The following is a 288,358-nucleotide window of genomic DNA, read 5'->3' as shown; positions in this document are numbered from 1 at the left end:
GAGGAAAAAGCCAGAAACTATAGTATACAAGGAGGTCAGGCAATGGTGGCACACATATTTAATCCTATCACTCAGGAGGCAGAGATCCATCTGTATCTTTGTGAATTCAAGACCACACTGGGATAAGAGCCAGATGTGATGGTATATACCTTTAATCCCAGCACTAACCATAAAGGTCTGGAGGTCTGTACAGACAGACAGGAAGTGACAGAGCTGGGCAGAAAGAGGAAGTGATGGAGCTGGGTGGAGAGAGGAAATGAGATGGCAGAACATAAAGGCATATAGACATGGGTATATAGGAAGTAGTTCTCTTTGGAGACTGAGGACTGGTAAGGTGAGTTTGGCATGACTTTTCCTATTCCTCTGATTTCTCAGGTTTTAACCCCAATATTTGGCTCTGGGTTTTTTTATTAATAAGACCATTTAGCAATTTGCCTTACAAAATACTCAGGAGAATGGAGAGATAGTTTGCAAAGGAGACAAAAATCTCTCATGAAAGATTATTATTCATAATAATTAAGTAATGTATTATTAAATGATTTATTAAATAAATAATCACAGAACTCAAAATGCTAAATACTTAAAGGAACAACTAATTCAGTCAATACATTTGTAAATAAACTGAATACATATTTAATATGAAGAAAAATAAATATGAGAAAAATTTCAATATCTATAGTTATTAAGGAAATGCAAACTAAAACTATATTGAAATTCCATTTCACTCCAGGCTGAATGACTGCTATCCAGAGAACAGAAAAACAGCAAATGTTAGCAAAGATGCGGTGGGGGAAAGGAACCCTTATACACTGCTAGTAGAAATAGAAATTGGTACTAGCCCCTAAAAAACAGTATTATGATCCTCAAATAATATTAAACTAACTTCATTTTAAACTAATATTCATATCATGATTGTATTTTATGAGTGAAGTATGCTACACCTTAAAATAAATAGAAGAAAGTAGGGTCAATGGAGAATCAGGGACATGTACAATGGTATATATTTAACATATTTAAAATGAACTGCTTGAGAATAATAATAGAGATGCTGAGATGTAACTATTGACATAAAGTATTTTAAAAACTCAGGAAAAATATCCTTGTTTATGGATATTTCATTACTATACTCAGAAATTAATTTGGTCTAAAGTCTACAAAGAATCCTTTGTATAAGTTCTTTCATCGTCTCTGTGATCACAGAACCAGACAAAAGCAATTTAAGGGAGTAAATATTTATTTGGGTCACATTTTCATTATGGCAGAGAATGCATGGTGCAGATATTCAGGTAATGGTATCAGAAGCATGTGGTAGAGGTACTTCATGTTACTCTGCACAAGAGCATGATACAGAAAGTGAAAATAAACATAACCTTCAAGGCCTTTGGCAAATGGCATACCTAGACCCATCTGTAGCTAGAGTTTTCCTGCCTGGCCCACAGTCAGGACAAATCTCTCTCACCTGCCAGTCCCACAGCCGCTCAAACCCGACCAAGTAAACACAGAGACTTATATTGGTTACAAACTGTATGGCCGTGGCAGGCTTCTTGCTAACTGTTCTTACAGCTTAAATTAATCCATTTCCATTAATCTATACCTTGCCACATGGCTTGTGGCTTACTGGCATCTTCACATGCTGTTTGTCATCATGGCGGCTAGCAGTGTCTCTCTGACTCAGCCTTCCACTTCCCAGCTTTATTCTCCTCCTTGTCCCGCCTACACTTCCTGCCTAGCCAATGGCCAATCAGGGTTTTATTTATTGACTAATTAGCAACACATTTGCCATACAGAACATCCCACAGCACTTCCCCCTTTTTTTTTCAAAAAGGAAAGTTTTAACCTTAACAAAGCAAAATTACATATAATTTGGGAATTTGGGCATAGCTTTTCTTACTACTTCCTGCTGGAGGGGGGCGCTGTATCTTATGGGGACACAAAGAAAATTTTAGTATTATGGGATAGTCCATGAGGGTGTATTGTCTGAGCCAGTTGCCTTCAAACCATTCTGGATGTTGGATCGTCTGGGCCATGGTGTCATCAGAGACCTTTCAGGGGGTCTTGGCTGGTCAAACCTAATGTATCTTAATCTAGAACAAATCCATAGCCTCTGGCTTTCTGTGGGAACAAAAGCAGAGTCTCCTTTCCAAAGCAACACATCCTTACATCCAAATTTTGAAGTCAAGGTATCTTTAAAGTATACATATTGGTTTAACTCAGTTTCCTATACAATCAAATATCTCTCTGCAGTTAAGAATCCCAAAGACAACACAATCCAGATTCTCTGTGTAATATTCATCTTTACGTGGCTTATTTTGTATATTAATTTTACTGTCTCTTTAAAGACTTTATTTTTTAAAACTATGTATTTCTTTATATAACTGTACATATTCCTTTTTCTCTCTCTTCCAAGCCTACGTATATTTTACACACATTGTAAACTATTACATCTGAATCTGTCTTATTGTGAATCTATCGCTTTAAACTGCAGCAGCTGTGGCTGCTGGCTCTGCCCACCTCAGCTTCCCAACATGGCCGTGGTATTTTACCACTGGCTCTGGGAGCTATCCTGGGTCTATGCTTTTATCCAAGCAGCATGTAGCCCAGAAACCTCTTTTTCTGTTTTGTACTAGCAAAGGCTAAATCCACCACGCAGCTTAATGTGCCACTTGCAGAGGACTCATTCCCACCATACTGCAGGTCGAGCATGCATGCTAGGAACCCACAAGTAGCTTAAACCAGCAGCTGCTGCTCATTTGAGAGAGATAATTAGGAACTGTTTTTAGCTCCATTTTAGAATCTTTTTTCTCAGTTTTTAGGTGGAAACTCTTGCCACCATGTTGGACGCCATTTGTAGCTAGAGTTTTCCTGCCTGGCCCACAGTCAGGACAAATCTCTCTCACCTGCCAGTCCCACAGCCGCTCAAACCCGACCAAGTAAACACAGAGACTTATATTGGTTACAAACTGTATGGCCGTGGCAGGCTTCTTGCTAACTGTTCTTACAGCTTAAATTAATCCATTTCCATTAATCTATACCTTGCCACATGGCTTGTGGCTTACTGGCATCTTCACATGCTGTTTGTCATCATGGCGGCTGGCAGTATCTCTCTGACTCAGCCTTCCACTTCCCAGCTTTATTCTCCTCCTTGTCCCACCTACACTTCCTGCCTAGCCAATGGCCAATCAGTGTTTTATTTATTGACTAATTAGCAACACATTTGCCATACAGAACATCCCACAGCACCCATCCTCTTAAATAGTACCATTTCTTAAATTAGTACCTGGGTTTGAAGATCAACCATTTAAAACATGAGGCTGTGAGGTGGTTATCTTTAAGATTGAAGCCATAAAACAGTTTAAGGATATTTTTAAACTAAATGAAGACAAAAATCAGACTAAATCTTGGGACATGAACCTCTGTGTTTTTCCCCACCAGAAATTTTAGAAAAGCTCAGATTTTATTAATTCACTAACTTTAAATTTTCACTATCTTCTTATGGCGACTATTTCTGAACCCCTAAATCATGGGTAAATTACTTTTACCTCAATGAAACATATTTCCATAAAAGTTTTGTATATTGTTTTCATTTTTCCTCTTTCCCACATGGAAATGTTCATGTAATACTAATATTTTCTTTGACTTTGTGGTTCTCTGGTTCAAATAGCCATGTCCCTTTGTCTAATACTTTGTCTCTTCTGACCCATGGCCACCCTTCTAACTTACGGTACTCTTCTTCAAATTGAAGATACTAAAGCAGCATCAGTTTTGTAAGAGTCTCACTCCAAAGATAGAAAGTAACAGAAGACAGCACATATTAGTTATAAATATGGAATGTGTAAAGAGCTTTGAATATCACTTGTCAACTCTGGAAGTTATATAAAGAATATACCATTCTTTTGTTCATTCAGAAGACATTTTACTGAGGTGCATACTGTGTAAATAGGGCCTCAAAATGAAATATTTCATAGCTGAAATCAATTAATTTATTTTCTTAACATGACAGAGAATACATTCAAAGGTATCAATGCCTTGTCAAACTGAAGAAACCCAGAGATTAGTGGTTTCCAATTTTTATTTTTATTTGAATTTTAGATATTTAGTATAGATAGATTTCAAAAAGAGCTTTTAATGAAGTAAGTAAAATTATTATAATCCTGAGATTGTATAATGAAAATAATCCTGGAGAGGAAGATAGGAGAATTGGTACAGGTCTTGGCACTAATATCAGCTGACTGTAATATCTTGGCTATATCACTATCTTCCTGGATATCATATTTCCCAGCTATATGTACTTGGAAGATTTCGTATGCCAGCGGTCAGGACAAATCTCTCCCACTCACGTCCCCCAAGTAAACACATAGAGGCTTATATTAATTATAAGTGCATGGCCATGGCTCAAGCCTTTTGCTAGCTAGCTCTTATATCTTAAATTAGCACATAACTATTAATCTATGTATTGCCACATGTTCTGAATCCTATTACATGTTGCTCCTCGGGCAGCTGGCTGGCATCTCTTCACTCAGCCTTCCTCTTCCCATAATTCTCCTTGTCTGCTTATCCCACCTATACTTCCTTCTTGGCTACTGGCCAATCAGCATTTTATTAATCAAGCAATCAGAGCAACACACATTCACAGCATACAGAACATCCCACAGCACCCCCCCTTTTCTGTCTAATCAAAAAGGAAGGTTTTAACAGTAAAATTACACTTAATAAAAACAGCTTTCTACTTCATGTCTCATGTGTGCTGAGATATGGTAACACCAAGGTACACAGAGACGCCTTGGCATGTAGACTTGAGCTACTCTATGGCAGGTTCATGGCATGCAGGCTTGAACTTCAGCATGGCAGATTCCCCTGATGATACACAATGGTGTCTCCAAGCCACACAGTGCATTGCATCGTGACAGATATAGCTTTTGCTAGTACAGACAAAAAAAGGAAAGAAAGAAAATGTTTTGGGGCTACACACTGCTGGATGGAAGTATAGACCCACTGCCTCCCAGAGTTGGCAGAAAGCATAGCTCCCCTAGAGCTGGTGGTAAATGTAGTTCTGCCATGTTGGAAAACTGAGGTGGGCAGAGCCAGCAGCCAAAGCTGCCATTTCAGTCCTAGTAATGCTGGAGTTTAAAGCAAATCAATAGTTTCACAATAAGACAGATTCAGAGAGAATAAGACTTTAAATGATTTACAATGTGTATAAAAATGTACATAGGCTTGGAAGAGAGAAGAAAATAAATATAGACAGTTATATAAAGAAGTAGTTTTAAAAAATAAAGTCTTTAAAGAGAAAGTAAAAGTAATATAAAAATAAGCCATGTAAAGATGGATATTACACATAGAATCTGGATTGAGTTGTCTTGGGGATTTTTAACTGCAGAGTGACGTTTGATTTTAAAGGCTGAAGAGTTAAATCAATACGTGTATTTTAAAGATACCTTGACTTCAAAATTTGTATCTAAGGATATGTTGCTTTGGAAAGGAGGCTCTGATTTTTGTTTCCACAGGAAGCAAGAGACTATGAATTTGTACCAGGTTAAGATGGATCAGATTTGATCAAGCCAGACCTCCTGAACCTTAACAGATGGTATCTACTAACAAAGGTTATAGCTGGCCTTTCCAGGACTTGACCATTATCTCAAATTTTCTCAGGATCTCCATAAGACTACCAGTGCCCTCTATTAGCAGGAAGTAGCCTAGAAAACTACACCCACATCCCCCAAAATGGAATATGGATGTTTGTCTTAATTTAGGTTCTTGGTTACAAATTGTTATTGGTCATAGTCAATCTCTTTCTGAAAGAAAGTGGGATACGCTATAAATATACAGGACATAGATATGATGGGATAAAAGGGTAGATTGTTGAACCTAGTTTATTGTTTAAAATGTTTTACATTGGTATAGATTTTAGTTTATTGATACAAATTTAAAGTTAATTCTGTTATACTTTATATATATTTCTACTCTCATTCAAGGTATTCTGTTTACATAACTCACTTAAATTTTAATGAATAATTAAGAAATACAGATTAAAAATTAGTATTCTGTGATAGTCAAACTTATAGTCATGTTAAATTTTCTAGGTATACATAGATATAATTCAGTTAGTAGTTAATCTTCAAACACTTCAAAGACCTACAAAATATGGCATTTAAAATGTTTTAAAAACTTAGACTTTCCTGGATTATGAGACACATCTGCTCCTGGAAGCACTGATTTATTTCAGAGAGGAGGATGGGTGTCAAAGACACTCCATATGGAGTTTATCTTCTTCTTGCAAAAATAGCCTTATGGGCAAGAAACTGTTGTTGCCTGGAATGCTTGACAAAATGTTGTACTGACTAGACATACAGGAGCCATAGGAAGGCAAGGAAAAATGGTCCTTCAAGTTTCTGCTTTGCTAAAGAAACTGCCAGACACAGGAAGAAGTGACTGAGAGACTCTAGGCCTGTGGGCTGAAGATGGATGCCCCAACTTTACAGAGGAACTTTGGATAACTGGCCAGGCATGCAGCTGTCTCTGTCATTACCAGAATTTTAGAAGTTGCTTACAAAGCATTTCATGTTTACTTAGGTAATATTGTATCATTCTGAGGTTTTTGATGTAGTTGAAGACTAGATAGTTATAATTTTCCTTGGTTATAATAAAAGATAAATTAGATATAAAATTTTAGACTTACAAATATAGGATAGATAAAACATATTTTTAATTTTGCCAAATACAATTAGACTAGATATTATAACTGTAATTCTTGCTTGATAACTGTTTTGTTATATATAATTTTACTATGTTAAAGCTAAAACTTTCCTTTTTAATTAAACAGAAAAGGGGAAATGCTATGGAATGATGCTTTCATACACTGGTTTAATAAAAAGCTGATTGGCCAGTAGCCAGACAGGAAGTATAGGCAGGATAAGCAAAGAAGGAGAATTCTGGGAAGAATAAGGCTGAGTCAGGAGACACCAGCCTGCCATCCAGGGAGCAGCATGTAATGGCACACAGGTAAAGCCATGGAACATGTGGTAACATATAGATGAACAGAAATGGGCTGAGTTTAAATATAAGAGCTAGTCAGTAGTAAGCCTGAGCTAATGGTCGAGCAGTTTTAATTAATATAAGCCTCTGTGTGTTTACTTCAATCTGAGTGGCTGCAGATCGGGTGGGACACAGGAAAACTTCAGCTACAGCTATAAGAATTAATAAACAATCTCAATTACTTATTTAAACAAAGGACACAGAGCATATAGACTTTAAAAACTCTGCCTTATTAGAAGAGAAGGTTTTCTTTAACTCCAATTAAAACAGAAATTGTCCATGATGTTTCAAACACATTTTCCCTAAGGAATATTCTTTTTCTGTCACTAGACTTTTGAGATTTAAAGGGCTCAAAAAAGTCAAGAAACTAAGCAAAACCAAGAGAAAAGACTGCTAACCATTTAAAGCATTCTAGAGCATTAAACTCAGAATAGACAGGGAAAGGGGAATATCAAACATATTCTGGCTAATCTAGCTTGACTCCTGAGGGGAATGAAGAAAGGAAACATTTATGGGTAAAGCTTAACGATATAAAGAATAAAGAGGGAATATAAGGAGGGTAGTTTGAGTAAGGTGAGAGCTGTAGAGGAAAACAGAGTAGGTGGTGAAGGAAGGGAAAGCTAACACTAAGAAGATTTAAAAAAGTCATATGGAAACCTACTATTTTATAAGCTTCCACACACACACACACACACACACACACACACACACACACACACACACACACACACACACTCAATACTCTATTGAGGTCATAATACTCCTCCTAGAAGCCATATAAAAACCTCAGTGCCAGGTATGGGATCCCTCCCGTCAAGGTGTTTGTCATTGGTGTCCTGGAGACCCACAAAACAATGTATGATACCCTATTTGCCCAAAGAACTTGATGATAAGACCCTGTTACTGAAGATACCTCACAACTTGGTCATAGGACATAGAGAAATCAATTTGGTACTGGTGATGGCTTTTCTTGCCTCATGGCTTTCACAGCACTGAAAGTTGCTATACAGGTAACTGGTGGGAAATGCTAACAACAATTCTAATCAACTCTGAACTTTGTGAACTATAATCACAACCAATATAATAATATATGCCCATAGGTACAATAGTGAACAAGAAGTTGAGAGAAAGAGGGAAGGTGGAAGGTGAATATGAGAGGAGTTGGAGTTAGAAATTGAGGTAAATGGAATCAAAATACATTGTATACATGTATGAAATTATCAAAGAATTAATAAAATATCGTATTGAAAAAATAAAAGCCTTATAGTAGAGATAAAAAACAACCATCAGTGCAGAGTTGTGAGGTTAGCCAAAATTTTAATGCAAAGCACCTTCCTAAATTTGGATAGAGAAAATTTGAAGCAAACAAATAAATCAAGCTAATAAAAACATTCACCTTATTTACTTTTCATTTTATGCTGATATACTTTAAATGTATTCTTTTAGTTATTTTAATATATACAAAAGCATGTTATTGTGTATTGGTCACCTGCTATACATTGTGTACACACACATACATATATATGTAAGTACTACTATGCAAACCACAAATGTATAGTTTTGATGTAACTAATATAATATTAATTAAATTAATATTAATTAAAATTTTGAAATATAAATTCCCACAACCAAAAAGATGTATAAACACACAGATAAAGAATTCATGATAAATATATTCTTCTCTCTTTTCATAACTTGAACCCTAAATGCCTAGCTTAAATTCGATTTCCCTTCTGTGATTTTTCTCTAACTGTCCCAGACAGAATTAATTTTACATTTCATTTGTGTCACTCAAGCATTTTCACATGTCCCCATTATAGCCCTGATCACATGAGCTCATAGCCATTTATACATACTTTCCCTTTTCTTTCTTTTCTCTGATGTTATGAGTTTCTAAGGAAGTGTTTCATTTTAGTTTTCCCCTTACTGAGATTTGTGCCTTGTAAGGACCCTAAGTTCTGGGTAACTGACTTGCAGTTTGACCCTAGGCAAAGATTATGTACTGATTTACAAAATTCTAAGAACTTTCCATGACAGTTAATTCTTATTCAGCTTTAGAAAGAAATGAATGTTCTGTTTGTACATGATTAGTTATAGCCAAGAAGGTTGTGTGCCCTGCTAGAAATAGTTTTAAACTGACACCATTTACTCAGGTAATCATGTGCTTCATATAAGTCTCTGGGAGGTCAGGTACACACAGATCAGCCCTTAGGCATTGGGAACCTCAGTGTCTTCCCTAAGATGACCTGAACTGAAGTAAAGCACTACCTTGAGTAGAAAGAAGTATCTACCTTTCCTTTTGGATTGCCTACCCATTTCTCTTGTTAACAGATGAAAGAAAGCCTTGAAAATACAGATATAAGATTAACTCTGCATAGTCTATAAAAGAAGAATGAAGAAACACTCAGACACAAGAGTAGACGCTAAGTGGCTGAAAACTTTCTGGCTGTACAGTTCAACATGATATACCACCTTACTGAGCACATGTTGCCCCTACACAAAAAAAACAAATACATATCTGCATCTCTGTCATCACTATAGTTTTTATTCCAACAAGCCATGAGTATTTTAGTCCATTTAGGTTTCATAAGAAAATAACATCAACCTGTAGCTTTACAACAACTACTTAATTTAACCCATTTCTGGAGGCTGAGATGCACACAGCTAAGAAAACAAAAGATATTACAATGTAGAAACCACCATTCTGCTTTTCTGATGGTTAAGCGCTTATGGTATCCTTTGATGGTAGGATCCTGTAAGGAAAAGGAAGCTATCTGATGACTATTCTTACAAATGCATGAAAAAAAGTCACTGTAAGGCCTGCCTGGGCAAGTTAGTGAGACCTTGCTTCAAAATAAAGACTGAAAAGGGAGCTGATGAAAGAGGGTTTGCCTAAAATGCATGAAACCCTGGTTTTAATGCCCAGTATGAAAAAATGTGTGGAATAAATGATGAGTGCTCCAGAATTATAGTTTAATTGTGAGGTATAACTACAAATGCCATAATGTATTAGGAATTATAATTATAACATAATAATTGAGGATATATAAAGCATTAAGACTATAATAACAGAGAGGACAAATGTGATAGCTATTTACAAAGACTTATCTGGCATTCTCTACCATGGACAATAAATACTCCAAAGGCCATGTAATAAGTTCATTTGTAGTGAGGACTTAAAAACAGAAAGAGACATTCAGACTTTTGTAATTTTCTTTATGAATCTCCACCCCTTTTCTTAGTGTCTGGTTATGAGGAGTAGTTGTCAATCATTCCTGTAACCCCAGACACACTACATAATTTAATTAAGCTATTTCCTTAGGTAAATCTCTCTGTTGATGGAATACTTTAATAGCCAGCCTTTCACAGTTTAGCTTTTTTATAAATGCAGTGTAATTTCAGTTCCTAAGGTTTGCCTCACAAAAATACTTTCTTCAGAGAAGCTTATAAACAACAAATATTTCTTATATTTCAAGGGTGGAGATAGCTAATTCATGATGAAGGTACTGAAAAATTTGGTGTTCTGTTCTTTTATTCTTTTATAAGAATTTTTAATCTTTTATTCTTGGAGAATCCCACATATTTACACAGTGAAATAGATATATACACTGCCTTCAATTATCCCTTTTATTCCTTCAATACCACCACTCATCTTTTATTTAAGCAACTAAGTACAATAGTTCTGCCCATATGTTTAGTAGCACATTTTTACACACATTGTAAAGCATTTAAAGTCTTGTTCCATCTGAATCTGTCTTATCATGAATCTATTGCTTTAAACTGCAGCATACAAAGACTGAAATAGCAGCTGTGGCTGATGGCCCCACCCCCATCAGCTTCCCAACATGGCAGTGGTGCAGTTTACTGCCAGCTCTGGGTCTGGAGCCATGTGCACTATCAGCTATCAGAAGCAGGTCTATCAAAGCAGCATGTAGCCCAGAAACATGTTTTTTGTACTAGGAAAGACTAAATCCACCATGCACCATGTTGAACGGCTTACAGAAACCTCTGCATAACTCAGCAGTAATAGGTTAATCCCATGTGTCAAGAACCTGTCATAGAGTAGCTCAAGCCTGCATGTTGGGGTGTCTAGCCACCTGTATGAGACATGAAGCAGGAACTTGTTTTTGGCTCTGTTTAGAATTGCTTATTAAATGTGCTCAGGTTTAAGGTGGAAACTTGAGCCATTGGGCACCATTTGTAGATGTAACAGTCTTGTTTAAATAAGAAACACAGAGCCAAATACAGAATTAAAAGCCCAAGAGGTCAGAGCAATAGCTAAGTGCTAAAACCCTTTTCTTACCCTTCACTGCCACTGCTGTCTTTCCGCTCAGCAAGAGACCTACTTCCTGTGTATCTGTCTTTTTATTGACTTTCTGTTCTGCCTTCTCATTGGTTATAAACCCAACCACATGACTTCCTCGTCACTGCCTGTCTATACAGACCTCCAGATCTTCTATGGTTGGTATTGTGATTAAAGGCATGTGTCTCCATGCTGGCTGTATCCTTGAACATACAAAGATCTGCCTGTCATGTGATATGGATTAAAGGTGTGCACCACCACTACCAGACTTCTGCTATGGCTTGCTATTAGCTCTGACCCCCAGGCAACTTTATTTATTAACATACAAATAAAATCACATTTCAGTACAAATAAAATGTCACCGTAAGAGTCTGAATTAGAGAGGAAGGAATGGAGATGAGAGGCAGGAAGGCAGATTCCAGGGACAGTTTAGGAGGTGCAACAAATAGGGCTAGGTTTATGGTCTATGAGACTTTCTTTTTTGTGTGTATATAAATAGCAGCTCCTCACATTGCACGTGTACAGGACAAATATTAATTAAATAAAAAATTTGATCTTATATGATAAGCATTTATTGTTGCTATGGACTCACTATATAGTTTAAATCTTTTTAATCCAAGAGAAGAGCCCAGTTCCATGAGACATACCCAAGGTCAGATCCTAACCCTTACATCCTTAGGGGAGATCAAATACTAGACTCCAGTATTTCTCTTTCTTATGGCCATTCAAAGTAGATTCAGTCCCTTCGTAGTTCTTGTTGGATACATAAAGATTTCCTCAAGGAGATTGAATGATATTGAAGGCAGAGAAGACAAACAATTTGAAAATGTGTGATATATGTAAAGGCAGTATTTATGAGCCTTTCCAATCAACCAATCCATAACATAAACATAACTATTTAAAAAGATAGTCAATTTAAGTGCCAGGGTGACAGCTTTAGAAAAACTTGTTAAACCTGTAAAAACTCAGACAGAAGAAACTAACAGTGAAGTTGCTTCAAGATTGGATCATAGGGTTACAGAAAGAAAGCCTGTTTTCACACAGTGACCCTTAATTTGACCAGTAACTGTACAGCAGTTGCCTGATCAAATGACTACACAAAGTATTTGGGCTCCAATTAAAATGTTACATTTACAAAGGTGTAAGGAGGCAATAGCATCTTATGGCATGCATTCCCCATATGTAAAGCAAATGTTAAACTCTTGGTCAACATATAATAGGATTGTACCACAGGACTGGCAGGAGCTGGCACAAGCTGTTCTTGAACACAGTCAAAGGCTTCAGTGGCTAACTTGGTTCAAAGATGAAGCTAAAATCATAGAAAAACAGTGGAGGGATAAAGGAATACAAGTCTGCCAGGATCAGCTTATTGGAGAAGGTCAATATGCTTCAGCACAAACACAATGTTTATATGATGTCCAAACCCTAATTTTATGTCAAACGGCAGCCTTGAATGCATGGGACAGAGTTGAGGAACCAGGAAAAAAAACTGAGTCATTTACAAAGGTTATACAAGGCCCAAAAGAATCTTTCACAGATTTTTTACAAAGACTGGCTTCAGCAGTAAAGAGAATGGTCCTGGATTCAGAACTAGTAAGATAATAATTGAATCTTTGGCCTTTGAGAATGTGAATGCAGCAGGCAAAACAATAATCAGGCCATGAAAGGCAAAATCTGCACCTTTGGAAGATTGAATTAAAGACATGTTTAATGTTGAAGTTCATGAGCATGATGATACGTGGGTAGGAGAAGCAATTTCAAAAGGTTTGAGGAATGTTAGATGTTTTGGATGTGGAAAGCAAGAACATTTGAAAAGGGACTGTAAGCAGGTCATTCCTAGAAACAATGTTTCTTCAAGGAACAATGGCAACAGAATGCTCCTTCCTTCTGGAGTATACAGAAGGTGTGGTAAGGGAAAACACTGGACCAATGAATGTAGATCAACAAGGGACAGACAGGGTAATCCTTTGCCTCAGTCTTCGGGAAACTCCCAGAGGGGCCTCATGCTGGCCCCAATAGCAAATCCAGTTCAAACCTTTCCTGCAGTCGTAGAGAAAACCCCTACCCAGAGCAATTAAATAACCAAACACCTATTGGGATAAATCATGCTGGTCAGGATGATGAAACAGAGAGAATAGAAAATTCAGAAGAAAACAGAAAGAAAATTTTTTGGCAAACTTCTATTAATGAACAAAGACCAAAATTATCGATAAAAATAAATGGTGTTTTGTTGTCTGGTCTGGTAGACACAGGTGTGGACGTTACCATAATTGCACCAGAATTTTGGCATCCAACTTGGCCTCTTCAGGAGGTAAATGTTCAACTGTTAGGAATTGGGACGTTATCTCAGGTGAAACAGAGTGCAAGATGGCTCGAATGTATAGGTCCAGAAAGACAGAGAGGAAAATTGAAACCATATGTAGCTAACATAGCTATGAACCTGTGGGGTCCAGACTTGTTACAACAATGGAATACTCAGATTAACATCCCTCCAATCTCAGAAACAAATCATAAACTAGCACATGTTTCTGAGAGAAGTATTAGAAGGCATTATTTTGAGTGGTCACCAGCCATCCATATTGTACAAGAACAGGGCACAACTGATGATCTTCCAAAGACATCAACAGCTCTACCTTTAAAATGGTTAACAGACAATCCTGTATGGGTCCAGCAATAGCCTTTAACAACAGAGAAACTCCAGGCTTTAGAAGAGCTGGTAGAAGAACAGTTAAATGCTCAGCATATTGAAGAATCAACCAGCCCTTGGAATTCTCCTGTATTTGTTATTAAAAAGAGATCTGGTAAATGGAGAATGGTAACAGACCTTAGAGCATTTAACAAAGTAATTCAGCCAATGGGCTCTCTACAATCTGGAATTCCTTTGCCTACTCTGTTACCAAAAGGATGGCCTCTCATAGTTATTGATTTAAAAGACTGTTTCTTTTCAATACCCTTACACGAAAAAGACAGAGAAAGTTTTGCTTTCACAGTGCCTACTTATAATAATTCTCAACCGGTTAAAAGATTCCAATAGAGGGTCCTCCCACAGGTAATGTTGAATAGCCCAACTCTGTGTCAATATTTTGTACAACAGCCATTGGAAGTGATATGTAAAAAAATTCCTAAATCTATAATTTATCATTATATGGATGATATTTTACTAGCTGACTCAAATGCAGATACTTTAGAAAGAATGTTTGAAGAAGTAAAGAAATTTTGCCCTGCTGTGGATTACAAATTGCTCCTGAAAAGATACAAAGAGGAGATTCTATTAATTATTTAGGATATAAAATACAGCTACAAAAATTACACCCCAGAAGTAGCAAATTAGGAGAGACATACTACAGACTCTTAATGACTTTCAAAGATTATGTGGAGATATTTCTCATCCACAAATAAATGATGGCGTAAAAAGTGATGAACTGCATAATTTGTTCAAAACCTTAGTATGTGACAAGGACTTAAACAGTCCAAGAGAATTATCACCTGAAGCTGAGAAAGAATTGGCCTTGGGAGAAAAGAAAGTACATAAAGGGCACGTGGATTGTATTGATACAAAGCTGGATTGCATTTTGGTTGTTTTACATTTTAGGTATTCTCCTACAGGAATATTAATACAGAGGGAAGATATTATATTGGAATGGATATTTTTACCAAATAAACCAAATGAAAAATTAAAAACTTATGTGGAAAAAATCTCTGACTTGATTTGGAAAGGAAAATTGAGACTTCGTCAATTAGCAGGAATAGACCCAGCAGAAATTGTTGTACCTTTAACTAAGGAGGACATTGAAAAATTATGGACAGAAAGTGAATCTTGGCAAAGATCTTGCAGTAATTTTTTAGGAGAAATTAACAGCAAATATCCCAAAAGTGATAGAATTGATCTTATAAAGAGAGGTGATTGGATCTAGCCTCGAATTGTACGGGAAAAACCCATATCTGGAGTTCATACATTTTATACAGATGCCAACAAACAAGGAAAGGCAGGTTACAAATCAGAAAATTTAAGTAAAGTGGTTCAAAGTCCTTACAATTCAGTTCAGAAATCAGAATAGTATGCAATTGTGTTGGTATTAATGGATTTTTCAGAACCTGTCAACATAGTAACTGACTCTCAGTATGATGAAAGAGTAGTATTGAGACTGCAGAATTTATCCCTGATGCTTCAGAATTAACTTCACTATTTATTCAATTACAAGATACAATCAGGAAAAGGAGTCATCCTTTATATATAACTCACATTCTGTCCCATACTGCTATGCCAGGCCCTCTAGCACAAGGCAATGATGAGATTGATAAATTATTGATAGGAAATATTCTGGAGGCCTCAGAATTTCATAAAAAAACATCATGTCAATAGTAAAGGTTTAAAAAAGGATTTTTCCATAACCTGACAACAAGCCAAAGAAATTGTAAAGAAATGTCCTACATGTTCCTTCTACAATCAAACATCATTACCAGCAGGATGTAACCCAAAGGGTACTCAAAGGAATGAAATCTGGCAGATGGACATGTTTCACTTTGCAGAATTTGGAAAACTGAAATATGTATACCACACTATCGATACTTATTCAGGATTTCAGTGGGCAACTGCTTTGATTTCTGAAAAGGCTGATTCTGTAATCACTCATTTGCTAGAAGTTATGGCCATCATGGGTATACCTGCACAAATCAAAACTGGCAATGCTCCATCATATGTCTCTGTTAAAATGAAACTCTTTTTTCCTTATTACAATATAAAGCATATTACAGGCATACCACATAATCCTACAGGTCAAGCAGTTATAGAAAGATCAAACAGAACTCTAAAGGATATCCTAAATAAACAGAAAGGGGTAAGAAAAAAAACCAGAAATAGACTGCATAATGCTCTATTAACTTTGAATTTTCTTAATGCCAATGAGAACAGAACAACAGCTTCAGAGAGACCTTTGATAATAGAAAAAACTACAGAATTAAATCAGCCTATATACTTTAAGGATATGCTGACCTCAGAATGGAAACCAGGGTATGTGTTACATTGGGGACAAGGTTTTGCTTTTGATTCTACAGGAGAAGATAAACTGTGGGTACCATCAAAAGTGATAAAGATTCAATTTGAACAAGAGAAACCTCTTAATTAGAGGAGGTGATAGTTCTTCAACCAGCATGAACATCCAATTTAAACTAACTTATACCAGTAACTCATGTCTTTTCATTTAATCATATAATAACTTGCCAAAAAGGAACATCCCCAAAATTAGTCTTTGGGAAAGGTTTTCATTTTTGTCTTTTAGGAGAATGAAGGGTAAGGAATCTGAAGAACACTGGACAAATGAGACAACTGAAGAAATGGGACAAATCATCTATCCCAGGAAACAGAGTGAAATGGCATATGGGTATATATTATCTAAAAAATTTATGTCTTCCTAAATGTTTGTTTCCGCTTTTCTCTAAAAATTTAACTCTATTGGTCTTCTAATTGTCCCAGTTCAATTAAAATTTAAAGCTGACTTTGGAGTTGGAGAATGGCTCTCTCCTTCTTTAAACTCAAGCATGTTGCTAAAAGGAAAATGCAAACTCCCTGTATCATGCCAGAATAAAAGAGCCATCTTCTGCTATGGGACATGAGAAAAGCCAAATTAATTAAGGACTATTTTATTACTAATCTCAACTCTTTGATTCTATTCTGACTCTTTAAACTTTTCTTAAAGTATAAATTTTATATCAAAATTTACAAGATTAATATATCTATATCTATCTATCTATATATAGATAGATAGATAGATAGATATACATTTTAAACTTTGTTAAGATATGAATGGTCATATAGAGTACTAACTAATTCGAGAAAAAAACTTCAATTAGCTGCATATATATGTCTTTGTGTTCGAGTCTCTTATCAGTTTTCTACAGGAAATCACGGCCAGGCCTAAAGTCAACTGAAGTCTCCAGGAAGAAGATGGGGCCCCACAACAACAACAATTCCACGTGGACAATAATAATATCACTAAGCTGACAAACATTATCTACAGATCAGCTTTGAACTACAAGGTACTCAGAGCAATTTTGAGATGACTAGCTGAGATGATCCAGTCTCAAAGACTATTTGAATAAAGACTTGAGATAAACCCTGAACTTTGGCTTTATACACAGAATAGATAATGAAGGATATAGTTACCTTTCCTAGAATTTGACAATTAACCTAAAATTTTTCTTTCAGGATAAAGATAACTTCGCCCATACCCAGTAGGAAGCAATTTTAAGAATACGACGCCCACATTCCCAAAGAGGTGATGTGGGGCAGGTGGTTTTTTGGTCTTTTTAATGGGTTTTGGGTCTGGGATAATTTTCATTGTTTAGGGGGGTTGGTTACAAGTGGTTGTCAAGGGTTAGGAAAAAGGCTAAGCAACGGAGATTAGATTTAAGGTTCTTGTTTTTTAAAAAAAAGAGAGAAAGAATGAAAGAAGAAGAAAAAGACAATTACTAGTTTTAAATACTTTACATTGGATTGGATTGTTTTATATTGTATACAAATTATATATATTGAAATTGATGTTCTTAGAAAATTCTATGTGTATATTTCTAATTGTACTTATACCATTCATTTAACAATGCAATTTTCTGATCCTTGAATGTTATTATTACCAACTATTAGGATATAAAGAAATGAAGGTTAGTAGTTAGACATTACAATAGAACTTGTAGTCATATTAGATATGTTTTAAAAATTGAGCAGATATATTTTAGACAGGTCATCTTCAAACCCTTCAGAAATCTACAGAATATGACATTTAAAATGTTTAATAACTTAGAAATTTTTTCTTTTTTGAGACATGTCGGCTCCTGGCAGTACCAATCTACTTCAGAGAAAATATGGGCATTGAAGAAACTGCATATGGAGTTAACTTTCATTGTGGCAAAAGTTAACCACTGGACAACAAAGTATCCTCAAATCAATTGCTGACAAAATGGACAGACAGGACATGAAACAAAGGACTACTGATTCTTGCCAAAACAAATATGGTTATGCCTTTATCAAAAGGCATCTTCTGAGGCCAGGACAATATGGCACAGTAGCTAGAGTTTTCCTGCTTGCCAAGAGTCAGGACAAATCTCTCTCACCAGCCAGTCCCACAGCCACTCAGACCCAACCAAGTAAACACAGAGACTTATATTTGTTACAAACTGTATGGCCGTGGCAGGCTTCTTGCTAACTGTTCTTACAGCTTAAATTAATCCATTTCCATTAATCTATACCTTGCCACATGGCTCGTGGCTTACCGGCATCTTCACATGCTGTTTGTCATCGTGGCAGCTGGCAGTGTCTCTCTGACTCAGCCTTCCACTTTTCAGCCTTATTCTCCTCCTTGTCCCGCCTATACTTCCTGCCTAGCCAATGGCCAATCAGTGTTTTATTTATTGACTAATTAGCAACACATTTGCCATACAGAACATCCCACAGCATGGCACCATCCTTGAAGTGGCCTTCACAATTTGGAAAAGGTACAGTGACCTTTTCTTCGAAGGCAGCTGAACAGGCAGTGGGCCGATGGCTTCTGATGTGCTATGGAACAGCACCTGAAACAGTTATTCTTGACGTGTAACTAAGCTCACACCTCTCAATAGTACACTGGCATTTGATACAGGGATGTGGAGAAGAACGGGATGATGCAATGAAGCCATATATACACAGCCAAGAAGAATGGACAGCTGAATTAAAAAACCATCAACAATTTCCAGAATTTAAAATCCTGAATCATGACATGACACTAGTGGAATTCAGGTGTTTCTGGTACATGGACTGCCCTTACTCAATGTGAGGTTGAACTGTTTATCTTGTGTACATCCTACTTCACAAATGAGTCTGTCAGATTTGCTAAGCCTATAGGCTGAAGATGACGCCCCAGCACTGCAGAGAAACCTCAGGTGACTGTCCAGGCAGCTGGCTGTTTCTGTCAACTCACAAATTTTTTGGAAGTTGCTTGCATGCACTTTCTGTTTTTATTTTTGTTAGCTAATATTATTTCCTTCTTGGGTCTCTGAGGGAGTTGAAGATTAGTTAGTTATAGTTGAAGGTTAGTTAGTTATAGTTGAAGTTTAATTAGGATAGAAAGTGAATTAGATACATTTTGGACTTAACAAAATAGGATAGATAATGAAATTATTTTCTCTGAATTTGTCAAATACAAATGGACTAGACATTGTTTAGACATTTATTACTTGTATATATTGTATATAGTTATTGTACTTTTGTATATAGTTTCTCTTTTGTTAGTTATAATTGTTTAGACATTTATTACTTGTATATATTGTATATAGTTATTGTACTTTTGTATATAGTTTTTCTTTTGTTAGTTATAACCTTTTTCTTTTTTTTCCTTTTTATTAAAATAGAAATGGGGAAATGTGATGGTATTTTACTTGTACTGAAATGTGATTTTAATTGTATGCTAATAAATAAAGTTGCCTGGGGGTCAGAGCTATTAGAGCCATAGCAAGTGTGTGGCGGCGGTGGCGCACGCCTTTAATCTCAATACCATAGAGGATCTGGAGGGCTGTACATACAGGCAGTGACAAGGCAGTCACGTGTTTGGGTTTACAACCAATGAGAAGGCAGACCAGCTAGACTATATAAAGACATACACACAGGAAGTAGTTCCCTTTTGGAGAGCTCTCTTGAAGGAAGAGGATCGCTGAAGCAGGAAGGGTGATGCTCTTAGCTGTGACCTCTTGGCTTTCTTCTCTGAATTGGTTTTGTGTTTCTTATTTAATAAGATGGTTGGTTACATCTACATTTAAAAGATGTTTATGTTCAGTGTCAACCTGTATTAATTACTGTGTTGTGTGTCAAAGCATTATATAGTAAAAGCACTATATTGAGAGATTCTCAACTCCTAAATACACTGACTTTGCTCTAGCTTTCCTTCTCTTCCCACATTTCTGTCATAACATTCTCAACAAATTTCGTGTCCAACCCCTTTCTAAGACATACTTTGCACAAATAATGGCCTTTATTTCTGGCAAAACTCATAACATTACACCTCACCAATACTGGGGATAGAAAGTCTTAAGTAAGAGATGGTATAGGAGTATAGGGAAAAATCACAGAATGAAAAGGAAGGCTAGTCCAAAGGAAGAGTGCTGTGGAATGTTCTATATGGCAAATGTGTTGCTGATTAGTCAATAAATAAAACACTGATTGGCCATTGGCTAGGCAGGAAGTGTAGGCGGGACAAGGTGGAGAATAAAGCTGGGAAGTGGAAGGCTGAGTCAGAGAGACACTGCCAGCTGCCACGATGAGTAACAGCATGTGAAGATGCCGGTAAGCCATGAGCCATGTGGCAAGGTATAGATTAATAGAAATGGATTAATTTAAGTTGTAAGAACAGCTAGCAAGAAGTCTGCCACGGCCATACAGTTTGTAACCAATATGTCTCTGTGTTTACTTGGTCGGGTCTGAGCGGCTGTGGGACTGGCAGGTGAGAGAGATTTGCCCTGACCATGGGTCAGGCAGGAAAACTCTAGCAACAGAAGAGAATATGAAAAGCCATATGTACTTCTGCTAGCTCACAGCTTAACTTAAAAAAGTAAATAGTAAAACACATGCAAAGTAAAAGAGTAGGGGAAAAGGAGAAAATACTGAAGATTAAAGGATTCAGTGGAAATGTTGTGGATTAAACAAAAGTAAAGACTTATAGAAACACAGTAGTTAGCAAGCTCATTTCAAAGTACAATTTTAAAAAGAAAAATTAGTTTCAATATAATTATCCTGCATAAGTGAACAATGTTACTCTCAGAAGTGACATGGACAAAAGTTACACAAGGCATATGATACTTCCATTCATCTTATTTGTCAAGAAGCCCCCAGAAGTCTCCCAAGATAACACAGGTTATTTCCATTGCCCTTGGTTACTAACAATAACTACAAGGTAAGGTCCTATTGCTGAAAACAACACATACTTTGGATGGAGGGCATAGAGAAATGAATCTTAAACTGACCACAAAACTTCCTCTATGATGGCCAGCTTTCATAGTACCCAGATTTGCTATAAAGGCTACTAAGAGAGAAAAGACACCAGTCTTCTTATCCAGATCTAAATGCTGAATGTTTTAGTACTGAATTGTCAGGCAAGATACACCTACTGATGCAATAAGTAAGAAGACTATTGTAGAGTAGTATAACTCATTGCTTAGTGACTGAGTTTGAGGTCTGCTCCACAAGAGCATATTTCATGCTTGATATCACAACCCTGTCAAAAGCCCATAGCTGCAGAGGTCATGGGCTTAGAATAGAACCTGCTGTTGTTATTTTGTTAAATGCTTATGCTGTCAAATTACTTGATGCCAATAGATCTTGGTCAAAGATGCTTCTTTCTACTGTGGGCAACAGCCAATGGAGAGGTGCATAACAGTCAAAGTGCTGAGAAAATAGACTGAGTGCTCAGCTCTAAATTAACCTCAACAATGTAGCAACTGTAAGATGGGGAAGACTGCTATAAAATGCTATCTTTATACATTTGGTGCCTATCATACTCATGAACTCACAGCAGCTGTGGTTATCTAAACAAGGCCTGCAGAAGGTCATGCTAGCCAAATTCCTGGCATGATCCTGGATATCCTGGAAGATTATCTCCAGGCCCCATCATGTACTGGAGATCTGTAGTCACTGAGGGATGAAAAATAATTCCTTTTTGATGTAGCAGAAATCTTAGATGGTCTTATTAATAAGATCAAACCTGAGTCAGGTATTGGAGTGAACTGGAGGATCAGAGTACCAGAACAAGCCACAGCTACCTCACCTCTCCAGATCCTCAGCTGGTCTTGTTTCCTCAGACTGGAGGCCTCTGAGTCCTCATCCAGAATGGGTCTCAGCTGAACTGCTGCTCAAAAGCCTGAATGCTTAACCAACCAAATGCTTAACCAGCCAAATGCCTAACCAGCCAAATGCTTTCTAGTTCCTGGTCTTCACATCTTATATACCTTTCTGCTTTCTACCACCACTCCCTGGGATTAAAGGCTCGCTTTCTGGGATTAAAGGCGTGAGTCACCATGCTTGGCTGTTTCCAATGTGGCCTTGAACTCACAGAGATCCAGAGGGATTTCTACCTCTGGAATGCTAGGATTAAAGGTGAGAGTGCCACCATTTTCTAGCCTTTGTATCTAGTGGCTGTTCTGTCTCAGACCCCAGATAAGTTTATTAGGGTTCACAATATTTTGGAGAATACAATACCACCACATTTTGATGATGTGGCTACTATGGCTTTTTCATGCTTCATTAGATGACCCAACACTCATGCAAATATGGGTATCATTAACTGGACACAAGTAATCTTAGTACATGGGAGGTAGAGGCAAAAAGACCACAACTTTGAAGACAATCTGTGCTACAGAGTAAGATACCATATCAATAAGTAGACATAGGCAAAAATTTAAATAGAAGGAATAATAATCTAAGAGATATTACCTATAAATAGACTCTGGGACTTATTCCATGTATAAAAGCTAAGTCTCTGAGGATGCCATCTTCTTTAGAGTTTTCTGGAAAGAATTGAGAAATCTGTGTGTCTTTCTAGTGGTCCAGTGATATATGTATTTCTTCATACAAGCTGAAGCTTCTAACTTGACCTGGAAGTCAACAGCATTCTCTGCAAAGTTGTGACATTTCAAAAAATTGAAAGAAACTATCCAAGGCAAAGCTGAATTCCAGAGTTTATAGATAGCGTTGATTAGTACTGACTGGTAGTACCCAGTATTGGGTCCCTGCCAGGCCCTTTCATTTTGTCCATGTTGCTAAATTATTAAGATGCAAAAATTAATCCCAATCTATGAATAATACTCAACCTCAAATTTTACTATTTTGCCATAAAATGAAACCTGACAAAGAAATCTTAGTGTGAAATTTGGAAGAACTATAAAAAAAAAAGGATTACAAAAAATGAGACATCTTTCTAGACTATCTAGGTCAGAGGGTTCTTCAGAGAAAAGGGATGAATAGAATGTAAATAGATGGTTGAGTAATAAATAGGTGATAGAAAGATACTTATATATATACAAGATAGATAAATAGACAGACAGACAGAGAGATAGATGAATGGATAGATAGATAATACATAACCATCTGAGTGATGATTCAGTTGGTAGAGTACTTACCAACATGAGGACCTGAATTCAGATTTTCAACACCCACAAAAAAAGGTATGTGTGATGGTGTTTGCCTACAACCCTAGCACAGTGGAGGTGAGCAGATCCAGTTCATTGGCCATCCTGTCTGACCAATCAATGATCAAGAGGTTTAGTGTAAAGACTGTCTCAAAATATGATGTAGAGAGTAAAAGAGACAGATATCTAATACCAATCTCTGGCCTCCACATGTATGCACACACTATACATGTGAATCTTCATACTCATATCCATTCATGTATACACATGTATACACACATGTATACACATACATTATATTTATGACATGTACATATGTGCTTTATATAATATGTGAAAGCATTGGGGCACAGATAGATAGTGTGTAAATTGTTGAAAGAGAAAGAAATACAATTTTAAGAATATTATGGAGATATCCCATATGACTATGAAGGTTGAGAAGTACCAGGATATGCTGTTTTCAAGCTGAAGATCGAGGAGATACCCAGCGTTAGTTCAAATCTATTATGCAATGTAAGAAACACAGGAGAAATGAAAGTATAAGTGCCGCTTCTAATTTAAATCTGAAGTCAGAAGTCCAGTATCTCAGCTCTAAGGCACTGAAGCAGAGTGAGTTATCACTTACTCAGCCTTTTATCCTATTAGCCTTCAGTGTAATGAATGGTGTACTGTGACAATAGTGATGACTGTTTACTTTACTCAGTTCACTAATCCAAATGTTAATCTCATTTAGAAGCACTCTCATATGCATGAGTGAGCACATAAGCACACACACATGACATGTACACACACACACACACACACACACACACACACACACACTTGAACAAATATATGGACATCCCTAACATTAACTATCACATAGAACTTCATATTCTTTCAGTTCTAACATAGATCACTGTATTTCTAAGCACCCTCAACTAAAGATTGGCTGTTATTTCATGGAATGTGATTTTAAAAGACATACAAAAATCTTAGGCAAATTCTTGCTTCAGCACATATACTGGGATTGAAACCATGTACAGGGAGCACTAGACCAAGTATCCACTTAGGAAACATCCTTGACAAGGAGGCACAAATTAGCAGCATTTATTATTCATCTAACACTTTCAATATGCTAAGCATATTTTAGCTAATCATCTTAATAATCTTCAAATAATATTATCTTTATCACTTTTATTATTTGTCCTCATTTAATATGGGATAAACCTGATGCACATTAAGTGACATGAACTTTCCCCATATTACATAACAGCTAAATAACAGAGCTGTAATTTTCTTCTTGGTTTGGGTAACCCCAGAGACCTCTAAGACACTATAATTAATGTCCTAAAAGAAAACTTACTAAAAAAAATTGTAATCAATAAAATTCATGAATCTATGAAGAGAAGGCAAGTCAAATGAAGATAATAGGACATGAGGGGAGTCAAATGTCTTCCCATGGATGTATGATGTTCTGTAACTGGCTCAATAACGGAAAGAAGTCCTAGATACTCAGAAAATTTCTAATAAGTTAGTTTGTATTGTGGCTGATGCAGTTAGGTGACTCTGTTTGTAAGAATATAAAGCAGCTTCATTGCTTAAATGACCAAGAAAAGATGAACATGGTAGCAGGGGTGATAAAAATTGTATCCAAGTTAAGTGCTCTCAATGTCCAGGTTACATGACCATGACATATGCAGCAACTTCCTCATGTACCTGGAGTATTTCGGTTGGGATAAGCTCCTTACATTTTATTCATATTGTACCATAAAACTGCCTTTTTCGTAAGAAAAAAAGAAAAATATGTATTCCTTAGTTTCAGAAAGGACAAGCCTGTTAGCATAGAAAGAAAATAATGTCAAGATCCAAACAGAATCAAATTCTTAAATGTGTCTTATTCTGTAGGTCCAAATTCCTGAATCAGTACCTTTGTACCACAAAACAATGCTTAAAAATATATGCTAAAAACTACTTCCAACAAAGATTTTACTTTCTTCAAGAAGGTTATGAAATAATAATATGACCCTTCTTCCTCTCTTCCACAAAGCCCAATCATAAAAACGTACACCATGGAATATTGGCATTTGAGTACCATGTTTATTTGTGTTTAAATGTCCCCAAAAGTAGCACTTGCTCATAATCAAGGCATAGGACATCTCTGGCCAACCATGTATTTTAAAAGCAAGAACTTTATTAGAAATATGGTCCATAAAGAACATGAATTTAGTTAGAACTATAAAATGCCACTTCATGAGATGTCAGCATAATAGTATTCTACTGCTTCTACTGCTGGTATTTGTCATGTTAACCATGAAGTATTTTTTGCATCACACATGCAGAAAATAGGCCAGGGAGATTGACTTAACTTCCTCTAGAATCAGCCAATTAGTAGCAGAACCATGACATACAATCTTCAATTTTTGTCCTTTTTACTCAGTACCAGAAACAACTATCTCAAAAAGAAAAACCATGGCAATGTCGCTTGATCTTTTCTCTCTTAATGAAAAATCCAATTGCTCTGCCAGAAGTAGTTTGATTTCTTTTGACATCAGCATCACAGTATGGCAGAGGGAAATAATATGTTCTCGATAACCATAACACAAAGTCAGACTGGGAAGAAGTAAGCAAGTCTCTGAGAAGCCTGCTTCATTTAGGAACTGATTCAACTAGTTTTGGAGAAAATGAAAATTAACTACTAGAATTAGAATTGAACAAGGAAAACATCAGAGCTGGGGTATGGTTCAGTGGTAGAGCACTTGACTAGTATATGTAAGGCCTTGTGTTCAATTCTCAATAGGGCAAAAACAAATAAAAAATGAGGAAGACATTTAGATGGTTGCTGCTGCCCTAATCTCTTTCAAAGCATCATTGACAACATAAACACTTCCTAATTCTTTCCCATTTGATCAAGATTACACAACTAAACAAATAATTTCCAACACAAGCTCAATTAAGCAATTGGAATTACAAACCTATTTACTATCCAGTTACTGTTGTATTAAGGTCATTCTAAATATGTAGCTATAGACCCTGTTGAGCAGGGAAATTTGGCAGAAAACCCTAAGTTTCTTAGCAGTCATCTGCAGATGACTACAATAAAGGAAAAAAATTTGTCCTCCTACCCATTTTCTCACCAAATTAGATACCTGTACATTCAAACTATAGAAAGATCAAAGCATCAAAGCTAAAGTCAGGATACCTCCTGTTTAACAGAACAACACAGTGTTACTTTGTCAGACCCTTCTATCTAGCACTGCTTCCAAGCCTCATCAAATCTTCATAAAAAAAAATTTGACTCCCCCAAATCCAATGTTCCAATTGCTGTACCCAGGTCATTGTCAATTTCAGCTTTTATATGATTCTTAATAGGGTAAATATAGGCTAGCAAGCATTTCTCTACTATGTCCATTTGTACCTAAACTGATGGCTCAGTCTCAGTTTCTGAGTGGGCCTTTTTCCACAGAGAAATCAGACTGTATGTCTCCCTCTCCTCAACTACTTGTCATGGAATTACAATTATCACTCACTCAGTGCATGATAATCCCTATTTCCCAGGGCTGGGTTTCCTTCTCTTCCATAGTGTTCTGTCCTAATCTAACAGCTATCCCATGACTGATGCAGATGTGATGCACTAATTCCTGTACATCTCTGATTGGTTCTTAACAAGCCTCTGCTTTACAACTTTCTAGAGTCTACAGACATCCTAAATATTCATTTTTTTACTTCCAGTTTTCTTATTGCTGTGTAATCTGTGCCTAACATAATCCAAGTTACCTAATCTTGAATACTTCAGTGCCAACTATTAAGTGACTGACCTTCATATGATATCTGAACGATGTCATTTCTCTGACCTTAGTCCTTTTATAAAGGACAAATCTAATAAGTCACATATTCCTTATCCTTTCACACATGCCTGGTTAATTGCTCTTTAAAGAAATTCATGGGGCTAGACAGATAGATTAATGCTTCAGAACCCTTACTGCTCTTCCAGAGAATCTGAGTTTGGTTCCCAGAATCTATGTCAGGCAGCTTACAACCTCTTGTAATTCCAGCTCCAAATGGATTCAACATCTTCTGGACTCAGTGGTCACTCTCGTACATGTGGCATACACAGGCACAACACACACATACCTAAAAATCTTAAAACAGATCTTGCCCTGGACTTCCCTTCTGGACCACAGGTCAGTGCCCTGGCTTGGCCTGGACCCCATCCTTGCACACCAGCCACTCCAGGGAAGACCTGCCCAACTTGGCCCCAGGTTCTGGCCACCAGGCAGGTTCCCTTCTAGCTGCACCGGGAAGGGTCCCCTTCTCCAAGACCCCTGGCAGACCCTGCAATCTCCATGCCCTGCCCCCACACCCATCCGCCTGAGCCCCAAGCCACTTCCTGAGACTTAGAGGCTGGCCTCCAGCTTCCATCCTGCCCTGGACTTCACTTCTGGATGAGAGAGAGAGAGAGAGAGAGAGAGAGAGAGAGAGAGAGAGAAGAGCTCCCATCCTCCCATCCTGCCCTGGACTTCCCTTCTGGACAGAAGCACTCATCCTGCCCCAGAGTTCTCATTTGGAGAAGAGAGAGAGACTTCCTGAATCTGTCAGCTCTGTCTGAACAAAGTGTGCTGATAAAACCAAGAATGAACCACAAGGAGATGGGCAGACGTCAAGGCAGAAATACATACAACAAAATGAAGAGCAATAAAGCATCACCAGAACCTAACCCTCCTCCAACATCTAGACCTGAACATCAAAAATTGGAAGAAGCAGAAGAAAACAGCCTTATGAATGACATCATGAAGAAGATAGAGTCTTGTGTTGAGGAAAAGACAAAAAAATGGGAAGAACGCTGTAAACAACTAGAGGAAAGGGCAAACAAATTAGAAGAAAACAATAAAATCCTGGAAGAAAACAATAAAGTACTTAAAGAAAATGAAGAAAAAGCAATGAAACAAGTGAAGGAAACAGTCCAAGACCTGAAAAGGGAAATAGAAAAAATGAAGAAGACACAAACAGAGGGAATGCTGGAAATAGAAAATCTGAGTAAACAATCGGGAACTTCAGATGCAAATACAACCAACAGAATGCAAGAGATGGAAGAGAGGTTCTCTGGTGTTGAAGATACAGGAGAAGAAATAGATTCATCAGTCAAAGAAAACACTAAGGCCAACAGAGTCATGAGCCAAAATGTCCAAGAAACTTGGGACACCACGAAAAGACCAAACCTACGAATAATAGGGGTAGAAGAATGAGAAGAATACCAACTCAAGGGCACAGAAAATATATTCAACAAGATCATAGAAGAAAACTTTCCCAACTTAAAGAAGGAAATGCCTATGAAGATACAAGAAGCCTATAGAACACCAAACAGACTAGACCCCCCAAAAAAGACCCCTCGCAACATAATAATTAAACAACTAAAAGTACAGAATAAAGAAAGAATATTAAGGGGAGCAAAGGAAAGAGGCCAAGTAACTTATAAAGGCAAACCCATCAGAATAACACCCGATTTCTCAATGGAGACTCTGAAAGCCAGAAGGACCTGGACAGATGTAATGCACACACTAAGAGACCATGGATGCCAGCCTAGACTAATATACCCAGCAAAACTTTCAATCATCAGAGACGGAGTGAACAAGACTTTCCAAGACAAAGCCAGATTTAAACAATACTTATCCACAAACCCAGCCCTACAGAAAGCACTAGAAGGAAAATTCCAACCTAAGGAAGTCAGATACACCCTCGAAAACACAGGCAATAGATAAAGCCACAGCAGTAAACCCCAATGAAGAGAAGTACATACACACTACCACCAAAAAATAACAGCAATGAACAATCACTGGTCATTAATATCCCTCAATATCAATGGACTTAATTCACCTATAAAAAGACACAGGCTTACAGAATGGATACAGAAGCAGGATCCATCTTTCTGCTGCATACAAGAAACACATCTCAAATTCAAAGATAGACACTACCTAAGAATAAAAGGCAGAGAAAAGACTTTCCAATCAAATGGTCTTAAGAAACAAGCAGGTGTAGCCATCCTGATATCCAGCAAAATAGACTTCAAACTAAAATCAATCAAAAGAAATCAAGAAGGGCATTACATATTCATCATAGGAAAGATCCACCAAGATGAAGTCTCAATTCTGAACATTTATGCCCCAAACAAAAGGGCACCCACATATGTAAAAAAAAAAAAAAAAAAAAAAAAAAAAAAAAAAAAAAAAACATTACTAAAGCTTAAATCACATATAAAACCCTACACATTAATAGTGAGAGACCTCAATACCCCACTTTCACAGCTGGACAGATCTCCCAAATCGAAACTTAACAGTGAAATAAAAGAATTAATTGATGTCATAACTCAAATGGACTTAATCGATATCTACAGAACATTCCATCCTAACAAAAAGAATATACCTTCTTCTCAGCACCTCATGGAACCTTCTCTAAAATCGACCACATACTTGGCCACAAAATAAATCTCAACAGATACAAAACAATTGGAATAACCTCCTGTGTTCTATCAGACCACCATGGTCTAAAGTTAGATTTCAACAACAACAAAAACTACAGAAAACCTACAATCTCATGGAAACTGAATAATACTCAATTGAATCACCAATGGGTTAAGGAAGAAATAAAGAAAGAAATTAAAGACTTCCTAGAGATCAACGAAAATGAAGACACCACATATCCAAACCTATGGGATACTATGAAAGCAGTGCTAAGAGGGAAATTCATAGCACTAAATGCCCACATAAAGAAGTTGGAGAAATCTCACACTAGTGACTTAACAGCACACCTGAAAGATGTAGAACAAGAAGAAGCAAAGTCTCCCAGGAAAAATAGACGCCAGGAAATTATCAAAGTGAGAGCTGAAATCAATAAAATAGAAACAAAGAGAATAATACAAAAAAATAATGAAACAAAGAGTTGGTTCTTTGAGAAAATCAACAAGATAGACAAGACCTTATCCAAACTAACCAAAAGACAGAGAGAGAGCATACAAATCAACAAAATCAGAAATGAAAAGGGGGACATAACAACAGACATTGAGGAAATCCAGAGAATCATCAGGTCATACTTCAAATACCTCTACTCCACAATAATGGAAAACCTAAAAGAAATAGATAACTTTCTGGATAGATACCACACACCTAAGTTAAATCAGGACCAGATAAACTATTTAAATATTTCAATAACCCCTAAGGAAATAAAAACAGTCATTAAAAGTCTCCCAACCAAAAAAACCCCAGGAACTGGTGGTTTCAGCACAGAATTCTACCAGATCTTCAAAGAAGAGTTAATACCAATACTCTCTAAATTGTTCCACACAATAGAAACAGAAGGAACATTACCAAACTCCTTCTATGAGGCTACAATTACCCTGATTCCTAAACCAAACAAGGATACAACAAAGAAAGAGAACTACAGATCAATCTCCCTCATGAACATTGATGCAAAAATACTCAATAAAATACTGGTAAACAGACTCCAAGAACACATCAAAACAATTATCCATCATGATCAAGTAGGCTTCATACCAGGGATGCAAGGGTGGTTCAACATACGAAAGTCCATCAATGTACTACACCATATAAAAAAACTCAAAGGAAAAAAACCACATGATCATCTCACTAGATGCAGAAAAGGCATTTGACAAATCCAACACCCCTTCATGATAAAAGGTCTTGGAGTAATCAGAAATACAGGGAACATACCTAAACATAATAAAGGCAATTTACAGCAAGCCAACAGCCAACATCAAATTAAATGGAGAGAAACACAAAGCAATTCCACTAAAACCAGGAACGAGGCAAGACTGTCCATTCTCCCCATATTTATTCAATATAGTACTTGAAGTTCTAGCCAGAGCAATAAGACAACATAGCCGGGCGGTGGTGGTGCATGCCTTTAATCCCAGCACTCGGGAGGCAGAGCCAGGCGGATATCTGTGAGTTCGAGGCCAGCCTGGGCTACCAAGTGAGTTCCAGGAAAAGGCGCAAAGCTACACAGAGAAACCCTGTCTCGAAAAACCAAAATAAATAAATAAATAAATAAGACAACATAAGGAGATTAAGGGGATACAAATTGGAAAGAAGTCAAGCTTTCACTATTTGCAGATGACATGATAGTATACTTGAGTGACCCCAAAGATTCCACCAAAGAACTTATACAGCTTATAAACACCATCAGCAACATAGCAGGATATAAGATCAACTCAAAAAAATCAGTAGCCCTCCTATATACAATGGTCAAAGAAGCTGAGAAGGAAATCAGAGATACATCACCCTTTACAATAACCACAAATGACATAAAATACCTTGGGGTAACACTAACCAAGCAAGTGAAGGACCTATATGACAAGAAATTTAAGTCCCTGAAAAAAGAAATTGAAGAAGATGTCAGAAAATGGAAAGATCTCCCATACTCATGGATAGGTAGAATTAACATAGTAAAAATGGTAATTTTACCAAAAGCAATCTACAGATTCAATGCAATCCCCATCAAAATACCAACACAATTCTTCACAGACCTGGAAAGAACAATACTCAACTTCATATGGAAAAACAAAAAACCCAGGATAGCCAAAAGAATCCTGTACAATAACACAACCTCTGGAGGCATCATGATCCCTGACTTCAAGCTCTACTATAGAGCTACAGTAATAAAAACAGCTTGGTACTAGCATAAAAACCAACATGTGGACCAATGGAATCAAACTGAAGACCCTGACATTAATCCACACACGTATGAACATATAATTTTTGACAAAGAAGCCAAAAGTGCACAATGGAAAAAAAGAAAGCATCTTCAACAAATGGTGCTGGCGTAACTGGATATCAACATGTAGAAAGCTGCAAATAGATCCATATCTATCACTGTGCACAGAAATTCAGTCCAAGTGGATCAAGGACCTCAACATATATCCAGCTACTCTGAACTTGCTAGAAGAGAAAGTAGGAAGTAGTCTTGAACGAATTGGCATAGGAGATCACTTCCTAAATATAACACCAGTAGCACAGACACTGAGAGAAACAATCAATCAATGGGACCTCTTGAAACTGAGAAGCTTTTGTAGAGCAAAGGATACAGTCAACAAGGCAAAGCGACAGCCTACAGAATGGGAAAAGGTCTTCACCAACCCCACATCTGACAGAAGACTGATATCCAGAATATATAAGGAACTCAAGAAATTAGACATCAAAATGCCCAAGAGTCCTATTAAGAAATGGGTTATAGAACTAAACAGAGAATTCTCAACAGAGGAAATTCAAATGGCTGAAAGACATTTAAGGAATTGCTCAACATCCCTAATCATCAGGGAAATGCAAATCAAAACAATCCTGAGATACGACTTTATGCCTGTCAGAATGGCTAAGATCAAAAACACTGAAGACACCTTATGCTGGAGAGGATGTGGAGCTAGGGGAACTCTCCTCCACTGCTGGTGGGCATGCAAGCTTGTACAACCACTTTGGAAATCAATATGGCGCTTTCTTAGAAAATTGGGAATCCATCTCCCCAAGATCCAGCTATACCACTCTTGGGCATATACCCAAGGAATGCTCAATCATACCACAAGAGCACTTGTTCAGCTATGTTCATATCAGCATTTTTTGTAATAGTCAGAACATGGAAACAACCTAGACGCCCTTCAACTGAAGAATGGATAAACAAAATGTGGTACATATACACAATGGAATACTACTCAGCAGAGAAAAACAATGACATCATGAGGTTTGCAGACAAATGGATGGATCTAGAAAACATCATCTTGAGTGAGGTAACCCAGACTCAGAAAGACAAACATGGTATGTACTCACTCGTAGGAGGATACTAGATGTGGAACAAGGATGACTGGACTACTACCCACATCACCAGGGAGGCTACCTGGAAAACAGGACCCCAAGAAAGACACAGGGATTGCCCAGTGATGGAGAAATGGAAGAGATATACATGAACAGCCTGGACATGAGTGGGGGTAATGAAGGGTGAGGGTCGAGGGTAAGAGAGTTTGCGGGAGCTGGAGATCTGCCCTGCCTGCAGGGCTTCAACGGGTTCTCGACCACCCTAAGGACGGAATGATAGGGACAGGAGATACAAGGAAACACACCAAGTCTGGATTCTGATCAAGGTTCAACTTTATTTTTCTCCAAGAGGGTTTATATAGTTTCTGCAGGGTGGGGGGATCAAGAAGCTGTCATCTGCATAAGGTGGGGCAAGCTAAGGATGTTTGCATAGGATGTTTACAGGGTGAAAGGGTCAAGGGCTCTGCCTCAATGTCCTGTTGCTAGGCAACCTGACTGTAAGATGATCTAGTTCCCTGTCTTATGGGGGTCTGTATTTTTCCACTAACTAGAGATTCTATCCTTGTCCCTGACATCTCCCCCTTTTTAGTAATAAATCTAAGGGCCAACATAAACCAGGTTCGAATGGTCTAAAAGGAGGACTCTGAAAGAGGCTTTGCATGGAGGATTACAGAGGCCCTATCCCTCTAAAGGTTGTAAAAAAAGGTCCCAGAGGGAATGTCTCTCCAGACTCAAGCACCACAGGCGTCCCCATAGCGCAGGAATCAATGGACCGTGCAGTTTTTTGAGGGAGCGGAAATGGGTAAGCGCAAGGCTGTTACTGCACAACGGCTATGCAACAGGGCATATAATCCAGGCTCTCGGGATTTTGGGGTACCATGGTCCCCAGCCTGTGCAGTCCCAGCTGCACTCCAATCATGCCTTGAGCGAGCCTTTTTCCCACACACAGGTGCAGCCTCCCCCGAGTGAAGGGGTCTGTGTGGGGCATCTCTCATCAGGGGAAATTTCAACCCTGGAGTCCTGCATATCAAAGCAGTGGTAATGAACCTGGATCTGCCTGGCTGGCAGGTCTGTTATTTGGCTTCGAATGAACCGAGTGAGCCAGGAAAGTGCCCATGGCCCAAAGGCAAGGACCAGGAGCAGGCCTACAACAGGTCCTAGGAGGGAGGGAAAAAGGATTATTAGCTAAGGGAAGTTGGAAAACCAATTCTAGAACCACCCAAGCTCTTATTCTCCTTTTCTCTCTCTCTCTCTCTCTCTCTCTCTCTCTCTCTCTCTCTCTCTCTCTCTCTCTCTCTCTCTTTTTTTTTCTTTTTCTAGTCCTTTTCTAACCTTCCATACTGTCCCTGACTATCTTGATGTGGTCTGTAAAGAAGCAACATTCCTCTTTGAGCCCAGTACAAAGACCACCCTGTTGTAGAAAGAGGAGATCCAGGCCTCTCCTGTTCTGTAAAACTACCTCAGCTAGGGAGGAAAGGGATGACTCGAGGGCTGAAATTCCCTGTTCAAATTGAGCAATATCCTCGTCTATGGACAGTCAAAGCTCAGATTAATGTTGGTTGGACAGGACCAGAGAGGCAATTCCTGAGCCTGTTCCCGTTGCTCCAACCCCCAGAAGGACTGCTAAGGTGATAGCAGTAACAGGCTCCTGTCAAGGCAGTCGTCTCAGCGCGGCTTCTCTTCCTAGAGATCTAGGAATTGATCTGAGGAATAAAAGGTTAGTCTAGGTGGAAGGGACCTAAGTGCCCTGAGTGGCATCTCTGGTGCTACCCTGTTTGTTGTGCTACCTGCCAGCCACAGGCTATGTCAAGCTGGCCCAACACGGCTATGACCACCTGTGACACCAAGGCCAGCAGGTCTGACAAGTCTTTCTGACACCATGGATGAAAATTCAGCACTGCCCTTGGAAACATGACCCCTGCTGTCAGACTGGATTTGTGACAAGCAGTGTCACAGCCCAGAACATGATTGACTATGGGACTTGTATACTCTGTGAAAAGTCTCAAACACAGTTTGCTGTAAAGTTCCCACTGTCCCCCCACAGGAACTCTGAGCAGAGTGATAACAGAGCTAAAGGGCTGGTGGGGGTTGCTGTGGGTGAGGACAACAGCCTGGAGGGCTTGCTGGAGGGACAGCATTTGAAACAGAAGAAGTTTCCTCAGGAGAGGGGCTATCTCTCCTGGGCTGATCAGGTATATTTACAGCTCTAACCAGGCGTTCTGGTAACCATCTGGGAGCAGAGTGTATCTGGTCAAGAATGCAGGCTGAACCTCGTCCCCAAATAAGGACCAGGTCGGGGCCCTTCCAACGCCCCATGAGGAGATCTCGCCACATGGCTAGTGGCCGGGTGGCATCTGGAGAAGGGTGCTAGTGCCTGTCAGCGGCAGAATGCCCTGCAGCATCTAAGGTGAGACTAATTAAAGGATTATTAGACTGCCCAATTCCTTTTAAATCGGTGAAGGATGGAACCAGTGGCCAAGCAGACGGCCAGTGAGACTGTGAAATGACTGTGGTGTCTGCCCCTGTATCCAAGATACCCTGAAACTTCTTTCCCTCTATAGTAAGGGTGAGAGTAGGGCGATCCTGAGTAACAGGCTGGACCCAGTAGGCATCCGAGGAGCCCAATCCAGCTGACCCCCGAGGAGTGTTTGTAATTGAGGGATTATCACAGACAGAGGAGGGTAAAGGAACTAGCTGTGCCAGGCACGTACCTTGAGGAATCGTGACCATGCCGTTTACAGCAGTGGCCAGAATCTTAATTTCACCTGTGAAATCACTATCTATTATGCCAGGGTAGACCTGGACCCCTCGGAGGGCCACAGAAGCATGGCCAAGGACAAGCGCACAAACATTAGGAGGTAGGGGCCCTGTCACCCCTGTAGGGATGACCTGAGCCCCTTCAAGGGAGTTTAATACTGTTTCGGCGGTGGCACACAAGTCCAATCCGGCACTGCCTGGAGTTGCTCTCCGGAGGGAGGAGAATGGAACTGGGGCGGGAGAATTTGTTGAGGCTGGGGAGTTAGGGGGTGAGCGGACCTCAAGGCCCCAGGGTGCGCTCTTGGAGGCACTGGGGCCAGGGGCTGGCCCCTTTGGAATTTTCCCAGCACCCTCGGAGGAAGGGGCTGACCGAGATAATTGACTTTTGACCTGCATTCTGTAGCCCAATGACGGCCCTTGTTGCAGCGGGGGCAGAGAGTGGAAGGCAGGGGCCTCATAGAGGCGGCCTCCTGAGCCGGCTGGGCTAAGGGCGGGAGGCTGTGACCTTTCTGGGGACATTCCCTAGCGAAATGTCCGGGTTGTTTACAGAAGTAACAGGTGCGGGCTCCAGGCTGTTGTGAAGCCCTGAGGGCAGCACCTATAGCTAATCCCATGGCATGGGCGGCGCCAACACCTGAACAGAGTCTCACATATTCAGACAGGTCTGCTCTGATTTTACGAGGGCGGAGGACTTCCTGGCAGGCAGGGTTTGCATTTTCAAAGGCCAAGTGTTTAACAAAGGTGCTTTCGTGTTCGTTCGGCCCAAAAAGTCTCTCAGCTGCATCATTTAAGTGAGAGACAAAATCGCTAAAAGGTTCATCAGGGCCCTGACGAATCTTTGCTAATGAGGTGGTAGACGAGCCCTTTTGGGCAGGCATTTCCAGGCCCGGACCCCCGCATTTTGAATCTGGGCCAGGAGGCCAGGAGGGAATTTTGCCTGTGCTGCATTTGTATCATAAGCGGGGTTGCCGAGGAGTTTCTTTAATGTCCAAGTTTTTGAGGACGGCTGTTCAGTATTTTTTTGAGCAACTTCTCGACAATTTTTTGTAAATTCTGTTTTCCAGAGGACAAAGTCACCCCCAGAAAGAGGCGCACGGGCAAGAAAATACCAGTCATTAGGGGTCAACCAATGTTCGCTCTGGTTTTCCACCAAGGCTAATGTAAAAGGAGCCTTAGGACCATACTGAGCACAGGCAGATTTCAGCTTTTCAACTAGGCGGAAATTTAATTTGTGATAAATCTGTCCTGGCGGGGGGTCCTCTGGTGACGGCTCTTCCTCCTCCTCCCCCTCCTCCCCCTCCTCCCCCTCCTCAGTTTGATCTTCCAAACCCCCTGAGGGGCTGCTCTGGGCGGCCGCCTTGGATGAGTTCCCAGAGGTCTGACTCCTGGTAACAGGAAATGCCAGGACAGGCTGAGGCTTACTCTTTGATTTACTAAATTTTTGAGATGATTTTAGCGGACCGGGAGCCACCACTTCAAGGGCAAGATCTTTAAGTTCTTTGTCAAGAGTTTTCAATTCCCTTAAAAGCTCAACATGTTCCCTGCGAGCCTGGAGGGCCCGTCTCAGTGAACCAAGATCTGGGACAGGGGGAGCCAACTCATCAAGAATATGCCCGCAAAAATGGGAAGACGGAGAAATATAGGGAGGGGGCATTGCGGAAGGGGGAACTGCCGGAGATTTTTGAGGTGGTATAAAAGGGCCCAAGGACTCCTGTGTTAAGGGGAGATTTTTGCAGGGGGGCCAGTCTGGATTATGGTAACGGGCCACCCCTTTCTCTAGGGAAGCCTCCTCGGTGGGATCTAGAGGGGAGTTAGAGGTCAAATTATTAACAGAGGCATGAGGATGGGCAAAAGCGGACTCCTGGGGATTCCTAGGTTTAAAAGTTGTGAGCATCCCCTCTTCCATAGAGCGCAGGTCGTGAACCTAGGGACAGACTGAAGGCGGACCAGAAAGCGCTTGGGGGGGTCTTAGGGCAGGTAGAGGGGGAGCGAAAGGCTTCTTTGAAGATTTTTTCTCCTATATTAATAAGCTCTTGTATGTCAGGGGAATATTTATAGACCCTAAGAATGTCATAAATAAGCTTCCAATAAGAAAATGTGGTGACGGGAACCTTCTCTAGTCCAAAAGTCCTGTAGTAATCATCTAAACAATCCCCGAGACGTGCCCAACTTTTTTCATCTATGGTTCCTTCTTGGGGGAACCAAGGACATGTGTCTATAATATAATCAAAAAAGGCTTTAAGATCTTTTTTCTTTACCCTAGTTCCTTGTATCTTGAGGGGCTCATTTAGGCCAGAAATAAATAAATCTCATGACGATGTTGCCTGTCCCATGGCTCGTCACTTTCTTACCTGCGTCGTCTCCGCCCTCCTCCGGGATCGCGTCCTGAACCAGGTGATTTCAGGGGGATCCAACAACTTCACCAAGGCCTTGGTCTTCCTCCGGGAGACAACGTTCCGAATCCTCAAGAGGTGGTTTCATCCACGTTGGGCGCCAGTTTGCCCCGCCTGCAGGGCTTCAACGGGTTCTCGACCACCCTAAGGACGGAATGATAGGGACAGGAGATACAAGGAAACACACCAAGTCTGGATTCTGATCAAGGTTCAACTTTATTTTTCTCCAAGAGGGTTTATATAGTTTCTGCAGGGTGGGGGGATCAAGAAGCTGTCATCTGCATAAGGTGGGGCAAGCTAAGGATGTTTGCATAGGATGTTTACAGGGTGAAAGGGTCAAGGGCTCTGCCTCAATGTCCTGTTGCTAGGCAACCTGACTGTAAGATGATCTAGTTCCCTGTCTTATGGGGGTCTGTATTTTTCCACTAACTAGAGATTCTATCCTTGTCCCTGACAGAGATCCCAGCTGGGTCAACAACTGAAAGGGAGAACAAGGAATAGGACATCATGGTAAATGAAGTCCACGTGAGAATAGGAAGAAGCAAAGTGCTAGAGAGGCCCACAGAAATCCACAAAGATACTCCCACAACAGACTACTGGCAATGGTCAAGAGACAGCCCGAACTGACCTACTCTGGTGATGGGATGGCCACACACCCTAACTGTCATGCTAGTAACCCCATCCAAAGACTGAGGGATCTGGATGCAGAGATCCATGGCTAGGCCCCAGGTGGATCTCAGGGAGTCCAATTAGCGAGAATGAGGAGGGTTTATATGAGGGAGAATTGTTGAGACCAAGGTTGGATAAAGCACAGGGACAAATAGCCAAACGAATGGAAACACATGAACTATGAACCAATGGCTAAGGGGTCACCAACTGGATCTGGCCCTCTGAATGGTTGAGACAGTTGATTGTCTTGATCTATTTGGGAGGCTTCCAGGCAGTGGGACCTGGTCCTGTGCTCATGGCATGAGTTGGCCTATGCAGGGTAGCTTGGCTCGGCCTGGGAAGAGGGGACTGGACCTGCCTGGACTGAGTCTACCAGGTTGATCTCAGTCCGTGGGGGAGGCTTTGACCTGGAGGAGGTGGGAATGGGGGGTAGGCTGGGGGAAAAGTTGATGGGGGCCGGAGGGGGGAGAACAAGGGAACCTGTGGCTGATATGTAGAACTGAATTGTATTGCAAAATAAAAATAAAAAGATTATCACTCATAAAAAAATAGTTATGTTTCTAGAAAAAAAATCTTAAAACAAATCTCTAAAGTTATTATTATATTTACTTGTTGGACAGGTGGGCAGAAGACATCTTGAAGCAGTTAGTTCTCTCCTTCCACTATGTGGATGATGGGGATGGAACTCAAGTTGTCAACCTCTGTGTAAAATGTCTTTTAACACTGCTCCATATTACTCTCAGGGAACTTTTTATTATTTTTTTAAAATACTATTATGTATTAATTGAGTCTTTGAAAACTCCCATTACATATGGTTCAACTGAAGTACAAGAAAATGTAACAAAAAAAAAGATGCTACTATAATTAAGGCACCATGACCAAGGCTTATTGGGGGTTTACAGTTTCAGAGGCTAGACCATAAGTCATATGGTTCAGGTCCATGACCATCATGGTGGGGAACATGCTAGAAGCCAGGCAGGCAGGCATGACACTGGAGCAGTAGCTGAGAGATCACTTATTGAGACAACAACCATAAGGCAGAGAGATAGCTAACTAGGAATGGTGTGGACTTTTGATACCTCAAAGCCAGCCCCCAGTGACACACCTCCAACAAGGCCACCCTTATCCTCACTAAACAGTCCCACCACCTGAGGACCAAACATTCAAATATAAGGGCCTATGAAAGCCATATTCATTCAAACCACAACCTCTATCTTATGGTATGTGGAATAAGCTGAGGGAATTTTCTGACTGAGGCAGTACCACTCATATTTGCTGGACTGAATGGATTTGAATCTCAAAGCTGGAACATTTGGTATATTTTGTTCATGTCAGTTCCTTCAGTAATGAACCCTGATGATATCGGTACTTGAGAATACTATGTAGATAAGATAACTAGAAAGAGGAGAGTAAGGCAAAGTGTCTGTCTTTTATAAATTGTTCTCTCTGAAACAATGAAGTAAAACATCAGGTGATAGTGCATAGCAGATCAATCCAGTCCTAATCACAGTATGGTTAGGGGAAGATTTCATGAAGTCCCATCCTTAGCTGAGAAAATATTACCAATGAATTGTTGCTGGAGAAGGAAGAGTCAGTTTTCTTCAGTGATGTGGTCTCTGAAAGGTTGCCTATGCTCCTTTAGATTGTCTTGCATCCACAAGCATACAGAAAACTCTAAGTGAACTCAGTGTGTTTTCAAATTAAAAAATAAATAAATAAAATGTGAAATTGTGAAGACAAAGTTTTGAGAGGATAGAAGAGGTTGTGGACTTCATTAAAACACAATGTATGCATGTATTAAGCAATAAAAATGTTAAAAATAAGCAAAAGTTGTAAAAATGTAAATAATTTTTTTAAAAAATGTGTTGCTGGGTGAAAATAAATTCTAGAGTCAGATGATCATACATCACAATAAATAATCTGATTTAGGACAACAATGTGTGGAAGTTATTCACTAACTTAAGGGAGAACTTACAAGTGTACAGTGATACTTCCTATCCCTGATCAGATATATTTTTCAATAGACCCTTTTTATTCATCAATTGTTAAGGTGACATGTATGTATATTCTGTTTTTATATAGGGTATGCACATGTAAATTATATATGTGTGTGTATACACACAATAATTTTTGTCACTTAATAAAAGACAAGTGATCAACAGAGACTAAGCCTGGTGCTACATGTTACTAATACAAAGTCACATTGAATTGATAGACATACAGCTTCAAAGAAAATTTTGTCATAAGGAAATCATGAAAATATTGATCATAAATGAAGGTCTACATTAGAAAATCAAACAGTAAATATATTATAACAATTTAAAAGAAGCAGAACTTTTTAGAAATTCAGATAAAATTTTTTAATGTTAATTTCATTGTAAGTGTATGAGTGTTTTGCCTGCATGTACATCTGTGTACCATGTGTGATCCTGATGCTCACAAAAGCCAGAGGAAGACAATAGATCTCTTGGAACTAAAATTAAAGACATCTGTGCAGCACCATATAGGTGCTGGGAATTGAACCTGAGTCCCCTAGAAAAGCAGCCAGTGCTCTTTCCCAATGAGCTATTTCTCCAGTCCCTCACATGTAAATTTATTATCTTAGAGAAATATTGCTAAGGAAACAGTGTGCAATGTTCTCTAATACTGAGACCCTGATTAGCTGTTGTAAAGAAAGCAAGTTGCAAGTTAATATGCATGGGTTTTCATCTTGACTTGGGAAAGAGACTTTAACTCTCTTAATTCTTTTTCTCATCTTCTGGTCAAAGGTAAAAAGGTGATGATGAAAATAATAAAAAATAATACAGGGTATTTTGCTTAGATTAAGTGAAATAACAAATATGCATACCTCATAATGTTTAGTAAGACTCTCACTTAAAGTTAGACATCATGAAGACAGTAATGGTGTGTGTCCAAAGCCAAACTAAAGTATCAAAATTATTTTTCAGGTAAATCTTCAGTAACACTGGAAGGATAATAGGCACTTTGGATCAACACACCATCAAACATGGCAACAAGTAGACTTATTTAGAACCCCAGTCATGTATTTATTTATTTATTTATTTATTTATTTATTTATTTATTTATTTATTTATTTATTTATTTATTGGATTGTAATTTATAATTTAATCATCTTCACATTAATTTTATTCTTTTTAAATTTATTTTGGTGCTCTGAAGGAGCTTGAACTTTGGGTCTTGTGTCATTCAGGGGAGTCCATATAGTGGAAAGAACTGGAGTCAGAGAGTACAAGACTGCCTTTGTGATTGCCTGTTGTATGTGGTAAATAACCTCAAATAAGTGTTGACTTCCTCCTTTAGCATGATAAATTTGAAAAATGAAATAGAAAACATACTGGCTACCAGAAAGCTTAATATTTATAATGGAACCATGATAAACATGAAGAACTTCTACCTCAGAACACTTTCAGAGTCCAAAAGGCAGTAACTTTGCCCCCATTCAACAGTTTCATCATTTTCATCTGAAATACTAATAGTCATTTTTACTTATCTGAATTCTTATTTCCACTCCTTCACCAATAACTGTAGTAAAAAGAAAGATGTGTGCTGAATTGGCTAAGTCTAAAATGTAATTAACTATTCAAGCCCCTTGTAGGTTCAATGAATTAAGATTATATCAGTAAAGAAAATTTAGTGATTTTTTTCTAGAGTAAAATGGATCATAGGCAAATATTATGAATTAGAGTACTACAGCTAGAAAAAAATGAGATATGAAAAAAGAAGGGCTTTCCCAAACATGTTTGCATCCTAATCTCTATATCCTATAATTCTGTGACTTATATGACATAGGGCATTGTGCAGTTGTGATTAAGCTAAGGGTCAGAGTCTTTGAGGGGGAAAACTGAAGTGTAATTCTAGTATAATAAAAATAGTTACTGGAAGCCGGACAGTGGTGGTGCACTCCCTTAATTCCAGCACTCTGAGGGCAAAGGCAGGTAAGTAAATCTCTGTAAGTTCAAGGACAGCCTGGTCTACAGTATGAGTTCCAGGACAGGCTCCAAAGCTACACAGAGAAATCCAACACCCCTTCATGATAAAGGTTCTAGAAAGATCAGAAATACAAAGAACATATATAGTAATATTTTATTTGTACTGAAATGTGATTTTATTTGTATGTTAATAAATAAAGTTGCCTGGGGGTCAGGGCTAATAGCAAGCCACAGCAGAAGCTGGGTGGTGATGGTACATGCCTTTAATCCCAGTACTTAGGATGCAGAGCTAGGCAGATCTCTGTGTGTTCAAGGATACAGCCAGGATGGAGACACACGCCTTCAACCTCAATACCAACCATAGAAAGGCCTGGAGGTCTGTATAGATGGGCAGAGATGAGGAGGTCATGTGGTTGGGATTACAACCAACGAGAAGGCAGAATAGAAAGTCAATAAAAAGGACAAACAGACAGGAAGTAGCTCTCTTGGCTGAAGAAGACAGCAGCAGCAGTGAAGGGTAAGGTTTTTAGCTCTTAGCTCTGAACTCTTGGGCTTTCATCTTTGCATTGTCTCTGTGTTTCTTATTTAATAAGATGGTTACATGTACAAGCATACCTAAATATAATAAAGGCAATTTAAAGCAAGCCAACAGCCAACATCAAATTAAATGGAGAGAAACACAAAGCGATTCCACTAAAATCAGGAACAAGACAAGGCTGCCCACTCTCCCCATATATATTCAATATAGTACTTGAAGTTCTAGCTAGAGCAATAAGAAAACAAAAGGAGATCAAGGAGATACAAATTAGAAAGAAAGAAGTCAAATTTTCACTATTTGTAGACAAATGATAGTATATAAAAGTGACCCAAAAATTCTACCAGGAAACTCCTATAGCTGATAAACTCCTTGAGTAAGGTGGCAGGATACAAGATTAACTCAGAAAAATCAGTAGCTCTCCTATATACACATGATAAATGGGCTGAGAAAGAAATCAGAGAAACATCACCCTTTACAATAGCCACAAATAATATAAAATACCTTGGGGTAACTCTAACTAAGCAAGTTAAAGATCTGTATGAGAACTTTAAGTCTCTGAAGAAAAAAATCAAAGAAGATATCAGAAAATGGAAAGATCTCCCATACTCATGGATAGGTAGAATTAACATAGTAAAAATGGTAATTTTACCGAAAACAATCTACAGATTCAGTGCAATCCCCATCAAAATACCAACACAATTCATCACAGACTTGGAAAGAACAATATTTAACTTCATATGGAAAACCAAAAACCCAAGATAGCTAAAAGAATCCTGTATAATAAAGCAAACTCTGGAAGCATCATGATCTCTTACCTTAAGTTTCATTATAGAGCTATAGTAATAAAAGCAGCTTGATACTGACATAAAAACTGAAATGTGGACCAATGGAATCAAATTGAACATGCTGGCATTAATCTGCACAGCAATGAATATTTGATTTTTGACAAAGAAGCCAAAACTGTACAATGGAAAAAAGAAAGCATCTTCAACAAATGGTGCTGGCATAACTGGATGTCAACATGTAGAAGACTGCAAATAGATCCATATCTATCACCATGCACAAAATTCATGTCCAAGTTGATCAAAGACCTCAACATAAATACAGTTACACTGTACTTGATAGAAGAGAAAGAGGGAAGCAGTCTTGAATGCATTGGCACAGGAGAACACTTCCTAAATATAACACCAGTAGCACAGAGACTGAGAGCAACAATTAATAAATGGGACTTGCTGAAACTGAGACGGTTTTGTAGGTCAAAGGACATGGTCAACAATGCAAAGTGACAGCCCACAGAATGGGAAAAGGTCTTCACCAACCCCACATCTGAAAGAGGGCTGATTTCCAAAATATATAAAGAATTCAAAAATCTAGACATCAAAATACTGAACAATCCAATTAGAAAATGGGCTACAAAGCTTAACAGAGAATTCTCAACAGATGAAGCTGCTGAAAGACATTTAAGGAATTACTCAACATCCTTAGTCAGCAGGGAATTGCAAACCAAAACGACTCTGAGATACCATCTTACACCTGTCAGAATGGTTAAGATCAAAAACACTTGAAGACAGCTTATGTTGGAGAGGATGTGGAGCAAGGGGAACACTCCTCCACTGTTGGTGGGAATGCAAACTTGTGCAGCCACTTTGGAAATCAGTATGTCAGTTTCTCAGAAAATTGGGAATCAATCTACCTCAGGACCTAGCTATACCACTCTTGGGCATACACCCAAGGAATGCTCAATCTTACCACAAGGACACCTGTTCAACTATGCCCATAACAGCATTATTCATAATATCCAGAACCTGGAAACAACCTAGTTGCCCCTCAACCAAAGAATGGATAAAGAAAATGTGACACATGTACACAATGGACTACTACTCAGCAGTAAAAAATAATGATATCATGAAATTTGCAGGCAAATGTATAGAAGTAGAAAATGTCATCCTGAGTGAGGTAACCCAGACTCAGAAAGACAAACATGGTATGTACTCAGTTATAAGTGGATACTAGATGTAAGGCAAAGGATAACCATACTACAACCCACAACTCCAGAGAATCTAGCTAACAAGGAGGACCCTAAGAGGGACATATAGATACCCCAGTGAAGGTGAAATAGATGAGATCTACATAAGCAAACTTGAAGTGAGTGGGGGTAATGGAGAACAAAGAATGGTGGATGAGAACATAAGGAAATGGGAGGTTTAGGCTGGAACAGGGACAGAGTTGGAGAGCAAGGAAAGAGATCCTGTGATAAATGAAGACATCATGGGAATAGGAAGAGGCAGGGTACTGGGGAATTTCCCAAGAATCCAAAAAGATGACCCCATCTTGGACTAATAGCAATGGTTGAGAAGGTGCCTGGACTGGTCTACTCTGGTAACCAGATTAGTGAATACCATAACTGTCATCATAGAACCTTCATCCAGTTACTGATGGAAGCAGATGCAGAGATGCATGACCAGGCACCAGGCTGAACTGGATGAGAGAGAGGAGGGATTCTGTGGGCAGTTGACATCGAGATCATGATGGGAAAACATGCAGAGATGACCAGCCACACAAGTGGAAACCCATGAACTGTAGACCAATAGCTTGGAGCCCCCAAAGAACTGGACTAGGCCCTCTGGATACATGAGACAGTTGTTTAGCTTGAACTCTTTGGGGGGTCACCAGGCAGGGAGATTGAGATCCATCCCTGGTGCATGGGTGGACTTTTTGAAGCCCAGTGCCTAGGATGTGACACCTTGCACAGCCTTGGTACAGGGAGGAGTGGCTTGGACCTGCATCAGCTGAGTGTGCCAAGCTCTGCTGACTCCCCATTGGAGAATTTGACTTGTGGGAGGTGAGAATGGGGAGTGGGTTCGGGGGGAGGCTGGGAGCAGGAAAGAGAGTGGATCTGTGGTTGGTATGTAAAGTGAATAGAAAAATTTCTTAATAATAAATGAAACAAAAAAAGAAATCCTATCTTGAAAAACAAAAAGCAAAACAAAACAAAAAATAATTACTGGATGTGGAAAACAGAGGAATAAGATGGAATTAGGTAAGGGAAAGAAAGAAAACTTTGTAGATGTAACCAACCATCTTATTAAATAAGAAACACAGAGCCGATTCAGAGAAGAAAGCCAAGAGGTCAGAGCTAAGAGCCTTACCCTTCCTGATTCAGGGATCCTCTTCAGCCAAGAGAGCTCTCCGAAAGGGACCCACTTCCTGTGTGTATGTCTTTATATAGTCTTTCTGTTCTGCCTTCTCATTGGTTGTAAACCCAAACACGTGACTGCCTCCTCACTGCCTTTCTGTAGAGACTTCCAGGTCTTCTATGGTTGGGATTGAGATTAAAGTCGTGTGTCTCCAATGCTGGCTGTATCCTTTTACACACAGATCTACCTAGTTCTGTCTACCAAGTGCTGGGATTAAAAGCGTGTGCCACCACCGCTGTGCTCCTGCTATGGCTCTAATAGCTCTGACCCCCGGGCAACTTTATTTATTAAAAAAACTTTGACTCAATTGTTAACTTTGAAGATAGCTCTAAGGGCCATGATTTAGGGAATACATGTAACCTATAGAAGCTATTAGGATGCTAGGTGGAAATTCCTATCTTAAGAATTTTCAGAGAGACTATGGCCCTGACAACACCTTGGTTTTAGTTCAATAAGGCTGTAAAATAGTAAGTTTCCATTTTCATGCTACCAGTAATGTGTTTTAGCATTAATTAGAAACTAAAACACTGATGAGTGTGATGGCATATGCCTTTAATCCCAGCACTTGGGAGAGGCAGGCAGATCTCTGTGAGTTTGAGGCCAGCCTGGTTTACAAGTGAGTTTCAGGACAACTAAGGTTGTTACAAAGAGAAACCCTGTCTCAAACAAACAAACAAATAAAAAAAAGAAACTAAAACACCTACTATATTTTCCAATGTTACAGTGAAGAAGCTGCTAATTATCTATAAAGCAGGGCTAGCTTAAAGGTTACATGGATATGTTCAGTGTTAAGCCACCACTGATTAGGGCTACTCCAAGATCTCAGAGATCAACTGAGGCAGGAATACAGCACATAGTCTACAATATGCTCAGACTCCAAAAAGATAATTTGATTCTTCAATCAACTTTGCATTTATCATGAGTTTTCAGACTATCTATGCTTTCATGAAGGCAAGAAGATGTTTTGAAGACTTCCAAGCTAAGATTTATTTGGGGGGATTGATTCTCAGCTAGCCTATGCTAAATTGAGCAGAGAGGTTTCTATGCTCCACAGGAGCAGTTTAATAAGACAGGTTCAATGACCAGAATGTTGTGCATTTCTGTGGTACCCATGGGGAGGGTTCAGCTAATCTCTGCACATTTCTACACCAGTGAGAGATAAAAGATGTTTTGGAAGCAAAGAAAAATCTTTAGTTAGAATAATATTAAAGAAAAAAGTCAAAATAGAAAATGTGCCTAAAAGGAAATTAAAGCAATGAATTGCAACAAACAAGAGCAGGATTTGACAAGCCAATTTATGATCTACTAAACATTCATTCATGCTACTATGGGATTTGGAGGCTGATTACACGAAAATATTCCTAAGCTTTGTTGGATATAAGATTTCCAAAATAATTAGGTTTGCATTGACATAAATCTTATTTTCTTAGTAGATATTTCAATGACCTAAAAACATACTTTATCAGAGAGAGAAAAAACTTAGTCTGAGGAGGATTGAAAAGGGGGCTGCACGGCTCACTGCACTAAAGTTTTCCAGAGAAATGGGACCTGAGCATTGCTTTCTGACTATACCAGATGAACAAGTGGCAGAATGACATGCTTGATTTCCATATGGAAAGCAGAAACTGACTTTTCCCTCCTTGTCAGCTGTAGGTGAGGATCAGCCAACAGCACATCTAACAGTAACTTGTGGTATCATAGAAATAGTTCAGTTTTGTAGCAGGAAATCCAAACAGAGCATAATGCCCATACAAGGACATCTGGGACCTTCACAGTGCACAAAGTTATTGGTATTTTAGGTCAGTTACCCACTCCCATATCTAGGACAGTCCTACTTGAGCAACACCACTGCCTGTAGTGTCTGTATCTAAGGGAATTGAAATGTGCCTGAGACAAAAGTTTAAGTGATTGCAACTGTAACATAAGCTGGAGAGACCTCATGTGTCATGAAAAAGAGGAAATAGAGTCAAGCAATTTGATGTTTACTGAACTAGCTGACCTTTAAGTTGAATGTGAGGTAATCTAGCCCCTGAAAAGATGGTTGCTAGATCACCAGTGTTGTGGTCACATGAGAGGTCCATAGAATTCTGAACCCCAGAGGCCTCCCCAGAGTTTCTGAATGCATGATTACATCTTAACAAGACACTTAGATAATTTGTATGTACATTAAAGCTGGAGAAAAGCTGTAAATGTCTATTATTCTTCTGGTATAGACTGGGAAACTGAAGATCAGGAAAGGATTTCATAATTATACAAGGATATCTTTTTAAATCCAGGAACAAAGCTTAAACTTCATGATCTCTAGATTGGCAATGTTCTTTTATATTACTCTTGTTTTTCTCCATATTTTCCTTTAATATTACATAATTATTATTATTCTAAGATGTATTAGACACAGATTACCTTAGTAAGTGAAACATTTTATAATCACTTTTTCTAATGATTCAGCAATTCATCACCGTTCACCTCTGCACTATGTATAAACACCTGCCTCCTTGTGAGAACCAGCTTCAGTTGTGCATCATTCTGCCAATTCCAAGCCAAGATACTTTGGTAAATTACTTAACCTCTCTGTATCAACCTTCTTAACCTATGGGTCTAAGAAAATTTCACACACCTGAGGTAAGGAGTCTGTGAAATAGTAGATGCACAGCACTTAGCAAAGTGTTTATACTGATGTGAACAAACTTGCTCTCATGATTAATGCAAGAGAAGTAAGCTCCCTGTGACATGCAGAGAATAGTATATCCTGGGACAGCCCTTGTGTTTAATGCTACTCAATATTAAGGACATTTCCCTTACCTTTATAATCTCTAACTTTGTTCTGGATTAATGAGGTCACCACATTAGGACTTGGGCCACAGTTTCCTTGATCTTCAGAGTGTGAGTCTCAATATAAACAAAGCAAGAAGATCTTCATTTGGAAATCAGATCTACTTCCCAGGTACCCAAATCACAGCTTTTCTCTTCTTGACTACAAAGATTAACATCCACCTGGCTTTTCTTAAAGGGAATAATATGAAAAACAAAAATTAGAGCTATAAAGACACAAGGCATCTTTAAACACTAAAATCTTAGAATAATAAACATGAGAAGGCCTTTTAAGAATCATCTGCTTCAACTGACTTATTTTATCAATTAGGAAACAGAAACTAAGAGAATGAATGTAGAATATCCAAGATCACATGTATAAGTAAAAGGGGCACATAATGGTAAAGGTATCAATAAAAATTGCAACAAATTTAGTACCTTCTTGTTCACTAGAAGCTTTATAAATATCTTCACAATTTTTGAGACATGTGTTATCATTTTCCCAGTTTGTAAATAAAGAATTTAACACAGTGAGGGATAAAATAACTAACTTAAGACAGCACTGCTAGGAAATGTCATGGTTGGTATTTGAAATGCAGGCTTGACAACCTAAAGCCTGTGACCTTTGATTCAGAACTCCATTCCCTGCCTACATACTTTGCTTGCTGATCTAGAGACTCATGTTGCAGAAATATGGAAATTAGAGCTAGTGAAGGCCCTTTCTACAAAACTTCACTAATTAGTCTTTTATTTACTTTTACAACTCCAATTTTTAATTGCCGAATTTCCTGAAAACTGAATGCATCTACTAAGACTCAAGTGTAGAGCATTATTTTTTAGTTGCTTGCATTAATACTTGGTCAAGTCTAATAGTGGTTGGCTCCTAACATACTGCTTGAATTACAAGTATTCATCTCTAAGACATCTAAGTGCCAAAAGTTCTATAGTTGTGATAAACTTGAGTATAATTCCCTAGTTATAGTCCACAGTCTACCACAAAAGAGCTACAAAGTCACACTGCAGATTCCTTTGATAATGCAGAGAATCAATGTGAACCCTAGAATAGATGTCAAACGAATTGTCACTCTACTGCCATGAGATCTCATATGAATTGTTTTCTTCTTTGAGCCTCAATTGTTTGACCTCTTGAACTCTCTTGCCCAATCAAAAAAAAAAAAAAAAAACCAATCTGGTGAGTACAACAAGCCTTTCATCTGAGCCACAGTTGAATCTCCCAAAATCTGTAGCACCCTAGGTTATCAGTGTTCATTGATTTTTCACTCTCTTTCAATCACTGTATAAATACCCTCACCTCATGGACTATATCATATTCATTTCTGCATCCTTGGGATCTACATGGTGATCAGCATATAACTGTACTAGACAATGAGCCAAAAGTTCCCTAATGCTTTGTAAATTTTCAAATAGTATTTTATCTCAAATAAACATAAAAGAACAACTAACATTTCTAGTAGCAGGGCCAAATTTGTTGTGATTATTTTTGTAAGTAAACAGTACCCATTACGTAACATGAGAAACTATAAGGTAAAGCTATATGCAACTATCTTAGTGGAGGATCTTTGTATCAGAAAGATGGAAAGTGTTGGGAGTTTAGACCAGGGTGAGATCAATGCATCAGGATCAAAATTAGTGAGCCCTCACCATTTTTGTAATCATAATTTCTACCATTTTATTTCTTTTGTTGATAAAATGGGGATAGTTAGAAAGAGAATAACACAATGATATTTTCTGGAAACTTTTAGTGAAATCTACTATTCTTATTTCTAGTGATTCCCAAGTTCTCCAGAATTTTAAGGGCCAGGCAATTGTAGTGAAATATGAGGATTCAGCTAGACTCTCCTGAATCTTGAAATTACACATTCTACATGTTACTTTTCATTCAGTCAGCTACTTAGGCACACTGAGGATTCTACTTTTGTCTTTATCTCTATGTTCAGGTACGTGGAATTCAAAGATAAACAAGATAAGATTTGTACTCCTGATGGGTTCAGTCAGTAGGAGGCACAGAAATTCTGATATAGAAAATAAATGATTTTTATACACAGTTACTGATTATTATAGAATGAGAACTGACTGTTCTGTGGGGTGAGTGAGAGGCAGTGATTAGCCTCACCTTCAGGGGTGGAGCTTCAAGGGGCAATCAGAAAAGAGGAGGAAGAAGAAACAGAATGAAGATCTGAAAGCAGAGATGAGAACTGAGCTATGTCTAAAAGCATAATTCTCAAGTGGAGGAAATAGATATAAACATTTCTTGCAGAAGAGTCACCTGCCATGGAAGGATGAGAAGACAGAGCATGCAGGTAATAAGAAAAACCTTTGCTGTGATTAAGAAAATCAAGAGGCTGGGGAAGTCAAGGTAGTCCACAGAAAAAGGTCACTATCAAACCAGATTTTCAGTGTGAAAGAGAGTACAGACATAAAAGATAATTGGGAAAATAAGCCATAAATGCAGGAGAGGCTAAATAAAGTTCCAGAAATTGAGACAGATAGCAGAGAAAAAGGAACAGCTGCTTGTAAATTCTTGAAATGAAAATTTTGGAGATGTCTGGGCTATCTAGGGAATTAATATAAAACAAAAGTGGTGTTCCTGCTATAAAAAAATTAATACCAATTGAATTGCAACTACAAACTAGCCACTGTAAAGGGCAATCGAGTAGGTGGTTTTATTGACCTAGAAATAAAACAGTACATGAACAAGTTCCAGGTACAGTGTGTGTCCTACACAGTAATTGCCAAATTTCCTAACTCTTTTGTGCACATTTACTCAACCATGGTTTCTTTCTACTAGAATACAAAACACCTTCTTAAATGGAGTACCTAGGAAATATGTATATACTCACTTGAAGTTAAGTGTTTTGGTTTTCTGTTGTTATATGAAAAAATAACCACAACACAGTGCTTTTATTTCAGTTTTGGTAAGTTAAAAAAAACATCTTGGCCCAATTTGTATAGATAAGTTGCTACTGGTGTAATCAGTTAGCAATCATGGTAGTATCAGTGGCTATGATATCATTGGAAGCTCAACTTGGATGTGGTATGCTGTTGACAGAATTCATCTTCTAGATATTATAGTAAAAAAGGTCCCATTACTTTCCTGGCTGTTGTCCAAAGGTGATCATGGTGCAGACACTACTTAGCTCTTAAAAGGCACCAGTACTATCTTTGCTCATGATTCTTGGCCCTCTAGCTACTTGGCAGCCTCTTTCTTCAAGGTCAGCCCTAGAAGGAATTTTTTCCGGAAAAGCTTAAAGGAAGCTCAAGTCTTCTTTTAAAGGACTTCATCTAAGTCTGATTAATTCCTAACAACCTGGATTAATCTCCTATTTTATGAAGTCTAAACTAATTATTGACCATAATTTGATGTGTAAAATCCCTTTATCTTGCCTTAAACTATAAGTTAGATGTTAGCCAGTGGTCCTACCCAGCTTCTTCTAAATTATCGATCAACTTACTTTTATTGAAATTTAAAGGTCTCCATACCTCTATCATAAATTACATATTACTGACTCTCCCTCTCTAACAATTATAAAAACATCAGCAACAACAAAATAATAAGGAAGTGATACTATGATCAAATGGGCTGTAAACATTTGGAAGTTTGCAAAAGAAAGAAAAAGAGGCTTTAAAAATGTCCTTTCCTCCTCCTCCTCCTCCTCCTCCTCCTCCTCCTCCTCCTCCTCCTCCTCCTCCTTCTCCTCCTCCACCACCACCACCACCACCACCACCACAACCACCACCACTTCTGCAAGCTTCTCTTTCTCTTTTGGTTCTTTGAGAAGAAAACAAACTTGCCTTGTGACTTTGAAGAAAACACAACAAGAACAGTATATTTCTATTTTCACATCGCAATTTCATGAGGGGCCATGGGAAAGAAGAATATCTGCCAATAATTGCTTACATTTTCTGAAAAATGTTTATCAAGGCTATGTATGCACATAGAGATTTCATCTTGCCCCAGTCAGAATGTCTAAGCTCAAAAAATCAAAATAAAAACAAATGCTGATAAAGATATGTAGAAAGGAGAATCTTAACTACTGTTGGTGAGTTGCAAACTAGTACAGCCCTTATGTAAATGGAGCATGGAGAATTCCTAAAAAGATTAAAAAAAATTAAATCTACCATATGACCCAGCTATAACACTCCTTGGTATGTGCCCAAAGGACTGCACATTCTACTCCACAGATGCTTGTTCATCCATGTTCATTGCTGCTCCATCCACAATAGCTAGGAAATGGAAACAGCTTAAATATCCTTTAGCTGATTAATTAATAATGAAAATATGGTACATATATACTATGGAATACTATTTAGCCATAAAGAATGAAATCACAAAATTTGCAGGTAAATGAATGGAACAAAAAATATTATGCTGAGTTGAGATAATCCAGACCCAGAAAGACAAACACAGCAGGTTTTCTCTTATTTGTGGGTCCTAGCTTCAAAACTTTAGATAAGTGTATGTAACTGGAATGACTGTAGATACCAGGAAAGTGAAAAGGGCCCATTGAAAGGATGATAATCGGTGCTGGTGGCAGTGCTGTTTACTGCATGGAAAAGTCATGAGCCACAGCCACAACTACCAGAGTTACAGAGAGCTTTATTGGTAGGAAGGAGGGGATAGGAGAGAGGAGAGCCAGGCTTAGAAAGAGAGAAAGATGGTGGGGTGGGGGAAGAGGGGAGCAGAGCAGAGCAGGGAACAGAGATCAGAGATAGAGGGTGGGATCTACATCTGGCTTTTTAAGGTGCAGATTCATGATCACACTGCAAATATGTAGTCATCAACGCCCCCTGATGATATAAGATGCAAAGTCCCTAACTTCGATTGTGCAGGAGTGAGGGCATTATCCTAACATTCCAGAATTTTTGCTTATTATAAAAAAGTGAGTGAATAGGAATAGAGGCATCGTTTCTCCTGGAAGAAACTGCTTCCAGCTGACTTGATGGACATTGGTTGGCTCTTAGTGGGGTAGGGAAGGGGGGCCTTCTGAGGTAGACAGGTGTCCTGGGATGGTGGGCTATTCTGCTACCCTGGAGCTGTCCATCCCTCTTAGCTTGGTACTCTGGCTGCTTTTGTGTCTGACAGGATGCTGGTGAGACAGAAAAAGCCTGAAGTAGATCTGAGCTGTCCAGATGGATTTAAGCTCACTTCCGGAGCTTGGGAAAATTTTTGAACATGTTAAGAAGCAGCCATGAGAAAATTAGTGACCATTGTAGTGTTTAGTACTCTGCTTAGTTTTTTTTTTCTTAGATAAGCTTTATTAGAGGTAGATTATTTAAGGCACCTGTTTCCTTTACTAGTTTACCATTGAGGAGACACAGGTGATCAATTGTGGAGAGTATTTAACAGTAATAGATGGTTATATTAAAGTATGTTTTTGTAGAGCCCAGACACTTTTGGGTTTGGGGGTGTAAATATATTTTAGCTGTTACAGTTTCTTACTTGATGATCCCTGGACTCGAGTTCTGTGGTGGTCCAAAGCAACCATTAGCTGAACAGTTAATTAGAAGAGGGAACTGGGAAGAGAAAAGCTTGATGCATGAGAACTTATTTCTTTGAAATTAGGGACAAGGCAGAGATCAGGGCCCTGTCTGTGTTCATGAGAGGGAGAAGCACTTCTGACAGGTCTGGAGTGAGGCACATGGAGGGAGCAATAAAAGGAAAACTCCTGTCTCAGCTGGAAAATATTTTTCCATTAAGTGAACCTGAAAGTGCAATTAAGTCTGGGGAGGGGGGTAAGGCTGTCCTCCCTACGCTGACAATAGAGAAAAGAGGAGAAGTGAGACTCCAAAATTCCTAGGACTGGGTTAGTGGCTCTAGTGTCCAGAAGGAAAAAAAATAGATCACTTCCATGCTGCATTCTGGGTTCCCTGTGAATGAGCCTGTGGCTAAGCCTAGAGGTCTGCTGGAGATCTCTGTCTGTCCCCCTGCCCCTTGGTGCATGGGTGCAGTCAGCTGACTGGTTTTCTTTCTAGGTGGCACTCTGAACAAGGCTCAACTGATGGCCTGGCAGGGCATGCACTAGCCCACATGGCCTTTTTTTTTTCCCTTGGTTAAAACAGGGACCCAATGGCTTTTGGGAGCCAGCATGTGCCAGCCCTTGGCAGTTCTGTTCTTGTGCTTTTTTTATCTCTCCCCAGGTACAACTTAAATGCCACAGCTGAAACTTCCACCTGTGGGGTCAGGAGCCTTGCTCTCAAGATGCTTAAGTTTTAGTCCTATGTCAGGGAGGTCTGGGGGACAAGAGACAGATTTTACTCTATGTATTGAATTTTCTTTTTTTTTCCTTGATGTCTGCTGGCTTGGAGACAGCTTTAGGAAGACCTGCCAGAAGGCAGGATGTAAAATGATCTCTGGCTAAAGAACCATCCTGATTACTGTAAACTTATTTGCATGGATTCTAGCCTGCTTTCAGACCAGTCTGTGCTTCTCAGGTCAGTTTGAGAACAAGTGGGTGGAGTTAAGGTGAGTTAAAGTGAGAGGCATGGTTGGGCAGAAGCAGCCCAAACAATACTGTAGAGTGGAGAGCAGAAGTCAGATAGACAGTAGTGGTTGCACATGGCAAAGAAAGAATCAGAAATAGAGAAGGAGAAGGGTTTAGAGCTTCAGTAGAAAGCTTGTGGATAAGGTAACTCTTTTTTTTTTTGCCCATTCACTGGCAGAAGTTAAATAATTCCTGTGAAATATCGGGGCTGAAATGGCCAAATTTACTGGTATCTGCCCCTATGTCCCATGACTGCAGCACAGAGAGAGAAAAATAAAATAACAAATGAGATCCCAGGCTCCTATTTCAAGCATCTTTGAGAATAGGCAGTCTATGAACCAGCATTAACAACACAAATTATCCAAACCGTCATCACAATAAGGGTAAGCACTGGGGTGTGTGTACCTGGAGGACCCCTCAGGGGCCTGGACAGTATCCTATACTTCGTCAAGATAGAATGTGTCATGGTACACAGTGGAGGACCCCCGGGCATCTGGTGCGAGGAATATAGCTCAGGCAGCAGCCACGGGAAATGGCGGGGGACTCCCCAATCTTTGCAGCACCTGTGGTGGGGGGAGACGCGGAGGCAGATGTGGTGGTGCAAGCACAGTCCAGATGCCTTACCACAGTGGCAGCAGTGATATGAAAAAAGTGTAGCGGGCAGTTGCAGGTTCTTGGTATAGGCTTTTGACAACGCTCAGCCCCGGACACCAAGTGAGTGGAATCTCTTATCTGAGTCCACGGCACCAATGAAAGGATGATAATCTGTGCTGGTGGCAGTGCTGGTTACTGCATGGAAAAGTCATGAGCCACAGCCACAACTACCAGAGTTATGAGAACTTTATTGGAAGGAAGGAGGAGCTAGGAGAGAGGAGAGCCAGGCCTGGAGAGAGAGAAAGATGGTGGGGTGGGGGAAGAAGGGAGCAGAGAGCAGAGGGCAGAGAGAGAGGGTGGGGTCTGCATCCAGCTTTTTAAGGCACAGATTGTGTGATCAGGCTGCACGTACGTAGTCCTCAATACCCTCTAATGACGTAAGACGCAAGGCCCTGAGCTGCACATGTGCAGGAGTGAGGGCAGGATCCTAACACCCATGACAAGGAAGTGGAAAAATAGGAGTTCTAGAAATAGAATTAGAAGGATACAGATGTTTATGAAGGCAGAAATGGGGAAACTAGTAGGAGAAACAACTTAGGAGGGGTGAAGGAGCAGAACACCAAGGAAGAGGAAGATGTTTATCTAAAACTACAATGTATGCACTGTGCCTAGGATAGGGCCTAGCATATTCTAGACAACTAGCATATTCTAGGTACTATATGAGTATTATTTGAGTTTGTAAATGAAACAGTGATGAGAGAAAAGTGCTCTGAAGTCAGACAAAAATTCCAGTTCTATCCTGGCCCTTATATATTGGGTGATATTAGTAATATTTAAACTCAGAACATTACTTTTCATACTTGTGTGTCTAAAATATTGGTACTTCCTTCACAAGAAGCAGAATGGAGTGATCGTGAATGTGAATTGTTGCATCAGACCCCTAAAGTGTATACATAGATCCCACAGCCACAGAATTTTTGGCTATTTGGACCTCATCAGATTTTTGTGAAAATGATTCAAGAGACTACTTATAAAGGATTTAAGGCAGAATGTAGCACTGTTCAGAAAAATGTTAGTTGTTATTGTTGTGTTTCTCTTTTATAACCTACTAATGATAATAGCAGGCAGTTATTGTGACTTCCAATACATACTATTTATTACACTTAGTGCAGGTAGCATTATGTTTTCCTGTTTTCTCTAAGCAGATGGAGTTTCTCGTTTTCTCTTTTGCATACATCTTCTTGCATGAAGCAGTAAGTGGTGAAGGGCTAGATGAGACACAAAATTATTAATTTTCAAATTACATTCCCTCAAGCTAAAATCTCTGAATCAATTACCTCTTTTCCATGTTCTTGATCTACACACACACACACATACACACATGCACACACAAATAATTTTCTTTCACTATAAATCTGAATGCTTCCCCCGACACAACTCCTTGTTTTACCCTTGATATTTGTTATTAGTTCATTGAGAATTGTGTATAATGTATTCTTATATTCATCCCTCTCCTTCCAGATTTTCTCCATCATTCCTTACCACCCAACTTTGTTTGTTTGGCTGGTTTTATATTTGTATTTGTTTTTTTAAACCCACCAAATACAGTTACTATACTCTTCTATGTGTGATCTTCTACTGGAATGTAGTCAGCCTGTCAAGGGACACAGTCTTAAGTAAAACTGATTTTTCTCTCTCCTAGGATCTACTAATTGTCAGTAGCTCCTTATCAAGGAATGGGACTTTGTGCCCAACTCCTCCTTCCATGTTGTGATTTTGTCTGGCTTGAGCTTACACATGTCTTGTGCATGCTGTCTCAACTACTGTAAATTTACATGTGAAAATGTTGTACTGTGTGCTGTGGATATCTCTCTATATATAAAAACCAGTACTTTCGTAGTTATATAGAACTCTTGGTTCTTATAATACCTCTACCTCCTCCTTCACAATAATCTCTGAACCTTGGGGTGGGGGGGATAATGTGATATTGATGTCCTATTTAGGCCTGAGAATTCTAGTCTCTCATTTTCTGTGCCTTGACCAATTATGAGTCTCTGAATTAATAACCATCTACTGCAAAAAGAAACTTTTTGATGAAGGTTGAGAGGGGGCATTAATCTATGTGTAGAACAGTAATTCTTTAGGAATCAGTTTAGTACTCTATCCATTTAGCAGAATAGTGGTAGTAGGTTCTCTCCTATGGCCCATGAGCTGTCTAGCCACAGGTTCTTGGCCCTGATATCAGTTCTGCAACCTTCATGCAGATATTGCGCCAATGTGCTTCTCTTGCCAAATTAGCCATTCTTGTAGCTCACAAATTTCTCAGCTGGCTAAGATTGATTTTCTCCTCAGATAATATGCACAGCACCTTCCACCAATATGAAAGCTATCAAGTAGAGATGAAGTTTCTAGTTGACTTCCAGCTAGATTTCTCTATGTTTTATCATATAACTATGTGGTCTCTTCAACAATAGGGCTTATATCATCAGATACTGGTGGTAACCAGGGGCACTGTCAATAATTTACAGTGTTTGGGGATCTATGGGACCTCAGTGGACATCAACTCCAAAAGAAGTAGCTCATTTCTGGCACTGGACTCTATCTGTTAGCCTATGATGTCTGAAAGAATCATTGCCTTCTTATTATAGGGTAATTCCATTTTAATTTTTTATGTGTATTTATGCATATAGTTTATGAAGCTTCAGTTGTCATGGGTTTCAATATGACTTTTTAAAAATACCTTTAGAGTTAATTTTGTCTCCCTGTATTCTCTTCTCTATGCTGATATCTCATCTCCACCCCATTTAACTCTTGCTGTTCTGTTATTCCCCTTTATATTTTTATACTACTGCATTTTGAATCTTCAGAATGGTTTATTCTATTTGGAATACACACAGAGGTAGGAAATTAGCAAATATCTCATGGTTTGAATACTTATTTTGTAGATAGTGTGGTGTTTGGATGGACTCTAGAACCTGTAGAAGGTAGGGCCCTCTCTTGCAAAAGTTGAAAACTAGTAGTAGGGCTTTGAAGGTTATAGCCTAGCCCCTAGTTTTTACTGAGTTTTTTGCTTTTTTTTTTTCTTTCTGGTCACCATGTGAGTAGACACTGCCGTTTTTTTCCACCACAATGAACATTGTCATGCCTTTTCCATCAGGATGGGGTGCAATTATCAGAAATCAGGAACTACATATGTCTTTGCTTCCATAAGTTGTTCCTGTCAGATATTCTGTCATAGAAATACAAATAACTCTACTTTTTTAATAAATAAATTTAAAAAAAATATCTAAAAGTACTACATCTAAATTACTAGTTACTCTTAAATCTGACAAAAAAATTAAAATTAAGTGTAGATAGCTGGCACCTGTCCTAGTGATGTCTCCCATGCATCATCAAAAGAACATTATGACCCATTCTCTTTGCTAGCAATTAGATTAGGATTGAGAATGTGAAGTAATTCTGGTGATGAGAAGTTTGTCATGGGTTTTCCTTTTCTTCTAGCAATAAAATAAACACTAAGGAAAATGTTCTTCTTCTTCTGACTTGACATGTGTATGATGTCTAAAATGTGCCTGACATCTTGTAGCTGTGAGAAGAATGAAACAAAGGCAAAACCACTGCACAAAAAATACCCAAATGAGAGATGAAATGTATATGTACCCACAAGGACATAGCTGAACCAGAAGACTAGCAAGGAGCTTCTTGTCATTGAGACAACTTGTTTTGTGTGATAATTATTCTTACTGTTTAAGCCAATGTTTCTCCAAGAGAAACATTGTTAGAAATGTGAATTCTTTAGTCCCACCACTAACTACTGAATCTAAACCTCAAAATGTTGCAGTGTAGTAGATTTTAGCAAGAGCTGTGGAAATACTGGTGTATGCTCAAATCTGATAATTAGACCATGTTTTATTAATTTTTATATACTATTTATAGACAAGCATCTGAACTGATAGTAAAAGCCTTATAAAATCTTCAAAACCAAAAGTTATTCATTTATTTTATATTTACTTATTGATAAATCCCTTTACTTAGGACACAGTTCTCAATTCATGAGATTGGTCCAGAGACAATCTGAGTGATAGGCTATGAATGCTGTCCTGAGAATTCTCTTTTTCCTTCTCCTATAAGCTTATGATCATTCAACAACTTTGTTACATCTTATTCTTGTTCCACCTCTTCCCATTTGTAGTCTACCATTCCCAGGTAGGTTTCTTGCCTTTAGAAGTATCTTAGTCACTCTTCCATAGTAATTCATATTGGTTCAGAATCCATCTGGAACACAGTTGTCTAGGATATGGTTCATTATAAATGTCCCTTGGATTAGTACTGCTATTAGACAGGTGCTGGTGAAAAATAGCTCTTAGTCTTTGGAAGGTCAAGAAATAGAAGAGGTAGAAAAGAACAACCAGGGTGCTAAAAGCACAGGCTGCCTTACAAATTTTTGTAATTCAATTGGATATTTCACATAACATGAGCTATATATGTAGAGATTGGAAGCCTCACAATAGACTATGTATAATAGTCACTTCAACTGTGATTAGGACTTATGGAAATTATCCATTCATTGTCTAAACAATATAATCTAACAAATATATACATATGATTTACATTATACCAAGTATAATAAGAAATCTGGAAGTATTACAAAATATGAAAGAGAATATGAATAGGTTATACATAAATACTACTCCGTTTTATATAATGGAATTCAGCATCCATGAATTTTGACATTAATAGACGAGCTTGGGACTAATTATTTGAACACTGATTGACAGACAACTGTATAAGATGATAATAATTCAGGAAGTGGTAAACATACTAGCTTTAGGAGACTGACTCTATCTGACCAGGAAAAAATGCATGAAATATAACATTTTCATATTTGTGTCCAGGATATAGATGTAATCTATTCCATGGTATGAGTGATAGGGGTATCTTGTTTTCTTTAATATATCTTATCCCTAGAATCTGTCCCTTATACTAAACCATCTAGCATTCGCTTCTATGGTAGTGTATCTTGCAAATATTGTGAAATTGATATTAAATTACTATATTTTAATGTTATGTCAGAATATAGCAATATAATGCACATAATTCATTAACATATTTGTCAATATTAGTTATTTGAGTGGTACAAAGAGTTCAAATTTTTTTTACATTCAACTACATTGTGAAATACTATTGTTATATACATGAAACCATATAAAAGACTTTATTTCATCTCTTCTGGAAGATTATCCTCCTTAAGAGTGATTGATTACCAGTCTTTCTAAGTATTATTTTAGTTTCATATATATTTTTCACTTCAGCCTTCTATGCAAGTCAATTCTCTTTAGCCAATTTTATGATATCTTCCTTATGGCCCTTCCACAATACAGTGCTGAACCACTGTGTGGCTAATTCAAACCTACACACTACTGTATAAATAGAAAAATGAATGTGAAAAGCATCCTGTTATAGTACTGCAGTATTGGTAGCTGGGTTTCAGAGGTAGATCTGGCATTGGGATACCATGCTGGTGTAACAGGCAAAACAATAGCATGGACACATTAACAGAAGAACAACAAACAATATAGATCCAGTTTCAAATTGAACCAGAAAAGAAATGAGGAACACAGCAAGTTGACAAACTGAAATTTAGCACATTACTTTTAAGTTAGGAATTAGTAAGCAGTTAGACTCTCAGGAAAGGCAGCACAGTTCCATAGTTCAAAATCCAGGTTCTGGAGTCAAACAGGCATGAATTCAATTTCTTTTTCTTTTCCTAGTTACTGAGACTTTGGGCAAGTCAGTTTATTTAGTTTTACCAGTCAAACACTGGAGATGATTCGAGTTTCCCAAAATTATTTTTGAAAAATAAAAGACAGGAGAGTGGTGCCAAAGTTTGGATATAGAGTACATGTTTACTCAAAATGTCTGCACTTCTTTCCTTCCTTTCTGCAACAGACATAACAGGGGCAGAACTAAAGGGGAAGATTATCTTCAGGTGGGTGAAAGAGGAGGTCAACTACCAGGAAGTTGTTGCCTTTGAATTCATCATTTGCCAGGTTGTGTATGAAAAGTCTTCATATTAGCTTTATATTCAACAATGGATATTGCATTAGTTTGCTTCTACTATATTTGTGGGTGCTTGAAACTACTTTCTCTGATGCATGAAAAAATCTCTGTGAAATGTACTTAATTTACTTAACCTATTTAGCTATGTGACTAAATTTTCACTATAACAGAGACAAGGAATGAGGAAAGTAAAAGGAAGAAACAACAGAGAGTTTTTAAATGGAATTTGGATTTAAACATTTCTTTGCATGTTATAAATCACTGTAGCAAACTAAAGCAAATGAAAAGGAAAAAGTGAAGCCAGTTTGAGTCTGCCTGGACTGAATCTATCAGGTTGAAATGAATCCCCAGGGGAGTCTTTGACCTGGAGGAGATGGGAATGGGGGTTGGGCTGGGGGGAAAGAAGGAGGGGGGAGGACAGAAGAATCTGTGGCTGATATGTAAAATTAAATTAAATTATAAAAAAAGAGTCTTACTTTTCAAGAGGATAAAGCATAGTTCAGTTCTTTAATATTGCCCTTTCATATTTCACACTCAGATGATATGTAATTCTTTACAGTAACTGTCTCATTGAATGTAAATTAAGTGTTTAAGATACTTAAAATATGATCAATTTTGTGCTGTATAATGTTATTGTTTGTATTTCAAAACCATACAAATTATGTTCATGGTATATTTCTGCTCCAGTAAATCTGACAGAAAGAGGTTTTTATTTATGATACCCTACTTCTGAGCCCGACAACAGTGTATTGTAGAAATAAAAGTCTCAAGAGGCAAGCTTATAACTAAAAGAGACATGAATCATCCAACACTTTCAGAAGGGAAATTTGAATTAGAGCAGGCCACCAATTAATGTGGTTAAGGTTAGTGACAGGGCATGATTCAATTTACAAATGTAACTTTCTTTTCTTTTTGCTTTTTATTCAAAGTAAGGTGTCTGCCACTCATGTATTAAAATTAAGACATGAGGACTATGAATACTTGTGTGTGTGAGAAAGAGGTCATATAATTCTCATTGTATTTATGTCTGGGAAATTATTTTCCTTTAGGCATTAATGAAATTAAAGAATAACTAATGGCTTCATGATAAATCATTGAATCAGGGTACAGTAAAGAACTTAATTTTTAATTCTAAAATTAAAGGCACCTTAAATTTATGTATCTGCTTAAAATGAACAATTCCTATGAGAGAACTCTAAAACAGTTAAGATAAACCTGTCAAAAAGAATAGAATTGACATGTTCTCATTAGTCCTTAATGGCTGTTGAAATCTAAATTTTCTCTCTTGTTTTCATTTCCCTATTGTTCTAAAAGGTCATTCACAGAAAAATGGCCCATTCCCTCCTTTGTGGCTGATTCGACTCACCATCTATAAATGAAGAGATCTTTAACCCTAGTCCAAAGAGGGTAAGGATTGGCTACTTCCCATTTTTCTTCAGCATCGTGCTGTGAATTAAAGTGTGATCTGACTCTGCAGGAAGAAAGGCCATTATCATTAAATCAGGGATGTTTTTTAAGGTTTGAACTTCACAGACTTTCTATTCATGCCATTTAAGGCCACCCAATGCAGTAAAAATGCCATTGTTTAAGTTGAATAGTGTCTCACAGCATTTGTGGTTATTTTATAGTCTTAAGTGTTTTCAGAATAGTTTCAAGGCAGAAAATGCATCGTGTCCTCTTTATTAAGCACTTACTATCTGTCAGGAACTGAGCTGGGGGCTATGCTTCTATTACCTCATGAAACCTTTAAACCAATTCTATTTGGATGCATGACTGTGCCTGCTGGCTACCCATCAAATATCTACTTTCTTGCTTCATGAAGAGAATAAATTTCAGTAGGAGTAGTTATGCTGCCAACTAAACAACTTTCTTAGTCTCCCTGTCACCTATGTGTGGGTATGTTTAGTTCTGGTCAAGTCCATACAAATGGAAATATTATGATTCTGCCAGGCTTCAAGACGTATTAATTAAAGGGAACCACCTCATCATATATATAAGCCGTTTTTGCTTCCTTACATCTCTTTCTCCAATTATATGAAATGTCGCCTGCATGATTAGAACTAGTAGTCTCCTTGGATCATGTAGCAACTTGAAGATGGAAGCCCAAATCCTTGGGCCTCTAGTCCATGAAGACAGAGGGGCCTGATTCATTATAGATCTTAGAAATGTCATATTTCTCCTGGTCTTCTAACCCCTATATTTCTTTCACATAACAAACTTCCATTTAAAAAATTGCCATTATTTTTGGTTTTCTACATTGTGAAGCCAAACTTAAAACTAATAGAGTGAGACATTATTATTAGCGTTATTTTACAGATTGGAAGCATACATTGAAAATCTAAAGGGGTTCAGTAACCCACCTTAGGTCCTAGAGCTACTAAGTGGTGAAGCATGTCTTTGCATTCAACTATGCACACACATACATACAAGCATGTATGTCCTATATTCTACTTCAAATGAATATACTGACATGTACATTTTTGCATATGTAAGTATATTACTTTTAATATACCTTAATCTTCAAAAAGAATAATATAGTTAACACTTATTATGTGCCTACTCGTCATTGCATACTTATAGTCAGGTATGCAATCAGAACTAGTTTTGTATTAATTTACTCTATCTTCACAGAAATATAAGAAAATACCTACTTTTTTTCATTTCAGAGGTGAAGAAAAGGCAGAATATTCAAAGAGGCTAAATGTTTAATAAGTTCTCACAACTAGGAACAGCAGAGCTAAAGAGTATATCTCATATGCTCCTGGAAAATATAATCCTAAATGTATCTGCCTACCACCCACATAATAACAGAAAATAGCCATTTCTTATAGTTCTGTTATCTAGTGGTCAATAGAAGTTGGTATATTAAAATGATGATAATATACATAAAAACATTCTAATTCCTAATATAAAAAACAAGTTGAAGCATGACTTCCCATTGCCTTTAGAAAAAGTCAAACTCTTCACCAGAGAATCATAAACTCTTGTATCAAATAGTAATATCTTAATTTTATTATTATTATTATTATTATTATTATTATTATTATTATTATTTTATATGTATATATATTTTGCCTGTATTTATGTCTGTAAACCACATGCATGCCTGGTTCACACAGAGACCAAAAGAGGGTATAGGATCCCCTGGAACTTTCAGTTGTAAGCCACCATGTGGGTATTGAAAATTGAACCCAGGTCCTCTGGAAGACCAGCTAGTACACTTAACACTTAATCTATCTGTCCAGCATCAATTATTTGTTTTATATGCTACAGTCATAACCTCTTGATATTTTTCAAACTAGTAGTCTTATTCTGTGTTGTGAGGCTAGGAAATTTATGAAGTAGAGAAGTTATTTTAGCTCATAGTTTTGGAAAGACTGGGAAGTCTACAAGGATGGTACCACCAAATAACTCATGGTGTTTCTACATATGGAACAAAATAGAAGGAAATGCAGGTAGAAGTTTTAAAACACAAATAGTGTCCTCATTTTGTAACAATCTGAGGTGCTGGCAATAAATATGATCTTGGTAAGAGAAAGGTAGACCTAATGTTATAAGGGCCTTACCACTTTCAAACATTCTCATATTGTGAATAAGATTCCAAAACAAGCATCAAAAGGGATACATTGTTGAGAATACACTGTGTAAAAAGTATACACAAAAATATTTGTGTCTTTCACAATGTCAGAATTATTTGAATAACAATAAATTCACAAGGTGAGGTAGTCTCAGTGACAACAATTTTCCAGTTAGTCCTGATTTTCTTGATAACTGCTTGAGGCAAATATGGGTTCTTTTATTTGGATATTAATTACTAATTTTAATGCTCATATCATGCATCACATATCACAGTAAATATATCTATATATGTATATCTATAGGTTAGAGAATGACTATAAAGTGTTAAGAGGTTATTACAGAGCTAATGGAGTTTCAAAGAGGCCTACCTGAATTGAAAATCTGAAAGGGTGCAAAAGGAGTATCTGTGAGAGGATATCAGATAACTAACCATGGTGGAGATATGCTGGAGACAATGTTGGAGAGTCAAACCTCAGGGTTATATGTTTGAACTGAGTCTTGGGATCCTATCTAGCTACATAAGCAAATTGTGGGACCACAGGGGGCAGAGGTGAAGTCTAGATAGATAGAGTAGATGAATAGACAGAAGGTTCAGACAGATAAACAGGTAGGTGGATAGCAAATAGTTTTATAAAGGGGAAATTCAAGTAGGCTATGTTAGCAGTGGATATTGATCTAAGGTGAAGCCCATGGAACAGCAGAGAGTTCTCTGCATGTGGGTCTCTTGATGCAAACAAAAGTTGGTCAGATGACAATTCAGTGGAACTGTCATGACTGTAATGTTAAGTGTCCTCTTCTTTGGAGGACCTAGTGAGGGTGTTGAACCCTTTTGTCTATCTGCTATGTTTAATAAGTTTTTGGGCTTGGTCTTCCTGATATGATTTAATATACCTTTGTATTCATAATGGTGCCAATTTACTTTGATAAATGTATATGCTAGAACCACTTTTATTTTTAAGAATAAGTTATTTATCAGTCTGTCACATAGGTAGTGAAAGACAGATTTGTGCTGTTTATATATATATATTTATATAAAGAAATTGAGGTATCTTATATCTGTGTTTACACTCAAAATGGAGTCAAATGCTGCTTGTAAAAAGGAGCCTCTAAGGTCAAGGCATAAGCCTGGAAATTCACTGCTTTTTATAATATAATTTACAATGGCATCCAGCCAGATATAAACGAAAGCATCATGGATTTGAGATTTATTTTCTCTCTACTTACACTTCCTCCTCCTTCTCTCGTCCCCCCACCTCCATCTTTTCTTTCCATCCTCTTCCCATTCCTTCCTTCCTTCCTTCCTTTCTCCCTTCCTTCTCCCCTTCCTTTTTTTTATTCCTTTCATTTGTTCTTGTTGGATTGTAACCTCTTGCCTAGGGTATTGCCAAACATCTGGTCTGAAATGACCATCCTGCCTCAAGTCTTCCATGTAATTGGCACCACGTTTGTGCTACTACACCTAGTCTGTCATGATACCTATGTAGTTTATCTTCCATTGTTTTCACATTAAAAAAAATCATTAAAATATTTACTAATTGCCACTTTCTCACAAATACGTTTTTATGAAAATCAAAAGTAATGATGTTAACTTCATCTTTCATTACCTGACACTACTTGTTTTATTTGTTAACTTTTCACATTGGTTATCTCAATTCACTAAAATGTAAATCCTACTACATTTAGTTACCTAGAATAGTATTTTCCTATCTAGTCTTTTAAGTAACAATATTTGTACCACGAATTGTTAGAAGATCTTATTAATAAAAACAAACCTGGAGCCAGGTATTGGGGTGAATGCTGGAAGATCAAAGAAGCAGAACAAGCCACAGCTACCTCACCTTGCCAATTCCTCAGCTAATCCTGTTTCCTCAGACTGGATGCCTCTCAGCTGAACTGTGCTGCTCAAAAGCCTAAAAGCTTAACCAGCTCTAGTTCCTTGTCCTCACACCTTAAATACCTTTCTGCTTTCTGCTATCACTTCCTGGGATTAAAGGCATGTGTCACTATGCCTGGCTGTTTCCAGTGTGGGCTTGAACTCACAGAGATCCAGACAGATTTCTGCCTCTGGAATGCTAGGATTAAAGGCGTGTGTACCACTATTTTCTGGCCTCTATATCTAGTGGCTGTTCTGTTCTTTGACCTCAGATAAGTTTATTAGGGTGCACAATATTTTGGGGAACACAATATCACCACAAATATTAATTCAGAAACATTTCTTAAATGTCTTTTTCTATGCTTAGTCACTAGGTTCCTTTACATGTTATAACTGCATAATCTTGGACACCAAGGGAAATCCAATATGATTGACAACTTTGTAGAAGCAGAAAATTTTATCATGTTCTCCTGTGATTATGTTGTGGGTTTAACAATTAGGTCTCTTCTCAAGGAACTCTTTTAGTATAAAAAAAATATTGTCCTGTATAAATAAAAACAAAATTTGATCCTCCTCAGTCTGGGACTCTGCTCCTTTCTCATCCTCTTACACATTTTCTCTCATAACAAAAAGAGTCTATGTGCCAATCAGTAAAGAGAAAAAGATGGATGGTATGTGATCAGGACTAAATATAAATATTAAGAGGATCCAATTCATAATGTCAGTCAAGTGTATGCAAATTAGTTATGTGACATTCAAGTTTTCAAAGGAGTTACACATTTCAAATGGGTTTCCATTTAGAATCAGGCTATATTTCTTATAGATACATTTCTTAAATTATATTCTATCATAAGCAGGATATTCATAGATGAACTGTTGAAAACAACACTCCTATTGTCTTCAGATACGACCATCTGGAAAAACTGGATAGAACTTTGAGAATACATATCATTTTTAAAATAATTGTATGTTCACATGCTAAAGTAAGAAATAATAAGATGGGTCTGCATACCCTTTTCCCAGATCCCTAAGTAATAATATTTTGAGAGAGTTGCAACATTACTACTATATCATTCTACCAGAGATTGATTAAAAATCATGATAAGACTTTTATCCCAGATTATTTTTGTGAGATAGATTTATGTATAACAAGCTGGTCTCAAGTTTGAGATCCTCCTGCTTCAAACCCGCATGCTGGCATTCTAGTCATGTATGATCACATCATATTTATTCTCCATATTGTGACTTTAAACAATTTTCCACTCATAGGTCAAGATAAGAGAGCCTTACTTTTAAGATAATAGCTGTAATGGTTTAGTTATAAAATAAGTATCCACCAAAAGAGCTAATGTCTTGAAGTCTTGTTTTCAAGTTGGTACCATTATTGAGCTATTATTGGATAAAGAAAGTATTGATTTCATCAGTAAATTTACCATTCCATTAGTTCTCAGTTGAATGGGTTATTAAGAAGCATCTATTTGGAAACAGCAGTCATTAGGGGCATGCCTTTGAACACTATGTATTTCCTTTTTAAATTTCTACATCTGCTTTCTGGCTGGAATAAAGTGAACAGTATTCCTCCATCGCGCCTTTACTACATGATTTTTTTGCCTTTTCTAGGCTGAAAAGAGTGGAGCTAACCAAACACGAACTAAAATTTCTGAATCTTTAAGTCAAAATAAATCCTTCCTCCCTTAGGTAGTTTATTTCAATTATTTTGTCACAGCAATAAAATACTAATGCAAGAATTCTATAGACCCATGAATATTTCAAGGAATAAATACATAATATTGTTAATTTCAAAAGAATGTTCTCTATAAAGATTGGAACAGACTTTCTCTTATGCTCTACCCTTTACATAGTGGTGATCTTATAATAGGGCTGTTACATAAATAATTGAAGAAATTCTTTAAATAAAATATATTTTATCAGTAAATCACAATTTCATTATCTAGAAGTCAATAATTTCTAGAGAAGATAAGGTTTCTATTTAAAACATAATTGGAACAATTTTCTTCAAATATTTAGCACACATTTCTATGGTATAATGAGACTCAGGTAATCTGTCTTATTGTGATTTACTACATCACAGCTATATTATAGAAAATGCTGCTAATCAGCCTATGTGATATACTTAACACAGTTTGAAATAAATCCTTTATTCAATCCATTGATGAGAAAGAAAAAACAAAATATATCAGCATCCATACAGTAGTACCATTTCTGGCATGACTGAATTTGAAATGGAAATGATTTAATGTATATATCCAACTCAAATGTGAGTGATCACATATAAATCCTCACAAGGTAGGACTTGAACTATCTGTTCAGCAAGTACTTGTGTTTGCAATTGACTGGATAGGGTATAATCCATATTTCTAGGCTCATTTATCAATTGCTTCAGGACCACCAATCTACCTTTTTCCCAGAACCACAAATATTTATAGCAGAGGTTAAATCTATTTGACATCTGATACAGCTATATACATTATAGAGAAGGAATTCCTTTATCTAAAGTTTGGAGCATCATGCCTGTCTAACAAAAGTCTATCTCAAACACTGGTAAGATCCCATCTGCCAATTCTCTCTCTCCAGCTAGGAAAAGAACTGTCACAAATACTCAGACACTATCTTCATTCACAAATGTACTTTCTATTATTGTGTGATAATGGCCCACAGTATTAAAGCTTCAGAGGAGCAATTTCAGGTAAAATTTAAGAATCATCAGAATAAAAAACGTTTACCATAGCTATTAATGTTCTTGCTGATGCTTTTCCTTGTATAGAGACATCATTTTATACATGTGTGTATTTTTTGATAACTATTAGAAATATGTTGCTAGAGTTTACCTGCTTGCCCACAGTCAGGACAAATCTCTCTCACCTGCCATTCCCACAGCCGCTCAGACCCGACCAAGTAAACATAGAGACTTATATTGGTTACAAACTGTATGGCCATGGCAGGCTTCTTGCTAACTGTTCTTACAACTTAAATTAATCCATTTCTATAAATCTATACCTTGCCACGTGGCTCGTGGCTTACTGGCATCTTCACATGCTGTTTCTCCTCATGGTGGCTGGCAGTGTCTCTCAGCCTTTCACTTCCCAACTTTATTCTCCTCTTTGTCCCGCCTATACTTCCTACCTGGCCACTGGCCAATCAGTGATTTATTTATTGACCAATCAGCAACACACTTGACATACAGACCATCCCACAGCAGAAATACATCTTGTCTTCTATATTTTTGTTAGTTTACTATTAATCAATCTTACCAATAGTCATTTTTAAATCACATTCTTCTATCCACATAGTAAAATGTACATCACAGCCTAAATATTATTTTTCAGAGGTACTAATAGTGGGAGTGCGTATATCTCTGACTCTTTTGCCTGCTCTTGGGACTCTTTTCCTCCTACTGGGTTGCTTTTTCCAGCCTCAATATGAGGGGGTTTTGCCTTGTTTTCTCCTGTTTGGCTGTCCTCTGATGGAAGCCTGCTCTCTTCTGAAGGGGAAATGGAGGGGAAGTAGACCTGGGGTAGCTGGGACAAGTAGAGGGAGGGAAAATTGTGGTCATGATGTATATGAGAGAAGAAACCATTTTCAATAAAAAGTAAAAATGGTCATGGAATCTTGAAATTGGGATATAAATTTAATGAAATATTTCATTGGTTTAAGAGAAATTAGGCAAAATAGCTGCTTGACTTAATCATCATCACTATCATTTTTTCAACTTTTCATTTCACTCAGCATTTCTGGAGTATTTTATACTAAAGGTAAAGATAAAATTTATTTTGATGTGAATGAAAGCATATATAATTAGGAAGTACATCAGGAACACACACATATAGAAAGACTGTCAGAGATAAACCAAAGCATATGAACACTATATTTTTAGTTTACAAAGTACTCTTGCTCATGTACTATTTTAGATCATTACCTTCTATTGGTGAAATTATTAAGGCCACTCCACGTAGTTAAAAGGAGATTTATTTAATAGCGTAACTTACAAATTAAGGGATAGGTAGGTCGCGGGGTCTGGAGAAGGTGTATCGCACTCCAGTGGTGTTCTCTGGAGCTCTGCTTGGCCCACCTCCACTGTCCAGTCCCGGAACAGAGCGTGTGCTCGCCCATCCAGATCTCAGGTCTCCAGGCACCTCTCTTGGCCCCGCCTTGTAGGCGTGACAGTTGCCAAAGTCTCAATGGGGGTTGGAACTTCCAGATCAAAGCTGGAATGGCTACCCACTACATCTCCCTCTTTTTGTCTAAATAAGAAAGTTCTAACCTAATACAAGACTATATACAAAGGAATGGTTATCAAATATTGTCCAGGAATAATGAGGGATAATGACCTAGATAAGATGGAACTACAACCAATGCAAACAATATCAAACAAGAAACACATACTAAAATCCAGAGAAGTATAGAGCATAGGTAAATGGCATGTTACAAAGATCATTTCAAAAGTTGTCCTATCCTAAAGAACCTGAATCTAATACTTAATATGTTCTATCTACTAAGTTGTAACTATAACTGCTAGTCTTCAATCCCATCAAAGACCTGAGAAGGAATATAATGGTAACTGAGAAATGGTTTAATATACTGAATCCATTCTTCCAAAGGAGCTGATCTGATCTTTAATGGTGTAAGTATTCTTCTGCATTCTGCATTAGCATTGTCAAACACCAAGGACTCAATTAATACTTTTCTTAATTCTTTATCTGACACAGCTCTTGTTATAGCTGTGTTCAGTCTTTGTAAAAAATCAGTGAAGGGTTCGTGTGGTCCCTGAAATATCTTTGTGTATACCTCAGTTGGTTTTCCAGGTTGTGGAATTTTTTCCCAAGCATTTAGAGCTGCTGTACGGCGTAGGGATATTGTATGCTCATCATAAATGGCTTGTACATTCCTGTCAGCAAAACATCCCTCACCAAGTATTTGATCTTGGGAGATCACAAAACCTCTGAGTTTCCCTTGTTGTTCTAAATTTTTTGCCTCTTCTCTCAACCAGCTTTTCCACTGTAGCTGCTGGCTATATTCTAGAACAGCTGAAATTAACTGATGCCAGTCATCTGGGATGATTCTATATGAGGTAGACCACGAATTTAACATCTGTCTTACGTATATGGAGTGTATCCCATACATAACTACTGCTTCCTTTATATTTTTAAAGTCCCTTGTTGAAATTGGTTGTAATGTATATGTATTATATGGCTTGGGGTGTGTGTCATCCACTGGCTTCTCATGGATGATAACAGGATAAGCCATTGTATGAGAGCCATTTGGAGATATTACAACCTCTATGGGCTTGCTCTTCTGCTTATTAGGTCCCTTGTCATGTTTACTGAGAGTTTCTTCTAAGTCTTGAAAACGAGCACCTAGTGTCTGTTCTAGGGAGTGAACCTCCTCTCTGGCAAGGGACTCCAGATTTCTCATGGAATCATAGAAGTTTTTATGTTCCTCAGAAACACATGATTCCATGGACTTTATCTTATCAATTAATGATAATCTTTCTTCCTTATATAGTGTCTGAAGAGTTAGTGTTCTGTCCATTAAATATTCACATTTATTATCAATAAGATCAATTTTCGGTACAAGCCTGTTTTATAAATCCTGATCAGCAGATTCCAGAGAAAGAATCTTTTTCTGTATGCTTTCATTGCTATCTCTTAAAGCAGATTCCAGAGAAAGAATCTTTTTCTGTACGCTTTCACTGCTATCTCTCTCTTTTTTTTTTTTTTTTTGGTTTTGGTTTTTCGAGACAGGGTTTCTCTGTGTAGCTTTGTGCCTTTCCTGGGACTCACTTGGTATCCCAGGCTGGCCTTGAACTCACAGAGATTCGCCTGGCTCTGCCTCCCAAGTGCTGGGATTAAAGGCGTGCGCCACCACCGCCCGGCTCACTGCTATCTCTTAAAGCAGATTCCAGAGAGAGAATCTTTTTCTACAAGCCTTCATTGCTCTCTCTTAAAGCCTGTATCAGTCCCAATAATGACTCATCTTTGTTCTTGTTATTAAACCAGTGTTTGAACATTGTGTGAATTATTACGATGAATGCCAAAATGGTACAGGCCAGATATGCCTTAGGAAGGTCGTATATTTCCAGGAAGACATCATTCATCCGACAGGCAAAAAGGTTTTCAAAAGCTTTTCAAATTCTTGTCAGGTAATGTTGTCAGCCATATTACAAGAATTATTCAAAATTTGTTAGTCAATTTTAAGGTGTAAAATTATCAAGTACTTTTACTTGAAACAATATGCTTACTTTTCGTGGTTTTGGGGGGGGTGTAGTAGCACTTTTCAGCCAGCAGGTGGCGTTAATACAGCTCCAAAGCAGGGCCTGCTGGTGATCTTGACTGACTGCAGCTTGCTGGATTCAAAATGGCGGGAATCAGGCACTCAGGAAGCGGGGGGTGGGGGGGGGTGGGGGGGGGTGTGCCTCTTTTGCTGGTCTCAGGGCTAAGCTAGGGAACTGAGACCAGACTAGCTTCTCCCTTTTTTGGAATGGAACCCTGTAGGCGTTCCCTGGTTATATGGAACTTTGCAGGCAGGTTTAAGTACCTTCTAGCTGGGGAGGAGGCTGAGGGTGGGAGCCACCCAGGCCTTTGGAATTTGCCCCACGTGAGCGTCAGATATTGGTGAAATTATTAAGGCCACTCCACGTAGTTAAAAGGAGATTTATTTAATGGCATAACTTACAAATTAAGGGATAGGTAGGTCGCGGGGTCTGGAGAAGGTGTATTGCAGTCCAACAGTGTTCTCTGGAGCTCTGCTTGGCCCACCTCCACCGTCCAGTGTCCAGGAACAGAGCGTGAGCTCGCCCATCCAGATCTCAGGTCTCCAGGTGCCTCTCTTGGCCCCGCCTTGTAGGTGTGACAGTTGCCGAAGTCTCAATGGGGGTTGGAACTTCCAGATCAAAGCTGGAATGGCTACCCACTACAACCTTCCATAAGGAGATATTGAAGCCAAGGATTTGAGTACATGCATTTTATTAAGGAAGTACTCCCAAAGAAAAAGAGCAAAGGAATATGATAATGCAGAGTGAGAAGATTAATGGAAATTTCAGATGAAGTTTGAAATTCAGTATGTTCTTTAGGAGAACAATGGACAGTAAATTACACTACTGTATATCCCATGTTCAGCAAAGACGGTCTAATTTCATACTCTCATACTAGTCGTCCCTTACCTTTCTGCTACACACAATAGAGGATGCAAAAGAGAGACTGTGAGACATTGTCTCTTGCAATCATGGAGGCTGACAAGTGTCTATTTCTGCATTTTCTATTAACAACCTACAGATAGATACAAGATAATCAACAGGGTGGTGCTTTCTTTTCCTTTTAGACTATTCTCATTAGGGGAAGAGATCTACTTAACGAAAAAATTTATATATTAATATCCACCAAAAATTTTCCTTACAAATGCAGCCAGAACATTTGCTAAAATATCTGGGTACCCTGGTGGCTAATCAAGTTTATACACGAAATATCTTTAGTTTCTTTCTAAAATTAATACCTAGTTTAGCATTTCAATATTTTATCTGGCTTCCTAAATTTAAAACACATATTTTTTCTTCTTAATTTGTGTGTATATGAGTGTGTTTGTATGGGTGGCTGAGTGAATATGTGTATGTTTGTTGGGTGAGTAGATCTCAGGTGTCATTCCTCATTTGTTGTACACCTTGTTTTATGAGATGGAGTCTCTCATATGGATTTGGGGATTGCTGATTAAGCTATACTGGCTGGCCAGTTTGCCACAGTGATCCTCCTGTCTCTGTCTCTCCAGCTCTGGGAATAGAATTGTTCACCAGTGTTGTAGATGTAACAGTCTTATTAAATAAGAAACACAGAGACAAATGCAGAGTTAAAAGCCCAAGAGGTCAGAGCAGTAGCTAAGAGCTGAGACTAAAACCCTTTCTTACCCTTCATTGCTGCAGCTGTCATTCTTCTCAGAAAGAGACCTACTTCCTGTGTGTCTGTCTTTTTATTGACTTTCTGTTCTGCCTTCTCATTGGTTGTAAACCCAACCACATGACCTCCTCGTCACTGCCTGTCTATACAGACCTCCAGGTCTTCTATGTTTGGTATTGAGATTAAAGGCGTGTGTTTCCATGCTGGCTGTATCCCTGAACACACAGAGATCTGCCTGTCATGTGATCGGGATTAAGGGTGTGTGCTACCACTGCCTGGCTTCTGCTGTGGCTTGCTATAATCTCTGACCCCCAGGCAACTTTATTTCTTAACATGCAAATAAAATCACATTTCAGTACAAATAATTTATCACCATACAGTGTGCTAGACTTTTTCCTTGATTGCTGGAGATTCTCATTCAGCAAGCACTTTACCATCTGAACAATAACCCTAGTCCACATTTTCCCATCTTACTAACTGCTAGTATAGAGACTAATCTACATTATCCAATAAAAAGTATATGTGCTCATTTATAATTAATTCTGGTTAGTATGTTTTCCTTCTTTCATTTAATGTATAACAGTTTAAGTATATAAAATATTCTGATAAATATATATAATAGATTTTGATATTGTTTCTATGAGAAGAACAACAAAAAAGGATTTTCCATAAATTATTTTAATGTAGTCCTTTTGGAGAAATTAAAAAAAAATACATCCTTCCATAATTTATTTGTCAAATAACTGTTTTACAAGGTGGGAGAGTTGGAGATAACTACTTCATGGAGGTAGAGCCCTCTTGAAGAGGATGAGTGCCCTGTAAAAGACAAGCCCAGAGACATCCTATGTTCTGCCCACTATGTCATTAGAGTGAGAGGACAATGTTGATGCTAATACAGAATCTCTTTTTAAAAATTTTATTTAATTAACATATTTTTCATTTATTTTACATACCAACCACAGTTTCCTTACCCTCCTCTCCTCCAGTTCTGTACCCATCCACTCCTCCTCCAGTCTCTAATCAGAAAAGGGCATTCCTCCCATAGGTTTGAACAAAGCATGGCACAACAAGTTGAAGAAGGACTAAGCTCCCCCCGCACCCCCGTATCAAGGTTGGGGAAGGTAATCCATCATGAGTAACAGTTCCCAAAGCCAAATAAATGCCAGGGACAGGTCCGAATCTCACTGATAGGAGCCTTACAGACAGACCAAGCTACACAACTGTCACAAACCTGCAGGGGGCCTAGGTTGGTCCTATGCAGGCTCAATTACAGTTGGTCCATAGTCCATGTACACCCAAGAGCTCAGGTCAGATGTCTCTGTGAGTTCTTCTCTTATGACCTTGACTACCCTGGCTCATACAATCCCACCTCCTTTTCTTCAGGAGGACTCCCAGACCTTGACCCAGTGCTTGGCCATAGATCTCTGCACCTGTTTCCATCGGTTACTGAATAAAGACTCTCTGATGACAATTAGGGTAGTCACGAATCTGATTACAGTAGATGGCCAGTTCTGGCACCCTCTTTGTCGTCTAGCCTCTCTGGGGCTGTGGATTGTGGGTTGGTTATCCTATACTTTACTCCTAATATCCACTTATGAGTGAGTACATACCATGTTTGTCCTTCTGGATATGAGTTACCTCACTTAAGATGATTTTTTTCTAGTTCCATCCATTTGCCTGCAAATTTCATGAGATCACTGCTTTTTACAGCTGAGTAATACTCCATTGTGTAAATGTACCACATTTTCTTTATCCATTCTTCAGTTTAGGGGTACCTAGGTTCTTCCAGGTTCTGGCTATTATGAATAATGCTGCTATGAACATAGTTGAGCAAGTGTCTTTGTGGTATGATTGAGCATCCTTTGGGTATAAGCTCAAGATTGGAACAGCTATGTCTTAAGGCAGATTGATTCCCAATTTTCTGAGAAATTTCCATATTGATTTCCAAAGTGACTGTACAAGTTTGTACTCCTACCAACAGTGGAGTAGTGTTCCCCTTACTTCACAATATCTCCAACATAAGCTGTCATCTGTGGGGTTTTTTTTGTTTTTTGTTTTTTGTTTTTTTCGAGACAGGGTTTCTCTGTGTAGCTTTGCGCCTTTCCTGGATCTCGCTCTGTAGACCAGGCTGGCCTCGAACTCACAAAGATTCGCCTGGCTCTGCCTCCTGAGTGCTGGGATTAAAGGCGTGCGCCACCACCGCCCGGCCATCTGTGTTTTTGATCATAGCCATTCTGACGGTCGTAAGATGGTATCTCAGAGTCACTTTGATTTGCATCTCCCTGATGACTAAGGATATTGAACAATTCTTCAAGTGTATTTTGACCACTTGAGATTCTTCTGTTGAGAATTCTCTATTTAGCTCTGTAACCCATTTTTAATTGGATTATTTGGTATTTTGATATCTATTGCCCTGCACAAAACTCAAATCCAAGTGGATAAAAGATCTCAACTTAAATCCAGTTACACTGAACCTGATAGAAGAGAAAGTGAGATGTAGCCTTGAATGCATTGGAACAGAAGAGTACTTCTTTGGTATAACACCAGTAGCACAGACACTGAGATTGACAATAAATGGGAACTCTTGAAACTGAGAAGCTTCTGTAAGGCAAAGGACACTTAAGGTAAATAACACAAAATGACAGCCTACAGAATGGGAAAAGATCTTCACCAACCCCACATCTGACAGAGGGCTGATATCCAGAATATATAAAGAACTCAAGAAACTAACTCTCAAGAGGCTCAATCTGCCAGCATCTTAATGTTTCACTTTCTGGCCTCCATCATGATGGGAAACACATTTCTGTTATTTGCAGATTTCCCAGTTTATGATATTTTGCTCCAGCAGTCCACAAAGGTGGAAATAACTTCTACACAGAATAATGAAGACTCAAAGTTTGATCAAAAGATATTGAGAGAAAAAAGCAGAATAACTAAATGATCAGAATTATTAGTTTATGCATTAGTATGCAAGTTATTTCATCATTAGTACTCTAATTTTAACTTTTTGATTCATTGTGGATTACACATTATGCATCCCAATCCTATTCATCTATCTTCTTTCCCCTTGCTTTTGCCCTCTGCCCTTGCAACCTCTTTCCAAAACAAAATTTAAAAGTAAAACCAAAAAAAAAAAAATAAGATGAGACAAAACAAAACAAAAACAGAAACCAAACCGAAACAAAACAAATCAAGTAGAAAAAACTTTAAATCTCATTGTGAAAGCTACTGTATTGTTGTGGAAGCTTCAGAGAGTTACACAGTATTAACAGTCCATACATCTTTACTTGTAAGTTTTCATTCCAAAGAGTCATTGGTCTGGGTCTAGGCCTCTGGTTTCTGCAACACTGAGCTTTCCCTGGGGCTCCTTTTGGATATCCTGATGTTGCTCTGTGTCATGGAGATTCTGTAGCTTTGGATCTTCAGGTCTGTTGCCTTCACATGCACCAGCAATTCATAGATGAGGTGAGTGTTGGGGTGGGCCAATTCATAGGCCTGGTTCTGGACCTAGGTGGTAGCTGAGTTAGTAGGCTTGCCATCTTTCCCTTGTCACCACCTGGGTGTAGCTAGAATTTTCCTGCCTGGCCCACAGTCAGGACAAATCTCTGTCTACCGCCAGTCCCACAGCTGCTCAGACCCAACCAAGTAAACACAGAGACTTATATTGCTTACAAACTGTATGGCCATGGCAGGCTTCTTGCTAACTGTTCTTATAGCTTAAATTAATCCATTTCCACAAATCTATACCCTGCCACGTGGCTCATGGCTTACCAGAGTCTTCACATGCTGCTTGTCCTGGCAGCGGCTGGCAGTGACTCCTTCTGCCTTCCTGTTCTTTCTTTTCTCCACTCTGTTAGTCCTGCCTATACTTCCTGCCTAGCCACTGGCCAATCAGTGTTTCATTTATTGACCAATCAGAGCAACACATTTGCCATACAGAACATCCCACAGCACCTGGGTGAGCTCTCCAGCACTGCCCTGGCTAGCTCACCCAATGTAGCAGAGAGCAAGGAATGGGGCCCAGTGCTCTTTCACTCACACCCTTGGATCCAGCTCACCAACTCTCACACCATCAGGGACAGCTCTATTGTCTTGCCCAGGCAAGGTACAGGATCTGCTCTCTGGATTGCTGCATTTGGTGAGCAGCAGGGCCAGCTGTTCTATTCTCATGGCTTGGTGCTTGGCTTTCCCACCTGTCACAGGTGGCTAGGTATGTGTGGGGAGGGGCATATTTCTCTTACTCTTGTCATCCCACGGCATATAAGAGAGGAGGTGGGGTCAACTCTCTTGCTCTCACATCCACAAGTGTGGCTCACTTTTACCCCTGCCAAGAGGGTCAGCTCTATTGTGCTGCCCAGGCAAGGGGCCATGCCTGCTCTCCCATTTGCTGCAGCTAGTAAGGGGCAGGGCCAGTTCTCCCATTCCAGTGACCCTGGGGCCAGCTCTCTTGCCTGCTGTAAATGGCATGGGGCAGGGGATTAAGGGCATTTTTTTCCTCACTTATGCCACCACATGGCAGATGGTGGGACAGGGTCAATCCTCCTGCTCTCATAACCCCTGGATCCACTCACCTGTACCCCTGTCAGCAGGGTCATCTCTACTGTGCTGCCTAGGCGAGGTGCAGGGCCTGCTCTCCTGAGTGCTACTGCCCATGAAATTAGGGCCAACCACCTCAGGCAGTGAGGAGTAGAAGGAGTTGTCTCTTCCTTACGCACTTGATCTAATGGCAGATGAAAGGCAGGGCCAGATCTCCCATGCTCATTTGCAGTGCCAGATCACCTGTGCCTCCATCAGTGGGGGCAGTTCTACTATGCTGCCCTGGCTAAGTTCAAGGCCCACTCTCCCCAAGTGCTGTAGCCAATGAGGGTCAGGATCAACTCTCCCACTCTTGTGCCTCTGGGAGCAGCTTTCCTGGCCTGAAGTAGGTGGTGAGGAGCCAAGGACAAGGGGATTATCTCTCACTTGCCTATATGACCATGTGACAGACCGAGGGACTAGCTTTCTTACTCTTGCTTCAGGGCCAGCTCACCTATACTCCACCATCAGGGACAGTTCTAGTGTGCTGCCCTGGGGAGGTTCAAGGCAAGCTGTCCAGAGTGATGCACTTGGTGAAGGGCAGGGCCAGTTCTTCCTAGGGCTGCAATCTTTGAGTGGCAGGACTAATTCTGTATAGCCCTATCCTCACTGCTTTCGGTAATAACAGGAGCCATGGATATCAAGACAAACCAAGGCTGCCATAGGGCCATGGACTCAGACATGTTCCCTGGAAGCAGCTTAGGCCTGGAGGACACCATGGCCCCAAGTGGCAGCACAGGATACTTGGACTTTCTTGGCCCTGGAAGAGGCTCAACCCCTGGATATTAACTTGGCCCTAGGGGTATCCCAGTCCCCAGATGTCTGCAAGGCCCTTAGTTGTGCTATGGACCATGGACATCAATACAGATTCCAGTAGTGATTGGACCATGGACCAGACATGGTCTTTGTCAGTAGCTCAGGCTTAGATGTTACTATGGTCCTGGTAGACAGAGCAGGTAACTTAGATTGGCATGGACCCAATGGCAGCATGTCCTTTGAACCCCCATATGGCCTTAGGTGTGGTCCCAGATTTCAGGCATGGGCATCCACATTCCTTTAGATGGCAACAGGAACCTTGGACATCAACAGAGTTTCTGTCTGTGGCAGGTCCACAGATCCAGACATGACTCCTGCCACAGCGTAGGCTCATACAATGTCCTGGCCCCAGGTTGGCAACACATGTTACTCAAGTCCATATGGTCCTGGCAGCCGCACAGCCCTCAGGCACCAAGAAGGCCACAGGTGGAGGCCCAGATCTTGGCATCCATGTGGCCTTCGGTGGCAACACAGGCCACAGACATCAACACAGACTCAGGCCACAGTAGGACCTTGGACCAAGACATGGTCCTTGGCAACAGCCCAGCCCTGATGCCATTGTGGCCCTAGTTGGCATTGCATATCTCCCAGATCAGCATGAGCCAAGTGATGGTGTGATGCCCAAAAGCCAACATGTCCCCAGGTGGCAGCTCAGATCTGGGGTATCTGCTCAGCCTTTTATGGTAATAGAAGCCACGGACATCGACACAGACCCTGCCTGCAGTAGGTCCAAGGACCCAGATATGGCCCCACAGCTACAGTTGGGGACTTGCTGACACCATGACCTCAGGTGACAGCATGGGCCACCCAGGTCTGTATGACCCTGGTGTTAGCTTGACCCTCTTAAGACCAACATGGCTTCAGGTGTCACCCTGAACTGTGGGCCTCTGCACAGCCCTCTATGGCAATAGGGGCCATAGATGTCAACTCAAAAGTCCAGCCGAAGCAGAGCCATAGACTCAGACATGGCCCCTAGCTGCAGTCTGAACTGGATGTCACCATGGTCCTGGGTGGCAGCACAGTAATTCTGGATTGGCATTTCCTCTATGAGGGCAGGTCCCTTGGACATCAGCTTGGTCATAGGTAGTAGCCCAGACTCCGGACATCCACAGGGCCCTCAGTGGTAAGAGGAGCCACAGACATCAATACAGACCCCCACAGCTGCATCAGGCCCAGAGACCAATTCATGACCCTTGGCTGCACTCCAGGCCCAGACATTACCATGGTCCCGGGTGACAAGCAAACCACCTAACTCAGCCTGTTCCTCACTACCCTTGCCTCTTCAGATCTACCTCTATCCCCAGCACAGTAATCGTTCTACCTCTTATAACATGAATTGCTAAACGGTCTTATTAATAAAACCCAGAGCCAGATATTAGGGTGAAAGCTGAAAGATCAGAGAAACAGAACAGGCCAACCATGTTCTTACTGCTAGGAAAATCTTTAGCCCAAGAGAGAGCTACTTCCTGTATACTCATGCCTATATACTTTCTGTGCCCTGCCATCTTACTTCCTCTCTTTGTCCAGCTACACACTTCTTTTTTCTGCCCGCTCTATCACTTCCTGACTGTCTGTATAGACCTCCAGACCTCTATGCTTAACTAGTGCTGGGATTAAAGGCGTGTGCCACCATACCTGGCTCTGTTCCCAGTGTGGCCTTGAACTCACAGAGATCCAGATGAATTTCTGCCTCCTGAATGCTAGGATTAAAGGTGTGTGCTAAGATTGCCTGACCTTTATGTTTCATATAGTGGCTGGCTTTTTCCTCTCATCCCCAGGCAAGCTATAGTTGTTAGAGCACAAATAAAATATCACCACAGTCTCTCTCTCTCTCTCTCTCTCTCTCTCTCTCTCTCTCTCTCTCCCATTTTGCCACCTGGTACTCACTGTAGTGATGCCCAATTGTAAGATGCCAGAGGTGCCAGACCAGCTCATGGGTGAAATTCTTCCCTCCCTAGGTCTAAATAACTATAAAAAACGTATTTTTAAATCCATATTTTAAAAGATTCTGTTTCTACAATCTAAAATCACTACTTGTCTTCTTTCTTTTTCTTTTTCTTATTTTTTTTCCTTTTGCTTTTTTTTTTTCAAGGCAAGGTGTAGCTGACGTTTTCTCCCCTCCTGCCTGGCTTATGGTCAGGGCAAATCTCTTTCACCTGCCAGTCCCGCAGCTGCTTAGGCCCAATCAAGTAAACACACAGATATTTACATTGCTTACAAACTGTATGGCTGTGGCAGCTTCTTATTATCTTGTTCTTCTATCTTAAATTAGCCCATTTCTATTAGTCTATAAGTTGCCATGTGGCTTGTGGCTTACCGGTACCTTACATCTCGCTTTTCATGGTGGCGGCTGGCAGCATCTTTCTTACTCAGCCTTCCACTTCCCGGAATTCTCCTTTCTCCTTGTCCCACCTATATTTCCTGGCTAGCTCCTGGTCAATCAGTGTTTTATTTATTAACTAATCAGAGCAACACATTTAACATACAGAACCACAGCAGCAGGGTTTCTCTGTGTAGCCCTCACTGTCCTAGAATTTGCTTTGTAGATCAGGCTGGCCTTGAACTCAGAGATCTCCCTCCCTCAACCTCTTGAGTGCTGGAATTAAAGGCATGTGCCATTATCACCTAGCTTGTCCCCTTGATAAAAAAGTCAAATTAACTTAACTTTAACCTATTAAATATCTTTAATTCTTTTGGACCAATTAATTTAGTCAAATTATAGAGTCAAAATACTAGATAGTGACATAGCTAGTACTCAAATTTAGCTCATAAACACTGAGCACAATGGTTAATTTTTCATGTGTTTTATTTTCAATGTTAATATTTAGCATTTTCTGAATCTAAAAGTATCCTTTTGTTTCCCTTCTTGCTGTTGATATCTTACACACCTTTGGAAACTTCCTCTAATGCCTCAGTAGGAATGTTTCTGTGCTCCCTTGGCTTTTCTGAAATAATCTTTAATGCATCTTTATCAAAGATCTCATTTGATTTCATATCTGTCTCCCTTGATGAACTGCTCTGTCCCACTGGGTTTGTGACACCCACCACCATCCAAGCATGCATGCAGATGCTTAATAACTGTTACATGAATGATTCTCAGCTGAATTCACTTACACTGAAGAAAAATACCAACTGAATATTTAATGTGGTCAAAGAATTAGATGGAGACTGAAAGCCCTGGGCTTGAAACCTTATAGTACCTATTTCTTTATATCTGTTCCATTAATTTGTATTCACTCTAAAATAAAGAGATTTAATAGGTTTATGTCTCTGTTCCTTATTTTTCTAAATGTATATTATATTACTTTTAACCTTCCTTTTTTACCTTTCCTTAATTCTTCATTTGTTTCCGTACACTTAGGGAATAACTAATATGTACCTAGACATTTGGAACATAGTTCCATCAAGACTTCCTATTTTAATGGGAATATATCCACTCTTTACTTCACCAATTATAAGCATGCTATTCCTTCAATAATTAGTTTGGAATGTGGTATGGAATCAGAAATGACTTTATTTTTCGTGAGCAGAGGCTACAGTAATGAGGTCTCCAAATAGGGTATAGTATTTTAGGAAAATAATCAAGTGTTACTATTTTCTCACAGTATAGAAATATCTGGAAATAGCAAAAGAATATATAGGAAAAAGGTAATAAGTCAGTTATCCTGCTATAGCCCTCACATAGTTCCTTGAAATAACATTTTTATTGACAGATTAATCACTGATGTGTTTATAAAAGTTATGGTACTGAATAGGCATATATTTAGCTAAGTTCAGATCATTAAACCATGGTCCAATAACTGATGGAAGCAGATGTAGAGACCACAGTCAAGCACTTGGCCAAGATACTGAAATTCAGTTGAAGAGAGGGAGAAAGGGTTGTAAGAGCAAGGGGGCTCAGAATAATGATCGGGGAAACCACAGAGATAGCTGACCCAAGCTAATGAGAGCTCATGGACTCTGGACTTACAGCTGGGGGGCCTGCATGGGACTGAACTAGTTCATCTGAATGTGGATGAAAGTTGTGTGGCTTGATGTGTTTGTCGGTCCCATGGCAATGGGAGCAGGACTTACCCCGGGTACATGAAATGGCTCTTTAGACCCCATTCCCTGCGGTTTGATGCAGGAAGGGAGGGGCTAGGTCCATCCCCAACATGATATGACATCCTGTGTTGACTACCCAAGGGAGGCCTTACCCCTATGAGGAATAGGATGGGGGTGGGATGGAGGTAAGTTGTGGGGAGTGAGAGAAGAGGAGGGGGGGAACAGGAGTTGGTATATAAAATAAAAGAAATTTTTTAATAAAAAATCATATAAAAAGGAAATATTGAAAATGGCAATGTCAGTGTTAAATTCATCTTTTTACTAAAATGAATCACATTTAAAGCCAATGTAGTTTTACCTGCCAAATTTGCAAGTACTTTACAGAACAACTGATACCCAGTAGTTTCATGATCATGTCAAAGATAGTGTATGTGTGTGAGTGAGTGAGTGTGTGTGTGTGTGTGTGTGTGTGTGTGTGTGTGTGTATCTGCAGTGTGTCTAATGAGACTCTAAATTGATGCTATTTTTCTGGAGAGAAAATCTGTAAGATATAAAACTTTAAAATTCTCAAATATAATTTCTAGGATTTTTCTTTAGGAAAATATTATGAATTTTCAGAAAGATATCATATAATAGTCATCATAGTATTGTTTATATAGACAAACAATTGAAATACCGGACAATACATAATATATAATATACCATGCATCTATATTTCTGAAGTTGGAACAAAATTTACTTCCATCAAAATTGTATCAAAATTCTAATGGTTTACTAAAAGAAAGGTTTATTTGTTTCCTTTTCTCCCACTAAAAGTGGGAATGGCAGAAGTCCTCCCTCCACATAGCCACTCAAAGGCTGGTGGAAATTCTTTCACAGTATGTTGTCCACTCTCTCTAAGTAGAAAAAAATGAAATTAATGGCAGCACATGTCAGCTCTTCCATATACCAAGAAATAGTGTTTGTCCATGATGTTGATGGTCATTGGGAGAATTCATTGTAAAGTACTACCTGACAAGAATGGGGCTAGTGAACGTAGAGAGTAAAAATAAATTCTTTGAGTGCTTAATTGCTTTATTTTAGCAGTTATAAAAGCACATTGTGTAGTGTTATAAAATGACTAAATACTCATGACACATAAGTGAAAATAAGATTAGCTGGCTGTGTGGAGAAAAATCTCATATCTATTCACTTCATGTATTTTGAAAATATATTTAAATTAAATGTGTCTTATGTTTCCTTAGCATATATTTGCGATATAAAATGACTGGTTTTATTATGACATTTTTATGCATTTATATAATGTACTTTGATGATATTTATTCATCCTATCAGTTTATTTTGCCCCTCTCCCTACTGACCCCCTTCATCAAATTAGGTACAAATAATTGCTGTTTGCCTTTGGATGCTTAATTCAAGTGTTTCTTTCCTCTTTGTTACCATCTACCTTATGCAAGGTATAGGGCTAGGCAGACAGAATACAGAAATGAACAACATAGACATTAATCTGAAGAAATTCACAGTCTAATGAGGTAGAAATAGACATTGCTTGGACGGTTGCAAGCACATTATGGTAAGACAGTAGAGGGGCATACCATATACAATGGAGAGCAGAGGTAAGAAGATGAAGAGAACTGGAGATGGTGTTAACAATGATGAGATTGTCGTTCTGAGCAGCAGAAGTTCAATAGCTTCCAAACATAAAAGGGACACTAAAAGTCTTAACCTTGGTTTTAAAAACCCATACTTGTCAACCTTATCACCTTACCTCTACCCTAATATGGCAGTTGAAGCTCCATTCCAACAAAGAACTTTCTACTATAATTGTAGAATTGCAGACCAGAATATTAGTTATATGTCCTAATACCAGGATCTAAGATGCTTGCCATAGGGTCCTAAGTAACTGGGTAGTCTTTTTTTTTTTTAAAGTAACTTTTTACTTTTTTGAGTCTCTACTAAAATCACATCATTCCCCCCTTCGCTTTCCTCTTTATAAATCATCCCATGTAACACCCCCTGCACTCTTTTAAGTCCATGGTGTATATATATATATATGTGTGTGTGTGTGTGTGTGTGTGTGTGTGTGTGTGTGTGTGTGTACAAGGTTTGAATACTTCAGGGGCCTGGCTCTCTTCTCTTGGTCCTCATACAGCAAGTTACTAAGGTCAGTTCCTGCTCCACAACTGAACATCTTCCTCCTATTTAATTAATTATAAGTCATGACAATGTAATTGTCAAGAGTACAAGTATCTCTTTTGCCCAAGTACTTTCTTCCTTCCTATGCCATATCTACCAGAATATATATTAATCATATATACATTAAGTGTTTATTAATTATATTTATTATATTTTTAATTTTAATTAATAATTAATAAAATTAATTATATGTGATTTTATATTATTATAATATATAGATATCTATTAATATAATGTATATGCATATGAGACCAATATCATCACCTAATGAACACAAATTCATTGTGTTTACTGGATCCTCTTTGGAAATAATTATTTGAAACATTAGATGCCTAGAGTATAATAATGACAACTGATTTGGCAACACAATTTCCTATATTGTGAAGTCTTACCATTTTCCATATCCAAAACCATTTTGGCTGTACCACTGTTCCCTGACGCTCCTTACCAGGAGTTATTAGCTTCTGGCTAGTGTTCCATTAATGTTTATCATCTTTATGAGCATATTTATAGCTATTTCACAATGATGGATTGTTAAAATGATACGATAACGATTTTTGTACTCAGATTATATTCATAAGGAATGTGAAATAATTTATATCCATAAAATGATTATCTTAACATTGCTTATTTTAGAGAAAATAACTTTGTACTTAGTGCAATAAAAAATTATTATACAATTCCTTATTGTTTCTACTGGTTAATGATGTAAATTAATAATGTCCCAGCGTGCCATTCATCATTTCAAGATAGATATATAATAGGAGAAATATTGTCAACTTAATAAAATGTACATAAAAATTTGTTTAGGCAGTGTTTGTGAACAACAATAACAAAAATAATTCAATAGAGACTGATTTTACATCTTTCTATGTGTTGATAAAACACACATGCTAAAATAAAATAACACCACTACCCCATTCACCAAGTTAAATTGTTCCTAGTTCAAAAATGTTTACTGCATTGCAGAACTTAGAAGCTAGTTGTAAGATATGAATGGCAGTGCAAATAAAAAGCATGTTAAATATATGATGTGTGTGTGTGTGTGTGTGTGTGTGTGTGTGTGTGTGTGTGTGTAGTATAGATATCCACTAGAATGAAGTTAAAAAAAAAACTCCTTCATGGGCACTATACAATAACATAGAACATTAAGTTTCACTTTTTAAAAGATAATTTTCTTATAAAATTTTATTGGATTAAAGGTAAAGCTAGGGACTAGAGAGATGTCTCAGCATTTAAGACTATGTTCCATTCTTTCAGAAGATCCCAGATGAATTCCCAGCACCAACATCACGTGCCTTAAAATTGCCTGTAACTCCTTCTCCAGGTGATCTGGTGCAGTCTTCTGGCCTTCATGGGCATATGCATATAGATATATATGGTATAATTATATATAAACAAAAACTAAGAAATTAAACATTAAGGTGGCTTTGCTACTTAAGGTGAGGTCCATATACTGTCATTCATAGGAGAGTACATGCAAAATTCAAAATGTGTGCTACACAAAGTCAGGATCTCCAGCTTAAGAAAGATCCCTGGATGACCCCTATGCATATTGTATTTGAGGATCTGCTTTAAATGAAATTTATTTCTTTGGTATTTATATCCTAGATAGAAAATTGGATGGATAGAAACAGAATAAAGTAAGAATACAAAAATTAGAGAGTAAAAATGAGGAATGGAATTTTTAAATGAACAATCAGAAAGGGGCTCAAAGGCATGGTTTTCTCCAAAACCTCCTTATCTACCCACTCTTTACCTTCCTTTGAAAGGCACATTCTTTCTTCCTGAAGCCTTTAAGCTATTTCATGTCTTTACAGCAGTGTTACTCAACCAGACAGCAGGAATCACTTGAGGATCCATTATTAAAACAGTTGCTTCTTCCCCTGGCCCAATTAAACAGGAATCTCTGGTGATGGGCCTGGAGCAAAATCAGTAGTTTTGAAAATCTCTCCAAATGATTCTAATGTATAGTCAAGATTGAGAATCATCTTACCACTTTATGATGACTGCTTTAATTCTGTATTTGTTGATATTAAAAGTGGATTTCCCAAAGACACTTCTGTTCATTATCAAAAGCAAATCTATGCAGGAGTAGTTCCAGAAGGATAAGAGTCCATCATGGCAGGGAAAAGGCTTGAAGGATCACATCTGGACCACACACAGAAACTGTAGAGAGGAAATTAATAGTGGGGTGAGGTTATAAGCCCTCAAACCTCTGCTCCAGTGACATACTTCCTCTAGCAAGGCTGCATGTCCTAAAGATGCTACAGCCTACCCAAATACCAACAACTGAAGACTGAGTATTCAAATACAAAAGCCTATAGAGGGGCATTTCTCATTCAAACTTACGATAGCAATTGTATTACCTTTTTAAGAGACTACATATCTTGATTCTCAAAACTCTATAGCAAAGTCAAGTTTATCCGTTTTAGAATGCTACATGAAGTGAAAAGAGACTTTGTTTGTATGTTCCACATAACATTAATTTCTAACACAGGATCAGGAAATAAATAGAAAGTAATTCTAACCAAAATAAAATTAAAATAATACAAAACTAGAATCCCTTCCCAAGATCAAGGTCTCCTCCTTCTTGTCATATTCCTTCCTGCCAGTAAGATACCTTTCATACTTTTTCAGCAGGCTACTCAGTACTAAAGTTTGCACCTTTTTCTCCCTTGGAGAATAGATGATTGAGTTAGTAATCTAGCATCAGTCACACTTAGCTATTGATTTGTTTCAACTCCAAGAAAGGTGCTGTGCTAAGAATTACAGCACTTGCTTGCTGAGTACTGAGGAAATTTCCCCATCTCTCCTACAAGAAAAGCTATTTAGTGAAAATTCAAAATTGTAATGTGCACCACGTGTGGATAATTGGATGATTAATGTAGAATACGGAAGATTTGTATAGTAGAAGTACAATGTAAGAGGACAATGTAACCCAGAACTTCTTTAGAAAGGAGATATTGCTATTATAGATATAAAAGCAATGGGAAATGAGTCTGTCGCCAATCTGAAAATTGAGAGCCATGCTATTTGATAAGACACTCCCAAACGTAATTCACCACAAAGCTAGCACCTGTGAATATTTGCTCTAAAGAAGGTTCAAATTTTGTTTTTGTCTTACTTCCTCTTGAGATATAAATGCATTTCACAGTAAAGGCAAGCCTCTTCTTTGGAGGTAAAACAGAAAAGTCATGGCCTATAGGAATTTTATTGAGCATATGAATACCCTCCCCAGGCAGGTACAGCAGTAACAGAGAGAAAAGAATGAGATCTTTGAGTACAACAACTGCACTGTATAGCTTTTCTGCCTATGACTTATTTATTTACATACATCTGTTACTTCGTTTGAAAAGGAGTTTTGCTCCAAAATGCAGGGAAGTGAAAAAGAACTGGGTTAGCACCAAGATGCATATCATGAATAAAAGTCTGTTACATGTGTCCTAGTAAAATAGAAAATTCTTGGCCCAGATGGTAGAGACCCTTTAAGACTGCTTTAATAATTCCCCACTATATTCTTAGTCCAAGGAAGATACAGGAATGACTAGTACTATTGGAACTGACCTGTCTGTAATCTCAATTACTTGGTAGATATATGCAGGAATATTACAAGTTCCAGTCCTCAGTGGACTGTGAACTGAGTTCTGGACCAGCCTAGATAATTTAGCCAGACTGTGTCTAGAAATAAAAATGAAGGACATTTGATGTGACTCAACAGCTGAGCACTTGCCTAACATGAGTAAGGCCATAAATTCAATCCGCAATACCACAAGAAAGGAAATGAAGATAAAAATCCAATTTTAAGTGTATACATAACACTAAATATTTGACCTATATCGGTATAATACATGAGGGTTAAATTGCATCCTGTTTTCAGACATTTACTTTGCATCTCAGAATGTGATCTTATTTGGAAACAGTCTTTGTAGAGGTAGTTAAAGGTCTTGAATGTGAGTGAACTATAGTGATAAATAAGTGTGAAAATGCCATAAGAAAATGCATCTTTGTATGTTAAGTATAAAAACAAAAAGCTATCCCTTAAAGGTAAAAAGAGAAAAAGAAGAGCAAATATAGAAATATTTTAAAGATTGTTTTTTGTTAGCTTTAGGGGAACTGTAGATCCAATGACTACTATTTTCCTTATAAAAAGGGGAGAGGATACACAGAGACACTTCCAGAGAAAAGCCATCTGAGGATGAAGCAGAGATTGAAAGAATGAGGGAATATCCAAGGAACACTTAGGACCATAAGAACCTGAAGATGTAGGGAACAATTTTCTCCTAGAGTCTTCAGTGGGAGAATGGCTCTACAGATCTGATGTCAGGCTTCTAGAGCCAATCCTGCAACAGAAAGCATTTTTGTTGTTTAAGATACCATTTTTTTAATTGGTAATTGATTAGAGCAACACCAGGAAATCAATGTAGCATCCAATATAAAACACATTTATTAGGTAAGCACAGGTGTATCTGCACATTACTGGTAAGGAAACTGAGCCAATCCCCAGTTTAAACCAAATTTTAAATATATCTATTTGACCCCATTGTTGTTCTCTTTCCAATAACCTACACTGTCTAAGAGAAAATCCCTATTAATTGTCTTCTGCGTGACAATACTTACTTAATGTGCAACGACATACTTAATGTACACATGAATCACCTGAGCTTCTTGTTAAAAATGCAGCTGCTGAGTCCTGGGTCTGGAAGTCAGCTGAGATTTTTCATCTCTAACATGCTGTCAGGTGACCCTGAGACTGCTGGTTCATGGACTGCCCTTCAGGTTGCAAGGATCTAAACCAGCACTTAAAAAAGTGTTTATGCAAAGATTCTTATAATGAAGAGTTTCAACTTTGCAAGTCGGGCAGTCTCTGTATGAAAGCAGCTATTCATCTTCGCCATTTTAGTATGAGAATTGTCCTATACAGTGTAAAAATGGACATGGTTCAGTAATACAATTATTTATACTACTAAATTTTAAATTTTTTTATCATTTTCACATTCCTCAAAATATTGTTCTTTATTCAAATTTTTTAGGAATTAAAAATATGTTTCAAAGAATGGGGGCTTCAGGGAAGAACACACTAATTAGTTATCCAGTACCAAGTGGTCAGCCCTGAAAACATCCATATGGGTTATATTATGCAAGCTGAACAGATTATATTTGGGAATATATATATATATGCTTGTATCAACAAAAAATGAAAAAAAGAAACCATGCTATATTGGAGGATTTGGAGGGAGAAAGCGAAGGGGGAATTATGTAATTATATTATGTTCTCAAAAATAAAATAAATAATAAAAAATATTCAAAAGAAGCCTGGTGGTGGTGGTGCATGCTTTTAATCTCAGCACCCAGGAGGTAGAGCCAGGAGGATCTATGTGAGTTTGAGACCAGCCTATTCTACAGAGCGAGATCCAGGATAGGTACCAAAACAACACAGAGAAACCCTGTCTTGAAAATCAAAAAAAAAAAAAATTCAAAAGAAAAAAATGGGCTGAAGTCAGAGCTTAGTTGGTAGAGTGCTTGTCTAGTAAGCATGAAGCCCTGGTTTCCATCCCAAGCACCACATAAACTGCAGGTAGTGGTGCATGCAGGTAATCCTGGAGGAGATGGGAAGATCAAGGTTTCAAGGTCATTTTAAGCTGCATAGCAAAGTCAAGGCTAGCCTGGGATATTTGAAACCCTGTTTTAAAAAAAGAAAAGCAAAAACAAAAGTGTCAGGTCAGATTTGGTCTGCAGGCTATACTTTGTTTAAGCTTAGCAATATGGTATTTGAGAAATATCCAAGTAGTACAGAAAATGCTTTGACTAGGAAGTAAAAGATATGGATTTCAAATTATATCTTTGTGCCATATTAAAAGAAGCTAGAAACAGGAATTGAAGCCTAGAATTTAATCAATCCCTTTGCCAAATAACACTTGAATTCACATCATTTTGAAAATTATCCTATATACACCATTTTATATATAAAGCATCAACACTTGAAACTAACATGCCCACTCCTAAGTAATCTTTTGATGCCCAAAGAGACTTAACTAAAAATGATATTTGACATGGTCTTGGATGTAGCTTAGAGATATATGGTTTGCCTATGCAAAGCCCTGGGTACTATCCTCAAAACAGAAGAAAAAAAGAATAAGAAAGAAGCCTTTCTTCTTGTGGAGTTAATTTTGATTAATACTCCCTTTCTTTCACTGGTGAGCTACTAAAATGACCCAGGAGACATTTGTCCCACATTTATTAAGTATTCAATGCTGACCTCTGATTCAAAAAAATTTCATTGGTAATACGCAAGAAATAATACCAACACCACAGAAAAAAATCTTATTCTCAAGTTTCTACTACAGAGAGTAGAAGAAATTTGATTTTAAATACAATGTTGAGTTACTGTTCCTAATGCATACCTGTAAACAGATGGTTCTCTCCCATGTGTCAGTTCCTGAATAACCACTCATAGGCTTAATATTATGGTACCTTTTCTCAGTAAAACATTCTCATCTTACTTCCTCTGTGTCTAGCTGGTGACCCTGAGAAAATTTAGGATTATGGTCAAGTCCTGACTGGAGAATTCTGTGAGGCTGGATCATCTCATCCAGCAGCCTCGAAGCTGTTCTAAATGCAGAACTCAAAGGGAACTGAAACAGAGGCCTTCTGAAAAGTTGGATCATCTTGGCCAAATGTTCCCATTGGAGAATGTTTCAGGGGATCATCCTTGATCAAACATGATTTTCTTAACCCAGAATGAATTCTGAGCCTCTTGTTTCCTGTGGAAATAAAAGCATAACAAAAGCAGAAGCTTTTTCCCAAAGCAATATATCTTTTTATTTAAATTTTTAAGTCAAGGTATTTTGAAAATAAATAGGTTATTTTAATCTAGCAGCTTTAATAATCAAATGTTTCTCAGTAATTATCATTTGTTCATTAGCCATCAAAAAATTAAAGACAACATAATAACATACAGTATTCATACTCTCTGTGAATTTTCCATTTTTACATGGCCTATTATATATTTTACTGTATTCCTTTCTTAAGGACTTTTGCTAACCTTTTTCTTTTCTCTCTCAAGTGTCAAATAGTTTTAAACACACTGTGATGTGTTTAGAGTCTATTTGTCTGAGTCTGTCTTTGCTGTGCATCTGTAACTTTTTGTGTCTGCATGAGGAAGAAAAAAAAAATCTGCTGTGTAACTTAAATCATGGCTTGCTGGTGCAGTCTCCTCCCCCTTAGCTCCTGGAGAGGCTAGTCTCATGGCAGAGAGACAACACATTTATTGCCAGCTCTGAAAGCCATGTTTATTGTTCCACCTCTGGAACGTTTCTGGGTCCATTCCACCACCAAATAGCATGCTTCCAGATGCTCATAAATACTATATAAGTGTTTGATAGTAGGATGTCTTAAAAGAGAAGCCTGTTTTTGCTGCTAACACCAAGCCAGGAAGCTGTCTTTTAAAAGAGCCATACCTCTGCTCACTGTAAGCAAAAAGAGTCCACCAGAGAAAGGCAGCTACCAAGAAGCCATGATTGACTACATTCTTTTTTGTGTTCAGAATCCTTTTTAAATCTTTGTCAGGTTTTATGTGGAAATTTTGGCCCCACATTGTAACGCAATATGTAAATGGAAGTTTCCATTCTTCTAGCAACTTCCAAATACCCAGCAGCTGCTTCTCAAATTACCACACAGAGGCTTATTTTAATTATAAATGTTCAGTTGGTAGCTCAGGCTTATTACTAACTAGCTCTTACACTTAAATTAACATATAATTCTTTTCTATGTTTAGTTACATGGCTTGGTACCTTTTCTCAGTACAGCATTCTCATCTTGCTTCCTCTGTGTCTGGCTAGCAACTCCTGACTCTGCCCTTCCCAGCATTCTTAATTTGGTTCCCCTGCCTATACTTCCTGCCTGGCTACTGACAAATCAGCATTTTATTAAACCATTTTGAGTGACAAATCTTTACACTGTACAAGAGGATCATTCCACAGCACATTCCTTCTATTCTGCTCAATATGCATCTCTGGAAAACTCAGCATATGTAAGGCACTACAGAAGACCTCATCCATAACAATAGGTTCACTGCCAGAAATACATGCCCCATACTCCTAAGGAGAATGAGTCTAGGATGAGAAAGATATACCAAAAGTAACTACAATATAACAGAAAATGTAGACAATTCAAAGGGAAGTAGGCACAAGATGCATCAACAAGGGTGGAAACAAATGATAAATTTTAGGTAAGGCAAAGAGAGCAGGGGTAAATTAGACACTGTCTGGAATAAGAATGCTCAAGCAGGTTTTGAAGAATAATATAATAGCTTATTGTGTGCTTGGTGTTAGTTCATATTGTCCCATTTAATCCTAACTAAAAGTCACTCTTTTTCCTAGAAATTAAAACTGCAGATGTGCAAACAAATGGAAACTGAGAATGCCAGAAATAATATACAAAAAGAAGCAAAGATAAAGAGATAGCATGAACAAGATAGAGAAAAGAAGGATTGACTACTGAAATAGGCATTGCCAAGTTTTTCTTTCAAATTTGTATGGTCTCACTTCAAAGACCTATGAATGGAACTCATGGCTCTTCTTATTGGCTCTGCTTAGGTCTATATCTGAAGCCATCCCTCCTAATCAGTTTCTTGGATGAAGATAGTCATGTGTCCCAACTTAAATTAGCAAAATTCAGCTTTGTGTATATTTTCATGTGTGTGTGTGTGTGTGTGTGTGTGTGTGTGTGTGTGTGTGTATACAGAGGCCAGCCAGAGGAGGAGGTCAGTTGTCCTGTGCTCTATCATTCTCCACCTTATTACCCCAAGAAAAGTTTCCTCATGAACCTGAAGCTCAGCTAGCACCCAGCACATCCTAGTCATATTTTTTGTGCCCCACAGCACTGGGGTTATTGTCTCATCAGCTTTTACTTGGGTACTAGGATTTAAATTTAGGTTTTCATGCTTGAGTAGCAAGTTTCCTTATCCATTGAACCATTAATTTTTTTTCTCAGTTTTCTTATCCACTGAACCATTTATCAACAGTCCTTAACATTTTAGATGCCAAGGCAATGAAAGGCAGCTTGAAAAAAGTGGGTTGGGAAAGAGGCCTAGGGAGAGAAGAAAACAGAGGAAGAGGGGAAAGAAGAGGAGTAAGAGGCAGGGGTAAAAGAAAAGTGACAATGGCGAACTGAAACAAGGTTTCCCAAGCCTTTCTCTTCTTGAATTCTGTAAGATACCTCAGATATCTTAATAGTTTGGAGTATGTTGTATATTAAATGGACATTGCAGTTAGAGTTATCTCAAAATAAAAAGAATTTCCCTTATAATCAAAAGAAGAATGTGGATAATGACTTTACAGAAGCATATCATCAATGTACTAGCCTACCCTTGACTTAATACTTTGTTTTATTAACAGCAGTAAATTCTGATCTTGCTAAACTGTGAGAAAAATAAAATTCAGTTCACAGAATAATAAAATATTAAATAATAAGACTTTAAACACTGTGGCCATTTCTCTATCTATACTGTATACTACATGTTTAGATCCTTATTTAATGTTCAGAAGTTTAATGATTATGAGAAACTGAGACAATTAAGATTCAACCATGGTTTAAAGACTACATTTTGAATAAAATTCAACTGAATAGGTTGAGTTCAACCAGGTAATTGTTCCTGTTTCCCATGTCATTACCCCATAGTAAAACAAAACTCAATTAGTACTTAGTGAGCACTTCCCCACATACAAGAGTGATATTTCGTATGTGGTGGTTTTTCTAACAGGCTGTCATTCTATCATAATAATAAAATGGCAAAAAATTTTAAGGTTTGAGCTGAAACTGATATTCAGTCACATGAAATATAATGAGGCCTACTGAAAGTTGGGGCCCTTTGTTACTTTCTGTTCTGCTTCCATTAAAGACAATTTTAGGTATTAAATGATCTTGGATATGAAACTTTGTGTTCTCAATATTATGAAAATATGAGCATTTAGAGAAATGAGAGAAATTGACACTTATTAACTACCTCATTTTTTCTACAAAACAATGTCAGTTGAGAATTACTTTCAACTGTCAATTTACAGATGTGGAAATGAAGGCTTGTATGGGCTTTAAATTGTCTAAGACATTTTAAAATTCTGCTTTGTAACACTAACAGTTTATTCTATGTCTCAATATTCAAATTAATTTATCATCTTTGAAGATAGTTACAAGAAACCTCAAGTACAAGGATTCAATGAATTGTATATATTCTCCATAATGAAATAAAGTGAGAATTCAGGCTATTTTCCTATGCTAAGGATCCCCTTCCTTGTGATTCCAGTTTTAAGTGTTGACCTAGCTCAGTTAAGAACTTGTTCACTTCACTACAGGATAGTTGTTTTTTGTTTTGTGTTTTTTTTTGGTTCTTAAAAGAGAAGACAAGGAAAACAGTGCCATGTGGCAGCACATGAATGTACAGAGAGCCCACAACTGTAGTGAACTAAATTACTAAAAAGGGGCCCAGCAGAAGTAGCAAGTATGGACAGAAATCCAACCACAACTCTTCTGCACAACAGAATGGTGTTACATCTCTCACAGGAAATATATCTCTGCCATTATGCTCAAGGACAGTCAAAAAACACTGTTTCTCTTGGGCTGCATAAACACTGGAGAAGTGTTATTTTATTGATTCATAAAAGACTCTATTAACTAGTAGATACCTACTTCTTCCAAAGGCGCATCTTAATGTCAGGGAAAAAGCAATTCTTGAATGGGGGAATATTAGTTTTGTGTATTCCATGTCCCAAAAAAGGTGTCTCAAAATTAAAATACTCCTTTGAGAGACACAGAATTGAATATTTGTAAGACTATGACCACTTCTTCAGGAGATAGTCAGCATGTGCCTGGATCACAGGAGGCAGGGGTGTAGAACTAATAGTTCAATCCTCTCTGTGAAACTCTACACACATATCTCAATCCTAACTATAGAGCACATCATGAATCTGAAGATGTCTTTTAACTTGGATTTTGAGGAAGTAGAAGTATTATTTAAGAATCAGTTCTCAATGTGATGCTGGCTTTTTACTGAATTTAAGAAACACAGACAAACAAAAAGAGAGGAAAAAGAAAGGAATAAATGATTAAGAAAGAAAGTAAAGAACAAATGAGTGAAAGAAAGAAAGAAAGAGAGAAAGAAAGACAGATAGATAGAAGATAGATTGATTTTCACCCACATTCTACCTATACTAGAGTAGGTTATTATATAGAGTCTGGAACTTATATTTTTCAAGGGCTTATATTACTTCCTTAGTAAGAACAGTGACTCATTATGCACAGTGTTTTGCAAGCAGTGTGATTTATGCTGAATACTTGTTTTCTTTCTGGACATTTAGAATTCTTGCAGATTTGAGGCAGAGAATGCTGAGGTTCCCAAACCTAAGAGAAATCTTGAACTCTGAATCAATAATTCATTAACCTAATAGATAACATTCATATATGTTTGCACAATTCCATTTTGGAGGAATTGAATGTCCCTTTCTGACACTACTTGGAGAGCAGTTTTGACATATTTTGTTGAATTCAGAATCTCTCCTCATGTTCATTATTCCTTTGTTGCTTTTACTTTTTTATAACAGGAGCAGAAAGAAAACAGCAGAAAAGGTTTTCATCTGATGACTTAATCAATCAGCAGCTCAAAATGCCCCCACATGAAGGAATATAATTTGTATTTTACTTTTCTCCTCAAAGGTTTTAGAGACAGTTTACTACTTCAAATATGAATATTATCTCATTATGTATAAGTATGCATATGGAAATAGGGTAAAAGAAAGAGAAGAATAAAAGAAAACATTAAGAGTTGATTTTCTAATGAAGTGATAGAATTCTTTTACCTACCTTTTCTTTTCTTTGTGTTGAACCTTATTTTCCATACTTTCTAAAATAAATACATACTGCTTTTATAATGAATACTTTTTAAAGGGATTGTAGGACCTTATCCATCCTCCCTCTGCTCTGGTTCAAGATGTGTGTATTTTGCTTATGCATATATTCTTGCCAGGATGTGCCACCATTTACCACTCTTGTTTCCAAAAATATGTACTAAGTTACCATTTTTCCTGAGTATGTTTCTTGCCTCTGATTTTTGGTGTTAATAACGTGAAGCCTACTAACACACTAGGTAACAGAAAGATGGAGAATTGACATTGTTAATGATGGTTATTATGTAATATAACAAATGTACTGAATTACAATGAAATTTATACACTAAAATGGTACTTTAAATGGTCCATAAATCATACATCAGCAGCAAAGGAAGATATTACCAAAAAAAAAAACTTCAGAAAAAAAGAAGTTTCAGAAAAGATATTTCCCTTGGCATATAACATTAAAGTTACAGAACAAAGAAAGAATATTGAAAGCTGCAAGGGGAAAACATCATGTATAAAGATAGACCTATTAGAATAACAACCAACTTCCCAATGGAAACATTAAATTCTGGGAAGACCATGGCCTAGACTGATATCTTGCAGATTCTAAGAGACCACAGATTCCAAGCCAGACTACTATCAATCACAATAGATGGATAAAATAAGACATTTCATGATAAAACCAATGTAAGCAATATCTTTCTCCAAATCCAGCCATACAGAAGGCACTAGAGGGAAAACTCTAACCCAAAGAGGTTTACAACACCTAGGAAAACATAAACGCTAAGTAACCCAAGATCAGCAAATCAAAAGAACAGAAACACACACACACACACACACACACACAAGCACACACATGTGCAAACGTACCACAACAACTAAATAACAAGAGTTAACAGTCATTGGTCATTGATATCCCACAATATCAATGTTTTCAACTCCCCACAGACTAACACAACGGACATGAAAATGGGATTCATCCTTCCATTGCATCTAAGTCACATACCTCAACATAAGGATAGACATTACCTCAGGGTAATGGATGGAAAATGGTAAAGGATGGAAAAAATATTCCAAACAAATGGACCTAAGAAGCAAGCTGGTGTACTCATTTTCATATCTGACAAAATAGATTTCAAAACAAAACTAATCAGAAGAGATAGGGAAGGACACTACATACTCACTAAAGAAAAACTCCACCAAGAGGACATTGCAAGTCTTTAACACCTATGAATCAAACACAAGGGCACCCACATTCATAAAACAAACAAAAAAATCAACAAACAAAACATCACTACACTTTGAATCACATATTGATCCCAACAAATTAATAGTTAGAGACTTTAATACCTGCCTCTCACCAACAGACATCATCCAGACAAAAACTAAGCAGAGAAATACTGGAGCTAACTGATACTACAAAACAAATGGACCTAATAGATATTTACTGAACATTTCACACAAATACAAATATATATATACATATATTTAACCTTTTTCTCATCACCTCGTAGATAAATGGATGGAACTAAAAAAAGTCATCCTGAGTGAAGTAACCCAAAAAGATAAATGTGGTGTGTATTTGCTGATGTGTGGACAATAGATGTTAAGTCAATGACAACCAAGCTACCATCTCTAAAACTACAGAGATAAGGTATAGAGCAAGTTTCTAGTGGGGGACAGATTTTGTTAGGAAAGAGAAATAGAATAAATAGTTGTGGATGGGGGGTGGGTGGGAGGATAGAATGAGAAGATCAAGTGGAGAGTGGGAGGGAAGAAGGGCATGATGGAGGGACTATGGAGAATTATAGCTAAAATTAAATGGCCATTTGAAGGCTAGTGTGGAAACGTAATACAGTAAAAGCTTCCTAATATATATGAAGGAAATCTAAATAAAATTGCCAAATAATGTGGGAGATTGAGCCCCAACTGGAAAATCCCATGTCACCAAAGGAGGCTTCCACCACTAGGAATAGATTACATCTAACTGAATTGTTGGCCAAAGGGCTTTCATGGTTACTTCTAAACAACCCAGGCTGTTGCCAATAGTAAATTTTGCTTCCCACCAACTGATGACAAGTCTCCATTGCTAAAGACAACACTTACACAACTCATTGCACATGGAGAAGCAGAGATGGTGCCTATATAGAGCCATCACCTCTATGTTCTACTATCTTTGGTACCAGAAGGTTCTCTGCATGTCACCAAAGAAGAAACATAAACAGCAACCCAGCCACCAATCCTTTGATTTTCACTGGTGTTATGCCTACACTACATGGTAGTGCAATGGTGGCACAAAGCTTGTGGGAGTAACTGAACAATATCTGATTTAAATGAAGGCCCACTCCACAAGATGGACACCATACCTGATACTGCTTGGTTGGCCAAGAATCTGCAACTAGATAGGCCATGGACCTATGGCAAAACCAAATTGCTGTGGGATGGTCTGTATGTCAAGTGTGTTGTTGATTGGTCAGTAAATAAATCACTGATTGGCCATTGGCTAGGCAGGAAGTATAGGCGGGACAAGGAAAAGAATTCTGGGAAGTGGAAGGCTGAGAGAGAGACATTGCCAGCCGCCATCAGGACAAGGAAGATGTAAGGTACCGGTAAGCCATGAGCCATGTGGCAAAGTAAAGATTAATAGAAATGGGCTAAATATAAGAGTAAGAGCTAGACAATAACAGGCCTGAGCTAATGGCCAAGCAGTTTAAATAATGTAAGAGTCTGTATGTTTATTTTATAAATGGGCTCTGGGACTGGTGGGACTTGATGGTGGGAGCTGGAGAGAAATTCTCCAGCAACAAATGGCGTCCAACGTGGTGGCAAGAGTTTCCACCTAAAAACTTAGAAAAAAGATTCTAAAACGGACCTAAAAACAGCTTCCTAATTGTCTCTCTCAAATAAGCGGCAGCTGCCGGTTTGAGCTACTGGCGGGTTCCTAGTGTGCGCTCTGGACCTGCAGTATGGTGGGAATGAGGCCTCTGCAAGTAGCACATTAAACTGTGTGGTGGATTTAGCCTTTGCTAGTACAAAACAAAAAAAGAGGTTTCTGGGCTACATGCTACTTTGGTAAAAGTGTAGACCCACTATTTCTGAGAGTTACGGCTCCCAGAGCTGGCGGAAAGCGGACCACCGCCATGTTGGGAAGCTGAAGTGGGCGGAGCCAGCAGCCACTGAGCCATTTCAGGCTTAGAAGGCTGCAGTTTAAAAGGAATAGGCTCAAGCTAATATAAAAAAATAAGCCACGTAAAGATGACTACCACACAGAGAATCTGGATTATGTTCTCTTTGATATTCGTAACTGCAGAAAAACATTTGATTGTAAAAGCTGTTGAGTTATGCCAAAATGTATATTTTAAAGGTACCTTGACTTCAAAATTTGGATATAAGGATATGTTGCTTTGGAAAAGAGTCTCTGCTCTTGTTTCCACAGAAAGCCAGAGACTATGGATTTGTTCCAGATTAAGATACATCAGGTTTGACCAGCCAAGACCCCCTGAAAGGTCTCCAATGACACCATGGCCCAGATGATTCAACATCCAGAATGGTTTCAAGTCAACTGGCTCAGATATACAGCCTCACGGACTACTCCATGATCCTAAAATTTTCTTTCTGTCTCCAGAAGATACAGCGCCCCCCTCCAGCAGGAAGTAGTAAGAGAAGCTACGCCCAAATTCCCAAATATACCAAGCTGGATTTAGAGATGGAATTGGCTCACTCCCCCTCTAAACCCAGACATATTGCTCAAAAAAAAAAAATGGTTAAGAGATTCTTGTGTCCCAAATCAGAAGAGCCCTCTGGTGTGGGACTGACAAAAACCAATATTTTTATTTAAAGCAGGTTGATTATAAATACAATCTCTTTCTAAAGAAAAAAAGGGGATAGTTTAGATATGATAGGATGAAAGGGTAGATTAATGAACCTACTTTTAAAGAGTAATAACTTGTTTAAAATGTTTTACATTGCTATAGATTTTAGTTTATTGATACAAATTTAAACTTAATTTTGTTATACTGTATATATATTTCTATTCTTGTTTGAGGTATTATGTTTATGTAACTCATTTAAAATTGTAATGGATAATTAAAAAATAGATTAATAGTTAGTCATCTATGATAATATTTGTAGCCATGTTAGTTAAGTCTTCTAGGTATACATAGATATATTTCAGATAGATAGGTAGTCTTCAAACACTTCAAAGACCTACAGAATATGGCATTTAAAATGTTTTAAAAGTTTAGACTTTTTGGACAGTGAGACATGTCTGCTCCTGACAGCACCGATTTACTTCAGAGAGGAGGATGGGCATCGAAGACACTCCATATGGAGTTTATCTTCACCTTGACAAAAATAGCCATTTGGGCAAGAAACTGTTCTTGCCTGGACTGCTTGATCAACTGGACATGCAGGACCCATAGAAAGGTGACCACTGAACTTTGCTTGACAAAACGGTCCTTCAGGTTCCTGCTTTGCAGAGAAAACTGCCAGACATTCTACAAGACACAGAAAAAAGTGAATAAGAGACTCTAGGCCTGTGGGCTGAAGACAGATGCCCCAACTTTACAAGAGAACTTTGAATGACTGTCCAGGCTGCCAGCTGTCTCTGTCTACCCTACAAGACTCCTAAAAGTTGCTTATATCCTTCTCCATTTCTCAGGTAGTAGTATATCCTTCTGAGGTCTTTGATGTGGTTAAAGACTAGATACTTACAATTTTCCTTAGTTATAATAAAAGATAAGTTAGATATAAAACCTTAAACTCACAAATATAAGATAGATAGGATCTCTTCTTTAATATTGTATCTGTAATTCTTGCTTGATAATTGTTTTGTTATATGTAATTTTACTATGTTAAAGTTAAAACCTTCCTTTTTAAGAAAAGAAAAGGGGAAGTGCTGTGGGATGGTCTGTATGTCAAGTGTGTTGCTGATTGGTCAGTAAATAAATCACTGATTGGCCATTGGCTAGGCAGGAAGTATAGGCGGGACAAGGAAAAGAATTCTGGGAAGTGGAAGGCTGAGAGAGAGACATTGCCAGCCGCCATCAGGACAAGGAAGATGTAAGGTACCGGTAAGCCATGAGCCATGTGGCAAAGTAAAGATTAATAGAAATGGGCTAAATATAAGAGTAAGAGCTAGACAATAACAGGCCTGAGCTAATGGCCAAGCAGTTTAAATAATGTAAGAGTCTGTATGTTTATTTTATAAATGGGCTCTGGGACTGGTGGGACTTGATGGTGGGAGCTGGAGAGAAATTCTCCAGCAACACCAAATACTACTTTTCAAAAACAAACAAACATAAGAAAGAAAGAAAGAAAGAAAGAAAGAAAGAAAGAAAGAAAGAAAGAAAGAAAGAAAGAAAGAAAGAAAGAATGTAGCAATACAATAAGTCCTAATGACATTTTGTTATACTCATAGATTGCTCAGCCATATCAGAGAAGCTTCCTCCTGCAGCAAATGGGAACAAATACAGAGGCCCACAGCCTGACAATATGCAGAGAATGAGAGACCTTGAGACACTCATCCCTAAATGGGCTGTCTCCATCAAATTCCTCCCCCAGGGCCCAGGGAACCCTGTAGAAGGGTAAGTAGAGAGAGTGTCCTTTGCATATGTATTATGGCTTCAGGTTTAGGGATTTTTATGGGCTTACTAGTGGGCAAAGGAGTGGGTCTCTGTTTCTTGTGCCTTCTGTTGGGCTCTTTTCCTTCTGTTGGTTTTGTCAAATTCCAATGTGTTAGTTTTTGTTTTATCTTATTTTATTTTTATTATAACATAAAAAGCCAATTATACATATAAGTAATATATATGTGTGTATGTTATAAATCTCCACACAAATACATAGAATATTATGCTGTATAAAATACGGAAGTTAGTATGCAGTTTACATACTATATATTATGATATAGCATAATTTTTATATATGTACTCTTGCCCTTGGAAACACATTCAAATTATAACTAACATGTTTGTTAAAGAGTTTCACCTCTTTAATTATGGTTGCCACTTTCCCACATTCTGTCATTATGTGTTTATGACATAAGGAGAGAAAATGTCATAAGCAATTTACATGATTTGCTTGTAGAGCTTCCCATGCAATTAATTATTAAAATAGTGTTCTATCTAAAAAAAAAAAAAGAAACTTCAGAATCTACACTACATTCAGGTCCTTTGACCTTAGGCAGCAGAGACCAATCTAAAACCTGTCTGCTGTTAGCATTCATAAGATGGAAGAAGTGTGAACAAATGATTGGAAAACAGAGGGTATGTCTCAGTAATAAAGCACATGCTTAGCATGTGAAGTCTTAAATTACATTCCACTCAGGAGGAAGAGCCAGGTGGATCTCTGAGTTGGAGGCCAGCCTGGACTACAGTGCTGAGATCCAGAACAGACACCAAAACTACATGGATTAACCTTGTCTTGAAAGACCAAAAAGAAACAGACGACAACAACAACAAAAAACAAACCAAACCAAACCAAACCAAACCAAACCAAAACAAAACAAAACAAACAAACTCCCACATTTTCAAAGGAACAAGAAAGGAAAAAAATCCCAAATAAGGACTGGCTTATTGCACAGTTTATATAGTTCAACACATTCCTGTGCCTCTATCAGTGTTTTATATCTCAGGATCTGGGGACTTTGCATTTGATTTGCAAGCAAGGAGAGAAAAAAGTCGAATAATAGCTCCAAGCTATTTTTCCAGACAGTTGTGCTCTTTAAGACCAGCAATGCAATACATGCAGTAAAATGTGTTCCCTGCTATTGAAACAAAGTAAGCAGCTTATCTTTGGACAGGATTCTTCCTCCTCCCCATTTCAATGGCTATCTCAATACTTGAAGGTCATGAGTAGGATCTTCCTGAGAATCCAGGACAACAAAACTTTAATCTTGCTGGGGAGACCAGGTTCCTTACTACCGAGGAGAGAGAGAATTGGTTTTCCTAAGAAGACCGTGGGTCACATTAGGAGCCATTTATTTGGGGGAGATCTTAAGACCCACCAAATGAGACTGTTAGGCTTTGTACTTCTTGAGAAAACTCTTTGCTCCTGAATATTGTAGATAAGAAACTTCAGCATGTTAAACAGGCACAAGGCCATTCCTGAGAAGAAGTTTGTCTCGGTAAGTGGAAAAAAGGGGATTCTGAGGGTGCAGCTGTTTAGATTTGTTTGTAAATCTGCTATGTATTTTTCAAACATTTGTTCAATTTTATTTTTTTTTAAAAACCTTATTATCTGAATTCCCATTTGTCTCTCAAAGCAGAGTTCTCTAATTTTATATAACGTAGTGTCTAACTTCCCTAGAAACATTGTTTACACTTTCTCCCTATATTTAATTCAATTCTCCTACCACCTAAGTGTTAAACTATTCACTAACTCATGGTTTGAGAGTAAAAACTAGTACTTCACAAATTTTAAAGTTTTCCATCAAATATAAATGTTTTTAGTTTTGTGCTCTGGGGTGGCAGAGCATTTATAAATAGAGGCAGAATATGGGGGTAGAGGCAGAAGGGAGGATTCCAAGTTTGATTCCTGAGCTATACAGAGAAACCTTGTCTAAGACAAAATAAACAAAAAACCCAAAACAAAAGCAGCAACAAATGCTGTTCCCCCACCCAAAAAAGTGGGCATGGCGCTATGGTGGAAAGGTTTAGGACTATAATGCCTACATTGAGGTGTGGAGTTGACAGGGAATGGAAATTACAAGTTCAATCCTAGCCTTTACTAAAGAGAAATATTTTCTTGTTTTAAAAATAAAAAGTAAAACTGGCACAGTGTCACAGTTTGGTGGTGTATGTCCATGCAAAATGCCATCACTCTGAGGGGGATGGATGAAATATGTAGGGATGGCAAGTTTAAGCACAGCCTGGGATCTATATCATGATCTTCCTTTAAATGGCATGGTGGCTTAGTGGGCACTGTGTTGGCACAGGACTGTAACACTATCACGGGGAAGTGGAAATAGGCAGAGGGAACAAAAATCGCAAGGTTTGAATCGGAGAATCGGATCTGGGCTAGGTAGAGAAACGTTGCCTTAAAAAAAAAAAAAGTTGCAAACCCCGTGCTGAGAAGGGTGACTGCATGGTGACGCAAGAGTATTAAGAAAACACTGATTGGTGGAGGTAGAGACACGAGAGTACAAATATCGCGAGATTGAGTATCGCTCCTGGGCTATATATAGTGAAGCTGTCTCACCAGGCCGAAGAGCCTGGAGGCTATAAAGTGAGATGGCACATGGCGGTGTGTTAGAACATTTCTACAATTCCAGCCCTGTGAAATGGAGGCCTGAGGAGACAAGAATTGTGAGTGTCAGCTTTTTTTGACCTATGGAGAGAGACCTTATCTCAAAAGTAATTAATTAAAAGCAAAAATGGGCACAGTGACATGCTGGGCATCTGTGTGGTGGGGGCAGGGCTGTACTGCTCACACTGAGGTGAAGAGATCTGTGGAGGGTGCGAGGCTCACAAGGTTTAGTTTGGCTTATATAGAGACTTTTTTTGTGTGTGTTTTTTCAGAAAAAGAAACGAAACTTAGTAGAGCCTGGCACAGTGGCCATGACTGGCTGATGGATGATGTTGTCGTGCACAGGGGCTTGGCGGGACCCAAGAAAACTTCTAGCTACAACTGGCAGTAGTTCATTCGGTGTCACAATTGTGTAACTTCAATATTGGGAACTGGAGATGAGAGGGCATGAAGTTCCCCAGCCTGAGTGTCTCAAAAGGGAGGGAGAGTGGTGGAAGGAGGAGCCAGGAGAGAGGGAGGAGGAGGACAAAAAGTGGGAGGAAGGGAAAGAGGAAGGGAGGGGAGAGTGGGAGAAAAAAGCGACAGAAAATCTGGCATGGCGCCTGGCCTTGTGGCAGGCAGTTGGTTGGCATACACATTTGTGCTATCAGAACTGGGAGAGGGAGGGAAGGGGAGGAGAGAGGAAGAAGGAAGGTGAAAAAAGCTGGATGGAAGCAGAAGGGAGGGTCTTGAAGGCAGCATGTTTAGGAAGACAGTGAGTTTGAGCCCAGCCTGAGATACTTAGAAACACCTTGTCCCTGCCCCTCCCTCAAAAAAGTAAACCTGGCTTAGTGACAAGGTGACATGACAAGCAGTGTGGTAGTGCTAGTTGGAGATGGTAGGGTACTTCCTGGGATATATAAAGAAATCTCACCTTAATTTTTTTTTTCTTTAGTAAACTAGGCATGGCGAGATGGTGGACAGTGTGATGGTGCTGTGGCGGAGAGCTGAGTGTACAAATATGGTGAGATTGAGTATATATTGAGATTTGAAATATGGGAGGTTTTTTTTTTTTTTTTTTTTTTTTTTAGAACAGGGTTTCTATATATCCTCTGGCTGGCCTGGACCTTGATTTATAGACAGGGCTGTGCCTTGAACTCAGAGATGTGCCCGCCTCTGCGTTCCAGGTGCTTGAATTAAAGGTGTGCACCACCACACCAGGCCGTGAGATTGTTTTGATAGAAATTTAAAAGTAAACCTGGCATTGTGAGGTGGCATGCAGAGTACTGGCACAGATCAACCATCTCTATACTAGGAACTGGAGACTTGGGATGAAAATTGTAAGTTTGGGTCAAATAATAGGGCTCTTGTTAAAAATAATAATAAGGTGCTGGAGAGATGGTTCAGTGCTTAAGAGCACTGGCTGCTCTTGCTAGAGGACCAAGGTTCTGCTTCCCAGCATCCACATGGTGGTTCACAGCTGTCTATGGCTCCAGTTTCAGGACATCTGAGGCCCTATTCTGCCTTTTTGGGCATCAGACACTCACATGGTGCACATGTGTACATTCAGGTAAAACACATATACACAGAAAATAAAAATAAATTTTATAAAAGCGGAGCATCGTGGCACACTTCTTTAATCTCAGCACTCAGGAGGCAGAGGCAGGGGGAATTTCTGTGAGTTTGAGGCCCATCTGGTCTACAAAGTGAGTTCCAGGACAATTGGACCCCAGCTATTACACCAAGAAACCTGGTCTTGAAATAAACAAAATAATAATGATGATGATGATGATGATGATGATGCAAATAAACAACAGTAGTTGTCAGCACCGTGTTGGCAGAGGATTGTCTGTGTTATATGTGAAATCACACCTCAAAAAAAAGTAATAAACTGGGTATGTTAGCTAAGTGGGCAGCATGGAGCCATAGGAGTGTTAACCAAGGACTCATTGATGGAGACAAGAGGATACCATTATAGTGAGACTGAGCCCTACAGTGGGCTACAGAGACTTTACCTAAACAAGTGGTAGCAGGAGGAGGAGGATGGGGAGGAAACTGAGTTCTGGTGAGATGGTGGACAGTGTGTTCTTATTGTCACTTTTCTGAGAAACTTTCTCAAAATAAAGAAGGGAGTTGGGAGTTTAATCAGGAAGCTGGCTTGGTTGTCTGCTGGTGAATGGTGATAACAGGCCTCTAAGCCTTGGCTGTATAATGACTTTGTCTCAGAAGAGAAAAAACTTGAGGAGGAAGGAAGGGAGGGAGAGAGGGGCCTGGGTAGTGCACATGATGGCACAAGGCTGCATAATGTATTCCCTGTCCTCTGTAGGAGGCAGTGGGCAGATGTCATGATCTAGGCAGTCATAGTTTGCAGAGAGATGCAGTGTCAATGAAATACAAATTGTGTGTTGTATTATGAAGTATTACCTTTAGTAAAATGTGTAATCTCATATAAAATGGAGAGTTACAAAGAAAAAGAAAGTTTTTCAATATTTGGAAAGTATTTTAACACTGCTGGTTAAATTGCAGGAGAAGTCAAAGCATTACAATGCACAGTTAACAAGTGTTACAAAGCTCATTGGGAAATGTTTTATTTTTTTCATTTGCCAGATTTCCTGCTTTTTGAGAGAGGACCAATATAATTTCTGACATACTACATGGTAGGTGTATCTATTCTTGTTAAATATACCATCAACCAATTGTGGAAGGATTGCAGTTATTAAATTTTCTTTGCCTTAAAAACAGAATATATTTTGATTTTATTAACCATTTCTCAATTACTTTATGACCAGAGAAGCTTTGCATAAAAATATCTCCTTTTGAATTTTTTACTTTTATGATTTAATATATAATGTTTATAAATTTGCAATGGAAGATAGAAAAGAAACCTGTTGTCTGTTGTAGTTTAGAGTTTAATATATTAATAATTTTACACTGCTGATTATGTTGCTAGTTATTCTTTTTTTTGTATGTATGATTTGTCTTCTAGTGAGATAGCAGTAGTTAAAGTCCTAAATTTGAGGTTTTGGTTTTGTTTCCTTATACTCTCTATAGTTTTTACTCCACAAAAGTTACTATTTGGTAATAAACATTACTGTGGTTTGTTTACATATGTGCAGTTACAGGGTTCACCTATGTGTGTACACATGCATAGAAGTCAAATTCAGGTAAAGTTCCTTCAGAGCTGTCCACTTGTTTGTTGTGCCTTTCACTGGGACCTAGGCCTCACTGAGTAAGCTAGGCTGTCTGACACTCACAGGGATTCTCCTTTCTCTGTCTCCTCTGGGCTGGGATAATTTGTATTCAGCACTATTCCCCTGAGTGTTTTATGTGGGTTTTGGGGATTGAAATTTACACACTGTACTGTCTACCCAATATGACAGCAAAATTTTCTGAATGTTACAGAATCATTATGCATTTGGGGATTCAACACTAAAATTGTTTTTTTGTCTTCATGTGTTGATGTGTGGATTTCTCTGTGCTGATCTGAGGATATTATGCTGTCTTGTTTCCATTTTTTTAAAATTTCCACTCTCCTTAATTTTGTTTGCTTTGTACAACTTTCTTCCTTTGTACTTGTAGAATTTTGAGGCTACAGAGAATAAAATTACTGCTTGCAATATTTTTCTTATTAAAGAGAGCTGGGTTTTGCTCTATGAGTGAAATTTGAAAGTATTTTACAGAAGGAGATTAATTCCATTTCCTTTAATTTGTATGAAGTCTGTGCTTTCCATGTTGTCTTAGTCTTTTATTGCTATGTATTATATTTGCCATATATAACTATAAGTTGTGTAGTCTCCATTTTTATACACACTTACACATGCATACATGCACACAGAGATATTTTAGAAAAAATTCTTTTTTTGATTTTAGCACTTATCTTTGTTTTTGTGGCATTGTAAATAATAATAGTCTTATTTTTTCATAAGTATTAGTTACTTCTGTCATTGCTCCAACCAAATACCTGACAAGAAGCAAATTAAAGACGTGTAGATTTAGAAAATATTCAGAAAAATGTAGTTCTACCTGGCAGAGAAAGCATGGCAGCAGGAACATGCACAGTATGGATAGTCATATTGCATCTACAATCAGGAAGCAAAAAGAGGTAAGTGATACTGTTTAGCTGACTTTGTATCTTATTTGTTTCCTTTTGTTCTTCAGGTTTTGGTGTCTGTGAACGTGTTGTACATGTGTATATGGAGGTACACTTAGTGTATGGGTGTATGAGCCCGTGTACACATATGCAGAAGCCAGTGGAAGTACCTCTCTTCATAACTCTGAACTGTAATTTTTTTCCCTTTCAGATAGGGTTCTCATTGAACTAGAAACCCACTGTTCCAACTAGGCTGCCTGGTCAGCAAGCTCCTAGTATCTGCCCATCTCTGTTCTCCAATACAGAGATTGCAGGCATGTACAGTAATTTCTAATATTTTATGTGGGTGGAATGGATTTGAACTCATATTCTTACAAAAAAAGAGCAAGTGTTTTTACCAACTGAACCATCTTCTCAGTCTCATGCTTTCTACTTTTTTTTTTTAATTTTGGGACCTCAATCCCCTGGAATGGTGCCATGTACATTTAGTATAGATCTTCTCTTCTCAGTTTCTGTGGAAATGCCTTCACAGACATGCCTAGAGGTGTGTATCTTAGGTAACTTCAAATACAGTTACCTATTAGTGTTATTTATGATTTTTCTTTTTAAAAAATGTTAAATTATGTGTATATGTATGCATCTCTGTATAGGTATATGCCCTTGAGTGCAGTTGCCTTCAGAGTCCAGAAAAGGGAATCAGATACCCTGGAAATTGAGGTACACAGATCTCATAGTGAGTGACCTGACATGGGACCCAAACCGATCCTCTGTAAGAGCAGTACACAGTCTTAACCACTGACCGATCTCTCCAGATTCAATTTTCAGGTATTACTTTTTATTGTTTAGCTTTTGCCTATTGTTTTCTTACTCATTTATTGATTGCCTTAATTTTGCTTTGTCGGTGTGTATATTAACATTTATATATGAGTCATATTTATGGAAGGAGTTTCCAGTATAAGCCAGAGAACTTACTAAACATATTCTAAAACAGCTATAGCAATTATATGTTGTTCTTTCTCTGGTTGTTTTGCCCTTTTTGTGTTCCTGGGTGTTTTAGTTTTTAAATTACTATCTTCCATTCACCCACTTATCTGTCCATATTCCTACCTTGTTACCTCCCTGCCTGCTTTTAACCTTAGGCCTTTTGTTAAAGTTTTTAGTTACTGAATGGATGGAAAGAGTTTCCTACATCTCTTTTGTCCCACCTTCTCTTGTCCCTCTCTTTTTCCTCTCTCATAGTACTTCTGCCATTTATGGTCCTAAACCTTTCCTTCTATTTTTGACCCTCTTTATCTCTTTTTCCTCCCCTGTTCCCTCCTCCCTTCTCTCTCTCTCCAGCCTCTTTCTTCTACTCTTCTCCCTTTCTCTCTCAACTCTGCTCTTCCATTTTCCTTCTCTTATAATTTTCCTCCCTTCTCCCATTTCTTGTTCCTCTCCCTCTGGTCTTCCTCTCTCCTTCCATCACCTCTCCCCCTCTGTCCCTTCTCTCTTGGTTCCCTCTCCCTTGAATATGCCCTTGCCTTATTCTTCCTGTCTTCTCACTCTCTTCTTGTGCCTGTCTGTTTCCCCTTCTGTCTCTATTTCCTAACCCTCCTTTTCCATTTCTTCTTTATGTATTCTCCTTTTCCTCTCCCTCTCCCCATCTCCTTCAACCTCTCCCTGCCCCATTATTTACTATTCTTTCTCTCTTCTCTTCATTGCCCCTCCCCTGTTCCTCCCACTTCTAATCTCCTCTTCCTGTTCCCTGACTCAACTCTCTGCTGTCTTCCTCTGCTCTCTCTCCTCATTAGCCAGTTCCCTGCCTCCCCCAGTTGTCTATTCTTCCTCTTCTCTTCTCCATTCCCACCTCAGTTCCTTATCCCTCTCTCTTTTGTCCTTTCCCCTTAGCTTCTCCATCTCCTTTCCCTCTCCCTCTCTTTCCCTGTCCTTCCCCTTGCTCCCCTCTTTTCTCTCTCCTTGCTGTTCTTATCATTTATCATCTCATGTTCTCTCCTTCCTCATAACTTCCTCTCTCCTCCTTGAGCTTCCTCCCCTTTCTCTCTTTCCACTCCCTCCCTCCTCCACCTCTCCTACCCCTCTACATTCCTTCTCCTACTTCTATCTCTTTTTTTCACTTCTCTCTTCTCTTTTTCCTCCTCTCTCTTCTGTCATTTCCCCACTCTTTTTCTTCCCCCTCTGTTCCTCCATCCTCCCTAGTTTCCTTTCCACTAACCCTCTCTCCATTTCCTCCATGGCGTTATCTTCTACCTCCTCCTCCTTAACGTCCCTTCCATCGCCCTCCTTATTACCCTTCTTACCTCTTTTCTGCCTCCCTCTACCTCCTTCTCCCTTCCTTTTTTTCATATCCTCCCTACCCTTATCCCTTACCTTACTCCTATCCCAACTCCCTCGCTCCTTTACTTCTACCTTTTCCCTGTTTCTGCTCACTGTCCTTTGCCTCTCTTGTTCTTCATGTCTTCTCTGTCCCTTCCCTTTCTTATTCCCTTCCCTTTTTCTTTTTTCCCACCCTCTTTGTCTCATTCCATCTTGCTCCCTACTTCCCTCCTTCTTCTTTCTCTCTTCTTCTGCCCTCCCTCTCTCCCTCTTGTTTTCTATCCTTGGTCTTCTTCTCTCTCTTCTTCTCGAGACCTCTCCTCAGTCCTCTTTCCCTCTCCACTACCTTCCCTTTCTCTCCTCCTCCAGCCTCCACTTGTCTTCTCTTTTCATGTCTTCTCTCTGTCCCTCTCCTGTCCTTCTGCTTTCTCTTCAACTTTTAAATATTCTCTTTTCCTGTTACCTCTGCCCTACCCATTCCATTTCTCTGTGCTCCTCTTTCCTTTATCACTTTATCAGCCTCCATGAACACTAATTTTTGTCCCCATTCTCTCCCTCTGACCCACCCCTATCTCTCTTACCTTCCTACTCTTCCTCTTTTCTTCAGTCTTACTCACTCCTCTCCCTGTTTCTTCTCTTTACTTTGTGTCTCTCCATTCCTTCTTTTCCTATCCAGTCACTTCCCTCCTCCTATTGCTCTCTCTCTTCCTTTACCCTCTCCCCTCCTCTTTTCTCTTACCCTTTCCTTCTCTTCTTTCTGTTATCCCCCACTCTTCTTCCCTTACCCTCCCTCTCCTTCATCTTTTGTATCTCTTTTCTACTTCCTCATCCTCTCCCTATCACTTTCTCTTCTTTGTTCACTTTCCTCTCCTTTCTGCCAACTTCTCTGTTCCTTTCTTCCTCTTCTCTACCTCCCATCTCCTTCTGCTCAATGTTCCTCATTTTCCCTCCCTCTCCCTGTAGTTTTCCACTTCCTTTCTCTTCCCTTTTCTCCTTTTCCCCTTCTCTCCCTTACCCTCCTGTCTCCTCTCCTCCCTGCATCCCTCTCCTTCCCTACTTCTCTCTCTGCTCTTACTTTCTCCTCCCTTTCTCTCTCCAATATCTTCTCCCATTCTTCTCCTTTCTCTATTTCTCTTCTCTCTCCTCTTTTTTACCTCTCTTCTCTCTCTTATTCTCTTCAACTTGCTTCCTTCTTCACTCTATTCCCTCCTTCTACTTTCCCTACTTTTTCTTCTCTTCACCCCTCTACATTGCTTCCCCTCCTATTTCTCCCCCACTTTGCTCCTGCTCCTCACTCTCCTTCCCGTCTTCCTTCTCTCTCTCTCAGTTCTTTTCTTTCCTTCCTTGCCTTTCCTTTTCTCTTCATTCACCTTTTCTTCTGCATCTTGGTTGAATCTTGTGCTACCATTATTTTAGTGTGCCTTCTCTACATATTTTGGTTACATTGTCTAAGGGTTTTGTCATTCATGCTTATACTTTTATAGAACTGATGATTTGTTTCATTGGTTCTTTTGTATTCTTGGTTCAGGTTTGATTTTATTAGAGTTGGCTCAGTATTCTCTGGTGCTTTAGGGGTTAAAATTCTTTATCATTTTTGTCTAACTAATGGTATTTAAATTTTCTTTGCTGTTTTCCACATTTATCTGAGTGTGCACTCATGCACATATCAAACACTCAGGTGTGCACATGCCATAACTCACATGTGGATGGTGGATGAGGCTATCTTACTGAGGTTCAGTTCTCATAGATGTTTCTCATGGACAGAATTAAGACTTTGGCAAGCACTTTTATCTGATGAGCCATCTACCAGTCCCTAATTTTTAAAATGTAAATAGTCATAGCAATAGACTTTTCTTCTTGCAACATCTTTCATTATATTTCCCAAATGTTCTGTTATATTATGTTCTCATATGTTTCAAGTATGTTAGATTTCATTCCTATCACTATTTGGTCTAAGAATTTTTGAACCCACTTCCAATTTCTTTAGTGACTCACTGACTGTTCAAAACATTTTATTTTTCTAATGACTATGTGTTTGTACAGTTTATTTTTGTTCTGGCTTGTACTTTTTTAATGCTGTGATCTGATAAAATAGAAGCAATTTCAATTATCTTGTGATTTTTAAGATTTGTTTTGTATGAAATATGACTATTTTGAAAAAATTTCCTTAGGCTGCTGAGAAAAATATGTTCTACTGTTGTTCCTTGGAGTGTTCTATAGATGTTAGTTCAGTCCATTTATTTATATATAGTTTTTTTCTTGTTTTCCTTTTGTCTTCTGGTAATAATCATGTATTGACATCACCCAATATAATTTTGAGACATTATCTTATGTTTAGTAGTGTTTGTTTTATCAAATTCGGCATACTAATGTCACGTGAATATATGCTTGTGCCCTTTTATTGGATTACCCACTTTACCTATATGTAGTGACCTTCTTTGTCTATTTAAAATGTATTTTTTTGAATATTAGTATGGTTATTCTTGTTTGTTTGCACATGTAATTTTCAGCCTGTTCTGTAGTTGTAAGGTTTCTCTGGTCCCACCCAGCCCCACAGTCACATGGCCACTTGTAAAATAATCGTTCAGAGGCTTAATATTAATTATCAACTGTATGGCCTATGGCAGTCCTCTTGCTATTTAGCTCTTATAGTTTAACTGAACCTACAATTATTAATCTATGTATCGTCATGTGTTCCGTGGCTTTACCTGCATCCCATTACATGTTGCTGTCAGGATGGCAGACTGGCATCTCTCCCACTCTGGTTTTCTCTTTCCTATCTCTCTCCTTGGATTTCCCACCTGCATCTAAGCTGCCTTGCCATAGGTCAATGAAGCTTTATCTATCAACCAATCAGAGCAACACATATTCACAGCATACAGAAAGATATCCCATAGCACTTCCCCTTTTCTGTCTAATCAAAATGGAAGGTTTTACCTTTAACATAATAAAATTATATATAACAAAACAGTTATCAAGCAAGAATTACAGTTACAATAACTAGTCTATTTGTATTGGTAAAATTAAAGAAAATATTTTGTCATCCTATATTTGTGAAGCTAAAGTTTTGTATTTAATTTACCTTTTATAATAACTAAGGAAAACTACAATTATAACTACCTAGTCTTCAATTCCATCAAAGACCCAAGAAGGATATAATATTACCTAAGTAAACAGGAAGAGCATTGTAAGCAACTTCCAAAAATCTAGAATGACAGAGACAGCTGGCTGCCTGGACAGTCAGCCAAAGTTCCTCTGTAACATTGGGACATCCATCTTCAGCCTATAGGTCTAAAGTTTCTCAGTTGCTTCTCCCTGTGTCCTGTTAGAATGTCTAGCAGTTTCCTCTGCAAACAAGGAAACTGAAGGACCATCTCATCTTGTTTTGACAAAATGTAGTGGTCATTTTTCCATGGGTCCTGTATGTCCAGTCAATAACAACTCTTTCTCGAGCAGTCCAGGCAAGAACAGTTTCTTGCCCAAATGGCTAACTTTACCATAAGGAAATCAAACTACATATGGATTTTTTTGATGCCCATCATCATCTTTGAAGTAAATCGGTGCTGCTAGGAGCAGACATGTCTCACTGTCCAGAAAGTCTAAGGTTTTTTTTTTTTTTTTTTTTTTTGGTTTTTCGAGACAGGGTTTCTTTGTGTAGCTTTGTGCCTTTCCTGGAACTTGCTTTGTAGACCAGGCTGGCCTCGAACTCATAGAGATCTGCCTGGCTCTGCCTCCCGAGTGCTGGGATTAAAGGCATGCGCCACCACCGCCCAGCTAAGTTTTTAAAATGTTTTAAATACCATATTCTGTATTTCTTTGAAGTGTTTGAAGATTACCTACCTAATTGAAATGTACCTTTTTATACCTAAAGAACTTAATATGACTATAAGTTTTCTTATCCTAAATGACTATTAATCTGTATTTAATTGTATATTATAATTTTAAAACATCTGTAGAAACATAATACCTTAAGCAAGAGTAGAAATATACATACAGTATAACAAAATTATCTTTAAATTTGTAATAAACTAAAATTTATAGCAATGAAAAACATTTTAAACAAGTTTTTGCTCTTTAAAAGTAGGTTCAATAATCTACCCTTTCATCCTATCATATCTGTAATATCCCCTTTTCTTTTTTAGAAAGTGACTGTATTTATAATCAACCCCCTTTAGATAAAAATAAACATTAATGAACAATATATTGGGAATTTGGGTGTAGTGTCTCATACAAGTTCCTGCTGATTGGGGGCACTGGTAATCTTATGGGGATCCTGAGAAAATTAAGAATTATAGTTAAATCTTGGCTATAGTAGTCTGAGAGCATGGATGGTCTCAGCCAGTTGCTTTGAAGCTGATTTTGGATGTTGGATCATCTGAGGCATGGTGTCTTCAGAGACTTTTCAGGGAGTCTTGGCTGATCAAATCATATTAGCCTGGAAACAAAAAGCAGAACCTCTTTTTCAAAGCAACAATTATCCTTAGACATAAATTTTGAAGTCAATATATCTTTTATATATATATATATATATATATATATATATATATATATATATGTTTAATTCAACAGCTTTTACAATCAAAAGTCTTTCTGCAGTTAAAAATCCCAAAGACTATAATCCAGACTTTCTATGTGATTTCCATCTTTACATGGCTTATTTTTTTATATTACTTTTACTGTCTCTTTAAAGATTTTATTTTTTAAAATTATCTATTTCTTTATGTAACTGTCTATCCTCCTTTCGCTTCCAAGAGTATGTATATTTTTACATACAATATAAGCCATTTAGAGGTTTATTCCATCTGAATCTGTCTTTTGTGTGTCTATAATCTTTTTCTGTTCATCTCAAACTGCAACATGGCTAAGATTGAAGCAGCATCCCTGGTTGCTGACTCTGGCCACTTCAGCTTCCCAACATGATGGAGGTATGCCTACCATCAACTCCAGGAAGTAGTGGGTCTATGCCTCCAACAGGTAAAGCAGTGTGTAGCCCAGAAACCTTTTTTTTAAAAAATATGTACTAGTAAAAGCTTAATCTGCCACCTCTGTACTACAGCGGGAATCTGACATGCTTTAGGTCAAGCCTATGTGCTGTAAACTTGCCATACTATAGCTCAAGGCTTGCCTGAGAGACACAACTAGGAAGCTGTTTTTAGCTCCTTTTTAGAATCTTTTTTTAAATTCTCTCAAGTTTTAGGAGGAAAGTTGAGCCAAATGTAGTTGAAAGTTTTCTCAGGTCCTGAGTTCCTCCAGTCCCACCTGGCCCTGCAGTCCCTGCCACTTATAAAATAATCACTTAGAGGCTTATATTTATTACAAACTGTATGACCAATGGCTTAATTTTCTTGCCAATTAGCTCTTATATCTTAAATTAATGCATTTCTGTTAATGTATGTTTTGCCATGTTGTTCCATGGCTTTACCGGTCTGCTGGCATGTTGCTCCTTGGGCAGCAGGCTGGCGTTTCTCCAGACTCTGTTTTTCTCTTACCTGTCTCTCTCCATGGATTTCCTACCTGCCTCTAAGATGCCTTGCCATAGGCCAATGCAGCTTTATTTATCAACCAATCAGAGCAACACATATTCATAGCATACAGAAAGACATCCCACAGCACTGTTCCTTTGCCACTGAAGTGCATTTGTTGCAGTTAACAAATAGCTTGATCCCCCTTTATGCAATCTAATCTGCCAATCCATGTCTTTTAACTGGAATGTAAGACATTTAAGAGTCAGAATTATGTTTAGGTATGTATTAATTACTGGCATTTTGTTGTTTTTGTAATATTGTCTTTTTTCTCAATCCTCATTTGGTTATATTCTGTTGTAATGAAATTTATTACTTCCGGTATTATCATTGTTACCTTAGTAAGCAAGTAATTTTTGCCTTTAAAAAAATCATTTTTTTTCTCCTTTCCCATATCATGTTTTAATTTTTCAACATTTTTTTTTCCTTAAGTATTTTTAGTGTAAAATATATACAGGCTTTCTCACATACCTTTAGATTAAGTTTTTCCAACTCTTTTATTCTTGTTTTGGTTTTGGGAAAGCTTACTTATTCTAACTTTTCATTATTGTGTGTTTTGTATAGGATACATTTGGAGATGGAGTCCAAACCTTCTCTGGTTGTCTTTAGCTACCTTAAATGCACCAGAAGATGGATACACTCTGAATGTAAGACTTTTTTTTATAATATTCCATACAACTCTTTAAAAAAGTTATAAATTTTAGATACTGCTACTTAATTTCACCCAAGGAGAAAAGTGACATATTTTAGGCTATGATAGACCACACCAAAGTTTATGAGAAAATTTTAGCTGCTTAACCAGGCTTGTAGAATTCTAGCTTTGTTCACAATCAGCAAAGTCTTTTGATACTACTGCATAATTTATTTGATGTGTAATGACATTATGTTCTGATTGATGCAATAGTAAAAATTACCATGAAGTTTTTTTTTTTTAAATCACCAATAACCTCAGTGACAAAAAGATTACCGGAATTACTAGTGATTTGAAAAGTTAATTTATTCATATCGGACATATAGACATAGGTGGAAAATATTATCATTTAAAAGGGGATTTTAATTTATATATCACAATAATATGATACTATCATAAGATTCCAAACCAAATAACAATCTCTAAAGACTGATGTTTTGTGTCAATAATGTATGTGTGTGTGTGTTTGTGTGCATGTGCATATGTGTGTACTTTGTGACAGTCAGTCTCTCTATGTGTGATCTAGTACTTTGTATATAGATTGCTATGATCTCCTGATTAAGCCTCCTGAATGTTGGGATTACCATATCTGGATACAGCTTGAGTGATCTGTTTCAATTCTTGCGTGTCACTGACAACAAATTAATTCCTCCTTAAGTAAATATGATTTGAAATTTCAAGGAAGCACTACAGTTAATATCCTGGGTCTTAGAATTATAATTTAAAGGAATAGTTGTTTGAACTGTGTTGTTTTTTTCAAAGTTATGAAACCTAGTAAACTGTATAGCATCTTCAACTTTAAGGAACTTAATCTCTACTATTCTGCATGCTGATTTAACCCTTTTAATCTCGTTAGCACTCAAATGCTTCATGTTTAAATTATCAAACCTTTTATCTCAAATACCTTGCTTAATATCTACTTCATATTCTACAAGGCTTGGAATGCCCTGTGGTATACTATTTCTTTTGTTGTCCCTTAGTCTATCATCTGATTCAGACCTCAATGTAGATGTAACCATCTTATTAAATAAGAAACACAGAGCCAATGCAAAGATGAAAGCCCAAGAGGTCAGAGCGATAGCTAAGAGCTAAAAACCTTACCTTTCACTGCCGTTGCTATCTTCTTCAGCAAGAGACCTACTTCCTCTGTTTATCTTTTTTATTGACTTTCTATTCTGCCTTCTCATTGGTTGTAAACCCAACCACATGACCTTCTTGTCACTGCCTGCCTGTACAGACCTCCAGGTCTTCTATGGTTGGTATTAAGATTAAAGGCGTGTGTCTCCATGCTGGCTGTATCCTTGAACACACAGAGATCTGTAGCTAGAGTTTTCCTGCCTGGCCCACCTCAGGACAAATCTCTCTCACCTGCCAGACCCACAGCTGCTCAGACCCGACCAAGTAAACACAGAGACTTACATTGGTTACAAACTGTATGGCTGTGGCAGGCTTCTTGCTAACTGTTCTTACAGCTTAAATTAATCCATTTCTATAAATCTATACCTTGCCACGTGGCTTGTGGCTTACCAGTACTTTACATCTTCCTTGTCCTGATGGCAGCTGGCCGTATCTCTCTCACCCAGCTTCCTGTTCTCTCAATTCTCCTCTCTGTTAGTCCCGCCTATACTTCCTGCCTGGCCACTGGCCAATCAGTGATTTATTTATTGACCAATCAGCAACACATTTGACATACAGACCATCCCACAGCAGAGATCTGTCTAGCTCTGCCTCCCAAGAGCTGGGATTAAAGGCATGTGCCACCACCGCCCAGTTTCTGCTATGGCTTGCTATTAGCTCTGACCCCCAGGCAACGCTATTTGTTAACATACAAATAAAATCACATTTCAGTACAATTAAAATATTACCATACCTCATAAACCTGGGAATGTAAATTGATTTCTTTTATAATGTCCTTTTTGTTGAGGACCACTTGCCTATTCATAATTTAATTCTTTTCATACCATTTTCCACCTGTTAACCCTAGAGCAGGTCTGTCCTAACATGTGGACTCGAAATATGTAATCTCACTGTGTAGCATTGATGGTGACTTTTTGTGTGCTTTCTTTTCTACATTCCAGCATAGCTTCTCTAAACTTCTATTCTTTCAAGACTCCTAGTTGACTTTTATAACTTCATTTGCCATTCTGTTATACTTCTTCAGTCAAACCTTCCTGATCACCACTTCTGAATCAGTCTCTGTCTTCCATATCAATGCTCTCTCCTTGTTATTATGGACTTATCATTTTGACCAATGTGTAGGTGAAATGTGATTTTCTTAATGGATCCTTATCTAGACTCCATACTTAAAATGCTTTACATTTCTCAAATACTTTGTTTATACCTTTCAAAAAGCATTTCTGTTATTGACCTTCTGAATTATAAGTATGCTTGGTATAATTTCATTATACTTCAACACAGCTTTGAGCCTCTTGAAGAGATAGATTGATTCATAAGTGATTATCAAGTAGATTTGACTGAAGAAGAAGTGTAGTAGATTGGAAAATGAAATATAAAATGCAATTGGGAGTCTTGAAAAAGCAGACGTAGAAGTTTTCTGGAATATAGAGTTGCTAATCTAATTTGTTTGGTATCTGCAGCACCTAATTTAATACCTAACATGGGCTGTTATTCAGCAAAAAGGAAAAATAAAAAAAATGTTAATCATTTGAAGACAATGCCATTATTAATACAGTTAACAAATGATGACATGGATGAAAAGACTGATGCAGAGTATGGATTCAGTCCACTATGTTGAGTATAGCATATAGATACATGATTTTTAAATATTTTTAAGTGTGTGTGTGTGTGTGTGTGTGTGTGTGTGTGTGTGTGTGTGTGTTTGTGTATATTTGTGTGTGAATGTGGGCATGCACATGCTATAGTACAAATGCAGGTCAGAGAAAAACTTCTGGTGTTGGTCCTTTTTTTACCTTGCTTGAGATAGATTTTCTACTGCATATACCAAGCTGGGTGTCCACCAGTTTCTGGGGATACTCATCTCCATCTCTCATAAATGCTCATGTCATACATCCATCATTTAATGGATGCTGAGGTTTTGAACTCAGGTCTTAATGCTTTTACTGAAATATGCTTTTATGCACTAAGCCGTCTCCCCAGCTCAAACATAGCTGTATGTTGGTGAGTGTACAAAATGTCAAATATATTTATAGTCCTATTTGAAGTCAGATGTGGTGGCTCATGCCTGTAATCCTAGCATTTAAGATGTAGGAGAATTGCAAGCCTTGATGGCTAAAGGATGCAATCCTTTCTATTCAGAAAGCTGAATAGTAGGATCCCAAGTTCAAGGCCATCCTGGGTTTACAGAAAAAATGGGCTATAGAGTGAAGCCATGCCCTGATTTGTTAGGTTTCTTTACATGAGTATTAGGATCCAAACTCTGATCATCATGATTGCAGAGCAAGCAATCTAAACTACTGAGTCATCTCTACTAAATGTTTGTTTTAGATAAAGATAAATGTCACAAAGAAGATAGAATTAAATTAAGGGTGTCACAAGGGATGGCTTAGTATTTACTCTACACAAATGAAGAAACTGAGAATCAGAAAAGTTACATTTTCATGGATTATATATAAACGTCAGTCTTCGGAAAAAAGTCTCTGTGATCTAGCATCTGTGTACCTTCTGTGGCAGCACAATCCTCTCTGATGTTATTGCTTATTGAAGAAAAACTCTTTTACTTTATTCTTCTCAGAGCTTTTTTTCTTATTTTAAAATTATTTTAATTTCATAAATAGTACATGTATTCTTGTAAAAATGTTGACCATTTGCCTCATTTCTGTATCTGAATAGAGCATTGGTAAATGTTTATTGTTTTGTGATCATTTCCCATGTCCTGAGAAACTTAGAGGATTATGTTATAAAATAGTATTAAAATGACAAAATTAAGTTATATTAAAATAAATTCTGAAAATTAAAATATTACTAAAATTAAGACTGTATTTAAATATATTTGGGAAGTAAAGTAGAATTTTTAACATTATTATAGTATTATTTATCATGGGTTAGTTTTCACATACATGGTATTATATGGGGCAATCTATTCAGGAAGTTGATTGTTTTCACTCACATGTATGGGAGTACATTTATATTTATCCATACCCCTACTAATGAATATTTCTTTATTGACAATATTTTAGTTGGTGAAAGGTATCATGTATTTTTGTTTTACATATGTACTAGAATTTCTTGAGGATTAGTACTGAATCCCCCATCTTTACTATGTATTACCTGGGTTGTCAAACGACTTTTCTCCTTATAAAAGATTGCAAGATGCTTTCAAATGGCAGCTATCGCTGTATATAGCATAGATCCTGGGCCAATTCCATAGTAGTCTGAGATGAATAAAAGTTCTCAAATCATAATGCTGCTGTCAGTTCTACTGTAAACTTTCTTATGAATGTTTTTCACAAAAAAAACCCTGAATCTCCTTATAGCTTTGAGCAAACTAAACCAGAAACTGCTTTGTTACTCATATTCTCTCTCTCTCCTCTCTGTTCTCTATAACTTTTTTTCCTTTTTCTTTCATTTCCATATTTACTCATACCTAATCAATAGTTGTGCTAACCAATTGTGTGTAGTCCATTTTCTTTGGCTGGGAGTTGCTGAAGAGAACAGTAATTCTTTAACTCATGTGTCCACGTACTTGACAGATACTTTCAGAAATTAACTTGTTATCAAAATGCATGTGGTCTTACTTTTGTCTTTCCTTGTGTTTTCAGGATAGAATAGAATGACTCTCACTATACATTCCAAGTTGTCCCTACTTCTGTATTTTTTAAATTATCTCATTTATTGCCTTGATTACAGTGATATGAGTTAAAAATGAAACCTATGATTAAAAATTATATTAGTAAAAATAGTAGCAATAGTTCTATTTCAAAGGTGATAAATCTAAGAAAAAAATTCCTCTTCCCAAATACACTATTCATAAGAGCTTTTCTGGCTGAGTAACAAGGAAATTAGGCAAACAGAATTATAGAATTGTACTTTCCCTTCTAATTGTTTTTGTTTGTTTTGTTTTTTCGAGACAGGGTTTCTCTGTGTAGCTTTGTGCCTTTCCTGGAACTCACTTTGGAGACCAGGCTGGCCTCGAACTCACAGAGATCAGCCTGCCTCTGCCTCCCGGGTGCTGGGATTAAAGGCGTGTGCCACCACCACCTGGTCCATTCTAATTATTTAAGAATTTCATAAGCAGAGTTATCTAATATTCTAGCACAGGACAAAGCAAGCTGCCCACAAAACAAATCCTCCCACATTGTCTGGTTTTGTGAATAACATTTTGTTGAAAAAAACAAAGTCCATTTGTCTTTGGTATTGTCTATCACTGCTCTGTTCCTACAATGACAGGATTGAGGAGTAGGAATAAATATTTCTTTGTAGATTTCAGAAGCCTAAAGTACTTATTCTTTGGCTCTTTAGAAATAGTTTGCTAATCTGCACTCTATAGAAAGATTAACAATCAATGATAATCCAGTAATTATTGTAAGAACACATTGATCAGTGGACTCCCTTCTGTGTAGCCGAATTGAGCCAGATAGCAGTTTGCATTGAGATAGTTTTTCTACATTTCCTTTATATCTTGCTTCTAATCCATTATCTTTATCATAGAAAAATCTTTCAAAAATGCTGTTAATGATATTTCCTTTTTTATAGTGCTACATTTTCTGGCTTTCAATAACTCCTGCTAATATTAATATATATATATGTATATGTATATTTATATAAACTGACTCCCACTTTCTCTAACACAGGGTTCCTGTTTAGGTTCCTATTTCTCCAACATAGGGAAAGTTATTAATATGATGGTAATTTATGGTGAAGTCCTGCTTTTATGAATTTGACCAAGCTGCATTTCCCCCCAGAATGTAATTTTTGTTCTCTAAATGATGTATTTTTAAACTTTTTCCCACTTCCATTCTCCTATCTCCTTCTCCCACCCCGTTCCCAGCTCTCCCATGTATCCTTTTGTGTTCTTGCTCTCTTTCTTTGGTGGTTTTGAGGACTGAATCTGGGGACTTGTGTACAATAGGCAAATGATCTATCACTGTACTGAATCTCCAGTTCATTTTGTTACTTTCTAAATTTTGAGACAGGATTCTGGATGAATCACTCAGAGTAACCTTGAACACACTTGTGTAGCTCAGGCTGACTTTGAATTTGAGAGCTTATTATTCAGCTTCCCAGTTAGCTGGGATTATAGCCTGTAGCCACCAGATTCCACCTTAAGATCTACCTTCCTAGCAACCCAGAGTTATGCAGCTTACCAAAATCTCCTCATTCTGAGGACCATTATTTTGAAATATGGTTTCCACTTGCCTTATAGATGTCAATCAATGATTTCTTATTGTTGTTGTTTCATTCTCCTGTTATTTACATTTATATTTTCTAACTTGATAAAAGTGTATTAATACCCTAAACAAACAGAAAAAAATGTCTATTTTAATTTGAAGATACTTTAGTTATAACAAGTCGGTAGTATTTTTTTTCTAGAAAAGTAGAGCACATTGTGAGAAGTAGGGCTTTTTTGTCAGCATAGTAAATTCTTCTGCCACTATAAAAATCATTTCCCCAGTCCACACTTAAGAATTGGTAAGAAGAAAAATGTCACTTTAATGAGCAGATTGAATGAGTCATGAGCTTAACATTTTCAGAATTAAATATATAGTAAATAACATCAATCCGACATATCTTTAAAGAATTCATAGTTTCCTAGGTCGAAATACAACCAGAATATCTTCAAAAAACAAATTGGTACATAAATGTGCTGTCAGTGAGATTCTGTTTTTCCTCACATCCACAGTACTGATTCTTAAGCCCAAGTTGAATATTTCACTATGGCAACATTAAATAAATTACCCTGCATCAGCCTGAAATAGAAAAATTCTAACATATATATGATACAGTAAGCAAAGACATCAATATAAAGTGTCAAAGAGAAAAGATCTTTTGTTGATTATTTGCTGCAGTCTGGTTTGAAAAAGGAACTCTTTTGGCTCAGGACTAGTGCTGCCTTTCCATCTCACATTCTCTCCCATTAATAAGATACCACAATGCTGGGATTTCTTTACTGTACTTGCCACATATTCCACACTAAAAATACATTTATTATTTATCTAAAAATTAAATTTAAAGTGGAGAGGGTCCTCGATTTTATCTTGCAAACAAAACCTATCTGAAACAAAGTACTGACTCTATTCCTATTTCTGGGAGTCAGAAAATGCATGTGTCCTCTCCTCCTGCCAGCTCCTGAAGCCAGACACTTAAAAGGCATGTTAGAGACCAGACTCTTCCCTTTTGGCACCTTTCTATCATTATCTGCCTTCAGCTGTTAATACTATCATCCTAGGCTCAGCCCTTTTTTGTCTGGGTGTTTGTAGTAGCTTTCTCAGTGGTCTCTATGCTTCTTAACCTTGTATTCTTCATATCCTCCAAGCTGTTAGAAGTCTTTTCTCCACTGTCTTCTCCCACCTCCTCTGCACATTGTTTTCTAGCCATTCTTGTATGATCATGCTATTTTATTTCTTATTTCTGTCTTGATTACAGTAGCTTAGAATAATCAACTCTCTCATGTTTGCCTGGAACTATACTCCTACTCTACTTCACCTGATCACTTTACTTTAAAGGCTCCAAGGTCTCCAACAGTAATAGCTGTTTCTTATTACTGTGCACTTTGTCAGCTAATGTCTTTTATTACACTGCTTTTCTCATACTCAGAACCTTTCTAAGAACACTGCAGTGAGTTAGCGTTAATTTGTCAGAGAAAACCATAGTGCTAGAAGGCTTTATAGTGATACATGCTGCTTTGTCCATGTAACAAAGTCATCACTGCTGAAGGCAGAGTGCCCTTTTGCCAGGACTTTGTTGAGGAGTCAAGAGATCATGCTGGATCCAAAGTACAGGCTAATGCAGCAGAAGAAAGTGGATGGGAACTTGGAGTAAAGTTTCAGTAAGATTTTTACCTTTATTATTTTTCATTTACATAGATTTGGAAAACTAGAACCCTCGTTTGCCAGTAAATATGAAAACTGAGGCAAATACCATATCTTGTAAAATAAATTCCAGCATGAAGAACACAGGAGGAAAATCTATCCTTTTTAATAGTATGTGGTTATAATTTTTTAGCAAGCCATATAAAGTAGTCCAGTTTACAGAGTCAAAGGAGAGTCACCACTAATATTTTAAATTCAGCTGCTTTTAGTTGGAAGCATGGCTTGATATTAAAAAGATAACCATAGAAAAACTTTCTGCTTCTTGATACATCCTCTACCTTTAATGCACCTTTGAATGTGGGCAACCTTTAAGAATCAGGTTATAGACATATGCTTTATATTCTTTAATAAGGCTTCTGGGCATCATCGAAAACAGTAACTTTCAACAATGGCTACAGTTTAAAATCACTTGGGCAATGTATAAGAAATTTGGATATCTAAGACCCAGCCCAGAGCTTCTAGTATGGTATGGAGGAAAACCCTGAACTGTGGTATTTTCTCAACTCTACCCAGATGAATTTTACATGCAGTGAGATAGAGTACTATTGGTTTAATCCTGTAATTGACTTTTTCCTACTAAAGATTCAACTTACACTTTTTAAAGGCTACTCATCCCATAAAAACCAGATGTGCCCTAAGTACCTAACGGCCAGCTGTTTGCATCTGCTATGAAGTCAACTCTAGACGTTTTTAGAGACTGTACATAATAGACCAGATGGCTGAGGGTTCTGTGGTATGCACATAGGAGACACAGTGCTGATCCATCTTTAGTCTCATAGAGGACTTTGTAGGCAGTGGTTCCTTGTAAGATGGGATCTTACACTTGGTCTAAAATGTGAGTTTTCTTTTTTCTTTCTGAGAAAAATAGTGTTGGAAATACATTCTTGGAATTCAATCATACTGTTGTAATTCAACAGTATAATGGTTTTCCAAAGAATGTATGGATTCCAAATTGACTATATGAGTATATTCATATTTATCCTACTTTCAGCAATAAGCATAGATTTTAAAGTAATATTAATTCTTGCCAACAAATAATTTTATGTATGTAATTTTTCCTTCACCTTTTCTGAAAATGATAATAAGAACAAGATCAATGGAACACTTTGTTATTTTTTGTCATCTGATATTAAATAATGGCATTCTGGCATGGGAATCTGATCTCCTGGGATTTTATACTTAGTAACTGAAAGGACCAAGTCATCCAGCAGAGAAAATATCTCCATCTTTAGTCAAAATTATGAAGAAGTATGGGAGTTGCTATTGATACTTAAATGTTGCTTGTAGTAGGTAGCAACTTATAAATTGACCTTATAAAAAAGAGTTGGAAGTCTTGGAGCAGACATAAAACCAGTAACGAATAAGACCATTACTATTTCTAAAACATGGGACCTTCTTTTTGTAGCTAAAGGAGATGATTGTTTTTATTATTATGCCAAGGTGTGTATATTTTTCTATATTTGGTACATATAAGCCTTCTGTCCCATGTTGTTGTCATGAAAATATGTTTCATGAGTGTGAGAAAGAGTAGGAAGATATTCAGTGTGGAGGTCTAGATAAACAGTGTAAATCTCCCAATAAAAATCACATGCTGCAGGTATCCAAAATCCCAAAACTTTCATCAGTTCTCATAATAGCTCCTTTTATGCCATGTGTGTTTACAGGAAGGCCAGATATTTAGAACGTTATGTTTCCTTGGCCAACATCAGAAATTCTCTGTTCTTTTCTCTCCTGTTTGTTAATGGGCTTCTAGTTATCAGTTTCTTACAAAATGGATTTGGTATAGGCAGCTAGCTACCCTTTAGTGGGGAGATTGGAGTTGAACATCGAGGTGGAGAGATCTTTAATTTATAGCTAGTATATGCAATTTTTATAATTAAATACATGGACAGACATATAGGTAGATAGACCACAGAAAGGTGTCTTCTTTTAAGTCACGAAATAATTCTGCATGTAATTCCCTGTTTTGGTAAAAGAGAAGAAATGCTCTTAATATCAATGAGCTTTATTGTTCGGCTAGGTGGTTTCTCATGTATATGGAGCAAGAATGAGACATTTTAAGTGTTCTAATGGTAGTGAAGATATTCAGAAGAATAATATTTAGCACTCTGCGAAGAAGAGAATTAGGATTCATCATCTCTTATCTACCAGTGCAAGACTGTTTAATTGAATGTTTGGTCAGTTAGTGTTGCTAATATAGTTCTTCATCTGCAGTACTTTCAAGATAATGCTTAGGGTAAATTCATCATCTGGTCTAGTGTAATAGTTTTCCCAAATATTATACCTACTAAACAGAGCAGGATATCCTTTCAGTTTTTAATCTGATTCTTCTGAAACAGAACCAAAATAGGAATTCATGATGAGATGAGGGTTTCTGTATAGTTTCCTGAAAAAAAGATCTACTTTTAAATCACAATAGATATGTGTGTGTAAATTTCATAGATTAGTATGTCTTTTCATAATGGGTCATTGGGAATCGTCAGGAGTCTGAAGATGTCATGGATCCTCTTTTGTCTACTTTGTGCATTGTACTACACTACTGAAGTTTTTGTTGAACTATAACTGACATGTAACTGTACTTTCAGGAGAAATTGTTGGAAACAAAAAAAATCAATTTTTAAAAGATGAAAGTATGTCTTTTTTGAAAGAATTCAAGAGAAATTTATTCTTTGAGCCTGCTGAAATGTCTAAAACATATTGGAATCAGTTCTGTACTGAAGTAGAATGATTGTATCATGCAACAGTTCTGCTGAATTTTTGAAAAATGACTGAAGTGTTTTCCACAGTGGCTTTGCCACTTTACATTTACACTAGTAACATTCAAAGACTTATTTGTCTGCATCTGCAATAATACTTATTTTCTACATTTTTTAGTTTGCATTTTTATTTTTATAACACTCATCTTAATGGGTATGAAGTGGCATCTTAATGTATTTTTTTTTCTGGTTCTGGGGATCAAAGCCAGACATTTGTGCATGACAGGAAAGCACTTTTACCATTGATCTGTAACTCCAGCCTCCCATGTTTACTTAAAAAATATACTACATTTTTTTCTGTTTTTCTTTCTATATTTTTTTTGTGGGTGGCACATTCTAGGGTGTATGTATATAGATCAGGAGACAACTTTCAAGAATTTGTTTTCTCTTTCTAACATGTGAGTCCTTGGGATCAAACTCGGGTTGTCTGGCTGGGCACCAAGCACTGCTACTTTCTGGACTATGTATTTTCCTGGCCTCTGTTTGAATTTTTTTTCACATCTCTAATAATGAGTAATATCAAGAATGTGGTCATTTGCTATTTGTATAGCTCCTTTAGCAAAATGTGTGCTTAGGACCTTTGCCAATTTTTAATTAAGTTGTTTATGTTATTGAAGTATAGAAAATTTTCATATACTGGATAGTACCCACTTAAATGATATATGAATTATGTTTTTTCCTATTACATGAGGTATCTTTTATTTTGTTGTATCCTTTGATACACAACTACAGAAGCCTTTTACTGTGTCATTTTAAGACTAGTCCCTGAATATCTCCCTCTCTTCCTCATCTCTCTTCTTCCTCACTGAGTCCTCCCTCCCAAATCTCATCTTCCTGTCTCTACGATCTTCTTTCACACCTCTCAAGTCATACTTTCCACATACTGTGTTCTTTATCATACTTCACACTTATTTCTCCTGATGCATGTACTCACCCTCTACAAATTCCTATTATAGCTTACAGTGAACACAGTAATACAAGTCAGTATCAATCACTGAGCTTTGATAGTTTGTACAACTACTGTACCATTTTTTTGCTCTACGTAGCCATAAACCCTATTTATCTGTGTGAAAACATTAAGTGAAATAAAACTACAGTAGATTTGCTTTTCCGGATTTCATACACTCAGTGTCCTTTATGTAGTACTTCCCTGGTGAGTATTTTGCCACTACGGATGATCATGGAGGGTGATGCAAAGGAAAATGAACTGTTCCCATGCTGTGGACATAGATGAGCTGTCATTAGTATAGTATGATAAGACAAACCTGCAAATAGTAGTGAACCAGAGACCTCCACTCAATTCCCCATAGAGAAAAATATTTGAAGAGGGTGCATTATTATTTTCACTATAGTTTAGCTCACATAGACCACAACATGAGTAAAATAATTGAAATGAAAATTGTTCGCACTATGAACTGGTGTAATAGTAAGACAAGCCACAGAATCACCTTTAAGACACAAAAGCAGCTAAGCACTTTAGAAGCTGCCAGAAAGTCATAAAGTCAATCAATCAATAAATACAGGTGTATTCATTTTGAATAGTAAATTCACTAAAATATACCTACATATACTAAATGGTAAAAGTTACACAGAAGTGTATATGAGTAAATTATCTGTTGGGTTTCATGGCATTACTCTTTTTTTTCACAAATCCCATGAAGTAGAAAGTTTTAAATTCTAGAATAAGCTTTATTTACTTAATTAAAAATTATAATAATGATACACTATCTTAGACATGTCAACATCTTAGGCATACATGTTAATAGTGGCTCTGGTGTGCAGAACAAACATCTGTGATTTTCTAGCAGCAGCTCCATTTCCTCCCTCTTGCCTTAGAAAGGTTCTCCATTTTCCTGCCACATTTCTCATAAAGCAGATTGTGAATGTCTCTCACTTTTCAACAAAAATTGAGAAAACTTCCTGAGTTCCATGAAGCAGGGGTGAGTATCTGGGGATTTGAAACACTGACTTTCTAGCAGGTCCTCATTTACTAGCCAGGATTAGATCTTGGCCTCTGTGCCAGAGTCCACCTGTTTTATATTCAGTAACATTGCACTCAGGGAAAATATTGGGAAAATAGCTTTTAACACAGAAGCCTTAGAGAAAGACAACATGTATATATTTTGTATATATTTTTTTATTGCTCTTGTCTCTGAGAAATCCTTTACTTTCCCCATGTTTTCAATCTTTTCTCAACCATTTTTTTCTCTTTAATTAATAGTCTATGCCATCTTCAAGATTAGAAGTTAAATATATTATTGTAGGGAATCATTCTCCTAAATGTTCCTAATGTCAGTGTAGTCATTGGAGTGAATCAACAACATCCCTTTAGATATTCTGTTGTGTAAAAATGTAGGCAAAAGTAATGAAAAGTGCTGTCAGGATCTATGCTCAATCCCACAGAAAGGTATTTTATGTTTTTCTTAACCAAATACTTAGAACTGGTTTATGGGAGAAATATAAAAATAAATGAAAATCTTTCCTAATAACCCAAGACATCTAGAATGTAGCTGAAGTTTTCCTGTGTCCCACCAGGCTCACAGTCAGGACAAATCTCTCTCACGCGCCAGTCCTGCAGACGCTCAGACCCAAATAAACACACAGAAGCTTATATTAATTAAAACTGCTTGGCCATTAGCTCCGGCTTACCACTGACTAGCTCTTACACTTAAACTCAGCCCATTTTGTTAGTCTATATGTTGTTACATGTTCCATGGCTTTACCTGTGTGCCATTACATGCAGCTCCCTGGATGGCAAACTGGCATCTCCTAACTCAGCCTTTCCCAGAATTCTCCTTGTCTCTTTATCCCCCTATACTTTCTGCCTGGCTACTGGCCAATGAGCTTTTTGTTTATCAACTGTAGCTAGAGTTTTCCTGCCTGGCTCACAGTCAGGACAAATCTCTCTCACCCGCCAGTTCCACAGCCACTCAGACCTGACCAAGTAAACACAGAGACTTATATTGGTTACAAACTGTATGGCTGTAGCAGGCTTCTTGCTAACTGTTCTTACAGCTTAAATTAATCCATTTCCATAAATCTATACCGTGCCACATGGCTCATGGCTTACCGGGATCTTCACATGCGGCTTGTCATGGTGGCGGCTGGCAGTGTCTCTCTGACTCAGCTTTCCACTTCCCAGCTTTATTCTCTTCCTTGTCCTGCCTACACTTCCTGCCTAGCCAATGGCCAATCAGTGTTTTATTTATTGACTAATTAGCAACACATTTGCCATACAGAACATCCCACAGACTTCGCCCTTTTTTTTTTTTCAAAACGGAAGGTTTTAACCTTAACAAAGTAAAATTACATATAATTTGGGAATTTGGGTGTAGCTTCTCTTACTACTTCCTGCTGGAGGGGGGTGCTGTATCTTATGGGGATACAAAGAAAATTTTAGGATTATGGAATAGTCCATGAGCGTATCATCTGAGCCAGTTGCCTTCAAATCGTTCTGGATGTTGGACCATCTGGGCCATGGTGTCATCGGAGACCTTTCAGGGGTCTTGGCTGGTCAAACCTGATGTATCTTAATCTTGAACAAATCCATAGCCTCTGGCTTTCTGTGGGAACAAAAGAGACTCTTTTCCAAAGCAACATATCTTTATATCCAAATTTTGAAGTCAAGGTATCTTTAAAGTATACATATTGGTTTAACTCAGCTTCCTTTACAATCAAATATCTCTCTGCAGTTAAGAATCCCAAAGACAACACAATCCAGATTCTCTGTGTAATATTCATCTTTATGTGGCTTATTTTCTATATTAATTTTACTGCCTCTTTAAAGACTTTATTTTTTTTAAACTATGTATTTGTTTCTATAACTGTATATATCACTTTTTTGTCTCTTTCAAGCCTACCTATCTTTTACACCACATTGTAAACTATTACATCTGAATCTGTGTAATTGTGAATCTGTTGCTTTAAACTGCAGCAGCTGTGGCTGCTGGCTCTGCCCACCTCAGCTTCCCAACATGACAGTAGTACGGTAGGTTTACCACCAGCTCTGGGAGCTATCGTGGGTCTATGCTTTTATCCAAGCAGCGTGTAGCTGAGAAACCTCTTTTTTTTTTGTTTTATACTAGCAAAGGCTAAATCTACCACGCAGCTTAATGTGCCACTTGCAGAGGCCTCATTCCCGCCATACTGCAGGTCAAGCATGCACATCAGGAACCCACCAGTAGCTCAAACCGGCAGCTGCTGCTTATTTGAGAGAGACAATTAGGAACTGTTTTTAGCTCCGTTTTAGAATCTTTTCTCAGTTTTTAGGTGGAAACTCTTGCCACCACGTTGGACGCCATTTGTAGCTTGAGTTTTCCTGCCTGGCCCACAGTCAGGACAAATCTCTCACCTGCCAGTCCCACAGCCACTCAGACCCGACCAAGTAAACACAAAGACTTATATTGGTTACAAACTGTATGGCCGTGGCAGGCTTCTTGATAACTGTTCTTACAGCTTAAATTAATCCATTTCCATAAATCTATACCTTGCCACATGGCTCGTGGCTTACCAGGATCTTCACATGCTGTTTGTCATCATGGTGGCTGGCAGTGTCTCTCTGACTCAGCCTTCTACTTCCCAGCTTTATTCTCCTCCTTGTCCTGCCTACACTTCCTGCCTAGCCAATGACCAATCAGTGTTTTATTTATTGACTAATTAGCAACACATTTGCCATACAGAACATCCCACAGCAATCAACCAATCAGAGCAACACATTCACAGTATTAAAAACATCCCAAAGCACTAGATCTTTTAGCTAAAATATGATGGATCTTACTGGCTAACTTATAATCTTCAAAATTCTCTTAAGATCCCCTTTTCCTCTACAATGATTCCCATTCTAGGTCCCATGTTTGTTTCTTGATTATTTTATTGTTTTGGTTAGCAGAGACTCTTTTCTTATGAGCTCTCTGAAGAGCAAGTAAGGGACAAAATTCAACCCATAATAACAAACAATATGATATATTTCCAGTAAACAACATCTAATCTGTGCACATCCTTTGGCAGAAGAATCTTCTTTTTCCATATACTTGCAAACTATCTTTTGTGAATGCCTGTTACAGACTAGTCCTCTTTGTGATCACAGTTTTCTTAAAATTTTAGCACTTTGTAAATATTTAGTTGAATGATCTTGAATAAATTTGTAAGACATACCAATATTATAAGTAACCCAAGGCTCATGATTCTAAAAGATATTCCTGATTACACATAATTTACCAGAAAATTTCTGGAGATAAGAATAAGCATTATTATAATTACCAGTGATTAACCATTAAAATGCCTTGGTTTGGGGGATATATTTCAAATGCCAGTATTGAAAAGGCTCTGGTTAAAAGGCCTCATTTAACATTCTATTATTTCACAGTTTTACAGTTGTTTTCATACAAAAGTCTGAATTAATAATCCAATTCGGGTCTTCAGTATATATTTTTAGTAGTTTTTCTTTTGTTAAAATATATTTGTCTTATACATATCTTTTCATCCATTCACATATTTATATGATTAGTCAGTAAATATTTACTGGCCTTTCTCTGTGATAGTCATATTCTAAATATTATAAAATACAAAGATGAATCAGGCATAGTTTCTGAACTCAGGGAAGATGTCCCTCCTTATTCTCCTTACTGTCTTCCTGATGCTATGTCATCTTAGAAAACACTTTGTTTCCATCTTTCACCTCTTCCCAAACTTTCGCGTAGCATTTAACCTAGAATGAGCATAAAGTTTCCATAACCTGTGGAAGAGTTTTTCAGTTGCTTAATATTTTGTGTAATTATGTTTAGGATCTCTTTTTAAATGGCATAGATACCATTGGTGTACTGCTTTACTTCTTGTTGGCTCACTTTTTCAATGTTAGTTGTTGCCGTGGCAATCAGCTATAAGCCTCAGGGCAACTCATTTCAACTGCACCATACACTTCTACTTTCTGACAAGTGACTTGTTGCCCAGTAAAATTTGTATTTCACATAAGATATTATTCTTTTAAATATATGTGTGGCAAATATTGTACAATATAAACTTATGCTAAATAAATTTGTCATTTGTGTAAATTCAAATTTACCTGGGTGACTTCTATTTTTACTTTCTTAATTTTGGCAAACTTAGTTGCAAAACTGTCAGTTTGAATTAATATTCAGCAGAAGCAACCTCTGGCCATTGGAGGATATGGTCCATTAGACAGCCTAGATGTTGTTGTCACTGAAGTAGATACTACTTTTTACTGTGGTGCTCGGGATCAATGTTTCATGCACGCTAGGCAAGCACTTTACCAATTCAGATACATCCTTAGTCAGGTGGGTGTTTTTTTGTGATAAATCCTTTATGGCTTCTTAGAGGACTTTTGTACAACACAGGGTTAAGAAGTTTTTCCATGGTTATGAATTAACTGTTTAGAAAATCTAGTTAGAAGGCAGATTCGGGGGTACAAAACTATAATCCCAGCATTTGAAAGACTGAGACTTGGGAGTTCAGAAGCACCTTGGTTGCATACTGAGACTGAAGTCACTTTGAACTTCATAATATACCCACCCCCAATCTTGATTTTCTTTTTCATCTTTCTCTGTTTCACTTTTCCCAATCCTCCACTATTATAGTTCTTGGGGTTCTCAACCTGTGTGTCTATTGTTATTGTCTCTGCTCTGCTTTTAGAAGAAACACAGGCTAAGTACCTTCTTTTCCCTTAATATATTGAAGTTGTGGATACTCAGTCTAGTTGAATTGTAGAGATAGACTGAAATTATAACTGTCATAGAGTAGCAGGGTCTTTGAGGTATTTGTAGTCTTGCATTGTAAATTGTTCATTTTTGGAATTTAAGCATGTGCATGGATGTTTTATGGAATAAATTGAAAGAGAATGAGTGGCAGACATAATTGAGAGAACACTAATATTTGGGATTCAGATATACCAAGTGAAGTGTCTCGGAAGAAGTTAACCATGTGAAAAACACAAAATATTGCATATATATTTTAATCTCACCTTTCTCTAAAATGATGTCTACAAGGAAGATCAAGCATTTTAATTATAGAAAATAAGAATGACCACTTTTAAAACATCAGATTGTTTGACTCATTTATAAAATACAGAAAAAATAGAAGACGCATTGTTAACAAATGAACAGGAGCAAGGGATAACACTTAAGTAGCCACAGGGAAGGAACTTCACAAAAGTGCAACTATTTCTCACATCTGTGATTGAAATGACTATACATTAAGACTAGTAGCTGCTGGATTGCTTGTAAAATTAATGCATGCTAATTTGGAAGCTCCTAGCCATCTGTAGTACCCTACCTTTCTGCTATCTCTTTATCATCTACATTGGCTTGGGAGGTATTTCTTCTAAAAGTAGAATTGATATACCATCTCTTCAAATGACTAATTGGGATATATAAGAGATTTTTTGGTCTTACCAAACACTATATATAGAGATGAAAGATTTAGTACAATATCTAAAGCCTTAAACTTATAAAATAATAGTCAAGAAGTGATTAAGAATTCTTTTTTTTAAAGTCACATTTATTTATTCTTTTTTATTTTATAATTTAATTTAATTTTACATATCAGCCACGGAATCCCTTGTTCTCCCCTCTGCTGACGCCCCCCCCCCCCAGCCCACCCCACATTCCCATCTCCTCCAGGGCAAAGACTCCCCTGAAGATTGATTTCAACCTGGTAGATTTAGTCCAGGCCGGTCCAGTCCCCTCCTCCCAGGATAAGCCAAGTGTCCCTGTATATGCCCCAGGTTTCAAACAGCCAACTCATGCACTGAGTACAGGACCCAGTCCCACTGCCTAGATGCCTCCAAAACAGATCAAGCTAATCAACTGTCTCACTTATCCAGAGGGCCTGATCCAGTTGGGGGCTCCTCAGCTATTGGTTCATAGTTCATGTGTTTCCTTTTTTTTGGCTATTTGTCCCTGTGCTTTATCCAACCTTGGTCTCAACATTTTTCACTCATACAAACCCTCCACTTTCTCACCAATTGGACTCCTGGAACTCCACCAGGGCCTGGACATGGATCTCTGCATCCGGTTCCCTCAGTCATTGGATAGGGTTTCTAGCACGACAATTAGGGTTTTTGGCCATCCTATCACCAGAGTAGGTCAGTTTGGGAAGTCTCTTGACCATTGCCAGTAGTCTATTGTGGGGGTATCTTTGTGGATTTCTGTGGGCCTCTCTAGCCCTTTGCTTCTTCCTATTCTCATGTGGTCTTCATTTATCATGGTCTTTTATTCCTTGTTCTCCCTCTCTGTTCTTGATCCAGCTGGGATCTCGCTTTCCCCTAAGCTCTCTTTCCCTCGACCCTTGCCCTTCATTACCCCCACTCATGCCCTGGTTGATCATGTAGATTTCATTCATTTCTCTGTCATTGGGTCATCCCTGTGTCTTTCTTAGGGTCCTGTTTTCCAGGTAGCCTCCCTGGAGTTGTGAGTAGCAGTCTAATCATCTTTGTTTTACATCTAGTATCCTCCTATGAGTGAGTACATACCATGTTTGTCTTTCTGAGTCTAGGGTAGCTCCCTCAGGATGATTTTTTTCTAGATCCATCCATTTGCCTGCAAACCTCATGATGTCATTGCTTTTCTCTGCTGAATAGTACTCCATTGTGTACATGTACCACATTTTGTTTATCCATTCTTCAGTTGAAGGGCATCTAGGTTGTTTCCAGGTTCTGGCTATTACAAAAAATGCTCATATGAACATAGCTGAGCAAGTGCCCTTGTGGTATGATTGAGCATTCCTTGGGTATATGCCCAAGAGTGGTATAGCTGGATCTTGGAGTAGATTGATTTCCAATTTTCTAAGAAAGCGCCATATTGATTTCCAAAGTGGTTGTACAAGCTTGCATTCCCACCAGCATTGGAGGAGAGTTCCCCTAGCTCCACATCCTCTCCAGCATAAGGTGCCTTCAGTATTTTTGATCTTAGCCATTCTGACAGGCGTAAGGTGGTATCTCAGAGTCATTTTGATTTGCATTTCCCTGATAATTGTGGATGTTGAGCAATTCCTTAAATGTCTTGCAACCATTTGAGTTTCCTCTGTTGAGAATTCTCTGTTTAGTTCTATAACCCATTTCTTAATTGGACTGTTGGGCATTTTGATGTCTAATTTCTTGAGTTCTTTTTATATTCTGGATATCAGCCCTCTGTCAGATGTGGGGTTGGTGAAGACCTTTTCCCATTCTGTAGGCTGTCACTTTGCATTGTTGACTGTATTGTTTGCTCTACAAAAGCTTCTCAGTTTCAAGATGTCCCATTGATTGATTGTTTCTCCCAGTGTCTGTGCTACTGGTGTTATATTTAGGAAGTAATCTCCTATGCCAATGAGTTCAAGACTACTTCCTACTTTCTCTTCTAGCAGGTTCAGAGTAGCTAGATTTATGTTGAGGTCTTTGATCCACTTGAACTTAAGTTTTGTGCACTGTGACAGATATGGATCTATTTGCAGCCTTCTACATGTTGATATCCAGTTATGCCAGCACCATTTGATGGAGATGCTTTCTTTTTTCCATTGTACAGTTTCGGCTTCTTTGTCAAAAATTATACGTTCATAGGTGTGCAGTTTAATTTCAGGGTCTTCAATTAGATTCCATTGGTCCACATGTCAGTTTTTATGCCAGTACCAAGCTGTTTTTACTACTGTAGCTCTATAGGAGAGCTTGAAGTCAGATCGTGATGCCTCCAGAGGTTGTTTTACTATACAGGATTCTTTTGGCTATCCTGGGTTTTTTTATTTTTCCATATGAAGTTGAGTATTATTCTTTCCAGGTCTGTGAAGAATTGTGTTGGTATTTTGATGGAGATTGCATTGAATCTGTAGATTGCTTTTGGTAAGATTACCATTATTACTATGTTAATCCTGCCTATCCAAGAGCATGGGAGATCTTTCCATTTTCTGACATTTTCTTCAATTTCTTTTTTCAGGGACTTAAAGTTCTTGTCATATAGGTCCTTCACTTGCTTGGTTAGTGTTACCCCAAGGTATTTTATGTCATTTGTGGCTATTGTAAAGGGTGATGTATCTCTGATTTCCTTCTCAGCCTGTTTGTCAACTGTATATAGGAGGGCTACTGATTTTTTTGAGTTGATCTTGTATCCTGCTATGTTGCTGAAGGTGTTTATAAGCTGTATCAGTTCTTTGGTGGAATCTTTGGGGTCACTCAAGTATACTATCATATCATCTGCAAACAGGGAAAGCTTGACTTCTTCCTTTCCAATTTCTATCCCCTTAATCTCCTTATGTTGTCTTATTGCTCTGGCTAGAACTTCAAGTACTATATTGAATAAGTATGGGGAGAGCGGACAGCCTTGCCTCGTTCCTGATTTTAGTGGAATTGCTTTGAGTTTCTTTCCATTTAATTTGATGTTGGCTGTTGGCTTGCTGTAAATTGCCTTTATTATGTTTAAGTGTGTTCCCTGTATTCCTGATCACTCCAAGACCTTTATCATGAAGGTGTGTCGGATTTTGTCAAATGCCTTTTCTGCATCTAGTGAGATGATCATGTGGTTTTTTTCTTTGAGTTTGTTTATATGGTGTATTACATTGATGGACTTTCATATGTTGAACCACCCTTGCATCCCTGGGATGATGCCTACTTGATCATGGTGGATTAATGTTTTGATGTGTTCTTGGAGTCTGTTTGCCAGTATTTTATTGAGTATTCTTTCATCAGTGTTCATGAGGGAGATTCCTTCAATATAAGCCTCTACATTCTTCATGATGTTATTCATAAGGCTGGTTTCTTCTGCTTCTTCCATTTTTTGATGTTCAGGTCTAGATGTTGGAGGACGGCTGGGTTCTGGTGATGCTGTATTGCTCTTCAATTTGTTGTATGTACTTCTGCCTTGACGTCTGCCCATCTCCTTGTGGATTCATTCTTGGTCTTATTGGTTCACCTGGTCCAGACAGAGGTGACAGATTCAGGAAGCCTCTCTCTCTTGTCCAGATGGGAGCTCCAGGGCAGGATGGGAGCTCTTGTCCAGATGGGGAGGTCCTCAGCAGGATGGGAACTGGGGGCTGGTCTCTAAGTCTCAGGAAGTGGCTGGGGTCTCGGGCAGATCAGTATGGGGGCAGGGCATGGAGATTGCAGGGTCTGCTGGGGGTCTTGGAGAAGGGGAACCTTCCAGGTGGGGGTGTAGAGGATCCTGCTAGATGGCCAGAACCTGGGGCCAAGTTGGGCAGGTCTTCCCCAGAATGGCTGGTGCCCAGGGATGGGATCTAGGCTGAGCCCAGGCACTCACCTCTTGTCCAGATGGGAGGCCTGGGGCAGGATGGGCGTGATTAAGAATTCTTACATCATATCTTTGTTTCCACGAGGAATATCTGAAATTCAGAAGCAATAAATTCAAAAGGAAGGAAAGAGTAATCTGACATATTGTTCATATTAAAATTTAATTTTTACATGGAAAAAGACTATAATTTGTCATAAATAAAGTTACAAAGCAATAGGCAAGATTGGAGAAAGCTTGAGGTGAAAGATTAATATCTCTAATCTGTACATTATCTTAATAAAATATCAACAATGGAGAAAACTATGGGAAAAAGGAAGGGAACTGACTATAGCAGACTATTCACCATTATCTGTTCTCTTCCTATGTTAAGAGAATTATACTTTACCAGAGGAATGAGCTTAGACATTGTTGTGTCTTTTGGTCTATGAAGGGAATAATTCATAGACCACTTTAAGAAAGAGGTGTCCAATCTTTTCACATTGCAGTATGATGTCATTAGCAAATGTGTGGGGCTACATTCATAGATACCTTCAGACACATGTAAACTATGAGATGCAGGCTTAGCACACCTGCTTTAAGACTTCTCTTTTGATTAGTCATGTTTTATTTATCTTCTTCCAAAGTTACCAGCAAATAGTCCAGTAATTGCTGGACCAATTAACCCAGAAGCAAACACAGTGAGAATGAAAAACAAATTTTATTTTCAAACACTGAATTGGACTCTTCACAGAGTCATACTCAATTTACACTACTGTAATGATACCACAGGCTTAACAGTTTGCCAACAGAGAAATTTTACCCCTCAAGGTTCCAAAGCCTAAGTCAAAGATCAAAGGGCCAATAGATTTGGAGTCTACTGATGTCTCTGTTCTCCATAAGCAACATTTTGTTGCTACATTATCAAATGATGGAATGGTGAGACAAGCCACCCCTGGCCTCTTTTATAACTCAGTTGTGAATCTTTTGTCATCATGATGCAATTTTCCCTCAGATATCTCTATTTTTAACACTTCTTCAATGGAAATTAAATTTCAACCTATGTTTTCTCTGGAGACATAAAAATTAAGATTATTAGTTTAACTTAATTTATCATGACTCACACAAAATACATACCAGAATAAGGGTGCTGATTTTTAAAGATTGTATCATAGGGATTAAGAAAATGGGCAAAAACTTCAGGGTTGGAGAGTCATGTCAAGTCAAAGACAAAGTATAAATTAAACTATGATCTGTAATCACCTGAGAAAAAGAATAAGCATACTGTTTTAGCCAAAGAAGTACAAAAATGGAATATTAATTGTGTGTATTAAATTTGCCTTTATCAAATTATTACAAAAGGCATCAGTATAGATAAGAGAATTATGTGGCTTTTAACTATGAGTGAAAATAAAATACAGAGTCTCAGAATTCTGAACCTGTCTGCACCAGGTCCTCTGTATATATATTATGGCTGTTAGCCTGATGTTTTTGTGTGACTCCTAAGCAGTAGTAGTGGGCATATATCTGACTCTTTTGCGTGCTCTTGAAACTCTTTTCACCCTATTGGGTTGCCTTGTCTACCCTCAACATGAGAGCTTTCTCCTTGTCTTATTGCATTTTGTCATGTTTAGCTGTAGTCTTTTGGAAGCCTGGTCTTTTCTGAAAAGGAAATTGTGGGGGCCTGGATCTGGGGGCTAGGGAAGGTAGGGGGAAACTAAGAGGAGTAGAGGGAGGGGAATCTCTAGTTGAGATGTATTGTATGAAAGAAGAATCTATCTTCAACCACAATTTTTTTAAAAAAATTCAGAGCAAATTTCAGGCTGAATAAATAAGATCAATAAGTCTTTGAACAATAAAATTTACTCTCTGTTTTGTGCACACAAAGAACAATGATATAATCTCATCCATACTTACTGCTGAAATATTTTAAAACTTTAAGATGTTATCTTAGCACAGTCATCATATTAAGGGTGTAATTCACATATGAGTAAATTAGCTGCCAGAGTAACAGTTCTAAGTATGTGACATACTTAATTTGGATAAAAAGGCTCAGAATAAAGAGAGTAAAGATAAAACTTTTATATAAAACTATACATTCAATGTACTCAAAGTGAAGTTGAAAGAGAAAGATTGGGGGTACTAGAAAAGATGAATGAAAATGGTTATTGGCACATAGAGCAAATTGGAATATAGTTAATAAGAATGTGAGTTAATTTCTGAGCAAAAGAGAAAAAGGTATTGTCAAAGAGATCATAAGCCTGGATTTATGTGTGACAAGGACTTCAAATGATTATTAGACTTTAACTTCCTTTTGATGGGAAGCAGACTGCTAGTTTATAAGAAAGGAAGTTTCTCATGATATTCTTATACATCATCTAGAAATGTAGTTCAAAAGTAATGAAGACAAGGGCTTTCCAAGCAGAAGACAAGGATGTTACCTTAAAAGCATGGAAGCCAGGATTTATCCTAAATCTAGGGTGAGACCTACTGAAAACATAGGTTGTCCAATTTGATTTCATTATTAGTATAGCCTCTTAGAGGATACAGAGTTTATTTCATTCTTTTGCTTTCTCATATAGAACACACACACACACACACACACACACACACACATTTATTGCAATTGACTTAACCATGACACATTGGGAACATAAGATTTCCAATATAGAGTTGTACACATATCACCATGAGCTTTAACTTTGTATTTTTAGCAATGCTTAGTTGATAGTTAAACTTTTCTCTTTTAGAGAAGGGGCTAAAATATTCTGGTATGAGGATGGAACCAATATTTGTTAAGTATGTTTGCTTGCATTGAATATTTATCGTCTTTCACTCCATTGGGTCATATTCCTCAGCTTAACATATATATGGTTTGTTTTGTGCTTAGGGCAATGACATGACCAGACACATAGTATATCATTTTTAGGTAGGAAGATTATGAGTCAGTGTATATGTTACTACATTCTACATTCTGTCCACCATGGCTACTAACTAGTGGTAATTTCATTAGTTTGAGTGTTGGGGATAAGTGTAAGGGAGCTATGAAACAGATCCTAGATGACCTGTGAGGAACAGATACTGAGTTAAAACAAACCAAAATATATCCAAATAATGTTCTGTAGTCTATGAAGACTGAGGAGATTGTACAGCATAACTTAGCAAATATTAACTAAAAGTTAAAATTGAGGTAAAGTTAAAATGTTAAAATACAGCTGGCTGGTGAACATGTGAAGAAAGATAATAGAAGTGCCCAGAAAAAGATGACATGTTACTTGGAACATGTATTAGATCTACAGTATATTTAAGACAATTTAGAATGTGACTTTGTAATTAGGCATTCTTTAGGACTGTAGAACTTCTCTTTGACTAGACGTCAGCCACAAGGGTTGCAATTAGAGGGGTAAATTACATTTCAGCTACATATCTGCAAATTTGACACATGTGCCTAAATGCTTGGGTGAAACGTTCATTGTAATACACAGCTTTATGTCAGGGTCTCCCTGGTTGTTCTAAAACTTATTCATTTATATTTCTGCTCATAAGTGATATTTACTCATGTCTTAATCCCTACATCCAATTTATCTAGGGTTCTAACTCAAAGTTCAAATTCTCATGATACGTTAGCTAAACTGGTGTTTTACCCATGCTCATATAGCCCAGTATATACTGGTAGATAGAACTAGGCCTATGTAACTTCAATAACTATTCTGGTGGTAGATTCTACCAGCTGTTCACAATGAATCCTTTCCTTAACAATAATTACTACTGACAGTGCATATTTCATCCTTAATAATAATTACTACTTACAAAGTATATTTCACACATTATTATTTTAATTTTAGTCCTGTGCCTTGTTTAGACCAGTGAAACAGATATAACTTAATGCCTTGCTCTAGTAGAAGCTTTAAATGTGCCTCTACAGCATAGACTATATCTATGTCCTCCTTACTCTGCACTCGAATGAGGACATAGTTCTTGTAACAGTTCTGTTACCATAGGTCCCAGAACTAGACAAGTGGTGACCAGAATCCACTTAATTGACTTGAGCTAAACTTCACTCACTCAGCAACAGCTGATGCAGAGACATATGAGTAATAAATGATTAGTTGTTATGATAATCTATTAATATATTTTGTTAAAAAAATAACATACAAAGTTTAGAGCATTACCATTTAGAAAGGAAAATAATAGGAGGCATTGAACAGTCAGTTACTGTGATAATTTTGAAACCTTCCTAAGAAAGTATTGCACTAATACCCTACACATGGAATGGACAGTTTCTTAATTAAACATATGTTCTCTGAGAGAGCACCCATGCTCAGTCTCATAGTTTATAATCTGAGGGGTTGTTTCCTATTGATTATTGCCCTTAGCAAATTTTGAAATGAATGAGTGATGAAGAGCAACTTCTTGTCACCCAGGTAGTAAACTAGGAATAGATTCTCCTTGTGTATTATATTTTATTGAAGTTGATGTTTAGTTGCCTATAGAAGTAGTTTATGCTTATGGTTTAACAGTCCAACAACCTCAAAATATAGAAGTATGTTTGTATATAGTTAGTTTTATGGTCTAGTATCAGACGTCAAGATTACTCCCAGATAGTTTTCACATATTCTTTATTTGTTTTATCCCATACTTCTCACAAGTTATTAAGTCAAAAAATGCAGACATGACACTTTCTTGATTTGTTCTTCTTTCAGAGTGACTTTGAGAAATTTTACTAGGTGTTTAGTTTTTATGCCTGTTTGGTACCCTCATCATTTGTGTTATTCAGGGAAAAAGCATTTCCAACTGTTTTAGACTCTTTGATACTTCTCTTTCTTAGAAACAAGATGCTTATGTTTCCATAATATTTCTCAAATAATATCTTCTTAAACCAAACCTACAAACTTTCATCTCTGACATTGTATTTTCCCACTTTTACCACCATGGAGAAAAAAAAAGCTTGATTCACATTTCTGGTGGGTTGAGGTCCCATACATGGTGATGATTTTCTTGTTGGCACAGTGCATCATATGGCAGGGTCAGGAAATACACCTGTGTGGTTTTTTGGATTCTTTCTATTAAAAAAATTTGTTTTCAGTCCTGTTGGTACTCTTCTTTGATGACCTTATCCAATCACACTTACTCCCCAAAGGCACAGCTTTTAAACATTGTAGTCTGAATAAGTTTCTACATAACTTAACACTTCACAATCTGTAACAAGTTTCAGGCCATGACTTCTTTTGGAAAACACTCAATCAGTAGCATAGGTTTCCACTTTGTAGTCCATCGTTTTTCATTGTATCAAAATCTATGTTGTTTCCCTATATGTAGTTATTTTGAGGCACTAATATTGTTGTCAAATGTTTTGCTATTGAATTAAATAAATGTAGTTGGAAGATTTTCTGTGTCCTAGCCTGCTGGTGGTCAGGAAAAACTCTCACCCACTCAAGTTCCCCAAGTAACCACAGAGGCTTATATTAATTATAACTGCTCGGGCATTAGCTCAGACTTATTACTGAATAGCTCTTACACTTAAATTAACTCATAATTCTCATTTGTATTTAGTCATGTGGCTTGGTACCTTTTCTTGCTTCCTCTGTAACTGGCTGGCAACTCCTGACTCAGCCTTCCTCTTGCCAGAATTCTCCTTGTCTGCTTGTCCCGCCTATACTTCCTGCCTGGCTACTGGCCAATCAGAATTTTCTTTATCAGCCAATCAGAGCAACACATATTCACAGCATACAGAACATCCCACAGCAAATAAATCTCTAAACAAGATCCCTCTTATTTGTGTCTTTTTCTATCATACTTTTTAACCACTAAAGTGATGCAACCAATTTTTTTTGTTGTTGTTTAGGATTATACTTCTGTTACCTGCAAATATAGTAATTTTTAAAGATATTATAGAGGAATTGTTTAAGAAGGTAATTCCTTATTGGGGTGAAAGTTATTTAGGTACTTATTACATATGGATTTTTTGTAGGATTCTCATAACTTTGCCTACTTCTGTGTTTACTCATTGGAGAGAAATCATTTGAGAATTTAATTCCTTATTGGGGTGACAATTGCATAGGTCCTGTTGATGGGTACTATGATTTTATTGAACACATATACTATATATTATGTATATATTAAGATTTTCTATGTTTTTAGTTCAGGGTGGCCTGGAAATTACTATGTAACTTAGGATGTCTTTAAGCTTGTAATGCTACTGCCTCAGCATGTTGAGTACTGGGATTACAGTTGTGTACCACCATGTCCTACCGTAAAAGAGAAGTTGATATCCAGGCAGTAGGTTTTGATTTTATCTAATAACTATAATAGGAAGCTGCGTGGTTAATCTCTTTGCTTAGCCTATTATTTCTTCAGAACCAGCAAATTACTTAAGATTGACAAGAATATCAGATAAAATTTAATCAGCCCACTGCTGGCTTGTCGTTTCAATTAAATAGTGCATAGACAATAGGTAGAAAGATGATTCTTGATTCGTTTCAGTGTAAATAATTTAGAAATCAGCATGATCTCTGGTTTAAAATACAGACATAGGACACAGTACCTCACAGCAAAGATTTTTCTCATCGATAATTTCTCCCATTTTAAGAGCTTTTTCAAGACTGATTTTAAGCTTTGAAGTATATGGTTTTCAAATCAGTACAATATATATTTCAGTACACGTTCAGGTCAGAGAGACTATTAAACACTACTTAATTTTGAGAACAAAAACTACTAGGACAAATACATTATGAAAAACATTTTCCAAAATAGAATTTTTCTCAGTATCCATAAAGGTTAAATTTGGAGGACCCTTTTTATTTCTACCAAGTAGTAAGGCATGGGCTCTCAGAATGTGATTCTAATTCAAGGTTTTCACTGCAAAAGAGAAATTCATCATGAATCCAAAGAGAAAAAAAATATTGCTTCCCATTTGTGTCATGTTGCTTTGGTTTCCAGCATTTCTGGTTTGAATAAATTAACCCTAGTGAAATAATTTAGGGAATATTGTTGTTGTTGTTTCAGTTTAAAGAAATGTATCAAATTATGTATGTTTAGTATGTGATATTTTACTTAAAGATGGTTATTCACTCAAGTCTGTGTAATAAGAAAACAAAAGGGGAAGACGAGGTACAAAAGGAGGAAGAGGTTGCAGAGAAAGAGGAAGAGAGAAAGAAGTCAGGGAGAAAGAAAGGGAGATATGCTGCCAACTTTCATGAAAAAAAAGATTTGTATTTTTCATTAGTGCTTTGGTTTATGGAAATATAAGCTCTGAACTACAGAATTGCATGCAGGGATTTTACTGAGGATGATTCTCAGGATCAGTACTTGGAAGAGTATGAAAAAATCAAGATTAGGGAAGAAGTTATATTTCCTGCAGTCATTAAAAAGCTTCACACAAACCCAAAGAAAAATTGGGATCTGAAATATCTTGGCAGGGTGGTCACAGATTGAAGTAATTGCCTATAATCAATCTTCCTCCCATAATTTACTTTATTTCCACTGCAGTCATTGAATAAGGGCTGTTTTAGCAAATGAGATGTGATTTGGGATGAGGTGTCTCTTTTTAACTGTGAGCAATTTTTGGAAATGGACTCAGCTAAAAGTCTTCAGCCACCAACACCTGCTGTGGGATGTTCTGTATGGCAAATGTGTTGCTAAATAGTCAATAAATAAAACACTGATTGGCCATTGGCTAGGCAGGAAGTGTAGGCGGGACAAGGAGGAGAATAAAGCTGGGAAGTGGAAGGCTGAATCAGAGAGACACTGCCAGCTGCCACCATGACAAGCCGCATGTGAAGATCCTGGTAAGCCACGAGCCATGTGGCAAGGTATAGATTTATGGAAATGGATTAATTTAAGCTGTAAGAACAGTTATCAAGAAGCCTGCCATGGCCATACAGTTTGTAACCAATATAAGTCTCTGTGCTTATTTGGTTGGGTTTGAGCAGTTGTGGGACTGGCAGGTGAGAGAGATTTGTCCTGACTGTGGGCCAGGCAGGAAAACTCTAACTACAAATGGCGCCCAACGTGGTGGCAAGAGTTTCCACCTAAAAACTGAGAAAAAAAAAAAGATTCTAAAACGGAGCTAAAAAGAGCTTCCTAATTGTCTCTCTCAAATGAGCGGCAGCTGCCGGTTTGAGCTACTTGTGGGTTCCTAGTGTGCTCGCTCAACCTGCAGTATGGCAGGAATGAGGCCTCTGCAAGTGGCACATTAAGCTGCATGGTGGATTTAGCCTTTGCTAATACAAAACAAAAAAAAAGATGTTTCTGGGCTACACGCTGCTTGGATAAAAGCATAGACCCATGATAGCTCCCAGAGCTGGTGGTAAAGTACCACGGCCATGTTGGGAAGCTGAGGTGGGTGGAGCCAGCAGCCACAGCTGCTGCAGTTTAAAGCAATAGATTCACAATAAAACAGATTCAGGTGTAATAGTTTACAATGTGTGTAAAAATGTACGTAGGCTTGAAAGAGAAAGAAAAAGGAATATATACAGTTATATAAAGAAATAAATAGTTTTTCAAAATAAAGTCTTTAAAGAGACAGTAAAGGTAGTATAAAAAATAAGCCACGTAAAAATGGATATTACACAGAGAATCTGGATTGTGTTGTCTTTGGGATTTTTAACTGCAGAAAAACATTTGATTGTAAAAGCTGTTGAGTTATGCCAAAATGTATATTTTAAAGATACCTTGACTTCAAAATTTGGATATAAGGATGTGTTGCTTTGGAAAAGAGTCTCTGCTTTTGTTCACACAGAAAGCCAAAGGCTATGGATTTGTTCCAGATTAAGATACATCAGGTTTGACCAGCCAAGACCCCCTGAAATGTCTCCGATGACACCATGGCCCAGATGTTTCAACAGCCAGAATGTTTTCAAGGCAACTGGCTCAGACGATACAGCCTCACGGACTACTCCATGATCCTAAAATTTTCTTTGTGTCCTCATAAGATACAGCGCCCCCCTCCAGCAGGAAGTAGTAAGAGAAGCTACGCCCAAATTCCCAAATTATATGTAATTTTGCTTTGTTAAGGTTAAAACTTTCCTTTTTGAAAAAAAAAAGGGGGGGAAGTGCTGTGAGATGTTCTGTATGGCAAATGTGTTGCTAATTAGTCAATAAATAAAACACTGATTGGCCATTGGCTAGGCAGGAAGTGTAGGCGGGACAAGGAGGAGAATAAAGCTGGGAAGTGGAAGGCTGAGTCAGAGAGACACTGCCAGCTGCCACCATGACAAGCCGCATGTGAAGATCCTGGTAAGCCACGAGCCATGTGGCAAGGTATAGATTTATGGAAATGGATTAATTTAAGCTATAAGAACAGTTATCAAGAAGCCTGCCATGGCCATACAGTTTGTAACCAATGTAAGTCTCTGTGCTTACTTGGTTGGGTCTGAGCAGTTGTGGGACTGGCAGGTGAGAGAGATTTGTCCTGACTGTGGGCCAGGCAGGAAAACTCTAGCAACAAACACCTGTAACTGCGGAGGGAGTATGCATTTCAGTTCCAGATGTGGGTGAACTGTGTGGTACCTTACAATGTCTGCTACATTTCTTCCTATAGAATATGTATTATTGACAAGTATATGATTGCTTAGATATGTGTGTGTGTGTGAAGGGGTTGGACAGGGTGGGAAAGATGATAGTGGAGAAATGGTTTGAGGAAAGATTGCTTCTGGATTTAACAGTGTTTTCTTCCTGTGGACTCAAATATTGTCAGTATCTTTTTGTTCACTTTAACAGCAGATTAGGCTATAAAAGTCATTTGATTTAAATGTTTATAAAAGATTCCACAGACTTTCAACCAAGGATGAGCCATAAAGGTGTTGAATGTCTAAGGTCAGAAATTCAACCAGGGTTTATATCCGTTCTTGATGGGTGACAGGAGATAAGTATGGCTGACAGTGAACCATCAATTGTCACTTCAAGAGTCATTATATACCCCCTATATTGTCATAAAAAGCCTGATACTCCTCAGATATTGGGAGGAAGTAGTATCTTGAGCAGAGGTGGGATAGGCTATGGAAATTAGCACATAAAACCCAGAGAGGCAGCCGGGCAGTGGTGCCGCACGCCTTTAATCCCAGCACTCGGGAGGCAGAGGCAGGTGGATCTTTGTGAGTTCAAGGCCAGCCTGGTCTACAGAGCAAGATCCAGGAAAAGGCGCAAAGCTACACAGAGAAACCCTGTTTCAAAAAACCAAAAAAAAAAAAAAAAACCAGAGAGGCTTTCATTTTTGACACTATAAATATCTTATAATTTTGGAGGAGGTTGACTATTACAAATTAAAGATAGAATTACTTGTTGAATCCTTTCAGTGAAGTAGTACTAGAAAGATCCTGCCAGAAATTTCACCCTAACTAGAGTTTTAGGACATGGTTATGGTTGGGATTTTACATGTCTTTCAAACTACTATATTAAAGACTTCATCTTCAGATGTAGGTGTTATTGGAAGAAACCTCTAGTAGAAGCAAGTGAGATCATCAAGTCATAGGAGACATAGCCTTTAGGTAGGTATTGGGTCCCTGGCTCCTCTTCTTTTGATCTGTATTTCCTAATTGCCACAAAATGAGCAGTTTTACTCTGCCTCATATTTCTGCCATAGTATGCTGCCTCATTGCATGCCTGTAAGCAACCACTCCCAATCCATCATAGACTGAGGCCATTGAAACGTGGTTCTAAATAAAGTTTTTCTACTTTAAGTTACTTTCTCTCAAGAATTTTATCACAAGATTAGTTTATGTGACTAGAAGGATATGTTCTGAGAAATGTATTGTTAGGTGATTCTGTCATTGGGGGAACATAAAAAAGAACACAATACAAATTGAGATTGCAATGGTGTCCCCAGGTGATACAATGTTATGGGACCAGCTAAAAGTTGGTGGTATATAATTTAACAGATGTCTTATGTAGTGCATTGTGGCAGGGTCCTGTGCTGTGGTTTTCTTTGGGGGAGGGGGCCAGATAGGCCCAGAGTCAAACCACATAGACTCTGGGAGAATGTTGAAAAAACAAGCGCAGTTTATTCAGGAAGAGGCAAGTCTTATATACCTTTCACCCCACCCTGGGGGGAGGTCTGATGAATATGCATCTACTGGTGTGACATAGCTGCCTCTCATTGGTCCAGGTCATCTCCAGATCATGTTTCAGCTGCTGTTGCTAAGGCCCTTAGGCAAACCCAGGTTGGCTATCAGAAAGTATCCTTTTTACTTGTTTGGCCAGCTGGCTCTGAATCCTATTAGGGATGAGTCAGTCCACAGTGCATGACTGTGCAGCTCAAGTGGAATTCCTGCAAAAGCAAGTCAAATCATGTAGATTGTAAGCAGGCAGAGTGGTTTAGAATCAGTGTTATAGATGCAAAGGAAAGCTGGAATCTCCTTTGCTGGAATGCCCACTGCATCTGATGACAACAATTATGACTATACCCAGACAGTATTTGCTGTTTTCAATGCTGTAGAAAATAACATTTGGCCCCAAGACAAAAGATCTGAAATTTAATTTCTTTGCCTAGTTCATGTATTTGAGTACAGTCTAGCCTGTTATTGTCATTGGGTCAGGCTCAGTACTGTTGACCATTTTATGTTTTAATTTAAAATCTCTGGTGGTTACATTGAAACTCAGGATTTTGATTGCAAGGATACTCTGCAATCTTAGTGGTCTGTCAGTAACTACAAACATCTAGAGTGTCAAGCCATCTGGAATTGTTTACTTTGATGCAATTAACAAAATTAATAACAAAACTAGCATGTGTTGTAACATTTTCCAGAAAAGCTAACAATCTATAGGAGTTATCACACTTGTTTCATAATATGTAATTTTTGTTAGAAGAATCAGGTGGTATGCAGTTTAATACAAGCACATTCTTCCTTAGCAAACATTTTCCTCTCTGCTGGGAGTAATTCAGAGTTCAGTTTAGCCTAACCACACTTGACCCAAGGTAATATGATGGAGTATAAACAGAACCTTCTTTTCCCCAACTTGTAGAAAATTGGAAGTATGTGCATTTTGTTTGCAATCCTGACTTCACTTTCTCTTTTTCTCCTTCTGTTTACCAGTGTTTCCACTACCTTGTTTAGGACTCAGAAGATTTGTATGTAGCTATCTAAAAAAATTATGCTTCAGATAAATCATAAAAAATACTGATTAGTACATGCAGGATATTAACACATTCAGTATAACTTGTCTGTTTCTGCTTTTACAGTAAGGACTAGGCCACACAAATTGAAAATCTGTGGGTTTTTCCCCTTTTTCTGTGATACTTCTGGAATTTTTTTCACTTAGAAAAATTCAGAGTTGAAGAATCAATCTTGTTTTCTTTGTTATATGTATGTCATCTTAAAGAATGTTTCTCTTTGCAGGCTTCCTGTAGTCTGATGATTTTGCTCTGGGAGTTTTGGGCTTTTGAATCTAGATTTGAATTTGCAATCTTTGTATTATTTGTTTTTAAATTCAGTATTATCCATTATTCTCCACAGCAGAAGCTTTCTTTCTCATAATGCTCTGTCACTATAAACGATCCTTTAATGGGAGTAATGGCATCATTGAAGCTTTCTGAGTCTTAGTTTCTATATCTGGAAAGAAGGCTAGATGAAAGTCTCCAGGACACTGGAACATTGACACTACCTGTCATGTCTCTCAGCCATACAGCAGATTATACTCCCTTTCTGTGTCACTTTTTTCCCTTAGAAGAAGCAACTTGGGACCTGGGTTATTTCATTGCTGTACTTGCTAGAGTATTATGACAAAATGCTTCCCAAAACAACTGGAATAATATTGTTAGCATCAGGGCAGGGAATATAGATCAGTGGTAGAGTACTTGCTTAGCATATGTAAGACCCTATATTTGATCACCAGGATTGTGAAAAGACGTAGATGTCAAATGTCTAGTTGAACAGTCATGTATTTACATTGCTTTTTTCTATAACCACTCTGTGAAATAGGTTTTTTTTCCTCTCATCACTTGCTCTCATCAATGACTTTCTGCTTTGTTCCTTTGTTTGTTCAAAGCTCAATTTCTCTTTCTGCTTTGGCCTTTTCTCCTGGTTCGGTTCATTGAGTTTAACACTGTAGATCTATTTCCCTCTCTAGGCATTTGTCCAGGTTCCACCTTGGATAGGGCTCGAGGTCAGTGCATTCTACCGAGTTTTGTTGTTGCTGTTGCTCTTAAGAGCTGGGAGAAGAATGAGGGCAAGTTGCTGAGTAATACAGTTGATAACCATTATTATGTCCAGAATAGCTTGTGTTTAATATTTTCCACTTTTGACCAGTCCATGACAATAGCTCAATTATTGGAGAATTGGACTGGAAGACACTACTAATTTCTCTTCCTCTTATCTCCATTGTGTGGCTGGTGAATCATTTTCTTGCTTTAGATTTTTATGAGTATGACTTTGTGTTCAATATTCTACACTGCATTGCATTTTTCATCAAGGTTTTATTCATTAACATTTTATTTTTTATTATTTACTATTCTATAAGCTTTTCAAAGAGGCCTGGATTACCTGATGCCTTTTTTTCTCTTCTGACCTTTGCAGTATTTGTCTCTGTGATTCTGCTTCTGTATAATATATAGAAGATAGTACTTTTATTATATTGTTAGGAGAAGTTTAAAGAGATTCTACCCATGAAAATATCTAATATGGTAGACTTCATTACATGAACAACTTTGTCCTTCCTCCATCTTCCTCCTTACTCTGTATTTTTTAAACTACACCAAAAAAGTATTATAGAGATGTTTTTGCAGTTCCATAAAATATGTGTTTTCATTGAAACAAAAACCCTTTCTTTAACATACATTTCTGGAATACTTATGAAAGCTTGTCAAGCTATGGAAATAAAACTTGATCACATCCTAAAATTTATATTATGTTACTGATTTTTACTGGTCACAATACTGCATTAATAGGTTCTTAATGGCTTATATAAACGTGGTAAACATCCATTAATAATTATTTACCTGTATTTTTGTTAGATACTTTCAGTTATGTTCTCTTATGTTTGTGGACTGGAGTAAATGACCACTTTTCCTTCTGCTCATGATTTCTCAAGCAAATACCATCTGCAAGTAAGCCATTGTAGATTTGGACTTCAGCATGTGGGCCATTTATTGATGCTTATCTTATTCACAGTATTTCTTAGGTACTACAGTCTTTTTTGTATTTCTCGACTTGTTTTTCCAAGGAATCTTCTTAACCTTTGTTATCTACAGCTCCAAATACTTATCTCTGGTCTACTTATTGCTTCAATTTGCAATCACAATTACTTCTTCCGTTCAGAACTGTCCACAGTTCTCATTATCTGTGGAATCATAGTCCCCTTTTAGTGCCAGAAAACCCAAAAAGCAGTGCAATAAAAAATGCATAACTAATTAAACATATACCTACCTAATTCAAGGGAGTATGTGCTTCTTCATCTACATTTTTTCAAATTGTTTTACATCTATTTTTGTATAATTCTTTCTGTGTGTGTGTGTGTTTTTTTTTTCCATGGAGTTACCAAAATTTTGTATTAGGAGGGACTGTGTGTAAATTACAGAATACAATGCTCAGAAACCTACTGGGCATGATTGATAACAAAATACACTAGACTAGTATAAATTAGACTAAATACCTGCAATCTCAGCACTTGCTATCAATTATGCCACAAGTTGAAGGCCTACATAAAAACACACTTTGCATTAAAAATTAAGAACAGCAAAACCCCGAGAATATTGAGACTGTGCATTTATATAGGTTATTATGGAACTTCAGAAGTCATAATCTCATGACTATACTTTTGAACCATTCTAATCTGTATAAAATTTATTTGAATACTGAGCCAAATTCTACTGTCTTAGCGTTTTTTATTATGTGAATTGGGATTGTGATCTTTTCTTTTTTGTTTTAAAGACAGGGTTTCTCTGTGTAATAGCCCTGTCTGTCCTGGAACTCACTCTTTAGACCAAGCTGGCCTCGAACATAAGAGATCTGTCTGTTTCTGCCTCCCAAGGACTGGAATTAAAGATGTGTGCTACCACACACAGCTGTGAATTAGGACTGTATTTCATCTGTCTTAAACAGTATTGTTCTTTTCCACATAATGTTTCTTAAAATTAGTAAAGGCCTAATATATTTTTCCTGATAAGACTCTTCCCAAAACAATCTTATTTTGCCAGGTGGTGGTGGCACATACCTTTAATCCCAGCACTTGGGAGGCAGAGGCAGGTGGATTTCTCTGAGTTCAAGGCCAGCCTGGGCTACAGAGTGAGTTCCAGAAAAGGTGCAAAGCTACACAGAGAAACCCTGCCTTGAAAAACCAAAATAAATAAATAAATAAATAAATAAATAAATAAATAAATAAATATCAACAATAATAAACCTTATTTATTCTGTTACCAAGTTTTCCAGATTCTTTTATTCTCCTAATCATTAAACTTTAGATATAACCTGGCTTGACAATATTATCTCAAAATGAGACATTAATAAGTAGCATATTAGTTATGGCCTGTGCCTGATGGAATAGACAGTGTCACCTAATTTATTATTCTTAATATATATCTGATATAACTAAAACTCATCCACTGCTTACAACCTAAGCACACTTGTGACATGGTGTGAACTTGCAAAATAAAAATAAAATAAACAAAAAAGAAATTAACTACATTTATTAAACAAGCTACTGAGTAGTCAAACCTCATTCCCCCTTAACTTATGCAATACTTTCGCTGGTTTTGTTACATTTGTTCCAGATATTGGGTTGGTTCACTTTTAAATACATTAATTTTCACCTTGTTAAATTTACTGCTCTATCTTTTCAATCCATTGAGATAATTTTTGATCTCCTGTGGTTCACGTGTTATTATATGGATTAAAAAAGAGTATATTCTCAAAGTATGCTGTCATATTTCACACTTGGAACTTGTAAAAATCTTCTTAAACATTGCTTACCTTGAGGATTAGGCTCTTTTAAAAAGTTCAATGCTTTTCTACTTATACACAACCTTCCACTGTATCCAAAATATAAAAAGAGAGGGAGAGAGTAGCATTCGTAAATTCACCGTCAATTTCTCTTCACAAAGAAGAGAAATGTGTTATGCTTATAGCTAATGTGAAAAGGAATGATTTCATATTCAGGAACCAGATCCAGTTAGTTTGAATTTCAGCCTTTTTGTTATTTTGGACCACTGGATGATGATGATGATGATGATGATGATGATTATTATTATTGTTTTTCCCATTGTGATTGTGGTAGTAACAAATAGACCTTATACATCCTTGATAAACTTAGTGTCCATAAATGAGCAACAGTCCTTGGTGGGTAACTCTTGGCAAATCTGGAAGGGATACCAGTGCATATTAAGTTATGCCAAAAATTGTGCTTATATGTCAAGATATACTATCTTCTTCTCAAGGGTTCTGTTTTGTTTTTTTTTTTAGGTTGATTATCTGTTCTTACTAATCATAGCTTATGTATAAGAGACACATTGACTTTTGCATATTACATTACTCATAACTTTTAAGGCCAGACTAAATTTATTATTACACATATAGAATTTTAAATTTGTTTCTAGTAAACCAATGAACTACATATTTATAATGGTTTAAACTCATTAACAGTCCTGAAATTTTCTTTTATTTTATTTTAATTTTTTAATATATTTTGATCATTACTCCTCCCAGATCCTTCTACTCTACTTCTTACCTACCTCCTACACCTACCCAACTCCATGTTCTTTCTCTCTCTGTCAAAAGTGTCATCAAAAATCCCTCAGGAAAAACAGCAACAAAACACAAAAAGTGAAAATCAAATAAACTGAAAAATAAATAAATAAAACCACAATTTTCTTTTTCTTTCTTTCTTTTTTTTTAAGAGAACATAGTTTGAAGTCTCAGTATAACTGCAACACATATGCAGAGTGCCCAGGTCAGTCCCATGGAAGTTCTCTGGTTGGCAGTTCAGTCTCTGTGAGCTCCCATCAGCCCAGGTTAGTTGACTCTGTGTGTTTTCCTGTGGTGTTGGTCCCTCTGACTCCCATAATTCCTCCTCCTCTTCTACAGGATTTCCTGAGGTCTACCTAATGTTTGGCTGTGGGTCTCTGCATCTGTTTCCATCTGGTGCTGGGTGAAGCCTCTCCGATTACAATTGGGCTAGGAAACAATCTATGAGTACCATAGAATATCATTAGGAATCATTTCATTGACTTTGTTTTTCTTTTTTGCCAGTCATGTTTGGTTCTATCCTAGGTCTCTGAGCTGTTCAGAATCGTGGGACTCCTGGCAGATGGAGCAGGACCTTTGTCTGACTCTATTGCCTGCGCTTAGGACCCTTTCCTTCTCTTGGGTTGCCTCATCCAGTCTTTTGTTGTTGTTGTTGTTGTTGTTTTTGAGACAGGGCTTCTCTGTGTAGGTTTGGAGCCTGTCCTGGAATTCACTCTGTAGATCAGGCTAGCCTTGAACTCACAGAGTTCCACTTGCCTCTGCCTCCCCAACTGCTGGAATTAAAGACCTGCACCACCACTGCCAGGCTGCCTCATCCAGTCTTAGTAGGAGAGGAGGTGCCTAGTCTTGCTGCAACTTGATATGAAATGGCAAGCTGATATACATGGGAGGCCTGACTTTTCAGAAAGGAAGGGAGAGGAAGTAGATGGGAGGGGAGGGGATATATTGGAGGTGAGGGACTTGGAGGAGAGGGGAGCAGAGGAGAAACTGATCATGCTGGAGAAAATTAATTAACTAATTTAGAAATAACAAAAAAATTAAAACTAAATATAGCTAGTAACTTTTGCCTTAATGTAGTCTTGCAAAATTCTTAAAAAAAATTCCTGAAGTGCTAACATATATGGAATTTGGAGTAAAAAAGTAAAATATTGATTAATATTTTGATTAATTATTCCTAAAGCAACTTCTTGACAGGAAAGTATCTTTTATTTTCAGTGTGAAATATTAATCATGGGTTTAATCATGGATCATTGTGTATATTTAGTATATTTCCTAACAATGACATGCATCCTCAGCTCTAAGAAAGTGGTTTGCAGATAGAAATTAATGCTGCCATATTTATTTGCTATTTATTAAATATAAATATTTTACTTTCAGTTTCACTAAGAGCATTCTTAGGCATAATACTTCATTAAAGGTACTCAGAAGCTGTTGTGCCCATTGCAGTGAAAAGATCCAGAATTCAAGACTAGAGGGACAAGAGGTGTCAGTTGAATTCTAATGGAAAACAAAACTAAATTTCCATGTGTTCTCTCCCTCTGGAAGCATATAAGAGCTATCAAATTCTTTCAATGAGTATGTGACAAAATTTATGAAATATTATGGATAAGAGATACCTACCTAAACATATGTGTCCATGGTTTAATTTGAGTTCAGTCACTTAGGCATGCAACAGTTGTACAACTTAGTTAAAATACTGAAATATCATAGCAAAAACAGATGTGCACCATAAATCAGTGTTAAACCTACTAAGTTACTGGTCTCAAGCCTCAGGCATCTGAAAACTGTTTTCAGCTCAAAAATGTAGGGACTTTGAGTGTCTTAGTTACAGTTTCTAATGTTGTAAAGAGACACCATGACCATGGCAGCACTTATAAAGGAAAATATTTACTTAGGGCTGGCTTACAGTTTCAGAGGTATAGTCCAGTAGCATCATCATGGTGGGGAGCATGGTGGTGTGTATGCAGACATGGCACTGGAAAAGGAGCTGCTACATGTTGATCTACAGGCAACAGGAAGTAGACTGAGATACTGGGCATGGCTTCAGCATATATGAGACTTCAAAACCCGCCTCCACAGTAACATACTTCCTCCAACAAGGCCCTACCTACTCCAACAAAGCCACACCTCCTAGCAGAGCCATTCACTGTGAGCCTATGAGGGTCAGTTACATTGAAACTACCACGTTGGGTAAACAGAAGACACCTGTCAAGTGCCAATACTACAAGGAGCATTTTCTAGGCATAAGCATGACCAGAACAATTCTGGCTGAAGAATTTAATATTGCAGAAAAACTGGTAGTGCTTTTGTTTGAATGACCTTCTTTTGTGCATGTATTTTATGTTTCTTCACTTAATTATTATATGTACAGAATTATTTTTTTTGTATAAAGTTGTGCCAAGTATGAAAACATATTTGAATGTATCAGCTACCATACTGGCTAAGTATGTAATTGATTTTGTAAAATTTACTGCTATAAATCTTAGTATTCCATCACTACTTTGGTAGTAATATAGAGAACATATTCACTTATTATTCATTGGGTTTAATAGTGTTTTATTTTTACTTAGGCATATCAAAACATTACTGTGCTTCTTTTTGTTTTTGCTTATTTACTAGAGTACTCCATTGAAACTAGGGGTTGCATGGGTGAATTTTTTTTAAAATCAGGCTTAACCTATAGCTACATTAAAAGAAGTTAGTAGTAATGTGGTGGTCATAAAATGCCTTGATTTTTGTCCATGTAGCAGTCAGAACAATTAATGAACACATAACCATGATGAAACCGCAAGTGACATTTTTATCAGAGTAGGTTATATACATTTATTCACATGTTTCAAAACAAAAGAAGTCACACCAATGTTTGTGATACTCTGCTAGTAATGTTAATTGTGACTTGATTTACAAGTATAAAACTCAAGTATTTTAGAATTACTTTTGTATACTAGTTCATGAAGAAATGAGTACAGCATTTGGGTCTCTCATCTAGGTGCTCACTTTGTAATGAGGAAAACAATACCACAGACATTAATATTGGTACAAATAAGAATTAATTCAGTAGGATATGGCATCTACATACAAAGCCAGTTAGGAGACTAAATGCACTGTGCATATATGGGGACACAATACTTAGGAAATCACCATATTTTATGATTGATTTTGCTGTGAAAACTGCTATAAACACCTATTTACAAAAATCAGTGGAGATTCTTCAAGATTACTAGCTACTTAAAAAGATTCTTAGAATTGAGAACAAACTAAAATATATACATGGAAAAGTATATAAATTTGGCCTTGTCAGCACTAAATAAATTGTAAATGTTAATGCCAACTTCCTTCTTATATTAGTACCCTAGCGTTTTTTGGGGGTAGTTACTATGGGAAGAGGAGGGAAACTGAAAAGGAATCGTATTCTTTTTTACAACTGTAAGTTAGTAACAAACAACTATTTTAGAGTTTTATTGTATAGCCTAAAATCTCTTTTATAGGTTTTCACTGGGCTTACATTACAGTTATGAATTGCCTCTTGAGAAACAGGCTTCAGGTCCAATCAGAGAACAGTTATTTCCACCCATAATAGTCATTAAACTACTGCACCAATGGACATACTTTTCCTAGTTGGTTGATATTTTAGTTCATAGAATTTACAGTCCAGTAAACCAACGGTGCCTTATCCACCCCAGCAGATTTCATAGCACCTGCTTACAATGTGAAAACTAGCTATCGGGAGAATCTTCTAGTTCAATTCCAGTTTGCTTTATCTATACAGTGATCACTGAGCTTTGGTGGGAGGGTTGGGATACATAGACATTCCATTTAGGACTAAGCATTCTTCAGTCTCTTATTTTCTATGCATTGGCAAGTAGAGGATCTTCATGTTAATCTCTACTGCAAGAAGCTTCTCTGATGAGGAGAGAGACATACTCAAATCTAGTAGTAATTAGGAGTCAATTTAATACTATGTCCATGTAGCAGAATAATAGTATGTTCTCGTTTAGAGTCTATGACTATTCAGGATATTATGATAGATATCTAAAAAATATATAATTGCCTAAATTCTTTAAAGTTCTTTTCACTTTAATAATACATCTTATTTATTCATGGTTGGTGCTCAGTAGTTTGTAAGCATATATAATGTGGCATCATTCTTTGCTTACTATTAACTATTGCCTGTCAGTTTTAATTTTAATTAGTCAATTTATATAATGGTATCTCCACTTTTTTTGCATGAATCAGTTAAAGAAATTTTCATTGCACATCATGAAAATCAGTGAGTTACAAAAGGACCATGTCTGAGAACTCTCCCACCATAAATGAGGTATGTTTTCTTCTGTCTTCCTATAGACTTCCTCCTGTATCGGTGTAACCATGACCTTTGAGGTCATTTGAGTTTAAGGAAAACATTTTACTGATGGTAATTGCAAATAATATAAAGGGTCATGGGTAACATAAAAGATTACTGCAAATCCTTTTGTAGCTTCTACATAGGAAATGTATTTTTTTAGATATGATATGCTATGTCATAATAACATATTTTTTTGCTTCTTTGTTCCATTCAGGATCCTAATGTGTTCTCATGTGTTTCTATATCATTACTCCTGGCACTTCTGTGTGAGTATGGAAAAATCACCAGGATACTGGTTAGTTGTGAGGATGAAGAAATCTACATAATGGTTTCCAGTGTACTGCCATTGTGTAAGTAAACAATATGAAATGATAAATTATTTTGCACTTGTTTCTGCTTATCTGTTGTTTGGGGTTAACATATACTACAAGGCAATGTAATAAAATATTTAGTGGTTTTCTGACACATATTGATTAGTGTCTTTGTGATATATATTTCTTCTTTCGTGTAAGTTAAATAAATAACATAAGGATAGTGGCATACTTACTGGGAGAACTGCTCTAGTATATGGAGTGCTTTCCAGACGTTTAACCTCAAAGATTTATAGACCTGTAAGTTTCAGAAAATAAACATATTTGTTCCATCATTTTTTATTTTTGCTTTGAGGAAGAAATAAAATGGTTGTTTTTCATATTAAGTCAATATTTGTACAGTACTTATAGATGATATGTTACATAGATGTTTAGTATTTCTGGGAGAAGTGAGAGACAGACTACACTTAAAGATAGAGCAGGTTGAGTCTTAGGAATCTCATCACAGTCTCTTAAAAGTTCTTTAAAGTTCAGATTCATTCAGTGAAAGACAGAGCACAAGAATTTAGTATCTCAGAATATGAAGATATAGAAATTTCAACTCAGAAGGACTAAGGAATTCCAAAGCTGATAGAAGGAAAGGGACAGCCCTATGATCTAAGTTTTTTTCTCTTACAAAATTCCACTGATATGAGTTTAAAAGTTCAGTTTCCTCTCAAGAATGCAAAAGAAAATTAAAATCTCCCTTCTCTTAATGGGATTTTGGGTGTCTTTTTTTTCCCTACATATTTGCACTTAAATTTGTTGAAAAAAAAGATGTGACTGTTGTGATAGAAGGAAGGTATCTTTACATTTCACTTAAGTTTATGATTTTCTGCTCATAATATACAATGCAATTTAAGTACTATGTAAATACATTTTTGGGGAAGTGGCTTAACTTAAGCATATATGTATTCATATAAGTTTATGAATAATGGGGAGGGGCTCCAACAGGCTTTAGGAAAGTAGGTAAATATACAAATATATTTGGAAGTTTTTCTTTGTCCTGCCTGTTCCGTAGCCACTCTGACGCAAGTAAACATGTAGAGGCTTATATTAATTAAAACTGCTCAGCCATTAGCTCAGGCTTACTACTGACTAGCTCTTACACTTAAACTCAGCCCATTTCTGTTAATCTATATGTCGCCATGTTTCCATGACTTTACCTGTGTGCCATTACATGCTGCTCCCTTGATGGAGGGCTAGTGTCTCCTGACTCAGCCTTCCTCTTCCCAGAATTATTCTTGTCTGCTTATCCTTCCTATACTTTCTGCCTTGCTACTGGCCAGTCCGTGTTTTATTAAACCAGTGTACAAAAGCATTTTCCCACAGCACACAAAGAAGATGAAAGACAAATACTTTGAGTGTTTTTATCAAAACACAAATCACTGTCCTTTCCTGTGTTCTAAAGCAATTCCTCCATGTTTTACTTTAGTATTTTCATGGATTCATTAATTATATTTAAGTGTTTAGTCCATTTTGTGTTAATTTTTATAGCTAGTAAGAAATAAGGGTCTAATTTCTATTTTCTGCAGATGGATGACCATTTTCCTGATACCATTTTATTGAAAAAATTATTCTTTTTCGAATATGTGTTACCTTTTTTACAAATCAATTGCAGATATGTATACTTATTTCTAGCCTTGTGTTCTATTGGTCTGTATGTTTGCTTTTTATGACAGTACCATGTTGTGTGCATTACTAGAGCTATATGATATGTTTTAAGTCACATAATATAATATCTCCTTATGTGATCTTTTGGTTCAAGAATGTTTTGGCCATTTATTTCTGTGATTTCAGATAAATTTTAGTAATGTTTATAATTTTTTGAAGTTTAGTAATAATTTATGGTGTTGACACTGAATCTGTAGACTTTGGCTAATATGAACATCATAATAAAATTGATTGTTCTGATTCATAAACATAGCACTTTCCCCTTGGGCCACTTGAAATTTTTTTAAGGATGATTTTATTATTCTTCACTGCAACAATTTTTTCTTCCATTGGTTAAATACATTACTTGATATTTTTGTATCCTTGGTAAATGAATTATTTGATTTATATGTTAGATAATTCACTGTAGTATTTAAAAGCCACTGATTTTTCTTTTTTTTATTGCTAGTTAATTAACTAGTTCTTGTAGTTATCTGTTCTAATCTTTCAGGTTTTCTGTTTGTAATAGAATGTTATCTGTAAACTGTCAGTTCAACTTTCATTCCATTGGTAGATGTAACCAACCTTCTTATTAAATAAGAAAGAGAGAACCAATGCAAAGAAGAAAACCAAGAGGTCAGAGCCAAGAGCTAAAACCTTACCCTTCCTCCTGCAGTGGTCCTACCTCTCCGAACTAGCTACCCCTGTGTTAAAGTCTTTATATAGTGTTCCTGTTCTGCCTTCTCATTGGTTGTAAACCCAACCACATGACCGCCTCGTCACAGCCTGTCTGTATAGGCCTCCAGGTTTTCCTTGCTTGGTATTGAGATTAAAGGCATTTGTGTCCAATAATGGCTGTATCCCTGAACACACAGAGACTTATCCAGCTCTGCCTACCAAGTGCTGGGATTACAAGTGTACGCCACCACTGCCCTGCTTTCCTATGGCTTGCTAATAGCTCTGGCCCCTGGGCAACTTTATTTATTAACATATAAATAACATTTTAATACAAATAAAATATCACCATATTTCAGGTTTTCTGTTTGTAATAGAATGTTATCTGTAAACTGTCAGTTCAACTTTCATTCCATTCTCTTTCCTGATTTCTGAACTTGAAATATCCAATGCTATATACAATAAATGTGAAAGTGGACATCATTTCCTTCCTTGTTCCTTATCTTAAAAAGAAACCTTTTAGCTAACCTCATTTAGTATAATATTGGATTTTGGCTTATAGCATGAAATAATTTATTTTTATTAAAAATTTTTTGACATTTTTGACATGAAGAGATATTTAATTGCATTGAATTCCTGTTTTGTGTCTATCCAGAAGATCATGCAGGTTTTTGTGTATGTTGAGGCATCTTGTATCTTTGGGATGAATCCTACTTAGTCATAGCATATATAATATTTTTGATTCAGAAAATCCAATCCATGGCTTTACAAATGCTAACTAAGCAAGTCTGACAGTGAGCTACACCTCTGTGTCTTCAATAATCTTTATGTGTTTTTGGATTCAGTTTGTTAGTATTATACTGAAGATATTTCAATATGAGATAATGAACTCTAGGATTTTGTTATTTTTGTTGTTGTGTCTTTGACTTAGGTATTAGAATAAGTATAGTTCAAATATAGTGCATTTAGAATTCCTTTCGCTTGTATTTTCAGAATAACTTCAGGAGAATTGATACCTTTCCTGATTTGGTATAATTTAGTATCAAAGCCCTGTGGTCCAGGGTATTTCTTTGATGTGAGACTTTTTTAAAAATATTGAGTTTAATGACTTCTTTATCAGTCTCTGTCTTCTGTTTCTTCACAATTCAATCTTGACAAAGCATATGTGACAGGAGCTGTTTTATTCTTTAGAGTTTTATTTAGTAGTGTATACTTATTATAATGATTCCTTCTTTAATTATGGGTTCATTTTGTTTATATTTTAAATAAACATCTCTTTGCTTTGTGTATCTTTTGTAGTGTGTTTTTGTCTCTTTCATTTATTTCTGTTTCTATTTCCTTTATTCATATTTCTATTTTATTTATTTATGTTTATATTTCATTTATTTACATATGGTAGAATTGACTCTGTTACTATTATATAATAGCATTCCTTGTATTTATATTCATTGTTTTTTTGAACTCCATTTGTATATGAATTGCATTCTGTAAGTGTCATTTGATATGAAGTTTATTTCTTAGTGCCAACATATAATTGGTTCTTGCTTTTTTGATCCATTCACTCAGTCTTTGTTTTTAATTGGTTGGTGCAATGTGTTTACGTTTAAAATAATTACAGATAGGTAACAATACAATATGTATACATTCAAAATAATTATTAATAGGTAAGGTTTTACTTGGGCCATTTCATAACTTATTTCTCATTCTATTGCATTTCTTTCTGGTTGCTTTTTTATTTTACTGAAAATAGATTTTTTTCATATAATGTATTCTGATTACAGTTTCCCCTCTTCTCACTCCTTCCAGTTTCTCCCCACTTCCCTGCCTATCCAGATCAACCCATTTCTATATTTTCTTAGGAAACAAGCAGGCATATAAGAAATAATAGTAAAACAAAACAAAAACAGACAAATTGGAATAGGACTAAACAAAGAAAAGGTACTAGAAACATATATAGATGCAGAGACCTATTCATTCACACACTCAGGAATACCATAAAAACATAAAGCTGGAAGCCATATATATATATATGAGTATCTGTAAGGTTGAAAAAATGTGCTGAAACAATGAACCTTCAAAGATGTCACTGAATTCACTTTCTGTTGGCTACCTACAGCTGTGCATGGAGCCTACCCTTAAGAGTAGTTTGTTTTCTCTGTGAGACCTCTTTGTAAAAAACTTTTTTTTCATATGCAAGTGGCTATCAATTAGAGATATGTTCTGGGTTAAGTATGGAGACATGTGTCCACTTCTCAGCTCTAGAACCCTATCTGGTGCAGACTCTTGCAAGCCCTATATTGTCTGCCACAGTATCTGAATTCATTCAAGTGTTGGTCTTGTTATGTTTAGAAGGCCTTGTTTTCTTGGTGTCTTCCATCTCCTCTGGCTCTTACCCTTTTTCTGATTCCTTTTCCATAGGGTTCCCTGAGCCCTCATGGGAGGGATTTGATGGAGACATCCCATTGAGGGCTGAGTGTTTGAAGGTCTCTTGCCCTCTGAATATTATCTGGCTGTGGGTCTCTGTATATGTTTCTCATCTGCTGTAGGAGAAAGCTTGTCTGATGGCTGAGCAAGGCACTCATTTTTTAGTTCAACAGAATGTCATTGGAGTGATTTTATTGCTAAATTCTTTTGATTTCACCCTAGATCTCTGGGCTATCTAGTCTCAGGTTCTTAGCCACCCAGTCTGTGTTGGGTATGGGCTTTACAATTGGAGTAAGCCTTAAATCAGTTTTTGGTTGGTCTCTCCCACAAGCTATGTACTACCATTGCACTAGTGTATTTTGTAGGCAGGTTACTCTTATAGATTGAAAGATTTGTAGTTGGGTGAATATTTACTTTTATCCTTTGGTAGTGTGCAGAGTACCTCTCCTTACCAAGAATACTAGCCTGTATAGATGAAGGCTCTAGGTTAGCACCAGCTTGACTTCTGTGTTTAGTGATTTGTGTAGATGTTGTCTTTAGCAATAGGGCCTTGCCATCAACTTGTGGAGAGCAACCTATAGCCTTGCTTGTTTGGGTAGTCCCATGGGACCCCTTTCACCAACAATTCAATTAGGTAATAAACATTTTGGTACTGGGAACTTCATTAGGTGATAAAAGATGTCCAGTTGGGGCTCTCTGCATCTGTTATTTGATAAGTTCATTTAGCTCACCTTCATATATGTATATATTTTAGTAAGCTTCCACTATATTAGGTTTCCAAATGACCACTCAAATGGTCCTTAATTTTAATTATCCTTTCCTGTATTCTTGTTCCTTGTATTCTGCTTTCCTCTCTCTTCCCACTTGATCCTCCTGTTCCAGTATCCCACAACTCTGCTTTGTCCATTGATAACCATTTCCTTTCCTGTGGAGGTCTATCCCTTTCACTTAGTTCCTACTCTTTTCTGTTACTTTTATATCATTTACTTAGTCATTCAGTCATTTGCTCCAGTTGTGTGTTTCAATTCCTTGCTGAATAATTTTGGCTTGTCTATTGAGGAATCTTGCTATCGGTTATCATGAAACTTACACATTTTTTTACTTGTATACAGCTATTTTAAATTTATAATAACTTAGTCTTAACCTAAAAATAATAACAAATATAGTGCAAGAGGAAATAAGAAAACAAATGAACAAAAGCTCTTGTACTGTATTTTTCCTTAATTTTTCTTGAGTCAGAGTTTTCACCCAGATTGGCCTTGAATACCTGATTCTTTTCCCCCTGCCTTCTAAGTGATATGATAATGGGTTGGGATACCACTATGTCCAATTTTATTTTTTTTATATGAAGTCTTCCTTTGTAGGTCAGGCTGGCCAATAATTTTTGATCCTCCTTTGATAAGACTCCCGAATGTTAAAATTATAGGCATTAGCTATCATGTTCAGTTTACATTTTTACTATATCATGTCAAATGCATACCTTTCTCTATCACTTACCTCTCAAAAGGTTAAAATAATTATTATTTTTAATTTTTCCTTTTTTTAACAAAGATACAGTTGGCTAATATACAATTCAAACAGTGGTAGAGCATTTTCAGTACAATTTCTCTTAACAGTCATTATATATTTTTGTGTTTTCTTCTTGCTTTTTAGTTAGCATTTATTTTAGTTTTGTTTTTGTTTTTTAAGACAGGGTTTCTCTGTGTAGTTTTTGGTGCCTGTTCTGGATCTCTCTGTGTAGATCAGATTGGCCTCAAACTCACAGACATCCTCCTGGCTCTGCCTCCCAAGTGCTGGTTTTAAAGGTGTGCACCAGCACTGCTTAGCTATTTTAGTTTTATGAGGCTCTTTTAGCACCTTTTACAAGACAGATTTGGGGATAAGTATGTCAGACTTTATTTACCTGGATATGTCTGTCTTTCCTTAAGTTCTGAAGCATAGTTTTGCTTTTTTTTATCTGCTAGCAATTTTCTTTTAGCACTGTGAAGATATTATGCTACTGTCTCCCTGCTGTGCTGGTATCCAGATGATTGTGCTGGTGGTGTTGTGGTAAGCAAACTGGAGATGTGTATCTGTTGTATGTCAAAACTTTTTCTGGGGAGATGAAACACACTTATCTACTCACCCCAAATAGGGAACTCATAACAGAACAAAGTATGGATACCACCAAAGGTCAATTTGGTGAAGAAAGTTACTTACAGGAGGTTACTTACAGGAACAGAAATGACTCAAAGATAGCTGCATCACCAAAGCCATGTTGTCATGGGTGACAGCTCACAAAATCTGGGAACATGGAGAACACTGCACATCCTGCAGACAGCTCAGCAGGTTGAAGGCTGTCCTTTCTAAGTGATTCAGTTTATCTAAACCTCTTCCAGGCAGCTCAACTGGTTTCTGCTTCTCCTAGGCAGCTGGACTGATCTGTTTTCTTTGCAGCTTTTCTTCTCTTAGAGTCTTCTTTGAAGCTTAGCTTATTTGAGTTTTAACATCTTAACTCTTCTGAGAATATTCTTTGTAGCTGAACTCTTCTTCCTCCAAGAAGGACTCAGTTTTCATTGTTTATTCTGGCAGGGAGGGGCCTGGTTAATCTGGTCAGTTTCAGGAATTTTCTGACCCTGTTCTGTGTTTTTTACCTGCCTGCTTAAAGTGTTCCCCTGCATTATGGAATACTTCAGTCTTGTAGGAAACTGTTATATAACAATAACCCAACCCTGAAATGTGGTTTTCAAATATTTTAAATTATAAATATTCTACCTCTTTGTGACTTCCAAGAGAATACTTCCAAGAGAATGTCTGAGTATGAACATCTATAGATTAGAGAAGAAAAAGAGTAAGGACAACAATATACTTCTTATTACAAGAAAGGCAACTGGGAAAAGGCTGTTTTTCTTAGTAGTGAAAGTTATTCCTCAAAAGTGAGGAAATCTCTAAGCCAAATGCATAGTAAAGGAGAGTAGATTGGTTACTCTCTAGTACTTGTGAGTTACTTAGGTCAAGGTATAGGAATGTTGCTTTATTGGTGCTGTGATGAAAGCTGGAAGAATGCAGAAACTTGATTGTGCATCACCTCCCTGTTATTTGAATCTTAGATGGTCTTTTAATAAAAAAAAAAAAACAGTCAGATAACGATCAGGGTGAAAGTTGAAAGATCTGAGAAGCAGAGCAAGCCACAGCCAGCCTCACCTCACCAACTCCTCAGCCTATCCTGTTTCTAGGAATCCTCAGACTGAAAGCCTCTGAGTCTTCACCAGAAAGGGTCTCAGCTGAACTGCTTTAGTTCCTGTTTCCTCACACCTTATATACCCTTCTCCTCCCAGCCATGCCACTTCCTGGGATTGAAGACATGCATGTTTCCTAGTACTGTTATTAAAGGTGTGCCATCATTGCCTTGCTCTGTTTCCAGTGTGGCCTTGAGCTCACAGAGATCCAGATGGATCTCTGCCTCTCAAGTGATAGGATTAAGGGTGTGTGCCACCACTGTCTGGCCTCTATGTCTAATCTAGTGGTTGGCTCTGTCCTCTGATCCTCAAGGAAAACTTTATTAGGGTACACAATATGTCACCACACCTCCTCCTTTTTAAAGTATGTTAAGTGATGTGCTCCACTCCAACTGATATGCTACAATAAATATATGTGATCTAGTATTCATAGTAGAGTAAATCTTACAATGCCTATCATTTGTTTATAGCTGAAGTTACCATTGTATGGCCTGTCTTAGTTACTTTTCTAATACTATAAAGACACTGTGAACAAAGCATCTTATAGAAGGAAGATTCTATTGGAGACTTATAGTTTCAGAGGCTGAGTCCATAACCATCATAATAGAGAGCATGGCAGCAGGCAGAGAGGCATGATACTGGAGCAGTAGTTGATAGTTTTGTGTCCTTATCCTCAGGTAGGAGGCAGAGATCTAACTGGGTATGACATGTGCTTTTTAAACTTCAAAGCCCTCCTAGCAGTGACATACTTCTCCAACAAGGCCATACCACTTCTAATCTTTCTCAAATAGTTCCACTAACTGGGGACCAAGTATTCAAATATATGTGCTTCCAGGCTACTTTCATTCAAATTACCTTACTGCCTTTATTCAGGCCTGTTATAACAGGAGCCAGTTTACCTTAATATGATAATTCTCTGTTCATGCCCTCCAAAGCATTCAGTTACAGTCTAGAAAGAAGAAATAATGTTTATTTCTAAAATAAAAATGAATAAAAGCATATCTTCTGTAGCTGAAGTTTTCCTGTGTCCCGGTCTGCCAGCAGTCAGGAAAAGTCTCTCCGACTAGCATCCCCCAAGTAAACACACATTGGGTTATATTAATTAAACTGCTTTGCCATTAGCTCAGGCCTACCATTGATTAGCTCTTACATTTAAACTAACCCATAATTCTTATTAATGTTTAGCCACGTGGCTTGGCACCTTTTACTAGTTCTGTTAAAAGCAATTATGGAGGCTGAGGTGCAAAATGTCTATCTGAAATGTGTCACGAGTGTATTCATCTTATTCCAGTCACATGAAATACATGTCAGAAGCACTCCTCTGTTTAGATTCAGGCTCACTAAGTTCCTTATTTATTATAACTATTACATAATATGTGTGGAGTAGATACAGCTGCCATATCCATACCTTTACTGATAATATTTAAATATTTGATACCCCTAGGATCTAAACTTAAGATGATTTTGATTATCTAGTCTTCAACTTTTAAGTACTAGGGGATTAAGAAAGATAAGACTAAGCCCATTAAGTTCCTTTCTAATTGGATTTAGTTTTTATAAACTCTTTTGTAAACAGGTAGTAGGCTAGGCTGTGGGGATTAAGAGAGGAAATGAAGATGGATTGTAAGATTAGTTTCATAAGAGTTCTGTATTGTTACTGTATTGCAGGTAGGTGATGAGAGCCATAGAAATGAGAGAGCTAGAAGAGATATTTATCCACATTAAAGTTGTGGACGATGACTTTAGTGGTCTTCCCACGAACACTTAAAGATGGAAATTATTAAGTCTTTTTACCCCTTTCTGTCTATTAAGCATACCTTTTAAAGTACAATTACAACTCTATAACTGCTTGTCCTGTAGGATTTTGTAGTATATCTGTAATATACTTTATGTTATAATAGGCAAAAAACAGTTTCATTTTACTAGAGCCATATGCTGGAACACTGTCAGTCTTAATTTGTGCAGGTATCCATCAATAACCATAATTTCTAATAAATGTGTAGTTACAGATTCAGCCTTTTCAGAACTTAAAGCAGTTTCCCATTAAAATCTGTGTATCGATGGTATGATGCATATACTTTAATTTTCTAAACTGTGGAAGATGAAAAAAATAGCTATTTGCTAAATTTCAGTTCTTTGAGCACCTTTTGGGTTACTTTCTGCAATTAATGGAGTTTGGTTATACCAAGAACAAGTAGGACATTTCTTTATAATTTCCTTGACTTGTTGCCAAGTGATTAAAAAAAAAACTGTTTTCTTCAAACCTTTGATGTTGACATGGTATTTCTTATGAAATTCTGAGGCCTCCAGCACATTTCCTATTAATAGCTGGTCAATTTCATCATTACATTGTGCTAGAGGGCCTGGTAGACCTGTATGGGATCTGATATGTGTTATATACAAGGGATGATTTCTACTTTTAATTACTTATAGTTGAGTAGATAGTGAAGTTAATTCTGAATCATCTGGAATAAGTTCAGTGGTTTCAACATGTAAAACAAATCTTTCTGCATATTGAGAGTAACTATGTAAAGAGATTCAGGAAAATCTAAGAATGGCATAAAGTTCTAATTTTTGAACTGAATCATAATGGCTTCGAGCCACTTAACTTATTTTTCCTGATTTATTTGCATTAGTATAGAATGAAGAGGCTCCAGAAATTGATGTCCCTTTTATTATATGAGGGAGAATCCAATTAGTTCTTTTTATAAAGTGAAGTCTCTTCCTTTTGGGATATTTGTTGTTAATCTCTCCAAAAAATTATTACTGTCTCTTTGCCAGTGTTCATTTTCTGCCTATAATGAGGCAGTTTAAGTCTTAGTAAAAGGTACCACAATTTTTTACTGGTTCTATTCCTGTTAATTGATAAAGTCTTATTTTTCCTTTCAGAATCAATATAGAAAACTTTTCTAAGTTTTTGATAGGTCTTTGTTTACTCTGTATGCTAAAAAATCCATTCTAAGATAATTATCTTCTCTCAACATAAGAATTAATGTAGGAGAATGAGTACAAGGCAAAATAGCAAAAATTCAGTCAAGCTTTGTATCCAAGCAATCCACATTTGCATCCTGTAATTTCTTTTCTGCCAGAGCCAATTCTTTCTGAACCACAGCTGATTTCTTGGACTATTTAAGTCCTTTTCACCTTGAAAGGTTTGAAATACATTGCTTAGCTCTTGTGTAGTTAACCCAATTGTAGGCTGTAGCCAGTTAATATCTACTAGCAATATTTGAAAATCACTAAGAGTTTGTAATTGATCTCTTCTGATTTGTGTTTGAATTTTCTGTAAACCTCTCTTATATCCTAAGTAAGTTCTAGAATTCTTCTATTTGTATTTTTTTCAGAAGCAGTTTATAATCCCCAGCAAGGCAAAATGTTCTTTGTCATTTTTTCTAAGGTATATGCATCTGAATCAGCCAGTAAGTTATCATCCATATAATAAATTTTGGGTTGAGGAAAGTCTTTATGAATGATTTCTAATGGCTGTTGTACAAAATATTGATAAAAGGTGGGGTTGTTTAACATTACTTGTGGAAAACTCTCTAATGATATCTTTTAACTGGTTAAGAATTATTATAAGTAGGCACTCTGATGGCAAATTTTCCTTTATCCCATTCTTATAAAGGTATAGTTAAAAAAAAGCAGTCTTTTAAGTCAGTCACTATAATAGACCATCCCTTAGTTAATAAAGAAGGCAAGGAGAGAATTAAAGGCTGTAAATAGTCCATTGGCTGAATCATCTTATTTATGGTTCTTGAATCTGTTAATATTCTCTATTTTCCAGATTTCATTTTAATGATAAATTAGAAGAATTCTAAGGACTGGTCAATTCTTCAATATGTTGAGCTTTTAGCTGCTCTTGTACCAGATGTTCTAGTGCCTATAATTTTTATAGTGTCAAATGCCATTGTTCCACCCACACAGATTTGATAGTTAACCATTTTAAAGGTATGGTGGTCAGTAACTTTTAAAGACCAACACTGTTGCATCCTGCTTATGTAGAACCCGAATGGTCTGTGAATGTTCTTGATAATACCTTTTAATATTATTCTCAAAAGCATTCTTTATTTTTTGGTTTGTTTCTGAGATTGGAGGAATGTTAATCTGGATTTTCCATTGCTGTAATAAATCATGTCCCCATAAATTCATGGCTATATTAGCCCCATATGCATTAATTTTCCAGTTTGTCTTTTGGGCCCTATGTACTTGACCCATCTTGCACTTTGTCTTACCTGAGATAAAGTTCTAATCCCTAGAAGCTGAATTTTTACCTCCTAAAGAGGCCAATCTAGATACCAAGATTTCGGTGAAATCATATTTACATCCGCTTCTATGTCTAGTAAACCATGAAGTACAGTGCTGTTTATTTGTATTTTTAGCTTTGGTCTCTGACCATTTACAGCAGTTTACCAAAAATAATTGTTTTCTTGTCTCTCTTGAATTTTTCGTTTGATTTATTGAAGCTTTTCTGTCTTTGATTACATCCAGAGCAGTGCTGCTTTTGACAACAATCATTAAATCTTTTAACTGCTCTGTGGATGTGTTCTCAGACATTGACCAGGGAATGATTGAATCGAATTTGATATTGGGGCCTGCAGGAGGCCCTTTAGGGCATTTCTTGATGGCAAATGGTTATGTTGTCTGTCCCTTGTTGATCTGCACTAATTAGTCCAATGTTTGCCTTTGCCACACCTTATGAATACAGCAGAAGGCTAGGGCCTTCTTTTTGGATTAGTTCTAGGGAAAAAAAACATTATTTCTAGGAATGCTTTGCCTACAATCTCTTTTTAGATGACCTTGCTTAACGCAATTAAAACATCTGACATTTTGATTTTTTTTTAAACTTTTAGAAATTACTTCTATCAGAGTAGCATCATAAATGTGAGTTCCAATATCAGCCGTTTTTCTAACCAATTCATCTATTGGTGCTGATTGTGCATTTAAAGGCCTAATCACCTTTTGCATTTGGAATTAACATTTTCAGACACCAGTGATTTGATTAATATTTGTCTGACTTCTAGATCTAATACTATTCTACTTACAGCTGAAGTCAGTCTTTGCAAAAAATAGTGAAGGCTTCTTTTGTGATATATATATAAAATGACTCAGACTTCTTTCTTGATTCTTCTATCTTGTTCCAAGCATTTAATGCTGCTAAACAACATAGTGCCAAGGTGTGATGATCAAATTCAAGCTACCATTGTAATTCAGCATGTTGGCCTTCTCCTAGAAATTGATCTTGGGAAATATTAATGCCTCTAGACCTATTTTATTGTTCTATGGCCCTAGCTTCCATTTTCTGCTATGCTTACCATTGTAACTGAGGATCAGTTTCCAATATTGTTGTTGCCAAATATTTCCAGTTTTGGGGGATAATTCAGTTCTGAGTCACCCATGAGTCACCCATCTGCTTTATATAGGATAAATACTTACCATATGAAATGACCACTTCCTTAAATACTCAAATGTAATATTTCTGTCGAATTCCATTTAATTTCTCCATAACCTATAGCCTATTTTCTACTGGTAGTTCTTATATAGTAACTGTACAAAGTAAGATTGGTGTTCTAACAACCCTGGGCCTCTCTTCTTCAGTGTCTTCATGCAGTGGTGCTATAGGTTTTTATCTAAATTCTTTTGTCTGTGTCTGAGTATTTTTCTTATTTTCACTTATAAGTCTTTTTAAGACTTGTATCTTATCAGTCCACTTTTCATATTTAGCACAAAAACTCTATGGTATAAGAGTAAAACATGAATTACCAGACTGATAGTAATTATAATTGATATTGTATCAATCTCACTTAAGTCATTTATCTTTTCATTTTCTGCTTCTATTTTCCAGCCATCTAAAGTAGCATTTTACAGGGTTCTGACACCCGGCATTATGATATTTCTGATCCTTCTCATGGGAAAGATTTTTCTTTTAATATTACTGAACTCTCACCTTGGAATTCCCAAATATGTTACCAAATCTGATGACTTCTCAGTTTTTCTGCAGCTGGCATGATTTTTCTGTCCATGTGATCATGCCACATGTTAGAGTGCCAACTGTTGTTTTTTTAACAAAATCTTAATTATTTGATTTTACTGATAAGACTCAGGAGCCAGATGCTGGGGTGAAAGCCTGCTAGCTCAGAGAGGCAGAGAAAGCATCCAGCTGACCTTCCTCTTCCTCCCATGTCCCCGTAAAAAGACCTTTCTTTATGCTGTCTCAAACAAGACTCCTCCAACTCAATGTCCCCCCCTCCCTTTTACTTCCTATCTGTCTCTCTCTCCATCCTCCTGACTCCCTTTTACTCTCTGTGGTTTCTTCTTGTTCATTTCCTGTCAATTAGTTATTTTCTCCACCCCTTGACCTATGGTTGACTTTAATACTGTTTACAATATTCAAGCAGAAAAATCTTAGATTAAAGGTGTGTGCTAAGACAGAGCCACACAACTAGAAACAGGTTTTTCTAGTAAATAATGCAATCTCGGCGTTCACAGTGTGATCAAATAAATACCTGCAACACTTAAGTATAGGGTTGCCATTGTTAATATTTGAGTTGGTGCTGAGTACCCCACAGGCAGTTGTTCTCTGCATTTTGACCAGTTGTGGATTTCATTAGTTGTGTGTCTCTATCATAAACATAAGCTTCTTTAAGAAGAGAGTGAAGAGACTATATATATATATATATAATATATATATTACATATATATATGTGTGTATATATATGTACATATATGTATATATAAATTTTCATATTATATTACATCATTTCCTTCTTCCCTTTCTTTCCTCTGAACCCTTTCATACACCTCTCCTTGCTTTCTTTCAAATTCATGGACTCTTTTCCTATTGAGTTGTTATACATACTCACATACACACACACATATATACATATACATATATAATGTATATATATATATTTATTCCTGAATATATAAATATAACCTCTCCAGTTTGTATAATATTGAATACATGTATGTTTTCAGGTTGTTGTGAAGATAATTCTTAATTATAATCCTACAGGTTAGAAAAGTAAAAGAGTTGACAATGTTAAGAACTCTCCTAGTACAAAAAAAAAAGAGAATACAAAGTTATATTCTTGGTCACATCCACAGAGAAATAGGACACAGAATAGGATCTACACTGAGAGAAATCCCTGGTAAAGGACTGTGGGTCAGTTATTATATAGGACATAAGAATGAATTAGGTCATAATGCATACATCATTTTGTTGAAATGACTAAAACTGGACAGGAAGGATAAAGACTACATCTGCGTCAGTTCCCTATGAAGTAAGTGGTGTGCAGTGCTCTACTCAGACTGGTGTCAGGCACGTGATATGTATGTGTAAGGCATCATTTTGAGTAGATTAAGGCTCACCTTATTCCTCATATTTTTGGCATCAAGATGGACAGGATGGTATAGGTACTGAAACTCTTTTTAAAGGCCTTATCTGTTCTCAGTTTGACACTTATTATTTATATTTTTTTAAATTACCATATCCAATATTAGGTATAATTGTGGAATGTTCTGTTTTAATTCTTTTTGAGAATTTTATAAATGAGTATTGTATTCAAATTATGTTTAAGTAGGTTCTGTTTCCCCTTTAACTTCTCCACCTTCCTGCTACCCCGATTCTGTTTTCTAACCTCTCCTTTAGTTTTTGCTTCTCTTTCATGTCCTATGTTCTTTTGTCTTCACTGTCCTTCCTCATCATCTATTTTTACCTACTCTTGGTCTCATTTTTAGGCTTAAGCATTACAATCACACAGGCACACAGACATACACACATTTATTTATTATATTCAAGGACCAGTATGTAAGAGAGAATACATGGGTTTGTCTAAGTTTTGATGAGGATGACTAACTATAGCACCATTCACTCAGGAATGTTCTTATGTGGAATACTCCATTAACATTGGTGCTGGGAACTTTTACATCTTCTTTGTGTACCTAAGGAACGCTGAATTCCTCATTCCTTTTAACATCTGAATGGTGGCATATTTACAATTAGGTCTCAGAGGTTTCTTTGATCTTTTGGTCTTGGTTTCCATGGTTCTGAGTTCCCTCAGTTTAATTTCTCATTTCAGCAACTCACATAGGTTATTGCACATAAATGTAGACAAGATTAATATTCTTTCTAATAGGAAAAAAAGAAAAAGTTAGCATATTTATCCTATTGGTTCTGAAAATATCCAGATAAACAGTATGCACCTCAGGATACAGAGTTATAAATTCAATGTGAAGGTCATTATACTTGACACTCCCCAGGACTTCTGAAAAATAAGTGCAAAGTTCATGTACCATGCTATTCTAGGAGGAATGTCATGAGTTGCAGGGAATGACATAGTCAGCAGAATTAGCGCCTCTATATTCAGCTTGTTGTGTGCAGTGTCCTATTTATTCAGATGACAGCCAATTGAGCTTCATTCAACTGGATTCTCTCTGTGTATATAAGATATGGAAAGTTCAATATATAAGGTGATCTATGAATAGAGAGGGTAATGTATCAAAAGAACACTTTTGGATGTGTTCCTTAATACCATCACTGTCCTGTGAAATGCTTACCAGACACTCTTAAGGTTACTTTCATGGAAATTCTTAGCATCCACAGGTCAGATTACAAGCAGATGAAGGTAAACATAGTATATGGCCTATTAACATATTATATCAAAAAGAGTAACAAACATGTTGTTCTCTTAATAATAACAACCATTAGATGAAGTGAATACAATTGAGGGGATCTTTTTGGCAAAAATACATTCTAAAGAATGAATTTGTTATTTTGTATGACATGATTAAATCAGCTTATTTAGTATTATTTTGCTTTATCTGTCATGTTAGAAAAGCTAGAGGAGGCTGGTGGAGAATGACAGTTTAGAAAATTTACAAGTGGCTATTTATCTTCTGTGACCAATCATTTAAAAACCATTTGTCTCAAACCTCTCTGTGAAGTCACAATATGTTTCTCAGTTTTAGTGTTCTTTGGGTGGTACTGTCAGTACGTTGTAGTTTCCCTTGAATTGGTTTCTCTAGTAAAATCTGCACATTTGATGTCTGTAGGATACCTTCTTCCTTAAGATGCCCATTTTTTTCAACTCATGAACTTTAAATAGAACATGGTCTTGAAGATTAAGTTGTTGCTACCAGAAAAGAAAATGAATGAGAGAAAGCTTATACCATAGGTTCAAACCATCATTCAGATAAACAGAGACTAGGACAAAGAAAGGAAGAGGTAAGGCAGAGAACAATATAGTGGACATTTTGAAAACTTCAGAAGCAGATGGTATCATCTTGGGAAAGGAACTCTATATTTAACATGCTCTGTCTTCTCCTACTTAAATAATTGTAGGTTATTTATTCTTACCTTTTTTTGGATCATTTCTGGAGATAATAATACTCACAAAATGTAATGGTTTTTTTTTTGTGACAAACGGATGGTGATGGTAGTATAACTACAAGTACCCTGTACATGTGTTCTCAGAACTCAGAAATTCCTTTCCATCCACTTGTAAATCAGACACTCAAAATAATTTTGGTAGTATGTTTTTAATATAAAAACCAGTAGGATATCAAAGAAAAAGAACATTAAGGTACATTCTAATACATGAAAGTATGGCATTTCCCCCTGTTTACTCTACAAACATTCACCTAAGAAGAGTACAAGTGAAATCCGTTGTGAGAAAAACACATGTTGAGAAACATTTAGGCAGTTATTCTCATTGTCTTTAGAATAAATATCTGGATGGTGTAGGAATCATTTTTTACTAGGGATATGATGAAAGTTTTAGGACATGATGGAGGAGACTGGAGAAGTACAAAACAGCTCCCTCATGTTGATGCTATTGTTCTGCCCAGATTAGGACCCTCAAAGAGACCATTGGAGACTGAAGCTCTCCAGAATGCAATAGCAAGGTTTATTTGATTCAGCGCACATGCGTAGTTCAAGCTAGCAGGGAACTCTCCTCTACCACACCCTACTAAGCAAAGCAGGGAGGAGAGTTCCTCTTTCTTGGGGAAGTTAGTTTTTATAGGCAAAACCCACAAAATTCTTTAGAGGGGAGGGGTTAGTACGGGTCCATCCTTGATTGGTCCAGTTTTTCCCAGGCCTGGACTTTGTCTTTTTTTAGCTTATCTGTTTGCCCTGTCAGGAGTTTTACAACCTATCTCCGGGGTCTGGTCATGTTATCTCCTGAGAGGGACATCTCATGGTTAATCAGTCACCACCAGACATCCTGACTTTGTTCTTTTGAAAACACCTGACTTCACCCTCTCCAGGAAGGGGCAACTGACTCATTTTTGTTTATTTTAAGATATCTCTTTCTTCAGCTCTTTTGGGTTTCTGGGGGAACTGTGTCTGGGCCTTTGTTGGGGGGGTGTTTTTCACTATAAAGATTAATTAGATCTTATGACTTCTCTGATTAGAGTAAGTTTTACTCATACAATGTTTGTAATGATAGGAAAATTTGGGTATAGCTACAGACATATGGGAAATACCTTCTCTTATACCAGCATGTATTGTAACCATCTTGATATCAGTGAACCTCAGGGTAGATTCATTACAGAGCTGTTAATTGTAATACCTCCAGGTCAGAAAACGAAAGGTAAAGTAAAATAAGGCAAAAAGAAAGTAGTAGTCAGCACATTGCCTTGTAAGAGAAACCAATTATTGAATGAGAAAGTAAGTGAGCAAATATTCTCTGAGGGAAATGCTTGATGGATAGTGAGATAATTTCCCAAGTCTTATGATTAAATTATATCAGGTGAAAGCTGATGTATTGATGCTATAATAAAAGAAAGTGTGGTAGTTAAAGATTCAGAAAATCTATACTATATGCCATGTTGTATTCTTCATTGGTTTCAGCCATCTAAATACATGAGCAACTGCTCTCTGTAAAATAAGGGTCATTATGTCCCTAAATTGATGTGCTCTCTCTGGGCATTAATAGTACTATATGTGCAGTTACTCTTGACAGGCCTTCTTTGCATTTGAGTGTATGTATGTATTTGTATGGATTGAATGAACCCAGGGACTATGTTAACCTAAGATTATATCTCTCATCCTATCTTTAACTCAGGAACATTTACAACTTTGATAACACAACACTAGTATTCTGTATAATAGAATAAATACATAAAATGTAAAGATAGCTATTTGATGTTTATGGTGATCCATGTAAGCATATGGAAGTAAGAGAATCTGGACAGAGACACAAATTAAAATATATTTGGAGGAGCTTTCTTAGGATTTATGAGTAGAGTCAATTGGTAAATGTTAAACTATAAGATGCATAGTGATAAAATTATTAAGAGTGACAGATCTAGCTGAGGCAACACCTATTTGAATTTCTCCTGTATTAGTGAATTCTATTATGTGACATTTTTCCCTTTTTGTGGTGTAAGACTCAAAGTTCCTCAAAATACTGACATCTGAATGATGCTTGTGTAGCATTTTATACACTGCAGTTGCCGTCCCTTACATTAAGTGGATCTTTGATACTTATAGGACTTATTCTTACTTAAAATGATTTCACTACCACATATTCACATTTTTTATTCAAAATATGTTAGAAAAAATGACAAAGAGAGTTGTTTATTTCTAATGAAAAGCTAAACAACAAAAATAAGCTTATAGGTCCTGCACTTCATCTAGGTAACCATGATAAATATGAGAACTAGAATTAGTCACACTAATTGAAGACTATTATAGGGGGAATTTCCAAGGAGTCATGAAAAGTGAGTTCAGAGTCCAATACTTCCTGTAATAGGAGGAGTAATGAAAACTGCAGGATCAGCACTTCCAAATTCAGCATATCCATTCTACCTTGTAGCATAGGGTTTAAATCCATTGAGAGAGTAATTGACTACTCCCATGACATTTTTGTCACTGTTGGACCAGCATATCATGTAGGCAGGTCATTATGTAAATAGCACATGTTTTGTAGTTGGGTTGATGATTACCTTTCTCCTCTGGTATTGTGAAGAGTACCTTCCAGTAGTGTAAATACTAGTCAATAGGGTGTGAAGGCTCTAGGTAAGCACCAGTTTGAATTCTCCTTGTTCAGTGAGATATGTAAGTATTGTCTTCAGAAATGTGGTTTTACCATCAGTTTATGGAGAAGAAATAATAAGCCTTTGCAATAGCCTAAGTTGTTGGGGGGGGGGTTGTCACCATTTGGCCAGGGACTTAACTAGATGTAACCCGTTCCTGACACTGCATGTTTCACTTGGTGATGAAAGATGTCTAATTAAGACATTGTTTCCCCAATTATTTGGTGACTCTATTTAAATTTCTTTCATACATGTATACATAATTTTAGAAACTACTACAGTAGTAGGTGCATTTCCTTATAACCCCTTAATTAGTCCTTAATGTTAGTTGTCACTCACTGTATTTCCTCCCTCACTCTACTCTTCCCTCCCCCTCCCTGTTTAATTCTCCAGCTTCAACCCCCATCCATCTCACCATAACTATATATTCTTTTGAATAAACTATATTAGGGAAGACGTATGATTGGAGCTGAGATTAAAGAAAACTAAGAAGCATTCTGGAGTCTAATGCATGAACATTTTATCAATAAGGCTATGGATGCAGTGCCCTATTTAGAATGGTGCTGATGAATTGAAAAACAATTTGATCAGTGCCTTTCTGAGTAGAGTAAGGCTTACCAACTTCCTCATTTAATGTGACTTCTTTAAGGATGTGCAGAGTAGCTGCAGGGACCTGGGAAGTGACTTTTTAATCACAGAGGAGCTTCTACATGTTCACATTCCTTTTTTTTCCCTTCTTTTTAATTATTTCTTACATTTTCCAAATAGCACAAAAGTTATTAAATATCATTATTTAACTTTTGAATGAAATGTGTTTTAATAGATTCTCCATACATCTCATCTTTCTACCTCCCTACTAGCTCTAATATCCTCTTGTTTTATCCTCCAACCTCAACCTGTTTTCCTCTTCATATCTCGTGTCCTTTTTCTCACCCTCATTTGCTCTCTCTTGGTCTTCTTTCTTTTTTTTGTAGAATTTAGTTAAATTGTACAGTATTCATATGTACAACTCTAGAGAAAGACAAAATAAAAATTTGTTGTTGTTCTTTTTACTCTTTTGGGGGGCCCACAAACCACCTCTCATATAAATCACACATAAAGGCCTTTTTCTTAATTATAAATGCCTGGCTTTTGTTTGGCTTGTTTCTTGCCATCTTTACTTAAATTATCCCATTTATCTTTTGCCTCTGGGCTTTGTCTGTTCTCTTTCTTCTGTAAATCTTACTGTTACTCCATGACTTGCTATGTAGTTGTGTGGCTGGCCCCTAGAGTCCTCCTCCTCCTCCTCTCTCCCCTTCCTGTTTCTCCTCCCAGATTACTCCTTCTATATATTCTCTGTGCCTGCCACCAATGCCTATCCTTTCTCCTGCCTTGCTAATGGCCATTTACCTTTTTATTAGAACAATCAAGTGTTTTAGACAGGCACAGAAACACAGCTCCACAGAGTTACACAAATACAACATAAACAAAAATAACACACCTTAAAATAATATTCGACAACAAAATTTAAAGGAGATATAGGTAATATAGTGTGTTTATCTTAGAATGCCTGTAGATCTCAGAGAGATATTAAGGGACTATTAGAGAAGGACCTGGGTGCAACCGTAAAAGAATAGTGGAATAGTTGAGTGCTTTGATATGAAAGTAAAGGTATGGAAAATGAGGAACAAAACGTTTATGTGGATGAGTGATAGGAAGGTAAGACAGTAAAGGAGGGCCCCAGAATAATACTCACTATTGCAATTATTTTTGGTTATGTACCACAACATTTTGGTTACAAGTTCCCCACCCTATATTCCTCTCACTTCCTCCCCACCTCTCCTCCTATATGGATTCATCCCCTTTCTGTCTTTCATTAGAAAACAGTCTTCTAAGGTTAATAATAAAATAAAACACAATAAGATAAAACAAAAATGAACACATCAGAACAGGACAAAACAAATAGAAAGAAAAGAAGCCCAAGAAAAAGCACACAAAACATATATAGAAACAGAAATCCACTTGTTCACATATTCAGGAATCCCATAAAAACACTAAAGTGGAAGCCTTAATGTATACACAAAAGACACTCCTTTCGCTCCTCTTACACAGGGTTCCCTGAGCCCTGCGGGGAAGGATTTGATGGAGACATTCCATGTTCTCTAATATTCTGTGTATTATCTGGCTGTGGGTTTCTGTATTGTCCCATCTGATGCAGTAGGAAGGTTCTCTGATGATGGCTAATAAGACACTGATTCATATAAAGAATGTCATTAGGAGTCATTTTATTGCTATATTCTAGTAGAACAGTTGTATTTGTTTGTACCCTAGGTCCCTGGGCTATATAGGCTCAGGTTCTTGGTTACCCAAGTAGTGCTGGGGATGGGTTCCATCTTGTGGAGTGGGCCTTAAATCGAATCAGATACTGATTGGTTACTTGTACAGCTTTGCGCCATAATTGAGTCTTATTCATTTTAATATTTAGACATTAACTACATCCTGGGAAAATGGCTAAATCCAATAAGGCCTAAGGATATTGAAAGAATTAAAATTTTAAGAATTAAAATATAAAAACTTAAAAAATTATATAAACTATTTTACATTCATAAGATTCTTACCCAGTAGAATGGTTTTCCATTCTGCTGAAAGTCTTGACTCTGTAGACTCTTGTATGTACGTTAACTTGTCTATTCAATATTTATATATTATTTTATCAAATTAGTTATTTTCAGCACAGAAATATTTTGCTCATAACAATTCTCAGCTTATTATTGCTAAGATTAGGAAAAGTTATCCACTTGGCTTATAATTTGTATATTATGAAATTTTAGCAATTTTTTCAAATGATCCTCCTGAATGATTACATTCTTTTTTTTTCTCTCTTCTCCCTCTTGGTTTACAATTTTTCATTTATTTTTATTTTCCTCTCATATATTACACCCTGACTATAGTTTCCCATCTCTACCCTTCCCCTAATCTCTTCCTTTCACCACCCCCTCCCCCAGATTTACTCCCATTAGCACCTCCCCTCAGAATAGTGTGGTGATATGTTGTGTACCCCAATAAAGCTTACCTGGGGATAAGAGGACAGAGCCAGCCACTAAATTAGACATAGAGGTCAGGCAATGTTGGCACACACCTTTAATCCTATTACTCGAGAGGCAGAGATCTGTCTGGATCTCTTTGAGTTCAAGGCAACACTGGGCTACAGGAGAGAAACAGAACCAGGCAGTGGTGACACATGCCTTTAATCCCAGGAAGTAATGTGGCAGGACACAGAAAGGTATATAAGGCATGAGGAAACAGGAACTTGCCCTCTTGAGGCTGAGGATTTTGTAGAGGTAAGCTAGTGCCTGGCTGTTCTACTTCTCTGATCTTTCAGCTTTCACCCCAATACCTGGCTCTGTTTTTTTTTTTTATTATTATTATAAGACCTTTTAAGATTCGTGTTACAGAAGAGAGAAGGTCTGTCAGGGACATCAGCCAAGCATGGTATACCAAGCTACAATAAGACCAGGTACATCCCATTCCATCAAGGCTGGATTAGGCAACCCAGTAGGAGGAAAAGGGTCCCACAAGCAGGCAAAAGAGTTAGAGAACCCCAATTCCCACTGTTAGGAATCCCACAGTAACACCAAGCTACTTAGTCAAAACATACATACAGGGGTCCAAAGTTAGACCCCTACAGGTGCCCTGATCTCTGCAAGCCCCCATGATTCTCGGTCTGTTGATTCTGGGAGTTGTGTTCTTGTGTCTCTAAACCCTCTGGTTCCTTCAATTTTTCCTCCCTGTGGTAGATTGAATGTATTTCACACCCATAATCTCATATGGAGTGGCATTACTAGGAGGTGTGGCTTTTTTGGAATGGGTATGGCCTTTTTGGAGGAAGTGAATCACTGTAGGGCAAGCTTTGAGATTTCCAATGCTCAGGATACTGCCCAATGTCTCAGTTGATTTCCTGTTGCCTGAATGATGTAGTACTTTCAGCTATTACTCCAGCACCACATCTGCTTGCATGCTACCATGCTCCCCTTCATGATGATAATTAACTGAACCTCTGAAACTGTAAGGGAACCACCCCAGTTAATTTTTTTATAAGAATTGCTGTGGTCATGTTGTATTATTCTACATGCCAATATCCAGTTATGCCAACACCATTTGTTGAAGATGCATTTTTTTCTCCATTGTATAATTTTGGCTTCTTTGTCAAATATAAGCTGTCCATAGGTGTGTGGATTTATGTATGGGACTTCAATTCAATTACGTTGATTCATTTTTCTGTTTTTATGCCAATACCATGCAGTTTTTATTACTATAGCTCTGTAGTACACCTTGAAATCACTGATGATGATATATCCAGATGTTCTTGTATTGTACAGGATTCTGTTTGTAATCCTACTTTTTTTTTTGGTTACTTTTCCATATGAAGTTGAGTATTGTTCTTTCAAGGTGTACAAAGAATTGGGTTTGCCACGTGGCAAAACGCCCAAGGCAAGATGGTTTCAGCACAGAATTCTACAACAATGTCAAAGAAGAGAGAATACCAATATTCCTCAAATTGTTCCACACAATAGAAACAGAAGGAACACTGCCAAACTCTTTATATGAGGCAACAGTTACCCTGACACCCAAAGCATACCAAGACTCAATTAATAGAATTACAGACCAATTTCCCTCATGAACTGCTGTGGATATCGCTCTATATAAATAGAACATTGATTGGCCAGTGACCAGGCAGGAAGTATAGGCGGGACAAGGAAAGAGGAGAATTGGGGAAGGAGGAAGGAAAGGGAGACTAGCTGGAGCCACCGCCAAGACAAGAAGATGTAAAGTACCGGTAAGCCACAAGCCACGTGGCAAAGTAAAGATTAATAGAAATGGGCTGAATATAAAAGTGAGAGCTAGACAATGATAGGCCTGAGCTAATGGCCAAGCAGTTTAAATAATGTAAGAGTCTGTGTGTTTATTTTATAAGTTGGCTCCAGGACTGGCGGGACTTGGTGGTGGGAGCTGGAGAAAAATTCTCCAGCTACAATGAACAGTGATGCATCTTCCTTGTCTTGGCGGTGGCTCCAGCTGGTCTCCCTTTCCTTCCTCCTTCCCCAGTTCTCCTCTCTCCTTGTCCCACCTATACTTCCTGCCTGGTCACTGGCCAATCAGTGCTTTATTTATATAGAGCGATATCCACAGCACTTTCCCTTTTTTTTTCTTTTTTAAAAAGGAAGGTTTTAACTTTAACATAGTAATATTACATATGACAAAATAATTATCAAGTAAGAATTATAGTTACAATATAAAAGAAGATATCTATCTTATATTTGTAAGTTTAAGGTTTTATATCTAACTTATCTTTTATCGTAACTAAGGAAAATTGTAAGTATCTAGTCTTTAACAACATGAAAGACCTCAGAAGGATATAATACTACCTGAGAAATGGGAGAAGGATGCAAGCAACTTTAAGGAGTCTTGTAGTGTAGACAGAGACAGCTGACAGCCTGGACAGTCATTGGAACCTGGTTTTGGCTCTGTTTAGAATTGGTTATTAAATATTGTTAGGTTTAAGGTGGAAACTCGAGCCGTTGGGCGCCATTTGTAGCTGGAGAATTTTTCTCCATTAGTGAGAATGGGGTATTGAAGTCTCCCATTACTATTGTGTGAGGTTCAATATGTGACTTAAGCTTTACTAATCTTTCTTTTTACAAATGTGGGTGCCCTTGACTTTGGTTCATATATGTTAAGAATTGTATTGTCACGTTGGTGGATCTTTCCTTTGATGAGCATGAAATATTCTTCCACATCTCTTTTGATTCGTTTTGGTTTGAAGTCTATTTTGTTAGATATTAGAATAGCTGTACCAGTATTGTGTGTGTGTGTGTGTGTGTGTGTGTGTGTGTGTGTATTAGGTTGGGACATTTTTATTTAGACAAAAGGGGGAGATGTAGTGGGTAGCTGTTCCAGCTTTGACGTGGAAGTACTATCCCCATCGAGGATTCAGTAACTGTCACCTCTACAAGGCAGGGCCGAGACAGGAGCCCTTAAGACTGGAGATCCAGATGTGCAGGCTTTCTTGGTTCCTGGATCCTAGACGCTGGAGGTAGATTGAGCAGTGTTCTCCAGAGAACACCACTGGACTGCACTACACCTTTTCTGGACCCTGTAACCTATCCCTTTACTTGTAAGTTACCCCACAAAATAAACCTCCCTTTTAACTATGTGGAGTTGCCTTAATACTACAACCATGGTTTGAAGTCTATTTTGTTAGATATTAGAATAGCTGTACCAGCTTGCTTTATTGGTCTGTTTGATTGGAAGATCTTTTCCTAACCCTTTACTCTGAGGTAATGTCTGTGTTTGGTGATGAGGTGTGTTTCTTGTATGCAGCAAAAGGATAGTTCTTTTTTGTATTCATTCTGTTAGCTTGTGTCTTTTTATTGGGGGAATGGATTCAGTTGATATTGAAAGATTTTAATGACTAATGATTCTTAATTCCTCTTTGTAACATGAATCTTAAAAGGTCTTATTAACAAACCCAGAGCCAGGTATTGGGGTGAATGCTGAAAGATCAGAGAAACAGAACAAGCCACAGCTAACATCACCTTGCCAATTCCTCAGCTAATCTTGTTTCCTCAGACTGAAAGCCTCTGTGTCTTCATCGGAATGGATCTCAGCTGTACTGTTGCTAAAAGCTAAAAGCTTAAAAACGGAAAAGCTTCTAGTTTCTGGTCCTCACACCTTATATACCTTTCTGCTTCTTGCCATCAGTTCCTGGGATTAAAGGCATGTGTCACTATGCCTGGCTGTTTCCACTGTGGCTTTGAACTCACAGAGATCCTGATGGATCTCTGCCTCTGGAATGCTAGGATTAAAGGTGTGTGTGCCACCATTTTCTGGCCTCTATGTCTATCTAGCGGTTGTTCTGTTCTCTGACCCTAGATAAGTTTATTAGGGTGCACAATAAATTGGGGGACACAATATCACCATACTTCTTATTTTATTGCTGTTATTGGTGATGGTGGTGGTGGTGGTGGTGTGTGTTTGCTGGTGTGAGTTTATTTATTGCCTGTTTTCTGTGGTTTTGTGGGTGTAGGTAACCTTCTTGGGTTGGAGTTTTATGTCTAGTACCTTCTGTAGGGCCAGAATTGAGGATGGATATTGTTTAAATTTGGCTTTTTCAAGAAATATTTTGTTTTTACATCTATGATGATTGAATGTTTTGCTGGGTATATTAGTCTGGGATGGCATCTATGGTTTCTTAGAGTCTGTAAGACATCTATCTGATCAGGCCCCTCTGGCTTTTAGAGTCTCTCTTTGAGAAGTCAGGTATCATTTAATAGGTCTTCCTTTAGATGTTATTTGGCTTTCTTCCTTCCAGCTTTTGATATTCTTCCTTTGTCCTTTATGTTTAATGTTTTGTTTTATGTAGTCCGGAGACTTTCTTTTCTGGTCCAATCTTTTTGGTGTTCTGCATGATTCTCATTCCTTTATAGGTATGTTGTTCTTTAGGGTAAGAGTTGGGGGAGGCGGAGCACATCATTGGGGTGAGGTATGAGGTGGTATAGATGGAAGTTTCTGTATCACCCAAACCCACAGCTGTTCAGTCCAAATAAACATAGAGAGTTAGTTATAAACCAGTTAGTTATAAACTGTTTATCCTATTGCTCCAGTGTATAATTAACTAGCTCTTATACTTAAATTAACCCATAATTCTTGTCTATGTTTAGTCATGTGGCTTGGTACCTGCCCACAACCTCACTCACAAGTGCTCAGTAGCAGGACCACTCGAAAGAGCCATTCATGCTTTTAGCTTTAACCAGGAAGCCATCTCTTAAAGGAGCTGTTCCTCTGTTAGCCACCAGAAAACAGAGCCTATCTGAAAAAATTGCAGCTACCAAGAAGCTGCACTTGACTCCCATATTTGTGGGTCTAGAAGCCCTCTTTTTTAAAAAAAAAAAACTTTATTAGGCTTTATGTGAATGTACATGCACTGCATTTGTGCCAAATAAAGATGGAATATTTCCTGTGTCCTGCAGCCATTTGGTCCCAAATAAACACACAGAGGCTTACATTAATTACAGATTGTTTGGTCTATGGCTCAGACTTACTGCTAGCTAGCTCTTACATCTTAAATTAAATTAACACATTTTTATTAATCCATATTTTGCCACATGGCCATGGGGTTACCCATCTGCTGTCATCTTGCTCCTTGGGTGGCTGGATGATGTCTGCCATGACTCTGTTCTCTTCTTTTAAAATGCTGTGAGATAATGCTCTTGTGCACTGTAAGGATTTGTCACTCCTACTGGTTTAATAAAATGCTGATTGGCTAGTAGCCAGGCAGGAAGTGTAGGCAGGGTGAACAGACTAGGAGAAGGCTGGGAAGAGGAAAGGCAGAGACAGAATTGTCAAGCAGACACAGAGGAAGTAAGATGAGAATGTTGGACTAAGAAAAGGTACTAAGCCATGTGTTTTGTTTATTGTTTATAAATGTTTGTTTTTATTTATAGAGGGTTGATTATTAATGCAAAAAAAGGTGATATGATATAGAAATTATTAAAACCAATAGATTATTGAATCTACTTTGATCCAAAAAGCAACTGTTAATCTGAAAATACTTTATATTGATGAGAATTTTGATTTATTGATATAAATTTAAGGTCAATTTTGTTATACTGCATGTATATTTCTACTCTTGTTTAAGGTATTATGTAAATCATTTAAAATTGTAATATGAAATTAAGAAGTACAGATAAATAATTAGTCATCTATGAGAATCAAACTTATACTCATGTTAGTTAAGTTTTCTAGGTATACAAAGATATATATTTAATTAGGTAGGTAATCTTCAGACACTTCAAAGACCTACAGAATGTGGCATTTAAAATGTTTTAAGAACTTAGACTTTTCTGGACAATGAGACATGTCTGCTCCTGGCAGCACCAGTTAATTCAAAGAGGATGATGGGCATTGAAGAAACTCATTGTGAAGTTTGATAACAGTATGGAAAAGGCTAGCCATTTGAGCAATAAACTGCTCTTGCTTGGACTGCTTGACAGTATGTTGTATATTACTGGGCATGCAGGACCCATTAGAAAATGACCACTGAAATTTGCCAAAACAAGTCAGATAGTCCTTCAGGTTCCTGCTTCACAGAAGAAACTGCTAGACATTCTGCAGGACACTGAAAAAGGTGACTGATGAATTTTGCATAATAGGCAAAACAGTCCTTCAAGTTTACTGCTTCACTGAAAAGCCTGCCAGATACTTTAGGGCTATAGGCTGAAGATGCATGCCCAACGTCACAAAAGAACTTTTGGTGACTGTCCAGACAGTCAGATGTCTCTTTAATTTTTAGAATTATCGAAGTTTCTTGCAGTGCACTTCCTGTTTACTTAAATAATATTATATCCTTCTGGGGTCTTTGATGGAGTTGAAGACTAGATAGTTATAATTATACTTTTCCTTAGTCATGATAAAAGATGAATTAGATATAAAACATTAGACTCACAAAAATAAGATAGATGATAGAATATTTTCTTTAATGTTGCCAAATACAAATAGACGACATATTGTAACTGTGATTATTGCTTGGTAAGTGTTTTGTTACATTTTACTATTTTAAAGTAAATTAGTAACTAAAATTTTACTATTTTAAAGTAAAAACCTTCCTTTTTGATTAGGCAGAAAAAGAGAAGTGGGGTGGTCTTTCTGTACATTGTTGTTAATATGCATTTCTGGTATTTGTTAATTAATAAAGAACCTGTTTTGGCCTATGGTAAGGCAGGATAAGATCCAGGTGGGAAAACCAAGAGAGATACAGGGAGAAGGCGGCAGAGTCAAAGCAGACACCATCTAGCCTCTCAAGGAACAAGATGCCAGCAGACTGCTAATGCCAATATATAGATGAATAGAAATGGGTTAATTTGAGCTGTAAGAGTTGGCTAGCAATAATCCTGAACCATAGACCAGTTTGTAATTAATATAAGCTTCTATGTGTTTATTTGGGACCGAATGGTTGTAGGACACAGGAAAACTTCATCTACAAGGTAGGAGTTAGGGAAGGCCAGTGGAATGGGTATTTGGGAACTGAATCTAGGGAGTGAGGAAGTTCATCTGGCAGAGGGATCACTCACCTGGTCTTCTCAGCCCTCTGGTTTATATATATATATATATATATATTTAGAAAGCAGACTTTGAGCTATCCATTCTCTGGTTTCTGGCCATCCAGGCACTGTAGGGTCTGGGCCTCAAGTTAATCAAGCATTGTTTGACCACTCTCAGACAAACATGGCCCACTGAATCAATGAAGCATGGCTCACATAGGGTCTCAGAGACAAAAACAGCAAGTACAGGGCCTGCATGGGTCTATACCAGGTCTTTTACATATATATTTTATGGCTGTTACTTTGGTGTTTCTATGAGTTTACTAACAATGAGAGCCCACATGTTTCTAAATCTTTTCCTGCTCTTAGGACTCTTTCCCTCTTACTGGGTTGCCTTGTCTATACTCAATATGAGTGATTTCACATTTTTTGTAGACTGGCAAGCCATGGGGAGCAATTCAGTAAGCAGTATTCCTCCATGGCTTATGCTTTAGTTCTTGCCTCCAAATTCTTACTTTGAATTCCCGCTCTGAATTCCCTTCATGATGGATTGTAATTGGAATATGAAACTAATAATTCCTGTGTCCTTGGCTCAGAACTCATAGTCTACTAGAGAAGAGTAAAAAATAAGTTATAATAAGAGTAATCCCATTATTTATAATTATGGAGATAAACCCAGAATAAAATCAAGGCTCATGAATGAGATATAAATGATGGACATTATAGTTGAAATTCCTTTTGACTTAGAAATAAATGCTATGAAGAACATCTATTACACTATATTGGAAAGAATGTGGAAAACTGTGTATTTTTAGAATGCTGTGAGTACTGTCCTATTCAGTTAACTTGCAGCCAATTGGACTAGGTGTAACTTACAATATTATAGACAGAGTAGGTGTAAATAAAAAAGTAATAAAATAAAAAGGAAATGCAGAATCTTTAGTGACATTTCAATGGTGTTGGTGGTCTTTCTGCAACTATCCTGGGGATATGTACAATAATACCTGTAGGATATTGTACACAGTACTTGAGATATACAGCTGTTGTTATTTTTGCTCTTTTGGGGATCCTGCCATCCAGCACCCAAATAAACTCACACATGGAGGCTTATTATTGCTTATCAATGCCCAGCCTTAGCTTGGCTTAGTTTCTAGCCAGCTTTTCTTAACTTAAATTATCCTGGCTGTCTTTTGCTTCTGGGCTTTTCCTGTTCTTTTACTTCTGTATCTTACTCTTACTCTATGGCTTGCTGTGTAGCTGGGTGGCTGGCTCCTGGAGTCCTCCTCCTTCTTCTCTTGTTCCTGAATCTCCCTTTCCAGTTTTCTTCCTCTATATGTTCTCTCTGCCTGCCAGCCCTGCCTACCCTTTCTCCTGCCTTACTACTGACCATTCAGTTCTTTATTAGACCATCAGGTGTTTTAGACAGGCACAGTAACACAGCTTCACAGAGTTAAACAAATGCAACATAAACAAAATTAACACACCTTAAAATGTTCTACTACATACAACTATAGTTGAGATAATTTCAATTGTTCATTCTTCAGATAATTGACACCAAAATTAGTGAAAGTAAGGTCTGAGTAAGTTCTTTCCTAAAAACTAAGTATCATCTTATCCTATTGATACATGCAATCATCCATGTAAACAGAAACTAGAACAAAGGAACTATAGAGATGCATAGTAAAGGCCAATGTGGCTGAAATTTCATTGGAGTTAAAATTAAATGATTTTGGGGTACAGGTGTCATGCTGGATTAGGAGATCTGGTGAAACCTTTGGTAATTCAAAAAATCAAAACTGGAAAAGGCTTCTTATCTTAGCCAACTAGTCATTAAAGGAAGGTGCAAGTGAATCATATGTCTGAGTAAAACTGATGATGAAAGACAATGAGCTGGTTTTCTAATAACTTTAATCAAGAAGCAGGTGTCAAACTATGTTGGGAATAAGATAAAAATTGAAAACGATGGAGGCAGTGAGGGACTTTCTCATTAATGTGATGGTGTTCTGTGCCCTGCTCATTCCTGATTCTGGTGACATGAAATATCTGTGACTAGGGTAGTATGACTAGAATAAGGCTCACCAAATTCTTTTTTTCAGTCTCTGGATGGTGATAGTGGTGTTTTCTCTGAATTTAAATGAGCTGTGGTTACTTGTATAACTTAGCCTTCCTTTGGATGATTTAAATTATTTATTCTCTATCTCATAAGCAGTTAGACATTAAAGTTGTATACTAAACTGTTTTATAAAAGAAAAAAATAAAAGTAATGTGATCTTATCCATCATGTTTTAATAATTATTCAATGAAGCAGAAACCTGATCAGAAAATCTAGAGGGAGAAATGTAAGGTGGAGCACAGTATAGCAGAGTTTTCTTAAAATTTAGGAATAAATACAATTTGAGTTCTGTTGCTTTTTTCCCCCACACTGTATGTGGAAGAGTGATGAAAGATGAAAGATTGTGCGTGGCATGGACAATATCCATGTTAATGTTGTTGTGGGCAGTAATATACTCAGATTAGCAATGATCTGATTTAGTACATATAACTAAAGTCTTTTTGAAATGAGTTCCCTGAGTTCCTTGTTTGATGTAGCTTTTACATGGTGATAGTGGTACAGCTTCAGGGATGTATGAGATGCCTTCCATTATCAGTATTTTATATAGGCTGTTGAGGCTTGTAAAGTCTTCCATAGAGTGATTAATGTTGTCTCTTATTCATTTCATCCATATATATTGAAAGAGATCAAGTTACCTTCAGCAGGAAACAAAATATAAAAAACGTAAATCATGTAGTTCATAGGACCCAAGGGAGTCATGCAAGGCAAAGTTGAGTGTAGCTACTATCCCTCAAAATTGTGAACAAATAGTTTTAGAACTTGGCCATCATGGTGCCCTGGGAGGATTGATTAAATCTACAGGAACTAATAGGGGTTGATTAGGGCAGCACCTCTGCATTCTCAAATCTGTGTACTTTGACTACTTAGACAGCTTTAGTACACACCATGCTGTAATAACTTGATTCTATCTGGGAAAAGGAAAGGTTACCAGATGTAACTTTGAAGATATGGTCATTTTTATGAAATTTCATACACACTGGAGATGTGTTTCCTTATTCCAAAAGTGCACTGTCAATTACCTTCACTACAAGCTTTCAGAAGATGGCCTCCCCAGATAATTACTTTTTGTTCAATTTTTATTTGAGTGTTGTACTTAAGTACTCTATTTACATCATTTGTGCCTTTCTTTGCCCCATTAAACTCTTCCTGTGACCCCTCTCCTGTCAAATTCATGAGATTGCCTTTAATTATTATTGTTTCATTCACACACATCATATTGAGTTCATTTAGTGTTGCTTATGTATACATGTGTATAGTGCTGATTACATGGTATAGAATAACTTATCAAGGGATTTGTCACTGGAAAAATTCTGATTATCCTTCTCTCAATACCCTTTGCCTTTATCTCTTTATTTTCCCTTAGGTCCCTGTGAACTATCTTATATCCATGTTGTCATGTCAACTAGTGTTAATATGTAGTTTTTCTTTAGCTTAATGACTAAAATTGGACAGTAAAGATAAAGGCTACATCTGTATCAGTTCCCTATGAAGTAAGTGGTGTTCAGTGCTCTACTCAGACTGGCGTCAGGCACGTGATATGTATGTGTAAGGCGTCATTTTGAATAGATTAAAGCTCACCTTGTTCCTCAGTTTTTTGTCATCAAGATTGTCAGGGTGGTATACATGCAGAAATATTTTTAAAGGCCTTATCTGATCTCAGTTTATGTTTTGTTAGATATCATTATGTGATTTTGAATAAAGGATGTTTAAATATACTGTCGTTACCCCTCATCTCCCCCATCACCCTGCTACCCATCTATTTTTTCATCTTTTGTCTTACATATGTCCATTTTTCAAACCCTGTTCTTCTTTCCTGATCATCTGTTTTACCCTCTCTTGGTCTCTATTTTACAATTTAGGTTTTATTGACATTACATGCATGTACACAGATCTACCTACATGGACATATATACTTCATACAAGCATCAATCTGTGAGTGAGAACATGTGGCTTTTGACTTTTTTCTTTCAAGTCTCTGTCACTTCACTTATTAGGGTAATTTGTACATCCATCAATTTTTCTTCAAATTTCATTTTTCTTTACAGTTTAATAAAATTACCTCATATAGGTGCCACAATTTTATTATCGGTGCATTTTTTTCCAGAATCTATGCGGTTCCATTTCTTTGCTTTGGGGGAAATAATTAAGCACAAGATGATGGTATAGACTTTGTCTATCTATTATGTAGCTTTTCCTGGAGATGCATAAGCTTATGTCTATTCACTCCAGACAGACAGCCAACAACAGACCAAGAAATGATTATACCCTACTCTAGTTTAGCAAACCAGTGAGTTCCTGGTAGTATTTACAGAAGTAAGAGTTTGGAGTTATTTATATACTCATGGGTAACTTGAAGGTAACTGTTAATGAAAGTCCCACCCAACCAAGCATGAATGAAGATTCATGAGAACTGCATCCTGGAGCTCCTAACAGGAGCTCTGGAAGGTCAGAAAATTTTCTCTTCCTAGCCATTATTACTGCTTAAATTACCCTCTAAAGAGGTTTTCTGGATCTTCTAAGTTAAGGAGTTCTTGAGACTTGTAAATTTGGTTACTTTCTAAGTCACAAGGTTACTTCCTTCTGGGAGAGTATATTTCAGTGAAAGAGGATAAAGCAGTACAACACAATAGCATATGTTAACAGAGAACAGGACAGATGAGTAATAGATGGAAGTTAAGTTATACTGTTGTGGACATTTCGTAGGATTTATCAACAAATTAATGGTTTAGGTATCATACTATTTTTAGGAGGAATGATTAATGCTAGAGAGTGTAGCTAGAGTTTTCCTGCCTGGCCCACAGTCAGGACAAATCTCTCTCACCTGCCAGTCCCAGAGCCACTCAAACTCGACCAAGTAAACACAGAGACTTATATTGGTTACAAACTGTATGGCCGTGGAAGGCTTCTTGCTAACAGTTCTTACAGCTTAAATTAATCCATTTCTATAAATCTATACCTTGCCATATGACTCGTGGCTTACCGGCATCTTCTCATGCTGCTTCTCATCATGGTAGCTGGCAGTGTCTCTCTGACTCAGCCTTCTACTTCCCAGCTTTATTCTCCTTGTCCCGCCTATACTTCCTGCCTAGCCAATGGCCAATCAGTGTTTTATTTATTGACCAATCAGCAACACATTTGCCATACAGAACATCCCACAGCAAGAGAGTATAATGGTGTCAGCGGGAGCAATATTGCCACTTTCAACATGTTTTCTATAATCTACTTTTCAGACAGGTTCAAATTTCTTGTCACTATCTCTTTCTTGGTCCTCTCTGGGAGAATAAGGTTTGGTAAGTACAACGTTTGTGGCAGTAATTGTGCTGTGGCTACATGTACTTTTGATATGTGTTCTCTTAATCTAGCAGGACTTTGTCAAGAATTTGCCAATAATATGTCTTCAAAATTCACTAAAATGTATGCTTTCAATATAGAAACAATTAGGCTATCATAGAAAAAGGAAAGAGCTATTACTTCTTGATACGTGAAAGTATGGCAAAATGTTCATTTTGTGTTGGCAATCAATCTTCTAAACAGTACAGTGAGAGAGAATATTTTCTGAGAGAATAAAATGAGAAACATCAGTATGTTATTCTTCTGATCTTTAATATAAATTATATAAGGGAGCAGGCATCACTTATTGTGGTTGTGATGAGAATGTATCTCTAATGGAGAATACAAAGGTAGCACCTCTTTACTAAGGGTATTATCTACCAAATTCTCTGCATCTCCATGCTGGTCAGATGAAGTACATGTGACCAGATTTGCACTAGGTAGAGATAAATACTCACTCCCATACTTGTTATTGTAGTTGAAGTTTTTCTATGTCCCAGCCTGCCAGCAATCAGGACAAATCTCTCCCACTCACATCTCCCAAGTAAACATACAGAGACTTATATTACTCAAACTGTATGGCCATGACAGGCTTCTTGTTATCTGTTTTTCTATCTTAAATTAACCCATTTTTATAAATCTATATCTTGCCATGTGGCTCATGGCTTACCAATATCTTACATCATGCTTCTTCTTGTGGCAGCTGGCAAAGTCTCCCTGTCTCAGCCTTTCACTTCCCAGAATTCTCCTTTTTCTATGTCCCGCCTATACTTCCTGCCTGGCTACTGGCCAATCAGCACTTTATTTATTAACCAATGATAGCAGCACATTCACAGCATAGAGAACATCAAACAGCACTTCCCCTTTTCTTTTTTTCAAAAAGGAAAATTTTAACTTTTACACAGTAAAATTACATATAACAAAACAATTATCAAGCAAGAATTATAATATCTAGTCTATTTATATTTGGCAAAATTAAGGAAAATATCCTATCTATCCTATATTTGTGAGTTTAAGGTTACATATCTGATTTATCTTTTGTCATGACTAAGGAAATTGTAACTATCTAGTTTTTAATTACATCAAAGACCTCAGAAGGATATAATATTACCTGACAAACAGGAGAAGTACACAAGCAACTTTCGGGAGTCTTGTGAGAGTGGACAGAGACAACTGGCAGCCAAAGATTTTTTGTTAAGTTGGGGGATCTGTCTTTAGCCCACAGGCCTAGAGTCTCTCAGTCACTATTCTCTGTGTCTTGTAGAATGTCTGGCAGTTTTCTCTGTGAAACAGGAACCTGAAGGACCATTTTGTCAAGCAAAATTCAGTGATCACCTTCTTATGGGTCCTGCATGTCCAGTCGATCAAGCACTCCAGGCAAGAACAGTTTCTTGCCAAATGGCTATTTTTGCCAAGAAGAAGATATACTTTATATAGAGTGTCTTTGATGTCCATCCTCCTCTCTGAAATAAATCGGTGCTGCCAGGTGCAGACATGTCTCACTTTACAGAAAGCCTAAATTTTTAAAAATATTTTAAATGTCATATTTTGTAGGTCTTTGAACTGTTTCAAGATTACCTACCTAACTGAATTATATATATGTATATGTAGAAAAATTAAATAACATGGCTACAAGTTTGACTATCATAGAAGACTAATTATTAATCTGTATTTTTAATTATCTATTACAATCTAAATGAGTTACATAAACATAATACCGCAAACGAGAGTAGAAATGTATATACAGTATAATAAAATTAAGTTTAAACTTGTATCAATAAACTAAAAATCTATAGCAATGTAAAACATTTTTAAACAAGTTGTTACTCTTTAAAAGTAGGTTTATTAATCTACCCTTTTATCCTATTATATCTGTATCACATCACCCCTCTTTTTTTTTAATAAGAAATCACATTTATAATCAACCTGTGGAAACTCTTGCCCCACATTGGGCATCATTTGTAGTTGAAATTTTTCTATGTCCCGGCCTGCCAGCAGTTGGGACAAATCTCTCCCACTCACATAAACATACAGAGACTTATAGTACTCATAAACTATATGGCCTTGTCAGGCTTCCTGCTATCTGTTCTATCTTAAATTAACCCATTTCTATAAATCTGTACCTTGCCACATGGCTCATGGCTTACTGATATCTTACATCATGCTTCTCCTTGTGGTAGTTGGCAGTGTCTCCCTGCTTCAGCCTTCCACTTCCCAGAATTCTCCTTTTTCTTTGTCCCGCCTATACTTCCTGCCTGGCTACTGGCCAATCAACGCTTTTTTTTTTTATTAACCATTCAGAGCAACACATTCACATCATAGAGAACATCCCACAGCATGTTATACCATATATATTGACATTTTGTGGAATGAATGTATACATGCAAGCTTGTACATTCCATTATGTGCATGTGTAGGTCAGAGAAAGGTTTCTAGGGATCAAACTTCATCATCAGGATTGGTAATAATTGCCTTTAACCTCTGAACCATCTTGGTGCTCCTTGTGCATTTTTAATTGAGTTCATTTCAAATACGTTGTGTACCATACTCTATTCAAATATAAATACTTAAAACACTCCTCTGAGTAGAATAAGGCTCACCGCATTCTCAATTTGATGGGGTCTTTGGATTGTGATGGTGGTATGTGTCTGGTGGTTTGAAAGAAAATGGCCCCCAAAGGGAGTGGCACTATTAGTAGATGTTGCCTTGTTGGAGGAAACATGTCACTGTGGGGGTGGGCTTTGAGGTTTCTTGCTCAAGTTTCTCTCAGTGTGACAATCAATTGACTTCCTGTTGCCTGAGTCAAGATGTAAAGACTGTCAGCTCCAACACCATGTTTGCCTCCATGCCCTCATGTTCCATGCTGTAATGATAATGGACTAAACATCTGAATTTGTAAACGAGTCACTACAGTTAAATGTTTTCTTAATAAGAGTCACTGTGGTCATGGTCTTTCTTCACAACAATGAAAACCCTAAGATACCCTTGACAGGCCTTCTCTGATCCTTTTGTGCATTTGGTTGATTCAAGACTCATGATTCTTTGTGGTGATTTCTTTTGTCAAATCTTCATCTCATGAATAATTACAGTGAAACAACCCCAAAAATGGGAGACTAACTTTCTGCTTCACAGAAAATAAAAAATCATTATGAAACTATACATTTGTCTTTTATAGTCATTCTGGTAAATAGGGGGCAGATCACAACAGTCAGAATAAGTTATTAGGCTAAGAACAGGCTGAGTATGATAGCACAGGGTTGTAATTCCATGGTCCTTTGTATCACTACTACATATAGGATATATGTTTCCAAAACTTTTATCTCATGAACAGTTATAGGTTAGAATACACAACGATATCAGAGACTAACTTCCTGAATGATATGAAAAAAAGTTTGATACCTTGGTAGTGACAGTTATTCACCTAAAAAGAGGGCAAATGAAGAGTCTCTTCTCAGTGTCATTGGGATAGTTAATGTATAGTTTATCCTCAAAGAACTTTTGGATAAATTGTATTAGGGGATACATATAGTGAGATAAAAGCTGAGAATCTTTCTGGAGTCTACTGTATAAGTTTCTTATCATTAAGACTATTGGTTGCAGTGCTGTATTCAGAATGGCGCTGGTAAGATGAAGAGTAATTTGATCAGTGCCTTTCTGAGTAGGGTAAGGCTTACCACTTCCTCATTTAATATGGCCTCTGAATAGAAATGCACAGTCACGTCCCTAATCAGACATGGAATTTCTGTATGCATACCACTTAGCTTTCCCAAGATTATTTGAGCTATATATTCTTAAAGTCTTGAACTCTTACAATTTAGAGGTCACAAAGAAAGACATAGTAAAAAGTAAAATGTCAGGAAGACTGTGTATGTTATTTATCTTGATAGGTGCTCTGAAGTTATAAACAGACAATTAGTGGAAGAGGGGAAAAGGAGGTAGAGGGTAGAATACAATTTATTTAATATGAAATTAGAAAGTAGATGACTGGGAGTAGAAATTTTAATTGAAGAGTGCTTTTGATGGTAGGGTAGAAGAAGGGGGAGAGAGGGGAAAGGTGAAGGGGTATCCAAAACTGAAGATCTATGAAAAAGAAAAAATATCATTAGACACATAATGTTTTTTAAGCTTATAATTTTACAGAGTGAGTAAGATGTTTAAGAAGATAAAAGCACTTGCTGCACAAGTATTTGAAGCTTAGTTTCATACCAAGGACCAGTGGTAAAAGGAGATAATCTCCTCTCTCTCTCTCTCTCTCTCTCTCTCTCTCTCTCTCTCTCTCTCTCTCAGTGGTAAAAAGAGATAATCGTATCTTTTGCTAACACACACAAATACAAATATTAATAATAAGTAAAATATCTTTATAAAATTAAAAGAATTGAGCAGGGATACCCTACATATTGTAACAGTATTAACTTCAGAAGCTGTTTGTAGGTTGTTTAGTGAAAATCCCCTTCCAGTGTGGGAAGCTTTCCAATGAGCTGTTGTCCAGGGTATCATTAGAGACTCCTAAATATACAATATTGCTACTGCATTTGGTTATCCACTAGATTGAGATGGTAAGGCCCTATTGCTGAACACAGTATATACCTTGATTGTAGTGTCAGAAGGTGCTATTCATGGGGGAAAAAGTTCTGACACTTGAGAACTGCAATAGTGACCTCTGAGGCAAGATGTGCCTACTAATGCAATAGTGACATGACTGATAGGAAAGTAACCAACTACTTTCTTGCGTATTTGAGCCATGTGGTGGAAGGAGAGACTCATGCTCATTACTGTAAACCTGGTTAAGAGCTAGCCTGTAATCAGGGAAGCCATAGGATCTCATTTAATTGGTGAAAACCTAGCATTTGTTATATCTATTTTTTTTGTATCTTTGTCTCGCCTTGGTAACATTGTAGGAGTGACTTTTCAAAAGGATTTAGAAAGCATTTTCTACTTTACTTTTTTATGTAAAACTTGATAAGCGTTGGTGTAAGGTTCTATAAAAAATTTTATAGAATCAAGTAGTGAATCTGTATAGGCCTGTATTTTTTTTAACCCACCCTTAGGCCTGGATATTTTTTATATTGGACGGTTACTTACTATTTTACAATCTTGTTGCCTGTTATATATCAGCTTAACTTGTTCTTCTTATCTTGATTTAACCAACTTAAGTCATATTAATCTAAAAATTCACCTATTTCTTTTTGGTTTTCCAATTTTGTGGAATATAATTTATGGTGTGTCCTAATAATTTAATGAATTTCATTGACATCTGCTGTAATAGCCTTTCCCCTCCATCTCTGATTTATGTAGTGGAGTCTTCTCTATCTTTTTGTCAGTTTGTCTAAGGCTTTGCCAATTTTACTTATCTTTTACAAGAACCAATTCATTGTTTCATTGTTTCTTTAATATATTTTTCATTTCTAGTTAATTAATTTTGTTTGCTTTAATCACAGTTTTCTCATCTTCTGACTTTGTGTTTGGCTTGTTCTTATTTATTTCAAAGTGTTATGATGCATTATTTATTTATTCATTGAAATCTCTCTACTTACATATATTTATATAGGAAGTTTTTTTTTTTATTTTATATATGTGGATGTTTTACACCAGGTCAGATTAGGTCATCACATTTCCTGGAACAGGAGGTATAGGTGGGTTGAATCACAATATGGGATGCACTTTGAATGAAATGCATTCTAAACTAAAATGTGCTGGTTATTCCAAAGTGATTTTAGAATAAGTTACATCCAAATATTTTTTCATCCTCTTTTTAGCGTGTGATAAAACCTGAAGGTCCTGATGGAAACTACTGAAATACTGCTTCCATACTGAGAGGCAGTGGTGTTCAGTGCTCTTCTTGGATTGGCACTGATGAGTGAAACTACATACAATCAGTGCCTTTCTGAGTAGAGTAAGGCTCATCACATTCTTCTTTTGATGTTCCTCTTGGATCATGATAGTGGCTTATCCATACGGACCCTGCAGAAGACTTCTCTAATGGTAGAAGGATTTGAGGACCTTAAAACTTGGGCTTCCTTACGAGTATTATTGTCTGTTCTTTACCTCTTAAACATATTGCAGAACAAGAGCAAAGGAGAGATTAAGTTACTTTCTCTAGAAGCAAAATAAAACAGTAAAAATTGTTTGTTATTCAGAGGATGCAGAGGGATAAATGCAACATACAGGACAATACCGTGGTATTTTTTAAATAAGTTAGCATTAAAAACTCAAGCTTTACTTGAAGAATGATAAAATATGATGGAGCTGATAGACACTGTTTGTACCAAATCCATATTTTGTTTGTTGTCTGAAAGTTTTTTTTGTTATATTTTCCCTATGATGTGAAATACATATATGTGGGATTTGTTGTATATAAGGTGTCTTAGTTATTTTTCTATTACTGAGATAAAGTACCATGAACAAGACAACATATAAAAGAAAATATTTAATAGGAATTATAGTTTCAGAGGGTGAGCTCCCTGGAGTATTATGTTGGTGATCATGGCAGCAGGCAGGCAAGCAGGACATTGGAGTAGAAGCTGAGAGCTTGCATCGTGATCTGCTGGCATGGAGCAGAAAGAGAGCTAACTGTGGATGTGTGAGGTTTTGAAACTTCTAAGTCCAACTCAGTGACACACCTCCTACAACAAGGCCACACTTCTTAATCCTTCCCAAACAGTTCTACCAATTGGTCATAAAGCATGCAAATATATAAGCCCATGTTTTCACACTGCTACTAGGAACATCAATTAAATGTGGTCAGTTTTTCTCTGAGAAGATGAAGGGTAACAAAGTTCTTCATTTCTTTTTTCATATAGATGGTAAGGATTATTTATATGCATCTTCCATTTAGTTGTCTTCCATTTATTTGGGGGCATCCTTGATGGTTCTAGGACACATGCTTCTTTAATTTAAAAAATTACCCCAATTGGTGCCTATAGACATGAAAAGCATTAAAAGTCCTTATTGTAGTTTAGTAAAAATAAGAGCAACCTCATCCTATTGATCCTGAAAATTATCTAAGAGACAGAGGAAGGTTTAAAAAATGTTTAATTAGACATACCATGTGAAAGCCATTGTAGTTTCCATTACCTAGATCTTATAATAGACTCAGAATTTAGGTATCATACTTTATTTAGAGGAGCATCAAAAGCTGCCATAATAATACAGTTGACAGAATCAACCACTAGAAATTTCAACAGGATGTATGCAGTGTACTGTATAGTCAGGTGTCGTGAAATTGGACTATGTACAACTGTTTCATTTTTGTGGATATAACTCTGAGTTTATAATAGATGTTGTCATATCAACATGATGGCAAAGGAGCAACAGATATCTTGAAAAGGTATTTCATATACAGACAGTCCTAGTCAATGACTTGCATGTGAAGCATTCATCATCTCTGGGTGATATAGCTGGAAAAGGCTGAGAGCTGACCGAGTAGGTTAAAAAAGGAAGGACATTAATGTACTTTAAAATTGAGAAGTAAAAAGAGAATCTTGCTCTTTTGCTATTGATAAAATTTCATTCAAAGAGAAGCAAGAGGAAAGTACTGTTTGAGAGAAATTTGTGGCGAAGAATTGTTACTTGATTTTTCCCCATGTATATATAAATAAATGAGGGCAAGATAAGTCACTGTCTTTATCAGTATGGTGTTGACAGCAGAAGTGTTTGATGGAGACTGAAAATATAGAAATGCACATAAACTGTCTTGCAGTGCCCTACATAGATTGTTGCCTGACACATGAACTACATGTGCGTAGCTCCCTCTATGATTAGAAAAAGGCTCACAAAGCTATTCCTTCTCAGTGGCCACTGGTTTCTTCTCTGATATTAAGTGGACATTTGGCATCTGTAAATAGTATGCTTATTTAAGATAATTACATCTATCCATTTTCAGACAATAAACCCTACAGTTAAAGAGTGCAAATATGAAAAAGATTAGATCAGAGGTTCAGGAGTGAGATATTTCAGGTGAAAGACAGCATCATTTATATCCCCTTAGGTGTTATGAATAAGTGACGTCAGTGATCATTATCACACAGTAGTAGGAAAAGCAGCTCTCTTAGTATTAAGGCTAGATAAGGCAACCCAGTATGAGGAGGTGTAGATGAAATTCTAAATGGTCTTATTAAATAAAAAAACATGGTGCCAAATATAAGGGTGAAAGCCTTAGAGAAATCACAGAAATAGGGAAAGCCACCAGCCAACCTTACCTCACCAACTCTGCAGCTTCCATATACAAGTTACTTCTGTCTACCCACGCATATATGCCTTGCTGTTCTGCCATCTGATTTTCTCTCTGTCCAGCTACATCACTTCCTACACAGCTTTTTCTCTTTCTGTCTGTCTGTACAGACCTCCAGACCTCTATGCTTAACTAGTGTTGAATTACGGCATGTGCCACCATATCTGGCTCTGTATTGGCACACAGCATGGGGCATTGATCCACATAGACTTAAGAAAGCTTGAAGATTCTGAATGCACAGAAACGGAGCCATGCTAGGCTTCCTAGTCTCACATGCCAGCTGTAGACCAGCTATAACATTTGTTGATAGGTAACATCTGTTAAGGTTCAGGAGGTCTGGCTTGATCAAATCTGATCCATCTTAACCTGGAGCAAATACATAGCCTCTTGCTTCCTGTGGAAAAAAAAAAGCAGAGCCTCCTTTCCAAAGCAACATATCCTTAGATCCAAATTTTGAAGTCAAGTAACAAAGTAAATCCTGGCAACACCGATTTATTTTGAAGAAGATGATGGGTATTGAAGAAACTCCATATGGAGTTTACTTTCCTCATGGCAAAAGTTAGCCATTTGTGTAAGAAACTGTTCTTGTCTGGACTACTTGACAAAATGTTGTATTAACTGGACATGCAGGACCCATGGAAAAATGACCACTAAATTTTGCCAAAACAAGGCTAGATGTTTTTTCAGGTTCCGGCTTCACAGAAGAATACTTCCATACATTCTACTGAACACAGGAAAAAGTGACTGAGAGACTAGACCTATGGGCTAAAGATGGATGCTCTAGTGTTGCAGAGGAACTTTGGATGACTGTCCAGGTAGCCAGCTGTCTCTTTCATTCTAGATTTTTGGAAGTTGCTTATAATGCTCTTCCTCTTTACTTAGGTAATATTATATTCTTCTTGGGTCTTTGATGTAGTTGAAGACTAGATAGTTATAATTTTCCTTGGTTATGATAAAAGATAAGTTAGATATGAAACTTCAGACTCACAAATATAGGATAAGTAGAATATTTTGTTGAATTTTGCCAAATACAAATAGACTAGATATTGTAACTATAATTATTGCTTTATAACTGTTCTATTATATGTAATTTTACTACATTAAAGTTAAAACCTTCCTTTTTGTTTAAACAGAAAAGAGGAAATGCTGTGGGATAATGCTTTTGTACACTGGTTTAATAAAATGTTGATTGACCAGTAGCCGGGCAGGAAGTATACCTAAGGCAAACAGAATAAAGGAATTCTGGGAAGAGAAAGGGCTGAATCAGGAGTTGCTAGCAAGACACAGAGGAAGCAAGATATCAAGGCAGAACTGAGAAAAAGTAAGTGACTAAACATAGGTAAGAATTATGGGTTAATTTAAGTGTAAGAGCTAGTCAGAAATAAGCCTGAGCTAATGGCCAGGCAGTTACAATTAATACAAGCTTCTGAGTGATTATTTTATAAAAAGCTGTAGGACTGTGGGTGAGAGATTTGTCTAGACCGCAGGCCAGGCAGGACACAGGAAAACTTCCAACTACAAGGAGTAGGGCCCCACAAGCCCAGAAAAGAGTCAGAAACAGTCCATCATTAGGAGACCCACAAGAAGACCAAGCTACATAACTTTCACAGATATGCAGAGGGCTTAGATGAGTACCATGCAGGCTCCCTAATTGTCAGTTCAGTCTCTGTGATGTTTCCCTATGAGCCCAGTTTAGTTGATTCTGTGGGTTTTCTTGTGGTGTCCTTGAATGCTCTGGATCCTGCAATCCTTCCTCCTTTTCTTCAGCGGGATTCTCTGAGCTGAGGCTAATGTTTGGCTTTCGGCCTCTGCATCTGTTTCTATCAGTTTCTGGAGGAAGCTTCTCTAATGAGAGAGGTAATTGAGGTAGTAATCAATCTATGCGTATAGCATAATATCTTTAGGCATCATTATATTGACTTTATTTTCCACTTGTGTTTGGTTCTATCCTAGGTCTCTGGGACATCCAGCATCTGGGTCCTAGTGCTGTAGGCAGTATCAGGGGTGGGTAAACTCTCATGGCATGGGTCTGAAGCTGGAGCAGTCATTGGTTGGTCACTCTTACAATCTCTGTTCCACCCTTATGGCAGCACATCCCATATTTTAGGTCGAAGTTTATGTGGCTGGGTTGATGTCCCAGTCCCTTCACTGCAAGTCTTGCCTGGTCACAGGCTACCTATCACCTATGCCCTTCTCAGTTATGTGCTGGTGAGTTTAAATACATATGACCACTCTGGGTAGACTGAAGTTCACCAGTTTCCTCAGTTAATACTGTCTGTGGATGATTATGAAAGTATAGTCACAGATAGCTTTGATTGACTTATTCTATGTGTAAGTAGAAGATAATGGATCTATAATATAAGCTTACACAAAATTATTTCATTTTTCACTTCATTCATGCTCATAGGTTAATAGGACATACATGTGGAAGAAATTTATTTCCTCAAGGGTAGAAAAACCATTAAATGTTGTAAGTAGAATATAGGTCATGTAGTCTAAAGAAGTATAAAATGAAGAACAGTGGAGTTTGTTAATCCTGAAGACTAACTTTTACTATTCATGTATTTTGATGTATGGGAAGAACTAATGAAAGTGATAGAGAGTCTTCTGAGGCTCATGTTTACATCCTTCATGTTGGATATACTTGTTTTCTTAGATAGATACTATATATTTTTACTACCTATAGCTGAGTACTCTGAGAGTAAGGTTTACCAAATACAACTTTTGTGATTCATTGTCATAAATCTACATCTATACTGGAAATGGGTTCCTGAATTCTGAGAGCACATTTTGAGCAACCTGTACAATACTCATTGTCAAAGGGAATAATTAGAAGATTCTTATTGTAATTTCTACCTGTTACAGGAAAAAATAATTAACAAAGTTAAAAAGACATTCTATAATGCATTTTGATTATATTCACCCACTTCCCCAACTTCTACAATATCCAGTCCCCTGTTCCCTATCAACCCAACTTTCTGTCCTCTTTTAATCTCATAATGTACAGTTTGTGTTACCCATATACTCTTGGATGTATGGTCTTCACTAGAGGGTGGTCCCTGTAGGGGCCATACTCTAAAAGAAAAACAGCTCCCCTTTTCCCAGAAGATATAAACTTCCTACCTATGGATGAGAATTAGTTCCAACTTTACCTTCTATGCTGGAATTTTCTGGCAAGTGTCTATGTGGGTCTTGTGAATGCTTGCTAATACAATGCGTGATCATATGTTCAAACGAACTAATAAAAGTAAGAAGAAACTACTATTCTCTGAGGCAGAGAGAACAGGTACTTAAAAATAAATAATATTTGAAAAGGTCAAAGCTGTCTGTAGGGCTGCATTTTCTCTTTCCTCATTTCTAAGCTGCAGAGCAGGTATGAGAGTGAGAGCCCAGGACCCTCCAACTGTGATGCTTTCTCTTTGCAGTTCTTTATGGTATTGCTAAGGGACTGTGTAGAACTAACCAACCTTCTTATTAAATAAGAAACACAGAGCCAATACAGAGATAAAAGCCAAGAAGTCAGAGTAATAGCTAAGAGCTAAAAACCTTACCCTTCACTATCACGGTGGTCCTACCTCTCTGAAAGAGACCTACTTCCTGTGTGTCTGTCTTTATGAAGACTTTCTCTTCTGCTTTCTCATTGGTTGTAAACCCAACCACATGACCACCTCATCACTGCCTGTCTGTACAGACTTCCAGGTCTTCTATGGTTGGTATTGAGATTAAAGGCATGTGTCTCCAATGTTGGCATACACTTGAACACACAGAGATCTACTTAGTTCTGCCTACAAAGTGCTAGGATTAAAGGCATGCACCACCACCGCCCAGCTTTTGCTATGGCTCTAATAGCTCTGACCCCCGGGCAATTGTATTTATTATCATACAAATAAAATCACATTTCAGTACAAATAAAATATTACCATATTTCCCCTTTTCTATTTTAATAAAAAGAAAAAAGGAAAAAGGTTATAACTAACATAAGAAAAACTATATAACAAACTACAGTAACTATACATAATATATACAAGTAATAAATACCTAAACAATGTCTAGTCCATTTGTATTTGAAAAATTCTGAGAAAATAATTCCATTATCTATCCTATTTTGGTAAGTCCAAAATGTACCTAATTCACCTTCTATCTTAACTAATCTTTAACTATAACTAACTAATCTTCAACTCCCTCAGAGACCCAACAAGGAAAATAATATTACCTAACAAAAATAAAAACAAGAAGTACATGTAAGCAACTTCCAAAATAATTGTGAGTTGACAGAAACAGCCAGCTGCCTGGACAGTCACCTGAGGTTTCTCCACAGTGTTGGAGCATCATCTTCAGCCTATAGGCTTAGCGTATCTGACAGACTCATTTGTGAGGTAGGACATTCACAAGGTCAGTAGTTCGACCTCACATTTGGTGAGAGCAGTCCATGTACCAGAAACACCTGATTTCCACTAGTGTCCTGTCATGGTTCAGGATTTTAAATTCTGGAAATTGTTGATTTTTTTTAATTCAGCTGTCCATTCTTCTTGCCTATGTGTGTGTGTGTGGCTACATCTCAGCATCCTGTTCTTCTCCATATCCTCTATTAAATGCCAGTCTACTATTGAGAGGTGTGAGTTTAGTTACTCTTCAAGAATAACTGTTGTTCCACTGCACATCAGAAGTCATCGGCCCACTGCCTGTTCAGCTGCCTTCGAAGAAAAGGGCACTGTACCTTTTCCAGATTACGAAGGCCACTTCAGGGATGGTGCCATATGGTCCTGGCCTCAGAAGGTACCTTTTGATAAAGCCATAACTACACTAGTTTTGGCAAGAATGAGTAGTCCTTTGTTTGGTGTCCTGTCTGTCCATTTTTTCCTGTTGTCAGCAGTTTATTTGAGGATACTTTATTGTCCAGTGGCTAACTTTTGCCACAATTAAAGTTAACTCCATATGCAGTTTCTTCAATGCCCATATTCTCACTGAAGTAGATTGGTACTGCCAGGAGCCGACATGTCTCATAGTCATAACAAAAAGAAAATTTTTCTAAGTTACTAAAACATTTTAAAAGTCATATTCTGTAGATCTCTGAAGGGTTTGAAGATGACTTGTCTATCTAAAATATATCTGCTCAATCTTGAAAACATACCGAATATGACTACAAGTTCTTTTATAATGTCTAACTACTAACTTTCATTTCTTTATATCTTAATAGTTGGTAATAATAACATTCAAGGATTAGAAAATTGCATTAGATTGTTAAATGAATGGTATAGGTACAATTAGAAATATACATATAGAATTTTCTAATAACATCAATTTCAATATATATAATTTGTATATAATATAAAACAATACAATCCAATGTAAGGTATTTAAAACTAGTAATTGTCTTTTTATTTTTCTTGTCTTTTTTTTAAACAAGAATCTTTAATCTCCTTTGCTTAGCCCTTTTCCTAACCCTTGACAACAACTTGTAACCAAGCCCCCTAAACAATGAAAATTTTCAGGGACCCAAAACCCATTAAAAGACCAAAGAACCGCCCGCCCCACATGACCTCTTTGGGAATGTGGGCATCATATTCTTAAAATTACTTCCTCCTGGGTATAGGCAAAGGTATGTATATCCTGAAAAGAAAAATTTTAGGTTAATTGTCAAATTCTAGGAAAGGTAACTATATCCTTCGTTATCCAGTCTGTGCATAATGCCAAAGTTCAGGGTTTATCTCAAGTCCTTATTCAAGTAGTCTTTGAGACTGGATCATCTCAGCTAGCCCTATCAAAATTGCTCTGAGCACTTTTTAGTTCAAAGCTGATCTGTAGATGATGTTTGTCAGCTTAGTGATATTATTATTGTCCACGTGGAATTGTTGTTGTTGTGGGGACCCATTTTCTTCCTGGAGACTTCAGTTGATGTTAGGCCTGGCCATGATTTCCTGTAGAAAACTGATAAGAGACTCGAATACAAACACATATATATGCAGCTAATTGAAGCCTTTTTTTCTAGAAATAGTTAGTGTCCTATATGACCATTCATTTTAACAAAGTTTAAAATGTATATATATATATATATATATATATATCTTCTAAATTTTGATATAAAATTCATACTTTAAGAAAAGTTTAAAGAATCAGAATAGAATCAAAGAGTTAGACATTAGTAATAGAATAGTCCCTTAATTAATTTGGTTTTTCTCCAGTCCTATAGCAGAAGATGGCTCTTTTCTTCTGGCATGATACAAAGAGTTTGCATTTTCCTTTTAACAACAGGCTTGAGTTTAAAGAAAGAGAGAGAAATTCTCCAACTCCAAAGTCAGCTTTAAATTTTAATTGAACTGAGACTACAAGAAGACCAATAGTGTTAAATGTCTTTAGAGAAGAGCAGAAACAAACATTTAGGAAGACTTGTAAAATTTTATAGATGATATACCAATAGGCCATTTTTCTCTGTTTCCTGGGATATATGATTTGTGTTTTTTCTTCAGTTGTCTCATTTGTCCAGTATTCTTCCGATTTCTTAGCCTTCATTCTCCTAAAAGATAAAAACAAAAACCTTTCCCCAACACTAATTTTGGGGATGTTCCTTTTTGGCAAGTTATTATCTGATTAAATGAAAAGGCATGTGTTACTGGTATAAGTTAGTTTAAATTGGATGTTCATGCTGGTTGATGAATTATCACCTCCTCTAATTAAGTGGTCTCTTGTTCAAATCGAACCTTTATCAATTTTGATGGTATCCACAGCTTATCTTCTCCTAAAGAAACAAAAGCAAAACCTTGTCCCCAACATAACACATATCCTGGTTTCCATTCTGAGGTCAGCACATCCTTAAAGTATATAGGCTGATTTAATTCTGTAGTTTTTTCTATTATCCAATGTCTCTCTGCAGCTGTTGTTCCTTTCTCATTGGCATTGAGAAAATTCAAAGTTAATAGAGCATTATGCAGTCTATATCTGGGGGTTTTTGTTACCCCTTTCTGTTTATTTAGCATATCCTTTAGAGTTCTGTTTGATCTTTCTATAACTGCTTGACCTGTAGGATTATGTGGTATACCTGTAATATACTTTATATTGTAATAAGCAAAAAACTGTTTCATTTTAACAGACATATGATGGAGCATTGCCAGTTTTGATTTGTGCAGGTATACCCATGATGGCCATAACTTCTAGCAAATGAGTGATTACAGAATCAGCTTTTTCAGAACTCAAAGCAGTTGCCCATTGAAATCCTGAATAAGTATCAATGGTGTGGTGTACATATTACAGTTTTCCAAATTCTGCAAAGTGAAACACGTCCATCTACCAGATTTCATTCCTTTGAGTACCCTTTGGGTTACATCCTGCTGGTAATGGCGTTTGATTGTAGAAGGAACAAGTAGGACATTTTTTTACTATTTCTTTGGCTTGTTGCCAGGTTATGGAAAAATCCTTTTTTTAAACTTTTACTATTGACATGATGTTTTTTTATGAAATTCTGAGGCCTCCAGCACATTTCCTATCAATAATTTATCAATCTCATCATTGCCTTGTGCTAGAGGGCCTGGCAGACCAGTATGGGATTGGATGTGAGTTATATGTAAAGGATGACTCTTTTTCCTGATTGTATCTTGTAATTGAATAAATAGTGAAGTTCTGAACCATCAGTAATAAATTCTGCAGTCTCGATATGTAATACTACTCTTTCAGCATCTCAGTAACTGACTGAGAGTCAGTTATGTTGAGAGGTTCTGAAAAATCCATCAATACCAACAGAATAGCATACAATTCTGATTTTTGAACTGAATTATAAGGACTTTGAACCACTTTACTTAAATTTTCTGATTTGTAACCTGCCTTTCCTTGTTTGTTGGCATCTGTATAAAATGTATGAACTCCAGATATGGGTTTTTCCCGTACAATTTGAGGCAAGATCCAGTCAGCTCTCTTTATAAGATCAATTTTATTGCTTTGGGGATATTTGCTGTTAATTTCTCCCGAAAATTTACTGCGAGGTCTTTGCCAAGGCTTGCTTTCTGTCCATAATTTTTCAATGTCCTCTTTAGTTAAAGATATGACAGTTTCTGCTGGGTCTATTCCTGCCAATTGACGAAGTCTCAATTTTCCTTTCCAAATCAAGTCAGAGATTTTTTCCACATAAGTTTTTAATTTTTATTTGGTTTATTTGGTAAAAAATATCCATTCCAATATAATATCTTCCCTCTGCATTAATATTCCTGTAGGAGAATGCCTAGAAGGTAAATTAACCAAAATGCAATCCAGCTTTGGATCAATACGATCCACGTGCCCTTCAAGTACTTTCTTTTCTACCAAGGCCAATTCTTTCTCAGGTTCAGGTGATAATTCTCTTGGACTATTTAAGTCCTTGTCACCTTCTAAGGTTTTGAACAAATTATTCAGTTCATCATTTTTTACCCCAACAATAGTTTGTAGATGAGAAATGTCCCCAAAAAATCTTTGAAATTCATTAAAGTCTGTAGTCGATCTCTCCTAATTTACAACTTTTGGGGTCTAATTTTTGTAGCTCTATTTTATATCCTAAATAATTAATAGAATCTCCTCTTTGTATCTTTTCAGGATCAATTTTTAATCCCCAACAAGGCAAAATTATCTTTATTTCATCAAACATTCTTTCTAAAGTATCTGCAATTGAGTCAGCTATTAAAATATCATCCATACAATGATAAATTATAGATTTTGAAAATTTTTTACATATCACTTACAGTGGCTGTTGTACAAAATATTATCACAAAGTTGTGCTATTTAACATTCCCTGTGGGAGGACCCTCCACTGAAATCTTTTAACTGGTTGAGAATTATTGTAAGTAGGCACCGTGAAGGAAAATCTTTCTCTGTCTTTTTCTTGTAAGGGTATTAAAAAGAAACAGTCTTTTAAATCAATAACTATGAGAGGCCATCCTTTTGATAACAGAGTAGGCAAAGGAACTCCAGATTGTAGGGAGCCCATTGGCTGAATTACCTTGCTAATTGCTCTAAGGTCTGTTACCATTCTTCATTTACCAGTTTTCTTTTTAATAACAAATACAGGAGAATTCCAAGGGCTGGTTGATTCTTCAATATGCTGAGTATTTAACTGTTGTTCTACCAGCTCTTCTAAAGCCTGGAGTTTCTCTGTTGTTAAAGGCCATTGCTGAACCCGTACAGACTTTTCTGTTACCCATTTTAAAGGTAGAGCTCTTGGTGTTTTTGGAAGTTCATCAGTTGTTGTGCCCTATTCTTATATGATATGGAAGGCTGGTGACCACTCATTAGAATAATATCTTATAATATTTCTCTCAGAAACATGTACTAGTTTATGATTTGTTTCTGAGGTTGGAGGGATGTTAATCTGAGTATTCCATTGTTGCAACAGTTCTCGACCCCACAGGTTCATAGCTATGTTAGCCACAAATGGTTTTAATTTTCCTCTCTGTCCTTCAGGACCTATGCATTTGAGCCATCTTGCACTCTGTTTCACATGAGATAATATCCCAATTCCTAACAGATGAACGTTTACCTCCTGAAGAGGCCACGTTGGATGCCAAAATTCTGGTGCAATTATGGTAACGTCTGTACCTGTTTCTATCAGACCAGACAACAAACACCATTTATTTTTATTGTTAATTTTGGTCTTTGTTAATTAATAGAAGTTTGCCAAAAAATTTTCTTTATGTTTTTTTCTGAATTTTCTATTCTCTCTGTTTCTTCATCCAGACCACCATGATTTATTCCAATAGGCATTTGTTTATTTAATTGCTCTGAGTAGGCATTTCCTCTCTGACTGCAGGAAAGTTTTGAACTGGATTTACTGTGGGGGCCTGCCTGAGGCCCCTCTGGCTGTTTCCCAAAGACCGAGGCAAAGGATTCCCTTGCCTGTCCCTTGTTGATCTACATTCATTGGTCCAGTGTTAATACTATGTCTAGAAAAGTTCTTTCAGATAAAGTAAATTGAATGTTTAAAAAAGACATTCTAGCACAACATGTGGGAAACTACAACAGCTTACTTTTGTGGCTCTATCAATTCTTCACAGAAAAATAGGAGCCATGAGAGATTCTTTACTGAGAATTCATTGTGAGATATTTTGGATTTGTTTTGTCCATGGTTCCTTAATGGTTTAGGTCAAAGAACATGGATCATATTATTGATTGAGTTATAGAAATGAAAAAAATATTATTAAGGCTGAGGTTCAATAAATCTCTGTTGCATGAATTGTGTGCAGTGCTCTATTCAGATTGGTGCCTGTCATGTGAAATACATATGACTGGCACCATACTGGATAATGTAATGCTCACTATATTCTTCATGTGATTTGGTGCCGGATATTCATGGTAGTTTAAATGGAAATCCATGTCACATACCTTCCCTGATTTCAGTTTGTCATTTGATGCCTGTGGAATCTGTAATTACAAAAGATGAATTTTTTTCTAGAAAACACAGGAACACTGACAGATCATAGGAGATAAAAAAATAAAATGAGTACAATTTTATATATTTTATTTTGACAGTTAGCCAGATAAAGAGGAGTCCAGAGTACCCAGATTGAAAAATATTATGTAAGGACTATGTATTCGTTTCCCTAGAATTTTGAATAAATAGTATCTAGGACTAATATTGACATTTTTATGTGAGGAGATATGAATGTTGTTCTGAGCACTCCCTGAGCCTTGAAGTTGCTGCTGATTTAATGTAGTTAAATTAGTTCTTATCTTCACAGAGTTCCTCATCTCTTTTGATACCTGAATGATTATGATTTTGAAGCTATAGGTGCTCTACATTTGCTCTCCCTTTGTCTTATGTGGGACTTTAATGCATACAGGACTTAGGCTTTCTTAATTTATTTCAATGTTAATTCTTTCTTTCTTTTTTTTCCTTTTTTTTTTTTTGAGACAGTGTTTCTCCATGTAGTTCCCTGTCCTGGATCTTGCTCTATAGATCAGCCTGGCCTTGAACTCACAGAGATCCACCTGGCTCTGCCTCCCAAGTGCTGGGATTAAAGGCCTGCTCCACCACCACCCAGCCTCAATGTTAATTCTATACCTTATAATTCTCATAGGTTATTGAACATAACATTGGAAAAAATAATTTCCTTCCTAATAAATAAACGGACATAAAACAAGTTTATGTTTTGGTCCTGACTATAATCCAGGTAAGCATACTATGACTCAAAATCTGAAAGTAGGTATGAATGGTGAAGAACTATATAGATGCCTTCACCTAGGATTCAGAAATAAATCAGTTCTGGGTTCAAGTGTCATGCTGTATTATGGGAAAAGATGTGATGAAATCTGTAGGAGATGATGAATCTGGGAGGATTGGTACCTCCACATTTGTTCAATATACTCATTTCAGTGTTTATGTAGACTTTTGCCATGCTATTGGAATATATATGAGATTCCTCTCTGGGCATAGTAAGGATAAAGAAGTCTAATGTTAGTATTTGCAGCTCAGTGATGACTGTAAAGTATTATTTGGTATCCTGAAAATGTGTTCCTTGATATTTTGATAGCTATTTTTCTGCCTATCAGGAATCTTCAGTGTGATTTCCATGAAAAATTCTTAATGTTAATACAAGCAAGTTCGATTAGAAAGTAGAAAAGGTTAGATTGGGTAATAAGGAAGAACATTCATGTACTTAAAATACTATTAAAGGAAAGCACATATCTGTGTTCCCAGTACTGACAGTCATTCACATGTAGAATGAAAGTTAGGGGATATGCATTGATTCAAATTTATGGTGAGAGAGAATGGCTTGTTTTTTGTCCTCTTAAATTATAAATAAGCCATTTGTTGGTGCAGGTTTATTGTTTTGTTATGGCTGTGATAAAAGAAAACAGAATGATATAAATTCCCTGGACACCAAATCCACATTGTCTTGTGTTCAGGTCTTTATCCACATTGGGGCCATTCACATGAACTACAAGTGTACAGTAGCTCTCTGGGTTGAGGAAGGCTTATCCTTATCCTATTATTTTGTAGCTTTTGGATTGTAATGCATGTGTAGATGAAATTACCCTTGACATTCCTTCCTGGATATTTAGAATGAGCATTACATGCCTCTAGAACCTATGTTTATTTCTAAAATATTTCAATTGTCCTATCTTAGACTCATAAATAATAATTTATGAAACATATTAGATGACATAGTTGGGCCCTTATAAATTAGGCATCCTTAAAATACTTTAAGATACATGCCTATAATATTAGTATTTTTACATTATCAAGAATAATGATAAAAAATAATAAAATACTTCCTTATATAAGGAAGAAAATGGCAAATAAACGTCCATATCATCTGTTGACTCTGTGATGAGTACCTGCTTATATTGGAATCCAATAATCATCAGCTTAATGGTACCCAGTCAGGAAACATAAGGGTCAAAGGCCTTTTGATAGCTGACAGCAACAGCAAAGTTACTATCTAGAAGGAGCCTGGTGTGTATAGAAACAATATTTTTTTTTAAAGTCATGTAGTACCTGCTTATTTTACAAATAAAGCAGGCATATCATACTGTGCAACTATTTTAGTTAATGAATTTACCTGTTGATAAATCTGGGTCCACTTCCTGGTGTGCCAGCTGACACTATAGGTAGCCATTTTTCTCCCTATGCCAGGGACTTTCATTTTGATTTATTATTTCAGCCTGTTGGGAGACAAGGGACTATGTCTTCTCTACTGTTATTCCTTACAACTGAAACTAAGTCATAGTTGTCAGAGCCAAGGAAGACTGAAAGGCCAATCAGAAGCTGGACAGTTGGGCATTCATCAGAAGCATTTGGTTATCTGACTCAAACAAAGAGACAGGGAGTAATCATAGTGGATGGACTAGTTCACATCAGCTTTCAGCAGGTCCAAGGCTCAGCAGCTTACAGTCTACAACTGGTTCCTGGATCGTGTCTGTCAACCACATAGAAATATGCTGAGAAAAACATAGACTAAGAAGTTTAGAAACTTAAAGGAAAATCTTACATTTGGAAAGTTTTGGCCCATAGTCCTAATAATTGGAGGATGGGAGGAGTCTAAAGACCAAGGGAGAGAGATTCCATCCTCAGGACTAGACAGGTGGGTGAACATAGGCTGTACTTATCTGAAGTCCGTTTGACCTGTGATCCAGGTGAACTCAAGTATTATGACTCCCTTTACTCACTGAAGTTTGCATGAAATTTTTAGTTTACAGAAAGACATAAACATTTTAGATATATTAGCATTATTACTGTTTGTAGTTTGTACTGAGATCCATATTGTAGAAACAGCAGCTAACAGGTGTCAGTAAGAAATCTCAATATAACAGTTGCATGTTTGAGGGGAAGAAATATGAAATAGTCATGACCCATTTATATACCTTAAATAATTTTCTTATATCTTCATAACTTGTGTAGACTTTAGACCTTTTTCTTTCTATCTCATCATTTACCAGTGACATAAGCAGTTATTATTGAGATCTGTTATTGAAAGGCATGTTCTTTTAGTGAAAAGTTACATCTGAAACCTTTAATATGTTTGTCTTTTAATATGGAGCCTATTGGCAAGGCAAACCTGTCTACCATTTTTTTTTTTTTTTTTTTTTTTTAATACGAGACCTAGTATCTCTAGATGAACTGAGAAGGTGGCTGCAGCCTTGGGGGAAGGAGCTGGTTGTGTGCTGCTGCCAAGCTGACAAAGCTACAGTTAGCCTAGCCATCAGTGCCATCAGAGATATGAGAAGGATAATTTATAGCAGGAAGCATAATCCAAATGACTTATGTATTAGTTGAAATGACAGAAACTAGTCCATAGTCCACTACCAACTCAGTCATCCTAGGATCCTGTGGAGGAAGTACATGGGATGACTGACCTTACTTTGTCTAGACAAAGTGGGGCAATCAACTCTCCAGTGCCCTGCTTGTCCACAGCCTTAGCCAGGTGCCAGTGGCAGGAAAGGCATTGGAGCAATTGTTCCTGGTAGTTAGCATTACCATAATCCAAGTGGAGTTGTTGCCATGCCTTATCGTCTTCTTGGAGACCTTGGGAGTCACTCCTAGGAAATGGAAGTTTCTGTCTATCACAGTAAGCTTTTAACATTCAGCATCTTAAATGATGTATTCAGCAGATCTCTGACAAGTTTGAGGACCATTATATACTAAGAATCACTGAGGTAAATAACCCTGGCTTGTTTTTATTTATTTGCTTTAGGGTATACCTTAAAAACATATACAGAAGGCTAAATAAATCTTTTTTTTTCCTCTAATTTATTACATTAGTACTTAGTGTGACTACACGTACAGGTCTAAATAAATTAAGGCTTAATCATCGTTAACAGTTTCTAATAAAAATAATTTCTGAATTGAATCTCTTTTCAGTATCAAAATAAAATTTAAATCACAAATAGAGTCCATAAGGAGATTGGAAACTTTACTTTCCTGGTCCATATATAATGCAGCATTATACAATGAAAAAACTATCCTTTTTTAATGTACATTTTCTGTATAACTCCATAATTTTCTTTTTAAGAAGCTTAAAATCTCTCAACTCTGTTCCTGCAATGTCATCATAAAGAACCTTTTTTATTTCAAGAGTGAAGATACAGGACACAACTATAATCTGCACAAGGCAAAACCAAGCTCCAACAATGCAAACAGTTCAGTGTTCAATATCTGGAACTCTTCTAGTGCTTTCCCAGCAATCTAAAGTTGTTTTCTGGCCTTAGCCTCATCAGCTTTCTAGGTGCCAGCTGGCTACACTTCACTGCAGCTGGTGTTTTTGGTGACTATCACATGGCACCAGTGTCTCTGAAACTTCTAGGGTCCCCTGCCACACATTGACAATCATCAGATGTTCTCTATGATCCCTACATGTCTTTAAAACCAGTGCCACCTGGATGACTCTTACATTACAAATTTTGCCTGTCAGCATGGTATGAACACATGGGGGTGAAATTTTAATGCCTTATAAAGCAAGCATTGATTTTAAATCCTATCTTTTATAAACCTTGTTTTCAGGATGAGACAGGAATTGTCATACAAAAATCCATCTTTATCCAAAGTATCTTGGAAACCTGTTGTCATTTTGGTTGGACCACACCACGTGGTTGCCCTTAATGAGTAGAATAGTGAAGCTATATGGCATCTCTCTTCTTCAACACAATCAAAGATGGCTGTCAGTCATGTGGCTGCTTAAAGATGGAAGCAAGCCATAGGTTGTTTATATCCCCAAATGGAATCATGGCACATGATTCCTTTAAGATTAACTATGCATAGATTTCCAATTAGTGACCCCATGTTACAAGCTTTAAATGTTGCAGATCTTAGAGATTTTTTAAACCATATTTATTGAACTTAAAAATCTTGAGATATAAAAAGTTCATATAATAGTTTAAGGCAATTAAATGAAGCCAATAATACTTTTAGCTGTTCTGCTTTGCTCTTTTCTCCCTGTCACAGTTCTTGGCCCTATGCACAGAGACTTTAAAAGCTTGTCTGGGTATGGGAAAGTGAGAACCATAACACAATTCCAGATCCAGCTTTTCAATAAAGCAGAACAGCAAAAAACAGCATTAAATCTATCCATACCCAAATAACATTTGAATCCCTATTATACATAAGATTTGATGACCAGAAAGCTTAGATGAATTGTGAGCCCTGGGCCATCACTGACTACAGCAGAAACAGTTAAGCTATAACCCCCCCCCAAAAAAAAAAAACACAGAAAGCTCACACATTGAAAGGAAACAAACATGTAGTGGCCATATTCATACACACAAAACAGATAGACTTTCCATACCTCCTCCAGTGTTGTAATTCCAAGGGGTTGGGGAGTCCGTGGAACCTTCTGATTTGGCCTGAAGTTGGGAAATCTCATGAGCCACCACAGTTAGAGGCAACAGGGCATGGCACTGGAGTTGGAGTTCCAGCTGTGCAGTGGTTCTGCAGGGCTGCTGACCCTATCTTTTTTTTTTTTTCTTTAAAACTGCCCATTGAACCCCAGGCTTGGCCCACAGAACTCTGTTATTCCATTATCCATTATTCTGTGCCGAAAAATCTTGGAGCAGTACTCCCATGCATCAGTCTTGTCCTTGGTCCTGAGCTAGGAAGACAGGTATAGACACAAGACAAAACATAGAGACAGAACAACAGAAAACAGTAAGAATGAACAGAAAACACCAACAATTGGAGGAGTCATTTAGAAATCCACCAATTTGACCAAGAAAAATTCTCTTTAACAATTAGAAAGCCACTATATAGCCTCTCCACACAATCCAGATGCCAGGAACACATCAGAGGCTGGGCCTCTCCAAGCCATCAGCTTGGCCACCAGTATCATGGAACAACCTTACGGTTTCTCAGCTGTTGTGCATCCTAGGTGTTCAAACCCTGTCCAAATTCTTCAGGTCCTGGTCTTAACGGGCCCCTCAGGGCTCAAAAGCAGGTCAGATGAGAAAAACTGGTGTCTCTGGCTAAACTCCAATTAACCAGAAATAACAAGTATGCCATAGGACGTGTCTCTTTACCAAGAACAGAGTGCATAGGCCTTGCAGATCCTCCCCATTTCTAGACTGCAGTATCCCAGAACCAGAATCCAGAAGCCAGGCAGAAAAATGTCACAGAAAGCTAAAAATGGCTTCTATGACTTACCAAAAGGAGGCCTTTGTAAAAAAAAGTTTTCTATCTTCTTTCGAGTGTAGCCATTTTAGTAACAAATAGATTTTTGTCAGAGTTAGCTATTCACAGAAAATAAGGACACAAGAGGATCTACTGTGGGACAAATCATACCTACTATGTCTCTGGGAGATATGAATAAATTATTCCATGGTACAGGTATCATGTTTATTTAGCACTTCGATGGAAATAGTAGTGAATGATGAAGGATGGATTTTTACCAAATTATTTTAAGGGTGTCATGTGCATTGCTTCACCTAGACTGGGGCTACTTGTATAAAATTCAAGGTTATGACACCACATTGGGCAGAGGAGGTTCACAGTGTTCTTCTTCTGTGGCCATAGATAATTGTGGTGATATTGTGTTCCCCAAAATATTGTGCACCCTAATAAACTTATCTAGGGTCAGAGAACAGAACAGCCACTATCTAGTGGCCAGAAAACAGTGGCACACACACCTTTAATCTTAGCATTCCAGAGGCAGAGATGGCCTGGGTCTCTGTGAGTTCAAGGCCACACTGGAAACAGCCAGGCAAGGTAACAAGACCCTTTAATCCCAGGAAGTGATGGCAGGAAGCAGAAAAGTATTTAATGCATGAGGACCAGGAACTGGAAGCTGGTTAAGCTTTTAGGCTTTTAGCAGCAGTTCAGCTGAGATTCATTCTGGATGAGAACTCAGAGGCTTCCAGTTTGAGGAAACAGGACCAACTGAGGAACTGGCAAGATGGCTGTGGCTTGTTCTGCTTCTCTGATCTTCCAGCATTCACCACAATACCCAGCTCCAGGATTGTTTTAATTAATAAGACCATTTAAGATTCATGTTACAGATAATCACCCTGATTTAGGTGAAATAACCCTTGCTATAGGTTCCTGGTCTTAGTTAGATTTTTGGTACTGGTGATACAAAGTCAGTCTTTTGGTGATTTTTTTTGTCACCTCAGTGAACATATACATTTACATTTGTCAATGTGAAAAAGAGTGAAAAAAGTTAATTCCTAATAGACCATGTAAAAGTAAGGTGAAAGTAAGGTAGTTTATAAGTTTTGAAGAGAGATGGAAAGTAAATATGAGTTAAACAAGTTACTTTTTTTCATACCCATAAAAAAGAAATGTAGTACTCATGCAACACTTTGCTATGAACAGATTAAGCTTTGAAATGTATAGGAGTTCATTGAACTAGAATATTCTCCTTCAAATATATGTATAAACTTCAGTACTCAGAAATGATGTCAGTGTGTTCTATGAGTAACTGTGGTATATTTTCATAATATTCACCAAATACAACGATTGTAGTGGCAAGTATATGTTCAAAATAATATAAATGCATATGCACAGGTGTTCCAGAGAGGCATTATAGCCAACATCACAGCAAATATCCTCAAAATTGATTCAGTGTAACATCCTTAATTATGGTAACTAAAGGTTAGGGAAGAAATCAAGACAAATAATTAAGGATATTCTAATAAAATAAATGAAATCTCTTTGCAAGAATTGGTTATGTATTGAAAGTCATTCACAGAGAGAATGCAAATGAGAAAGCGTACTCTAAGGACATAAGCCTGGAAAAGGTGATTGACCAGTTATTCTCTAAGAATACTGAATAAACTATGTCAAAATGCTGGTACCATATTTACTTGATGCTCTAATCAAAGCTGAAATGTTATCTAGGCCAGGAGTGTAGCAAATTCATGTGTGTGCAGTGCTTTACATAGTTGGATGTCAGTCATGTGAGATTAAAGAACATGATGCTACCCTGGGTAAAGGAAAGCTCAAATTATTCTTCATTTCATGGATAGTCATATTGTATTGGTTCAGTCTTCTTAGTTATACATTCCTTATCATAGTTGGACAATTGTGCAATTCTTTATCATAGTTGGGCATTGAGTCATCTTTAATGAGAGTTTCTTCTAAGGCTGGCAGATGAGCACCTAGGGTCTATTTCAGCAAATGGACCTCCTCTGTTGTAAGTGATTCCATTGATTTCATGGAGTCATGCAACCTTTTATGTTCTTTTGAAACACATGATTCCATAGACCTTATTTTATCAGTGAACAATAATCTTTCTTTCTTTCTTATAAAGTGTCTGAGTAGCAACAACTTCATCCTGGACAGCTATTGTTCTGTCCATTAAGTATTCATATTTGTTATGAAGAAAATCAAAACTGTTGGTACATTTATTATTAATGTACTGAAGTTCTTGTACTAAGTTAGCAGATTCCAAACTAAGGAGCCTGTTATGTAAGTCGTTGTTACAACCTTGCAAATCCTGGGTAGCAGATTCCAGAGGAAGAATCTTTTTACGTAAGTCTTCATTGCTACCTTATAAAGCCTAGTTAGCAGATTCCAGAATAAGAATCTGTTTATTCAAGTCTTTATTGCTACCTTGTAAATCTTGGGTAGCAGACAGTAGACAATGGAGGTTGCATGTGTAGCAAATTTGTATGAAATGTGTCCTGTCCAGTACTTTATCTAGTTGATATCATTCATATGAAATTTAGGTGCTTGATTCCACACTAAATATAAGAATGTTCACATGGCTCTTCATTTATTTACTGTATAATTGATCACAGTGTTGTAGGTGCCTTGTGTCTTCTCTATAATAATTAGATGTTTGTGATTGCAGGACCTACCCATGCTTCTTCTGGATGATTTAACATGAGCAAATGTAGGTTTGAAATTATACAAATGGAAGAATCTGATTTCATTTATAACATAAACAAGTAAAATAAATACATATTTATCCATTTGATGTTGGAAATTGTCCAGGTAAGTAGCACGGCAGTCTATACAATGTAGAAAGACAGGAGAATAGACATTATAGGACATTTCTTAGGTGATATAAATAAATGTGATCTTGTTGGGACAGACATGTTACATTAATGACAAGTATTTACTGAACTATGATGTTGCTAATGAATTGAATTAAATGTAAACAGTATCTTTCTTTGTGTGGACAGTATCAGAAAATACCTTCTAAGGTTCTCCTCTGTAAGGATGATCATATTTACATAGCTGTAATATTCTGAGTTGATCTTTCCTGATACAGTGTATACTTCTTCTGAATGGCATGGATAAGATTTTAAGTTTTATTTGCCACTTCTCTTACTAACGTAGGGTAGATAACATATGTGGCAAGATTTTATACATTTCTTATAAAAATTAAAATCTCAACAGTGTTATATAAGTGGTTGTGGTGATCTACTGTATACCCTAATAAATTTTGCCTGAAGATCAGAGAACAGAACAAATCACTAGATTAAACATAGATACCAGACATTTGTTGCACACACCTTTAATCCTAGCACTTGGGAGGCAGAGATCCATCTGGATCTCTGTGAGTTCAAAGCCACCCTCACTACATGAGATTGACTCAGTCTAGGAAAGAAACAGAGCCAGGGAGTGATGGCACACACCTTTAATCCAATATTTGGGTATCACAAGCCTTTAATCCCAGCACTAGGAAGCAAGTAATATGACTGGGCAGAGAAAGGTATATAAGGCATGAGGAGACAGGAATTAAAGCCTTTTTTTGGCTGAGGAAGCCCTTTTTGGCTAAAGGCTTTTTGGCTGAAGCACGTATGGCTGAGGCCTTTTGGCTGAGGACTCAGGCTTTCAGTAAAAGGATTTGTAGAGATTGGCTAAGGAGTTAGTGAGGTGAGATGTAACAGTGGCTTGTTCCTTTGTCTCTCTGATCTTTCAACATTTACCCCAACATCTAGCTCTGGGTTTTTTATTATAAGACCATTTAGCAATCTGTGCAACAAGTGGTCTTCAGAAAAATCACACAGGATTTTAAAAAAAAATATTTTGTCTTCTTTGATAAATTTGTTCTTTTTATGTTTCTTTTTATTTTTTTCAGATTATAATATAGTTAAACCAGTTCTCCTTTTTTCATACCTTCAAACTCTCCCATATCCCTTTCCTTGCTCTCTGTCAAATTCATGGCCTCTCTTTTTTTATATATAGTTGTTACATGTCTATATGTATGCATATATCTTTCTATAAACACACAGATATATATATGTATATATATAGATATAGATATATATACACACACATACACACAACACACATACATACATAAATATAACCTGCTTATTCTGTGTAAAGTTACTTAAATGTACATCCTTTCAGTGCTGACCATTGGTATAACCAGTTGGTTCATGTGTTCTTCCTTGAGGAAGACTATTCTATCTCAGCATTCTTTAGTTGTCTTACAGTTCTTTGTGTATGATTGAGTTCTGATGAGCTTTTCCAATGCAACAACATGTGTAATGGTGTTGTGCTTATTCAGCTAATGGTTAGATAGTCATGTTGGTGAGACTTAATGGGTGTAGCTTCTGACATTTCTAGGAGACACAATTTCCCTCCAAATTCCCTGTCTCTCTAACTCTTAGAGTATTTCCACTCACTCTTCTTCAATAATCCCTGAGCCTTATGTGGAAGAGTTGTGTTGTAGATGAATCAGTTGGGATTAGGCTCCTCAATTTTATATTTTGATTTGCTGTGGTTTTCTGTAATGGCCTCTGTCTGTTGCAAAGAGAGGTTTCCTTAATGAGGAATGAGGGCTAAACTTATCTTTGGGTTTTAGAATGTAGTTAGAAATTATGCTAATTTAGTAAAGTGCTGTTGTAGATTATTCTTCAGGATCCATGAATTCACTAGCCCTAGGTATTTTGCTATGTTCCCAATACCAGCCATGATTTCACTCTTATTAAGTGGGTCTTAAGTCCGATTAAAGTGCTCTTTGCTATTGACAAGATATATATGCTACTTTACCCTTTAGGATTATCATGCTGTGCTGGTTGTTGCTGTGGTTTAGTGGTTTAGTGTCATCGCTAGGCAAGACTGTTTGTTGTTCCCTCCTTTAGAAGTTTGCATGGAACCTTTTAGACATAGGCACATTTGCATGTGAGCATACATGCATGTCCATGCACACACACACACACACACACACACACACACACACACTCACACACACACACACACACACACACATACACACACACACTCCATAAATTAAAATAAAACAGGAAGAGTGTCTATGGCAGTGTTTGGAGGAAGGAAAGGAAAAGGCAAGATTATGTAATTAAATTATAATCTCAAAAATACTTATATAAAAGAATATTATGCTCAGTACTTTACCTATTTCAATGCTGTGGGATGTTCTGTATGTTAAATGTGTTGCTCTGTTTGGTTAATAAATAAAACTGAATGGCCAGTAGCCAGACAGGAAGTATAGGTAGGACAAGGAGGGAGAAAAATTCTGAAAAGTGAAAGGCTGAGGCAGAGAGATGCTGCCAGCCGCCATGATGAGAAGCAACATGTTAAGATACCAGTAAGCCATGAGCTATGTGGCAACTTATAGATTAATAGAAATGGGTTAATTTAAGATATAAAAACAGTTAACAAGAAACCTGCCATGGCCATACAGTTTGTAAACAATATGTCTCTATGTGTTTACTTGGTTGGGTCTGAATGGCTGTGGGACTGGCAGGTGAGAGAGATTTGTCCTGACTGTGGGCCATGCAGGAAAAAATATAGCTACAATGGCACCCAACATGGGGCATGAGATTCCATCTAAAACCTGAGAAACAAGATTGTAAAATTAAGCTAAAAACAGCTTACTAGTTAGCTCTCTCAAGTTAGAGGCAGCCTGCAGGTTTTAGCAACTATGGCGGGTTCCTAGCATTTGTGTTTGATCAGCAGTATGGCGGGAATGAGGAATCTACAAGTGGCACATTACACTGAGTGGTGGATTTAGTATTTGCTAGTCCAAAAAAAAAAAAAAAAAAAAAAGAGAGGTTTCTGGACTACTTGCTGCTTTGATAGAAGCATGGAACCACTGTTTCTGAGAGTTGATGGCTTCCAGAGCTGGCAGTAAATGTACCACCGCCATGTTGGGAAGCTGAGGTGGGCAGAGCCAGCAGTCACAGCGTGGTTTTGGTCTTAGAATGCTGCAATTTAAAGCAGTAGTTACACAATATGGCAGATTCAGATAAAACAAGACTTTAAATGCTTTACAATGTATGTAAAAATGTACGTAGGCTTGAAAGAGAGAGAAAAAGGAATATGTACAGTTATTTAAAAAATAAAGTCTTTAAAGAGACAGTAAAGGTAGTATAAAAATAAGCCATGCAAAGATGTATATTACACAGAGAGTATTGATTGTGTTCTCTTTGGGACTTTTAACTGCAAAAAAACCCACATTTGATTATAAAAGCTGTTGAGTTAAGCCAATAGGTATATTTTAAAGATACCTTGACTTCAAAATTTGGATCTAAGGATATGTTGCTTTGGAAAGGAGGCTCTGCTTTTGTTTCCACAGAAATCCAGAGGCTATAGATTTGTTCCAGATTAAGATACATCAGGTTTGACCAGCCAAGACCCCCTGAAAGGTCTCCAATGACAACCATGGTCCAGATGATCCAACATCCAGAACAGTTTCAAGGCAACTGGCTCAGACAATACACCCTCATGGACTACTCCATAATCCTAAAATTTTCTTTGTGTCCTCATAAGATACAGCACCCCTCTCCAGCAGGAATTAGTAAGAGAAGCTATGCCCAAGTTCCCAAATATACCAAGCTGACTTTAGGGATGGAATTGGCTCACTCCTTCTCTAAACCCAAGCATATTCCTAAAAGAAAAGTTTGAGAGATTCTTGTCTCCCATATCAGAAGAGCCCTCTGGTGTGGGACAGAAAAAAATCAATATTATTATTTAAATCAGGTTGATTATAAATACAATCTCTTTCTAAAGAAAAAAAAGGGATATGATAGGATGAAAGGGTAGATTAATGAACCTACTTTTAAAGAGCAACAACTTGTTTGAAATGTTTTACATTGGTATGGTTTAAGGTATTATGTTTGTACAGCTCATTTAAAATTGTAATGCATAATTAAAAATAAATTAATTAATTATCTATGATAATTATACTTATAGCCATGTTAGTTAAGTTTTCTAGGTATACATAGATACATTTCAGATAGATAGGTAATCTTCAAATACTTCAAAGAACTACAGAATATGGCATTTAAAATATTTTTAAAAATTTAGACTTTCTGGACAGTAAGACATGTATGCTCCTGGCAGCACCAATTTACTTAAGAGAGGAAGACGGAAAAGACACTCTATATGAAATTTATCTTCACTTTGGCAAACATAGCCATTTGGGCAAGAAACTGTTCTTGCCTGGACTTCTTGATCCACTGGGCATGCAGGACCCATAGGAAGGTGACCACTGAACTTTGCTTGACAAAATGGTCCTTCAGGTTCCTGCTTCACAGAGGAAACTGCTAGACATTCTACAGGACACAGAGAAAAGTGACTGAGAGACTCTCGGCCTGTGGGCTGAAGACAGATGCCCCAACTTTACAAAGGAACATTAGGTGACTGTCTAGGCTGCCAGCTGTCTCGGTCTACCCTGCAAGACTCCTGAAAATTGCTTGCATCCTTCTCCTTTTTCTCAGGTAATAGTATATTTTTCTGGGGTCTTTGATGTAGATAAAGAGTAGATAGTTCTAATTTCCTTAGTTATGATAAGAGATAAGTTAATTATAAAACCATAGACTCACAAATATAAGATAGATAGGATATCTTCTTTAATCTTGCCAAATTCAAATAGACTAGATATTGTAACTGTAATTCTTGCTTGATAATTGTTTTGTTATATGAAATTTTACTATGTAAAAGTTAAAACCTTCCTTAAAAAAAAAAGAAAAGAGGAAGTGCTGTGGGATGTTCTGTATGTTAAATGTGTTGCTCTGATTGGTTAGTAAGTAAAACACTGATTGGCCAGTATACAGGAAGTATAGGCAGAACAAGGAGAGAGAAGAATTCTGAAAAGTGAAAGGCTAAGGCAGAGAAACGCTGCCAGATGCCATGATGAGAAGCAACACGTTAAGATACCAGTAAGCCATGAGCTATGTGGCAGCTTATAGATTAATAGAAATGGGTTAATTTAAGATATAAAAACAGTTAACAAGAAGCCTGCCACGGCCATACAGTTTGTAAACAATATAAGTCTATATATGTTTACTTGGTTGGGTCTGTGCAGCTGTGGGACTGGCGGGTGAGAGAGACTTGTCCTGACTGTGGGCCAGGATGAAAAACTATAGCTATATTTCAGTGCTGATTTTATGAAATACAAATAAATGACACAATACTGGATAAAGGAAACCACACACTGTCCCACATTTGTTTTAGCCTTAAACCATCTTTGTAGTATAGATACAGCTACCTAGTTGAACTTTTGTGTCTGCTGTGGATATTGCTCTGTATAAACAAAATGCTGATTGGCCAGTAGCCAAGCAGGAAGTATAGGCAGGACAAGCAGAGAAGAGAATTCTGGGAACAGAAAGGCTGAGTCAAGAGATGCCAGCCTGCTGTCCAGGGAGCAGCATGTAAAGACAACAGGTAAAGCCACTGAACACATGGTGACATATAGATTAATAGAAATGGGCTGAGTTTAAATGTAAGAGCTAGTCAGTGGTAGCGGTAGGCCTGAGCTAAAGGCCCGAGCAGTTTAATTAATATAAGCTTCTGAGTGATTATTTTATAAGCATCCGTGGTGCTGGGCAGGACTGGAGACAACTTCAGCTACATGTGTCTCATGAACTTCGTTTTCTTTGTTTTTTTTTTTAAAATTTCATAGATAAGCATACCATATATACATAATTTCTACCCCTGCATCTACCCCCTCTAACTCCTCTAATATCCCCATTCCCCTCTCTAAGTTATAATCTCTTTTATTATTGCTATGTATAAATAGTGTTACCAGATATATATGTGTTTGGAGCTGATCACTTGGGATTGAATAACCTATCAGAAAACAGGTCCCAGGGAAAACCAATTCCCTGTCTTTCAGCATCTATTTACTGCCCTGTAGTTCATCTCAAGGTAGATCTTTGTGAAATTTTCTCCTGTCCAAATTGGCATGTTGACTGATGTGTCATTATTTAGATCTTATTTTGCCAACCAAAATGTTGAGAGATTTCATGAGTATGGTGTACCTGTCATTTCTAAAACTATCTTACCTAATGTGCCTAGTTCTCAGAGTCTTAAAATATTTCTATGGTGTTATATATGTATCAGCTGGTATCGGGCAACCTGTGGCTACTTGCTCTCTCTCTCTCTGCATTTTGAACAGCTGTCACTCTCTATAGTAGCTTCCTTCTGCTGCAAAAAGTAAACTTCTTTGATGATGGGTAAGAACTATACTTGTCTTAGACTTTCCAGCAGGGTAGGACTCTTGATTGTCTTTTTTTTTTCATTTGACAGTTTTTGTAGATCTTCCAATACTGTGGGAACTGTTCATCAGAGAAGAGCTTTCCAGGTCAGTACCAGCTCAATTCCTCCAAATCTTTTGTTCAAAGTATGTGGTTCCTTCAGAATAGTAAGGGCCTTAACTTCAAGTTCATGGAGGCCATCAAAGACAATGGCAATAGCCTGCATTCTTTTTGGGGTGGGTCTCTTGAACATCCCTGAACAATATTTGAAAAGAAGCTGTTTATTGCCTGGGGTTTTTGTTAGATAGTCTATGACTCCTGCAGGCAGCATTATTACCTCACATCATGTAACTACTCCATTTAACAGACAGACACATACACACACACACACACACACACACACACACACACACACACACACACACATAAGTATGCACACACATACATACACTTCTATATTTTGAAATGAAAATATAATTATACATATATGTATATATATAATGTACAATATATTTTTAAGTAAGTTACATATTTCCCTATGGCTTTTTCAAATATAGTTTGTATTATTTGACTCATTTCCCTCTCACTCTGAATTATTCACATACATAATCTATTCTAGGCACATGCATCTCCCTTCTTGTTCTTTTCTTCCCTCTTGCCCATCAAATCCCTTTCCACCTTCATGACTTGTTGCTTTTATTTGTAACCTACTGTTTTTAACCAGGGCCACATGTATGGGTATACTTGTGGAGAGCTATCTACTGGAAGAAAGAACACAAGTAATTCACCTGTGGCTACATCACTGAAGAAGGTGATTTCTGCTTCCTCAATAGTCTTCAACTCCCCAGGTGGTCTTCTAACCCATGAAAGCCTTTGTAATCTATGAATGAATGTATATAGTCTCTGTCTTGTAAATTTCATGTATAGGCAGTAACTGGTACTGCTGTGGGATGGTCTGTATATCAAGTGTGTTGCTGATTGGTCAGTAAATAAATCACTGATTGGCCATTGGCTAGGCAGGAAGTATAGGCGGGACAAGGAAAAGAATTCTGGGAAGTGGAAGGCTGAGAGAGAGACACTGCCAGCCGCCATCAGGACAAGGAAGATGTAAAGTACCGGTAAGCCACAAGCCATGTGGCAAAGTAAAGATTAATAGAAATGGGCTAAATATAAGAGTAAGAGCTAGACAATAACAGGCCTGAGCTAATGGCCAAGCAGTTTAAATAATATAAGAGTTTGTGTGTTTATTTTATAAATGGGCTCTGGGACTGGCGGGACTTGGTGGCGGGAGCTGGAGAGAAATTCTCCAGCAACAAATGGCGTCCAACGTGGTGGCAAAAGTTTCCACCTAAAAACTTAGAAAAAAGATTCTAAAACGGAGCTAAAAACAGCTTCCTAATTGTCTCTCTCAAATAAGCGGCAGCTGCCGGTTTGAGCTACTGGCGGGTTCCTAGTGTGCGCTCTCGACCTGCAGTATGGTAGGAATGAGGCCTCTGCAAGTAGCACATTAAACTGTGTGGTGGATTTAGCCTTTGCTAGTACAAAACAAAAAAAGAGGTTTCTGGGCTACACGCTACTTTGGTAAAAGTGTAGACCCACTATTTATGAGAGTTACGGCTCCCAGAGCTGGCGGAAAGCGGACCACCGCCATGTTGGGAAGCTGAAGTGGGCGGAGCCAGCAGCCACTGCCCCATTTCAGGCTTAGAAGGCTGCAGTTTAAAGCAATAGGCTCACGCTAATATAAAAAAATAAGCCACGTAAAGATGGCTACCACACAAAGAATCTGGATTATGTTCTCTTTGATATTCGTAACTGCAGAAAAACATTTGATTGTAAAAGCTGTTGAGTTATGCCAAAATGTATATTTTAAAGGTACCTTGACTTCAAAATTTGGATATAAGGATATGTTGCTTTGGAAAAGAGTCTCTGCTTTTGTTTCCACAGAAAGCCAGAGACTACGGATTTGTTCCAGATTAAGATACATCAGGTTTGACCAGCCCAGACCCCCTGAAAGGTCTCCAGTGACACCATGGCCCAGATGATTCAACATCCAGAATGGTTTCAAGTCAACTGGCTCAGATATACAGCCTCACGGACTACTCCATGATCCTAAAATTTTCTTTCTGTCTCCAGAAGATACAGCGCCCCCCTCCAGCAGGAAGTAGTAAGAGAAGCTACGCCCAAATTCCCAAATATACCAAGATGGCTTTAGAGATGGAATTGGCTCACTCCCCCTCTAAACCCAGACATATTGCTCAAAAAAAAAAAAATGGTTAAGAGATTCTTATGTCCCAAATCAGAAGAGCCCTCTGGTGTGGGACAGACAAAAACCAATATTTTTATTTAAAGCAGGTTGATTATAAATACAATCTCTTTCTAAAGAAAAAAAGGGGATAGTTTAGATATGATAGGATGAAAGGGTAGATTAATGAACCTACTTTTAAAGAATAACAACTTGTTTAAAATGTTTTACATTGCTATAGATTTTAGTTTATTGATACAAATTTAAACTTAATTTTGTTATACTGTATATATATTTCTATTCTTGTTTGAGGTATTATGTTTATGTAACTCATTTAAAATTGTAATGGATAATTAAAAAATAGATTAATAGTTAGTCATCTATGATAATATTTGTAGCCATGTTAGTTAAGTCTTCTAGGTATACATAGATATATTTCAGAAAGATAGGTAGTCTTCAAACACTTCAAAGACCTACAGAATATGGCATTTAAAATGTTTTAAAAGTTTAGACTTTTTGGACAGTGAGACATGTCTGCTCCTGACGGCACCGGTTTACTTCAGAGAGGAGGATGGGCATCGAAGACACTCCATATGGAGTTTATCTTCACCTTGACAAAAATAGCCATTTGGGCAAGAAACTGTTCTTGCCTGGACTGCTTGATCAACTGGACATGCAGGACCCATAGAAAGGTGACCACTGAACTTTGCTTGACAAAATGGTCCTTCAGGTTCCTGCTTTGCAGAGAAATCTGCCAGACATTCTACAAGACACAGAGAAAAGTAAATAAGAGACTCTAGGCCTGTGGGCTGAAGACAGATGCCCCAACTTTACAAGAAAACTTTGGATGACTGTCCAGGCTCAGCTGTCTCTGTCTACCCTACAAGACTCCTAAAAGTTGCTTATATCCTTCTCCATTTCTCAGGTAGTAGCATATCCTTCTGAGGTCTTTGATGTGGTTAAAGACTAGATACTTACAATTTTCCTTAGTTATAATAAAAGATAAGTTAGATATAAAACCTTAAACTTACAAATATAAGATAGATAGGATCTCTTCTTTAATATTGTAACTGTAATTCTTGCTTGATAATTGTTTTGTTATATGTAATTTTACTATGTTAAAGTTAAAACCTTCCTTTTTAAGAAAAGAAAAGGGGAAGTGCTGTGGGATGGTCTGTATATCAAGTGTGTTGCTGATTGGTCAGTAAATAAATCACTGATTGGCCATTGGCTAGGCAGGACAAGGAAAAGAATTCTGGGAAGTGGAAGGCTGAGAGAGAGACACTGCCAGCCGCCATCAGGACAAGGAAGATGTAAAGTACCGGTAAGCCACAAGCCATGTGGCAAAGTAAAGATTAATAGAAATGGGCTAAATATAAGAGTAAGAGCTAGACAATAACAGGCCTGAGCTAATGGCCAAGCAGTTTAAATAATATAAGAGTTTGTGTGTTTATTTTATAAATGGGCTCTGGGACTGACGGGACTTGGTGGCGGGAGCTGGAGAAAAATTCTCCAGCTACAGGTACAGCATCTTATAGTCTTCTTCCCACCTATCTTTCACTATGTTTCCTGAGACTTGGAATGGGTGAAGGGTATGCATGTACTATTTAGGGGTCAATAGTCCTCTGTTCTTAGAACTTTGAGCATCCAGGAATCTCTGGTTTTCCTATTATAGTAATACTGGCTGTATGAAAATATCTTGAAAAAATATCTTGAAAGCATTTATTGATTTTAGTTTTTTGAAGGTCTGGTATAAGTCTGAAATGAATTAATCTGACCTTGGGCTGTTTTCAGTTTGGGGAGTTTTTAATTACTTTTTCAATCTCATTGTGTCTTGGTTATATTTCTGTTACTGTGTTTAAACAACATGACCAAAAGCAACTTGGGAAAGGAAGCATTTATTTCAGTTTACAGTTGTAGTCAGAGTGAAGGAAAGTCAGGGTAGGGATTTCTTGATGGTAGGAACTTGGAAGTAGGAAGTGAAGCAGAATCTATGGAGGAATGATGCTTATTGGCTTGCTCTCCATGGTTTGCTCACTTTTCATCCAGGATCAGTTATACCATCCAAGACCACCTACTCAGGGATGGCACCACCATAGTGAGCTGAATCCTCCCACATTAATCAAGAAAATGTCATACACACTTGCCTATAGCCCAATCTTATTGATATACTTTCAAAATTGAGATTCCCTGTTCCTGGATATGTATCAGTTTGTGTCAAGTTGACAAAATACAACCAGCCCACATTGCTAGTTTTAGATTTCTAATTATTTATTTAATATTGATTATCCTGATTTAATTTTTGTGAAACTTTTCACTGTGCTTTTTATTTAACTTACAGTTTTTCATCTATCATAATTTCACCTTGTATTTTTAATCAATAATTCTATCTCTTATAGTAAGGTGCTTGTAGTAAGGAAACAGTCAAAGAGAAGTACTAGTACTCAGCTTGATTCAGCATTTTTCTTTAGTCCACATTGCAAGGTCAAATTAAAGAAACCTGACTTTGATGTCAGTGGAGGATAGCAGCAGTGGCTGGATATCTGATTTTGTTCAGGAAGAATCAAAGGCCGGAATGTAATGATTTTTTAGGACCCTTTTATATCTGGGCTGCCTATTCCGAGTGGTGATCTCCATTTACCTAATTCATCCTGGAAAAATATTAAATGCTATGCCTAGAAGTATGTTTCTTAGTTTATCCCATCCTTAAAGTTTACAATCAAAATAACATACTCGTTACACAGTAAGGTTCTTGTTTGTGTGGGAACAATGTGTTGTCCCAGTTTGAGTTAAATGTGACCAACTGTTTAAGTAAAGAATAAGTGTCTCCAAGTGTATTACTACTTCTGGACGATGACTTTTCTGTAGCTTCTAATTTTTTAGCTTGTTCCTTAATGATCTTAATTAGTTCTTTGATACCTCTAATACATGTGGTTTATTAATAGTGACTTCACTCCTATTCTTTGTTTAATTAACTCACGTAAATTAGATAATGTAAAAGAATACCTTTCTTATAAAATTATGAAATGAAATAAACATACATTACTGGTCCTTGAATTCATCTAAGTAAGTAAGAGTACAGGATTAAAGGTTTGCATTTGTCATACATGATGAATGATAATATGTTTAGCATCCCTAAACGTATTAAAAATAAATGAATTCAGCATTCAGGTATCACACAGTACTTAGAGGACTGATGAGTGTTCTAGTGATATTAAAATAACCAGAGTCATTACCTCCAAATTCAACCAACTTTGTTCTCTGTGCAATGCTTTTATGTAAATGTACTTTATGTATAGTATAAGGGGCAGGAAGTACCATCCTGTCTCAGATGTGACCACTCAGTAGTTCCTGTGGATTCAGGAACACAATCATCCAAAATTTTAATACAATGATATACTTGCAGGATACAGGCTTCATTATGATTATTTTGATTCCTATTCTTTACTTCATTAATTAGCATAGATTATAGAAAACAAGGGTGGACAGGACTAAATACATACATCGTAAAAATTAAAGATAAGTAAAAGTTGTATTACTGATCCTCAAAATCATCCAGTTTGTAAGAGTGTAGGCCACAAGGTCTGTTATTATCATAAACATGATCAGCACTGAGAATTTATAATCTGTAGTATATGTCAGTTAAATTGAATGCTACAGGAAGTAGTTGATGAGACTATTTCCATTATAATTTGTGTGTAGTACAATATAAAACATTCTAAAGCTGGGTGGTGGTGGACATGCCTTTAATCCCAGCCCTCGGGAGGCAGAGGCAGGTGGATCTCTGTGAGTTCAAGGCCAGCCTGGTTTACAGAGCAAGATCCAGGAAAGACGCAAAGCTACACAGGAGAAACCCTGTCTCAAAAATGTTTCAGGGAGTCTGCTGACAAATTTCATCCTCATTGATCATGTTGTGTGCAGTGCAGTATTCAAAGAGGTAGCAGTCACTTTGTACTAAGAGTAACTGCGGCCTTTCTGAATAGAGTAATGTTCACCAAATCCAGCCTTTGTTGTATGCTCATTGAAGATCCCAGGAGGCAATGTGTCCACCATCACAACAAACATCCTCAAGATGGATTCAGTGGTAACTTTAATTGTAATTTCTACAGGATTAAAAAAAGAAGTCAAAGAGAAATATTTTGGGTCATGCTAATATACAAAAATGCAATCTGCTTATTTTCTGGGTAGTGAAAACTATTCAATGAAAGGGAAAGTAAATAAAGGGACACGTGTAAGTAAAAATGTGTAGTCAAGGAAAGTGTCTAATTACTTTCAAAGATAGATGAACAAATTATGTCAAACACAATTATCATGTTTAATTAATTTAGGCTATGATGAATGCTGAGGTGTATGATAGAGGCTACATGCACAGCAAATTAATATGAAGTGTGTCCTTTGTGCGCAGTGCTTTATCTAGTTGGATATCAGTCACATGAAATTCAAGTGCATGACATCACACTGGGTAGAGAAAGGCTCACATTGTTCTTCATTTGTTGTGATCTTGGATGGTTACAGTGCTGATACATGAATGGTATTGGTGGTTTGGCTGTTAGGAAATTGAAGCATGCATTTTGTGTTCCCAGGAGTACCTAGATTACTCAGTATTAGGGTCAGTAATAATCTCTTTAGGTCAGAAGAAGTAAAAAATGAACACATTTCCCAGTATATGAATACATTTATAAAGTTTGTATTCTTTGCTTTAACAATCATTCCCCTTAAGAGAAGGCAAATGAAAGGAACTATCTTGTGTAAAACACATAGAGAAGGCCTATGGTTTGGGTATTGTTGTGATTTTTAGCCTAAATTACATTATGACTTCAAACATTATGGTTTGGTGAAGATTTAATAAAATATGCAAGATATTGTGGTGTTATATTGTGTAGTCTAATAAATTTTTGTGAAGATCAGAGAACAGAACAAGCCACTAGAATAAATATAGAAGCTAGGCATTGGTGGCATACACCTTTAATCCTAGCACTTGGGAGGCAGAGATCCATCTGGATCTCTGTGAATTCAAAGCCACCTTGGACTACATGAGATTGACTCAGTCTAGGAGAGAAACAGAGCCAGGCAGTGGTGGCACACATCTTTAATCCTAATACTTGGGAGTCACATGCCTTTAATCCCAGCACTAGGAAAGTTGAGACAGGAAATGATATGGGTGGGTAGAGAAAGGTATCTAAGGCATGAGGAAACAGGAACTAAAGCCTTTCTGCTGAGGAAAGCATTTCAGGCTGAAGAGTTGGTAAGAGGTGGTGTCTGTGGCTTGTTCTGCTTGTCTGATCTTTCAGCTTTCACCCCAATGTCTGGTCCAATTTTTTTTTTATTAAAAGACCATTTAGAAATTCATGTTACAGGAATTTCTGACAAATTCTACCTAAATACAATCATATTCAGTCTTGTATTAGATTAGAATTAGCACTGGTGAAATGAAGTTCTTAATGATCATGCCTTTTCTTCTTGGAGGAATGTTCAGCAAATACCTAATGTAATGTGGCCTCTATATGGTAGTGATAGTATAACCAAGGTTCCCTTGAGGTTCCTCTTCATACAAGGATATTCGATACCTCACAGCAGACTCTCTTAAAATACTTTGGAGAGTCTATTCTTCACTTCATGAACACTTCATGAACCTCATGTTAAAGAAGGTAATGAAAGGTGAAAATACAAGGTCCCTTTCTTAGACCATACTTATAGAAAGGTAAATAGTGTAGATCATAGAATCTGAAGAGAGAGGTGGAAGATAAAGTGTATTATAGTAGTCCTCCCTTTAAACCTATAAATAAATAAATGTATTGTTCATGTATTTGGTTGCACTTGGATCATTGATAAAAGGTGCTGAAAATTATGGGATCCAGCTAAGACATGGGACCTCATTCAACAAGCTGTGTGCACTGCAATACTCAGATGGGTATGAGTCACTTTGTATTACATGTTACTCCATCTGCTCTGAGTAGAGTAAGGCTCACCAAACACATTTGTTTTGCTATCTATTGGTGTCTCCTGTGTGGTGATATTTTATTTGTGCTCTAACAAATATAGCTTGCCTGGGGATCAGAGGAAAATTCCATCCACTATATTAAACATAGAGGTCAGGCAGTGGTAGCACACACCTTTAATCCTAGCATTTTGGAGGCAGAGATTCATCTGGGTCTCTGTGAGTTCAAGGCCACACTGGGAACAGAGCCACTGTGGTGGCACATGCCTTTAATCCCAGAACTAGTTAACCGTAGAGGTCTGTACAGACAGAAAGAAAGTGATAGAGCTGGGTGGAAACAGAAGGTGATGTAGCTGGACGAAGAGAGGAAGAAAGATGGCAGGGCACAGAAAGATATATAAGGCATGAGTATACAGAAAGTAGCTCTCTTGGACTGAGGATTTTCTAGTGGTAAGAACTTGTGGCTGGCTTGTTCTATTCCCCTGATCTTTCAGCTTTCACCCTAACGTCTGGCTCTGTTTTTTTTTTTTTTTAAATTAATAAGACCATTTAGCAATTCATGTTACACTCCTGTATGGATATGTTGATATTGATATACACATGAATATTAGATGTGTTTTTCAATTTCCAGTATCTTTGTATCTTATTTCACCACAGACAGCCTGGATATATTAACTGGTATGTCCATAATTATAATTCATACAGGCTAGAGAAAGATGAAAAAGAGCTTTGGGGAAATAATAATAAGAGAAAATGGCAGTCATCTTATTGTTGTGTTAGTGAAAGCCGTTCTTTGAAGCAGAAGGTACATTAAGATATGCTACTGGAGGGATTTATATAATACATGAATAAATTAAGTCAGCATTTAGCTATTATATGAATTGGTACTTTGATAAAAGATAAAGGTAAAGGGGATTGTAGAGGCTAGATTTCCAGCATTCCCATATTAAAGGTGTTATGTATGCTACTTTACCTAATTTGTTGTCCATCCTATGAACCACGAAGGATGATATACCATATTGGATAAGGGAAGACTCACCATGATTCTCACCTTTTATGGACTTGGATATTCAGTGTGTTATAGATAGATGACTTTACCCTTGATATGGCTTCTGGTCTTAATTTAACATTTGTTCCAAAATGACCTGTTTTAATGATGATTTCATTTGTCCAATACTCACCTTTATGAACACATACAAGTATGTAAGCATAAGGGTACAAAAACCTAGTTCATTCTTAATATGAACAAATAAAATTAATCTAAATTTACAGAATTTTGGCAATAATCTTGGGAAACTGCAGGTCACAGTATCTACCATATATGTATCTACCATATATTTTTCTAACACCTGTAGTGTTACTTACCTTCTGCCCTACTACCTCATTTGTCCTATTCTCTTACCCTGCTCCTTCACTTAAATACACTTCAGCCCCATTATTCTCCTTTCCCCATTCATACTACTTGTGTTCTATTATCTCCTTTTCTTAAGTTCTTCCTCCCCTCTCTCTCTACACAATAGCCCCTTTGTATGTTTTGTGGCTTCTACAGGTAACCCTAGCTGACACAAGTTTAATAATTTGAATCTAGGTTCCATAGATGATAGCATACAACATTTTGTTTTTGTTTTTGTTTTTTTTTTTAGTTTGAATCCCCTCATTAAAATTTGTTGTAGTTCCACCTATTTACCTGAACCTATCATGAATTAATCCTTAAAGAATAAATAAGACCCTATTCTGTATATTACCATATACTCTTCTGGTTCTGGTTTAACTCATTTATCAATTGAGTTTTTTATTACATACTGAAGCTCATTTACACTTCCAAACGAACTTTAATATTTTACCATTTTATCACATAATAATTATACATATCTTGGAGCATAGTTTGGTATTTCAGCTCATGAATATAACATCCTTTATGATATGATGGTAATTAATATTCCTATATATTTATTTCTTCATTGTGCAAACTAAGTTTTAGTTATTCATAAAATGTACCATAGGTTATTCTGAACTATAATTCCTTTACCTACCTTTGGAGTACAAAAGTTTATCCTCCTATATTATTTCATATTATTATCCAATATCTATGTTAATGTAAATGTATATGTACATATGTGTGAGGATATTGTGGTATATGCAAATATATGTGTGCAACTATGTGTACTTATGCCTGAGTATAGAGGCCATAGAACGGTATTCAATGTCTTTCTTTGTCACTTTGCTTCATTCCTGTGAGACAAGGTCTCTCACCAAATCTGGTTAGGCTGATTACTGCAAGTCTGTGAAATCATCTTCTCTCTATCTCCTACAGTTCTAGGGCTACAGATTTGTGAGTGGCCATGTCCAGCTTTTATGTGGATGCTGGTGGTTTGAACTTAGATATTCATTCTTGTATAGGAAATACTCTTACCTGTTGATTGATCTCTGCATCTCAATATCAGTGTATTAAAATTTTTCTTAATATTTTTTGAAAGAGATTAAACCCAGGGGTTGTTCTTACTAACTAGGCAAGTACTCTACCACTGAGTCACATTCTCAATTTCAATATCAGTGTGTTTTAATGGTCTAAAAATTAAGAAGAAAAGAGTATGGATTTGGGAAAACTAATCAATATATATTATTTTTATTTTTATACAGAATGAGCGAGTTATACACATAGTTAAGCCTTATCTGATTATTCTATGGAAAATGATTGTGTTCACTATATAAAAATATATTTTATACACTTTTCTTACTGAGTTAATATTTGCACATGTTGTGGAAAACTAATCATTATCATATTGGACCATTATTAATTGTACCACGTCTTTTCTAGTACTCATTTAAAGCTTCTCATCATGCCCACTGATTTATATATAATTTTAGTTTAAGATTTCTATTCAATCAAATGCTATCATCTTTTCATTTGCTAATTTGCTATATTAAAACAAAGTCATAAGCCATATTCACCAACCACCATCTCCAAATCTCGCCCATCCCCAGTGTAACTGGTACCCAAAGCCTGAATATATATTTCCATGTATAATTTGTATAAAATTTGGCATTAAGAATGGGATTACACATGATATATTTTGTAGAGTTCTTTTTACTTCCTAATATTCTTAGCTCACTGTGTGTTACCAACATTCTTAGTAGGTCTTTAGGTTGTTTAAAACTCAACTCTATTCTTCATGTGGAAAGAATCTGTGTGTATACTGTGAATAATATTTTAACATATTTTCCCTGAAAACACAATTTTTTCCCACAGCATTCAACTGTTAATTCTGTTGCAATATTCTTACAGTTCTGCCAATGCCATGATTGTTTGTAATATTTTAATTTTAGAATAAACTATAAGACAGACTGTCTTTTCCAGTTGAGGGAGATTTTGCTTTACCATTTTTCCTGTGTTTTTCCTCTGTTCTTTTTTATTGATTAGTTTTGTTCTGACAACTTCATATGTTCATATAATGTCTTCTGATTACTTTCTCTCCCTCACCTTGTCTCCTTCCAATCCCAGTCACCCTCCCTTTTCCTGTTTTGTCTCTAACAGTCCCTTTTTCAGATTCATGACTTTTGGTTATTTTATGATCCCTTTAACCAGGACCATCTGTGTCTTCACTGGATTAGAAGTGTCCATTAGGTTATAGTGGGGGTCACAATTTTATAAACAACTGAAGACAATGATTCTTCTACTCACTGAGTTGACCAGTAGCAAATAGCCTCAGGACTAAGCCCCTCCTCCATTCCTGTCTGACTGGACTATTTTTGTGCAGACCCACTGCAGGCAGGACAGTTAATACGAAGGCTGTGTCCTGACAAGAAGATGCTATTTCTCAATCTTCTGGATCTTACATTTTTTTTCCCAAACCCTATTCTGCAGTGTTTCCTGAGCCATAGAGAAGATGGTATAAATGTCTTGTTTAGTACTGAAAAGAGATTCTCAGCACCTTGTTCAGGCATGAGTCTCTACAGTCACCACAGTTCTCTGGAGAGAGACTTCTCTAAGACTGAGAATATCAATTGTTTATGGGTATAAACATACATATTTAGAAGGTAGTTTGATACTATGTTAATTTAGCTTTAAAAGACAAACATAGTATTCAGTCCCTTCCCTAAGACCTATGATCTTCCCTAGCAAAGGTTTTGGATCAGGTTTACAGTACCAAGTGTGAATGTCCAACTATTTAGTAGATGCCAAATCTAATCAGAGTGTAGTTGTCAACCCCCACAACAGTATTGTACATGTGGGCACACAAAACCTAGCAGATTGGTCTTTTAGTTCATATGGTTACAGTTGAAGAAATTATTGGTGTTTTTTTTGGCCAGGTAGCCTGCCTGCATAGTTCTTCCTGGGACTATGCAAGATAGTCAGCAGGGAGGAATCTTCCAGTTTAGTTCCAGCTTGATTTCTCTATATCATGTAACCAAGGTGTGTAATGTCTTCAACAGTAGGGTCTTATAATCTTTATAGTGGGCAACTAAGACCAATGGCAAAAGTCTGCATTGTTTTGGGTGACTCTCAGAATTTCTTGACCAACAGATGGATAGGAGGTATCTGGCTCATAGAACTGGGGTTTCTTTTTTTGTTTGTTTGTTTGTTTAATCACCTAGGGCTTCTAGAACCACTTTTTTCCATCTCTGAAAGGTATCTCCCTTCCAACTCCTTTTTGTAATGCTTCAACTATTTAATTTTAGTTGCCAATTTATTACATTCTTTTTCATTGAAAATTGATATTTTTAATATAATATATTCTGATTACGGTTGTCCCTCCCACAACTCCACCCAGATCCTCCCCCTTCCCACCCACAAAAATCCACATCCTTTCTTTCTCTCTCAATAGAAAGCAAAAAGGCAGCTAAAATACGAGGTGATGTAATGAGATGAGCTAAAAATTCAGAATTGGACAAAACAAACAGAAATAAAGAGCCAAAGAAAAAGCACAAGAAACACATACAGACTCAAAGATGCACACATTTGCACACACACAAATCTCATAAAAGCACAAAATCAGAAAACATAATGTATAAGTAAAGACAAGACAAAGTATTTCAAGGCATAAAAGAAATGTCAAAATTACCATTTGAGTTCCTTTTGTGTTGACCATCTACTGCTGGGCATGGGGCCTGCCCTAAGGTGTGGTTTGTATACCCCATGCAACTCCATTATAGAAAACTAAATTTTCCTTTGTGAGCAGTTATAAATTGGAGATAACTTCTAGGTCAGGGGTGGGGGCTTGTAAGAGTTTTCAAACTTTTTTAAAAAATGTTTTTAATTTGGTTATGAGAAGTAGATTTCCATATGGCACTTTCATACCACCTTTGTTCTGGTTAGCATTTCCTCTCAGTAGCTTCCTTTCTCCCCTGTTCCTCTATCCCTTCTACTTTAAAATTTCTTATGTTCTACTACCTCCTCTTCTCTTAAGGTATTCCTTTTGTTACTGGATTTTTTTCTAATTTCGATTATTTTTATCATTGCTGAGATAAAACAGAATGTCTGGTGTCTTTCCCTTTGTTTTCAAAAATTAAAAGTCACTTTGGAATATGCTAAATATAGTTAACTTCATTAAAGTATTGATCCCCCAAGCATCATCAATATGTTTTGTTTTGCTCTTACCCATGTCAATATTTAGAACAAATTGGAAAAAATTAAAGATTCTAGACTAATTTTTATGAATTTAATTCCAAGTGATTTCATTTTTCTATATTTTTTCATAAATATATTTTTCTTTTAGTGAAAATAGATCTTTTAAATAATATAATATTTTATTCTTTGAATATATTTTTATCCAACTTTTAAAAAGAAGTTGGTATGGAAAAGGTTACCTTTTCGTTACTTTTTTTTCTCTTCATTTGCTAAGATATGAAGGTTTTTTATCTTTACTAGTGAATGAAAAAATAATAAGGGCATGGATGCTTCTAGGTATGAATGAAAAGGTTTATTAAGATAAGAGGGAGAGCACAGTCAGAGGCATCTGGAAGGCTCCATGCTGAACTGGGTCATAAGAGGAGACTTGAATTAGAGATTTTCTTCTTGAAGATATCAGGAAATAGAGTTAAGTAATTAATAATATTTTAATATAAAATTTTGAAAGAATTTGAACATATAAACCAAGAATTTATGAATATTCCTTCATACCTCTATATCTTGTTATGATATTAAAATATATATGCTTATGCAACATTTGGATAGAAAATTTAAAGTTGTAGTGATGGGGTCTATTTTATTTATTTATTTTTTAAAGATTTATTTATTTATTATGTATACAGCATGTTTGACTGCAGGCCAGAAGAGGGCGCCAAATCTCATTACAGATGGTTGTGAGCCACCATGTGGGTGCTGGGAATTGAACTCAGGACCTCTGGAAGATCAGTCAGTGCTCTTAACCTCTGAGCCATCTTTTACATTCTGTCATATGTCTAAAAATTTATCGAAGTGTTATTGCAGTTTATTTTTAGGGCTACATGGATGATAATGTTTAAATATATAATACAAGGGATGAAAAGTAAGGTATCAATTAAGTTTATTATAAAGGTGATAATAAGTGAAAGTGTTTAGTGCTGGCACAAGAATCAACAAGTAGAGCCGGGCGGTGGTGGCACATGCCTTTAATCCCAGCACTTGGGAGGCAGAGCCAGGTGGATCTCTGTGAGTTCGAGGCCAGCCTGGGCTACCAAGTGAGTACCAGGAAAGGCGCAAAGCTACACAGAGAAACCCTGTCTCAAAAAACCAAAAAAAAAAAAAAAATCAACAAGTAGTTAAAATGGTGGTGTTGCTTAAGTAGATTGAGAAAATTCATGAATTTATTGTTTATAATGCATAAAATAAGTGGATAGTTTTCTTTCTAGTTTGTTATATTCTTTCTATTATTAATTAATGCATTTTTACTGTTTTTTGCTTATTGCTGATATATAAGAACACTATGGATTTACATATTTTTATATCTTCCATCATACGTATTTGAATTAATTTTATAGTCCCCATCATTTTCAGCTGATTGTAGGAGTATGATCATAATATTACCTATTTGATGGAACTAATCAAATATTAAAACTAAGCCACTGGTACATTGGTATAATCCCTAAATACTGTGTTGTCTACATCCTCCACTTTTTAACTATTCATTCCTCTACTTTAAAAATATCCATTAGAAATGTGACTTGTGCACATAATTATTGTATATTAAGGAAGCAAATAACCTTGCATAATGAAGATATTCCTGACTTAAGCAGGTAAAGGCCTTAAAATATTTGGAATTGAATCCTAGCCCAGTGTTGCTACTCCCTTTATGACCACAACAGATTGCTTAACTGCTGTTATTTCTTCTTAACTGTTAAAATTTCTTCATCAGTAACATGAGGATGATAACTGTGGTGATTAAATGAATTAATAGATACAAATAATATTGAATAGTGTCAGCCTCATACAAAAGACTAAGTATGCATAATGATAACTATTAAGAATGCAGTCTAATAGTGCAGATTAACGTTATCTAGAATCCAGATTGGATATGTGATCACCTCTTGGTTGTTAAGTGAATATATTCTAAATAGGAACTTAACATTTTAGATTAAATATGCTTTGTTAATTGCATGACATGTTGTAGACTCATGTTTACAACTACATTAATTTTCACCAAAATCATTTTTGTTTTTCAAAAAATGAAACCTCATAGAAAACCTGTGAGTTATATCAAGAGGATTAAATGATATCATTCTTGTGAAAGCCTAATAACAATTACTGTCTGTGGTTTTATTATCACGTTCCATGGATGTATTAATTTGAATCTTTAAAACCATAGATGGTTGATATAATATTTCAGTATTCGTTTACATGGGTGCCAGAGACCCAAATTCTAGTTCTCATGTTTTTAGGGCATGGAATTTATCTATAAAGTCATCTTCCCATTCTCTGTTTTTCTTTGTAAAACCATGTTTATAAATGAATAACAGCTCATTTTTTCAGAATTCTCTCTAGAAAAATTATGTTATCAAATTTCTAGAATTCTTCTCAGTTATTTAGGCAAAACAATGGTGTCTCATTACTATATTAATATGCAATTCTCTAATTCTAATTATGTTTGAGCAGTGTTTCTTCATATGCTTAATCCCTGCTTATTTTCTATTAATTTCTATTGATATCATTTGCACATGTTTCCATTCTCTTTTTAAAACAGTTGAAATGTTTCATATAGTGGTCATCACATTTTGTCTGTAGTGTGTATTATAGATTTTTTCTAATTTATTATTTGTTATTTGGTGTATTGTGTCTTTCCGTTTAACACATTTTAATTTACAAATATGTTATAATTTTTAATTTATTGCCTCTTACATTTTGCTCCCTTAGGAAACTATCCTCCATCCAGATTTATATAAGTATTATTGTAAATTTTAGCTAATCTTTATTGTTTTGTCATACTTAGATCCTTAATCCATATTAATTTAATTTTATGTGCTAGAAGATAAGAGTCTAAATTAATTTTCAACATGATTAGAATTATTTCTGCATCATTGAAAAATTTAAATCATCCTTTACTCACTGTTGTAAAAAATGTATTCCTATGTATTTTTGAACTATTTTATGCACTTTCAATTTTGATTCAGTCATTTATTTGTCAATTCTGTGTCTGTACCATAGTATTATAATTTCACTAGAAGTTTTATATCCAATTAGGCACATATTTATTCACTGTTTTTTCACAAAGTGCTTTTTCTGTAAACATTAAAACTATTTTATGCAGTTCCAGAAATGAATCTGTATCTCTCAGGATGCAGACAGATAACAAATGATGCATTCACCTCAATAATTAGAAAGACATCAATAAAAGGACAGGTACAGATAAAGGATACTGAGAAAGAAATGGTTAATCACCATTGGGCTAGCTGTAGCAAGAGGCCATGTCTACTTCTAGGTCTAAAGTTTGAAGGGAAGGAAGAGATTGCTTCAGTCCTGAGAGACAGTTACTAACAGGGCTCCTTTGTAAAGGAGTGCAGGCTGCCCATGACAACTGGGTGTGAGAAAGTCAGGGAAATAAATACCCTGACTGTACTCAACCCCCACCTCCAGAATTCTTGCTTTACTAGCCATACTGAATCAGGAAGCAGAAAACAAGAGAGGGGCACATGCAGTACATATCAATCAGCATCTTGGGATACAAAGCAAGACAGAGAAGTGAGAGATCAGACCAGATAGAGCATATCTAATTCAGAGCCCACTGAAGTCATGATCCAAAATCATATTCATGTAATGTGTATTATTACTTTGTAAAGACTGAGATTATGCAGGGTAAAGATTCTGCAATGGAAGGGAACTTGACAAATCTGAAGACTGTGAAGATTAATGAACAAGGAAATATCAATGAAGGCAAGAGTGTGAAGGGTAAGGTGGATGAGAGAAGAATGTGGAAAAGTTGAATCATGACTAAGAATAGAGAGGTTATTCTACATACATTGATCTTAAGTTGAAAACTTTAGCCAGACCAGGGGATGACTCTGCAGTTTCCTTTAGTCTTGTAACATGAGTGATTGTATATGTCTTAAATATATTTGAAAATTATTTTCCAAAATGTACCAATCTATACTCATCCCAAAATAATTGATACTGCCCTTTTCACTGTATCTCTTTTATCCTGGAAAATAGTTATTGGAAAATTGCTGATTATTGACTAAAAAAATAAAAAAAGTCTTGATCCATTCATGCTACTACAATAGAATGCCTGATATTGAACAATTTATAAAGAACAGAAATGTATCCTGTAGCAGAGTGTTATGCATGCTTTGTCTTCATGTGGCAGAAAGGATAGAAATCTCTGAAGTGTTCCCTCAAACTTATTTTATCAAGTCACAATAATTTACAAGATACTAATCCGCATGGTTTTCCACTAAATTTTCATTAAAATTTATTCATTCATTTAGTGTGTGTGTGTGTGTGTGTGTGTGTGTGTGTGTATGTGTGTATGTGTGTGTGCGCGCACGCGCAGACATGCCACAGTGCCTATGTGGAAGTGATAGGACAATGTGTGAGAATCAGTTATCTTCCACTTTCACTTGGGTCCTAGGGATCTAACTCAGGACCTCAAGCTTATAGAGTGGCTTCTTTACCTGCTAACCATTTGACAGACCCTTTAAGCTCTTTTAAAAGGCCATAATTTTTAAAACTAGCACATCAACAACTCATTTAAACAAATTCAAACTGTATCATAAAGGTATCCTGTTTTGACTGCATTTCCTTAAATAATACGGTGTAGTCTTATGTTTCTTTGTTTGCTTCCTTTTTCTTTGTCATAGGATGTTAGTTTTGACTTTTCCACTGGATTATGTAGTGGATATTGACATATGTCTTTCACATTGCTCTTTCTGGATAGTGGTACCCCTACAATGTTCAATTGTGTGTCAGGTAATTCTTAAGTCTCTGCTAAAGAGCATGCGTCTGCATTAGGTCAGCTTTATTCAAGAGAATGGTCAATGCAGGGTTAAATTCCTGGCCCCAGATTTAAAGGGAAACACTTTGTGAAAGGCTATTCCAGCTCTAATGTATTCATGGGAAGAAGAAAGTGTCAGTCAAACGTCTGTTTTCATCATACACTAGAGCTATTAATCACCAAACCACTTGCCAATTAGCCTGCCACATGAAGGCTCTCAAGTTTGAATCTATTTCACAGGGAAAGGATGTTAGTACAGCATTTACTCAGTGATATACATATATATTTAACTATGTATTCAACATGTTTTAAAATTATTTCTATTGCCTGCTATTTGAAAATTTTCTTCATAGTACTTTAATGTTTTTCTTGTTACTTAATTTAACTAAGGTTTATATTTTATATTTGAGATTTTCAAAAATTGCATTTTGATCATACTCAGTCCCCTCTTCCAATTCCTTCCAGATTCACCCCTTTGCATGCCCACAAAACTTTGTATCTTAGTTTTTTTTTTTTTTTTGTTTTGTTTTTTGGGTTTTTTTTTGTTTTGTTTTTGGGTTTTTTTTGTTTTTTGTTTTTTTGTAACTCAATGTCTTAGTTACTGTTCTGTTGCTGTGAAGAGATACATGACATAGGTAACTTATAAAAGAAAGCATTTATTTGGAGGTTTGCTTACAGTTCCAGACGGTTAGTCCATATGGTATGGACTATGCCAGCTGGCAAGCAGGCATGGTTTTAGAGCAGTAGCTGAGAGCTTACATCTAGATCTAAATGCTGCAGGAAGGGACATGGGGGTGGAGTGGGAACCAGCCCTGACAAGGCCTCCTCCAACAAGGTCACAACTCCTACTCCTTCGTGAAGAGTTCAACTAACTGGCCACCAGGCATTAAAACATATGAGCCTTTGGGGGTCATACTCACTCAAACCACCATTGATTTGTACTGCTCATATACTCTTGATATGTGGCTATGCACTAGAATGTGATTGGCCTACCAGAGACTACATCTTTAAAGAAAATTAACTCTCCCTCTCCCAATACTTATGAATTACTAATAGCTCCTCAGCTAGGCATGGGAATTCATGACCACCTCCTCATTCCACTCTTTGATTTTATCAGTTGTGAGCTTGTGGAGGTCTTCTGCGTGTTGCTAGAACTGCTGTGAGTTTACATGTGAAATGTGACCAGAAAACAGTGTTTCCTTGTAGTTATTCACTGTCTCTGCCTCTTCAGGCTTTTTGACACCTCATGAACAATGAGCCTTGGGAAGAACAGGTGTGATATGTACATCCCAATAAGGACCAATCACTCTGGTTTCTTATGTTCTTCACTGTAACAAATCTCTGTGTCCATCATCATCTATTGCAAAAAGAAGAATCTTTGATGAGGTGTCAGAGATGCACTAACCTGTGAATATAAAAATAAGTCATTAGGAGTAGGCTTAATACTACATCCATTTAGCAAAGTGGAAGAGTAGTAGAATGAAATCAGAACAATACCTATCACTGTGCACAAAAAAAAATCAAAATGGATCAAAGACCTAAATATGAAACCTGAAACACCAAAAATTCTAGAAAAAAATAGAAAATAAGCTATGTGATATAGGTGTAGGAAAGAACTACTCCTACTCCATAGACTCTTGCTCAGCCATGTTCAGTGTTGCTCTATTCAGAATAGCTAGGAAATGAAAACAGCCAAAATGCCTCTTAACCAACAAATGCATAGGGAAATATGTGTGGGAACCCACAGTGACTCAGTTTCCCACAGTGACTCAGCTTGAAGCTGAAGTCCATTCTGACCCAAAGAGTTCAAAGCTTGCTTGCTCTAGTCTCTTCAGAATCAGCAAGAAAGCTCTGATAAGGTTCCTGGAAAAAGGACTGGATATGTGAGAAAGTCCTGATTAGCTTTGTGGGAAAGAACTAATTATTTAGCAAATGCCAAATTCCAGGCAGGCTGCTGATGTTAGCAGGTGACATATGTTTGAGATAATGAAACTGCCTGCTCCTTGATTCAAGGACAGGTTAGACTGCCTATGCTGTGCTTTGTTCTGCTTTTGCTTTTTAGTTTTGTGCATAAGCTGGATGCAAAATAAACTCAGGGATTTTCTGGTATTGTCCAGAAGGACTCCCAGCACTAATTTTCTGTCTCTGTTTTTTCCTCAGCCTCACACTTTACTCAGCTACCCTCGTCAGCTCATTGAATGGCTCTGACACATATGCATCATGGAATACTATTCAGCTATAAATAAAAAATGAAATCATGAGTTTTCCAGAAAATGAATGGAACTGGAAAAGATCATATTGAGTGACATAACACAGACCCAGAAAGACAAACATTACACATTATTTTTCATTGGAGGCTCCTAGCTCCAATTCTTTAGATATGAATACATAGCCTGAGGTAACTACAGGAGCTACAGAGGTAAAAAGAGTTCATTTCTGGCCTAGGGGTAGAAGAGTAATAGAGAAATCACCATGTACAAGTGTTCTGATCAGGCAAACCAGAAAAAAAGGGGGCTTTTTAGGGAAGAGGAGAGTAGTAAATACAAGAGTGAGGAGAGTAAAATAACAAACTAAAGAATCATACTATTAACTATTAACTAAAAAAGAGAAAAACCTATAATTCATGTAATTCTGTATATAAATATACATGTATAGTTTTAATGAACTGTTCTCATTGGGGCTGATAATACCCTCTCCAAGAGCTAAAGACCACCTAACAAAAACTCCTATACCAGACATGGGAAGACTTCTTTTGAATTGTTGGCAAGGGTTGTTCAAGAGTATCCAAAAACATACAGCCTGCTCCATTCAGACTAGTTTCCATGGTACCAGAAGTTACCATGCAAGCTTTCAAAGGAGGAACGTAACCAACAGTCCTACCCAGCTATGGTGCCTATGAACCACAACAGTGACCAGCATGGCATGATAGCCCTAAGGTTGCAGTAGTAGGCAGTAACCTCAAATTTTGACAGTATCCAATAACTTTCTAATTAGACTTAAGACCAGCTCAACAAGAGGAAACCACTTGTGGTACTGGATGTGGAGATATTTTTTTTGTGCATTAACAAATAAAGCTTGCCTGGAAATCAGAGGACAGTAGCCTCTACTTAACCACAGAGGCCAGGCAGTGGTGGCACACACCTTTAATCCCAGCACTCAGGAGAAGGGAACAGGAAGTGATGTGGCTGGGAGGAGAGAGGAAGTGATAAGCAGGGTGGAGTCAGGAGCCCCTTGTGGGCTAAAGAGTTGGCAAGGTAAGAGGTGGCTGCGGCTTGCTCCTATGTCTCTCTGATCTTTCAGCATTTACCCCAATATCTGGCTCTGGGTTTTTATTATTAAGACCAATTAGGATTCACGCTACATCTGGTGTCCAACTTTTGGGACACAAATTCATGAAAAATCCACTTGCCTGTGGTTTTACAGCAACCAGCACAGGCCTGAGCTGCACGCAGCTGGAATTGCTACCCTGCTGGCTAAGGTTTTCCTTTCTTTTCCTAAAGCCTCTGAACAAGTTGGGATTTTTTTGTTGCAGCTTATCTGCAGCCAACTCCATAGGCTTTTGGGCTGCCACAACAACAGGAATTAGGTGCTTTCACATATTCCCCAATGCAGACGGCTAGCTCTTTAGCTTCTTCTCTCACAGTGGGATGTGGGCTTTCCATGGAACCTCTCCTCCAGGGTGCTGCCACACTAGGTAGCTGCCTTGAAAATAGGGCTTCTACTTACTGTTCTACACAGAGCAGTCATCTCCACACTTTACCATCCTTTGAACGATCATTGTAGTCAGATTTGGTGAGACAATTGGGAATTTTAATTTTTTTTCTTTATTAAGATTTTTTTAATTCATTTTACATATGAGCCATAGATCCCTCTCTGTCCCCTCTTTCTGCCTCCCCCCAGCCTTCCCCCCAGCCTGTCCCACACTCCCTCCTCTGAAAAGGTAGGGCCTCCCATGGGGAGTAAGCAAAGCCTAGTACATTCAGTTGAGCCAGGTCTAAGTCCTCCCCACCCAGCATCAAAGATGTGCAAGGCATCCCACCATAGGTTATAGGCTCCAAAAAGCCAGCTCATGCACTGAGGATATATCCTGATCCTACTGCCAGGGGGGCCCTTGAGCAGACAAAGCTAAAAAAAAACTGTCTTGCTTATGCAGAGAGCCTAGTCCACTCCTATGGAGGCTCCACAGTTGTTGGTCTAAAGTTCATGAGTTCCCACTAGCTTGGTTCGGTTGTCTCTGTAGGTTTCCCCCATCATGATTTTGATGCCCCTTGCTCATAGAATCCATCTTCCCTCTGTTTGACCAAACTCCCAAGGCTTGGCCTAGTGCTTGGCTGTGGATCTCTGTATCTGCTTCTATCAGTTACAAGGTGAAGCCTCTATGATGACAGGGTATTCACCAGTCTGATTACCAGGTAAGCCAGCTAAGGCACCCTCTCCACTATTGGTAGTAGTCTAAGCTGGGGTCATCCTTATGGATTCCTGGGAGTTTCCTTACCACCAGGTTTCTCCCTATTCCCATGATGTTCCCCTATATCAAGGTATCTCTTTCATTGTACTCCTACTTCATCCCTGTTCCAGCTCGACATCCTGATCTCTTACATTCTCATCCTCTCCCCTACCATCTATTGTGCTCCCCCACTGCCAGTTTACTCATGGAGTTCTCATCTTTTTCTCCTTACCAGGGCTAACCATGAATCCCTCTCAGGTTCCTCCTTGTTAGCTAGCTTCTCTGGAGTTGTAGGTTGTAGTTTCATTATCATTTATATTTATTTTACATTTAGTATCCACTTATGAGTGAGTACATACCATGTTTGTCTTTCTGAATCTGGGTTACCTCACTCAGGATGATATTTTCTAGTTCCATTCATTTGCCTGCAAATTTCATGATGCCATTGCTTTTTACTGTCGAGTAGTACTCCACTGTATATATGTACCATATTTTCTTTATTCTTTGGTTGAGGGGCATCTAAGTTGTTTTCAATTCTGGCTATTACGAATAATGCTGCTATGAACATAGTTGAGCAAGTGTCTTTGTGGTATGATTGAGCATTCCTTGGTTATATGCCCAAGAGTCTTGAGGTAGATTGATTCCCAATTTTCTAGAAATCGCCATATTGATTTCCAAAGTAGTTGTAGAAGTTTGAACTCCCACCAATAGTGGAGGAGTGTTTTCCTTGTTCCACATCCTCTCCAATATAAGCTGTTATCGGTGTTTTTGATCTTAGCCATTCTGACAGGTGTAAGATGGTATCTCAGAGTCATTTTGATTTACATTTCCATGTTGACTAAGGATGTTGAGCAATTCCTTAAATGTCCTTCAGTCATTTGAGATTCTTCTGTTGAGGACTCTCTGTTTAGCTCTGTAGCCCCCTTTTTTATTGGATTGTTCAGTATTTTGATGTCTAGTTTCTTGATTTCTTTATATATTTTGGAAATCAACCCTCTGTCAGATGTGGGGTTGGTAAAGATCTTTTTACCATTCTGTAAGCTGTCATTTTGTCTTACTTACCAAGTCCTTTGTCTTACAGAAACTTCTTGGTTTCAGGATGTACCATTTATTAATTGTTCTCAGTGGCTGTGGTAATATTTTATTTGTGCTCTAATAAAGAAAGCTTGCCTGAAGATAAGAGGAAAAAAACAGCCATTATAAGTAAACACAAAAGTCATACAATGTAAGCACACACCTTTAATCCAATCACTTGGGAGGTAGGGATCTGTATGGATCCATGTGAGTTCAAGGCCACACTGGGAACAGAGCCAGGCATGGTGCCACACACCTTAAATTCCAACACTAGTTAACCATGGAGTCTGGAGGTCTATACAGATAGACAGGAAGTGACAGAGCTGGGCAGAAAGAGGAAATGATGAACCTGGACAGAGAGAGCAAATCAGATGGCAGAACAGCAAGGCATATAGGCGTGGGTAGACAGAAAATATTTCACTTTTGGAAGCTGCAGAGTTGGTGAGGTGAGGTTAACATGTGGCTGTTCCAATTCCTCTGATCTCTCTCATGATTTCACCCCTATATCTGGCTCTATGTTTTTTATTAATAAGACTGTTTAGAAATTTGTCTGCAAGTGTCTGTGCTACTAGTGTTATATTTAGGAAGTGAACTCCTGTGCCAATGCATTCAAGGCTACTTCCTTCTTTTCTATCATGTTAATTATAACTGGATTTTTATTGAGGTCTTTGACACACTTGGACTTGAGTTTTGTGCATGACGATAGATATGGATCTATTTGCAGTATTCTACATGTTGACATCCACTTATGCCAGCACCATTTGTTAAAGATGCTTTCTTCTTTCCATTGTACAGTTTTGACTTCTTTGTCAAAATCAGGTGTTCATAGGCAATTGTTCAATGTTAGGATTTTCAATTCGATTCCATTTTTCCACATGTCAGTTTTGTGGTTTTGTTTGTTTGTTTGTTTTTTTGCCAATACCAAGCTGTTTTTATTATTATTGCTCTATAGTAGAGCTTGAGGTCAGAGATAGTGATGCCTCCTGAAATTGCTTTATTGTATAGGATTGTTTCAGCTATCCTGTTTTTTTTTGTTGCTGTTGTTGTTTTTGTTTTGTTTTGTTTTTCATATGAAGTTGAGTATTGTTTGTTCCAGGTCTGTGAAGAATAATGCTGGAATTTTGATAGGGACTGCATTGAATCTGTAGATTGCTTTTGGTAAGGTTGCCATTTTCACTATGTTAATCCTACCTATCCATGAGCATGGGAGATCTTTCCATTTTCTGTTATCTTCTTCAATTTTTTTTCTTCAAAGACTTAAAGTTCTTGTCATAGAGATCTTTAACTTGCTTAGCTAGTGTTACCCCAAGGTATTTTATGTTATTTGAGACTATTGTGAATGGTGATGTTTCTCTGATTTTTTTCTTGGTCCAATTATCATTTGTATATAGAAGAGCTTCTGATTTTTTTTTAGTTAATCTTGTATCCTTCCACATTACTGAAGGTGTTTATCAGTTGTAGGAGTTTCATGGTGGAAATTTAGGGGTCACTTATGTATGCTATCATATCATCTGCAAATAGCACAAGTTTGACTTCTTCCTTTCCTATTTGTATCCCCTTGATCTCCTTTTGTTCTCTTGTTGCTCCAGCTAGAACTTTTAGTACTATATTGAATAGATATGGGGAGAGTGGACAGCCTTTTCTTATTCCTGATTTTAGTTGAATCACTTTTATTTTCTCTCCATTTAATTTGATATTGGCTGTCAGATTGTTGTAAGTTGCCTTTATTAGGTTAAGTTATGTTCATTGTATTTCTGATCTCCAAGACCTTTATCATGAGGGGGTGCTGGATTTTGTCAAAGGCTTTTTCAGCATCTAATGAGATGATCATGTTTTTTTTCTTTCAATTTGTTTATATGGTGTATTATATTGACACATTTTTATATGTTGAACCATCCTTGCATCTCTGGGATGATGCCTACTTGATCATGGTGGATGATTATTTTGATGTGTTCTTGGACTTGGTTTGCCAATATTTTATTGATTATTTTTGCATCAATGTTCATGAAATAGATTGGTCTGTAATTCTCTTTCTTTGTTGCATCTTTGTGTGGTTTGGGTATCAGGGTAACTGTAGCCTCATAAAAAGAGTTTGACAATGTTCCTTCTGTTTCTATTGTGTGGAACAATTTGAGGAATATTGCTATTAGCTCTTCTTTGAAATTCTGGTAGAATTCTGCACTAAAATGGTCTGTTCCTGGGCTTATTTTGGTTGGGAGACTTTTGTTGACTATTTCTATTTCCTTAGGGGTTATACATCTATTTAAATTGTCTATCTGCTCTTCATTTAATTTTGGTATGTGGTACCTATCCAGAAAATTGTCCATTTCTTTTAGATTTTCCAATGTTTTGGAGTACAGGTTTTTGAACTATCAACTGATGATTCTCTGGATTTTCTTGTTGTCTGTTATATCTCCCTCTTCATTCCTGATTTTGTTAATTTGGATATTCTATCTCTCTGCCTTTTGGTTAGTTTGGATAAGGGTTTGTCTATATTGTTGATTTTTTCAAAGAACCAACTCGTTTCATTGATTTTTTTGTATTGTCCTTTTTTTCTATTTTATTGATTTTAGCCCTCAATTTGATTATTTCCTGGCATCTATTCCTCCTGGGTGAGTTTGCTTCTTCTTGTTCTAGTGTTTCAGGTGTGCTGTTAAGTCACTACTATGTGATTTCTCCAACTTCTTTATGTGGCCATTCAGTGCTATGAATTTTCCTCGTAGTACTGCTTTCATAGTATCCCATAAGTTTGGGTATGTAGTACATTAATTTTCACTGACTTCTCAGAAGTCTTTGTTTATTTCTTCATTGACTCATCAATGAGTCATTTGAGCATTATTCTGTTTCCATGAGATTGTAGGATTTCTGTAATTTGTGTTGTTGAGATCTAACTTTACTTCATCATGGTCTGATAAGGTACAAGAGGTTATTCCAAATTTTTTTGTATCTGTTGAGATTTGCTTTGTGACCAAGTATGTGGTCGATTTTAGAGAAGGTTCCATGGGGTACTGAGAAGAAGGTATATTCTTTTGTGTTAGGGTGGAATGTTATGTAGATATCTATATTAAGTCCCTTTGATTCATAACATCTCTTAGATCCCTTATTTCTCTGTTAAGTTTCTGTCTGGCAGTCCTGTCCATTGGTGAGAGTGGGGTGTTGAAGTCTCCCACTACTAGTGTGTGGGGTTTTATGTGTGATTAAGCTTTAGTAATGTTTCTTTTACATATGTGGGTGCCCTTGTATTTGGGGCATAAATGTTCAGAATTGAGACTTCATCTTGGTGGATTTTTCCTATGATAAATATGCAATGTCCTTCTCAATCTCTTTTGACTGATTTTAGTTTGAAGTCTATTTTGTTAGCTATTAGGATAGCCACACCAGCTTGCTTATTATATTCATTTGATTGGAAAGTCTTTTCCCAGCCTTTTATTTTGAGGTGGTGTCTGTCTTTGAAGTTGAGGTGTGTTTCTTGTATGCAGCAAGTGGATGGATCTTGTTTTTGTATCCATTCTGTTAGCCTGTGTCTTTTTATAGGTGAATTTAGTCCATTGATATTAAGGGATATTAATGACAAGTGACTGTTAATTCCTGTTATCTTTTGGTGGTGTCTGTGTGTATTTCCCTTCTTTCTGATTTGCTTCCATGGACTTATCTATTGACTGCGTTGTTGTGGGTACATCTGACTTCCTTATGTTGGATTTTTCCTTGTAGTGCTTTCTATAGGACTGAATTTGTGGATAGGTATTGTTTAAATCTGGTTTTGTCTTGGAATGTCTTGTTCACTCCGTCTACATTGATTGAAAGTTTTGCTGTATATATTAGTCTAGACTGGCAGCCGTGGTCTCCTAGTGTCTGCATTACATCTGTCCAGGACCTTCTGGCTTTCAGAATCTCCACTGAGAATTTGGGTGTTATTCTAATGGGTCTCCCTTTATAATTCACTTGGTCTTCTTCCTTTGCTGCTTTTAATATTCTTTCTTTATTCTTTATGTTTAGTGGTTTAATTATTATGTGGTGAGGGGACTGTTTTTGGGGGTCTGGTCTATTTGGTGTTCTATAAGCTTCTTGTATCTTCATATTTATTTCCTTCTTTAAGTTGGGAAAGTTTTCTTCCATGATTTTTTCATACATTTTCTGTGCCTTTGAGTTGATATTCTCCTTTTTCTATTATTCTTATGTTTGGCTTTTTCATGGTGTCCCAGATTTCCTGGACATTTTGTGTTATGACTTTTTTGGCTTTGGTCTTTTCTTTGACTGATGAATCTATTTCCTCTATTGTATCCTCCACACCAGAGATTCTCTCTTCTGTCTCTTGTATTCTGTTAGTTATGCTGGTATCTGTAGTCCCTATTCGTTTACTCAGATTTTCTATTTCCAGCATTTCCTTGGTTTGTGTCTTCTTCATTGTTTCTGTTTCAATTTTCAGGTCTTGCACTGTTTCCTTCACCTATTTAATAGCCTTTTCATGGTTTTCTCAGCTTTCTTTAAAGGAATTATTGATTTCTTCCAATTTTTTGTTTGTCTTTTCCTCAATTTCTTTAAGGGAGTTTTTCATTTCCTCTTTAAAGACCTCTATTATCTTTATAAAGTTAGTTTAAGGTCACTTTCTTCTGCTTCTATGTTGTGATGTTCAGTTCTTGCTGTTGTAGAACCACTAGGCTCTGGTGATGTCATATTGCTCTTTATGTTGTTGTATATATTTTTGCACTGGTGTCTACCTATCTCTTCCTCCAATAGTTGCAACAGATGCCTGTGTCTGAATGAGCTGCTCTTGGTTCAGTCTGTGCTTGGTGTGTCTGTGTCTCAGGGGGCCACTCTGTGTCAAATCTTAGTTCTTGGTCTAATTGGAGCTGGCAGATACTGTGTCTTAGGGAGATGCTCTTGGTCCAATGAGAGCTGGCAGATTCTATGTCTCAGGAAGCCATTGGCATCTGAGGGCGATGGGTAGATTTGGAGTTGGGCATTGGTCTTGTAGATTGCAGGGTCTGATGAACACAGGTCATTTTTATGTCTCTACCTCAGGCTCCTAAACCACAGGTTAGTCTTGAACTTGGTGAGATGATGCACAATCCTAATTAATCCTTAACAATAAAAACCCAGAGGCAGATATTAGGGTGAAAGCTGAAAGATCAGAGAATCAGAGCAACAGCCACTCTAGAGTTCTTACCTCTTCCGTATCTTCAGACTGAATAGGGGACCAAGATCCTGTCTCCACTGGCCTTATATTCCTGTCTCTACCTCCCTAGTTCTGGGATTAAAGGTATGCACCATCATTGTCTGTTTCTCCTTTAGACTGGTTCAATCTCTTGTAGCCCAGGGTGGCCTTGAACTCCTGATCTTCCTGCTTCCTCCTCCCAAGTGCTGGGATTAAGTGTGTGTGCCACCACTGCCTGGTTTCTGTGGTCAAATAGTGGCTAGCTCCACCCTCTGATCTACAGGCAAGCTTTATGTGTCAGCATTCAAACAAAATATCATACAATAGTGGGAAGCATGAGGTAAGAAAATTTTAACTTTTCCTAAGGAAATTCAAACATATATTCAATGTACCAAAGACCAAAAAAAAAAAGACCATTTTAAGTCTAGTTTGGTAAACAAATGAGTTTCACTGGAGTTACCAATAAGTGCCTAGGTACCTAAGTGAAAAGTTGCCTATAGGTATATGGATAAATAATGGACATCAATACCAGAAAAATGTCAACTGAGTGTGGTGAGGTATGCCTTTAATCCCATCAGTCAGAAGACAGAGGCTGGTGAATCTCTGAGTTTGAGGCCAGCCTGGTCTACCTTGTTAGTTCCAGGACAGCCAGATATACACAGAAAACCCCTGTTTAAAACAAACAAACAAACAACAAAAAAGTTTTCATGTCAACTAAAGTTGTCTCTCAAAATCCTTAAAATGAGCCTTAAACATCTCTCTGTAACCAGAAGTGTAGAATCTGCCTCAAAAGTGGTAGGACATGGAGATGCATCAGAACAAGATAGATAGCATGGCTAGAAGTGGGTAATTGGCAAGTTCTACCCAACTGGATTCTGAAAAGGGCTTTGAGGCTTCATCATAGCATAGCAGATACCATTCACATGGCAGAAGTGAGTGCAAGAGAAAGTCATCATTTGGTGAAATAGGGAGCATGAGACTGCTGAAAGTATAGAATCAGTCTTTTTTAGCAACTAAAATGTTCTCCTAGGCATTCACTTTCTCCCAATATATTAATATCTTCTAAAAGTTCTGTGCTTATGACCTAATCACTTTCTAATAGGCCCTACCTCTATAAGAGCCATTGCCTCTCAACTTAGGCATATAGAACTTTGTGAGTCATATCCATGTTATATCCAATCCACAGAAAGGATAGAGATAGAGACAGAAAGGTGTTGAAAAAAGAACTGTCAATAGTTTATTTGTTGTAGCTAGAGTTTTCCTGCCTGTCCCACAGTCAGGGCAAATCTCTCTCACCTGCCAGTCCCACAGCCACTCAGACCCGACCAAGCAAACACAGAGACTTATATTGGTTACAAACTGTATGGCCATGGCAGGCTTCTTGCTAACTGTTCTTAGAGTTTAAATTAATTCATTTTCATAAACCTATCCCTTGCCACATGGCTCGTGGCTTACCAGGATCTTCACATACAGCTTGTCATGGTGGCGGCTGGCAGTGTCTCTCTGACTCAGCCTTCCACTTCCCAGCTTTATTCTCCTCCTTGCCCCGCCTATACTTCCTGCCTAGCCAACGGCCAATCAGTGTTTTATTGATTAATCAGCAACACCTTTGCCATACATCCCAGAGCACTTCCCCCTTTTTTTTCAAAAAGGAAGGTTTTAACTTTAACAAAGTAAAATTACATATAATTTGTGAATTTGGGCGTAGCTTCTCTTACTACTTCCTGCTGGAAGGGGGCGCTGTATCTTATGGGGAAACAAAGAAAATTTTAGAATTATGGAATAGTCCATGAGGCTGTATTGTCTGAGCCAGATGCCTTCAAACCATTCTGGATGTTGGATCATCTGGGCCATGGTGTCATTGGAGACCTTCAGGGGGTCTTGGCTGGTCAAACCTGATGTATCTTAATCTGGAACAAATCCATAGCCTGTGGCTTTCTGTGGGAACAAAAGCAGAGTCTCCTTTCCAAAGTAACATATCCTTATGTCCAAATTTTGAAGTCAAGATATCTTTAAAGTATACATATTGGTTTAACTCAGCTTCCTTTACAATCAAATATCTCTCTGCAGTTAAGAATCCCAAAGAAAACACAATCCAGATTCTCTGTGTGATATTCATCTTCACATGGCTTATTTTTTATATTAACTTTACTATCTCTTTAAAGACTTTATTTTTTAAAACTATATAGTTGTTTATATAACTGTATATATCACCTTTTTTTGTCTCTTTCAAGCCTACATATCTTTTACACACATTGTAAACTATTACATCTGAATCTGTCTTATTGTGAATCTATTGCCTTAAATTGCAGCAGCTGTGGTTGCTGGCTCCGCCCACCTCAGCTTCCCAACATGGCCGTGGTACTTTACCACCGGCTCTGGGAGCTATCGTGGGTCTATGCTTTTATCCAAGCAGTGTGTAGCCCAGAAACCTCTTTTTTTGTTTTGTACTAGCAAAGACTAAATCCACCATGCAGCTTAATGTGCCACTTGCAGAGGCCTCATTCCCACCATATGGCAGGTCGAGCACGCACGCTAGGAACCCACCAGTAGCTCAAACTGGCAGCTGCTGCTCATTTGAGAGAGACAATTAGGAAGCTGTTTTTAGCTCCGTTTTAGAATCTTTTCTCTCAGTTTTTAGGTGGAAAATCTTGCCACCACGTTGGACGCCATTTGTAGCTAGAGTTTTCCTGCCTGGCCCACAGTCAGGGCAAATCTCTCTCACCTGCCAGTCCCACAGCCACTCAGACCCGACCAAGCAAACACAGAGACTTATATTGGTTACAAACTGTATGGCCATGGCAGGCTTCTTGCTAACTGTTCTTACAGTTTAAATTAATTCATTTCCATAAACCTATCCCTTGCCACATGGCTCATGGCTTACCAGGATCTTCACATACAGCTTGTCATGGTGGCGGCTGGCAGTGTCTCTCTGACTCAGCCTTCCACTTCCCAGCTTTATTCTCCTCCTTGCCCCGCCTATACTTCCTGCCTAGCCAACGGCCAATCAGTGTTTTATTGATTAATCAGCAACACATTTGCCATACATCCCACAGCAATTTGTTTAACTTATTGGAGGTATTTTAAATTCTTTGTAATCAGTCTGAAGAGTATAGGTGATCATTTTCCATGGTCTTGGGAAAATTATTTTTCCAATTTTACAAGAAACTATCACCAAATGTTGAGGTTATTTTAGGAGATAATCCTTATTTAATCATGGACTCAGAATTCCAGCTAAGACACAGGTCTCACAATTATATGTTGAAGAGGCTACAAAGTCTAGCCTTTAAGATCTTTAATGTTGTTGAAGAAAGCAGATTCACAAAATATGCAGCAGAATTCCTGAGTGTCCTGGAGGCCTTCATACCTGTATATTCAAAGCTGATTGGCAGTTGTATGGGTTCAGATTTAGCCTCAAGACAAATTAGTACATTTGGAGCTACTTTTGGGTACTTGGTAGATGTGTTTGAATGACAAAACTCTATCTATAATGAGGAAACCCAACCCTTTATCTAGAATTGATGTGGAAACAAAATCAATTTGATTCAGTAAGTAAAGTGATGGAAAGGCTATGCTTTAACATAAATACTTTGCAGACATAGCAAGTGTTGCCACATTAGAGCAGCTCAAACAGCAAGACTGGTGACTACCTGACTCTTACAGAAACACTCAGGTGTGCCTAAGATTGACCTGGGTGTATTCTTCCTGTACCTACATCTATCAGCTGAACAGAACCTGAAATAAATGGAAATAAGTAGCTATCTAGTTTCTATCAGTTAGGTGCATTGCACAGCAGGAATATTTGTCTCAATCTTAATTAAACATTGTCAGTACATATTTAATACCTAGTAATGTAAGTAATAGAAATTCTACATTTTGGGAGGAAGGAAGGTACGAAGTAATTTTGAGGGCCTAAGGGAACATTTAAAATTTTAAGTAAATAAAAGAAAGCAACATCTGTGCTCAGTAAGTACACCATTTTGGGGCCCATGTATAATTAAAGAAAATAATTTTTCAGAAAACTTTAAAACTTAAAATCTCAGTCACTTATAGGGATAAGGACTACATAAGGATGAACTGAAATCTCTTAGATCTTCAGATGTCATTGTCACAAATATTAATCACAAAGGTACCTCTTAAATTAATCAGTTCTTTTACTGTAAAGTAAATTCAGAGCCTTGCAGGCTGCTGAAAATCAACCCCACTTTTGCTTTCCTGAGCACAGGAATTGGGTTGATCAAAGACACTCAGCTTTTCTTCTCCCTCTGATCTTGTTTGTACCTCTTCCACAAGGACAAAGTGACCTACTACTCTTTCTATGATTTCTACTGAAAACACTTGCCAACCCCCTTTTTCTTGTAAGAGCTGTATTACAGCAGACTTTGTTTGAATTTTTTCCTTTATTTTTCTTTTTGAGAGAAGAGGCTAAATGACCCCACGTGTGTTGTTATTGTATGTGAGCAGGAATTTTGTCCCTAGGAGATTAGAGCAATTTGTCATCTAAACAAATGCAGGATGGGAAAGAGACCTTTAGTTGCCATGGACATTTGAGAAATTTCCATTATCTACAAACCAACCCTATACTTTTAAAATCATAAAATTATTGATGAAATATTGGACAGGATGCAAAATGGAGTTCTAAGCCAGTCTTATCTAATACTTAAAGTGAAACAAGACCTTAGTTGGTATCAGAGGTTTTTTTTAACCTTTTATCTAAAGAAATCATTCTTTCATATTTAAGATACTTTATCATTGTTTTTAGGCAATCGATTTCTAGCTATGTAAATCTCTTTCATAGGATGAAGAAACAATGTGTGATAATTACAATAAGAAGATTTTATTTCTAGGTTATCATCCTGTCAACATGGAAAATAAGTATAAAACACAGAATTAATGCATATGTTCAGCATATAATAAACATACTGGTCCTCTGTTAAATTTAATTCAAAACGAACTTAGACATTTTCATATAACAGATAATATATAACTCAGAAAGGCAAGAAACATGATATAAAGTATGCATTTCTACAGGAGACTGTAGTTTATTAATTATCACTTAAATTATTTAATATGTCATCAATACATATGTGTGTGCATGTGTGTGTATATGTGTGTGCATGCATGCATGTATGTATGTAATCAGAAATTTTTGACATCTATTATTAGTTTGACATTAATTTAGTTTGACAAGAAAATAGTTGTGATATTATTTATTTCTTAAGACAACCCTACAATTCAAGTAGCTTGCCTGATCCTTGACAGCTTTTGTTAGGAAACCACTAACCTTTCATTTAGGCTTTTAATGTCCTTTCAGATATATTTTTTATTATTATTATTCTTATACCCCACCCAAAGAGTCATAGTAATTGTCTATCCAAGTGCGAGCTGATATTTTTCAGCTTCTTCTCTTTTTGACCTTTTTTCTCTGATTTCCTCTTTGCTATTTGGCAAATGTCAAAAGAAATAGACTGGCATGAACGAACATTATTTTTCCCAGTCAAGGAGATTACCTAAAACTTAATTGGCCTAGGCTCAGAGGATGTTTTCTTATTATTTATCCATTTTTCTCTTTCTTTTAGTTTTTTACTCTTTAAAGAATTCTGATTCCTCTTAATAATTCCACTTTATATCTTTGTATATGATGCTTATCCTTATCCATATACTTTACATTCTTGGGAGAACTTTTTCAACTCTTTATAAATTTGATTTTCTTGAGTAACCTACCTACTATTTACTACCACAATGTTATATTTTTTTCATTCAAAATTGTATTTTTATACAAAATGTATTATTTTATTTTATATTATTTTGTTTTTATATCTGTTTTTGTTTTTCTACTACTGTGATAAAATACCTAGATAAAAGCAACTCAATAGAGAAAAGATTTGATGTGGTTCATAGTTCAGGTACCATACATCAGTGAGTAAGTGAAGGTAGCAGGGGCTTAAAACATCTGTTCACACTGCATCAACAGTCAAGAAATAGAGATTGATGAATACAAGCTAGTACTCAGCTTGACTTCTTATAAAGTTTCTGTATCCTATATTCCTATATATAGAACCCCTGTCAAGAGAGTCATTTCATCCACAATTAAAATGGTACTTCTCATAACGATTAACATATCAATTACTTTCCATATTTATTAACAGATCCTATCAAGGTGACAGGGTAACATTAACCATCACAATGGGGGGGAGGGTCTGTTCTTTGTCCAAGGACTAGTTCATTTCCTTTAGACTTCGAATTCTTTAAATTATGTGCTAAGAGATTCTGTTTTCACTCTTAATAGAAAAGTACTTATTAAGTTTCAATAACTGGGATGAGTTTTGTTAGAAATTGTATTGTTTCTCTTATCTTTAGTATTTGCAATGGATTTCATTATGCCATGTTTATGTATGTGTAAACATATGTTACTCATATTCACTTCCCATTACTTTTACTTTTCTCCTGTGGATCCCCTTCCTCTTTGCAAATACCACTCTTTGTCAACACACACACAGACACACACGCATGCACGCACGCACACACGCACGCGCACACACACACACACTATCTAATTTATGCATATAAGAAAAATGGTACTTGCATATTTTAGTATGGCTTATTTTGCTTAATATGATAGTCTTTGTTGTTCTCTTCCATTTATTTTCTGCAAATGACATAATTTTGAAATGCTTATGGCTACTAGAGTTTTATATTTTTACAGTTTCATTTAATTAGAATGATGACTATAGTGGGCCCAATGTTTTCTCTCTTTTTAGTGTTAGCGTATAGCTATCTTGAGGACATTCCACTTCTTACTTTGTCATTAAATGTTGCACTTTATTTAACTGTAATCTCCTCACTTAATGTATCACCCCTGTTAGGGAACTAAGTAGGAAAGTAAGTGGATTGCCTCCACTTGGTAACTTGGCTCAGGAGTAGTTCACTTTTTATAGAGGACCATTTCTTCATTCCCTTATATTCCAGGAATGGGGACTTTAAGAACATCTGCTCAGTGGTGCCATCTACTTACTGGATATATTTTTAGATGAGTATGCCATTCAAGTGTATAAGATAAATAGAATAATTTTTATTGTGAGTGTCTGCTTATATCACACCTTCCAAAATATCTCCAGATTTGTCTATTATAATTTCTGTTTTCCAACTATGGCAGCTTTATCTAAACTTTGACATTGTAACACAATGTTGTCATATACACAGTTCATACTTTAGAACCATAGAATCCAGTTGAAAAAAAAAAACAGAGACTCTCATAAGGTTTTAAATAATTTCACAGTTTTGTGTTGGGATACATTCATAGCTATACTTGGCAGTATACAGCTATATTCAGCCCATGGGTTGCAGGTTTGAGCTTTATAAACCTTTCCTATTTTATAGGTATATGATTGTTTTTAATCAAGAATGTTCAGGATGGGGCTATTGCTCAGTTTTATGGCACTTGCCCTAGCATATGGGAGGTCATAGGTTCAATCTCCAATACCACCAAAATAAAAGGATATATATACTTTTTTCTTTTCTTTCTTTCTTTTTTTTTTTTGAGGAGGAAAGGATTTATTTCACTCACAGTTCCAAATAACAGTTCATCATGAAAAGCTGTGAAGACAGAACTCACACAGGGCCAGACCCTAGAGGCAGGAGATGATGAAGAAACCATGGAAGAGTGGTGCTTACTGGCTTGCTTCCCATGGCTTACTCAGCCTGCTTTCTTTTTTAAATTTAATTTTATTTTATTAACGTCTTTTTCATTTATTTTACATACTGACCACAGTTTTCCCTCCCTCCTCTCCTCCAGTTCCTTCCCCATCCACTCCTCCTCTGTCTCCATTCAGAAAGGGGCAGGCCTCCCATGTACTTGAACAAAGCATGGCACATCAAGTTGAGGCAGGACCAAGTTTTCCCCCTACAACAAAGCTAGAGGAAGTAATCCAGCTTGGGGAATTGGTTCCCAAAAGTCAGCTAAGTGCCAGGGATAAGTTCTGATCTCACTACTAGGAGTCTTACAAACAGACCAAGCTGCACAATTGTCACACACATGCAGAGGGCCTAGGTTGGTCCTATGCAGGCTCACTAACTGTTGATCCACGTGCTTCCACAAGCTCAGGTCAGCTGTCTCTGTGGGTACTCCCATCATGACCTTGACCCCCCCTGGATCATATAATCCCTCCTTCTGTTCTTCAGGAGGACACCCAGACCTCAGCCTAGTGCTTGGCTGTGGATATCTGCATCTGCTTCCATCAGTTACTGGATGTAGGCTCTCTAATGACAATTATGGTAGTCACAAATCTGATTATAGTAGATGGCCAGTTCAGGCATTCTCTCCACTGTTGCTAGGGGTCTTCACTGGGGTCATCCTGGTAGTTTCCCTTGTACCAGGTTTCTTCCAACCCCAAAATAGGCCCCCTTATCAAGACATCCCTTTTGTTACTCTCCCCCTCCATCCTGACCCCTAACCCTCATCCTTCATCAAGCCTGCCCAGCCCACCCTCTCAAGTTCCCATCCCTTCCATCCTCTCACCCCTGCCCCCAGTTTACCCAGGGGATCTAATCTATTTCCCCTTCCCAGGGAAATCCATGCATCCCTCTTTGTTATCTAACCTCTCTGGGGCTGTGAATTGTAGATTGGTTATCCTGAACTTTACTCATAATATCCACTTATGACTGAATACATTCTACGTTTGTTTTTTGGTGTCTGGATTACCTCACTCAGAATGATTTTTTTTTTCTAGTTCCACCCATTAGCCTGCAAGTTTCATGAGGTCACTGCTTTTTACTGATGAGTAATATTCCATTGTGTAAATGTATCACATTTTCCTTATCCATTCTTCAGTTGAGGGGTATCTAGGTTGTTCCAGGTTCTGGGTATTACAAATAATGCTGCTATGTCATAGTTGAGCAAGTGTCCTTGTGGTATGATTGTGCATCCTTTAGGTATATGCCCAAAAATTTATAGTTGGGTCTTGAAGTAGATTGATTCCCAATTTTCTGAAAAAGTGTCATATTGATTTCCAAAGTGGATGTACATATTTGTACTCCCACCTGCAGTGGAGGAGTGTTCCCCTTACTCTACATCTTCTCCAACATAAGCTGTCATTAGTGTTTTTGATCTTAGCCATAGAATTACTTTTCCATAGCAAACCATTGCAAACAAACAAAGGGTTAGTTGAATCCTAAATACCTAACCATGGAAATGAATGTAAATGTATATGTATTCTAAGTGAAAATGTTATGCTCGGATCATCGGGACCACCATGGAGATCAAATCCCACATGTAAAAGCAAAGAGCCTTTATTTTCCAGCTCAGAAGTTGGACTCCTTGTCCGACCCAATGGTGAGAGCAGAAAGCCCCAAGTCCAGGTTGAGTAGGGTTTTTATCATAGCAGAGGTTGGGGTAAGGGGATTGCAAGGGCTCAGGACCCTGATTGGCTGACATTTGTCTAGGAGTATCTGTAAAAGGGAAATAGTTGTGTGCTAGGCTCAGAGGCATCTGGTGTTCTTATCTAATCTTATCTAAGGGTTGGAATGTTTTAGGGTTTTAGGATATCTGGTACTTCCCCTTAGATGCTGGCCCATCCCTGGGTGGATCCTTCGGTGGTGTTAGCTTATGACTTTTTCTGGCTCTGGGTGTTGCCTGCCAGTAAGCCTGTCACAAAAGCTGTGTCTGGGCCTCTAAGCCTATCATGGTAGTTGTGTGGTCAAGCCATTTTTGCTCTCTCCCTGACAAAAAGGCATGTGTGCATACATGTAAACAAGTAGTGTCTCACATAAACATGGACCAGGTAAAACTTATTAGGGAATGAAATTAAGGTACACTCGCAAAACAGAACAGAGTAGATGCCACTGCTAATCAAGCTGTCATTGTCCTGCTGTTCTGCCCAAGGGCAATGAGAACCACCGGCAAGCCATGCTCTTCTGCTGCTTGCTTCTGCTCGAACCACCCAAGATAGAGAGCCAGACCCTTCTCAGTTCTTATGTGGTCATATGCAGACAATATCACGCCTTAGGGCTTGTCACCCCAATACCACTGGCCGAGTTTATGAAATTCCCAAAAGTGTGTGTTTGTGTGTGTGTGTGTGTGTTTGTGTGCAGTATAAAATCAAGAAAGGAGGCCATAAGAAGCCATGCTATGTTCAGTATACTTGGTGATGAAAAAGGATAAAAGACTTGATGGTAATGAAAGACCCTAACCCTTCAGGCTTACATCCCCAAAGCCCCAGGAGAATAAGGAAAAAGAAAACTAGTTCCAAGGGCAACCTGAATCAGCCATTATTCAACCACCCCTGCAACAATGTAACAGTGTAAAAAGATTTCTGTTAAGAGATGCACTCAACTGTGACTGGGATAGTTGCAAGTGTTCCAGGAAGGACCACTGTGACCTTTGCGTAAACTCGACTCCCGCCCTGATACCCCCTTGAGGTTTCGGGAAGAATGTGCATGTGAACATGACTGTACCCACTCTGTGATCACTCTGTGATCAGGCCATGAAATTGTATGGGAATTGTAATCTTACGGCTTTTGTGGGTTTTTTTCCTTTAAAGGTACCTATGTGACTGTAGTGCAATGCGACTCTTGCTCTTTGGAGCAGAGTTTGCTCAACTGTACAGCCGCATCAATAAACACCTCTTGCTGTTGCATCAATTGGATCTGAGTCTGGGTTCTTGGGGCACCCCCTCGAGAAGGTAGTACCCTGGGTCTGGGGTCTATTAGTAATATAAAGCTTTGGATTTTTTTTTTTCAGTTTTAGGTTTTTTTTTTTGTGTGTGTGTGTGTGTGTGTGTGTGTGTGTGTGTGTGTGTGTGTTTTATGTGTGTATTTGTGGTGGATAAGTCCATAGAAATGTAATTGATAGTGAATGTACAAAATACTAAGTGAATCTCTGTGGTTTCAAAATTGCTATTCTAACTATTTAGAGGTTTACTGATATGAGTTAGGGACTAGGCAAGTGTTTGTATGAGTGGCTTCCTTAATCTAGCTGTGCTGTTTTTAATTGTGAGTTAATTAGAATAAATTATTTTATTGAAAATAAGTAAGTTTTAAAACATTAAATGTGTCCTACAATAGGAATTTATTCACATGTATATTTTAAAATATATGAAGGCTCAAATAGAAAAATTTTAATGTAAATGAGAAATCAACTTTGAAAAGAAATTTATTTGTATAAAAAGGGTAGATTACAACACTCATGTATTAATGATTTAAAATGAACATTTAAAATGTGTTCAGATATATGGAAATGAGAGAAAAACTGAAAGAATTTAAGGTTTTTAGAAAACAATAGTACTGCTCTCTCATCCCTTTTCCTATGTTTTGTATCTCTCAAATATTTCTGTAAATTCTGACTCTCTTCTTTTTCTTATTTTCTCTTCTGATTTTTAATTTCTGTTTCTTTCAGAATCTGAGTCTTTACTTCATTTGACCCCAAAATGACTTCTACATCTTTATGGAAAATCATTTCTTTATCCATTCAACAAACCCTGGTAAAGATACTTGAATTATTGTTAAGAAAGTTCCAATTGATCATCATGACATTACTTTTACCCTCAAGGCTTTGCAGTGTGTTACTTGTTACTGGCATGAATTCAGAGATAGCTGTTCAACATCCTTGTTTTTTAAGCTTCTCTGGCTACTCTACCATTGGGAATTCCTTAGAAGCACTTTTCCTCAAAGGTTCCATTCTTCTGCTGGAATGCATGACTTTTCATTTTATTCTCTTTGTCTCTGTCCCTCTCTTTTCAGTTCCCATTATAAAATCTCTCCTTTTTTCCCTCTGCCCAGGACAATTTAATTATTTGCTTCCTCCTTTCTTCACATTCATATCTCCTCCTCATCCTTATTCACAGTGTTTGTAAGGCATTTCCCTAATTAAATATAGTCTTCTGCCAGAAAATCACTACATCTAATATTGACAAAAGTAGTTTACTGTGTCACTGCATATATTTGTGGAGAGATATACAGATAGACTAAACCCAAAAGGATGCTATTATCTCAGGAATGTAGTGTTACATATTAATTTATATTCTATTTCATTATTGAGAAACCTTTTGTTTCCTCCAAATATGTGATAGTGCTAACCTTTGAAAACAAGTTAAAAAACTTAACTGAAACTCTGAACCTTTGCAGATTTGTTTCAATTTACCTCATTATACAAGTATTTTTGACATATATCTCATTTGTGTTAGAAGTCTCTGAAAAAGTAATACTAATATGTGGTAGTATTGTGTTCCCCAAAATATTGTTTACCCTAATAAACTTATCTGGGGTCAGAGACAGAACAGCCACTAGATACAAAGGCTAGAAAATGGTGGCACTCACACCTTTAATCCTAGCATTCCAGAGGTAGAAATCCATCTGGGATCTCTATGAGTTCAAGGCCACATTGGAAATAGCCAGGCATGGTGATGCATGCCTTTAATCCTAGGGAGTGAGCCTTTAATCCCAGGGAGTGATGGTAGAAAGCAGAAAGATATATAAAGTGTGAGGACCAGGAACTAGCAGCATTTGGCTGGTTAAACTTTCAGGCTTCTAGCAGCACAGTTCAGCTGAGAGCCATTCGGATATGAGGACACGGAGGCTTCCAGTCTGAGATAACAAGATCATCTGAGAAGTTGGCCAGGTGAGGTAGCTGTGGCTTGTTCTACTTCTCTGATCTTCCAGCTTCACCCCAATACCTGGCTCATAGGTTTGTTTTATTAATAAGACCTTCTAAGATTCCTACTACACTAATACACACTTTAAAGTATATTTTTAAAGAAACCACACATTGTAAACCATGTAAAAATTATTTTATGGCATACTATTTGAGCATTAACATGTAGAAAGGGTAGACTAGAACATTTCTGTGATTGAACTCTAGAAGAATACTTGGAAATTATTTCAGTTCTTTCTATTTGGTGTTAAATTTTTTCAATCAGGTTTAATAATTGCTCTTTAGAGGAAAGGGAACACATACAAAGCACAAAGCAAAGTGCTTCTCTTAGAGCTTTCACAGCTGGTACTGAGACATATCAGTTCTGAGTCTATGAGATAGCTCAAAGAGTAAAGACACAGACCTGATTACTTGGGTTAAATTTCTGGATGCCACAGAGAGACAGGAGGAAACTACTTCCAAAGAGATATCCTCTAACCTCCACATGTGTTCCCTGGCAAATATACACTCCCCATCCAACCAAATACACATAAAATAAGTTCAAGAATACTGAAACTACTGTGAAAATTAAAACAATTTTGATGTATTGCACATTAGTCATGCTTTAACAAAACAGAATTCTGCTGCTAATCAGTTATATAACCTTAAGCAAATCATCCCATACGTATTTCATCATGTTCAAAATAATATACAACACTCTGTTATGTTGTAAAATTCCAGGAATAAAATTTTTGCTACTGCATTAACATAGACTAAACCATCCAGATGGAAGATGAGTGAAACTGTTTGGTAGTAGGTATGAGGTAGAAAGAAATGGTTTACTCCACTGAGAATTGTTAAAGGTTCACAATTATTTTGAAAACTCCACAATACATGAAATATAGAGATGATATAATCCCAATATTTCGTTGCCAAATAGTTTATTTTTAGTTTTATTTTTTCTGTGATATAAAGTAATCTAATTTTACATAGCTAAGAGATTTTATTTCAAACCAGCTGTGATAGGCTGCATGCACTGTGTAGAGAGAAGAATGCAGGAACTTAGATGTAAAATGTATTTGCATCTAGATTATTCCCTGATGATGACCACACTGACTTCTGTACTTGTTGGATGGCAGTCATTTTGCTATGTCACACTTCATCCTTTAGATCAATTTGGTAATCATAATTAGATTAATTTCTGAAACAATGACTCTAGCAACATGAAAGGGTGCCATTTCTGTAATGTACTGGATTAGACATCATGCTATCTTACTCTTCTTGGCCCCAAATTAAAACTAATATTTACATGTATCACATTTGGGAACATAGTATATTAGCTCCTGTTAGTTTAAATATGAACATATATAACATGTGATAGAAATAAGGTTTCAGAAAAGGAGGCTCAGTAATGTTCTATTTTTATTTGAAATTATAAGATAGCAAAAAAAAACCCTATAAAGCTAACAGTTTTATAACGGCTACCTACCCTATTAACCATACTTAAAGGTAGGCCCCATGCCCAGCAGTAGATGACCAACACAAACCAAACTTAATTTTTTGTCTCACATTGCTTTGTGTAAGAATTTTTAATCTTACTGTTTTACTTGCATATTATGAATTCTGATTTTATGTTTTTATGTGCTTTGATGGTGTGTGTATATTTCTTGTGATTTTTTTCTTTTATTCTGGTTTATTTGTTCTTTTGCCTGCTTTCTAAAGAGAGAGAGAAAGAAGCTGTGTATTTATATGGGTAGCAGGTAGGGAGGATGTGGGAGAAGATGGAGGAGGGGAAACTATGATCAGAATATATTGTATGAAAAAATTATTTTCAATAAAAATAGTTACCTACAATTTTTGCCAACTACAATTCATAAGGAAAAAAAGAGAAAACTTTTAAGAGATGTGATTACAGACCCTTAATTGGTCCTGTTTTTTTTTGTGATCACTTTGTTCTTACTTCTTTTTGCCAAATGATCTTATTACCTCTTTCATATGATAGTTACCATGAGATCTTGAGGTCATTTACAAATCTGTAAATGTATTGTCCCTAGTATACCCTATTATCTAGTCATAATTCCCTCGTTCTGTTCTGCTAATATAAAATGAAGGCTTATGCTGGGTAGTGGTGGCACACACCTTTAATCTAGCACTTGGGAAGCAGAGCCTGGAGGATCTCTGTGAGTTTGAGGCCAGCCTGGTCTACAGGGCAAGATCCAGGACAGGCACCAAAACTATATAGAGAAACCCTGTCTCAAATAAAATGAAAAATAGTAGACTGATTTTATTATTTAAAAAAAAAAAAGAACAGATAACTCCCTTTTCCTAATCTAAACAATTCTTAACTGTGTCAAGCAAGTAATTAATTAGTTTTATATTTCTTGTTACTTTTTCTAGCTTGCCTGATTATTTTCAGTGGAGATATGTTTTATTAGCTTAATAATACTTCTATCTTCTTATGTTAGTCAGACTTTTTATTGAAAAGATAAAGCATTCAAAAATCTCTTATGCATTAAATAAATAAAAAAAATTAATGATTGATAATTGTGTTGTTGACTGACAAACGGGTCCTCTCCAGATATTGGCTGATATGAGCCCATCAAGGCCAAAATGTTCCAGGCTCTAGCCTGTGTGCCATGGTAGCTTATCTATAAACAGATCCAGTATCAAGACTGTCATATTCTCATGATGTAAAGTTATGTCAGAAGGCAAGTTAACTATTTCTCTAAATGCAGACTTTTAAGGGACTGACTTACCCAATGAAGGTCAATGACTAATGTGTTCTACTGACGGAAACAAAGAAGATGAGCAAGTATTCCCAAAGGTTAGGTGGCATCCACTGAACTCCATTAAGCAATCAAATACCAAATGACTCAGAGTCACACTGTTCTTATGTTGGAAGAACTACCACTCCACCCACATCACCCATTAATGCCTCAACCCCTCAGCAAAGAAGGTCTCCAACCTTATATAATTATAAGGAGGATGCTAGTTGAGAGAGGTCTGACTCGTGGAGAATTCTAATAAGCTCAGTTTTCATGATTATTCTCCAGGGAAGAACACATTATAGAGGAGAGCACTAGAAGTCGTGGTGAAGGTGTACACGTGACTAAAGAGATTAGAGGCTATGCTTTAAGATAAATAATATCTTAAAGAGACCTAGAGGGACCCAAGAAAACAGATATGTGGTAATTAGTCATGGAGGTGCTGCAGGGACCTAATTATCTCTCTTTTTAAAAATTACAGACATATATATATATATATATATATATATATATATATATATATATATATATATATATATATATATATATATATAAATTTATATAGTACATGCATGTGCATGTGTGTATGCCCGTGTGTGTATATACAACAAAAATTGACCAGCTTAAGATTTAACTGTATAGCTGGGAGGTGGTGGTACATGCCTTTAAGTCCAGTACTCAGAAGGCAGAGGCAAATGGAACTCTGTGAGTTCAAGGCCAGCCTAGTCTACAGAGGGAGTTCCAGGCCAGGCTCCAAAGCTACACAGAGAAACCCTGTCTCGAAAAAAACAAACAAACAAATAAAAAACAAACAAAAACAAGAAATATGATTTAAATGCAAAGCTCAGTGACAAATTGCATTCCTATTACTCTTCTGTAATCACTACTGTTCACCTACAGAACTTTTTCATCTTGCAAGACAAAAACAGTACCCATTAAACAAAAAAATCCCCATTCATCCTCACACACAATCCCTAGCACACACTTTTCTGTTTTCTATCCCTAGAAATATAACTGCTACAGATAACTCATGTAAGGGAATCTTGTAGTTTTCACCCTTTTGTTACTGGCTTATTTTATTTAACACAACACCCTCGAGGTCTATTCCTGTTATAGCATTTCAGAATTTCCTTCATTTTTTTTTAAACAGAATAATGTTTAATTGCATATACGTACCACACTTTCTTTATGATTTTATCAGTCCACACATACTTGGAATATAATAGCTGAATTAAAACTAGTTGTTTACAGGACATTTTATGGAACTAGGTTGCTGCAACCATCTGCTATAGAAAGCTCCACAGTCCTCTAAGAAAGTAAAGAAATTGGACAAAAATTCATACAGCAGAGCTCATACTCATTAGGGAACAAGGATGCAGTACCTAATTAACTTATTTGATAGCTTGAAAACGTGTGTGTGCGTGTGCATGTACGTGTGCGTGTGTGTTTTTGTGTGTGAGATGTGTGATGTTATTGATCAAACCCACACTCTTGTATGTGTGAGGCATGTTTTCTATTACTGGGCTATGCCTCTACCCCAATAGTATCTGTTTTATTAGAACAATAGTCACTAGATGAAATTCAAAAGCCTATTTTCACTCTGAAAATCATTGGCAGAACTGGCATGGTGGCATATGCCTGTGATCACAACTACCTAGGATGTTGAGGAAAGAGCATTACTTGAGACAGAAATTTGAATTTAGTCCTCACATCACATTGAGACTCCCATCTAAAACACACACACACACACACACACACACAAACACACACACACACACCATCACCACCACTACCGCCATCACCACCACCTCCACGACCACAACCACCACTTTACACATTTAGAAATCTGTACTTCTGATGGTGCTTTTTATAAATAAATGCCAATTTTATGCTTTCTAATTCTTTATTATTTGAGAATGTTTTCATGTATATAATGCGTTTTTCTTAAATCCAACCTATATTCTTCAATTCCTTTTCTGTCGTCTACCAGCAGTATTCCTGCACAATTTCATGTGTTCTTACTCTCTCTTAAACTACTGAGTCTACATACTGCTTATCAGTATGTGAATAGGTATAAGGCCATCCACTGGAACATGAGTACCCTATGAGGGGCCTCATCAAATAAACACTGAGTCTCTTTCTCCAGGTAGCCATAAATTTTCAATAGTACCTTGGCTAGAGTCAGACTTCATGAGCCTCTCCTGTATCAATACTGGACTTTTAGCTGGCTTGATCTTGTGCAAGTAGCCATAGCTGCTGTGAGTTCATGTGCACAATGCCCCTCGCATATCCAGAAAGCTCCATTTTACAGCAGTTCTTTACTACTTCTGACTTTTTTTCAGTCTTTCTGCCCACCCTTTCATGATGATCCCTGAGCCTTGGGGGAAGGGTGTTTGATATAGATGTCCCACTTAGGGCTGAACGCTATAATATCAAGTCAATTTTTTTTTAAAGTTTATAACAAACAACAGCAAGTTTTCTTTTTCAGCTTGGTGTAACAGCATGGCACTTTCCCTTTATTACCTTGTTTATTTATCTTTTAATCTACATGTTTTTTCTCAGAGCTGGAGATGAAATCCAGGTCCTTGTGCATGCTAGGCAAGTACTGTACTACTGAGTTACATTCCAAATCCACTCCTGTATATTTCTAGCTGTCTTTTTGCAATTAATCCCTTTCTTTCCTTCCTTCCTTTCTTCCTTCCTTCTTTCTTTCTTTCTTTCTTTCTTTCTTTCTTTCTTTCTTTCTTTCTTTCTTTCTTTCTTTCTTTTTTTCTTTCTTTCTTTCTTTCTCCGTCCTCACCTTGTTCATTCTAATCTGGACATCAGCGTATCTGTATAAACAGTGCCCTTATTGATGGATGACCAGAAGAACAAATGTGAGTGAAATATGACACCCAGCTAAAAGATCCTTAGATACATCAGAATTGCTCTAAAACATATTAAGTTACTATGAAGAATTAGAGACAAAAAACACTCAAATGGAATATTCTTACTAATAAAAGCAAATTTCATGTAGTAATTTTGTCCTTAAGATTAGTTGCTGGTTTGGATCTTTAAGGCATTTATTATATTAAACAAAGGAAACAGTTAGTTGTGGTATAAATTCCATCCTATATAGATAAATGTGCACACCAGGTCACCCAAACATTGACTGTTTAGATGGGGGAAAAAAAGGTTGTTATTTATCCTGTTTCCTCTCTCTCTTATACTCATTCTTTTGCTGTCTCTATCCCTGTCTCTGTCTTCAACTTCCCTCTTGTTTCTTCTTTAGTGTTTGTGTGTGTGTGTGTGTGTGTGTGTGTGTGTGTGTGTGTATGTTCATCGCAGTATCCCTCATATTTTCTGTCTTACCCTCACCACTATTCCCATCCATTTTTTTCTCTCTCTCTGTTTTAACACACACACACACACACACACACACACACACACACACACACACACACACACAGAGGAGACAGAGGTAGGAAAAAATAACAGAGAAAGAAGGACTGAGGGGAGTAGAAGGAGGAAGGGTAGAGAGGGAAAGAATGGGCCAGAGAGAGAGAGAAGAAATACTTTTTTATGCTTGAGTTGTGGGATCTTAGGCAAATGTATCCCTTTGCCCTGCACTTACTTTTCCTTTATATTAAATGAAACTAGACTAAATGATCTTGAAGAACCTTCCTGGCAAATATGAATAACTATGACATTAATATACACATTGCTACATTCCTTTTAAAATGACCTATTTTCTGGGAAAGAGGGGTTGATAAATGTAAAAATCACTTCCTGAAAATTAGATGAGCCATTTTCATAATTAGTATAATTTCACGCACCTAGCTTTTAAAGGTGCAATTTACTTGACTTGTTGAAAAATTGAAGATTATCATGATGATAAGCAAATTAATGGTTAACATTTATGGCCATTTACAACATCCACTGCACATTGTTAAGTTCTGAAACATAATGTAGAGTATTTCATTAATAGACTGAATTTCTCTTGTGTAGCTAAAAACTTAAAAGTGAATTATGAATTGAATTGAGATATAGGACTCTAGCTAATGTGTTTAAATTTAAAATGTTGTATATCTGTATGTAGTAAACATACCACAAAATCTATCTAAAAGAGTTTAATTTGCTTTCAAAGTGTGACATAAAATTATATTTCTGAGTAGGAGGGATTTATTTAAATGAAATAAAGCACATCTAAAAATATGTTTGTCTTCCTGAGACCAAACCAATGAAAAGCATATTTATTTACCTACTGCATCAAATATGACCAATAGTTTTATATGCAGAATTGGATTAATGGTAGGATTATCTATGTGTAACCAAGACATTAAACTATTTATTTGAGAAAACATGCCATAATTATGATTTTTATCTACAAAATATCTGAGTATGAGCAAGAGTAAACAAATGAAATGCAACATAGTAAGGGGTATGCTAAATTATCTCTTTCTCCTTAAACTTCTCTTCACCACAGAAACTGGAAATTGTGGATAGCATCTATGTCCACTGGGAAAGAGAGTCACTGTAATTGGGGATGGTTCTCACTTTGTTGTCTTCAAATGGTATAAATTCTCAGAAAAAGAACTGCACTGGGGACTGAGCCAGAGCTATGAGTCTGAGGTAACACAGTAGAGTGCTGACTGGCTTCCCTTGTAGGTCATTATGTTGTTCTTGATTTTAAAATAAAAAGCCTACACAAGCATTTTCAAAATGCCTCTCTGTTGTAAAACCCAGGCTTCTAAGTAAATACTGATTTTTGTAACCTCAATGGGTTGTGTTTTGAAGGATTTGATAAACTTCTGTATGTATTTATCTCCATTCTTTTACTTCTTCTCTTATGTTGTTGTATATTAAATATTGAAAGGAAGTAAGAATGTTATTCGGCAAGTTGGATAAAAATAGATGAGACATAAAAGAGAAAAATATGAAAAGGGAGTTGGACCTGAAATAAAATTACAGACCTTGTATTGGTGAAATTATTAAGGCCACTCCACGTAGTTAAAAGGGAGGTTTACTTTGTGGGGTAACTTACAAGTGAAGGGATAGGTAACAGGGTCTGGGAAAGGTGTGGCACAGTCTGGTGGTGTTCTCTGGAGATCCACCTCCAGCGTCCAGGGTCCAGGAACCAAGAGAGCTGGCCCATCCGGATCTTGGGTCTTCAGGCTCCTCTCTCGGCCCCGACTTGTAGGCATGGCAGTTACCAAAGCCTCAATGGGGGTTAGAACTTCCAAATCAAAGGTGGAATGGTTATCCAGTACAACCTTGATTTTTCAGACATCTACTAAATAGATATGTCCACTCCCTTTTCTCCAAACTGCCTGGAAGACAATAGGAAAAGAGAAAATTCTGTTTATTCAGATATCCATGTGAACAGTAGTAGTGGTGATCTAAGGTCTGAGTCTCAAGCACTATTCCTATATGAGATAATGAGTTGCTGTGTACTAATTTTTAACATGGCTCTTAATGGTGAAATACACCAAAACATAATTTCACAAATAACATTCTTCTGGAAGGCCTGTGTGATCACATCTGTTTCTAGTTGTTTGATGGCATGCCTGAGTTCTGGGAACTATTGGAAGAGTGTATCATGTCTACCCCTAAATGGCTTTCCTTTTAATTCCTTTCATTCCACTTAAATGGCTTTTCTTTTCCACTTATATTTTGGACAAAATTGAATGGCACAAAACTTGTGATTATTCTCCTTGGTAAACAGTAACAGCTATGTTGATCTGTGTTGCAATTAAATTTATATATACAAAAACCTACATTTTTATATGCAATAGAATAAGGGGAAAGACACACATTGTTCTTGAAATTTGAGTAATAATTACACAAAGGTATAAAATGAAAGAAAATATTAATACTGAAATTTAATTTCACAGTTGCTAGTGCCCTGTATTGTTTAAAGTGCTTTATGCAACCAATCACTTTATATGTCACACCAACCATTGTTTTATCCATTTTCCTCAATGGGGAGACCAGAGATCAGAGACTAAGAAACTTACCCAGGTTCCTACAACTTTGAAGTGATGCAACAAGGATATAAAACTAGCTACTATAGCTCCAGATTCTACATTATCTGGTATAATAGATTGTGTCCTTGTAAGAGAGTGTTCCTCACTACCTTAAAATGGTATTATGCCTAAAACAAGCAGATAGAGTGTCAGTAACTGCAGAGAATTTTATAAAGACAAGTCAGCTATGATACTCAGTTTGAATTATACATGTAAAACAATGCTGATACTCTCAAAGTGTTAAATATACTTTGGCCTGTCAATCAAGAGAAAGAAACCCACAGATGAAATCAAGAGACCTAACTCTGAGTTATTCTGTGCAGCCTTGTGTACATTTCTACCTCTCTTCATCCTAATTTTCCCAATTGTACACTGAGTTTTGAACTATAAACTGAGGGATGTGAACCCAAATAACTCAGAAAATATTCAAAGTACATATGTTAGAACCAGCTTTCAAGTTGCTGAATTCTCATTGTGGGTTTGGTACTGTAGAAGATGTATGTAGCACAAATCTTAAAAGGTCTTATTAATTAAAATAAACCTTGAGCAAGGTATTGGGGTGAATGCTGGAAGATCAAAGAAGCAGAACAAGCCACAGCCACCTCACCTTGCCAATTCCTCAGCTGATCCTGTTTCCTCAGACTGGAAGCCTCTGAGTTCTCATCCAGAATGAATCTCAGCTGAACTGTTGCTCAAAAACCTAAAAGCTTAACCAGCCTAGTTCCTGGTTTTCATGCCTTATATACCTTTCTGCTTTCTGCCATTACATCCTGGGATTAAAGGCATGAGTCACCATGCCTGGCTATTTCCAGGGTGGCTTTGAACTCACAGAGATTGGGATGGATCTCTGCCTCCAGAAGGCTAGGATTAAAGGTTTGAGTGCCACCATTTTCTGACCTCTATGTCTGTCTAGTGGCTGCTCTGTTCTCTGACCCCAGATAAATTTATTAGGGTGCACGACATATTGGGGAACACAATATCACCACAGATGTAGATTTATATTTTCAAAGATAAGCTTCTGATCTGAGAAGGCTTTTATGACCTTATATAAAAACGAATATCTCTGCCTATGAATGAGTTTTCACTTTGTTAAAAGCTTGAGGTGTACATCTGGAAACAACTGTAAAAACAAACCTATAAGGACTCAAGACAGGCTGTTGAAATGAACAAAACATCAGTCTCACTACTAGAAAAGACCAAACATGCATAGCAATAGGGAGTTCACAAGCAGATCTAGCCAAGTTAAGAATCCCAATAGAGCAGTAAGGTGTATAAGCAAGGTTACTGACTTTGAAGGCTCATGTAGTGACATGAATTCCAGCTTTTCTCATTTACCAACTGTGTAACCAAAGCAAATGTATTTACTTTCATTAACACTCATCTCTGTAAATGGAATATAAAAAATATACTGTCAGGTTCATGGGGGTTTTGTTTGGATCTTGTCTTGCTCTCATTCTTTCTAGATATTTACTCTGCCATTTTTACTTGAAAGGACTATTGTAAGCTTTAGATTTGTTATGTTATTTCCTTTTTCCCACACTCTGAACAATGTATTCAAGACACTCAGTAAGTGAACTATTGTTGTGGATCCAGCTTGTCTAATTGCAGAGCCACATTTATTCTCGGAGATAAGGTGATGCTCAAGAATCACTTGTTCCCTTCTCCCATTCTGTTTAGCATGAGCAATAGTTCCAAATGGACAGGAGCTTCTAAATTTAATCTTTACAAGCTAAGTCTATGAAATTTTCCCCATTACAAAAATGACTTCTCTGGTCACAGAAAGTACTTTTTACAAGACTCATTAAACTCCTTTTTCCAGTGAATATGCCATTTTATGAGGGTGGCAAAATATAGCTATTAGTATCATGCATTTTAATAGAAACTCACAGAATCACAATATTAGACCTGTAAAGGTTCTTAGGCATCCCCTGATCTATTCTTTTCCATTAATGCAGGGAAACTGAGGTTCAGAGTAGACAAGTGATTTAACTAGGAAATATCACCTATCTTAGGGCTAAATCTAAGCAAAATGTCAGGCTTTATCAGTGTTACATTTTTTTTTCTCTACTTTCTTGCTGATTAATATTACTCACCAAAATTTTAAGTATGAACCACTGGTGAGTCATTCGTTCAGTTATTCAATAGATATTTACTGAGCATTTATCATGTATCAGACACTGTATAAAGTCCCTCACTGATGAGATGTAAACACGTGGTTGTGGTTAGCTTAAACAACTCATCATCATTTATAGTAGAAGATGGGTGAGGCAACTAGCAAATTCTTAACATTTTTTAAATTTTATTTTATTTTACAATATAATTTAATTCTACATATCAGCCATGGATTCCCTTGTTCTCCCACCTCCCACCCCCCTCAACTTCCCCCCAGCCTCCTACCCCCATTCTCCTCCAGGGCAAAGACTCCCCTGAGGATTGAGATCAACCTGGTAGACTCAGTCTAGGCAGGTCCAGTCCCCTGCTCCCAGGCTGAGCCAAGTGTCTCTGCATAAGCCCCAGGTTTCAAACAGCTAACTCATGCAATGAGCACAGGACCTGGTCCCACTGCCTGGATGCCTCCCAAACAGATCAAGCCAATCAACTGTCTCATCCATTCAGAGGGCCTGATTCAGTTGGGGACCCCTCAGCCATTGGTTCATGGTTCATGTGTTTCCATTCGTTTGGCTATTTGTCCCCGTGCTTTATCCAACCTTGGTCTCAACAATTCTCGCTCATATAAACCTTCCTCTTTCTCGCCAATTGGACTCCAGGAGCTCCACCCAGGGCCTGGCAATGGATCCCTGCATCCAGAACCCTCAGTAGTTGGATGAGGTTTCTAGCATGACAATTAGGGTGTTTGGCCATCCCATCACCAGAGTAGGTCAGTTCGGGCTGTCTCTCGACCATTACCAGCAGTCTATTGTGGGGGCATCTTTGTGGATTTCTGGGGGCCTCTCTAGCACTTTGCTTCTTCCTATTCTCATGTGGTCTTCATTTACCATGGTCTCCTATTGCTTGTTCTCACTCTCAGTTCTTGATCCAGCTGGGATCTCCTGCTCCCCCAAGCTCTCTTTCCCTCGACCCTCACCCTTCATTACCCCCACTCACATCCAGGCTGTTCATGTAGATCTCATTCCATTTCTCTGTCATTGGGTTATCCCCATGTCTTTCTTGGGGTCCTGTTTTCCAGGTAGCCTCCCTGGTGATGTGAGTAGCAGTCTAGTCATCCTTGTTCCACATCTAGTATCCTCCTATGAGTGATTACATACCATGTTTGTCTTTCTGAGTCTGGGTTACCTCACTCAGGATGATTTGTTCTAGATCCATCTATTTGCTTGCAAACCTCATGATGTCATTGTTTTTCTCTGCTGAGTAGAATTCCATTATGTGTATGTACCACATTTTATTTATCCATTATTCAGTTGAAGGGCATCTAGGTTGTTTCCAGGTTCTGGCAATTACAAACAATGCTGATATGAACATAGATGAGTATGTGCCCTTGTGGTATGATTGAACATTCCTTGGGTATATGCCCAAGAGTGGTATAGCTGGATCTTGGGGGAGAGTGAGTCCCAATTTTCTAAGAAAGTGCCATATTGATTTCCAAAGTGGTTGTACAAGCTTTCATTCCCACCAGTAGTGGAGGAGAGTTCCCCTAGCACCACACTTGGCTGTGTCCTTGACCACACATAGACTCTGCCTGCCATGTGATCCAATTAAGGGCATGTGCTACCACAGCCAGACTTGTGTTTATGGCTGGTTATGTGACCTTGCTGTGTGACCTCTGATCCCCAGGCAAACTTTATTTATTTATTTATTTATTTATTTATTTATTTATTTATTTATTTTTGGTTTTTCGAGACAGGGTTTCTCTGTGTAGCTTTGTGCCTTTCCTGGAACTCACTTGGTAGCCCAGGCTGGCCTTGAACCAATAAAATCACATTTCAGCACAATTAAAATATCATCACAGAGTTTTGCCATATGGATAACTAAATGTGAAACCAAGGCTAAAACAATACTTATTAGAGTGATTCCTAGTTGGTGTGCACTTAATTTATCTCCTAACACATCTCTCATTTCTCTCTTATGCTTAACAAAGGTGCCTTTGTACTGGAAGTGAAGAGAAGCTTGCTTAGGTCAATTTTATCTGAAAATGGGATCCCTGGCCCTCAGCACTCACTTGCAGATTCAGATGATTTCATTGAGAACAATGGCAAAAGAGATCTTAAAATGTCTGCTCTGATTTTGAGCTAGTGCCCATCAGCCTCATGGGGTTTTGGGTATTTCTTGACTTCCTACTTGTAAATA

Source organism: Peromyscus eremicus, chromosome X (assembly GCF_949786415.1).
Source record: "Peromyscus eremicus chromosome X, PerEre_H2_v1, whole genome shotgun sequence".
NCBI classification, from domain to species: Eukaryota; Metazoa; Chordata; class Mammalia; order Rodentia; family Cricetidae; genus Peromyscus; species Peromyscus eremicus.
Note: the sequence above shows the minus strand (reverse complement) of the source record.